We start from the raw sequence: 288,358 nt of genomic DNA on the forward strand, positions 1-288,358 counted from the left end.
ACCCTACAGAAAGGAACCCTGAAAATTATAGTTCCTTTAAGCTGGAGTTCCTCGCCATTGTCTGGGCAGTGACAGAAAAGTTCAAGCACTACCTGGCCTCAGCAAAATTCACAGTCTATCCTGATAACAATCCGCTAACTCACCTGGAGGCGGCAAAACTTGGTGCCTTGGAGCAGCGATGGATGGCCCGGTAGTCTAATTACGACTTCACTATCAAGTACCGTGCAGGACACAAAAATGCCAGCGCCGATGCATTATCCAGAATGCCCAATCTACCAGATGTAGGAGAGGATTCAGAGGAACTTGAGGAAGTAGAGTTGCCAGCTTTCCATTGCCCTGGAGCAACTCAGTACTCACATTATGTGAGAAACAGGCACAGAAACAAACAAGAAGCCACGCTGAACCCGTAGCCCCACCATGGATGGGCAGAGATATAGGACAGTGACCCCGCAGTCCGTCTGGTGAAAGAAATGCTGACACAGGCAGATTCGCACCCTGGTCCAAATGATCTGCAGGAAACGCAGCAACTGTGGAAGGAGAAAGGCAAACTATTCATCTACGATGGTAAGCTTTGCTGAAGAAACATTGATCCACGCACTCATGAGTTAGTCTGGCAAATAGTGGTCCCAAGATGAGATGCGCCAATGGTTCTGGAAGCATACCACAATGGAGCAGGACACTTCGGATGGAAGAAGTTGGAGATCCTGTTACGTGGAAGATTTTACTGGATTGGCATGAGAAAAGTGGTGCCGAGAGTGTGGCCCATGTAACCTGCACCGAAAGGACCGTGACAGCCAGAGGGCTCCCCTACAGCCCATAGTCACCAAACAGCCACTTGAACTGGTGGCCTTAGACCATGCGAGGCTAACTCCAAGCCGGTCAGGTTATGTCTACGCTTTGACTATTGTGGATCACTACTCCAGATTCCTGGTAGTTGTACCTGTCAAGGATCAGACAGCAAAGACAGCAGCCAGAGCCTTCCAACAGCACTTCTGTAGACCACATGGATATCCTGAAAGAATACTCACTGATCAAGGACCAGCCTTTGAAGCGGAAGTATTTCAAGAATTCTGCAACCTATACGGATGCAAAAAGATCAGAACAACACCGCATTACCCGCCAACCAAAGGAATGTGTGAAAAGATTAACCATGTGGTAATTGATCTGTTAAAGACCTTGCCATTACTTGAAAGGAACTTATGGCCAGAGATGTTACCAGACTTGGTGGACTTGTACAACCACATTCCAGTGAATTCCACCAACTGTACTCCAGCATCCCTGATGAGAGGATGATCTAGTTAACTACCAGTTGATCAAGACATGGGAGTCCTAACCCCAGAAAATACCTCACCACATACAGATTTGGATACTGAGAGACAAGAAAAATACCGTCAAGTACAAGTATGCGTAGAGAGAAGTCGATCACAAGCGAGACAAAAGCAGGAGAGAGACTATAACCAACGTGCCCCTGCAATTCCCTTGTCACCAGCTGAACTAGTGCTCAAATGTAAAAGGAGATTGCACAAACTTGACAACCAGTGGGAAGCAGAACTGTATACTATCCTACCTTCAAACTTTGACAACACAAAAGTCTGCCTTATCAATAAAGATGGAGGAGAAACTTTGACTGCAGTATCCAGAGACCATCTCAAAGTATGCCCTGATAAATTGAGGAACAGCGAAACAGACCCAGGAACATCTCCACCCATGGAATAAGAAGATCAGAAAATTCACATTGTTCTTGGAGATTTTCCCCAGTCTTGGACTCAAATACATCAGGCTATAGTGATACCTGTCTTAACTTTTCTCCATCCGGAAATACAAGAAGAAGTGACTCAGAACCATCCTGAACCAGAAGAGACTCTACACCAGCAGCCAATGTCACCCCAGCAGTGGAACCAGAAAATCCACCCTTTGCTATTGGTGAAACTGTCAGACCTATGGTGAATGGGAGAACTTGCAGAAATTACTTAGTATACCTACACAATGCAGGTCTACACATAATACATGCACTATTGGGTACACTACAACAGACATGAATTGAAACAAGTGTATAATTCCAGACCACAGATTCTTTAAAATAAGAAAAGTATATATATATACATCATAATATACAGTGGGGCAAAAAAGTATTTAGTCAGTCAGCAATAGTGCAAGTTCCACCACTTAAAAAGATGAGAGGCATCTGTAATTTACATCATAGGTAGACCTCAACTATGGGAGACAAACTGAGAAAAAAAAAATCCAGAAAATCACATTGTCTGTTTTTTTAACATTTTATTTGCATATTATGGTGGAAAATAAGTATTTGGTCAGAAACAAACAATCAAGATTTCTGGCTCTCACAGACCTGTAACTTCTTCTTTAAGAGTCTCCTCTTTCCTCCACTCATTACCTGTAGTAATGGCACCTGTTTAAACTTGTTATCAGTATAAAAAGACACCTGTGCACACCCTCAAACAGTCTGACTACAAACTCCACTATGGTGAAGACCAAAGAGCTGTCAAAGGACACCAGAAACAAAATTCTAGCCCTGCACCAGGCTGGGAAGACTGAATCTGCAATAGCCAACCAGCTTGGAGTGAAGAAATCAACAGTGGGAGCAATAATTAGAAAATGGAAGACATACAAGACCACTGATAATCTCCCTCGATCTGGGGCTCCACGCAAAATCCCACCCCATGGGGTCAGAATGATCACAAGAACGGTGAGCAAAAATCCCAGAACCACGCGGGGGGACCTAGTGAATGAACTGCAGAGAGCTGGGACCAATGTAACAAGGCCTACCATAAGTAACACACTACGCCACCATGGACTCAGATCCTGCAGTGCCAGACGTGTCCCACTGCTTAAGCCAGTACATGTCCGGGCCCATCTGAAGTTTGCTAGAGAGAATTTGGATGATCCAGAGGAGTTTTGGGAGAATGTCCTATGGTCTGATGAATCCAAACTGGAACTGTTTGGTAGAAACACAACTTGTCGTGTTTGGAGGAAAAAGAATACTGAGTTGCATTCATCAAACACCATACCTACTGTAAAGCATGGTGGTGGAAACATCATGCTTTGGGGCTGTTTCTCTGCAAAGGGGCCAGGACGACTGATCCGGGTACATGAAAGAATGAATGGGGCCATGTATCGTGAGATTTTGAGTGCAAACCTCCTTCCATCAGCAAGGGCATTGAAGATGAAACGTGGCTGGGTCTTTCAACATGACAATGATCCAAAGCACACCGCCAGGGCAACGAAGGAGTGGCTTCGTAAGAAGCATTTCAAGGTCCTGGAGTGGCCTAGCCAGTCTCCAGATCTCAACCCTATAGAAAACCTTTGGAGGGAGTTGATAGTCCGTGTTGCCAAGCGAAAAGCCAAAAACATCACTGCTCTAGAGGAGATCTGCATGGAGGAATGGGCCAACATACCAACAACAGTGTGTGGCAACCTTGTGAAGACTTACAGAAAACGTTTGACCTCTGTCATTGCCAACAAAGGATATATTACAAAGTATTGAGATGAAATTTTGTTTCTGACCAAATACTTATTTTCCACCATAATATGCAAATAAATTGTTAAAAAAACAGACAATGTGATTTTCTGGATTTTTTTTCTCAGTTTGTCTCCCATATTTGAGGTCTACCTATGATGTAAATTACAGACGCCTCTCATCTTTTTAAGTGGTGGAACTGGCACTATTGCTGACTGACTAAATACTTTTTTGCCCCACTGTATAATGTGTAACTAATTGGGGAATGGCCTATACACAGAAAAGTGAGTGGCAAACCACTCGTTTATGGATAGTAACAACAATCCGAACAAAACCAAGGACCCAGGATAAACAATAATTCAGAAAATACTTAAGTATGAGGACAACAGGGAAGTATAAAAAATAATGCCTTTATTAATATATATATATATGGCAATGGCACCAACACTGTACCTGTACTTGGAAGCAAACAATATATATACAAAATACTAAAATTAATATAAAAAAATCTATATGTTTACTGGAGGACGGACTAGTAAAATTAGGACAGAAATAGGCTAGGGCACACAGAGAACCAAGGGAAGGAATTCAAAAATAGCACAAATATATAACCTGAATACCGACCAGAAGTATTAGTTCCCTATACAAAAAAAGTGCATAGTGCATATAAAATAATAATCATATCCCCTACATAGAGGGACCACATACAAGAAAAAATGCATGCAAAAATATGCAAATTTAATTAACATTAAAGTGCAAAATATCTACTAATGTACAAAAAAAGTGTAGGTGAGAAATATTCAAGAGAAAATACACTCTTAAAAATATAGTATGTAAAACATAAAAAGAATACGGTGTAACAAAAATGAAAGTGATGTGAGGTAATGACAAACCAAAATAGGGAGATACTAAAAACTAGCACTAATGGAAGGCATGAAGTTTGTGCAGTTTAGAGAAAAAAAGGCTAATAGGGTCTGCACATATAAGTGTAAAATACTGCTAGACACCTTATATGAGGGAACACTAGACCCCTTTGTACGGTATCAAGAGACTGTGTGCTTCAGAAAAAGAGACTAATAGAGTCTGCCCATATAAGGATGAAATACCGCTAGATCCCTAGATAAGGGAACACTAGACTCCTTGGTATGGTATCAAGAAACTGTGTGCCAGAGAAAAGTGAGGCTGGAAATCGCCAATTAAAAAAGACAATAAGTACCTGAACCAGTCCGTCCACGCCAAGATACAGGACACCCCGACACGTGTTTCGGACGTAAGTCCTTCGTCAGGGGGTAATGTATCCGTGGAACCGGAGCGGTTTAAATAAGACGCCGATTAGAGGAGGCGGGAGCGCTAGCGGCGCATGCGTCATCGGGAGGAACTGGAAGTAGACATAACCCGCGCCATACGCCAGAGGACAGAATATTGTCATGGCAACACTGACGCGAGATGTACAACTCCCGGGACACAGACCACGCAGGCGCACCGCCCCAGCGAACCTCAAATAGACGACCAGATCAGAGAGTGTATGAAAAGGGAAGGAATGAATAGGAAAATGAGATACGGAAATAAAAATAAGGAAAATAAGAAATGCGTAAATGCAGGGGATAACTAATGACAAGTAATGAAGAAAAATATAAAAAAATATATTATACTGGGGAGGTAGTAGTAGAAATAAGGAAAGAACTAAGTTCGAAAATATGTGTAGGCATGTGTATATATACTAAATCAGTGTAACACACAGAAAAGATGGGAAAAAATAATAAAATAAAAAATAAAAATAAAATATAAATACAGAAAAAAGAAAGAAAAAATCATGAAAAAATAAAAAATAAAAAATAATAATAAAAAATAAAAAATAATAAATAATAGATAATATTGTGGTAAATAAAATACATTAATAATTAAGTGAGCAAAAATATATATAAACATATACATATAAAATTAAAGTATATACGTACACACATGATACAGGTATGTTACAAAGAACAAATGGCACATCAAGTGTGAAAGAATGAACAAAAATTATATATATGTATATACATACATACGTATAGTCCAAGGCGTACTGAATTATCCGCACACCAAAAATACATATACATGCAGAAAAGACAAGAGGGATAAAAAGAAAAATAAGAAGGGAGGGAAGGATAGGTAACATAAAAAATATAATAATATATAATAACAAAAAATATATATTCAAAAAATAGTAGACAAAAAACTGATTAGAGTCTTTTCTTATTTTCTTATTTCAGATATGGTCTGAATGGAGTCCGGCGAAGAAGTCCAGCCGAGAAGGCCCCACCAACCCACGACGTCCAAAATGGGAAACATCCAGGACGAAGCGAACGGTAAGTGACTAATAATATGGAAGAAATAAAGAATATTAATAACACTCTCAAAAATAGTAAAAAATACATATATATTACGATTAAAAATATCAGAATATATGATAAAACGATCACTCGATATTATTCTGACAACCTAAAATATGGCAGAAAGAAAACATAAAAATATATATAAAAAAATATATAAAAAGCATATACAATATCAATAACAAGTGGTTCCAAGGAAAAAGTTATCTGGTTCACAGAAAAGAGGCAAAGTTGAGATTTTCATTTAACCCCACGGGTGAAACTGTCTTGAGAGTCCAGATCCACTTAGATTCTAATCTGGCTAATGGCGTACTAATCATACCAGCTCTTGGAGTGGTTCTAACCATATCAATGCCAATTACACATAACAAAGAAGCGTCTGAATTGTGACATATTTTAAAATGTTTGGGAAGGGTTTTAAGTAATGATATGTCTTGAACATCCTTGGCAGCCTGAATTCCCAAAACGTGTTCACGTATTCTAACCTTAAGTTGACGAGTGGTCAAACCTACGTATATCAGAGAGCACGGGCAAGTGGCATAATATACCACTGCCTTGGTGGAACATGTAATAAATTGGGAGATCTTAAATGTTTTTAGACCATCAGAGCTGACAAAAGTCTGAGCTCTACCTACATTGGGGCAGGCCACGCATTTACCGCAAGGCCGGCAACCACCCACTGGTTTGGAAGTAGAAAGAAAAGAGGGCTTCACCTCACTCGTATAGAAACTTTTAACAAGTTGGTCCCCTAAGTTTCTAGACCTCCTAAAAGTCATACTTGGCGAGGTCCCGATATACTGAGAAATGACTGGATCTGCTAATAAAATGGGCCATGATTTCTCAAGAAAATGGCGTACCATATCACTTTGCCCATTGAATTGTGTGATATACCTCACCTGTTTACTAGTTGATCCCGGTTTAGAGGAATATAATGCTTGATGTCTTGTAGTGTTCTTCGCACGATTATATGCCTTTTTAATGGACCGACGGCTATATCCTCTCTCAACAAATCTTAATTTCAGGTCCATAGCCTGTTTTTCGAAGTCCTCATCAGTAGAACAGATTCTGCGAAGGCGCAGAAACTGGCCTATGGGAATAGCTCGTATCATGGCTGGTGGATGTGATGATGAGGCGTGCAAGAACGAATTAACAGCCGTGGTTTTCCGATATAGGTCCGTCTGCAAGCAGTTGTCCTTCCCCTTAAAAACCAAGACATCTAAGAATGCTATACGATCACTACTGAACTGATAAGTTAAATGAATGTTGTAAGAATTCATATTTAAAGACAACATAAACTCATCAAGTGATTCGGATGAACCCTGCCAGATCAAGAATACGTCGTCGATGTACCGCGCCCAAAAGAGGACGCGATCCATCGACGACGAGTGATCTGACAGGAAGAGGTCCCTCTCCCACAGCCCCAGGAACAGATTAGCATAGGCCGGCGCAAAAGCCGCGCCCATGGCTGTCCCCTGGAGCTGCAGGTAGAAGGACCCCTTAAAAAGAAAAAAATTGTGTGTCAAGGAGAAGGACAACAGCTGCTCCACAAAAGAACATTTATGTGATGATGAGACGGATGACCTCAAAAAATATTGTGTAGCTCGTATGCCGTCCGTATGGCGTATATTAGTATATAGTGACTCTACGTCACATGTCACCAGTAGAGTGTTTGTACCGACATATAGGCCATCAATTTTTTTCAAAAAATCATTTGTATCCTTCGTAAAGGACGGCAGAGTTTCCACCACCGGTTGAAGTTCAGAGTCCACGAACCTATTGACATGTTCCAAGTAGCTACCACATCCAGATATAATCGGACGACCTGGAGGGGTCGTTTGATTTTTGTGGATTTTTGGTAGCAGATAAAGGGTGGGAATGGATGGCTCATGAACCCTCAAAGCGTCAAATACCTCTTGGCTAATAGTTCCTTCCTCTTTCGCTATTTGTAGAATAGAATTTAATTCCCCCTGGAATTTAATTAGAGGATTAAATGTTAGTTTTTTATAGCAGATATCATTCTTTAATTGACGGAAGGCTTCAGATTCATATGACGATTTAGGCCAGACCACCACATTCCCACCCTTATCCGCTGGTTTAAAGACCACATCTTGCAGACCCTGGAGTTTTTTGAAGGCCACCTCCTCCTCCTTGGTCAGATTATTAAGCTGAGGGTAGCGAGGTATTTTCTCGAAGTCCTTGCTCACTGTGTTGACAAAAATTTCCACCGTAGAGCAAGAAGAAAGAGGAGGAAATTTCTTAGATCTCGGTTTAATTGATGGGGGAACCTTACCTCCAAATGGAGTATCATGCTCACGACTCAACTCCTCTAGGATTGATAATAATAATAATAATAATAATAATCTTTATTTTTATATAGCGCCAACATATTCCGCAGCGCTTTACAGTTTGCACACATTATCATCACTGTCCCCGTTGGGCTCACAATCTAGAATTCCTATCAGTATGTCTTTAGAATAACTTTTGATAACGCTTCTTGTTCCGTTTCTGTAGGAAATAATTTAGAAATTGTCTCATCGTGGAAATGACGCTTAAAAATCAGCTTCCTAGCGAACAAGTGCAAATCTTTGATGGCCATAAAGCCATCAAATTTTGCAGTCGGGCAGAACATAAGGCCCTTACATAATAGCGCATTTTCAACAGGTGTGAGTGAATGGGTACTTAGATTAATTACCTTGGGGCCACTTCTGTAGTTCTCCGGTGAATATTTGAAGGGCCGCTTCGAAGGAAGAAAACGTAAATCTCTTTTCCGCTTAGGGATTGAATCAATTATTGTAAAAATCGAAGCAACTGAAGAAGTCCCAGAAACATCACTCGCAGGTGGATTAGAAGACATAGATAATGTACGATTCCTAGTGGGATCCTGAGTGTTAGTCTCCACTTGCAGTTTCCGCCATCTGTATATTCTCCCCTGACTAAAGTCTTTATGGTCTCTCACAAGTTTTTTGGACTGGTCAGATTGGATGTCTTTAACCCATTCATTAATCAGCTTATCAAGTTGTGTATCCAACGTCTTTAACTGCTCCGAAGAGAGACATGATTTGGCATTATTGTACGCTACATCAAGTAATTTATCAATTTCCAATGTAGAATTCGCATGGAATCTAATCAAAAGTTCCATAAGTCTTTTGGAGGTATCATTGCAGATACTCTCCCAATCTTTAATGAATTCATCATTGACAAGAAAAGCTGGGGTGACCTGGACTCTCAACCCCCTGGGAATTAATTGTTTTTGGATATAATTTTCCAGAAACGCTTGGCTCCACCAAGCCCGGGTATGTTTATATGTCAAATTTTTAACGGATTTAAAAATATCATCGAATTGTGAACCATTAGTTATCGTTGCGTTAGTACCATTATTACCAAAGACTTCATTAATTTGTCCTTTCCAGGAAGCCTCCCTGGATTTGAAATCCATATCCTGGTTATGTTTGGAGAGAGAAAAGAGAACCTGTGCAAAACACAGTAGTAAAATTGAAACAAGTGTATAATTCCAGACCACAGATTCTTTAAAATAAGAAAAGTATATATATATATACATCATAATATATAATGTGTAACTAATTGGGGAATGGCCTATACACAGAAAAGTGAGTGGCAAACCACTCGTTTATGGATAGTAACAACAATCCGAACAAAACCAAGGACCCAGGATAAACAATAATTCAGAAAATACTAAAGTATGAGGACAACAGGGAAGTATAAAAAATAATGCCTTTATTAATATATATATATATATGGCAATGGCACCAACACTGTGCCTGTACTTGGAAGCAAACAATATATATACAAAATACTAAAATTAATATAAAAAAATCTATATGTTTACTGGAGGACGGACTAGTAAAATTAGGACAGAAATAGGCTAGGGCACACAGAGAACCAAGGGAAGGAATTCAAAAATAGCACAAATATATAAGCTGAATACCGACCAGAAGTATGAAAGAAAGAGGAAGGAACTATTAGCCAAGAGGTATTTGACGCTTTGAGGGTTCATGAGCCATCCATTCCCACCCTTTATCTGCTACCAAAAATCCACAAAAATCAAACGACCCCTCCAGGTCGTCCGATTATATCTGGATGTGGTAGCTACTTGGAACATGTCAATAGGTTCGTGGACTCTGAACTTCAACCGGTGGTGGAAACTCTGCCATCCTTTACGAAGGATACAAACGATTTTTTGAAAAAAATTGATGGCCTATATGTCGGTACAAACACTCTACTGGTGACGTGACGTAGAGTCACTATATACTAATATACGCCATACGGACGGCATACGAGCTACACAATATTTTTTGAGGTCATCCGTCTCATCATCACATAAATGTTCTTTTGTGGAGCAGCTGTTGTCCTTCTCCTTGACACACAATTTTTTTCTTTTTAAGGGGTCCTTCTACCTGCAGCTCCAGGGGACAGCCATGGGCGCGGCTTTTGCGCCGGCCTATGCTAATCTGTTCCTGGGGCTGTGGGAGAGGGACCTCTTCTTGTCAGATCACTCGTCGTCGATGGATCGCGTCCTCTTTTGGGCGCGGTACATCGACGACGTATTCTTGATCTGGCAGGGTTCATCCGAATCACTTGATGAGTTTATGTTGTCTTTAAATATGAATTCTTACAACATTCATTTAACTTATCAGTTCAGTAGTGATCGTATAGCATTCTTAGATGTCTTGGTTTTTAAGGGGAAGGACAACTGCTTGCAGACGGACCTATATCGGAAAACCACGGCTGTTAATTCGTTCTTGCACGCCTCATCATCACATCCACCAGCCATGATACGAGCTATTCCCATAGGCCAGTTTCTGCGCCTTCGCAGAATCTGTTCTACTGATGAGGACTTCGAAAAACAGGCTATGGACCTGAAATTAAGATTTGTTGAGAGAGGATATAGCCGTCGGTCCATTAAAAAGGCATATAATCGTGCGAAGAACACTACAAGACATCAAGCATTATATTCCTCTAAACCGGGATCAACTAGTAAACAGGTGAGGTATATCACACAATTCAATGGGCAAAGTGATATGGTACGCCATTTTCTTGAGAAATCATGGCCCATTTTATTAGCAGATCCAGTCATTTCTCAGTATATCGGGACCTCGCCAAGTATGACTTTTAGGAGGTCTAGAAACTTAGGGGACCAACTTGTTAAAAGTTTCTATACGAGTGAGGTGACGCCCTCTTTTCTTTCTACTTCCAAACCAGTGGGTGGTTGCCGGCCTTGCGGTAAATGCGTGGCCTGCCCCAATGTAGGTAGAGCTCAGACTTTTGTCAGCTCTGATGGTCTAAAAACATTTAAGATCTCCCAATTTATTACATGTTCCACCAAGGCAGTGGTATATTATGCCACTTGCCCGTGCTCTCTGATATACGTAGGTTTGACCACTCGTCAACTTAAGGTTAGAATACGTGAACACGTTTTGGGAATTCAGGCTGCCAAGGATGTTCAAGACATATCATTACTTAAAACCCTTCCCAAACATTTTAAAATATGTCACAATTCAGACGCTTCTTTGTTACGTGTAATTGGCATTGATATGGTTAGAACCACTCCAAGAGCTGGTATGATTAGTACGCCATTAGCCAGATTAGAATCTAAGTGGATCTGGACTCTCAAGACAGTTTCACCCGTGGGGTTAAATGAAAATCTCAACTTTGCCTCTTTTCTGTGAACCAGATAACTTTTTCCTTGGAACCACTTGTTATTGATATTGTATATGCTTTTTATATATTTTTTTATATATATTTTTATGTTTTCTTTCTGCCATATTTTAGGTTGTCAGAATAATATCGAGTGATCGTTTTATCATATATTCTGATATTTTTAATCGATATATATATGTATTTTTTACTATTTTTGAGAGTGTTATTAATATTCTTTATTTCTTCCATATTATTAGTCACTTACCGTTCGCTTCGTCCTGGATGTTTCCCATTTTGGACGTCGTGGGTTGGTGGGGCCTTCTCGGCTGGACTTCTTCGCCGGACTCCATTCAGACCATATCTGAAATAAGAAAATAAGAAAAGACTCTAATCAGTTTTTTGTCTACTATTTTTTGAATATATATTTTTTGTTATTATATATTATTATATTTTTTATGTTACCTATCCTTCCCTCCCTTCTTATTTTTCTTTTTATCCCTCTTGTCTTTTCTGCATGTATATGTATTTTTGGTGTGCGGATAATTCAGTACGCCTTGGACTATACGTATGTATGTATATACATATATATAATTTTTGTTCATTCTTTCACACTTGATGTGCCATTTGTTCTTTGTAACATACCTGTATCATGTGTGTACGTATATACTTTAATTATATATGTATATGTTTATATATATTTTTGCTCACTTAATTATTAATGTATTTTATTTACCACATTATTATCTATTATTTATTATTTTTTATTATTATTTTTTATTTTTTATTTTTTCATGATTTTTTCTTTCTTTTTTTCTGTATTTATATTTTATTTTTTATTTTTTATTTTATTATTTTTTCCCTTCTTTTCTGTGTGTTACACTGATTTAGTATATATACACATGCCTACACATATTTTCGAACTTAGTTCTTTCCTTATTTCTACTACTACCTCCCCAGTATAATATATTTTTTTATATTTTTCTTCATTACTTGTCATTAGTTATCCCCTGCATTTACGCATTTCTTATTTTCCTTATTTTTATTTCCGTATCTCATTTTCTTATTCATTCCTTCCCTTTTCATACACTCTCTGATCTGGTCGTCTATTTGAGGTTCGCTGGGGCGGTGCGCCTGCGTGGTCCGTGTCCCGGGAGTTGTACATCTCGCGTCAGTGTTGCCATGACAATATTCTGTCCTCTGGCGTATGGCGCGGGTTATGTCTACTTCCGGTTCCTCCCGATGACGCATGCGCCGCTAGCGCTCCCGCCTCCTCTAATCGGCGTCTTATTTAAACCGCTCCGGTTCCACGGATACATTACCCCCTGACGAAGGACTTACGTCCGAAACACGTGTCGGGGTGTCCTGTATCTTGGCGTGGACGGACTGGTTCAGGTACTTATTGTCTTTTTTAATTGGCGATTTCCAGCCTCACTTTTCTCTGGCACACAGTTTCTTGATACCATACCAAGGAGTCTAGTGTTCCCTTATCTAGGGATCTAGCGGTATTTCATCCTTATATGGGCAGACTCTATTAGTCTCTTTTTCTGAAGCACACAGTCTCTTGATACCGTACAAAGGGGTCTAGTGTTCCCTCATATAAGGTGTCTAGCAGTATTTTACACTTATATGTGCAGACCCTATTAGCCTTTTTTTCTCTAAACTGCACAAACTTCATGCCTTCCATTAGTGCTAGTTTTTAGTATCTCCCTATTTTGGTTTGTCATTACCTCACATCACTTTCATTTTTGTTACACCGTATTCTTTTTATGTTTTACATATTATATATTTTTAAGAGTGTATTTTCTCTTGAATATTTCTCACCTACACTTTTTTTGTACATTAGTAGATATTTTGCACTTTAATGTTAATTAAATTTGCATATTTTTGCATGCATTTTTTCTTGTATGTGGTCCCTCTATGTAGGGGATATGATTATTATTTTATATGCACTATGCACTTTTTTTGTATAGGGAACTAATACTTCTGGTCGGTATTCAGCTTATATATTTGTGCTATTTTTGAATTCCTTCCCTTGGTTCTCTGTGTGCCCTAGCCTATTTCTGTCCTAATTTTACTAGTCCGTCCTCCAGTAAACATATAGATTTTTTTATATTAATTTTAGTATTTTGTATATATATTGTTTGCTTCCAAGTACAGGCACAGTGTTGGTGCCATTGCCATATATATATATATTAATAAAGGCATTATTTTTTATACTTCCCTGTTGTCCTCATACTTTAGTATTTTCTGAATTATTGTTTATCCTGGGTCCTTGGTTTTGTTCGGATTGTTGTTACTATACAACAGACATGGTAGACCAGGAAGTACGTGGGTCCACTCGTAGCACCAAGGGTCAAATCCCAGCCCGTTATAGGGACTGTCAATAATTGGTGTTACCTGTTTAAAATGTTTGCATGTATTCCGTTACAGGTTAAAAATGGACATTGAGGTAATGGACATTGATTACCCAGAACTTTTATTTGTAAATAGTTTGGTACCCTCAAGGTGCACCCTGGTTCTGCCCACTTGCTGGCGTGGGTAGAGCCTTCCTTTGTTTCTACAGACCAAAGACAGAACCCAATGTATTGTTTAACTTATGATCATGGACACACTGGTATAAGGCCTGCTAATCTTTTATAATTTGTTTGCAACGTTCAAGAACCGTGCCTTATGTAAGGGATGAAAAGTTTAACGAGTTTTGATGTGTTTCACATGTGTTTACAAAAATGTCTTTTTAACCTGTTGTTTATGTTTCCTTTTTCCCAGTCCAGGAGTACTGGATTTAACGGGGGGGAATGTGGCACCCCAAAAGTTCGGGTACCAGAGTAGTGCTGCCTTCCTCTCGGGGAGGGTAGTACTATGTCTGGAGACAAGTGATATTCCCTTTGGTAGGTTATCACACACACAACACCTTCCAAATCCAGACCAGGAGGGGGAGCTCAAAACCCTGTTTTAGGGCAACTTCCCTGGATAATGATCCTGGTTTGGAGGCGGAGTCAGTTCAGTTAGAGCAGATAGTCTGTGTGCGAGGACAGACAGGGACAGAGCACAGTGTAAATACAGGACTTCAGGAGGCAATGAGTAGGCCCCAGGGAGTCAGTGCGCAGAGAATCCGGGAACCGGGAGCCCGAGGCTTATGTGGATTATAATACACAGAGCAGAACCAGGGGGCATTGAATTACATGGACTTTGCCCATATTTACCTGTGGCACAGCAGCACCTTGGAGCTTGGAGTCACTGTGAAGGACCCAAGTAGGCATGGCTCAAACTGCCTGCCATACAAGTGTTTGAGACACTTAGTGGCAGCAGGGACCTCAGAGACACTTAGTGGCAGCAGGGACCTCAGAGACAGTAGCGCCGAGTGGAAGGCCCCTACCTGACCTACCCAAGTGACCCCACTTGTCTCTGGACTGCCCGGACTCCTAACCAACCTGTTGTTGCTGGTACCCTGGACTGTGGCCTGTCACCCACAAGTAAACCAGGTAAAGACTTATCACTTGTCTCCTCTTTTTATTCACCGGCTACACCATCTATGCCACACACACCATAGGACCCCTGGGGACCCCGCTTCACCTGTGGCAATTGTAACATCTGGGCTGCCGTAACATCTCCCAGGGGACCCCTTTAATGCAGCATCGGTCCCAATACTGACCGAACTCCACAGGTGGCGTCACGACAATCCTTGAACATTTAACCCCCTTTAACATTGATGCCCAGGGCCCCGGACCGGGTCGCAGCCACCATGACATCCCCCCTTTACGACCGGACCCGGTACCGAGTACCCCACTGCCCTGTGGGCACGTCACTCCTGATTGACTGGCAGGTCAGTTTGGTGCCTTGCCATGCCATGGACCTGAATTATGCACTTTTCAAATTTGCAGGCAGAGGCATCTTTTGCTTTGCAAAAACATGGACACTGGCCAGATCCAGTGACGCAACCAGTCTCTGAGCAGCACATACAAGCTCTATAGCAATGAGTTTTTTAAGCATTACACTGCTTGCCTGTTAAAAAAGTATTCTCCAGCCAGATCCGGGTGGAACATGTCAGTTTAAAAATACTTGTACACCTCCAATACAATACGTCTTAAATTAATTTTCACCTGTTAAAACCATGTGGCTTTACATATGTGACATCTATCTAACATATCTATTATCTATATTATCTAAAGCCCTCCCTCGACCCATCCTCTGTGTCTAGCTATCGCCCAATATCTCTTCTCCCTTATGCCTCCAAATTGCTGGAGCAACACGTCCATCTTGAACTGTCCTCCCACTTCTCCTCCTGCTCCCTCTTTGATCGGTTACAATCAGGCTTCCGTTCCCATCACTCAACTGAAACTGCCCTAACTAAAGTCACCAATGACCTACTAACTGCCAGGAGCAAGCGACACTACTCTGTCCTCCTTCTCCTGGACTTGTCTTCTGCCTTTGACACTGTAGACCACTCCCTTTTGCTACAAATCCTCTCATCCCTTGGCATCACAGACTTGGCCCTTTCCTGGATCTCGTCATATCTGACAGACCGAACATTCAGTGTCTCCCTCCCCCACACCACCTCCTCACTTCGCCCCTTGTCAGTCGGTGTTCCTCAAGGCTCTGTTCTAGGACCCCTACTCTTCTCCATCTACACTTTCGGCCTGGGACAGCTCATAGAATCCCACGGTATGCAGTACCATCTCTACGCTGACGACACGCAGATCTACCTCTCCGGACCTGACCTCTCCTCCTTGCTTACCAAAATCCCGCACTGTCTGTCTGCCATTTCAGCCTTCTTTTCTGCTCGCTTTCTACAACTGAACATGGACAAAACAGAATTCATCATCTTTCCCCCATCTCACTCTACCCCTCCACCAGACCTATCCATCAATGTCAATGGCTGCTCACTATCCCCAGTCCCACACGCCCGGTGCCTCGGGGTGATCCTCGACTCTGCCCTCTCTTTCAAGCCACATATCCAAGCCCTTGCCTCCTCCTGTCGTCTCAAACTCAAAAATATTTCCCGGATCCGTGCTTTCCTTGACCGCAACACTGCAAAAACGCTAGTGCATGCCCTTATCATCTCCCGCCTCGACTACTGCAACCTCCTACTCTCTGGACTCCCCTCTAGCACTCTGGCACCACTCCAATCCATCCTACACTCTGCTGCCCGACTAATCCACCTGTCCCCCCGCTATTCCCCAGCCTCTCCCCTGTGTCAAGCCCTTCACTGGCTTCCTATCGCCCAGAGACTCCAGTTCAAAACCCTCACACTGACATACAAAGCCATCCACAACCTGTCTCCTCCATACATCTGTGACATGGTCTCCCGGTACCTACCTACACGCGACCTCCGATCCTCCCAAGACCTCCTTCTCTACTCCCCTCTCATCTCTTCTTCCCATAACCGCATCCAAGACTTCTCCCGTGCTTCCCCCATACTCTGGAACTCTCTACCCCAACACATCAGACTTGCGCCTACCATAGAAACCTTCAAAAAGAACCTGAAGACTCATCTCTTCCGACAAGCCTACAGCCTGCAGTGATCCTCAACCTACAGAACAGCCGTACAGCCAGCTCTTCCCTCTCCTAGTGTATCCTCACCCACCCCCTGCAGACTGTGAGCCCTCGCGGGCAGGGTCCTCCCTCCTTATGTACTCGTGTGCCTTGTTATCTGCTCATGTTTAATGTATTTGTCTATATTTGCCCCGTATTCACATGTAAAGCGCCATGGAATAAATGGCGCTATAAAAATGTATAATAATAATAATAATAATAATCTATCTCTCTATTATCTCTCTCTATTTATCTATTTATCATCTATCTATCTATCTATCTATCTATCTATCCCATATCTATCTATTGAGCTCTCAATGTATCTTTCTATCCCATATCTATCTATCACCTATCTATCTATTTGCGGTGCCCCAGGGTCCTGGTCGTTGCAGTAATGTCATTCTTCCACCAGGGGGAGTGATGTTACGTCTGAAGGCAATAAAGGATATCACTTTACCAGGTATCACAAACCATTCATCACACTTCACACTCCAGTCCACCAGGGGGAGCCATGCTCCTATTTATTAGGGCAGTCTTCACAATTAGGTAAAACTGGTAGTCTGGATAGGAAGTTAGTCAGAAGCTGACTGGGCTTCACCCAGGCAGCACCTGTCAGGCAGACAGGGGGAAGGAGGAACATCTAGCAGTTGCCGACAGAGGGTCCCTGACAGGGGTGGGATCCTGTCAGAGGTCTGGACAGAAGGCCACGGAGCAGCGACTGCCTACCGATGCGGCAGCATCCTAAGGAAGGACACAAAAGAGAATTGTATTGTAGAGGGTGAGAAACAAAGTCATAGCAAAAGGAGAGGAAAACCAGAAGGAGTTCTGCCCTGCACAGGCTGCCTCCTTCTGAGGCGCATGATCCGGTAGCCGGAACACCGAGGGAGCAATCATCTCCATGCCTTGCTCCAGAGACTGGCAGGACAGTTAATTGCACATTGCTGATCCGCACCTATACCCAGGAGGCATGGTGGCAACTTGTGGGGGCTGGGGTGTGCTAGAGTCCCTGTAAAAAGCCTCAGGCAATCAGTCATACGGGTTGTTCCTATCCATCTGGGGGACAGAGAGAGACATAACACCTAGAACACCAACAACAGTTGTGAGGACCTTATGAGAGGCTCAGCAGTAAGGTACTACAACATCCAGGTGCTAGAGGAAGGCTACTGATTTCCACCTGGATAAGGGGTCTCTGGATTTGCCTTCAGACCGGCCGGACTCTGCCTGCCCTGTGATCTGGTGCTCTGAACTGTGGATGTTGAAGCCTTCAATAAAGGTAAAGAGACTGCAACCTTGTGTCCTCGTTCCTCACTGCACCTCACACCATCCACCACCTACACACTGGGAAGCTCTGGGGACATACTTCACCTGTGGGAAGGTATACCATCCAGCTGCAATAACATCACCCCAGTGGACTCCTAAGCAGCGTCGGTCACCCTGACCGAATACCACAGGTGGCGTCACGAACATTCCACCTTTAAAGACCTTTCCCTTTTACAACGGACCTCCCGAGAGCCACGGATCGGGTCAGCCACCGTGACATACCCCTTGAGAACCGAAGGGCCCAGTACCGAGTACCCCACTGCCCTACGGGGGTGCTCCATATTGAGCTATCAATGTATCTATCTATCTGTTACACCCAGTCCGGTCCCTGTACCTTCGCGGGGTCCCCGTCGGGACTCCCGCTCTGTGTCAGCTCCACGCTGTCCTGACAGGGCCTCTGCTTCCCCTCCCTCCTCTACTTTCTGGCATGCAGCCAGCAGGTCCTGGGGCTGTGTGTTTAGGTCGGGCGAGCCTGCTCGCTCCCTGTCCCTGAAAGAGACAGTGCGTATTTTCCAAAAGGTGCTTCTGACCAATGGCGTGTTAATGATTACTATTTCTAGCCCCACCACCATAGGGAGGGTGCCGGAGCAACAAGTATCTTCAGTTGCTAACTTCCGGGTCCTGCTAGCATGTGCTTCTGTTTCTGAAGTTCTTTGTCAGTGCTCCGCTTACACTGTTTGTCTCCACAGACTATCTGCTACCCGTTACCTGGCTTTCCTGGACGATCTCCAATCTGCTTACTCCAGTTCCGTCTCGTCCCGCCATTCAGTCACCTGAACCTCAGGATAACGTCAGTACTGCTGGTACCAGCTTCTACCCATAGCCCCGGTACCCACCAGTTAGCTCTATGTCAACCTCTAACCCTGCTTGTCCATCTGTCCTGCTGGGTCAGCTACCTCGAGTCCGGGGTCTAACTGGAGGTAGCACCCGTGTCCCTCAGGTATCCCATTCTGACCCTGTTCGAGTGGTCTTACCACGGGTGTCTGGGGCTCATGTAGTCACGCCCCCTTCGGAGCCCCCCGGGCCGTGGTCCAGAGGTTCCACGTTTAATTACAATAAAAACGAATGTGAACGTCACCATCTGTGCCTCCATTTCCATTCGTTACACTATATATCTATCTATCTATCTATCTATCTATCTATCTATCTATCTACAGTGCCTTGCGAAAGTATTCGGCCCCTTGGAACTTTTCAACCTTTTCCCACATATCATGATTCAAACATAAAGATACCAAATGTAAATTTTTGGTGAAGAATCAACAACAAGTGGAACACAATTGTGAAGTTGAACCAAATTTATTGGTTATTTTAAATTTTTGTGGAAATTCAAAAACTGAAAAGTGGGGCGTGCAATATTATTCCACCCCTTTACTTTCAGTGCAGCAAACTCACTCCAGAAGTTCATTGTGGATTTCTCAATGATCTAATGTTGTCCTAAATGCCTAATGATGATAAATATAATCCACCTGTGTGTAATCAAGTCTCCGTATAAATACACCTGCTCTGTGATAGTCTCAGGGTTCTTTTTGAAGCACAGAGAGCATCATGAAGACCAAGAAACACAACAGGCAGGTCTGTGATACAATTGTGGAGAAGTTTAAAGCCGGATTTGGGTAAAAAATGATTTCCAAAACTATAAACATCCCAAGGAGCACTGTGCAAGCGATCATATTGAAATGGAAGGAGTATCATACTACTGCAAATCTACCAAGACCCGGCTGTCCCTCTAAACTTTCAACTCAAACAAGGAGAAGACTGATCAGAGATGTAGCCAAGAGGCCCATGATCACTCTGGATGAACTGCAGAGATCTACAGCTGAAGTGGGACAGTCTGTCCATAGGACAACAGTCAGTCATACACTGCATAAATCGGGCCTTTATGGAAGAGTGGCAAGAAGAAAGCCAATTCTCAAAGATATCCATAAAAAGTGTTGTTTAAAGTTTGCAAAAAGCCACCTGGGAGACACACCAACCATGTGGAAGAAGTTGCTCTGGTCAGATGAAACCAAAACAAAATCGAACTTTTTGGCAACAATGCCAAACGATATGTTTGGCATAAAGGCAACACAGCTCATCACCCTGAACACACCATCCCCACTGTCAACATGGTGGTGGTAGCATCATGGTTTGGGCCTGCTTTTCTTCAGCAGGGACAGGGAAGATGGTTAAAATTGATGGGAAGATGGATGGAGCCAAATACAGGACCATTCTTAAAGAAAACCTGTTGAAGGCTGCAAAAGACCTGCAACAAGACAATCATCCCAAACATAAAGCAAAATCTACAATGGAATGGTTCACAAATAAACGTATCCAGGTGTTAAAATGGCCAAGTCAAAGTCCAGACCTCAGTCCAATCGAGAATCTGTGGAAAGAGCTGAAAACTGCTGTTCACAAACGATCTCCATCAAACCTCACTGAGCTCGAGCTGTTTGCCAAGGAAGAATGGGCAAGAATTTCAGTCTCTCAATGTACAAAACTGATAGAGACATACCCCAAGGGACTTGCAGCTGTAATCGCAGCGAAAGGTGGCACAACAAAGTATTAAGTTAAAGGGGCCGAATAATATTGCACGCCCCACTTTTGTGTTTTTGAATTTCCACAAATTTTAAATAACCAATAAATTTCGTTCAACTTCACAATTGTGTTCCACTTGTTGTTGATTCTTCACCAAAAATTTACATTTGGTATCTTTATGTTTGAATCATGATATGTGGGAAAATGTTGAAAAGTTTGTCTCAGCCTTCTCTTCTCACTGTTTATCTCCTCACAATGCGCACTGACAATGCCCCCTTATGACATCTCATTTGAGTATCTATTATTATTATTATTATTATACAATTTTATAGCACCATTTATTCCATGGCGCTTTACATGTGAAAAGGGGCAAATATAGACAAATACAATAAACATGAGCAATAACAATGCACGAACAGGTACAGAAGGTGAGAGAGGACCCTGCCCTTGAGGGCTAACAGTCTGCAAGGAATGGGTGAGGATATAACCATGGGTGAGGATAAACTAGGAGAGGATAGAGCTGGTTGTGCGATGGGGGGAAGCACGGGAGAAGTCTTTAATGCGGTTGTGGGAAGAAGAGATGAGAGGGGAGTAGAGAAATAGATCTTATGAAGATCCAGCATGAACTGTAGGTTCTCAACACAAAGAGTCATCAAACAGGAATTTATCTGTAGACATAATGCGAGCTAGGAGTACCCTAGGTTTTTATGGCAAATTTGAGCAGCTGCTCCCCCTGCTGTTTAAAAATTGAAAAGAGGTAAATTACACATTCCCTATAAGGGACTATAGCTTTATTCTCAGCATTATCTTGGTGTCATACTACTGTGGTTATATAACGATCATGCCCAACAGTACTTTCATTCTGCTGATTATCAGGAATCTGATAGGCCATCAGTGACGAAGTCCCTGAGATTTCTAGTAGGGAACCTGCCAGCAAGCTGCTTGCTTGCAATTAAATAAGTTTTATTCAGAAAAGTGACTGAGTCATCAAAAAGTCTAACTTTACAAAACGTATTGTTTGACTTAAGGTACCGTCACACTCAGCGACGCTGCAGCGATATAGACAACGAACTTCAAAAAATGTGTAACATGCCTAGGCAAGGCAGCTTTAAACAATAAATGCATCAAAAAAACCAAAACAAAGCTATCGCCATAAAATACAAAATATTTTATTATGATTGATTTAAAATGTAAAAATTTACAGAAAACATACAAAAAAGGTAAAGGAAGGAAAAAATGTGGGGGCACAATGCACAGATAATAAACGGCCCATCCGGTATAAATAATATGCCAAGAGGTACAAAGAAAAAATAACAATAATTGAGAAAATAATCACATAAATAAGGAAGGTACTTTTGTTATCATTCAAGGGTTAATGTCCAGGTATAATAGAGTAAGAAAGTCTCAAAAACCAATCAAAAAAGGATAACCCAAGGATGCAGATTCAAAATGATAAGTAAATTGCTAATGTAAGTATATACAGGCACAATGCTCTAGGTAGAAACAACTAGTAAAGTGTCTGGTGCTAGTGCAACAAGGTTACATAGCCAAAGTAACTGCAAGGAATTATAAAGCTATAAAGTGACCTCAATCGTGTGGAGCGCCATTGGCGCTGACATATTACCTGTCTGAGCCGGACCGGACCGTCTCCCCGACGCGCGTTTCGCGTGTGGCTTTATCGAGGGGTAGATAGGTCTGTGTGAAATAGGGGGAGCTTTTATATCATGAATGCTAATAGGCATTGGTGGCAGCGGCTGTCTAACGGCGCAGCGATCGGGTACTTCCGCCGACGTCATCAGGGCTCGGCGTCACGTGATCCCGGCGCCCCGCCCAGCTCGACGTGTCAGAGCTGGGAGGTGTACCCGGGCCACTACAACGCACAGGCAGGAAGCCCGAACGGAGCGCACACCGCTGGAAGTACGCTGCGATTCAGAGTGTGGCTTAAAAAAATAATTAATTAGAATGGCAGTGGGTATGATAGTGAGGGAAAACTAAGCAACAAGAGTGTAATGGAAATGTGTATTGGGAGTGCGGGAGTGTTTGAGAAAAAATGGGGTCAAGTGTCATTGAAAAATTATGCAAAGTGCTAAATTAGGCAATTATAAATTATGAATGAAGAAGTGTAAAGGAAGACCAAGGGAGGGATAAGTAAGAACAATGATAAGGGGGATCCACCATGCAGTGGGTTACAATATGGCATCATACATTTGTCTAGCATAGACTATAATTATAATATTATAAAAAACAGCAGTACCCCGTGAGTTATAGAATCATACAATTTAAGTGCACTAGGAAACATTTTATACATAAAAGAGAACTGATGAAGAACACGCAGAATCAACCGGCGGGTAATTCAGGATGGTTCAAAATGCGATGCCACCAAAGTCCACAGCAAATAATGGAAGGAGAAGGTACGATTTAATGGAAAACACATCAACAAGATTGTCTATTAAAATAAGAAGAAAGAAGAAAGCATTAAAACATGATAAAACAGCTAAAAAATTATAATATTTACAATCAAAGAAAGGGCGCAAAACTAAGGACTTCATTAAGGCCTGCAGGCTGAACAGATCCTATTTTATAGATCCATCGGGCTTCTAGTTGGGCCAGCGATTTCCTCCAATTCCCTCCCCTGATGTCTATGTGTATTTTATCTATACCCATGGCTTTCATGAGGGAGGCATTGCAATTATGCGTGTGTTTGAAGTGCCTGGGTACGGGTTTCAGTAGTCCAGGGTCATCCGTGTCACGCGCATTCAAAATGTCACGATAATGCTCCCTAATCCTGGTTTTTAGGGGTCTGGAGGTGAGGCCTACGTAAATTTTGGGACAGGGACAAGAGAGATAGTAAACCACACCGATGGTGTTGCAGGTAATATGTTGGGTGATGGAAAAAGTGGTTTTTCCATCGCAGGAGTTAAAAGAGGTTGAGCGCAGCATATTGGGGCAGGCGATGCAGTCGCCACATGGGTAAAAGCCCCATTTGGGTCCTCTGGAAGTGAATGCCTTGTCCAATGTGGGGCCAGAGTAATAGCTCCGCACTAGATGGTCTCTTAGGTTGGGGGATTTCTTGTATGTGATTGAGGGATGATCAGGTAAGTGTTTAGAGAGAGTACGATCTATTTTCAATAAGGGCCAATATTTCTCCAAAGCCTTTTTCATATTGAACCAATTGTTACTGTATGAGGTGATAAATCTTATGTGCGAGTTGGCGGTGGATTTGATACGTGGTTTTAAAAGATCCGCACGATTGGCCTGTTCGGCTCTTTTTAGGCCCCTCTTGATACTTCTCTTGGAATATCCTCTTTCTTGAAATCTAGAGGACAGAATGTCTGCTTGTTCAGCAAAGTTTTCTTCATTAGAGCAGATGCGTTTCGCCCTCAGGAACTGTCCTATTGGTATGCTGGATATAAGAGGTTGTGGATGGGAGGATGACGCGTGGAGGAATGAATTCACAGCAGTATCCTTTCGATAGATGTTGGTTTCCAAAAAGCCTCCTTGTGAAGACATAATCTGGATATCTAGGAAGTCAATCTCGGTTTGGCTACATTTGTGTGATAATTTGATGTTATATCCGTTGTTGTTTAATGTTCCAATGAAGTCAAGAAGGTCCCGCTCTGGGCCCTGCCACACCATGAGAATATCATCTATGTAGCGGACCCAGAACAGGACATGTTCAATGTAGGCTACTGGTTTGGTAAAAAAAATGTCCCTCTCCCACATCCCCATAAATAAATTTGCATATGAGGATGCGAAGGCTGCCCCCATTGCGGTCCCCTGCTGTTGTAGGTAAATATTTTGTTTTAAAATGAAAAAATTATGCTCCAAAGCGAAGGTCAGCAAATGGAGGAGGAATTCTACAAATTCTGGATGGTATTCTGACATTTCCAAAAAGGTTTTTACAGCCCAAATTCCGTGCCGGTGCTGAATCGAGGTGTATAAAGATTCCACATCCATTGACACCAGCCACATATCGTGGTCTAATGGAATACCTTCAATTTTTTTGAGGACATCACCAGTGTCCTTGACGTATGAGGGTAAATCAACAACAAGAGGTTTGAGGTAGAAGTCTAGGTATTTACATATGGTTTCTGATAGACTGCCATTCCCGGAAACAATGGGGCGTCCCGGTGGAGTGCAGGCATTCTTATGGATCTTAGGAATAAAGTATATACAAGCCATTTTGGGATATAAAGGAATTAGATGGTTTTTAAGGTCCGCTGTTATAAGGCCCTGATCATAGGCCTTATCCAGAATGTCTTGTAATTCCCCTTTGAATTTAACAGAGGGGTTGAAGGTTAATCTCTTGTAGCAGGTGGTATCTCTTAGTTGCCTAAGGGCTTCCCTCTCGTACATATGTACCGGCCATATCACCACGTTGCCCCCCTTATCGGCCTGTTTGATGACCACTTCTTTGAGATGTTTTAATTCAGTGAGGGCTACTCTTTGTGTAGATGTGAGATTGTCCCTAGTTCTAGATGTTTTAATTTGCTCAAATTCTTGGGATACTAATTTAACAAAAAGTTCGATATTGGGATATAAGTTAATGGGTGGAAATTTTTTAGGAATTGGTGGTACAAATTTACCTGCAGATTTGGGTTCTGGGGGCTCCTCACTGAGTTCCTCCAGTATGGAGATGGCCTGCAGCTCATCCTCCGTCCAAGCTTCTCCAGATTGTGGTTTATCATGTAACTTCTTTAGTACTAGTTTGCGGGCAAAGAGCTGGAGATCTTTGGTGGCTAAGATATAGACAACGAGCTGATCGCTGGAGCGTTGCTGTTTAGGTCGCTGTAGAGACGTCAAACACAGCAACTCCAGAACGATGCAGGAGCGATCCAGTGACGTAACGGCGACTCACTTATCGTTGTAGCTGGTTGTTAGCTCCATATAAAATGTTGCTGGCGTCGTTGCTTTTGATGTCCAACATGACGATACACGCCGACCTGATGACCAAATAAAGTTCTGGACTTCTAGTTCTGACCAGCGATGGCACAGCGGGATCCTGATCGCTGCTGCGTGTCAAACACAACGAGATCGCTATCCAGGACGCTGCAACATCACGGATCATTGTCGTTCTCGTTTCAAAGTTGCTGAGTGTGACGGTACCTTTACTTTGCCCCAATAATTTGTATAATATTTTTGGCACAATTCTGTCACAGAATCATGTATTCGAAGCTACAACCTATTTCCAAGTAGCCTTGCCCTTTTCCTTTATAAGGGTTGTCCACTACTCGGCCAACCCCTTCTCAATCCCTATGTTTCACATACATCACTTTCTCATGATGTATGTGATTAATCTGAAGGCGGGGAGGGTGAAGCCAGCACTGATTACAAAGGGGAAACGTAGGGATTGAGGAGGGGTTGACAACTCCTTTAAATCACACCACCCCCTTGCCAAGTATAATGCAAAAATTGCAAAGCATGTATGTCAGCTTTCTGTTGCTACTTGAGACTACATTTTAGTCCTTCTCTCTTACTAAATGTCCCTCATTGATAATTGTTAATACTGAGATCTTTGTGATTGAAGGCCCCTGACCTAATAAATATGAGCCAAGTGCATGCATAGAAGAAATACATCGGACACAAAGTCAGATATATGCTCCTCTCTCGGCAAAAGCTGGCACAGAACTGATTTTAAGGTACAAACAAAAGACCGTGTAGCAGACAGGAAAAGGGCGCCGCACAGCTTCACAGCAGCCATCGTGTCAGTCTGTGATAGGTCCATGTTAGGCCTGTTCCATACATGATCTTCAGTGTATACACTTCACATTCCAAGGATTCCAGGGCGCAGTTCCAGGATGTAGGCGCCATCTTGCCACACCACATCTGAACTAGCTTATGTAAGGATAATAATTGATTTCATTAGCCATTCTCTCCTTCACAAAATGAGCCACAGAATGTATTAATTAATGTCAAACTATAGCCCTTTGCTGTCACAGCACTACAAATTAATTTCTTTTTTTTGTTTTACTGAAACTTTATAAAGTTAGGATAAGCAGTGAAATGAGAGGTCTTCTGCAATCTGTATGTTAATAGATAACCCAGAAATTAAAATGAAGTGACCAAAAGTGCCCAGTGACAAAGGTAAATATACGTTTATTGTTTCAGGTAAGATGCAATGATGTTTAATTCTGTGTTGTCCAGAGAAACACAAATAGTTAATAGGGGTGATTCTTTACATGTTCCATAATTGTCATGAGTGCCAGCCACGTCTCTTCTGCTGTGGGAACAATCTGCTCAGCAGGAAGGAGGAATCCATATTTTCCTGTGTCTCTTAACTCAAAGGTGTAGGAATACTTAATGCCATTGTTATATGCCCAGTCAGTCGTTGTACCATCTGCTCGGTCTGAAGAGAGCGCAAAACATTCAAAGAAAAAAAGAAACCAAGTTACAAAATGATGCATTATTGCGTCTCTAACTGAATGATAATATATAATAGTTTTGCATTAAAGATTTGTATATTAATCGCATTCAGCAAATGTTTGGAAATGGTTTTGTCTTATTCAGAATTTGGTTCATGTTAATAAAGATTAATATGTAGTTAAAGGGGTTGTCCAGTCTCGATTAAGAAATCGGCAAATCCTCGCAGCGCACAGTGTTAGGCCGGTTTCACACTTGCGTTCCCCTGATGTGCGGCGGGCTGCAGACTTCCTCCGTGAAGCCCTGCCCACGGCCGCACCTCCCCGCATGCGACCTGCGTACCTATATTTAACATTAGGTACGCAGGTCGTGCGGCTGTATGCGGATGGTGCCGCATGCGTCGTTTTGACGATGCGGCGACCAGCAGAGACGTAGCCATGTAGCAATTTTTTTTTTGCCGCATCGTCAAAACGACGCAAAGCCCCGCCCTCGGTCGCACCTCCGCTGTTATCTCCGCCTACATCTGTATGCGGCCCGCATGCGATCTGCGTACCTATATTTAACATTAGGTACGCAGGTCGCATGCGGGCCGCATACAGATGTAGGCGGAGATAACAGCGGAGGTGCGGCCGAGGGCGGGGCTTCACAGAGGAAGTCCGCAGCCCGCCGCACATCAGGGGAACGCAAGTGTGAAACCGGCCTTACAGAGTTACTGCAGACTTCTCATTTTAGACCTGAAAATGAGAACCTTTAATGAAACGTTCTGCAACTTTCTAGCATACTTTATATGTCAATAGCTTTCCATTTTCAAGACCTCTCATTACTGTCAATGGATAAAAATTAAATCAAAAGCATCCAGAGAATAAAAATCTATACACATCTAGGCTAGTGCTGCAGACAATTTGGTTCTTTTACATAAAGACAAGGAAAACACACAAGGCTCCTAAAACAATATACAAGCATTATAATTACAAGAATCTAATTATAGAGCCTTAGTACAAGGAAGTGTGGGGCACACTGGAAATTAGAACAAAGAAACCCGCAGGAAAAAAATCAGTGCAATAGTCCAGGAAATGAATGAATATTGCAAAGTTTACTTAAATATAAGAATACAAAAAAGTTTCTAGCAGCTAGGTAGGCTAAAATTGTCAATCATATGCACACTACATGGCAAGGGAGACAGGGTGACACATCTGCTCCAACAAAGTGAGGCTCATCATGATGCTTACACTGACTCGGATGTTATATAAAAAACACATCATATAGTACCAAGAAAGATTCAAAGAGAGTTCCCATACACACACACACATTAATATATATATATATATATATATATATATATATATATATATATATATATATTAATAATAATCAACAAGGTACATTATCATAGTTTACAAATGGAAAAAGTAACATACCAATTGGGAGTACACAGTGTGCCGCGCCGTCTCCCGCCCTCCCCGATGCGCGTTTCGGATATTTCCTTCCTCAAGGGACTATGTAAACTATGATAATGTACCTTGTTGATCCTTGTTGATTAATATATACATATGTATGGGGAAACTCTCTTTGAATGTTTCTAAATGTTTCTTGGTACTATATGATGTGTTTTTTATATAACATCCGAGTCGGTGTAACCATCATGATGAGCCTCACTTTGTTAGAGCAGATGTGTCCCCCTCTCTCCCTTGCCATGTAGTGTGCATATGATTGCCAATTTTAGCCTACCTAGCTGCTAGAGACTTTTTTGTATTCTTATCTATTTAAATACGCTTTGCAATATTTATTAATTTCCTGGACTATTGCACTGATTTTTTTCCTGTGGGTTTCTTGGTTCATTTACATCCAGTTCTCTGGGAGCTGAACAGTCAGGACTATTATGTGTTATTTTACACTGATACATCGCAGCAGGTTGTTAGAAGTGAATGGGGAATTTTTATCACCGGCAGGACTCGTTCACGCAATCATATTTTTGGTCTGAGTGCTATCCAATAAAAAACGGACCACACTCTGACTAATGCTATTCACTCCGGCACTGCAGTTGAGCAACTTTTGTCACTGACCCTATCTGGGTGTGGAAAAAATTGCAGCAAGCGCTAGTTTCCTCTGAAAATCGGATGAGACTCACCCATTCAAGTCTATGGGTGTGTAGGGGAAGAGACAAAGACATTGTGGCGAGAAGGAGTTAATATGAATAGTGTTATAAGATAATGTGTTATGTTATTTGTTTGATAAAGAGAGTTTTATTTTATACTTATGGCGGTTTGTGTCTTGGTTCTCCTGGAAGCTCTGCCTCCCTCAAGGCCGATCCCGGGGATTGGAGAGGTCTGCCCACTAGGGGAACTATTACAAAGGATAGGGATATAGTTTGTATCACACAGGGTAGAATACAGTTAAAAGTTTGGAGCACTAGTTGGGATGGGTTAGATCTTGTTTAGTGAGTGTGAAGTCCGGTTGAGAGTCAAGTTCAGAGTTAAGTGTGTGAGTGGAGTGCAAAGGAAGTGCTGGATAGGGATAGCCATTTATAGGTTCCAAGAAGAGGTGAAACAGTCCTGTCAGTTCAAGTTTCCAAACAGTATGAGGATACATCTTAAGCTTTGTGAGGACTCTTTGGCCTAGCACATGGAAGAGGTACTGAGTGGCATATCTCTATCTCCCCTGTGAAGAAGATGGTGACCAGAGCTCAGCGAAAGTGAAGGATGGTTAGCCTCAGAAAAGCTGTTATGTCAGATAGAAGGTCCCTGGTACCAACAGGAGCTATTGAGGAGGGAAAAGGTTGGGCAGAACAGAGTCAAGGATTGATAGTACACTGGACAAAGATCATCATTCGGATGAGATTCTGTCTCACTCTGTGTGCCGAAACCACATGTATCCGAATTGCACAGTTAAGCTGAACCTGTTGAACAGGACCTAAGGTCTCCTGTCATGTCTGTAGCTGTAACCAGTCTAATGGGGAAGGGAGATAACGAAGACTCCTGAACTACAAGTGGGTAAAGAAAGCACCCAACAGCACATCACACTCAGCTCTGATTCCTGTTTAGAAGAGGGGCAAAGAGAACTACGTTCTGGACAACAGCAACCAGCCCTGGCCCACCCATCAGGTGCATAAAAAAAAAAAATCGGATGCTATATAGAGCCACAGTATAGCACCTGATTTTTACAGATACATTGCAATTCTTTAACATAGGAAGCTATAAGTTGTCCTGTAGATCATTAATAAGAGCTGCTGTAAAAAAAAAATGGATTGTATATGGGCTGCACAAGTTTGGCAAGTGAGAAAACAATCATCCCACTTTTCTCTATGAAATTCTGAATAATTTTTATATGCTTGTGTGAACGTACCTTTAGCATGGAGTAAAAGTGCCAGTAGCCCCATTGAAAATGAATAGAACAGCTTTCGTTTGTCTTACCCACCATGCTATTTTATAGCAGGAAAAAGTTCCTTGTTCAGGATAAAAGTTCCTTGATCAGTGCAGATCCCAGTGATGGGACAGGCACCCACCGATCTCCAGTTATCACTAGTGTTGAGCATTCCGATACCGCAAGTATCGGGTATCGGCCGATACTTGCGGTATCGGAATTCCGATACCGAGATCCGATATTTTTGTGATATCGGGTATCGGTATCGGAAGTGTAAAATAAAGAATTAAAATAAAAAATATTGTTATATTCACCTCTCCGGCGGCCCCTGGACATCAGCGGGAGGATCCGGCGTCCGGCACGGCTTCTTTCTTCAAAATGCGCGCCTTCAGGACCTGTGGAATGACGTCCCGGCTTCTGATTGGTCGCGTGCCGCCCATGTGACCGCCACGCGACCAATCAGAAGCCGCGACGTCATTCCTCAGCTAAAGTCCTAGAATGAGCGCCTTCTAGGACCTGAGGAATGACGTCGCGGCTTCTGATTGGTCGCGTGGCGGTCACATGGGCGGCACGCGACCAATCAGAAGCCGGGACGTCATTCCACAGGTCCTGAAGGCGCGCATTTTGAAGAAAGAAGCCGTGCCGGACGCCGGATCCTCCCGCTGATGTCCAGGGGCCGCCGGAGAGGTGAATATAACAATATTTTTTATTTTAATTCTTTATTTTACACTTTAATATGGATCCCAGGGCCTGAAGGAGAGTTTCCTCTCCTTCAGACCCTGGGATCCATGAGGATACATTCCGATACTTGATGTCCCATTGACTTGTATTGGTATCGGATATCGGTATCGGCGATATCCGATATTTTTCGGGTATCGGCCGATACTATCCGATACCGATACTTTCAAGTATCGGACGGTATCGCTCAACACTAGTTATCACCTATCCTGTTGATAGGTGATAACTTGTTTTAACCAGATAACCCTTTAAGGTCCATTTACCCAATGGTTCTTTAAAAGCCAGTGTAAATGAATGCTCTTAACAAGACATACTGAACAATCACTAATAGACAGCTCAGTGCACAAAGAACGTCATTTTTCTTTGTAGAGCAAATCCTGTTTACACAGGACAACGCGTTGCCAATAATGATGATCATTCGTGCAGCATAAACAATCATTTCACCTGACGAACAAGCATTTTGCTCGGTCATCAGGTGATCGTCAGCCTGCTGAGACTGCACAATTGTCATACGATACGATACGATACACTTTATTGATCCCGTGGCAAATTATGGTATCACAGCAGCACAACTTAAATCATAAAAATCATAAAGGAATTACATAGTTGACATGACAGTTTGTTGACAGAAGAACATTATACATTAGAATAGGACATACACAACGAGTGAACTGAAATGTAGAGAAATAAGTAGACTTTCACCTTGGTGGTTTAACCCTAATGTAATTGTTGTACATTCCCATGGCAGTTGGCACAAACGATTTCCTATATTTTTCCTTCTTACACCTCAGAAGTATTAGCCGGTTGCTGAAGGTGCTCTTCTGTCTCATGAATAGCTCATATAATGGACGTGCATTATTGTTCATAATTGCCATACACTTTTTCAGAGTTCTTTTCTCCACTACCTCCCCAAAAGAGTCCAGATTGCAGCCCACAGCAGAACTTGCCTTCTTAATAATCTTATTCAGCTTATTAGCATCAGAGGCCCGCACACTACTACCCCAGCACGTGATTGCAAAAAAGATGGCACTTGCCACCACAGACTGGTAGAACATTTCTAACATTTTGCTACAAACATTAACCCCTTCATGACCCAGCCTATTTTGACCTTAAAGACCTTGCCGTTTTTGCAATTCTGACCAGTGTCCCTTTATGAGGTAATAACTCAGGAACGCTTCAACGGATCCTAGCGGTTCTGAGATTGTTTTTTCGTGACATATTGGGCTTCATGTTAGTGGTAAATTTAGGTCAATAAATTCTGGTTTATTTGTGATAAAAACGGAAATTTGGCGAAAATTTTGAAAATTTCACATTTTGAATTTTTATTCTGTTAAACCAGAGAGTTATGTGACACAAAATAGTTAATAAATAACATTTCCCACATGTATACTTTACATCAGCACAATTTTGGAAACAAAATTTTTTTTTGCTAGGAAGTTATAAGGGTTAAAATTTGACCAGCGATTTCTCATTTTTACAACGAAATTTACAAAACCATTTTTTTTAGGGACCACCTCACATTTGAAGTCAGTTTGAGGGGTCTATATGGCTGAAAATACCCAAAAGTGACACCATTCTAAAAACTGCACCCCTCAAGGTACTCAAAACCACATTCAAGAAGTTTATTAACCCTTCAGGTACTTCACAGCAGCAGAAGCAACATGGAAGGAAAAAATGAACATTTAACTTTTTAGTCACAAAAATTATCTTTTAGCAACAATTTTTTTATTTTCCCAATGGTAAAAGGAGAAACTGAACCACGAAAGTTGTTGTCCAATTTGTCCTGAATACACTGATACCTCATATGTGGGGGTAAACCACTGTTTGGGCGCACGGCAGGGCTTGGAAGGGAAGGAGCGCCATTTGACTTTTTGAATGAAAAATTGGTTCCACTCTTTAGCGGACACCATGTCACGTTTGGAGAGCCCCCGTGTGCCTAAAAATTGGAGCTTCCCCACAAGTGACCCCATGTTGGAAACTAGACGCCCCAAGGAACTTATCTAGATGCATAGTGAGCACTTTGAACCCCCAGGTGCTTCACAAATTGATCCGTAAAAATGAAAAAGTACTTTTTGTTCACAAAAAAATTCTTTTAGCCTCAATTTTTTCATTTTCACATGGGCAACAGGATAAAATGGATCCTAAAATTTGTTGGGCAATTTCTCCTGAGTATACCAATACCTCACATGTGGGGGTAAACCACTGTTTGGGCACACGGCAGGGCTCGGAAGGGAAGGTGCGCCATTTGACTTTTTGAATGGAAATTAGCTCCAATTGTTAGTGGACACCATGTCGCGTTTGGAGAGCCCCTGTGTGCCTAAACATTGGAGCTCCCCCACAAGTGACCCCATTTTGGAAACTAGACCCCCCAAGGAACTTATCTAGATGCATATTGAGCATTTTAAACCCCAAGGTGCTTCACAGAAGTTTATAACGCAGAGCCATGAAAATAAAAAATAATTTTTCTTTCCTCAAAAATGATTTTTTAGCCTGGAATTTTCTATTTTGCCAAGGGTAATAGGAGAAATTGGACCCCAAATGTTCTTGTCCAGTTTGTCCTGAGTACATTGATACCCCATATGTGGGGGTAAACCATTGTTTGGGCACACGGCAGGGCTCGGAAGGGAAGGCACGCCATTTGGCTTTTTAAATGGAAAATTAGCTCCAATCATTAGCGGACACCATGTCACGTTTGGAGAGCCCCTGTATGCCTAAACATTGGAGATCCCCCACAAATGACCCCATTTTGGAAACTAGACCCCCAAAGAAACTAATCTATATGTGTGGTGAGGACTTTGAACCCCCAAGTGCTTCACAGAAGTTTAGAACGCAGAGCCATGAAAATAAAAATAAAAAATTATTTTCTCAAAATGATCTTGTAGCCTGCAATTTTTTATTTTCCCAAGGGTAACAGGAGAAATTGGACCCCAAAAGTTGTTGTCCAGTTTCTCCTGAGTACGCTGATACCCCATGTGTGGGGGTAAACCACTGTTTGGGCACACGTCGGGGCTCAGAAGGGAAGTAGTGACTTTTGAAATACAGACTTTGATGGAATGGTCTGCGGGCGTCACGTTGCGTTTGCAGAGCCCCTGGTGTGCCTAAACAGTAGAAACCCCCCACAAGTGACCCCATTTTAGCAACTAGACCCCCCAAGGAACTTATCTAGATATGTGGTGAGCACTTTGAACCCCCAAGTGCTTCACAGACGTTTACAATGCAGAGCCGTGAAAATAAAAAATCAAAATTTTCTTTCCTCAAAAATGATGTTTCAGCAAGCATTTTTTTATTTTGGCAAGGGTAACAGGAGAAATTGGACCCCAGTAATTGTTGCGAAGTTTATCCTGAGTACGCTGATACCCCATATGTGGGGGTAAACCACTGTTTGGGCACACGTCGGGGCTCGGAAGTGAGGGAGCACCATTTGACTTTTTGAATACGAGATTGGCTGGAATCAATGGTGGCGCCATGTTGCGTTTGGAGACCCCTGATGTGCCTAAACAGTGGAAACCCCTCAATTCTACCTCCAACACTAACCCCAACACACCCCTAACCCTAATCCCAACTGTAGCCATAACCCTAATCACAACCCTAATTCCAACCCTAAGGCTATGTGCCCACGTTGCGGATTCGTGTGAGATTTTTCAGCATCATTTTTGAAAAATCCGCGGGTAAAAGGCACTGCGTTTTACCTGTGGATTTTCCGCGGATTTCCAGTGTTTTTTGTGCGGATTTCACCTGCGGATTCCTATTGAGGAACAGGTGTAAAACGCTGCGGAATCCGTACAAAGAATTGACATGCTGCGGAAAATACAACGCGTTTCCGCGCGGTATTTTCCGCACCATGGGCACAGCGGATTTGGTTTTCCATAGGTTTACATGGTACTGTAAACCTGATGGAACACTGCTGCGAATCCGCAGCGGCCAATCCGCACCGTGTGCACATAGCCTAATTCTAAAGGTATGTGCACACGCTGCGGAAAACGCTGCGGATCCGCAGCAGCTTCCCATGAGTTTACAGTTCAATGTAAACCTATGGGAAACAAAAATCGCTGTACACACGCTGCGGAAAAACTGCACGGAAACGCAGCGGTTTACATTCTGCAGCATGTCACTTCTTTGTGCGGATTCCGCAGCGGTTTTACAACTGCTCCAATAGAAAATCGCAGTTGTAAAACCGCAGTGAAATGCGCAGAAAAAACACGGTAAATCCGCAGCGGTTTAGCACTGCAGATTTATCAAATCCGCAGCGGAAAAATCCGCAGAGGACCAGAATACGTGTGCACATACCGAAACCCTAACCCTAACCCTAGCCCTAACCCTACCCCTAACCCTACACCTAACCCTAACCCTACCCCTAACCCTAGCCCTAACCCTACCCCTAACCCTAACCCTATTCTAACATTAGTGGGAAAAAAAAAAATCTTTATTTTTTTATTGTCCCTACCTATGGGGGTGACAAAGGGGGGGTGTCATTTATAATTTTTGTATTTTGATCACTGAGATATAATCTATCTCAGTGATCAAAATGCACTTTGAACGAATCTGCCGGGCGGCAGATTCGGCGGGCGCACTGCGCATGCGCCCGCCATTTTGGAAGATGGCGGCGCCCAGGGAGAAGACGGACGGTCCCCGGCAGGATCGGTAAGTATGATGGGGTGGGGGGGGAGCACGGGGGGGGGGATCGGAGCATGGGGGGGTGGATCGGAACGCGGGAGGGGTGGAAAGGAGCACGGGGGGGTGGAACGGAGCACGTGGGGGGTGGAACGGAGCACGCGGGGTGGATCGGAGCACGGGGGAGTGGATCGGAGTGCAGGAGGGGTGATTGGAGCACGGGGAGGGTGATTGGAGCACGGGGGGAGCGGACAAGAGCACGGGGGGGAGCGGAGCACAGGACGGAGGGGAGCCGGGGCAGTGTACCGGACAGATCGGGGGGCTAGGGGGGCGATCGCTGGGGTGGGGTGGGGGCACATTAGTGTTTCCAGCCATGGCCGATGATATTGCAGCATCGGCCATGGCTGGATTGTAATATTTCACCCATTATAATAGGTGAAATATTAGAAATCGCTCTGATTGGCAGTTTCACTTTCAACAGCCAATCAGAGCGATTGTAGCCACGGGGGGGTGAAGTCAGCCCCCCTGGGCTAAACTACCACTCCCTCTGTCCCTGCAGATCGGGTGAAATGGGAGTTAACCCTTTCACCCGATCTGCAGGGACGCGATCTTTCCATGACGCCACATAGGCGTCATGGGTCGGATTGGCACCGACTTTCATGACGCCTACGTGGCGTCATGGGTCGGGAAGGGGTTAAAAGACCTCAGTTTCCTTAGGAAATACAATCTGCTCATCCCCTTCTTGTAGACAAACTCTGAGTGGCATCTCCAGTCCAGTTTGCTATCCAAATGGACCCCAAAATATTTGTAACTCTCCACCTGCTCTACCTCCTGACCAGCAATAGTGATCGGTAAGCATTCCAACTTAATCCTGCTATAGTTGGCCACCAACTCCTTAGTTTTCTTAACATTTAGTTGTAGATAGTTACCATTGCACCAATCCACGAAATTCGACACCACCCTTCTATATTCCTCATCCCCCTGATCTCCCCTAATGCATCCCACAACCACGGAGTCATCCGAAAATTTTTGAAGGTGGCAAAGTTCAGATTTATACTGAAAGTCTGAAGTATACAGTGTGAATAGAAAGGGCGCAAGCACCGTTCCCTGGGGGGCACCTACACTGCTCAGTAATCTGCTTGACACCACTGCTCCCATCTGTACAAACTGTGGCTGATCTGATAGGTAGTCAGTTATCCAATTTCTCATCCCCTCCTCCACCTTCATATCAGTCATCTTTTTGTGTAGTAAAAGTGGCTGCAGGGAGTTAAATGCACTCGAGAAATCGAAGAACATCGCTCGCACCGTGGTTCCGTCCATCTCCAGAAATGAATGTACCCTATGTAACAGAGAAAGAATAGCATCATCCACCCCCAATCTATGTCGGTAGGCAAACTGAAGGGGATCGATAAAAGCATTGACCCTTGGTCTTAAGTGAGCAAGCACTAATCTTTCCAAGGCCTTCATAGCGTGAGATGTTAAGGCTACAGGACGATAGTCATTTAGGGTTGCAGGAGAAGAAGTCTTAGGTACCGGCACCAGACAGGAAGTTTTCCATAACACAGGTACCCTCTGTGTTTGTATACTTCCATTAAATAGGCGCGTAAAGACAGTACACAGCTGGTCTGCACACACTTTAAGGACACGTGAGCTGAGTCCATCTGGTCCTGCAGCTTTACCAATGTTAAGTGACTTAAACTGCCTCCTCACATCATTTTCGGATACTCTAAAATTAGTCTGCTCATCCTCCAATATCGATGTTGCAGAATTTGCACCCAGTTCCCATCCACTATCAGTTGGCAGTACACATGTGCTGCTAAATCTATTGAAATACTCGTTCATCTCATTAGCCTTGTCCATTGTTCCTGGATCATTTTCAGGCCTCAGCTTAAGCCCAGTCAGTAATTTCATTCCTGACCAAACCTCCCTGGTATTATTGTGGGACAGTTTCTTTTCAAGTTTAATTCTGAAGGCTTCCTGGGCCTCCTTTATTTTATGCTTCAATTCATGCTGTATCATTTTAATTTCCACTTTGTCACCTAGTTTAAATGCCTTTTTTTTCCTGTTGAGCAAATGCTTTAATTCCTTTGTTATCCATGGCTTGTTGTTTGCAAAACACCTAATCTTTTTAGTCGGCACCAACATATCAGTGCAGAAGTTAATGTAGTCAGTCACTCTACCAACCACTTCATTAACATTTGTATACTTGTCCATTGTCCCAAGCAACTCATCCCAGTCTGAAAGATGAAAGCAATCCTGTAAAGCCTGTTCATTTGCTGGACTCCACATTCTAACTGATTTAATGGTAGCAGGCTGTTTTCTAACAACAGGTTGGTAGACTGGTGACAATAGTATAAGATTGTGATCAGACTTCCCCAAGGGCGGCAGTGTAGACGATGAATAAGCATTCTTGACATTCGCATAGAGTAAGTCCAACGTAATTTTGTCACGTGTTGTACATTTAACAAACTGATAAAATTTAGGTAAGGCAGTAGAAATTTTAGCCCGGTTAAAATCCCCAGAGATTACAGTAAGCGAGTTGGGGTGTTTCAGCTGGAGCCGAGCAATAACTCCTGACAGCACTTCACCTGCAGCCTCATGGTTTGCAGTTGGTGGTATGTACAACACTATTGCAGTAACAAGCGAGAATTCTCTAGGAATATAGTAAGGTCTGAGGCCAACAGCTAGCAATTCAATGTTCGGACAACAATGGCGCTCCCTTACAGTCACATGCCCCTGATTGCACCAACCATTGTTTATGTAGAGTATAACTCCACCGCCCTTTTTTTGCCGCTCTTCATAGTGTCTCTATCCACCCGGACCATGTGAAATCCTGGTACTGAAACACTTGAGTCCGGGATCTCGCCACGTAACCATGTTTCAGTAAAACATCATGCATTCTTTGTATTCCCTCTGGGTCCGTATTAATGCCAGCAGTTCATCCGACTTATTACCCAGTGATTGAACATTCCCCATGATGATGGACGGAACTACAGGTTTAAACCGTCTTCGCCTTGCCTTAAGTTTTTTGTCCGCTCTGCAGCCTCTGTAGGGTCACCTTACCTCACACGGGACACGTGGTCTACCCACTGCAGGAGAAGGCATTAGCCTGCGCAGCTCCAGAAGTCGGCCCACGGTTATGAACAGACTTAGGGACATCAATCAAAACCTTGCCCATGTTAGTCGCACTAAGCCTGTCCGTGTAGGGAGGTATACAGTGCACTCCTCCAGACATAGCTGTGCCAATTCCCAGACAGGTAGTGGCCGCCTGGCAGTAGGTGCGTATAATACCAGTCCCAGGCTGCAAGGTGATCACAAATGCACTGTAAATCCAGATAGCTGCGGGTAGCAGCAAACATCCAAGGGAAACCTTCCAGGTGAGCCAAGGATCAGAAGCATACATCCAGAAAGCTGTGGGTAGCAGTATGCATCCAGGGGAAACAAATCAGAGGATCCCAGGTTCAGAAGCAACCAGCCAAGGGGACTTCCAAGGGTTCAGCATAAATCCAAGGGTTCAGCATAAATCCAAGGGAAGCATTCCAGCGGATCCAAGTTCAGAAGGAGAAGGTACTGGGGAAAAGAAAATTCCTTAGGAGTACCAAAAAAGCTGAGGTTCAGAAAGAAAAAAGTTCACACATAACAAAAATAATTCCAAAATAAAATAAAGTAAAGTAAAACAAAACAAAATAAAACAAAACAAAACTAAAACAAAACTATTGCTGCTGCAATGGGCTGCCACTACCACGGCGCCTTATTGTCCTCATCCAGCAGAGAGCAGACAGACACGTCTGCTCTCCTTGGTGTCTTGGTGTCTAGACCATGGAGATGCCTAGGAGGTAGAAATTATTGTTTCTAGGAGCAATGGTTCATAATAATCTTGCAGTATAAAAGCACTTTTATGAAAGGAAAAGTATTTGTGCCGAAATTAGTACTTAGGTGATACCATTGTATCCACCTCTGATAATACATTATCCCATAACCTAATAAAGACAATTATTATAGTAGTGTAGTACTTACAAATGGTAGCAATAGTGGTTCCATAAGTATATTGCGTTCCATGCAAAGATGCCAAGGACGCTGAGGTTTGTTTAGCCAGTTCCATCTAAGAACATAATGAATATTATTAGGTGTAGAAATAATATACCGGTATTTCTGAAACCACAAATCTTCTCATATTTCTTGCATTTTCAGTTATTGAATATACAAAGGAGAGCAAGTGTAACACACTTTTCATGCTCCGTATGTGTCTACTATGTTCTTTATTTCTATCTGGATCTAAAGTAAAGTAAAAAGTAAAAAAAAGGGTTACAAAATCTGTCTGCAGCTCAGCAGCCTCAAAAGTTCGCAAGCGTACAATATTCATATAACTTATTTCATCTTTTTTGTCTTTCTAACGTGAGCAATAGCACAGACTATAATCCACATCCTTACCTAAGATGTCCTCAGTTTAACTTAAAATTTGTAGTTTATACTTCCTCACTAGTACATGTAGAGGTGGATCGGTGACATTTCAGCCCTTGTGTTCCAGGTCAATATCCAGCCAGGAGCACCATTTGAGAATGTACAGGTTGTAGTGCACATTCTTCCCGTATATCTATGAATTGCCAGATAATAGGAGCTTATCACATATTATACTGATAAAGTAGTTGACTTGCTATAAGATTGCCCCAAAAATATATGAGATAAGAGATTTGTGAGCCCATTGGGGCTAAAAGCTAAACGAGTAAGCCAACGCCACATAACCAATGGGAAATACTTATAGTTTCAGCGTTAATACCATTATCACCCTTTATGTGGCATTTGGTATTTTGAGATTTTTCTCTTGTGCTGGACTAACATGGCCCTGCACACTCCCCAATCCCCTGCTATATTATATAAAGGAAGAATATATCTATAAAGTATTAAAGGTAAAAGCCTGTCTTCATAGTTAAGCATCTAGCTAAATACACTGAACTTCGTAATGTTGTGCATGCTTGACTGTTCTCTAGTAGATTTTTATTTTGTTCAACAAGAGAATTTTCCAGGATGTTTCAAAATTTGCTAAGAGTAGGGAAATAAATGTGACGTTTGCATGTATGACACCAGTGATAGCCAGCGATTTGCCACAGAAGTCATGTGAATAAAGGAGGTCAAGTTCATTGTTCATTCTTACCAGCTCCTCGTGGTCAGGTGCTAGATTAGTAGTGTAGCCGTAGGGAAAGAGAAGCATCTGCGAGTAGCTGTGTATGGTAAGCATAGCTTTCACATTGCCATGAGCCAAAATAAAGTCCGCAACAGAGTTAACCTCAGGCTCAGAGTGAGGATGAGCTCCATGATACGTCTCATCACATGGATTACTGCTGGAACCAGGGCCTGCAAAACAATAAAACTGCATGTCCAATAGTTTCCTTGTGTCCTGTAAATATACCTAATATAATCTAATCCTCTAAAAATTGTCACTAAATAATTCCATGAGAACAGTCTAATCTTAATGTTAGTGACCATTGTCTGGTTGCGTTTTGAAAGTGATTTTCCAGAATTTGCAATAGACTCACACAGCTTAGCTTAAAGGGAATCTGTCAGCAGGTTTTTGCCACCTAATGTGAGAGCATGTAGAGACAAAGACTCTGATTCCAGTGATGTGTCACTTACTAGGCTGCTTGTTTTATCAGCAGGAGATTATCACTAGAGGCCTATTAAACATGTTGCAGTGTTTATTTTTATTTTAACAGTCTTCAGCTCAGTCTCACGCCATTGCAACTTGATGGATGAATCAACAAATCAATTTTGGAACACATCAAGTCAGTCATGTTACTCGAAGCAAGGATAACTGAGCTATGACTTGCCTCTTTTGGACACATCACATCAAGAGAGCAATCACTGGAGTAGGACATCATGGTCAGAAGAATAGAAGGAACAAGGGAAAAGGGAAGATCAGAAACCCGATGGCTTGATACTATCAAGATAACAATGTAGAAGACCCTTGTGGACCTATCTAGGCTTGCACAACATTCTACTGTAGGAAGATCGATGTTGTGCAAGCCTAGATAGGTCCACAAGGGTCTTCTACATTGTTATCTTGATAGTATCAAGCCATCGGGTTTCTGATCTTCCCTTTTCCCTTGTTCCTTCTATTCTTCTGACCATGATGTCCTACTCCAGTGATTGCTCTCTTGATGTGATGTGTCCAAAAGAGGCAAGTCATAGCTCAGTTATCCTTGCTTCGAGTAACATGACTGACTTGATGTGTTCCAAAATTGATTTGTTTGCTCTTCTTGCCATCCATGGTATTGATAACATCCTTCTCCAGCACCATATTTCAAAGGTCCTGATTCTTCATCTGTCGTGTTTCTTTATTGTCCAGGTTTCGAATCTATATGTTACTACAGAAAAGACCAGAATATGTACGAGCCGTGTCTTATTCGCCAGTGACATGTTCCTCGATTTGAACACTTTTTCCAATGGTTTCATTGTTGATTTGGTCATAGCTAGTCTCCTATTGACTTCAGGTATCGTCGCTGCATCATTGATCCGAGAAGGTTGAAGTCCTTTACAACTTCCAGTTTGTCACCGTCCATCTCAAATATGTCCCAATCATACATGGCAGTAGTCAATATCTTTGTATTCTTTGCATTGAGTAGGAGTCCCATGATCGAGCTTCCCATCTTGACACTCTGTAATAAGGTGTTCATACTATCTACGCAATGTAGTCGTCCATATTCATGATCTCTATATAATCTCTCCATCAGCCCTCACAGCTGATTGGCAGCTTTCTCCATATGCATAGTATACACAGAAAGCTGTAAATTAGTGGTGTGGGCGGGGTTATACAGAGCTCAGCATTCAGAGCACTGGGAGATCTGCAGCAGATAAACCAGTGATTTTATCAAAACTGCAGCAAGCAGCCCAGTAATACATTGCTGGAATCAGGGTTTCTGCATATTCATTATGCTACTCTCATATAGGGTAACAAAAGTATGGTGACAGATTTCTTAAAAATTACTATCCACCTGAAAAATACTGGACAACATAGTGTAACAAACTGTCAAAACCAAAACATTTCTTTTAAATCAAATATTTCTTTGTTATTAAAATTATATTTATAACTCAGCAGTACAAAACAACAACACAATCATAAAAGGGACCAGTCCCTCTTCTATCCCCCCACAACATGAAACCCTATTAAACATAACATTTTAAGATAAATATTTCACAGCTCTGCCCACAGCGGATTAGAAGTCTAATCACTAATCACTAACATAACAATATTAATGGGGAATGAATCTAGATCTTGGTTTGGCACACACACACATATATATATATATATATCTGCCCAATATGGAATGTAGCACCTATCATCTCTTTATATTGAATCTATACACAAGTAAAAATCGACCTAGTCAAAATTTTTGCAGTTCTCTGGATGCTAGGCCGGAGCCATCAATCCATGGAGCCAGTGTCGGACTGGAGTGACAAGGGCCCACCAATAACATTGACTTTGGGGGGCCCACTTTTCACCTGCACGCAAATATTATACTACCTTTGTTCACAAATTTACCTATATCTCTATATAATAATAAACTGGGTAGTTTGGTTAATGAATGATGAGATGCTGCTTTTTTTCTGTACAGCATGAATCAAGTGAATTCTGCCAAGTACTGCCCATATAGTGGGGTTGGGGCCCAGATCTACACAGGGGCCCACTGGGCGATTCCCCTGTTACCCTGTGGGCCAGTCAGAGCCTGCATGGAGCCCATATTTTTTCAAATTTGCAGATGGCCTTCCTTTTCAAATATATGCTTTGTTCCAGATTTAATGGCCAATTAATATTTATAAATTCTGTTACTGTGAGGGCCTGCTCTGATAATCAATGTTGGGCTATCAGTTTCCTGGCCATGTATAACATGTGTGCTACCGATATTTTGCCATGTTCGTCAGTGCTCAGATCTTCTATATATCCCAGTATACATACTAATGGTGAGGGATCTGTATTGACTGTTCTAATAATGATCAATATTACATCCCTCCAGAAGATCTCCAAAGCAGAGTATGTCCACATCATATGAAGCATATTAGCTGGGGATGTTTTACTTCTAGCACATATGGGGTCTGGATGGAGCCCTATATCATGGAGGAATTGGGGTGTTCTATATGACTGGTGTAGTACCTGTAAGTGAGAAAATCTATGGGGCTAACTCAAAGATAACTGTGGAACTCTTTCCAGTATTTCATGCCACAACCCCTCTTCAATAGTGCCTATCATGCCCTCCCATTTTTCTTTTGACTGTATGGGGTGTTTTGTTAATACCAGGTCCAACTGATATCTATAAAGTGTAAATATCTATAAAGGAGACATCTGCGCTGAAGAAAAAAGTATGTATGTACAGAAGTACCTATTAACAGATGGACTGTTATAATCACTGCTATGTTGGTGCAGAAATCCCCTGTGAACAAATCCCACTAGTATTGATAGTACCCAGGGCCACCATCATGGCATTACAGCCGTGACTGGCGTATGGGGCCCGGTGGGCAGAGGGGGCCCGCATCAGGCCCCGTCTCATCTGCTCACCGGGCCCTAAGTGCCGACGCTGCAGCTGTTTAAAGCTATTGATGTGCGGGCGCAGGCCTGCACGTCAATAGTTAACAGCCGCCAGCCAATCTGAGGCTGGCAGCCGACGTCAGCCGCAGCGTGCGTGCATGTCGCCGGCGTCTGACATCATTGTCAGTCGCCGGCGAGTGCACGCTGCAGCTGCGTGGAGACAAAGAACTTCGCCCGCCGCAGGAGCACGGCCAGGTGAGAAGAACTTTTTTTTTTTTTTTTTTATTGAGAGCGGCGATCCGGGGGGCCCAGGGCAGAACGCTGGACACGGGGGCAGAACGCTGGACACAGGGGCATAAAGCTGGACACAGGGGCAGAACGCTGGACACAGGGGCAGAACGCTGGACACAGGGGCAGAACGCTGGACACAGGGGCAGAACGCTCGACACAGAGGCAGAAAGCTGGACACGGGCAGAAAGCTGGACACAGGGGCAGAAAGCTGGACACAGGGGCAGAAAGCTGGACACAGGGGCAGAAAGCTGGACACAGGGGCATGAATGCTGGACACAGGGGCAGAATGCTGGACACAGGGGCAGAATGCTGGACACAGGGGCAGAAAGCTGGACACAGGGGCAGAAAGCTGGACACAGGGGCAGAATGCTGGACACAGGGGCAGAATGGAGACACAGGGGGCAGGATGAAAGACATGGCGGCATGACTGGAGACAGATGGGGCAGGATTGGAAACAGATGGGGCAGAATGGAGACACAGGGGGCATGATTGCAGACATGGGGGCATGATTGGAGATACGGGCATGATTGGAGACACTGGGGCAGGATTGGAGACACTGGGGGCAGGATTGGAGACAGATGGGGCAGGATGGATACGATGGAGACAGATGGGGCAGGATGGGGAGATCATATGGGGCAGAATGGATACTCATGAGGGCAGGATGGGAGAACATATGGCTGACGCCAGGAATGAGACACACGGGGGCTAGGATGGCGAATATTACCATAGGGGCTAATTAAGAGATATTATTATTGCAGTGATGTATTTATTTTATTTTTTGAGTATACTGTTTTAAATGGAGGGCGGTCCTGTTACTGTGTAGAGTAATACTATGTCGCCTTCTTCATGTGGTGTAATGTAGAGGCTGGGAAAATGAAGTAATGTGTTCTACAAATGGAGCTCGAGATAACTGTGTTATTTCCTGCAGAGACGAGTCCTGGCTGGATGAAGTGATGGCGTTCTGTGCTGGATGAAAGATGAAGGACTTCACCTAGAGATGTCACTGGTGAGTCAGTGTTACCTATACCCTGACACTATACAGTGTAGACTATATACAGAGGTCCTGTGTACAATGTCACCAGTGATCACTGTATTACCTATACACTATATACAGAGCTCCTGTGTATAATGTCACTGGTGATCACTGTATTATCTGTACAGACACTGCATACTAAGTACAGATCTCCTGTGTATAATGGCACTGATGGTGATAGTATTGTGGGTTTTTTTTTTTATTACTGATCAGTATTGTAGTATTCAGTCACTATGTGGTGGTAATATGTGGTCTGGTCATGATGCGGTGGTATTTGTTCCTTGTATTTGATATTATTCGATCACTGTGGTGGTAATATATCATCTGGTGATAGTGCTGTGGTATTTGTTCCTTGTATGTGATATTATTGGTCATTTTAAAAATTGAAAAATAAATAAAAATATACCTAAATTGTATTGCATATTTTAACAAATATTTAATAGGTTACAGTAGAGTAGGGCCCGGCCAAAAGTGTCTACCTTGTCATTTTGGTGGCTTAAAAAATCTTTTGGCCAAAACAAAAGCTGTGTGATCTAGTGATGGGAACTGTCAATGTGTGATAGGTGAGAAGTGGAGATTTTCCAAGAGAGAGCAGTGGGACTGTAGACAGCTCGAGGGGTGGAGCATGGAGGCGGGACTGGGGTGGAGCTTGGGCGGAGTCTCAAGGGGGCCCCGAAAATTTTGCCAGTATGGGGCCCCAAAATTTCTAGTGGCAGCCCTAATAGTACCTGTAATTAAGCCAAGGATATATGATCAGGGGTGCTGTTAAAGAGTGAGGACAAACTTACTTGTGCTCAGTGGATAGCAGGGCAAAATGTCATGGTTCCTATTGAATGCAGATGATGCAGAGTACACTCACAGTGTAGTCCCGTATGGAGCTTGATGGAGTTACGAGCGGGCATAAGTGGAGGTACACTGTGCCACCGGGGAAGTGTACTCCCTGGGTGGTGGGGGAGCATCCGATACTGCTGTATAGCTGGAACGGGTGAGTGGCGGCGTGCTCCGGCAGAGAGATGCCGCCAATGAGTAGCGCTTCGTGTGGGGGGCATGGTCAGAGTGACGTCACCAGAGGACTGGCGCACGAAAGTATCAAACTTTCTGACGCATTTTGAAGGTGCTCGGACCTTCTTCGTCAGGGATGCTGACCCTAGATACATCTGGCCTTATATAAACATAGGAGCCCATGGCCCCCCCCCACTGCATACCGTCAATGTAAGTGAAAAACATCCATCAACAGAGTAGGAAGTTCCTAGTAGAGGCATATACAGTGGTGCATTCTAGTGTTAAATTTGTAGATGTCAGACTTAAGTCTATCTGCTACACCTGTAAAATACTTGGGTTGAGTGATGTGTCACCCTTGCTGAAGCTGTTGGTGTGGCAATAATGCGCAATATTAAAATTATATATTATAATGATTAGTGAAAATTTTATTTCATTCTGTAGAAATTTTTTTATTTGTAATAAAAGCAAGAACGGATTTGTCCCAAATAAAGTTAACCCTAAAAGGGAATATGGGGGTAAAAAACGTGTATAGTAGAATTAATATTTTTAATGAAAAACGGAAAAATAATTTTTTAAAAAAGATTAATTTATTTTAAAAATATATATAATAAGGTACAATAGAATTGGAAATATATATAAAGATAAAAATGGCCCCTAGTGAGTACATAGGAATTACCTCCGGGCTGCGGAATATGGGGCTAAGTAAATCCGCTTACCCATGTGTGCATTACTGCATGATGTCAGGAGAAAGCATATACCGTAATTCAATTTCAAAGTTAAGGACCTTTGCGGCCAAACAGTCTAAGGTAAAAATCCAATTGGATTCCACCCGTGACATATGTTTAAGGTAATCCCCCCCTTGCATTTCTGAGGACCACCTGGATCCCGCAAAAATATACTCCTCGTGTGGACTTATTGTGGAATTCATCAAAGTGTCTAGATAATGGGTGGCCATTTAAACCATTTTCAATATTATTAAGATGTTCCTTAACCCGGTCCATGAGTTTGCGTTTGGTGCGACCTAAGTATATTTTCTTGCATGGGCACCGTATTAATTAGATAACCCCAGTTGTAGTGCATGACATAAAATCCTTTGTAAAAAATGTTTCTTTATTATGAGAATCATTAAACGTAGTTTAAAAGATGTATGTATACAGCATAAGCATGTCCAGCATGGAATAAAGCCTGTAGGGGATGGGTCTGGGGCTGCCGACTTGGCTGTTTTCATAGTTGGAGCTATCAAATTACCGTACCTACAGATTGGGCTTTCCTGAATACAAACTTAGGATGATCGGATAACACTATACATTGCGTTCATATACCTATAAAGTAATGAGATTAGTCCTCCAGAGTCATGCGAGCTGGCTATTCTCTGTATTACATAATTTTTGGTCACTCCGTTATTTAGGACGGGACCCTCTGCCTGATATGCATGTCGTAACTGAAGATACTTATAAAATTCTTTGTTGGGTAGTCCATATTCATTCTGTATTTTTGAGAATTCCTTGAGTGTATTTCCCTCTAAAACATGTGTAAATCTTTCTACTCCTTTTAGACTTTAGTTTTTAAACCCTTCCAAATTATATAGATTAGCCATGGCATTTCCCACAATGATGTAAATTGTGAAATTCCTTGTATACCTTGTAGTTTCTTCACCGTCCCCCAAAGTTTGTGTATTAACAGCGTAGTTGGGGTTCTACAAGAGGGTATCTTACATTTGTGAGCCTCCAATGCTTCACACAGTCTGAGTGATTTAAAATGTGATTGGAGTAGTAAACATTGAACTCCCCCTCCCCTTCCAGGGTCATCCCACCCACGAATGTGCTGGAGCTGAGCTGCCATGTAATAAACCCATGGATTGGGGACTGCAAGGCAACCCATCGTTTTATCGCTTTACAGAGTTTCCAGTTTAATTCTTGGAGAGTGTCTTCCCCAGATTAAGTCTCTAAACATCCCATTAATTTTAAAGAAATATGTCTGGGGCATAAAAATTGGAGCATTATTCAGCACATACACACGTGATCATAATTGTTGGTACCCATCGTTTAATGACAGAAAAACCCACAATGGGTGGGTCACATAGATCTTAAATTTCTGAATAATATGTGCAACTGTAGTCACAGAGACATCAAGCCTCTTGGAGATGGTCTTATAACTTTTACCTTTAACATGTTTGTCTATAATTTTCTTTCTAATCTCCTGAGACAACTCTTTCCTTCGCTTCCTCTAGTCCATGTTGAGTGTGACACACACCATGTCACCAAACAGCACAGTAAGTATCTGTAGCCCTATATACAGGCCCACTCACTGATTCCAAGATTGTACACACCTGTGATGATAGTTAGTGGACACACTTTGATTTAAGATGTCCCTTTTGTCACATTATTTTCAGGGGTACTGTTGTGAATTCTGTGGCTGAGTTCACTTCTGTGGTCACAAGTGGTATTGCAGTCTCTGGGCTTCCTCCCTCAGGTGTTTTGGTGAGCTCGTTGGCTGCCTTGCTATTTAGCTCCACCTGAGTCTGTCTTCCTTGCTCCTTGTCAATGTTCCAGTGTTGGATCTGAGCTACTGCATCTTTCCTTGGGCCTGCTGCTCTGCTAGATAAGTGCTTCTAGTTTGTTTTCTGTTTTTTCTGTCCAGCTTGTTATTATCTTTTGCTGGAAGCTCTGAGAAGCAAAGGGGTGCACCGCCGTGCTGTTAGTTCGGCACGGTGGGTCTTTTTGCCCCTTTGCGTGGTTTTCGTTTTAGGGTTTTTTGTAGACTGCATAGTTCTCTTTGCTATCCTCGCTCTGTCTAGAATATCGGGCCTCACTTTGCTGAATCTATTTCATTCCTACGTTTGTCTTTTCATCTTGCTAACAGTCATTATATGTGGGGGCTGCCTATTCCTTTGGGGTATTTCTCTGAGGTAAGTCAGGCTTGTATTTCTATCTTCAGGCTAGTCAGCTCCTCAGGCAGTGCCGAGTTGCATAGGTAGTTGATAGGCGCAATCCACTGCTGCTTCCAGTTGTGTGAGGATAGATCAGGTACTGCAGTCTACAGAGATTCCACGTCTCAGAGCTCGTCCTATTGTTTTTGGTTATTGCCAGATCTCTGTATGTGCGCTGATTACTGCACGCTGTGTTGCCTGATTGCCAGCCATAACAGTACAAGGAGCCCTTCAATGATTTCCAATAGAGGGAAAAAAGAAATCCTGACATCATTTTTTTTTCTTAGCTCTGTCTTCAGTCTTTTTTTTCCCCTAGACATTAGAGTGCTTCAGGACACAGCTGTGGACATGGATATTCAGGCTCTGTGCTCCTCAATGGATAATCTCGTTGTAAATGTACAAAAGATTCAAGATACTATTGATCAGAAATCGATGCTAGAACCAAGAATTCCGATTCCTGATTTGTTTTTTGGTGACAGAACTAAGTTCCTGAGCTTCAGAAATAATTGTAAGCTATTTTTGGCCTTGAAACCTCATTCTTCTGGTAATCCTATTCAACAGGTTTTGATTATTATTTCTTTTTTGCGCGGCGACCCACAGGACTGGGCGTTTTCTCTTGCACCAGGAGATTCTGCATTGAGTAATGTTGATGCATTTTTCCAGGCGCTGGGATTGCTTTACGATGAGCCTAATTCAGTGGATCAAGCTGAGAAAAATCTGCTGGCTTTATGCCAGGGTCAGGATGATGTAGAAGTATATTGTCAGAAATTTAGAAAATGGTCAGTACTCACTCTGTGGAATGAATCTGCACTAGCGGCTTTGTTCAGAAAGGGTCTCTCTGAAGCTCTTAAGGATGTAATGGTGGGATTTCCTATGCCTGCTGGTTTGAATGAGTCTATGTCCTTGGCCATTCAGATCGGTCGTCGCTTGCGCGAGCGTAAATCTGTGCACCATCTGGCGGTATTGTCTGAGAGTAAGCCTGAGCCTATGCAGTGCGACAGGACTATGACTAAAGTAGAACGGCACGAACACAGACGTCTGAACAGACTGTGTTTCTATTGTGGTGATTCTACTCATGCTATTTCTAATTGTCCTAAACGCACTAGGCGGTTCGATAGCTCTGCCGTTATTGGTACTGTACAGTCCAAATTCCTTTTGTCCATTACCTTAATGTGCTCTTTGTCATCATATTCTGTCATGGCGTTTGTGGATTCAGGCGCTGCCCTGAATCTGATGGATTTGGATTATGCTAAACGTTGTGGATTTTTCTTGGAGCCTTTGCGGTGTCCTATTCCGTTGAGAGGAATTGATGCTACACCTCTGGCCAAGAATAAGCCTCAGTACTGGGCCCAGCTGACCATGTGCATGGCTCCTGCACATCAGGAAGTTATTCGCTTTTTGGTACTGCATAATTTGCATGATGTGGTCGTGTTGGGGTTGCCATGGCTACAAACCCATAATCCAGTATTGGATTGGAACTCTATGTCGGTAACCAGCTGGGGTTGTCAGGGAGTACATGGTGATGTTCCATTTTTGTCTATTTCGTCATCCATTCCTTCTGACATCCCAGAGTTCTTGTCGGACTTTCAGGATGTATTTGAAGAGTCCAAGTCTGATGCCCTTCCTCCGCATAGGAATTGTGATTGTGCTATCGATTTGATTCCTGGTAGTAAATTCCCTAAGGGTCGTTTATTTAATTTGTCCGTACCTGAACACACCGCTATGCGCAGTTATGTGAAGGAGTCCCTGGAGAAGGGACATATTCGCCCATCGTCGTCACCATTGGGAGCAGGGTTCTTTTTTGTAGCCAAGAAGGATGGTTCGCTAAGACCGTGTATTGATTACCGCCTTCTTAATAAGATCACTGTTAAGTTTCAGTATCCCTTGCCATTGATTTCTGACTTGTTTGCTCGGATTAAGGGGGCTAGTTGGTTTACTAAGATTGATCTTCGTGGTGCGTATAATCTGGTGAGAATCAGGCAGGGAGATGAATGGAAAACGGCATTTAATACGCCCGAGGGTCATTTTGAGTATCTGGTGATGCCGTTCGGACTTGCCAATGCTCCATCTGTTTTTCAGTCTTTTATGCATGACATTTTCCGTGAGTATCTGGATAAATTCTTGATTGTTTACTTGGATGACATTTTGATCTTCTCAGATGATTGGGAGTCTCATGTGAAGCAAGTCAGAATGGTTTTCCAGGTACTGCGTGTTAATTCCTTGTTCGTGAAGGGATCAAAGTGTCTCTTCGGTGTGCAGAAAGTTTCATTTTTGGGGTTCATCTTTTCCCCTTCTACTATCGAGATGGATCCGGTTAAGGTTCAGGCCATCCAGGATTGGACTCAGCCGACATCTCTAAAAAGTCTGCAGAAATTCCTGGGCTTTGCTAATTTTTATCGTCGCTTCATCTGTAATTTTTCTAGCATTGCCAGACCATTGACCGATTTGACCAAGAAGGGTGCTGATTTGGTTAATTGGTCTTCTGCTGCCGTGGAAGCTTTTCAGGAGTTGAAGCGTCGTTTTTGCTGTGCCCCTGTGTTGTGTCAACCTGATGTTTCTCTTCCGTTCCAGGTCGAGGTTGATGCTTCTGAGATTGGTGCAGGGGCGGTTTTGTCACAGAGAGGTTCTGGTTGCTCAGTGTTCAAACCATGTGCTTTCTTTTCCAGGAAATTTTCTGCTGCTGAGCGTAATTATGATGTGGGCAACCGAGAGTTGCTGGCCATGAAGTGGGCATTCGAGGAGTGGCGTCATTGGCTTGAGGGTGCTAAGCATCGCGTGGTGGTTTTGACTGATCATAAGAACCTTACTTATCTTGAGTCTGCCAAGCGCTTGAATCCTAGACAGGCCCGTTGGTCGTTATTTTTTGCTCGTTTTGATTTTGTGATTTCATACCTTCCTGGCTCTAAAAATGTGAAGGCGGATGCTCTGTCTAGGAGTTTTGTGCCCGACTCTCCGGGGTTATCTGAGCCGGCGAGTATCCTCAAGGAAGGAGTCATTGTGTCTGCCATCTCCCCTGATTTGCGGAGAGTGTTGCAGAAATTTCAGGCTAATAAACCTGATCGTTGTCCGGCCGAGAAACTGTTCGTCCCTGATAGGTGGACTAGTAAAGTTATCTCTGAACTTCATTGTTCGGTGCTGGTCGGTCATCCAGGAATCTTTGGTACCAGGGAGTTGGTTGCTAGATCCTTCTGGTGGCCATCTCTGTCACGGGATGTGCGTGCTTTTGTGCAGTCCTGTGGAATTTGTGCTAGGGCTAAGCCCTGCTGTTCACGTGCCAGTGGGTTGCTTTTGCCCTTGCCGGTCCCGAAGAGGCCTTGGACACATATTTCGATGGATTTCATTTCTGACCTTCCCGTTTCTCAAAAGATGTCTGTCATTTGGGTGGTCTGTGATCGCTTTTCTAAAATGGTCCATCTGGTGCCCTTGGTTAAATTGCCTTCCTCCTCTGATTTGGTGCCTTTGTTCTTCCAGCATGTGGTTCGTTTACATGGCATTCCTGAGAATATTGTTTCTGACAGAGGTTCCCAGTTTGTCTCGAGGTTCTGGCGAGCCTTTTGTGGTAGGATGGGCATTGACCTATCTTTCTCCTCGGCCTTCCATCCTCAGACTAATGGCCAGACCGAACGAACCAATCAGACCTTGGAAACATATCTGAGATGTTTTGTTTCCGCTGACCAGGATGATTGGGTGTCATTTTTGCCGTTGGCTGAGTTCGCCCTTAATAATCGGGCCAGCTCGGCTACCTTGGTCTCTCCATTTTTCTGCAATTCTGGGTTCCATCCTCGTTTCTCTTCAGGACAGGTTGAGTCTTCGGACTGTCCTGGTGTGGATTATGTGGTGGACAGGTTGCAGCAGATCTGGACTCAGGTAGTGGACAATTTGACCTTGTCCCAGGAGAAGGCTCAGCTTTTCGCTAATCGCAGACGCCGTGTGGGACCCCGACTTCGTGTTGGGGATCTGGTTTGGTTATCTTCTCGTCATATACCTATGAAGGTTTCCTCTCCTAAATTTAAACCTCGTTTTATTGGTCCGTATAGGATTTCTGAGATTCTCAATCCGGTGTCTTTTCGTCTGACCCTCCCAGACTCCTTTTCCATACATAATGTATTCCATAGGTCGTTGTTGAGGAGATACGTGGCACCTATGGTTCCATCTGTGGAGCCTCCTGCCCCTGTTTTGGTGGAGGGGGAATTGGAGTATATTGTGGAGAAGATTTTGGATTCTCGTGTCTCTAGACGGAAACTCCAGTATCTGGTCAAATGGAAGGGTTATGCTCAGGAAGATAATTCCTGGGTTTTTGCCTCTGATGTCCATGCCCCAGATCTTGTTCGTGCCTTTCATGTGGCTCATCCTGGTCGGCCTGGGGGTTCTGGTGAGGGTTCGGTGACCCCTCCTCAAGGGGGGGGTACTGTTGTGAATTCTGTGGCTGAGTTCACTTCTGTGGTCACAAGTGGTATTGCAGTCTCTGGGCTTCCTCCCTCAGGTGTTTTGGTGAGCTCGTTGGCTGCCTTGCTATTTAGCTCCACCTGAGTCTGTCTTCCTTGCTCCTTGTCAATGTTCCAGTGTTGGATCTGAGCTACTGCATCTTTCCTTGGGCCTGCTGCTCTGCTAGATAAGTGCTTCTAGTTTGTTTTCTGTTTTTTCTGTCCAGCTTGTTATTATCTTTTGCTGGAAGCTCTGAGAAGCAAAGGGGTGCACCGCCGTGCTGTTAGTTCGGCACGGTGGGTCTTTTTGCCCCTTTGCGTGGTTTTCGTTTTAGGGTTTTTTGTAGACTGCATAGTTCTCTTTGCTATCCTCGCTCTGTCTAGAATATCGGGCCTCACTTTGCTGAATCTATTTCATTCCTACGTTTGTCTTTTCATCTTGCTAACAGTCATTATATGTGGGGGCTGCCTATTCCTTTGGGGTATTTCTCTGAGGTAAGTCAGGCTTGTATTTCTATCTTCAGGCTAGTCAGCTCCTCAGGCAGTGCCGAGTTGCATAGGTAGTTGATAGGCGCAATCCACTGCTGCTTCCAGTTGTGTGAGGATAGATCAGGTACTGCAGTCTACAGAGATTCCACGTCTCAGAGCTCGTCCTATTGTTTTTGGTTATTGCCAGATCTCTGTATGTGCGCTGATTACTGCACGCTGTGTTGCCTGATTGCCAGCCATAACAGGGTACCATCATTTCTGTCCAGGCCTATTTAATGAGTTTTATTTTCTTAAAAATTCTGTGGAAGCATGGTTCAAAAGTAATGTCTGACTTTCATTTGTTCATTTGCATAGATCTTTTAATTACTTTTGTCAGATTCAAGTTATTTCTGTGACCATTAAACGAGGGGCACCAACAATTTTGACCACGTGTGTGTAGCAATTGTGGCATCCTGATCATCTTGACCAAGTTGGTGCGACCCACAACTGACAGTGGTAGTTTAGACTACGTGTCCAGTTTGCAAAAACCAAAACATTTTTACTGTATAAAGATTTAACTTTGGGATTCCTTTAGGTCCATGTTAAATATATGACCTCTATGAGATGAATATAACTAGGTCATAACATTCCACATCATTTCCCTTGCTTTCCTTTTGCCTGAGTCTGTGTGTTTGTTTGTAAAATTTTACTCTTTATCTACTTGAAAATGTTTAGCTATTACTATAGTATAAGATCAGTTGCTAACCTATAAATGATAGGGAAAAATCTAAAATGCCTAATTATTTTTTTCTGTTCCTGTAAAAATTGGTAACATTAAACAATAACAATAAAAATTACAATTATAAAAATAAAAATTTTCTATTAGATCACAAAACATTAAAAAGAAAGGCTCCTGTGTTTAGATAGTGCTGTTACATACTTTATTATGGTGCCTCTTGATGTCATTTTGATCCCCTTTCATACTGTCTACCATCTTTGTTCCTAGTGCTCAGAGTTCTTGTGGCTTGCTGCACAACAACAGACATCCTTCAGTGGCCTATGTACATAAAGATCTAGGGCATAGCACTGAGCTGCTGAAATTGTCACCATTAGGACTGGATACAGTAAGCGGATCCTCTGACAGGAAATGTAAAAATCACCAAGAGGCGCCATAATAAGTACTGTATATACTCGAGTATAAGCCGACCTGAGTATAAGCCAAGGCACCTAAATTTGTCACGAAAAACTGGGAAAACACATTGAATCGAGCATAAGCTGGGTATACATTGACCCCTCATCCCTATTCTGGTATGCATGGCTCCCCATCCCTGTCCTTATCCCCTATCCCTGTATGCATGGTTCCTATAAAAAAGCAACTCATCCTACTTGCCTTCCCTGCGTGCCCTCGCTGCATCTCGTTCCGGCGCCAGCAGCTCCTGCGGCTGAGCGATCACGTGTCCCCGCTCATTAAGGTAATGAATATTCACTCCATGCCTATGGGAGTGAAGAGACGTGAATATTCATTACCTTAATGAGCGAGGGACACGTGATCACTCGGCCAGAAGAGCTGCTTGCGCCGGCCGGAACAAGATGCAGCGAAGGCGCACAGGGAAGGTACCTCAAGTAGGATGTGTTCTGGAAGCCGGTGGCTGCGGCTGTAACTGCGCGCTATCAGAGAAATTAATATTCACTGCCAGCGCAGTGAATATTCATTTCTCTTTAGCAGTTAGCACAGGCTATAGCTGCAGCCGCCGACTCATGCCTCTGTTAACCGCTGCTCCGCCGCTCCCCTTCCCCTGCCGTCATTCTGGGACAATGACTCGTGTATAAGCCGAGGGGGGTGTTTTCAGCACAAAAAAATGTGCTGAAAAACTAGGCTTATACACGAGTATACACGATAAGTAATATCAATATCTAGACACAAAAACATTATTTTACTTGATTCGAAATAAAAAATGGTGTGTTTAACAAGATCTATCAAAGAAATGTAGCATTAAATTGCGGAAAAAATTATTTAAGTATGACGTAGGTTGTAATCTAAATTCCTTTCATGTGTACTTTTACTATGATATAAATATTAATCATTTAATCAAGTTTTGTACCTCCAAAACCTGCATTCCAATTCCTGTTGGGATCCACACCAATGCAAGAAGAGCCCACATTGATCGACCTGGTCTTTCTCCACATGCGATTCTGAAAGAACCCATGTATTAAATAATTTAAATAAGCCATGAAAGAAACGGTTCAAAAGTGTGAACATGTGATTACATTTTCCAACAGTAGCCAAACTCAATGGCTTATTCTCAAGACAGTAAGTTGTCCACAATTCATAGAATAGGAGGTAACTGACAGAACGGAGTCCAACCTATGGGACACTCTGCTATCTCGAGAATGGACCTCTGAAATCGGGAATAGTGGAGCGCTGTGCTTGGCTTTCTCCAGTAATCCCATAGACAATAGAGTGGAGGTCGAGTATGCTCACCTCCACTCTATTCAAGATGGCGCTCTACAAATCCTGGTTTCTGGGTTCCACAGCTCTGTTCTTGGGATTGTTGGGTATCCAATGGATAGGGGATAACTTATTATCTTGAAATTAACCCCTTTTTAACAGTGTTGTGAAGAACCATCAAAGGAGAAATTTAGTAGCAGTATATGTCCTCTGTAAGGTGGCAGCTGGACAGATCCTGAACAAGAGGTATGTGTCCCCAAGGTGCCAAGCCTCGGTGATGTAGGACCCGGAGAAGAAAGCTCCAGTGCATATAGTGCTGAAGGGTTTTTCATGGGTCTGAGTTTTTGGAGCAGCTGAAAGAGCGGCGGTGGATCGGCTGCTCACTTGCCTCCTGTTCCAGGTCTAGGAACAGGCTATAAAAGGCAGTTCACCTGCCTCATTTAATGTCTGAATTTGAGTATGTGTCTTCCTGAAATTGCTGCCAAAGAGTGAGTGGATCCCTACACCACCAATACTGTGTATCAGGTTACCTATTTAATTTACTATTGTGTGAAGGAAATCAGAGAAAAGTTGTTACAAAGTTGTGCTTTCCTGCTGTACTATGACAATTACACAATCTCTGGTTATTAATCTACGGTAATTAACAGTGCAAATCTTACCGTACTGTGTGTGTATGCATAGCCGTCAGGGTTGGTAACAATCTCCAAAAATATGTCAAAATGGTTTAGAATATCAGTAAGTGATGAGTCGATGCCATAGCTGCTTGCAATCTATACGTAAAATTGGAAGATGCATCCATTTATTGACCAAGGTATACAATATCCTTTTAGCAGCTATCTACTGAAAGTTTGCATGACATAGATGGATTACAGTAAATATATAATTATGATTATTATTATTATACATGTTACTTTTGACCATGACCTTTTTAGCTGTCCATACACCTGTGGCCTGGGTGATCCACTCACGAGAATGAATTCCTGTGTCGATCCATATGGCTGGTTTGTTTCCACCTGTACTGAACTAGAACAGATTAAAAATATGTATTCAAATATTATCTTAGTTTACAACACCCCCCAAAAATACACAAAATAATTTTTCAGAAGTCCTGGCTATCTTCCTTTAATCTCCTCTTCTGCCTTAATCAGATTTTGCCTCATAATACAGTCAAAACTAGTATAAATATGATTTCTCTTAAGGTGTCCCAGAAGATCAGCCACTTCTAACTCCTTGTTGCAGTCTTTACCTTCAAAGCATATATTGGGCGACCTTCATAGCTCTGACCAATATCAATCTTTCTGACCAATTGTGGATACTCTGTCACTAAACTGTCAATCCAGCTGTAAATCTGAAAAAAAAGGAAATAGATGGCTGTAAGACTAAGTTCACATGAGCTTATAAAAATAGTATGTTTCTCATCCAGAAAAAAACAAATGATTTTTCATATCTCTTGTATGTCTTCCGTTTTTATACATCAGCAATTATTAAAATATACAAGACCAAATTCAGTTTCTTATAATAACTGCATTCATGAAAAATCGGATGCTATATGGTGTCTCCATATGAAATTCCAATTTTTTGTTTTGTGCACCCGTAAACTTGAACAGGTGAGTCTCATCTGAAATATTGAAGATACTAGTACATGTTGTGATTTTTTTTCACTTGAACATTTGGTCCTTAAAAAACCAAACATCTGAACAGCCCTAATGAATAACATTGGTCCGAGTGCTATAAAAATGATAGAACAGAAAATTTTTTTCTAAATGCAGTAGCATAGTAGTGAACGTCTGGTCCTATGATAAGAGGAGAGAAAGAAAAGTCTTGTGAATTTTTAATGAATGTCTACGGTCAAATTTAGGGCTCGTGCAGACGACCATATTATCTGACAAAAAATCAGATCGCACTCGGACCAATTATATTCTTTGGGGCCATGCACATGTCCGATTTTTTTGCTCCAACTGAGCCAATCCCAGGAAAAAAAAAAATCGCAGGATACCCAAGCTAGATCAGATTGTCGGCCATGTAACTCAATGAGTCTGTGGGAAAACATTGGACTGCACTTGGATGACATTTGCTTGCAGTCCGATTTTTATGGACTGATACCATGGAGAAGATGGCTAATTTTTTTTCCCATCTTCTCCTCATCCAAGAAAATAGGAGCACTCTATGCTGACACTGTGATCAAACTCTGATCAGAGTGTGAGTAGCAGAATCATCCCGATTCTCTCAGATAAGAGAATATGCGATGAGATGGTCCTAGCCGCAGTCTCTATCACTGATCCACTAGAGAACAGGTCCTATTTTTTAAGAACGAAAAGTGAATTAACCTCTTCTATCGTGTGATACGTGGAATAAATAAAGCTGTTAATGCTTCTCTCACGGAACTTTGCGGATCGCATTTCCTCCTGCTCCTGGTCCAGTATTGCCTGCGAAGAAATAGAAAATAAAGTTGACTGAATACGACGGCAACATACAGAAAAGAATAAAGACGAGGACAAAATTTACTTTACCGTAACCCATCACATATGGTAATAATGCCAGATATACTGTAGCTCATATTTATGTAATTTGTCTACTTCCCTAAACAACCAACTCATGTAAGAGTAGAACATTTATTTCAGTTTCCCACATGTATTTTTCATTGGATTTCAGTTGTGTAACCTGCATTGTACAGTGCAGTGTAAGAAAAAAGGGTTTTCACAGTACCCTTTCCCTTATAGTGAATGCAATAAATCTGCAGATTAATACGCTTAATAGTTGGTTGTGATAACCCAGTCCTGACAAACCAGAAGTCTATAAGTAGTATCAAGTATATAATTAAATTAAAATTTCAGGTTCATATGATAGCCAGCCTAATTGCACCTGCTTCAAATCTTTAATGCTATGAGACAATTATGCACTATGCAGGCAATGTCAAACTACATATCAAATAATAAAAGTAAAATAACTATATAAATTGAAATTACAAATACAGGTGTATAATAGCCAACATACCAAATCTGCTTTGAATATGACGAAGAACGGGCGTAATGCCCATTGCGGTGGTGGGGAAAGCACTTTACCGACATCCGTTTGTAAGTACGGTACCTATATTGTCACTGGGTTAACGCAATGGAGCAGAGCCAGAAGACCATAGCGTCTGGTGGCTCCTACTCCGCTGCTGAGAAGAAGCACTCCTCCAATGTATTAAACATGTTTATTTCTTCCAGCAGAACGGGGGTTAATTGGCCATGTTGGAAATTCCTGCATTCAGCTGTGCTCGGTTAGCCATTCCTTTTCCCTATAAAATCTGGTCTCGATTAGCAAGTCCTTGTCTGAGTTAGCAATTGTCTATTACATACCTGTATTTGTCATTTCAATTTCTATAGTCATTTTACTTTGGTTCCCCTACACAATTATTATTCACTATATCTTGTATTAACTATAGATTGACACTGCCTGCCTGATGTATGGTTGTCTCATAGTATTAAAGATTTGAAGTAGGTGCGAAAATGCCGGCTATTATATGAACTTGTAAATTGAATATAATTATATATTTTGGTACTACTTATAAACTTCTGGTTTTCTGATTGGTAATTACATGCGGCATATCTCTGCATTTATTTTAGTTACACTCTGACTTATTCTGTGAATGTTTTTAATTTTATATTAAATAGAAGATAATAGTTGGTTAACGTACTCTCTAGCATCTTGCGCCTAATTGTGCCTGTGATTTTGTGGTGGCAAGGTACCGTTAGTTTGATATATGTAATGCAGCTTGGGTGCTGTGATATGCATTTAGCACAGAATACACAATTTTGATGTATGAACAGCATATATAATTTAAAAAAAAAAATATGTACAGGATTCAGGGTTACAATTTATTATGGCTTTCAAGTGCTGTTCTTTTAGTCTGCTTTTTGTACAGATTATTTTTTTTCATACAACAATAGCAAGGAGTCACATATATTTACCAGTAATATAATACTGTTTACCCATGTACAAAGCGACTCGCTAAATTATGCAAATTCAAGGAGAAAATGGAGTCCAAATTGCCAATAAAATTACACCCAAATTTTATTAATACAAACAATAACACACAAAAACAAATTGTATCCAAAGGAATGTACAACTCATACAATACATGGGTTTTAAGTCACTAGGTGATTGAATGCACAAGTGTAAAAATAGGGCCAAAGCAAGGTCAGAATGTAAATTATCGCTTCCTCAGGGGGCGTGGCCTTGGCAAGGTATCAGTCCGATATAAATATTGATCCGAGCACAATCACCCTCTTATAGGCTAGCGTCCGGTCACATTGCCGGAACGGATCAATATTTATATCAGACTGATACCATGCCTAGGCCACGCCCCCTGAGGAAGCGATAATTTGAATGCAAAACACGCGTCGGGGTACGTGGCCGAGGCAAAGGCAGGACAAACCATCATTATGGGTAATTAAACCTTTTTTACTAAATATGATCATGCATTGATGTTGGATGCAGCAGTGTGATTTGGGGATCGCTATACTATACGCTATGTTGGTCTGTTAAGGCATACTTAGCTATACACATGTGACATGTTCCAGTTCATTATAATAGATTATATGCCCTGTTGTTGCACCCAATGCATATATACATCCTGACCTTGCTTTGGCCCTATTTTTACACTTGTGGATTCAATCACCTAGTGACTTAAAACACATGTATTGTATAAGTTGTACATTCCTTTGGATACAATTTGTTGTTGTGTGTTATTTTTTGTATTAATAAAATTTTCTTGTAATTTTATAGGCAATTTGGACTCGATTTTCTCCTTGAATTTGAATAGTAAGGAGTCAGTCTCAGTTATAGTCTTATTTTCCATTGAAATGTTCACTGGATGAACACCAATAAAAATCATGTGAGGTTACATATGTTAGGTACCTGAACATCCTCTATCATAATGGAGTAATCAATGCTGTTAGACTCTAGAAACTCCTTCACTTGATGTAAAGCAGCATTAGGAACCATCATGTCGACAGGTAGATCAGGAATTGAAGGACTGCGCCAGTAATCAACCTAAAGGAAAAGAAGTTACTTCATGATAATATTATTAAATCTATCATTTGGAGATCACATTTAAAATTATGTACCTTGGGTTTTCTGGTACCAGGACTCCAGGAGGAATTTTTAAACTTGTTTTTTTTTTTTAAAGCAACAGATAAGTAACCTACTAACATAATATATGAAAGGAGGTTGACCTTTCCATAAACTATAAAGGAGTTGTCCAAGGAAAAAAAGTGATCATCTATCCCCATATCCATGGCAGGGCCGGTTTTAGACAAAGTGGATCCCTGGGCAAAAATTTAAAGTGGGGCCCCAAATTCTCACATATTGCACCATCACAAAGAAACATGTCTGTTGTATTTACATGCACTGAGTTCAGGCCGTTAAATGACGTGATCGACATTAATGAAGTCGTTCAACGCTTGTTTCCTGGCCTCTTTACTCCGGCTGAGGAAGAATGATGGGCACAGATAGTCCACGATACAGTATAATGCAGGTCCCATATAGTACATATAGTATAATGCATTCCCTATGGTCCTTGATAGAGTATAACGCAGCCACCCTCAGAGTATAATGCAGCCCTCTCAGAGTATAATGCAGCCCTTATCAGAGTATACTGCAGCCCCCTCATAGGGTATAGTGCAGCCTCCCCACACAAAGTATAGTGCAGCCTCCCCAAACCCAGTATAGTGCAGTCTCCCATACGCAGTATAATGCATCCCCCGACACATAGCATAGTGCAGCTGTAAGTTTGCTTGCAGGTGCGTAGGATGCAGTGACACACAGGAGGCAGAACAAAGGTTAACAAGTATATTTTATCAAAACTATAGGGGTAGCAGGGTCCCTTCGCACAGGGAGTATATAGGTGAAAGCAGGGGGGTAAAAATATGAATTCACAGGTGCAGGGAAGAACAATAAGGGGGAAGCAACAGTTCAACTTATCATTCTTGGGGTCCTGGAAGAAGGCGGCTGGAAGATCCCTCGGTGGCGCCGCAGGCAGCGCGAGAAGTCTCCAATCCGGTCTCATAGGTAGGAAATACACTGTCTCTGTACGGTGATGAATCCTCTGGGTCCTTTGCCTCCTGGTTCTGGTACGAGATGGTGTTTGGGAGCAAGTTCGCGGCACAGCTGATGTAGCACACAGCTCAGTAGTCAAGGCCGTGGGTGAAGCACACAGTTCAGCGGTCACAGGCGCAGTCCAGCACTCAGCGTGCACCGCTGGGGTAATACTGAGCGGGGCCTCCGCGATGATCAGCGAAACGGTCTCATAGACTCTGTCTCGGTCACAGAACAGTGCAGAAGTCTGGCTGTGCAGTGCAGCTTCCGTCTGGGCAGGATTGTTAACCGGGTGAAGAGACACAGCTAGCTGGCATAGGTCAGTCGGGAGGGAGTCAACCGTCTCTGTCTCCATGCACAGATTCCCCGCCAAAAGTCCTGTCTTTTTGCGCTCAGTTCCTTTTATATCAGCCTCACCCCCATCTGTCAGGTGTCCTGGCCTGCTCCGATCAGAAATCTCTTCCCCCAGGAATAATGGTGACAGTCCAGACAGTTCCAGCCCAGACACGCAAGAGGGACCGTTAGCCAGGTCCACCTCCCTACTCTCTTTTTGCTCGCCATTACATGGGCGAGGTTCTTTGAGGAATGCATGGCTGTCTTTTCTCCTTCCGTGTGGTTTGTTGCCAGATAAAATGTTCTTGATCATAATGATTGGGGGCTTGCCAGCCATTGTTCGTTTGGAGCGCCTCAGATTAGAAGAAGTAGTGAAGTCCTCTTGCGGAGCAGAATCCGATCGTAGGGGAGGAGTCATGGATGAGCCTGAATTCCCCGATTTCAACCCTTTGGGAGCCCCGGGACTTAATTCATCACCCTCTTCTTCTTTCTCTTCTTCTACCGATGTATGGATTGTCTCTAGGGTCTCGGACTCTTCTTCCACTTGTACAGGGTTTTTAGACAGACAGGGTCGGAGCATATTCTGGTGAAGAGTTCGAGTGGGAGCATTCTCTTTTCTCTCAGGCTGGACTTCATATGCAGGTCCCTCAGGACTAGCTCGTCTCTTCACCCGGTACAGGTCTTTCTCCCAACGATTTTCCAGCTTGTCCCGAGGACGTTTCTCCCGCACTAAGACACAGTCTCCAACTTGAAACTCTGTTGCTCCGGATGACGTCTTCTCTGCATATTCTAACTCCTGAAGTCTCATCTGGACCAACAGGTGTAAGGCTGGGTTCACATTGCGTTAGTGGCAGTCCGCTAACGGAATCCGTTACATAGTGCCACTAACGCAATGTAACGGATCCGTTAACGCAGCCATTGACCGCAATGTATCTAACGCATCGCTAACGTATGCCATTTTTGGCATGCGTTAGCGATGTCCCGTTATTTTCTGATGGACCTCGAACACTGCTTGCAGCGTTTTTGGGTCCGTTCTCGCTTGCGCAGATCGGGCATCTGCGCCAGCGGGATCGCTAAACGCAATCCCTTTTTGTACATTGCGTTAGCGCATTCTGTTAGCGTATGCGCTAAATGGATTGCACTAACGCAATGTGAACGTAGCCTAAGGTTTGCAAACGATGTCAATGGTCCCGAACCCAGGAGCACACCCCCATCCGTGGGTAGTCATCTTCTGGATCCAATACCAACTCAGTGATTCCTTTTCCATCTCGACCAAACAGAAGGAAGTAAGGCGTATATCACATGGTCCGATGTACTCGATTATTATATATCCACATCAGTTCAGAAACGGATTCAGGCCTCCGGGCTTTTCGATCTTCTTCTAAGGTTCTTAGCATCTGAATTAGCATACGGTGAAACCGTTCGCAGGCACCATTACCCTGAGGATGGTATGGTGTTGTGCAGGACTTGTCGATCCGGTACATGCGATGCAGCTCATCCATTACTTTCCCTAAGAAACAGGCTCCTTGATCAGAGTGAGTCGTCCTCAGACATCCATAAAGTTGGATGAAGTTCTTGCAGATTGCGTACGCAGCGGATTCTGCTGTCTGGTTCCGAGTCAGAGTCACCACAGCAAACTTTGTAAAGTGATCCACCATCACCAGACAGTGCTCATAGCCCTGATGGGCTGGAAAAATGGTCAGATAGGCTATCATCAAGAGTTCTAGAGGGGGGAGGTTACAATGGACTGGACAGGAGCTCTCTGCTACGGCAGCTTAGCCAGTTCACATGTCCGACATGTCCTACAGGCCTCTTCCACTTTTGTTTTCAAATGGGGGTGGAAGATGAATCGTTGTAACCATTGAAAGGTCTTTTCTGGACCAAAGTGGGCTCCTTGCTCGTGCGCGGCGACGGCAATCTGGGGTAACAGCGCTGTTGGAACTACAACTTGCCAGGTCACACTCAGCTCAGTCCGTAGTTGTGCTTTTCGATATAGTAGTCTGTTCTTCATCAAAAGTTGTTCCCACTGTCGAAGGATCCGTAGTGTCTCTGGAGACAGAGTACCCCTTTCTGCTGAACTGGGGAGTTTTTGTGAAGCCACACACCATCTTAGCAAGACTAGTTCACTATCTTCCTGTTGCCTTTAAACCCACTCATCCCGGGATCGTCCCAGAATGCCTTCCTGGTTTGAAGAGTGTATTTGTTCCTGTGTTGCCACCATCATCCTGGTGGGTCTCAAGAATTTAGGGACTTCTTCATCTTACAGCTTTTCATTTCTGTCCCCCTCTGGCTTAGTACTTTTTCTTCTGGACAGAGCATCGGCATGAGTGTTCTCCGCTCCCCTTTTATAGGCAATCCTATATAGAAACTTTGCCATTCTGGTCACCCATCGCTGCTCCAGAGCCCCCAGTCTCGCATTTTCCAGATGTGCTAACGGGCTGTTGTCAGTGCACACCAATACTTCAGAGCTGGACAAATACTCTGCGAATCCCTCCGTCATAGCCCACACTAATGCCAGCAGCTCCAATTTAAAGGAGCTGTAGTTGTCCGGATAACGCTCGGAATTGTGAATGGACTGACTCACGTAAGCGATCACGCTCTTCCATCCTGCATCTGTGACAACACAGCCCCAAGTCCCAGTAGGCTTCTGTCGGTGTGGAGAATCAACTGTTGAGAGAAATCTGCATAAGCCAATACAGCAGCTTCTGTGAATGCTCTCTTGAGATCCTGAAAGGCCTCCTACTGAGATTCCTTCCAACAAATCTTCCAGTTCTTAGCACCCGAAGGTACTCCTTTCAACAGCTCCAGTAAAGGTTTCGTTCGTTGAGCGAAGTTCTTCACAAAGCGTCTGCAATACCTGGTCAGTCCCAGGAGTGCCCGGACATCCTTCACGGTCTCTGGAGTGGGCCAGTCTTGTATCACGGTTTTCTCGGGAGGGCTCCACTCCTTCAGCGGAAACAACATGCGCACAATCTGTGTGCAAAACAAATGGCATTTTTGAGACTTCACTTTTAGTCCGTGTCTCTGAAGGCAGTCCAATACTTGTTCTAAGCGCTGTAGGTGTTCCTCAAATGAAGCCGCATAGACTATAATGTCGTCCAAGTAGATGAGCGTGGATTCAAAGTTTAAATCTCCCAGACACCTTTCCAAGAGACGTTGCAAAGTTCCGGGAGCGTTGGTTAAGCCTAACGGCATTTGATTGAACTTGTACAGGCCCATGGGCAGAATAAAGGCAGTCTTTGACCGATCACTTTTCCAAACACTCCTCCCTAACGGCCAGACTCTTGTACTTGAGCCACTCATGCCAGCTGTTGAAAAATTCTCCTTTGGGGGTATGTGGGTCCCACTGCTTTAGAGTCTCATTAGAGGGCTCTCCGATGAGAAGGCTGCCAAACTTCTTTAGCATGTTTATCACCAAGGTAATGGTGTGTCCGTTATTCATTTCTCCCTGGGTCAGTATCACACCTTTCTGTCCAAGGTCTTTCCCACAAACAGACACCTGCATCCATACCACCCCTGTGACTGGGATGGGCAGTTGGTTGGCAGCCATTAACTTTATCACAGGGCCCCACTCAGGCCATATTGCTCTGGGAAAATGTCGCCGGAAATAAGCCTCTGGCATCGTTGTCACCTGTGAGCCTGTGTTTACTAGGCATTGCACTGCACGACCGTCCATCTCAGCCCATATCAGAGGGCATGTTGACATTAAACTTGCTGGACTTCCACTACTCTTCCTCACCTGTTCTGGCTCTGGGCGGCATCCCCCCGGCTCAGAGCCCTCTAGTTTAACGGGCGATGAAACGTCACTCTTCTTCGACAGGTGCATTCCTGTGCAATGTGTACACTCTCTCCGCAGTTGAAGCAAGTGAGCAGTATCAAGCTTACGTATAGACATGATGCAGTTAAAATGGATTTTTTGGACATCAGTCTGGAGGTGGATTCTTCCACTGTCCAGACTGATGTCTTTCATAAAGAAACATCAGTTAATTCGTTAATACATGCTACAACTGCACATAGCCATTCCACAGTTAGGGCCGTCCCGGTTGGACAGTTTCTAAGGGTGAGGCGGATCTGCTCGACGGATCAAAAGTTTGAAGTCCAAGCCACAGACTTGAAAAGAAGATTTAAACAACGTGGTTATAGTCAAAGGTGCATAAAAAATGGATAAAATAGGGCTAAGTCGGTGTCTCGGGACTCACTGACATACCACAAGAAAATGAAGGATAAAAATAATGATAACATACGCTTTATCTCAGTATTCAACCATGAGTGGGATAACATGCGGAACATTTTAACAAAATATTGGCCTGTCCTTAGTGCCGAGCCCTCCCTGAGACCTTTTCTCACAGATAGACCACTGATGACCCCTCGTCGCTCTAAAAACTTGAGTGATTTGCTTGTCAAAAGCCACTATGTAGCACCTAGCCCTAATTTTTTCGGTGGAACACAACCCAGAAAGGGTTTCTATAAATGTGGCCACTGTCTGGCATGCGCTAATACCTACCAAACATTTACATTCAGCTCGTTGGACCAAAAAATATTTGATATCAGAGAATATATTTCCTGTAGTACCAGGAATGTAATTTACTACGCCACATGTAGTTGTCCCCTTATATATGTGGGACTCACGTCGCGTGAGTTGAGGGTAAGTGTTAGAGAACACATGAGGGATATTGGCGCGGCTAGATTGGTGGAAGATGTATCAACCCTTAAAACCATCCCTAGACATTTTCGATTGGTACACAATTGTGACCCCAAAGAGTTCAAAGTGAGAGGCATTGACGTTATAGATGCCGGTATTAGAGGTGGAAATATAAAAAAATTGTTGGCACAGCGGGAATTGAAGTGGATAGTGACACTTGGGACTATGAAACCCGCTGGGCTAAATGAATCCCTTAATTTTGGCCCATATTTATGAAGTCATGGTAGTCCTGATGATGCTAATTAGTGTTTTCTCTCCCCTTTTCCCTTTCTTTTCCCCCCTTTTTCCTGTATTTTATTGTTCATAAGTTTGGTTTTAATGCTTATATGTTTTGTGTCACGTTTAGGTTTTTAGTTTATGAGCCTGTCCTGAGTTTGGTGCCTTTCCCCCTCCTCCTGGAGACATATATAAAAAGCTGGCCATTATTGGAAGTGGAGCAAAACATACAATCGTTTGGAAGAAACATGGGACTCATTTTAATACTGTGAACTGTTACTATGTATGTGGAAAGAGGTCCCTTTGCCAGCTTACATACTCATCCATTGGCTGCACGGATATGTGGGGCTGACTCAGACTCCAATCGGCCGCTGCTGTGGTGCACGTGCGCGCGTCTTCTTCTCGGCTCCGCCCCCCTCCTCCAGCAATGTCCTGCAGCGGGCACAGGTGGGTCCAGTTGGTACCCGCTTGTCCCCGAGGTTGGATACGTCCGGGCGGGGGTGGGTGGACCCGGACGGCGGCGCGCGCATGTGCCGGACTTTCATAGCATAGGATTCAGTGTTATCACATTATGGTCAGGTGTCTTGTTGCTATGACTACTTAAAGGTCCTGTAGGCAGTAGAAACCACACTTCCCCTTGAGAAAGCGAGGCTAACAGCAGCGAAACGCGCGTCGGGGGTGCGTGCAGAGGTCTACCTGCATGAGGTGAGGCATGCTCTCCTAAACCTTTCCAACTCCAGGCACACGATATGGGGCACTTAATATGGTTTTGGCCTCATACTTATCGGTGCACAGGATGATAGGAATCTCCCATACGGTTTGGTTGGGGTTTATGGTGACAAGTATGGTTTATCCCAACGGGACTAATACTTTCTGGGCATTTGGTTGGGATATTTATGTCTGCATCTCAAAATACAATGCATTTGTAAGCATATACCATTTATTGTGCGGTAGACTTAATTGTCTGGTGTCTTTGTTCACCTTGGTGTTTGTTGCACTGTCAGTAGTTGACATGTGCCTGTTTTTAAGCATGTTATTGTTATGAATAAAGTTTCTTCAAAGTCTTTTAAAAAAACTTCCATTGGTCCTCTTGATTTGCATTTAATCAATATATGGAGGTATATGTTACTGTTTTGTGACTGACAGCAGTCACTAAAATGAATCTGGAAATTTTGGTATTTACTATACTGTGTGTGTGAGGGGCTGCACTATACTGTGTGTGGGGGGCTGCACAAATTTATTACCTGCAGCCCTCCCTGAGATCTATTTTCCGACTGTTTCCCATCTGATCCTTTTTTAGCATTTTGTCTGGTTCTCATTTTTCTATGGCTCTCGCTTGCTGTAGGCCCATCATTTTCCATCTCAGACCAATTCTTATTCTTAGTTTGCTGTGTTTCGCCTCTCACCGATGCCGACTGTGATCGTGACTGAGACTCATTCCTATAGAATGGGCGTGATCTCTCACCTGGATTTCTCCACTTATACATCCTATTCTGTTGCTTATCGTCAATATCTTGTTGGAATTTTTTAGATTTAGTTAGCTGTATTTCTTCAGCCCATTTTTGTGTCTCGTCTTGTACTTCAATGTTAAACTTTTTTAAAGCTTCAGCTGGCATATCATTTTTAATATTGGTTTGTAACTCTTCCATTTTCTTTTCAATGGTTTGGAGAGATTCAGCATTCATCTCTTTTAATATTTCCATAAAGCCAAATGAGCATGTGTTAGCATAATTTTCCCATCTCTCCCGTATCTCTAGGTTTTCCACTAGGAATGAGGGGAACACTTGCACTCTTAATCCCCTTGGAATCAATCCCTTTTGTAAATATTTGTCTAAAAACGCATGGTTCCTCCATATTTTAGTCTTTTTTCTCGTGAGATTTTTAAATTTATGTCATGGGGCGCCTAGGTAGACTAAAGCTAATAACCCGGGCCCCTGCGATTTCCCTAAGGCTAGGGAAACCCTGTCTGTACCTCTCCCAGAGATTACACTGATGGAGTGCTTGTCTGGGCCGCCAGGCCTGACCCTAACTCCTGATTCAGTACTAAACTGAAACCTCCACCCTCCACCCAGTGATAATCTTAACACCAACCTTTACAGAAAGCACAGACAGGGAAAACCAAAAACGCACCACGCCGCAAACACACTCAGGAAAACACTATAATGTGCACAGGGCAAAACAAAACACGAATATAGGAAGGAGAAATATGACAAGGATCATACACCACCAGATCTGATATTTCCACTCCAAGATCACCACTCCGAACCGAGATCACCAGGCACAAGACACAAGCTATAATCGGCGACGCCCAAAGTTCAGGAGAACTATATAAAGGCCGTGGGTGTGCCCCAGCCTCCAATCCGAGTACCAGCTAGATTAACCCCGGACAACCTAGATAAAATCTAGCCGGCGCCACTGAGTGCATAGTGGACGAATGCAGAATTACCTCTTTCTGTCGGACGCCCTAGTGTGAATAGCGTCCGACATGACAATTTACTTGTCATCTCTCCTAACCCCTTATCACTCCCCTCTACACCTGTAGAGCTGGTGTCTTTGAACACATCATTCAATTGCGAGAGCCATGCCCCATCGCGGGCTCTGAAATCCATTATAGTAGCACTGGAACCTACTGTGAAAAACACAGAGCAATGTAAATACCAAAATTTCCAGATTCATTTTAGTGACTGCTGTCAGTCACAAAACAGTAACATATACCTCCATATATTGATGATAGGAATCTTCCATACGGTTTGGTTGGGGTTTATGGTGACAACTATGGTTTATCCCCAACGGGACTAATACTTTCTGGGCATTTGGTTGGGATATTTATGTCTGCATCTCAAAATACAATGCATTTGTAAGCATATACCATTTATTGTGTGGTAGACTTAATTGTCTGGTGTCTTTTTTCACCTTGGTAATTGTTGCACTGTCAGTAGTTGACATATGCCTGTTTTTAAGCATGTTATTGTTCTGAATAAAGTTACTTCAAAGTCTTTTAAAAAACCTCCATTGGTCCTCTTGATTTGCATACACACAGTATAGTGCAGCCCCCCCACACACAGTATAGTGCCGCCCCCACACACAGTATACTGCAGTCCCCACACACAGTATAGTGCAGCCTCCACACACACAGTATAGTGCAGCCTTCCCACACAGCATAATACAGCCTCCCCACACACAGTATAGTGCAGTCCCCCCACACACACAGTATAGTGCAGCCTCCCCACACACAGTATAATGCAGCTGAGTCACCCGCCAGGGCCGTGGGGTACCCGGTACTGGGTCTGGTGTTCACAGGGGGATGTCACGGTGGCGGCGACCCGGTCTGTGGTCCTGGGCGCCCATGTAAAAGGGAAAGTCTTTAAAGGGGTGTTAGGAATAAAGTCTGTTCATGACGCCACCTGTGGTATTCGGTCAGTGGGGACCAACGCTGCTTAGAGGGGTCCACTGGGGTGATGTTATGGCAGCTAGATGGTAGAACTTCCCACAGTTGAAGTATATTCCCAGGGCTCCTGGTGTGTAGATGGAAGATGGTGAATAGTGCAGTAAAGAATGAGGACACAGGTTTGCAGTCTCTTTACCTGGTTAACTGAAGACTTCAGGCAGCCACAGTCCAGGGTACCAGATCACAGGATAGGCAGGGTCTGGCCGGCTTGGAAGCGAATCCAGAGTTCCCCTTTACCAGGTGGACATGAAAGCCTTCCTCTCATGCGGTGGTGTTGTAGTCCCTTACTGCCTATGGCTTCTGATAAGGTCCTCACAGTTCTTCTCTGTCCACCATATAGGATAGGACACAAACCCATATGACAGGTGACTCGGGCCTTTTTATAGGGTCTCTATCATGACCCAAGCTCTATGTGTCACTGTGTCTGCTGTGTATTAGGGCAGACAGATAACTTGCAGTTGAGCTGTCCTGCTGGTCTCTGCTGTAAGTCTTAGAGTCCCTTACAACCTTGGTGTTCCGGCTACCGGTGATCTGCACTTCAGAGGGAGATAGTTCATTCGCAGCTGTTCTCCCCTGATATCACTCTCCTGTGCTTCGCTCTCCTTCACGCTCACTGAACAATGTTGTTTCCTTCTGTATGTCTCTTTCTCCAGGGGCTGTAGTACTTCAGACTACAGGGCCCCTTCAGACCTTCTGACACTCTCTGTCGGCCTGCACTCTTCTCTGTAACTCACTTTCTGACCCTTTTCCATCCAAATCAGAATTTATATAGGGAAGCCACCCATAGTTCCTGGGGCGTCACACAGCCTCCCTACACACAGTATAGTGCAGCCCCCACACACAGTATATTGCATGCGCACACATACACACCCACCTTACCTCTCCTCCTCGTTCCTCCTCTGCTCTGGCTTCGGCAGAGCGTCTGAGCTCCACTGCTTATACATGTTGAGTCAGAGGGGGAGTGATCGGGGAGGGAGTGTCATCTGACACTCTCTCCTCCATCACTGCTTTCAACTGTATCAAGTTAAATGCGCGATGCAGGCAGGGGGCGGAGGCACTGGGCCCCTCTTACTCACAGGCCTCATATCAGCTGTGTGGTGTGCCGCTATTATGGAGGAGCAGGGGCTCTAAGCAGCTGCCTGGTCTGCCTGCCCCGATTCATGGGGTACTTTTATCCCCATTAGAGTGGAGTGGAAGTGTGCATGTTATCCAGTGCTCCGTACATTCCCTATACCGGCAGCCAAGCATCATGCTCAGCTTTCTATGACATTCCCACAGAGAATAATTCGGGAGGTAGTCGGGCCTGTGCACCGTTGCTCCCTTCTAACAACAATAAATGGGGGGGGGCAATCTATGGTAACTTTTATAAAAGTAAAGGCTATATAAATTCTATGAACTTGTAGGTAATCATAGAGATTAACCATCATATCTCTGTGAAAATATCTCTGTATGGCTGTATTTATATAGATAAAAGTTTTGAATTTGGGATAATTTACTTTATTTATTTTACTCACTTATATAGTGTCATTAATTCACAGCACTTTACAGACATTGTTGGTGCTGTCCCCAATGGGGCTCACAATCTAAATTCCCTATCAATATGTCTTTGGAGTGTGTTAGGGAACGGGAGAACCCGGAGGAAACCTGAGAACCGTAAGGAAACCCACACAAACTACTTGCAGATGTTGTATTTGGTGGGATTAGAACTAGGACCCCAGCGCTGCAAGGCTACAGTGCCAACCACTGAGCCACCGTGCTACCCATAGATAATGTTATATAGCTCTTAAATCTGCAGTGGTATATATGTCTCCTTCTAAGATCCTGCTGATGTAAGGGACGGGGGAGGCTGGGGCCAGGGCAGAAGTCATGGCCATCGGTAATCCCTGTATCACCCGCTGGCCCCGTCCCTTTAAAGTACCTCAGTGCTGCTCCTCTAAGCCATCAGGGTTTTCCCGGTATGGGACTGTTACCTCTGCAGATGATTCCAAGAATAAAGAGTCACAGTCCAGTTTCACTTCAACTTCAACATGTTTACTCAGCAACTTGTCATCCAGGACACACACTGTTACAGCATCAGGCATCGGTATCTCTGACCCTTGCCTCTCGCTAAGCCTGCGTTTCGGACAGTCCGTACTATACGGTCTCTCAGTGTCCTCAATGTTCAGTATCTCTGCCTTTCGTGGCGGTATTCCCTGCCGTCTCGCCCTGGTCCTCAGAATAGCGGCCCACACAAAAACCTGCCACACCTTGGTGCACTTTCTCCAACTCCGCTTAGCTGCCTTCTCTCCAGCAGCTGCAGCCCTACTTATACTGCACTGCTGCTCCTGTAGCTGCTGCACTCTCTGCAGTCGCGGTATCTCTCTGCGATTGCAGCTGTGCACTCCGAAGTTGACTGAAGTTCCGGCTCAGCTTTCACTTATGGCACGGGCTCCTCCGAGGCAGTCAGTCGCTGTTTCCGGTCCCCACTGAGTTAACAACTTTGGTGCCGGGTGACGAGGTTCTTCCTCATGGCACCGCACCGCTGGCTCTGCAAGAAGTTTCAGCTCCAGAGAACGTGAAAGAGGACTTTGCTGGCTGCCGACTCTGCGCTGAAGAACTCTCCGGGTGCTGGTAAGTGGGGTGCTCTGCAATTTCTTCCCAATGTCTGGTGGGCCAGGTTCTTACGTCCTCCTGCCGCCACCTCCATCCAATATGGCCTAGGCCGCCGCAGCTGCACGCAAGGTTTTCTTCCAGGCCCCACCCATTCCAGGGTGGGGTCGTTTCCAGTCGCTCCTCCCATTCTCTTTCAAGTCGTCTCAGTAAGCGTGGGGCTAGGTGTCTTCGGCGCATTCTCCGGAGCCGCCGCCTGAAGGATCTTCGCACCATTTCTGCGAGGTCACGCCCACGAAGGGTGCAGGCACAGCAGTGACTTCCCATTTTGGCGCCATTCTCCACCACCTCAGCTGCCATCTTTGTCAAAATTAGAGTGTCAGTCTTTGATGAACTTTACAGCCATCTGAAGTGGGCACCTTGCAGTAATTGGTTGACCATGAATTATTCTGTGTACCAAAGTGTTCTAGAGTAAAATGTGAGGCCTTCTATCCAAAGCTAAAGTTTGGCCAAAACTGGGCCATGCAGCAGGGCTATAATATCAAGTACACCATCATATCTATGAGGTGTTGCCCAGTCAAAGTCCAGACCAAATTGAAATGCTGTGGTGAGATCTTAAGGGTATACGCACACAATGTCTTTTAGATGCCAACATGGCCACTGAGTTTTTGAAGCAGAAGACGCTTCAGGAAAACAGTTCGTTACGTGACGCTTTTTTTTTTCTTCTTTTTAGTTGTTTTTGCTGCCTGTTTGGCTCTTGTGTCTTATTTTTTAATTTCATGTATAAAATACTGGCAGAAGATGCTTAAGAATGGACTGGTCAATTTTCTTTCTGCTTCATGACTTTTGAAGCTTGAAGCAGTTAAAAGAAGTTACAAAAGACTCAAAACATGCACAAGATTTTTGGCATTGCACTGCATATGTTCATTATTTTTAAGGGTTTTTTTTTTTTCAGATCGTTTTCAGGCAGAATCAGTTTGAAAAAACCACTGTGTGCACATACCCTAAGACAGCTGTACATAAACGAGTGACCATAAACCTCAATGATCAAAAAACAGTACTGCAGATTCTCCTCCTATTAATTTGGATAAAAAATAGAAAATATGAAAAGAAGTAAAGAAATATAATCTTTATAAAACACAATCAACAAGGTTAAATAGCATAAATCTCAAAGTGCAAAGTGTTGTCACATGCAGCAGGGGAGGACAAGATGACACAGAATTTATGCCAAGTACAAAGGAATTAAATAAATAGTAAAAATTTGTGTATCTCAAATGATGTCAAATTGGAGCACCACAAATCTGGCGAAAGACAGTATAATTATATACAGTGGTGAAAATAAGAATTTGGAACTGATTTTACAAGTTTTCCCACCTACAAAGAATAGAGATGTCTATAACTTTTATGGTAGGTACACTTCAACTGAGACAGAATCTAAAAAAAAAATGTTTGAGACTGTGGTCCCAGCTCTCTTCAGGTAATTGACCAGGTCCTCCCATGTAGTTCTGGGGCTGAATTCTAACCTTTCTCAGAATTATCCTTACCGGAAGAGGTGAGATCTTGCACGGAGCCGCAGACCAAGGAAGACTGACAGTCATCTTGTGTTTCTTCCACTTTTTAATAATTGTGCCAACAGTTGTTGCCTTCTCACCAAGCTCCTTGCCTATTGTCCTGTAGCCCATGCCAGCCTTTTGCAGGTCTACAATTTTGTTCCTTCTGTCCTTGGACAGCTCATTGGTCTTGGCCATGGTGGAGAGTTTGGAGTGTGATTGAGTGTGTGGACAAGTGTCTTTTATACATGTAACGAATTGAAACAGGTGCAATTAATAAAGGTAATGAGTGCAGAGTAGGAGGGCTTCTAAAACTAACAGATCTGTGAGAGCCAGAATTCTTGCCAGGTGGTGGGTGATCAAGTACTTATTTCATGCAATAAAATGAAATTTAATTATTTAAAAACTTAAAAATAATACAATGTGATTTTCTGTTTTTTTTTTAGGCTACGTTCAGATTAGCGTTGCGCGCCGCTGCGTCGGCGACGCAACGCACGACGCACGAAAAAACGCGTGCAAACGCACGCAAAAACGCTGCGTTTTGCGACGCGTGCGTAGTTTTTTTGACGAAAATCGGACGCAAGAAAAATGCAACTTGTTGCGTTTTCTTGCGTCCGACGCTAGCGTCAAAAACGACGCAGGTGTCGGAAAACGCAACAAGAAAAACGCATGCGTCCCCCATGTTAAACATAGGGGCGCATGACGCGTGCGTCGCCGCTGCGTTTCCCGACGCAGCGTCGGGAAACGCTAATCTGAACGTAGCCTTAGATTGTTTCTCACAAGTGAAGTGTAGCTATGATAAAAAGTACAGTCCTCCCCACTCTTTGTAGGTGGGAAAACTTGCAAAATCCGAAGTGTATCAAATACTTATTATACCCACTGTAGATGAGAAATAATATTTTTCCTATTATATTATACTAGATGGCAGCCCGATTCTAAAGAATCGGGAGTCTAGAATCCATATATACTTTATTTATTCAAATGTAAGAATAATACAATTAATAAATAATAGTAAGAAAGAACAAAAAATGGCTGCACTCACCAGCTCTTGACAATTCTTGTTATTTAAGGTACAGTTACACAGGATCCATGAACATGCTTATGAGGGGAGGGATGAAAGACATCAGACGACAACTTTGCGTGTTGTGGGCAGTGTCAGGTAGTAGGAAAATAGCCAGTTAATAATAGGCAATAGTTCTTTGCAGGAATGCAGATATTAATAAATAGGCAGTTTATATTGCAGAGAAATTGCTGGGCAATAATGGACAATGTCCTTATGTGGCAAATAATAGAGCAATATACCCAATGTGGCAAAGAAGAGGTTAATAAACGGCAGTCTCTCAGTATAACAGTCAGTGAATAATAGGCAGTATATGGAGAAAACACCAAACAAAAGTTCAAAATTGGTGTGAAAATGTCACTGAACCACTTCACAACTAAATATATATAGTTTTGGTAAATGGTATTATCATTTTTTTGACGAAATTCGGCAGGAGCTTGAAGAGCAACGTCACTGGGCCCGCCTCCACGCAGTAGAAACTTGCTGTGAGGTAAAAATTCAAAAATCACACCAAAATGGCGGGCGGAGTGTGTCACAGTACGGCACGTTTCTGATTGGTCGCACGCAGCAGGCGGCAACCAATCAGACACTGGACACTGTTGACGTCACTTATCTCCGGACATTAGCTCCGGACATTAGCTCCGGACATTAGCTCCGGACAAAGCCACGGAAGTTGGCACAAATTGCAGGAAGTAGTATTCTAGGCAATTATATATTAGATACTTGCTACCTCATAACATGCCTAAATGACAAGATATTTTATTTAGAACAGTAGTAAATAATATTGGTTAATCAAGAATACAACATATAACAATGAAAAACTGCATAACCATCGCTTGTCCTATCACAATGGAATGGTGCCAGCCCTGACATGCGTTTCAGCAATCAGCCTTCTTCTGGGGGTTGTGCCATGCCAGCGGAGGGCCAGTCTCACGGCAATGTCCAATAGAAACGACTCCTGCATTACTGTACAATAATGGACGGTCATTGTTCTACAAGATATTAATTCATGGGATGCACTTGATTTTTCACAAACTGCTTCTGCATTTTGGCCTAATTTATGTTATAGAAATTACGCCGTGCAATTTGTCAAGAGTTGTTGTTCATCAGTGGTTGTATTTACCTAATTTTAAGACCTTCTAAGGACCGAATGTTATTTTATTATGTCCTCATGCATAAAACCATGGAATTACTTTTTCTCATGACTGTACTGTAGATTGATGAGTAAATAAATAAATTAATTTATTATGCTGCAATTTTCTAGGAGGTAAAAATACTAATGATAAGTGCCCTTGAAATACATAATCATCTTTTGCAAATATAAGGTTGTCACAGATAGGCAATATATGCATGTACATGTCGAACATTACACATTATAAATGCCGATCAACACAGGAAAGGATTTCGATAAAGCAGGAAATGCTGAACTGACATCTGCTGGTCATTCCTGTTTTTGCACCAGTTCTGCACGATTAATTCTATATGGTTTGTAATAAAGGTCATAGTAGGTACCTGTAAATGCTTCATGGCTTCCAATTCTCTTAATATATCCAATTGTGCTTCATCTTTGACATAAGCGCGTAGAACCTGATCTCTATATTCCCAGAAAATAAAAATATTTTGAATAGTATGTTACATAACTGCAAGCAAATCATGACATAGATTCTATGTTGAATAGAAACATATTAAAATATAGCACAGTTTACAAGAGTCTATAACCTGCTGTTTTGTACATAGAGGAATAAAATAGCCCTCTAGCGAAAGCCATTGGGTAATAGATAACGGCCTCTCTATTCACCGGGAAAATTAAGGACTGTAGTAGCCGTTATCTGCTAAAGCAGACTTTAGAAAATTTTGGCCCGCAGACCATATTTGGCCCTTTGGCTGTTCGTATCAGGCCCGTGAAAGGGGACAGCAAAAGGGCTGTAAGCATTGGTTCACGAGTCGCATGCCCCGGCCACCCTCCCAACCTCAGTCCGATGACTTAATTTCACAGCTATCTGCATCCTTGGCATGCAGATACCAGTGAATATAATGGTGGAGGAAGGATCCATTGACTATGTCTTTCACCATTCTGCCTGTGTGACTAAATGCGTCACCAAAGCAAGCACAGCAATGTCATTAGTTTGTGCCTGCTGAGAAGCCTCACTGTGCAGAGCAAATACCGGAGCCAAGCAGCACGCTGGGTGAATCGGGGTCGAGATGAGTATTGTGTGTTTGTATTTTGGGGGTATTCACTTGAAGGAGGAATATGTGCAGCCACTATTATGTATTTGGGACTGTTGGGGATATCATAATGTTTTGTGCGGTTGTGGGGGACCATACTGTGGGAGTTCTCATTCCATGTCAGAGTCTGTGAGGAATAATACTGTGGGGGTCCTCATTCTGCATAAGAGGGTTGTGGTGGTCCACATGCCAAGTTAGAAGCTTTGGGGGATCCTACTGTGGGGGGTCCTCATTCTATATTGGGTGGTTATGAAGCTCGTACTGTGGGGGTCCTCCTTCTGTTTTGGAAGGTTGTGGAGGTTTTCAATCTGTGTAGGAGGCTGTGGAGTATCATACTGTAGGGGTCCTCATTCGATGTTGGAGGCTGTGGGGGATCATACTGTGAATGTTCTCATTTTGTGTTGGAGGCTGTGGGAGATCATATTGTGGGGGTCCTCATTTTGTGTTACCGAGCTGTGGAGATCATACTGTGTCGATAGTGCTGTGAATTCCATTATTGTGTTGAGGGGCTGTGGGGGATCATATTGTGGGAGTCATGATTCTGTGTTTGAGGGCAGTGGGGGATCATATTGTGTGGGGGGACTATAGGGGCTGTGGGGGCCATAATACTGTTTTGGGGGCTGTTGGTGCCATATTGTGTAGGGAGGTGTGGGAGCCATCGTATTCTGGGGGGAGGCTTTTAAAGATCAAACTGTTTGTGGGGACTGTGCAAGCATACATGTTTGGTGAGGGCCATCAACCTGTATTTAGTATCATGCTTTTTGAGGGTGTGTGTCATAATGTATATCGGGGCTGAGGTTTCCAGTATGCTATGTGGGGAGCTGTATGACCATCATAATGTGTGTGCAGACTGTGGGAACATTATGCTATGTTGCTTACTATGGGTGTGTCATACATTGTGTGGGAGCAGTGAGGACATCATACTATTTTGGGGGAAGATGATGATCATAGCACAAGGGCCGAATAACAGGAGCAGTATGATTATTGCTCTTTATAAACTTGATAACAATCAGTAAATTATGGTTTTGATCTGCTCGATAATAAGCAATACAATTAATACGAATAAATAATATCTTAATGACAATTGAACAAAATTTCAAAGTATTGGCTCTGCTCTCCGTAACTGTTACGGTCTCTCTTATGACCTCATGAGAAAATGAATTGCCCACTTCTTTGCTAAAGCAAATGTGACTGCAAATTCTCCATCAGCCCTAGAGAATCATGAAAATATGCAAGGCACCAAGATGTCATTGGAGTTCTCAGTAAGACTTTAAAGAACAATATTAACAATTCCTGCAATGTTTTTTGCACAGTAAACGGGCAAAAAGAAAGTCAACAGCTTTGGTATAGAGTCGGCATCTTCTGCTTTTTTGTCTCCTCTTGAAACTATTCCTTTATCTTCTGGGTCTAACTGCATATAAAGGGGATAATAGATTCATTTAACAGGGTTGACCGGTCCACATCGATAAGTCTGCAGACTTAATGAATCCTCTCAGCACATGCACTGTGCACTGTGGTGATTCGCTGTTTTTTTGACTGGTGACTGGAGGGTGTGTATGCGTTATACATACTCCCGGCCACTGGGCGCAGACTTGCTTCAATACACTTGAAACCACATGCTGCCACTGACTCACAGTTGGTCCAGCATTAGGGCTGGCTGTAATAAGCTGCTGCAGTCAGGTGAATCATACACTTCTACATGGCACAAGTCACCTGACTGCTGCAGATTTTTACAGAATGCAATGGTCCTGTGGCTAGAGAGTACAGTGACGTCATCACTCCTGGGGTTAATCTGTAGGTTAATTGCGCACTGAATCTGCCTGGTGCCTGCATTTAGAGCCCTGCTGCTGGGAGGAAATTAACTCTATTCCCCAACTGTAATCGTTTGGGTTTCAGTCACGAGGGTGGTGCCGGTGGGTCTAGTCACCACTCTATGCATGGAGAGCGGTGGCTGTAACCGTGTCCCCAACACTGACTGACAGCCAGCCTTGCTGAATGAACTGCACCAGTGCCACCCTGTGGCTGAAATCCGAACTCTGCCGGGGGGTGGGGGGGTGGAATAAAGTTAATTTCCTTCTAGCATTGAGGCTCTAAGTGAGGACGCCGTGCAGGTTCCGAACACCATTACCCCGCAGACTAACCCCATAACATGAGGTTAATAGCATTTTTCATGTGACAGGTTCCCTTTAACTACTGCCCTGCTGGAAGATACCAGACTGCATTTAGTTCTCTGCTACTCCTGTGTTCAACTATTACTCTGCTGGAAGATATCAGACTGCATTCCTGTGATTACCGTAACTTCTTCCCTTTCAGAATAAAATAGTTTCTTATGCACTTTCTGTTCCTGTGTGTATCCACACACCTGCCTCTGCTTCACCTTAGCTATCTGGTCTGCTTGCCACATGATTGTCGACCATCCTGCATACCCTGCTGTCCTGGCCCTTGCTGATCCACGTTTAATCCATAAAGACCCACTCTACTACCTCAATGGCTCAGATCCTTGCTGCTCATTACAGCTTAGAATCCACCTCATCAGGTGAGTCCATAGTCACCAGGTGAGTCCTTGCTGAAACTATATGTTACCAAACTTCTCACACATTCTATAAAAAAAGAGACTTCCACGGTTGCTCAATTTACTGCTTTCATTATCTTTCCTACACCTCTCAAATAATAATTACTTATTATTTGAGAGGTGCAGTGAAACACCACCAACAGCCCAGTCAATCAGGGCGAGTGCGTGAGACTGGGTCACAACTTGGTGATGTAAGGTCAACCTCCAGAGTCCGGAAGCTGATTTGACATCACCGGATGTCAGCGGCGGCTGCAGTCGGGGATCACGTGATCGGGACTGAGCTAGCAGTGATCAAGCCACTCAGAGGCAAATATGTTAACATAAGGTATTTGCAAAAAAAAGTCTTATTTGAAAGTTTTAAATCGTTGTGCACAATATACATGGTAGTGGACCATCTCTTTAAATACTTTAGTACAGATTTTTAATGTCAGCTTGTCATACATGTCAGATTCCCTGTGTCAGTATGGGAATTCTGTCTCTTAATCCAATAACTTTTACTTGAAGCTTTTATAGTCAAATGTAAAAACTATAGACTATTTAATTAAAAAAAAACAATAATAACATTTGAGATTCCCGTAACTTTTTGACATCCCAATACACAGATCGATACAAGAAAATACCTAAAAAATCTAGTACCTTAGGACAGTTGTGATCCTATGTCAAACTTCAAAACCATAAAATTAAATAGATGAAGGAAACTATTTTATTATTTATTTTTTTTATTTAGAATAAAATTAAGGGACACCTAAAGTAACAAAATAAAGTATATGCATATTCAAAAATATAGAACAATAGTGCATCATATAAACAGTTTCTAGCATCATAGTTAACAGAAAGAGGGAAATAACGTGTAAGTTAACATTCATGTATTGATTTTGTTTCAAGGTTCTATGCGAAGAGAACATTTTTTATTCCAACTGTGCTATTTGTTCTGATATCTGGGCAGCGTCATTATTTTTGGCATAAATAAGTTTGTATAGCCTATGTAGAGATACTTTTTCAATAGCTTCAGATAATGAAGGAATTTGTCAATTTCCATTTCAACGGAACTACATTCTTAACCACTAAAAAGATTAGGGGTAATAATTATTTTAATTGTGGATCAGTGAAGCTATGTAATTCCACGTGTTTTTAAGATTAGGACAATCCCCCCCAAAATGGCCTCTATGCATTATATACAGTATATATATATATATGACATCGGCTTTGTTTATGATTAGAATTCTAATCAGGACATGGTTTTTATATATAGATCCATATTATATGATGCCCAGGTAATTTCCCATATACAATGATTTATATTTGTTTGCATTATTACTGTCATACAATTTGATGTAACTTTTTATGGCTAGTCAATATTATTATAATTATTATATCACGATTTATTCCATGGTGCTTTACATTCAATATTACTTGTACCAACGTTTTGTGTATATTATATATTAGTCGGGGTAGTATCTCTTTGGGGGACCTTTTTGTCTCTTCCTTCCGGGAATGCATTTTATCTAATACTATCATATTTTCATCTGTATCCTGACTGGTTTGTTGTTTTAGCAGATATCTTGACATGTATATGTACCATATACTGTTTTGCAAGTAGATAATAAACTTTATTTTATATATTTGGTTATCCTTTATATGCATTTCAATAATAGTATTATTTTGATCATGCAAAGATAATCTTGACTTGAAAGCATTTTTTTTTTGGTTGTTCAGGTTTGTCCTTTTGGGAAATTCAAAATAGTGGAGAACATTTTGTAGATTATTAAATCTCAAACAATTTTATGTATATATCCCGTGATTCCATATCCTCGCCAACATAGAGGGTATTGTTCTTTATATGCTTATGTCAATCTATTAGGAGTTAGGGTACGTCCCCACGGTCAGTAATTGGCAGCGCTTTGGATGCAGCACATGTTCGCATGTGTTCATTGAAGATGCGCCACATGCCCGTTTCCGCAGGTAAGCTGCAGGCGTCGGTACAAGCATAGTGACAATAAGGTACAATGGTGTGCACTCAGTCAGTTTAGAAGGTGAGGTGCAGGTGTCATGGACTAAAGAGTCCCCGTACAAGTAAAGTTTAGAAGACACCGCATACTCTTAATAGATATTTATGCAAATTGTGCAAAATTTATTAAATATAACACTACACATTAGTGACACATGGGAGCAATGTACAATTCAAGGATAGGCGACCACTTGTATTAACAATTCAATTGACGTTTCGGCTCTCCTGAGCCTTAATCATAATATCGCTACAAAAATACAAAAAACAGAACAAGGGTAAATAAACACAACAAAAAGTATATACATATATACAGCTTCCGTGCATGATGAAACAATAAATAGTATGCCAAGGTATAAGATGGATGGCAAGCAACTAGATAGATTTACAAGCACCAAGGATGCACCGAAGTGAATAGAACTCCTAGAGTCATATCAGGTGTGAACACAAAAGGAGGTCAAGAGGTCAAAAGGTTAGGAGCAAGAACAGAAGGGAGGCAGGACAATAGGAACTCCTTACCTTAGTAAAGCAATGGTAGGTACACATTCAGGGGTTTCAGGGGCTCCGGGCGTGTGTCAGTGGGGGACCTGGGTGAGTGGCTGACACACGCAGTGTGCATGCCCAGGAATCCCAGCCCCGCACTGTGCATAATGCATAACACACTGCGGGGCTGGGATTACCAAGGTGGGTGGCCGCACTGGCCGCACAGGCGCATTCTGCAAGCCTGGCTGGGACGTCAGATGGCCAGAGCTTACTGCGCCTGCACGAGACAGTACTACACAGCGCAGGCGCCGGATTTCATGCTAAAACAGCGCGGAGGGGGCGGCACCCGGAGCCCCTGAAGATTTGAGTGACGGCAGTGTGGCGGTTCAAACAGGGGGGTGAGGACCTGCCTCCCTGGCGAAAGATAGGTATTTTGGAGAGGTTATAAAACGCTTTATTTTGGGAATACATGCACCAAAAACTAAAAGAGCCACCTTGTTAGAATGCAGCATTACTGCTGCACAAGGTGGCTCTTTTAGTTTATAACAGCTGGAGGGGGTGACAGTGGCCCTATAAAGACTTGCTACATACAGCTCTGCAGTGTGGATCAAGCCTTCTAAACACAAAATAAGAAAAATGCATGCAAGTCTGTGAAGAACTGACTTGAGATAAAAATAATTCCATCCTTTAAATGGCAAAATGTTGCAATGGCAATCTTATCTATCAGAACCTAATATCTCATTAGGTTCTGATAGGTTAATTGATCAATAAATTCTCATCTATCGGCTACCAGAAAAGAACAAATGTGCATGGAATGCGTATAAGTAATATGAGAAAATTCAATAAGAATTTTCATTACAACTGACAATAAGACTTTATTGAAATAAAAAGAGGACTTACCCAACAAAAGTCTTTTGGCTGCAGGCAGCTGCAAAGAAAATTGTGAAAACAATCAAAATCTTCATTTTGTCTAGTATTTAGAGCAACAGAACTAGGTATAGGAGAATGTGGTCATTTATATTGCTTAACGCGAGACTTAACCAAGGACTTTTTATATCAAAAGTCATTAATTATTTCCTGGCATCAGCCATGCTACATATGATAGATAATACCGTTGTTCACAGAAGGCATCTGTTCTTTCACACTTACTTGGCTGATGATCTACATAATCATTCATGTGTAATATGTGTATTTACGTTGGATTAGAGACACTCTGACAATGTGATTTTCAGATCTGAGGTGTCTACACATTTGCTAACTGCTGAAAATACATTAGGTTCTATTCACACTGGCATTTATGAGTTCCATTTCTCTGTTGCGTTTTAGGTTCAGAGAAACAGATTTCATATGAAGAACAGATCCGCTGCAAAACAGATGCAAACTGAAGCAGAAGGGTCTCATTAACTATATTAAGGTCCATCTTATTCCGGGTTTCTGTCTACTTATTGTACAGACCAAGTGCAAGCTGCACTCTATTTTAGTTAATGGGACCCTTCTCCATCAGATGCATCTGTTTGTAATTGATCTGTTTTCCGCAGGAATTATTTTCCTCTCATCATAAATGAAACACGAGGGGTGTGTGAAAAGAGTCTTAGCTAGTAGTAGAGGCTCTAGTTAGCTGACACTATATTACTGTGGATTTTTATTATGTACAGTCATGTGAAAAAGTGTTTGCCCCTTCTTGATTTCGTATTCTTTTGCATGTTTATCACACTCAAATATTTCAGATCACCAAATTTAAATATTAGACTAACACAACCAGGGGTGGATTAAGGGTAGCCAGGGCCCCGGGCTGTTCCGACACTGTGGGCCCCCCGGTCATGTGACGGGGTCATGTGATGGGGTCATGCGATGGGGTCATGCGATGGGGTCATCATATACCTGAACCAGATTATTCCAGAAAAACAGTTGCTGTGTGAATCTATAACGTGTCAAACATCCATTGATCTAGTCAATTTACCCTTCAGTTCAGTATATAGTATACAGTGTATAGTGTCAGTGTATAGGTCACACTGACTCACCAGTGACGTCTCTAGATGAAGTCCTTCATCTTTCATCCAACACAGACTGCCATCACTTTATCCAGCCAGGGCTCATCTCTAAAGGAAATAACACAGTTATCTCGAGCTCCGCTTGCAGAACACATTACTTAAATTTTCCCAACTTCTACATTACACCACATGAAGAAAAAGAGGCAACATAGTGTCACTCTACACAGTAACAGGACCGCCCCCCCATTTAAAACAGTATACTCAAAAAATAAAATAAATACATCACAACTTCAGCCATATGTTCTCCCATCCTGCCCTCATGAGTATCCATCCTGCCCCATATGATCTCCCCATCCTGCCCCATCAGTCTCCATCGTATCCATCCTGCCCCATGATCCTGCAAGATCTGTCTCCAATCCTGCCCCATGTCTTTCATTCTGCCCCATGTCTCCAATCATGCCCCGTATCTACATTCTGCCCATGTCTCCAGTCCTGCCCTCAGTGTGTCCAGCATCTCTACCCCCAGTTTCCAGCATCTCTGCCCCCCAGTGTCCAGCATTTCTGCCCCCAGTGTCCAGCATCTCTGCCCCCAGTGTCCAGCATCTCTGCCCCCAATGTGTCCAGCATCTCTGCCCCCAATGTGTCCAGCATCCTGCCCCCATGTGTCCAGCATCCTGCCCCCAATGTGTCCAGCATCCTGCCCCCAATGTGTCCAGCATCCTGCCCCCCAATGTGTCCAGCATCCTGCCCCCAATGTGTCCAGCAATCTGCCCCAGTGTCTCCAGCACATTGCCCCAGTGTTTCCAGCATCCTGCCCCCAGTGTGTCCAGCATCCTGCCCCCAGTGTGTCCAGCATCTTGCCCCCAGTGTGTCCAGCATATTGCCCCCAGTGTGTCCAGCATATTGCCCCCAGTGTGTCCAGCATATTGCCCCCAGTGTGTCCAGCATATTGCCCCCAGTGTGTCCAGCATATTGCCCCCAGTGTGTCCAGCATTCTGCCCCAGTGTGTCCAGCATATTGCCCCCAGTGTGTCCAGCATCCTGCCCCCAGTGTGTCCAGCATCATGCCCCCAGTGTGTCCAGCATATTACCCACAATGTGTCCAGCAATCTGCCCAGTATGTCCAGTATAATGCCCCAGTGTGTCCAGCAATTTGCCCCAGTGTCTGACTCTAGCATTGCCCCCAGTGTGTCCAGCAATTTGCCCCAGTGTCTGACTTCAGCATATTGCCCCCAGTGTGTCCAGCAATCTGCCGCAGTGTCTCCAGCATTGCCCCCAGTGTGTCCAGCAATCTGCCCCAGTGTCTGACTTCAGCATATTGCCCCCAGTGTGTCCAGCAATCTGCCCCAGTGTCTCCAGCATTGCCCCCAGTGTGTCCAGAAATCTGCCCCCGTGTGTCCAGCATATTACCCTCAGTGTGTCCAGCAATCTGCCCCAGTGTGTCCAGAATATTACCCCCAGTGTGTCCAGCAATCTGCCCCAGTATGTCCAGCATATTGCCCCAGTGTGTCCAGCAATCTGCCCCATTGTCTGACTTCAGCATTTTGCCCCCAGTATGTCCAGCAATCTGCCCCAGTGTGTCCAGCATTGCCCCCAGTATGTCCAGCAATCTGCCCCAGTGTGTCCAGTCCAGCATATTACCCCCAGTGTGTCCAGCAATCTACCCAGTATGTCCAGCAATCTGCCCCAGTGTCTGACTTCAGCATATTGCCCCCAGTGTGTCCAGCAATCTGCCCCAGTGTGTCCAGCATTGCCCCCAGACAGTGTGTCCAGCAATCTGCCCCAGTGTGTCCAGCATGAGCATTGCCCCCAGACAGTGTGTCCAGCAATCTGCCCCAGTGTCTCCAGCATTGCCCCCAGTGTGTCCGACTCCAGCAATCTGCCCCAGTATGTCCAGCATATTGCCCCAGTGTGTCCAGCAATCTGCCCCAGTGTCTAACTCCAGCATATTGCCCCCAGTGTGTCCAGCAATCTGCCCCAGTGTGTCCAGCATATTGCCCACCGACGTGTCCGGCATTCCGGCCCGCCCGGGCCCCCCGGATTGCCATTTGCAAAAAAAACAAAAAAAAACGAGTTCTCACCTGACCTGCGCTCCAGTGGCAAACTCCCTCCAGCAGCGCGCACTCGCCAGCGACTGACAATGACGTCAGACGCCGGCGAAGTGTGCGCTGCACCTGCGGCCGACTTCAGGTGCCAGCCTGCAATTGGCTGGCGGCTGTTGTTAACTATTGACGCACGGGCGCGCGCCCGCATATCAATAGGTGAAACTGCCGCAGCAGCGGTAGGGGCCCGGTGAGCAGATGAGACGGGGCCCGAGGCGGGCCCCCTCTGCCCACCGGGCCCATACGCCAGTCAGAGCAGTAATGCCCTCATGGTGGCGGGCAATCAGAGCGGTAGCCCAGGGCCCCCCCAAAACCACTTGGCCCTGGGCTACCGCCCAGATTGACCTTATTGTAATCCGCCCCTGAGTTAGGCTGGTTTCACATTTGCGTTTTTTTGGGTGCGTTTTTGCGGTAAAAAACGCAAAAAAGCGCATGGTGAAAAAACGCATGTAAACGCATGCAAACGCTGCGTATTTTTGACGCATGCGTTTTTGCATGTGGTGTAAAAAACGCGGCGTTTTACCGCGTTTACATGCGTTTTTTCATGCGTTTGCGTTTTTTAAACGCATGCTGAGAAATGTGTGACAGCTGCCAATCATTAAAAAAAAGTAAAAAACCCACTATAAACAGAAATAGTTAGGGTTAGGGGTAGGGGTAGGGTTAGGGGTAGGGATCATAACCCTAACCCTAAAGGGATCCTAACCCTAACCCTACCCCTAACCCTAACCCTAACCCTACCCCTAACCCTAACCCTAACCCTACCCCTAACCCTAAGGGATCCTAACCCTACCCCTAACCCTAACCCTACCCCTAACCCTACCCCTACCCCTAACCCTAAGGGATCCTAACCCTAACCCTACCCCTAACCCTAACCCTACCCCTAACCCTAACCCTAACCCTACCCCTACCCCTAACCCTAAGGGATCCTAACCCTACCCCTAACCCTACCCCTAACCCTAACCCTACCCCTACCCCTACCCCTAACCCTAAGGGATCCTAACCCTACCCCTAACCCTAACCCTAACCCTACCCCTAACCATAAAGGGGTTAGGGTTAGGGTTAGGGGTAGGGTTAGGATCCCTTAGGGTTAGGGTTAGGGTTAGGGGTAGGGTTAGGATCCCTTTATCACCTTTACGTTGGGTGGTGGCATATTAGTGTGTTTTCAGGGTTTTTAATAAAAAAACGCATGCGTTTTTTAACGCAAAAAACGCATGCACCAAAAAACGCATGCGTCCCCATTGACTCCAATGCATTTTTTGACACAAAAAAAACGCATGAAAACGCATGCGTTTTTTTTTGGTCCAAAAAACGCTTCTAAAAATACTACAAGTAGCATTTTAGAAAAAAAACGCATGCAGTAAAAAAACGCATGCGTTGCAAAACGCGACCAAACGCATACACAAAAAAACGCATGTGTTTTCAATGTTAAATATAGGAAAAAAAAACGCATGCGTTTTTTTGAAAAAAAACGCAGCAGACAAAAACGCAAGTGTGAAACCAGCCTTACACAACACAAGTAAACACAAAATGCAGTTTTTAATTAAGGTCTTTATTTTTAAGGGAAAAAGAAATGCAAATGTGAAAAAAGTAATTCCCCCCCCCCCCCTTAAAACATGAATCACATTTTTGGGAAGCGGAGTTCAAATTCCCTAGCCATCCCACACTTTTTCACACAACTGTAAATCTATGCTGAAGATCCACACCAAATATGTACAGTGGCATGTAAACGTTTGGGCACCCCTGGTCAAAATTACTGTTATTGTGAACAGTTAAGCAAGTTGCAGATGAAATGATCTTGAAAAGGCCTAAAGTTAAAGATGACACATTTCCTTTGTATTTTAGGGGAAAAAAAGTCATTTTTTACATAATAAAAATTAAAACAGAAAATGGGTCAATGCAAAAGTTTGGGTAGACTTGGAGATTTGTGTGCTGGGTACGGAAAGAATTCACACCCCTTTACATTTTCACTCTTTGTTTCATTGCAGCCATTTGGTAAATTCTAAAAAGCTCATTTTTTCTCACTAATGAACCCCATCATGTCTGAAAAAAACAGACATGTAGTAATTTTTTCAAATTTATTGACAAATGAAAACTGAAAAAACTGAAATATCACATGGTCATAAGTATTTAGACCCTTTGCTCAGTACTGAGTAGAAGAACCCTTTTGAGCTAGAATAGCCATGAATCTTCTTGGTAATGATGCAACAAGTTTTTCACACCTGGATTTGGGGATCCTCTGCCATTCTTCCTTGCAGATCCTCTAATCCAAATTAGACAAGACCAAGAACTATCAAAGCAGAGAATATATAATAAAAAGGTATATTTTTATTTAACTATATATTAAGTAAAGACAATATAAAAGCATACAGTAAATGTGCACTTATCAAGATATAACCTGTTGGAGTGCAATGTAAGCGTGAAACGATCTTTGTCTGTATTTGCTCCACTGTTTTATCTGCCTGTTGTTGGGATGATAATGCCATAATAAAGGATTTTGTTGCACGGGATGGTATGTGCCAATCTGCTTTCTTTTCTATGGACATGCAGATCCTTTGTTATTTTAGCTGTGTGCTTAGGGTCATTGTCTTGTTGGAAGGTGAATCTTCGGCCAAGTCTGAAATCAGAGCACTTTGGAAGAGGTTTTCATCCAGGATATCTCTGTACTTGGCCACATTCATGTTTCCTTCAATGACAACCAGTCATCCTGTCCCTGCAGCTGGAAAACACCAACATAGCATGATGCTGCCACCACCATGTTTCACTGTTGGGATTGTATTGGGCAGGTGATGAGCAGTGCCTGGTTTTCTCCACACATATCACTTAGAATTATCACCAAAAAGGTCTATCTTTGTCTCATCAGACCAGAGAATCTTATTTCTCATAGTCCGGGAGTCCTTCATGTTTTTTTTAGCAAACTGTGTGTGGGCTTTCATATGTCTTGCACTGAGGAGAGGCTTCTATTTGGCCACTCTGCCATAAAGGCCCAACTGGTGGAGGTCTGCAGTGATAGTTGACTTTGTGGAACTTTCTCCCATCTCCCTACTGCATCTCTGGAGCTCAGACACAGTGATCTTGAGTAGGGTTGAGCGACTTTTAGTTTTTTAGGGTCGAGTCGGGTTTCGCGAAACCCGACTATCTCAAAAGTCGAGTCGAGTGGAATCGGCCGATTATCGCGAAAAGTCGGGGATCGACCGAAACACGAAACCCAATGCAAGTCAATGGGGGAGCATAGTCGGCAGTGAGTGGAGGCCAGGAAAACATGTACAGTGCCCATTTTAATGGCAAAAACATCCATTCTTGTTACTGAAGCTTGTCAATCTTAATTTACCTTATAATAATAGTAAGGCATTGGAAATTGGGGGTCATTTGGCTAAAGTTGTGGGGGGTAGGGCTGGTTCAAGTATTTAGTGGGCCCAGGAAATCTGGACCACGTGACGGCAGTGGAGCAGGGAGAGGTAAGAATTTCAACTTTGCAAGTGCTGTGATCCTGAGCAAGCAGGGGGGGCCCACTCGTTGGCATTGGCACTGGCACAGGGCCCCTCAAAGTACGGTGATGTGTGTTGTGAATTCTGTTGTCGGGCTCCCTCCTGTGGTCATGAATGGTACTTCGGCTGGTTCTGTCCATGGACTTCCTCTGGTGGGTGTTTCTGAGTTTCCTTCCACAGGTGACGAGGTTAATTCATTAGCTGGCTGCTCTATTTAACTCCACTTAGATCTTTGCTCCATGCCACCTGTCAATGTTCCAGTATTGGTCTAGTTCTCTCCTGGATCATTCTTGTGACCTGTCTTCCCCGCAGAAGCTAAGTTCCTGCTTGTATTTTCTTTGGTTTGCTATTTTTCTGTCCAGCTTGCTATTTTTATTGTTGTCTTGCTTGCTGGGAGCTCTGGGACGCAGAGGGAGCGCCTCCGCACCGTGAGTCGGTGCGGAGGATCTTTTTGCGCCCTCTGCGTGGTCTTTTTGTAGGTTTTTGTGCTGACTGCAAAGCAACCTTTCCTATCCTCAGTCTGTTCAGTAAGTCGGGCCTCACTTTGCTTAATCTATTTCATCTCTGTGTTTGTATTTTCATCTTTACTCACAGTCATTATATGTGGGGGGCTGCCTTTTCCTTTGGGGGAATTTCTCTGAGGCAAGGTAGGCTTTATTTTTCTATCTTCAGGGCTAGCTAGTTCCTTAGGCTGTGCCGAGTTGCATAGGGAGCGTTAGGAGCAATCCACGGCTATTTCTAGTGTGTTTGATAGGATTAGGGATTGCGTTCAGCAGAGTTCCCACGTCCCAGAGCTCGTCCTTTATTATCAGTAACTATCAGGTCATTCCGTGTGCTCTTAACCACCAGGTCCATTATTGTCCTGACCACCAGGTCATAACAGGTGTGTTTGCACGGCGGGGGCGCCTCCCACCGGCAGCGACACTTTTGCGTACTATGAGGGGCCCTGTGCCAGTGACGTCGCCAACTAGTATTCCTCCCCCCACCTGATGAAGGAACCTGCACTTTCATCTGCACCTTCCTCTTTGTCCCCGTGTAAGGTGGTATGGTATGCGGGAAGAGGAACCTGACTTTCAGCAGGGTCACAATCTTGCTGTGTAGCGTGCACGGGGAATGTTGCGTTATGGGTCAATGTACCAGCAGACTCATCTATCACTGGCTGGGCAATGGCCAGGATGAGAAGGAAACACAGATATAGGCCCAAAGAATAAAGTGGGCTAAATGCAGTTCAAAATTGGTAACAGGACTAACCAGGGGGCATTGCAGTGGAGGACAACTGTAATGAGAGGCTGACACAGAGAGTAGGCCCAAATCAGTAAGTAGTCTAAATGCAGTTCAAAATTGGCAACAGTAGTAAACAGGCGGCACAGCTTTGTTCAGTGGAGGAGAACAGCAAGGAGCGGCAGACACCGATAGTAGGCCAAATGCAGTTGTTCCATTTAACAACTATTTAACAAGAGCCTGAAGATAGAAGCTCAGGAAAGGCAACCTGGAGAACACCTTGGAGCGGAAGACACCGTCTCTACAACCCAGACCCAACTTGTAGGCCTAATGCAGTGTTGTTTCAACAACTACTTAACGAGAGCTAGAAGATAGAAGCTATGGAGAGGCAACCTGGAGAATATCTTGGAGCGGGAGACACTGTCTCTACAACCCAGACCCGACTTGTAGGCCTAATGCAGTGTTGTTTCAATAACTACTTAACGAGAGCTAGAAGATCGAAGCTATGGAGAGGCAACCTGGAGAACACCTTGGAGCGGCAGACACCATCTCTACAACCCAGACCCAACTTGTAGGCCTAATGCACTGTTGTTTCAACAACTACTTAACGAGAGCTAGAAGATCGAAGCTATGGAGAGGCAACCTGGAGAACACCTTGGAGCGGCAGACACCGTCTCTACAACCCAGACCCAACTTGTAGGCCTAATGCAGTGTTGTTTCAATAACTACTTAACGAGAGCTAGAAGATCGAAGCTATGGAGAGGCAACCTGGAGAACACCTTGGAGCGGCAGACACCGTCTCTACAACCCAGACCCAACTTGTAGGCCTAATGCAGTGTTGTTTCAACAACTACTTAACGAGAGCTAGAAGATAGCAGCTATGGAGAGGCAACCTGGAGAACACCTTGGAGCGGAAGACACCGTCTCTACAACTCAGACCCAACTTGTAGGCCTAATGCAGTGTTGTTTCAACAACTACTTAACGAGAGCTAGAAGATAGAAGCTATGGAGAGGCAACCTGGAGAACACCTTGGAGCGGGAGACACCATCTCTACAACCCAGACCCGACTTGTAGGCCTAATGCAGTGTTGTTTCAACAACTACTTAACGAGAGCTAGAAGATAGAAGCTATGGAGAGGCAACCTGGAGAACACCTTGGAGCGGCAGACACCGTCTCTACAACCCAGACCAACTTGTAGGCCTAATGCAGTGTTGTTTCAATAACTACTTAACGAGAGCTAGAAGATCGAAGCTATGGAGAGGCAACCTGGAGAACACCTTGGAGCGGCAGACACCGTCTCTACAACCCAGACCCAACTTGTAGGCCTAATGCACTGTTGTTTCAACAACTACTTAACGAGAGCTAGAAGATCGAAGCTATGGAGAGGCAACCTGGAGAACACCTTGGAGCGGAAGACACCGTCTCTACAACCCAGACCCGACTTGTAGGCCTAATGCAGTGTTGTTTCAACAACTACTTAACGAGAGCTAGAAGATAGAAGCTATGGAGAGGCAACCTGGAGAACACCTTGGAGCGGCAGACACCGTCTCTACAACCCAGACCAACTTGTAGGCCTAATGCAGTGTTGTTTCAATAACTACTTAACGAGAGCTAGAAGATCGAAGCTATGGAGAGGCAACCTGGAGAACACCTTGGAGCGGCAGACACCGTCTCTACAACCCAGACCCAACTTGTAGGCCTAATGCAGTGTTGTTTCAACAATTACTTAACGAGAGCTAGAAGATAGAAGCTATGGAGAGGCAACCTGGAGAACACCTTGGAGCGGAAGACACCGTCTCTACAACCCAGACCCGACTTGTAGGCCTAATGCAGTGTTGTTTCAACAACTACTTAACGAGAGCTAGAAGATAGAAGCTATGGAGAGGCAACCTGGAGAACACCTTGGAGCGGCAGACACCGTCTCTACAACCCAGACCCAACTTGTAGGCCTAATGCAGTGTTGTTTCAACAACTACTTAACGAGAGCTAGAAGATAGAAGCTATGGAGAGACAACCTGGAGAACACCTTGGAGCGGAAGACACCGTCTCTACAACCCAGACCCAACTTGTAGGCCTAATGCAGTGTTGTTTTAACAACTACTTAACGAGAGCTAGAAGATAGAAGCTATGGAGAGGCCACCTGGAGAACACCTTGGAGCGGCAGACACCGTCTCTACAACACAGACCCAACTTGTAGGCCTAATGCAGTGTTGTTTCAACAACTACTTAACGAGAGCTAGAAGATCGAAGCTATGGAGAGGCAACCTGGAGAACACCTTGGAGCGTCAGACACCGTTAGTAGGCCCTACCGAAGTAGTAGCCCCAATGCAGTTTTCAAATTCCTATAGGCTGAAAACCAGACTATTGATGCTCAGCTTTTTTCAGAGGAGGACAGCTGTATTGAGTGGCGCAGACAGACACAGGTAGTAGGCCTTAAACAAAAAATTTGGCTCAATGCAGTTTAAAAAAGGTTACAGGGGTACACAGGCAGCATTGCTCTGGTCAGTGGAGGACAATTTCAATTATGGACCGCAGACAGACTTAGTACGCCTACAATTAAAAAAAGGATGCTCTATGCAATTTAAAATAGGTTCCACGGGTACACGGACAGCATTGGTCTGGTCAGTGGAGGACTATTGGAAGGAGGGACCGCAGACAGGCTTAGTAGGCCTAACATAACAAAAGTAGGCTGTAGGCACTTTAAAATAGGTTCCAGGGGTACACGGGCAGCAGTGGTCTGGTCAGTGGAGGACTATTGGAAGGAGGGACCGCAGACATGCTTAGTAGGCCTAACATAACAAAAGTAGGCTCTATACACTTGGAATTATCTTGCAGGGGTACACAGGCAGCATTGGTGTTGTCAGCGGAGGCCGATTGTAATGAGTGTCTGACAGTTAGTACTCCCAAAAAATAAATAGATGTTAATGTCTCGCAATACAACAAAATCAAAAAACAAATGGGTGGCATACTTAGGTACAGGGGTGGGCTCTTCTGCTGAGTTTCAGACCTAGTAATTTGGCGCAAAGTATTTACTGGTGTAAATATAGGACACTGCCCCTGACTATTTTAAGTAGCATCATACATGTCAACACATTGGTATTGTCAGTGCCAGGCATTGAAGGATGTCAGCGCATAGACTAAACATTGGTGGAGCTTGAGAGATAATTTTGCAAATCGTAGAGCACTGTTTGAGCTGGGGGGGAAACTGTCTTGTGGCCGGCGGTACAGGCCCAGGGCCCCTCATGTTACAACGGTGTGTCTGACGTTGGTTGCGCGCCACCACCGCCAGAGACACTTTATTGTACTATGAGGGACCCAGTGGCAGTGCCGTCGACCACTCACGGGTGCTTGCGCCAAGTGGCGAGACCACGGCCCCGTGGGGGGAGTTTGGCCATTTAGGGAGGTGTAAACATGTCGTATGCTGGACAAACAGCTGCTGCAAATTACGAGATTGGAAAACTCAGTCAGAGCAGTCCAGAAGCAAGACCTTTTCATTGGAAAGCTAGGTGTCAGCCGGGAAAGGTGGGGCAAAATAATTCGAAATTCAGTAGTGGTTCATTTTAATGAAGGTTAGATCATCAACATTTTGGGTAGCCAGATGAGTCCTTTTTTTAGGTTAATATTGAACCAGCAGCACTGAATACTCTTTCTGATAGGACACTAGCTGCCGGGCAAGCAAGCTCCTGCAATGCATATTCTGCCAATTCTGGCCAGGTGTCTAATTTGGATGCCCAGTAATCAAATGGGAATGACGGTTGAGGGAGAACATCGATAAGGGATGAAAAATAGTTAGTAACCATACTGGACAAATGTTGTCTCCTGTCACTTTGAATTGATGCTGCAGTACCTGTCCTGTCTGCGGTCATAGCAAAATCACTCCACAACCTGGTCAGAAAACCCCTCTGTCCAACACCACTTCTTAGTTGTGCACCTCTAACACCTCTGGTCTGCTGCCCCCTGCAGCTCGTGTGAGAACGATCACCGGCGCTGTGTGCTGGGAATGCCTGAATCAAACGGTCAACAAGAGTTGATTGTTTGGTTGCTAATATTTGTTCCAGGTTCTCATGTGGCATAATATTTAGCAATTTGCCTTTATAGCGTGGATCAAGGAGGCAGGCCAACCAGTAATCGTCATCGGTCATCATTTTAATAATGCGTGGGTCCCTTTTGAGGATACGTAAGGCATAATCCGCCATGTGGACCAAAGTTCTAGTTGTCAAATCTGCGGTTGTGCTGGGTTGAGGGGCAGTTACAGGTAAATCTACGTCACTTGTGTCCCTCAAAAAAACAGAACCCGGCCTTGCCACGCCACCAATTTCCAGTGGCCCCGGAGAAGCTTCCTCATTAAAAAAAATACTCATCCTCCTCGTCCTCCTCCTCCTGTTCGCCCGCTACCTCGTCCTGTACACTGCCCTGACGAGACAATGGCTGACTGTCATCAAGGCTTTCCTCTTCCTCTGCTGCAGACGCCTGCTCCTCTATGTGCATCAAACTTTGCATCAGCAGACGCATTAGGGGGATGCTCATGCTTATTATGGCATTGTCTGCACTAACCAGCCGTGTGCATTCCTCAAAACACTGAAGGACTTGACACATGTCTTGTACCTTCGACCACTGCACACCTGACAACTCCATGTCTGCCATCCTACTGCCTGCCCGTGTATGTGTATCCTCCCACAAATACATAACAGCACACCTCTGTTCGCACAGTCTCTGAAGCATGTGCAGTGTTGAGTTCCACCTTGTTGCAACGTCGATGATTAGGCGATGCTGGGGAAGGTTCAAAGACCGCTGATAGGTCTGCATACGGCTGGAGTGTACGGGCGAACGGTGGATATGCGAGCAAAGTCCGCGCACTTTGAGGAGCAGGTCGGATAACCCCGGATAACTTTTCAGGAAGCACTGCACCACCAGGTTTAAGGTGTGAGCCAGGCAAGGAATGTGTTTCAGTTGGGAAAGGGCGATGGCAGCCATGAAATTCCTTCCGTTATCACTCACTACCTTGCCTGCCTCAAGATCTACAGTGCCCAGCCACGACTGCGTTTCTTTCTGCAAGAACTCGGACAGAACTTCCGCGGTGTGTCTGTTGTCGCCCAAACACTTCATAGCCAATACAGCCTGCTGACGCTTGCCAGTAGCTGCCCCATAATGGGACACCTGGTGTGCAACAGTGGCAGCTGCGGATGGAGTGGTTGTGTGACTGCACTGAGGGGGGGCGAACGGCTACAGCCAACTGTTTCCTAGACCGTGGGCTAGGCAGAACTGTCCCAATATTGCTGTCCCCTGTGGACCCTGCATCCACCACAATCACCCAGTGTGCCGTGATGGACACGTAACGTCCCTGGCCATGCCTACTGGTCCATGCATCTGTTGTCAGGTGCACCTTTGTACTCACAGATTGCCTGAGTGCATGGACAATGCGCTCTTTAACATGCTGGTGGAGGGCTGGGATGGCTTTTCTCGAAAAGAAGTGTCGACTGGGTAGCTCGTAGCGTGGTTCAGCGTAGTCCATCAGGGCTTTGAAAGCTTCGCTTTCAACTAACCGGTAGGGCATCATCTCTAACGAGATTAGTCTAGCTATGTGGGCATTCAAACTCTGTGTACGCGGATGCGAGGATGAGCACTTCCTTTTTCTAACGAGAGTCTCATGTAGGGTGAGCTGGACTGGAGAGCTGGAGATCGTGGAACTAGCGGGGGTGCTGGTGGACATGGCAGACTGAGAGACGGTTGGAGACGGTATTCTTGCCGGTGCCCTAGATGCAGTGTTTCCTACTACGAAACTGGTGATTCCCTGACCCTGACTGCTTTGGCCTGGCAACGAAACCTGCACAGATACTGCAGATGGTGCGGAAAATGGTGGCCTTACAGTGATGGAAGGGATGTAGCGTTGCTGACTAGCTTCATTGGCCGAGGGTGCTACAACCTTAAGGGACGTTTGGTAGTTAGTCCAGGCTTGCAAATGCATGGAGGTTAAATGTCTATGCATGCAACTTGTATTTAGACTTTTCAGATTCTGACCTCTGCTTAAGGTAGTTGAACATTTTTGACAGATGACTTTGCGCTGATCAATTGGATGTTGTTTAAAAAAATGCCAGACTGCACTCTTTCTAGCATCTGATACCTTTTCAGGCATTGCAGACTGAGCTTCTTTAACCGGATGGCCACAATGTCCTCCAACTGGTTTTGGCTTTGCCATGCGTTTTGGGCCAGATACGGGCCCGGCAGATGGAACCTGTTGCGATTTTGATGCCTGCTGCGGCCCCTCCTCCTCCGCTTCAGAACTACTGCCGCCTGCACCCTGTTCCCCCAATGGCTGCCAATCGGGGTCAACAACTGGGTCATCTATGACCTCCTCTTCTATCTCATGTGCAACTTCGTCTGTGTTACCGTGTAAACCGGTGGTATAGCGTTCATGACGGGGCACCATAGTCTCATCAGGGTCTGATTCTGGATCAGTACACTGCGAGGGCAATGTTGTGGTCTGAGTCAAAGGAACAGCATAGTAATCTGGCTGTGGCTGTGCATCTGTGCACTCCATGTCCGATTCAACTTGTAATGGGCATAACTGTTAACTGTTTCACTTTCTAACCCAGGAACGGTATGTGTAAAGAGCTCATTGTAGTAACCCGTTCTGTCGCCTGACGCATCCTTCTCTGTTGTTGTTTTTGCTGAACAGGACAATGGAGCGACTTGTCCCTGAGCGTGAACATCCACTAACGACGCGCTGCTTTTACATTTACCAGTTTCAGAAGAGGAGGCAAAAGAGCTAGAGGCTGAGTCAGCAAGGAAAGCCAAAACTTGCTCTTGCTGCTCCGGCTTTAAAAGCGGTTTTCCTACTCCCAGAAAAGGGAGCGTTCGAGGCCTTGTGTAGCCAGACGACGAACCTGGCTCCACAGCTTGAGACTTAGGTGCTATATTGTTTTTCCCACGACCACCGGATGCTCCACCACCACTACCATCATTACCAGCTGGCAATGAACACCCACGGCCACGACCTCTTCCACCAGACTTCCTCATTGTTTTAAAAACGTAACCAAAGTAACGGTATTTGTTACTGTAAAACAACTTACAAGGTGAACTCAAACTTCTGTAGGATTTAGATATCCCTTTATAGGTGGGTGAGACTGCAAGGAAAATCAGGCACAATGTTACACACTCGGCTTTCTGTGGCACAAAATGAGACAGATGCCACACACGCAGGACTGGCACTGAAGCACAAATTCCAATATTAATCTCCCACTATTTATTTTTTTTCAGAGAGAATTTAAAAACCAAAAAAAAAACAGACACTAGGCTTTCTGTGGCCCACAATTTGAGAGAGATGGCACACACGACTGGCACTGAAGCACAAATGCCAATATTAATCTCCTACTATTTATTTTTTTTCAGGGAGAATTTAAAAACCAAAAAAAAAAAAAAAACACACTAGGCTTTCTGTGTGTTAGGTCTCGAGTTCCCGCTTCTGCACAGGGAGAATCTCGAGCCGTCTCCGCTGCGGTCCCCCATTCCTATCCAGCCGCAGTGGAGCCTGCTCGGCGGGGACGTCGGTCCCAGCGTCTTGCTCGGTCTCACTCTGTTCAGAGAGTTACTGCTGCTTCTTCAGCTCCTGCCATTAAAGTCAGTGCTGGTCAGCAGCGAGTGGACTTCTCTGGGACTAAGTCCTTGTCTGCGCACACTGAGCATGCCCAGGGCAAGATCTCCCGTTGGAGATCGAGGGTCATGTGCTCAGACTCTGCAGCGCATTCTATTGGTCCTCTTGGCAGGTCTTGGAAGGGCAAAGTTTCTGTGGCCACTTCCTGTCCTGCAACTATATAAACTGCGCATGACCGCACGGCCATGCGCTAGTGTACAATTTAATACGTGTGTTTGTTGTGAGTGCAAGTCGTTCTTTAAATACCCCTACCCTATTGTATGACTGTTCGCGCATGGTGTATGGCTGCTATCTAGCGCCCGACTAATCACTCAACGTGTCACACACGTATCAGCGTCTATTGCTGTGACCGCCATTGCGGTGCCACGCGCCAGTGTGCGCTTCCTGACCCACGTCTGGGTGCTTAGTTGTACCTGCCAGCACGGCACAGTTCGCACTTCGGTGCTATAATTATATATTTCCTTACACACCCAGTAGCGGTGTAGTGCCAGCAAGGGTCTAATCGGACTACAATCCCTGTTGGGGTTAAGTTCGCTGACCACTTGCTCGCACTCTATGTGCGGTACCGCGGTCCTGTGATGCAACAGGATCGCTTTCTTCACGCTGGGTGAGGTTTAACCCACGCGTGTATACTTTTGGTTACCGCCATATAGTCTGTCATTTCCTAGCAGCAGGTTTCACCTGCACGGTGGACCCCGGACTGCGAATGCATCTATATCATCTCTCTTGGTGCGTTCCGCCAGTCCTAACACTGTGGCCCACAATTTGAGAGAAATGGCACACACGACTGGCACTGAAGCACAAATGCCAATATTAATCTCCCACTATTTATTTTTTTCAGGGAGAATTTAAAAACCAAAATAAAAAAAACAGACACTAGGCTTTCTGTGGCCCACAATTTGAGAGAGATGGCACACACGACTTGCACTCAAGCACAAATGCCAATAGTAATCTCCCACTATTTATTTTTTTTCAGGGAGAATTTAAAAACCAAAAAAAAACAGACACTAGGCTTTCTGTGGCCCACAATTTGAGAGAGATGGCACACACGACTGGCACTGAAGCACAAATGCCAATATTAATCTCCCACTAATTATTTTTTTTTCAGGGAGAATTTAAAAACAAACAAAAAACAAAAACAAACCAGACACTAGGCTTTCTGTGGCCCACAATTTGAGAGAGATGGCACACACGACTGGCACTGAAGCACAAATGCCAATATTAATCTCCCACTATTTATTTTTTTTCAGGGAGAATTTAAAAACCAAAATAAAAAAAACAGACACTAGGCTTTCTGTGGCCCACAATTTGAGGGAGATGGCACACGCAGGACTGGCACTGAAGCACAAATGCCAATATTAATCTCCCACTATTTATTTTTTTTCAGGGAGAATTTAAAAATCAAAATAAAAAAAACAGACACTAGGCTTTCTGTGGCCCACAATTTGAGAGAGATGGCACACAAGACTGGCACTCAAGCACAAATGCCAATATTAATCTCCCACTATTTTTTTTTTCAGGGAGAATTTAAAAACAAAAAAAAAACAGACACTAGGCTTTCTGTGGCCCACAATTTGAGAGAGATGGCACACACGACTGGCACTGAAGCACAAATGCCAATATTAATCTCCCACTATTTATTTTTTTTCAGGGAGAATTTAAAAACCAAAAAAAAAAAAAAAAAACAGACACTATGCTTTCTGTGGCCCACAATTTGAGAGAGATGGCACACACGACTGGCACTGAAGCACAAATGCCAATATTAATCTCCCACTATTTATTTTTTTTTCAGGGAGAATTTAAAAACCAAAATAAAAAAAAACAGACACTAGGCTTTCTGTGACCCACAATTTGAGAGAGATGGCACACACAACTGGCACTCAAGCACAAATGCCAATGTTAATCTCCCACTATTTTTTTTTTTCAGGGAGAATTTAAAAACCAAAATAAAAAAAAAAGACACTAGGCTTTCTGTGGCCCACAATTTGAGAGAGATGGCACACAAGACTGGCACTGAAGCACAAATGCCAATATTAATCTTCCACTGTTTATTTTTTTTCAGGGAGAATTTAAAAAACAAAAAGCAAAAAAACAGACACTAGGCTTTCTGTGGCCCACAATTTGAGAGAGATGGCACACACGACTGGCACTCAAGCACAAATGCCAATATTAATCTCCCACTATTTATTTTTTTTCAGGGAGAATTTAAAAAACAAAAAAACAAAAAAAAAACCAGACACTAGGCTTTCTGTGGCCCACAATTTGAGAGAGATGGCACACACGACTGGCACTGAAGCACAAGTGCCAATATTAATCTCCCACTATTTATTTTTTTTCAGGGAGAATTTAAAAACCAAAATAAAAAAAAACAGACGCTAGGCTTTCTGTGGCCCACAATTTGAGAGAGATGGCACATACGATTGGCACTGATGCACAAATGCCAATATTAATCTCCCACTATTTTTTTTTTATTTCTGGGAGAATTGGCAAGAAATCAGGCCCACTGTTAGACTGTATGTTTTCTGTGCCAGGAAATGAGACACAGATGCCACACACAGGACTGCCACTGATGCAGATTTGCCAATTTTAATCTGCACCTTTTTTTTTTTTATTCAGGGAGACTAGTGAATAAATCTGGGCCACTGTATTAGAGTATATTTTCTGTGGCAGAAAGTGGCTTGAACAGATGTAACGAAAAAAAAAAAAGGGACTGTCCTACAATTACTATCTCCCTGCAGTAATCTCAGCAATGTATGGCAGGCAGCAATAACAAGGAGTGGACGGCTGCACAAATTAAATAAAAAGTGTGGACAAACAAACAAGATAGCTGTGCAGAAAGGAAGGAACAACAGGATTTGTGCTGTGAAAAAGCAGTTGGTTTGCACAGCGGTGTACAAACAGCAATGCAGCTATCAGGGAGCCTTCTAGGGCAGCCCAATGAGCTACAGCGCTGAGTAAAAATAAATGTAGCCTCCACTGTCCCTGCAAACAAAAGGTGGTGTTGGACAGTGGAAATCGCTACAGCACAAGCGGTTTGGGGGTTAATGGACCCTGCCTAACGTTATCCCTGCTTCTGACGAAGCGGCAGCATCCTCTCCCTATGCTCAGATCAGCAGCAGTAAGATGGCGGTCGGCGGGAACGCCCCTTTATAGCCCCTGTGACGCCGCAGACAGCAAGCCAATCACTGCAATGCCCTTGTCTAAGATGGTGGGGACTGAGACCTATGTCATCACGCTGCCCACACTCTGCGTCCACCTTCATTGGCTGAGAAATGGCGCTTTTCGCGTCATTGAAACGCGACTTTGGCGCGAAAGTCGCGTACCGCATGGCCGACCCCACACAGGGATCGGGTCGGGTTTCATGAAACCCGACTGTGCCAAAAGTCGGCGACTTATGAAAATGACCGACCCGTTTCGCTCAACCCTAATCTTGAGTACTGCAGAAATTCTGTTGTAACCTTGGCCAGATCTGTGCTTTGCCACAATTCTGTCTCTCAGCTCCTTGGCCAGTTCCTTTGACCTCATGATTCTCATTTGGTCTGATATGCATTGTGAGCTGTGAGGTCTTATATAGACAGGTGTGTGCCTTTCCAATCAAGTCTTATCAGTTTAATTACATAGTAACATAGTTAGTAAGGCCGAAAAAAGACATTTGTCCATCCAGTTCAGCCTATATTCCATCATAATAAATCCCCAGATCTACGTCCTTCTACAGAACCTAATAATTGTATGATACAATATTGTTCTGCTCCAGGAAGACATCCAGGCCTCTCTTGAACCCCTCGACTGAGTTCGCCATCACCACCTCCTCAGGCAAGCAATTCCAGATTCTCACTGCCCTAACAGTAAAGAATCCTCTTCTATGTTGGTGGAAAAACCTTCTCTCCTCCAGACGCAAAGAATGCCCCCTTGTGCCCGTCACCTTCCTTGGTATAAACAGATCCTCAGCGAGATATTTGTATTGTCCCCTTATATACTTATACATGGTTATTAGATCGCCCCTCAGTCGTCTTTTTTCTAGACTAAATAATCCTAATTTCGCTAATCTATCTGGGTATTGTAGTTCTCCCATCCCCTTTATTAATTTTGTTGCCCTCCTTTGTACTCTCTCAAGTTCCATTATATCCTTCCTGAGCACCGGTGCCCAAAACTGGACACAGTACTCCATGTGCGGTCTAACTAGGGATTTGTACAGAGGCAGTATAATGCTCTCATCATGTGTATCCAGACCTCTTTTAATGCACCCCATGATCCTGTTTGCCTTGGCAGCTGCTGCCTGGCACTGGCTGCTCCAGGTAAGTTTATCATTAACTAGGATCCCCAAGTCCTTCTCCCTGTCAGATTTACCCAGTGGTTTCCCGTTCAGTGTGTAATGGTGATATTGATTCCCTCTTCCCATGTGTATAACCTTACATTTATCATTGTTAAACCTCATCTGCCACCTTTCAGCCCAAGTTTCCAACTTATCCAGATCCATCTGTAGCAGAATACTATCTTCTCTTGTATTAACTGCTTTACATAGTTTTGTATCATCTGCAAATATCGATATTTTACTGTGTAAACCTTCTACCAGATCATTAATGAATATGTTGAAGAGAACAGGTCCCAATACTGACCCCTGCGGTACCCCACTGGTCACAGCGACCCAGTTAGAGACTATACCATTTATAACCACCCTCTGCTTTCTATCACTAAGCCAGTTACTAACCCATTTACACACATTTTCCCCCAGACCAAGCATTCTCATTTTGTGTACCAACCTCTTGTGCGGCACGGTATCAAACGCTTTGGAAAAATCGAGATATACCACGTCCAATGACTCACCGTGGTCCAGTCTATAGCTTACCTCTTCATAAAAACTGATTAGATTGGTTTGACAGGAGCGATTTCTCATAAACCCATGCTGATATGGAGTTAAACAGTTATTCTCATTGAGATAATCCAGAATAACATCCCTCAGAAACCCTTCAAATATTTTACCAACAATAGAGGTTAGACTTACTGGCCTATAATTTCCAGGTTCACTTTTAGAGCCCTTTTTGAATATTGGCACCACATTTGCTATGCGCCAGTCCTGCGGAACAGACCCTGTCGCTATAGAGTCACTAAAAATAAGAAATAATGGTTTATCTATTACATTACTTAGTTCTCTTAGTACTCGTGGGTGTATGCCATCCGGACCCGGAGATTTATCTATTTTAATCTTATTTAGCCGGTTTCGCACCTCTTCTTGGGTTAGATTGGTGACTCTTAATATAGGGTTTTCATTGTTTCTTGGGATTTCACCTAGCATTTCATTTTCCACCGTGAATACCGTGGAGAAGAAGGTGTTTAATATGTTAGCTTTTTCCTCGTCATCTACAACCATTCTTTCCTCACTATTTTTTAAGGGGCCTACATTTTCAGTTTTTATTCTTTTACTATTGATATAGTTGAAGAACAGTTTGGGATTAGTTTTACTCTCCTTAGCAATGTGCTTCTCTGTTTCCTTTTTGGCAGCTTTAATTAGTTTTTTAGATAAAGTATTTTTCTCCCTATAGTTTTTTAGAGCTTCAATGGTGCCATCCTGCTTTAGTAGTGCAAATGCTTTCTTTTTACTGTTAATTGCCTGTCTTACTTCTTTGTTTAGCCACATTGGGTTTTTCCTATTTCTAGTCCTTTTATTCCCACAAGGTATAAACCGCTTACACTGCCTATTTAGGATGTTCTTAAACATTTCCCATTTATTATCTGTATTCTCATTTCTGAGGATATTGTCCCAGTCTACCAGATTAAGGGCATCTCTAAGCTGTTCAAACTTTGCCTTCCTAAAGTTCAATGTTTTTGTGACTCCCTGACAAGTCCCCCTAGTGAAAGACAGGTGAAACTGCACAATATTGTGGTCGCTATTTCCTAAATGCCCAACCACCTGCAGATTTGTTATTCTGTCAGGTCTATTAGATAGTATTAGGTCTAAAAGTGCTGCTCCTCTGGTTGGATTCTGCACCAATTGTGAAAGATAATTTTTCTTGGTTATTAGCAGAAACCTGTTGCCTTTATGGGTTTCACAGGTTTCTGTTTCCCAGTTAATATCCGGGTAGTTAAAGTCCCCCATAACCAGGACCTCATTATGGGTTGCAGCTTCATCTATCTGCTTTAGAAGTAGACTTTCCATGCTTTCTGTTATATTTGGGGGTTTGTAACAGACCCCAATGAGAATTTTGTTACCATTTTTCCCTCCATGAATTTCAACCCATATGGACTCGACATCCTCATTCCCTTCGCTAATATCCTCCCTTAAAGTGGACTTTAGACAAGACTTTACATAGAGACAAACCCCTCCTCCTCTCCGATTTTTACGATCCTTTCTAAACAGACTGTAACCCTGTAAGTTAACTGCCCAGTCATAGCTTTCATCTAACCATGTCTCGGTTATTCCCACTATGTCAAAGTTACCTGTAGATATTTCTGCTTCTAGTTCTTCCATCTTGTTTGTCAGGCTTCTGGCGTTTGCGAGCATGCAGTTTAGAGGATTTTGTTTTGTTCCAATCTCCTCACTGTGGATTGTTTTAGAAATGTTCTTACCTCCCTTCTGAGTATGTTTTCCTGGGTCGTCTTTGTTCGAGTCTAATGTTTTTCTTCCCGTCCCCTCTTCTTCTAGTTTAACGCCCTCCTGATGAGTGTAGCGAGTCTTCTGGCGAATGTGTGTTTCCCAGGTTTGTTGAGGTGTAGTCCGTCTCTGGCGAGGAGTCCATCATACCAGTAATTCACACCGTGGTCCAGGAATCCAAATCCTTGTTGTCTGCACCATCGTCTTAGCCAGTTGTTTGCATCAAGGATCCTGTTCCATCTCCTGGTGCCATGCCCATCTACTGGAAGGATAGAAGAAAAAACTACCTGTGCATCCAGTTCCTTTACTTTCTTCCCCAACTCTTCAAAGTCCTTGCAGATTGTCGGTAGGTCCTTCCTTGCCGTGTCATTGGTGCCAACATGTATCAGAAGAAATTAAACACAGCTGGATTCCAATGATGGAGTAGAACCATCTCAAGGAGGATCACAAGGTATTTGACAGCATGGGACTTAAATATGAGTGTCTGAGCAAAGGGTCTGAATACTAGTAACCATGTAATCCTGTAGAATGTAAGCCCGCAAGGGCAGGGTCCTCGCCCCTCTGCATCAGTCTGTCATTGTTAGTTTGTTTACTGTATGTGATATCTGTAACTTGTATGTAACCCCTTCTCATGTACAGCACCATGGAATCAATGGTGCTATATAAATAATAATAATAATAATAATAATAATAATAATAATAATAATGTGATATCTCAGTTTTTCTTTTTTATTAAACTTGCAAAAATTTCTACTGTTTTTTTTCAGTCAAGATAGAGTGCACAGTGTGCATTAATGTGAAAAAAATGAACTTTTTTGAATTTACCAAATGGCTGCAATGAAACAAAGAGTGAAAATTATAAAGGGTTCTGAATACTTTCCATACCCACTGTATATCAGTGTATATTATTCCCATATTTAGTACTTTGTGTTACTACATATCTTTGTTTTCCGTTCCTCACTTTGGGGTTGTGTTGCATGTTGTGGCTTTTAATTAAATTTGTATACTGCTTCTATGCTCCTTGCTGGGTTCTACGTCACACTACCGTTCTACAATATAGCAATCAGTGGAGATTTGGGCCTCTTAAAGGGAACCTGTCACCAGCAACAACTCCATTAACCTGCAGATATGGTATTAATATGCAGGTTAACCCTCCGTCACATACAACTGATCTGACAGGCGCTTCTCTTTTACTTTCATTTCTCCTTCCTCACCAGATTGTGAGGAAACCCCCTCCCTCCAGGTAGTCTCCTGTCTCTTGAAGGTCTGTGAAACCTGATATCACAGTTGGATTTCAGAGCTTCAGGGGAGAGGATATAGCTGCACAGATCTCTCAGGCTCATTGTATGTGAATACGTCACATTCAGTAAGGTTGGTATTTTATGTTTTTATTCATCACAATAGTTTATTTAGCTTGTTTTATGAATGTATAGCACAAAATGTGAGGATATTTCATAGAAATAAGGGAGATTTTATAAAAGAAAGTGTGCTGCTCAGGCATATACAGTAGTTCCCTAACATATTCCTTCTCTTACTTCAGATTATCTGCTGAAATGGAGAGGAAAATGTACAATTTATCCAAACAACTTGATGTTGAGGAAGTAACAAACGGGACGGACTAAACTGCATATTGGGATGATAGGATGATGGGATGATGGGCTGCAATACTAGACTCCACCACTAGATGGCAGCACATCTTACAAATGCAGCCCAGGAAATGACTTCTTCTAATATAGCAAGAAGGGAATATGGGTATAACTATTGTTCTGTATGGGGATTATGGGTGAAATATCACAAATACACATGCCCAGGAACATACTTCATCTACTTCTGATAGGAATATGGGTATAATTATTGTTCTGTATGGGGATTATGGGTGAAATATCACAAATACACATGCCCAGGAACATATTTCATCTACTTCTGATAGGAATATGGGTATAATTATTGTTCTGTATGGGGATTATGGGTGAAATATCACAAATACACATGCCCAGGAACATATTTCATCTACTTCTGATAGGAATATGGGTATAATTATTGTTCTGTATGGGGATTATGAGTGAAATATCACAAATACACATGCCCAGGAACATACTTCATCTACTTCTGATAGGAATATGGGTATATCTATTGTTCTGTATGGGGATTATGGGTGAAATATCACAAATACACATGCCCAGGAACATACTTCATCTACTTCTGATAGGAATATGGGTATATCTATTGTTCTGTATGGGGATTATGGGTGAAATATCACAAATACACATGCTCAGGAACATACTTCATCTACTTCTGATAGGAATATGGGTATAATTATTGTTCTGTATGGGGATTATGGGTGAAATATCACAAATACACATGCCCAGGAACATACTTCATCTACTTCTGATAGGAATATGGGTATATCTATTGTTCTGTATGGGGATTATGGGTGAAATATCACAAATACACATGCTCAGGAACATACTTCATCTACTTCTGATAGGAATATGGGTATAATTATTGTTCTGTATGGGGATTATGGGTGAAATATCACAAATACACATGCCCAGGAACATACTTCATCTACTTCTGATAGGAATATGGGTATAATTATTGTTCTGTATGGGGATTATGGGTGAAATATCACAAATACACATGCCCAGGAACATACTTCATCTACTTCTGATAGGAATATGGGTATATCTATTGATCTGTATGGGGATTATGGGTGAAATATCACAAATACACATGCTCAGGAACATATTTCATCTACTTCTGCTAGGAATATGGGTATAATGGTTCTTTGTGGGTATTATAGGTGATATATCATGAATACACATGCCCAGTGTCATATTCGATCAATTCCTGGTAAGAACATGTATGTGTACAATTATTGTTTTATATGTTGATTATTGGTAAAATATGATGAAACATTTCATTAACTTCCGGTAAGAATATGGGTATATTTATTATTCTATATGGGGTTATGAACAGAATGCTATGGATATACAGATCCTGTAACCTATTTGCATCTGACAGGATTACATGTCCATTGACTTCTCCCACCCCTGGGAGATGTGAGCCCTGGCATCATAGGTCTTTGACCCAGTGTTCCCACCTCCTTATTAGGCCGGCCATGTCATAGAGATGAGCAGTCTTGCACCATACTTCTTGATTATATACCTATATTATTCTCAATACATTGTTCTTTATAGGATGTTGGATCTTTTGCAGGATTTTATTGGTTACTTAGGTTTGTTGACATCAATAACTTTTAATGGAGATATATAGAATTTTTTTTTAAATAACTTTTAATAAAATAATAGGTTTTATCTTAACAAAAATATTTGGAAATGGAACATGTATTTTAGTGTATACTGGTCTCTAGGTTAATAACAAATCCAACAAAATAGCTTTCATGGAACAAAATGAGAATGCTTGGTCTGGGGGAAATTGTGTGTAAATGGGTTAGTAACTGGCTTAGTGATAGAAAGCAGAGGGTGGTTATAAATGGTATAGTCTCTAACTGGGTCGCTGTGACCAGTGGGGTACCGCAGGGGTCAGTATTGGGACCTGTTCTCTTCAACATATTCATTAATGATCTGGTAGAAGGTTTACACAGTAAAATATCGATATTTGCAGATGATACAAAACTATGTAAAGCAGTTAATACAAGAGAAGATAGTATTCTGCTACAGATGGATCTGGATAAGTTGGAAACTTGGGCTGAAAGGTGGCAGATGAGGTTTAACAATGATAAATGTAAGGTTATACACATGGGAAGAAGGAATCAATGTCACCATTACACACTGAATGGGAAACCACTGGGTAAATCTGACAGGGAGAAGGACTTGGGGATCCTAGTTAATGATAAACTTACCTGGAGCAGCCAGTGCCAGGCAGCAGCTGCCAAGGCAAACAGGATCATGGGGTGCATTAAAAGAGGTCTGGATACACATGATGAGAGCATTATACTGCCTCTGTACAAATCCCTAGTTAGACCGCACATGGAGTACTGTGTCCAGTTTTGGGCACCGGTGCTCAGGAAGGATATAATGGAACTAGAGAGAGTACAAAGGAGGGCAACAAAATTAATAAAGGGGATGGGAGAACTACAATACCCAGATAGATTAGCGAAATTAGGATTATTTAGTCTAGAAAAAAGACGACTGAGGGGCGATCTAATAACTATGTATAAGTATATAAGGGGACAATACAAATATCTCGCTGAGGATCTGTTTATACCAAGGAAGGTGACGGGCACAAGGGGGCATTCTTTGCGTCTGGAGGAGAGAAGGTTTTTCCACCAACATAGAAGAGGATTCTTTACTGTTAGGGCAGTGAGAATCTGGAATTGCTTGCCTGAGGAGGTGGTGATGGCGAACTCAGTCGAGGGGTTCAAGAGAGGCCTGGATGTCTTCCTGGAGCAGAACAATATTGTATCATACAATTAGGTTCTGTAGAAGGACGTAGATCTGGGGATTTATTATGATGGAATATAGGCTGAACTGGATGGACAAATGTCTTTTTTCGGCCTTACTAACTATGTTACTATGTAATAAATGACCCTGCTTACATTCACATGTCTGATATAGGACTCGGTATTACTTCTTCGTCAGTAGGCAAGGCATAATTGAATCTTATGTGCCTGTTTTCCATCCAGGTTCACTTGAATGGGAATGGAAACTTTCATATTGTTCCCCGCTATACAGGGCAGATTTTTTTTTTTGTGTGTGGCTGTTTCTGTGCTGCCACTATCATCCTCTGCTGTGCTTCGGAAACCCAGGTCCAGTGCGTGGCATATTTCCTTCTACTTCTTCAAGAGAATTCTGACCTCTGCTGGAACACTCATGTGGAGGGGTGGACATCAGAGGAGGATGATGTCTGCCTGACATAGGTCACAGACATCATCCTCCCTCTCCACTGCAATAGGGATTGGCGGTGGGCAGACCTACCCACCCCTCTCCCTCTGCCCTCACTGCCTCCCTGATTGCACAGTTTAGCTGTGCCACCATCAAAAAGTCCTATGTTCAGCACATTCGTTCCTGATGTACAGAACACACATTATGCCAATTCAGAGCCTTTATATACTCTTTACTGTATTTTATGGGCACTTTTGGAAAATAATGAAAGTCTAAAGCGCCCATAAAATACAAATTACTTGTAAAATTCTGGATTCCAAGCTAAAAATATCAATCTTCCTTGTTTTTGATCTGTTTAAAGAGTCAGTGTACTTTTTACTTGTCATTTTCAGCTCCGTGCCGTCCTCCAGATGCTTTTTGGACCCACGATGCTGGGTCTCCTCATGCTCCTTCACCGCTTCTGACCCGCCGCAGCTCCGGAGTCCGGTCTCAGCACTGCGCTCCAACAATTGAGAAAATTCGGAGCGCAGCACTGAGACAGTGTGCCTGATTGGCTGGCTGCTCGCAGGAGTTTGCAGCTAGCCAATCAGGATCGCTGTATTAGCGCTGGCACTTCCGTGTCATGTGACACAGCTTGCTCAGCGCTGATACAGGATCCGGGATCTTCAGCGGGTCAGAAGCGGGTGAAGGAGCGCGAGGAGACCTGGCACCGCTGGACTGAGGAGGATCTGGAGGACAGCGCGGACCTGAAAATGAAAAGTTAGTAAAAAGGACAGTAACTCTTTAAAAAGTAAGTCCACATTAAAATATAAAGGTTTTTTTTAAATATCAAGTCTCTCATCGTAAACAAAATGGCAATAACATTTTGCACTAGTTTCTTTTACATTGTAAACATAGGAAATATTTTGGTGGTCAGCCCATCGGTCCCACACACTTCTGGTGATACCAATTTCGACACATTACACACAGGATCTGTTTTTCTTCATGATAAATGTCAGACTTTATTTACTTATTTCAGCAACCTTGACGTCCAACCACAAAAAATATCAATAAAGTCACAAAAGCTATTTTCAAGTCAATGCTTCAGACAGTTTTCACAATCTTGAAGAAAAAAAAAAAAGCAAAAACTTTGTTAAACCCGTCTTTCCAGGCCTGTTTTAGCATCTTTGAGCGTATAAACACTGCATATGTCCAGGAAATCAATATTTTCAAATTAATAGTTCAAACTGTTATCGCTATATTAATGAAAAGCCGTCATATAGAGACAATAAACAGCCTATACTGACTTATTACAGCGCTATTGAATGCAGAATTACCAAGCTGTAAAAGGAAATTACTTAGCCTATTTGACGCTGTAATATAAATGTACATATAGGTATTCATTTATTATGGAGCTTAGGTGCCCACAAGTTTTTAAAGATATTTTTTCAAACAAAGCTGCAAAATTATTTGGCCTCTGTAAATATAATATTTCAAATTGAATTACCATGGAGTTGAATAATTCTATTCATATTATTATGGGAAATTCATCAAATGTGGTACTGGGCATGACTATTTGGGATAAATATATATGTTCTTAAAATAATGATAAAATATGTTCCTGGGCATGTGTATTTGTGATATTTCACCCATAATCCCCATACAGATCAATAGATATACCCATATTCCTATCAGAAGTAGATGAAATATGTTCCTGGGCATGTGTATTTGTGATATTTCACCCATAATCCCCATACAGAACAATAGATATACCCATATTCCTATCAGAAGTAGATGAAGTATGTTCCTGGGCATGTGTATTTGTGATATTTCACCCATAATCCCCATACAGATCAATAGATATACCCATATTCCTATCAGAAGTAGATGAAGTATGTTCCTGGGCATGTGTATTTGTGATATTTCACCCATAATCCCCATACAGATCAATAGATATACCCATATTCCTATCAGAAGTAGATGGAGTATGTTCCTGAGCATGTGTATTTGTGATATTTCACCCATAATCCCCATACAGATCAATAGATATACCCATATTCCTATCAGAAGTAGATGAAATATGTTCCTGGGCATGTGTATTTGTGATATTTCACCCATAATCCCCATACAGAACAATAGATATACCCATATTCCTATCAGAAGTAGATGAAGTATGTTCCTGGGCATGTGTATTTGTGATATTTCACCCATAATCCCCATACAGAACAATAGTTATACCCATATTCCCTTCTTGCTATATTACAAGAAGTCATTTCCTGGGCTGCATTTGTAAAATGTGCTGCCATCTAGTGGTGGAGTCTAGTATTGCAGCCCATCATCCCATCATCCCAATATGCAGTTTAGTCCGTCCCGTAACAAACATGCTGTTAGATGATAGAGACCTCACACTGAATGAGGATTTAGGAGAGGAAAGTGAGATTGATTCTCATGATGAGGTGGAAGAATGTGTCCTGGATTCTGAAACAGAGCAAGATGGTGACAGTGGTGAGGATGAAGAAGTTGGATCATATTATATTGGAAAAGATAAAAATACTAAATGGAACAAGAAGCCATAGTTCAGCTCAAAAGGTTCCGCCCAGAAGATGATGGTGAAAAGTCACCATCTGCACCACCTCACAAAAGAAGGAGATGCACCACCTGCCAATCGGAAAGCGGAACCAGAAGGCTTTCAAATTATGAATGTCTCAAATGTCATAAAGCAATTTGCCTGACACATGCAAAAATGGTGTGTAATTCTTGCTATTTGCTCTGCAAGTGTGACTTTTCTGGGGAAACCTCAGCATCTACTTCTGATTGAATATGTTTTTAATAGTACTTAAGTTACCTTAAAATTAAGTTTGTGTTCAAAAATTTTCTTTGTACATTTTTTTGAGAGAGTCGAACTGGGGACTATTTGGCGGGAGTTTTGAAAAGTTTGTATTTCATAGTTATTAGTTTTATGTTAAGTAAATGTGTTTTTTTTGCAACTGATTATGTGTAGTCTCTTTTATTACATCCCTATGAAGGTCACTGATCACTTTTAGAGCACTGAAATTGCAAACATTAGATATTATAGGTATTTTTCCAGCAGGCGCCTGACAGGCACATTGTATGTGAACTCGTTAGTCCGAATATTGTATGTGACGGAGGGTTAATAGTGTTACTAACGTTCCTGGCACCTGCACGTCGTAGCCAAATGTTCCAGGAAAAAAATGAACTTTATTCTCCCTGGCAGCATTTGGTTTCAGTCACTGTCAGAGCGGCGTCTGTAACCGCGCCCCGGTCCTGACTGACACTCGCTCTGCATTGGGGCCGTCTGTCAGTCAGGGCCGGGGCGCGGTTACAGCCTTGTGACTGAAACTGAATGCAGCCGAGGAGAAGCATTTGGCTACATGCAGGCGCTGGACAGGTTAGTAACGCTATTAACCTGCAGATTAACCCCATATCTGCAGATTAATAGCATTCTAAAACTCTCCGGTAGCTACCCTAGCAGTCCGGCTGTCAGGAGGAAATTACCTTTATTGTTCCTGGAGGCATCCGGCTTTTAGTCATAGGGTTGCGACTGCAGCAGCTTCAGTCATCGCTGAGTACATAGTGAGCGGCAGCTGTAACCACGCTCCGGCACTGACAGCTATATCTGTACTGATGCACTGCTGAGCCTGCTGTCCGTCAGTGCACGGTTACAGCAGCAGCTCACTATGTACTGAGCCGTGACTGGAGCCGCACCTCTATCGTTGAAAGCCAGAGGCCGCCAGAAGATATAAAGTTCATTTCCACCTGGTAGCCGGACTGTCAGCTGCGCAGCTCTAGAACGCTATTAACCTGCAGAATAATCTCATATATTCAGGTTAATAGCGTAAAAAAGTCAACTGCCGCTCAATAGTTAAAATCATTACGTAGCACTTCAAAAAGTGTTGCCTAGACCTAACTGACAATTGGGTGTCACTATTCCCCTTCTTAAAGGGATGTGTTCTTACACAGACTGATATTGGGAGTGATAATGGTGCACTGCCAGACTGTTGATAGAAGAATAGTGACAAGCTATTAAATTAAGGCCGCATTCACACATCTCTGTGTTGCAGTCCGAGTACAGACCGTCATCCAGGAAACGGCCACAGGACTTTTGATCCAAAATTGACCACCTCATAAGCATGTATGAGGCTGTAAAGTTCAGGTCAGGAGACCTGCGGTGGGTTGGTGAATAACTGAAACGGAAAATGCCAGCTCACCGTTGAAGTTTATTGGAGTCCAGCGTACGTTGAACAACGAGCCGACCAATCATGTGTAGGAATTGCAGAGAAAAAAGGAAAATGTTCCAGCTTCTGGTAAAATTTTCAGAGTAATCTTTATTCCATCAAAAAACAATTTAAAAAAATATGGTGGACAGGAACAAGTGACACATTTTGAACATGGTTGTTCTTTATCAAGCTTACCACAAGCTTGATAAAGAACAACCGTGTTCAAAATGCGTCGCTTGCTCCTGTTCCTGTCAGCCATATTTTTTTTTATTGTTTTTAGATGGAATAAAGATTACTCTGAAAATTTTACCAGAAGCTGGAACATTTTCCTTTTTTCTCTGCAATTGGTGAATAACTGTCTGTACTCAGCCTCTGACACATAGAAGTGCTGCTGCTTTTTCTGTTTCTCCATATGTGATACCTCCGAATGGAAGCAGAGTGAAGCCAGTGCTGATTGGCTATAGGGAGCGCATGACGTAATACTAGTATGCGATTCGAGTGCTGTCACCTCTGTAAGGCTAAGTTCACATTTGCGTTCGGGGGTTTGCATAGGGCTGCGTACGTCCTCCGTTAAGCCCCGCCTATTTCTGCATACTTCTGCATGTGTCCTGCGTACCTATCTTTAACATTGGGTACGCAGGACATGAGGATGTATACGGATGCGTTGGTTTGACGCGCTCGCCGAAGGCACGGAAATACAACAAGTTGCGTTTTGTGCGGACGGCGAGCGTGTGAAAACGACGCATCCGCATACATCCGCATGTCCTGCATACCCAATGTTAAAGATAGTTACGCAGGATGCATGCAGAAGTATGCGGAAATAGGCGGGGCTTAACAGAGGATTATGCAGCCCTCCGCAAAGCCCCTGAATGCAATTGTGAACCTGGCCTAACAGCGCCAAAACCGAAGTTGAGTATAAGTTTTATTATTTTAAAAGGGGAAACATTTGGCTTGAGAAGGGGTTGTCCAAGTCGTGGACAACGCCTTTAAAGCGGTTATCCAACACATTTAAGCAAGTGCTGTAAGAAGTAAAGCAAAATTTCTCACGACCTGTCAGTGTTCCACAATTTGGGTTGAGGACACTTATTGCATGGGGCTAGTGAATTTTGTGTGATAGGCCTGCCTTCTAGTCTCTGCCTGGTCCTGAATCACCATGTTAAATATTAATTATTAATTGAATTATTCTTATTCTCAATTCTGTACTGAGCACATTGTCTCTCGCTGACTTTACAAAAAGCTATTTCTGTATATGTAGCTCAGAATATAAGTTAACACCATATAGAGAGAACACGTGGTCTATGGGACATACTGTATAACCGAGACTCACAGAAGGGTGGGGGCTGTCACCTTCTGTCTGCTTCTCCATCATTCTCCATGGACTTCAGACAACTCACAGAAGTAATGAACAACTGGTAGCCATGATGACTTCTATTCTATGACAGACAGATATTTTTTACCATCTCAGGAAAGATGAGGAACAAATGGACAATCTACGTGTAACTATTTTAATTATTTTATGTTTTGCTGCAATGTGTTTTTTTCTGTGGACAATTCAATAAACCACTACATTTTTTATGAAAATATCATGACATTTTTTGTTTAAGATTATTGCATCTGGTAAAGAGTCCTGATTAAATAAATGTGCGAAATAAGCATATTTAACACACACCCATTATCTAATTGCAAGGAAGAATGTGAACTTGTGCTAATTTTGCAGTAACATTTTGTCATATCTGCTCCGTCCTGTCCTCCAACACAGGGTTAAAAATGCTCCGACTCCATATCTGGCTTCATGGCTTGATCATTGATGCTGGATCATGAATCCAAAGAAAATCCCCCCAGCCCAAGATTGCTAAAGAAATGCACAAACACATTTATTATTATTGAATTCAGTGCCTGAAATTTAGAAACAACCAATTGCTATGAAAAAGACACTGAACATGGCAAACCTCCGACTCACGAAGAATCATCCTTCAGCACTCAGGAGAGGAAAACCCCCTGTGGAGGAAACCTCTAGGGAACCATGGCTGGAGGATAGCCCTTCCCTTGGGCTTAGAAGGTTAATGCCAATATGTAACAGCAAATTGTACCAGAATTTGTACATTGTATCATATTTACAGCGAGACATAATATACATCCACTATACAGTAGATATGATAGCAGAGACATCACATAGTCACACAGGTTACACATTACATCAGCAGAAAACAGACAGTAATGCAGAAAGTCAAAGCTGGTGCTCTGTGCGAGCGCCATATGGAGAAGTCTAATGCGACCTCTCCTGTCCGTACACATAAAGGTGAAGGCGGCTAGTACCAGATGTGAGGGAGATCTGGCTGCAAAATCTGTCACCCCAATGATCGCTAGGGTTAGTTTGATCGGGCTGGCTAGGCGGTATGGCTGACCTGGCTGGCTAGGCAGTATCCCCTTCCTTCCATTGTGAAGTGATGAAGCTCCAGGTCTTCAGACACATCAAGTACGGCACGTCATATGGCTGAATGGCCTGTGGTTCCGGAATCTTCTTTAATATCATAGATGTATGTGTTTATGTCATCAGCACAGTTGCCATAGTTACCACAGTCATTTAATACTAATGCTTCATTGGCTAGAAAGTCCTCAATATTTCAAAGAACTAACCCTTGAATGGCTGGCATTGTGCCTTTCTCCAGAAGTCTGTAAAATAATCTTGTCACTAGGCAGGACCATTATCATTATTATAGTTTAAAGTTTCCCTAACCAACGTCTAATTAGTAATGTAAAGTAAGGCCTTATAAATAAAAATACTTTTTTTTACGAAATTTGGAGTGCCGATTACTTTACATTACTATTTATACAGAGCAGAACCCTTACTCAAGCGCAACATTCTAAAATAGTGCATTATATCTATTTTTCATCAACAGCAGAGAAGAAGAAAATATGCGGCACTCACCCCAGGATAACTGTGAAGATTGTGGTCTTTATTGGAGAAAAATGCAAGTTACATCCATCAGGACATCAGGTATATACGAGGGTGCGGTTTAGGAGCTCGGACGACGGCCGTTTCGCACAGACAGGGGCTGTGACGGGTCCGGACCCGTCGAAGCACCTGTGTGTGCGAAACGGCCGTCGTCCGAGCTCCTATACCGCACCCTCGTATATACCTGATGTCCTGATGGATGTAACTTGCATTTTTCTCCAATAAAGACCACAATCTTCACAGTTATCCTGGGGTGAGTGCCGCATATTTTCTTCTTCTCTGCTGTTGATGGATTTCTTGTTGGATATTTATGCAGAGCACCGGTTCCCATACTGATTGTGGCGCCTGTATACACAGCTGTCTGCTAATAGTCCTGACTGCTTGGAGACGTTCTACTCTAGTGCCGTTCTACTCTCTGCATTTTCATATCTATTTTTCATCAAAGTCTAATTAGTGAACGCATCTGCAAATTTGATGTGTAATAAGGACAATAATTCCCTTAAGCCCTACTAAATGCATAAATGCACAATACGAGTATAGAGCAGTCTCATAGAGAATAAATGATGGAGAAGTCAATGCAGTTAGATAAGGAACTTGAAAGCCACACCGGGGTGAGTGTTTCCCATGATACAATACAGCATACACGGCAGATGAAAGGCATGCATGGATGTCATCCACAAAGGAAGCCACTCCTAAAACCAAGGCACAAAAAGCTTGTTTCCAAGTTGCCAGGACCCGTGCTGGGGTCAGCTGTGGACGGCGCGGTGGCTGGTGTGCACATCTTGGTATGTACTTTTCCCTATGTGATGTTTGCTTTGCTCCGCATTGATTGCCACCTGGATACTTAGCTATGGGAATGTATTTGTGTATGGCTGTGCTGTGCACCAGCCGGACTATGGCTACCGATGATGGAATTTCTGTACTATATATATGATTTATACGCTGTCCACTGCTTACACTGGGCATTTCTGTGCCGCATTCCTGCATGTTCCCCATGTTCCCCCCTGAATCTGTCTAAACATTTTTATTATAATAAAGTATTTTGTATTTTGGACAAAAAAAAACTGTTTGTTGTTGGTGCGTTTTGGTTTTTCTGAAAAAGATAAAGACTACAGGGACGCAATATTCTGGACTGATGAGACCAAAGACAATGCTCTTGGAAATGATGGCCTCAAAACTGTATGGCGTCACAAAGGTGAGGAGTAGAAATAAAAATGCATGCGGCCAACAGTGAAACATGGTGGTGGCAGTGTCCTTATGTGGAGTTGTAAGACTGCTGAGGGTATCAGGGAGCTATATTTCATTGATGGTATAATGAATTCACAGATCTACTGAAAAAAGGGGAGTGAAGGAGCTTGATCACATTAGTTCAAATGCAGACAAGCCGATCGGACAGAAAGGTGCCATGTCTCAGGCTGGTGCAGCGCAGCAATGACGAACCAGGGGGTAGAAGGACGAGTGACTAACCAGAAACACGTCAGTTTTAAATACCCTGTTTGTCATTTTAATTCATACAAATTAAAGAATTATTGACTTTTATTTACCTTTAATGTGTCATCTCTTCCGTTTTCCCCCTGGTTCGTCACAGACGTACTGCTCTATAATAAAACAGAAGATGCTGTTATCACTCTGTGCCCTTGTAGACATGCACTTTTCCAGCACAACAATGATCCAAGATATGCATCTAATGCCATTGTCTTTTCCGGAGAACAGGGGGAGAGTGATTCTCCTGATCTCAATCCAATGTAACACCTAAGGAGAATTCTGAGGAAACAAGTTGAGCTTAACTTTCCATCCATCATCCAGGCTCTAAAAGAGGTCGTTTTTGAAGACTGGAAAAACATAGATGGTGCAATATGTTACCAACTTGTTTATTCCAGGGCTAGAAGACTTGGTGCTGTCCTTAAAAAATATGGAGGTCATGCAAAATACTAGTGTCATGATCCAGTTCTGAGTTTGTGTTCAGCTGTCTTGTCTCTGGACTGGTCATGTGGTCATCCCCTCTGCCTCATTTTGAAGCTGGCTGAGCTATTTAAGTCCTCTGCAGCCTGTGGGCCAGTGTCAGCTATAGTTCATGCTGCACGGCTTGAGCACCTGACCTGTTCACTTGTACTAGTGTTCCTTTTTGCCTCTGACTGCCTGTACCCGTTTATGACTTGTTCTGACCTCTGGCTTGTATCCCGACTTCGTCTTACGTCTCACGTTTTGGTTACCACGTTCCCCGTAGGCTCTGACTTCTTGTTTGTCCCCGACCTTTCCTCTGACTCCTCCTGTGTACTGCGCTGATCTCTCTGTGTATGACCTTAGCTTGTCTGACTTCTCTTTCATTACCTGTGACACCTGTGTTGTTGTTCAGTATTGCTGCGCTGGGTGTACAACCTCTTTTCCATAACCAGCACCCTCTGGTGGAGGTTGCACTAAACTACACTGCAGCAGCACATTACAACTAGATGTAGTAGTTTTTGATGTGGGATGTATTAATTTTTGCATCCATTGATTTGAGTAAATATCAAGATTTTGTAATGAAAGTTATATTATTAACCTTTCATGTTAGGAAATAAAACATTTTCTATGAAACTCAGTCTAGTCAAAATTTTGGAAATTGTTCAGTGACAGAATGATTGATTAAAGTCTTACTTTTCAAAAGGGGGTGTATTCATTTATTCTGAGCAGTGTATATTGTGCTGACGTTCTTTAACCCCTTCATGACCTTGGGATTTTTCGTTTTTCCGTGTTCGTTTTTCACTCCCCTCCTTCCCAGAGCCATAACTTTTTTATTTTTCCGTCAATTTGGCTATGTGAGGGCTTATTTTTTGCGGGACGAGTTGTACTTTTGAACGACATAATTGGTTTTAACATGTCTTGTACTAGAAAACGGGAAAAAAATTCCAAGTGCGGTGAAATTGCAAAAAAAGTGCAATCCCACACTTGTTTTTTGTTTGGCTTTTTTGCTAGGTTCACTAAATGCTAAAACTGACCTGACATTATGATTCTCCAGGTCAGTACGAGTTCATAGACACCTAACATGACTCAGTTATTTTTTATCTAAGTGGTGAAAAAAAATTCCAAACTTTGCTAAAAAAAAAAAAAAAAAAAAAAAAAAATTGCGCATTTTCTGATACTCGTAGCGTCTCCATTTTTCGTGATCTGGGGTCAGTTGAGGGCTTATTTTTTGCGTGCCGAGATGATGTTTTTAATTATAGCATTTTGGTGCAGATACGTTCTTTTGATCGCCCGTTATTGCATTTTAATGCAATGTCGTGGCGACCTAAAAAACGTAATTCTGGCGTTTCGAATTTTTTTCTCGCTACGCCGTTTAGCGATCAGGTTAATGCTTTTTTTAATTGATAGATCGGGCGATTCTGAGCGCGGCGATACCAAATGTGTAGATTTGATTTTTTTTTATTGATTTATTTTGATTGGGGCGAAAGGGGGGTGATTTAAACTTTTATATTTTTTTTATTTTTTTCACATTTTTTTTAACTTTTTTTTTTTACTTTTGCCATGCTTCAATAGCTTCCATGGGAGGCTAGAAGCAGGCACAACGCGATCGGCTCTGCTACATAGCAGCGATCTGCTGAGGTCTCTAGAGGTCTCATAGAGGTCTCTAGGACCTCTATGGTTACCATCCAGACGCATCGCCGACCCCCGATCATGTGACGGGGGTCGGCGATGACGTCATTTCCGGCCGCCCGGCCGGAAGCGGTGGTTAAATGCCGCTGTCTGCGTTTGCCAGCGTCATTTAACTAGTTAATAGGTGCGGGCAGATCGCGATTCTGCCCGCGCCTATTACGGGCACATGTAAGCTGTTCAAAACAGCTGACATGTCCCGGCTTTGATGCGGGCTCACCGCGGAGCCCTGCATCAAAGCAGGGGATCTGACCTCGGACGTACTATCCCGTCCGAGGTCAGATAGGGGTTAAATAATTTCCCAGGTATATTAATTTTGTTTTCATATAGTTCTATGTGAAATCAGAATTCTAATAATTTCAATAAGAAATGTGCATTCGTTGGATATATGCATGGGGAGCCATGCTTCTATCTATTAGGGCACTCCTCACAATTAGGTAAAACTGGTAGTCGGGAGAGAAAGTTAGTCAGAACGAGGAGAGGAGAGCAGACGAAGGTCTGTGGGAGAACGAGGGTTCGTGGAGCTGCGCCTGCCACACGTGCGGCAGCATCCAAAGAAAGAGACATTGAAAGGAATTGTGTTGCAGTGAGTGAGAAACAAAGTCATAGCAAAAGGAGAGAAACATCAGGGTGCGACCAGCTAGAAGCAGGCTGCCTCCTTCTGAAGCGAAGTAACAGGTAGCCAGAACACCGAGGGAGTAAGGATCTCTATGCTTTACTTCAGAGACTGGCAGGACAGTTGATTCCATGTTGACTGCCCGACTATATACCTAGGAGGCACGGTGGCAACTTGTGGGGGCCGGGGCGTCTCTAGGGTCCCTATAAAAAGCCTCAGGCCACCAGTCATACGGGTTTGTCCTATCCTATCCATCAGGGGGACAGAGAGGAAGAAACTTAACACCTACAATAGTTGTGAGGACCTTACCGAGTTGCTCAGCAGGGAGGGACTACAACACTCAGGCGCTACAGGAAGGCTATTGAATTCCACCTGGATAAGGGGACTCTGGATTTGCCTTCAGACCGGCCGGACTCTGCCTACCCTGTGGTCCCTACCCTGGACTGTGGATGCTGAAGCCTTCAGTAAAGGTAAAGAGACTGCAACCTGGTGTCCTCGTTATTCACTGCGCCTTACATAATCCACCATCTACACTCTGGGAAGCCCTGGTGACACACTTCTCCTGTGGGAAGGTATACCATCTAGCTGCCATAGCATCACCCCAGCGGACCCCTAAGCAGCGTCAGTCACCCTGACCGAATACCACAGGTGGCGTCACGAACACTATCCCTTTAAAGACCCTTCCCCCATTTTACAATGGATGTCCCCCTAGGGCCACGGACCGGGTCAGCCACCGTGACATCCCTGACGAGAACCGAAGGGCCCGGTACCGAGTAACCCCTAGCCCTTGGGGGCGCTCCGCATACTTTTCAAATTTGCTGCAGATTTTCAGCACCATAATATAACACTGGCCAAACAGATAAGATTATGAATTTTTCAATGCTAACAAGTGACAGCTGGTATGGAATTTGAAATTTGAAATATGTCAAATCCTGTCGTAGGAAAAAATATTTGTTAAATGACTTATTGAGGTGAATTCTGTGTGAAACAGCTTGTGGATTCCACATGTATTAGCGACATTGAATGAGATTCCACATGAAGCTACAGCTCTGCAGCAGAAATCCAGGGGTTAAGGGGAACCTGTAGCCTTGGATAACCCTATATACCTGCAGATATGAGGTAAATCTGCAGGTTAATATCGTTCCAATGCTGCATGAGAAAAGATGAAATTTATTCCTCTGGAAGCCTCCAGCTTTTAGTCCTGGGTGTTCTGCAATTTGATTGACTGACTGATCAGGGTGCAGCGTGTATCTGCAGAGCGAACTGCCACTCAAAGAGCCATAGCATTTTTTATCCCAGCCATGGCTCAAAATTTTCCAATCTAGTCTGCGGGTCTGTAAAATTACTGACAGCATGCAATGCCATTCGTATGCTGTCTGTTTTACACACTGTTATCTACTATATAATTGTCTAAGGGTCACTTCCGTCTTTCTGTCTTTCCTTCTTTCTGTCACAGATATTCATTGGTCGCGGCCTCTGTCTATCATGGAAATCCAAGTCGCTGATTGGTCGCGGCAAAACAGCCACGACTAGGGTTGAGCGAAACGGGTCGAACATTTTCAAAAGTCGCCGACTTTTGGCTAAGTCGGGGTTTCATGAAACCCGATCCGACCCCTGTGCGGGGTCGGCCATGCGGTACGCGACTTTCGCGCCAAAGTCGCGTTTCAATGACGCGAAAAGCGCCATTTCTCAGCCAATGAAGGTAAACGCAGAGTGTGGGCAGCGTGATGACATAGGTCCTGGTCCCCACCATCTTAGAGAAGGGCATTGCAGTGATTGGCTTGCTGTCTGCGACGTCACAGGGGCTATAAAGAGGCGTTCCCGCCGACCGCCATCTTACTGCTGCTGATCTGAGCTTAGGGAGAGGTTGCTGCCGCTTTGTCAGAAGCAGGGATAGCGTTAGGCAGGGTCCATTAACCACAAAACCGCTTGTGCTGCAGCGATTTGCACTGTCCAACACCACCCTCGGTGTGCAGGGACAGTGGAAGTTTTTTTTTTTTTTTTCCCCTCAGCGCTGTAGCTCATTGGGCTGCCCTAGAAGGCTCCCTGATAGCTGCATTGCTGTGTGTACGCCGCTGTGCAAACCAACTGCTTTTTTCAAAGCACAAATCCTCTTGTTCCTTCCTTTCTGCACAGCTATCTTTTTTGTTTGTCCACACTTTTTATTTCATTTGTGCATCAGTCCACTCCTTATTGCTGCCTGCCATACCTGGCTGAGATTACTGCAGGCAGGGAGATAGTAGCTGCCTGCCATACCTGGCTGAGATTACTGCAGGCAGGGAGATAGTAATTGTAGGACATTCCCTGTTTTTTTTTTTTTTTTTTTTTGGTGGGAGATTAAGATTGGCAATTTGGCATTTCTGCTAGAGTGCCATCCCTGTGTGTGCCATCTCTCTCACATAGTGGGCCATAGAAAGCCTTTTCATTTTTCTGTATTTTTTTTTGTGGGGTGTATAAATTCTCCCTGATAAAAATACAGTGGGAGATTAATATTGGCCTTTGGGCTTGTGTGCCAGTCCTGAGTGTGCCATCTCTCTCACAAATAGTGGGCCATAGAAAGCCTATTTTATTTTTTTTTGGGTTTTATAAATTCTCCCTGAAAAAAAGGGAGATTAATATTGGCCTCTGGGCTTGTGTGCCAGTCCTGAGCGTGCCATCTGTGCCAGCCCTGAGCGTGCCATCTCTCTCACAAATAGTGGGCCATAGAAAGCCTATTTAATTTTTTTTTTGGTTTTATAAATTCTCCCTGAAAAAAGGGAGATTAATATTGGCCTCTGGGCTTGTGTGCCAGTTGTGAGCGTGCCATCTGTGCCAGTCCTGAGCGTGCCATCTCTCTCACAAATTGTGGGCCATAGAAAGCCTATTTAATTTTTTTTTTGGTTTTATAAATTTTCCCTGAAAAAAGGGAGATTAATATTTGCCTCTGGGCTTGTGTGCCAGTTGTGAGCGTGCCATCTGTGCCAGCCCTGAGCGTGCCATCTCTCTCACAAATAGTGGGCCATAGAAAGCCTATTTAATTTTTTTTTTTGGTTTTATAAATTCTCCCTGAAAAAAAGGGAGATTAATATTGGCCTCTGGGGTTGTGTGCCAGTTGTGAGCGTGCCATCTGTGCCAGTCCTGAGCGTGCCATCTCTCTCACAAATAGTGGGCCATAGAAAGCCTATTTAATTTTTTTTTTGGTTTTATAAATTTTCCCTGAAAAAAGGGAGATTAATATTGGCCTCTGGGCTTGTGTGCCAGTTGTGAGCGTGCCATCTGTGCCAGTCCTGAGCGTGCCATCTCTCTCACAAATAGTGGGCCATAGAAAGCCTATTTAATTTTTTTTTTGGTTTTATAAATTTTCCCTGAAAAAAGGGAGATTAATATTGGCCTCTGGGCTTGTGTGCCAGTTGTGAGCGTGCCATCTGTGCCAGTCCTGAGCGTGCCATCTCTCTCACAAATAGTGGGCCATAGAAAGCCTATTTAAATATTTTTTTGGTTTTATAAATTCTCCCAGAAAAAAAGGGAGATTAATATTGGCCTCTGGGCTTCTGTGCCAGTCCTGAGCGTGCCATCTGTGCCAGTCCTGAGCGTCCCATCTCTCTCACAAATAGTGGGCCATAGAAAGCATATTTTTTTTTTTTTTTGGGTTTTAGAAATTCTCCCTGAAAAAAAAAGGGAGATTAATATTGCCCTTTGGGCTTGTGTGCCAGTACTAAGCGTGCCATCTCTCTCTCTCTCTCAGTCAGTGGGCCATAGAACGCCTATTTTTGGTTTTATTTGTTTTCTAAATTCTCCCTGAAAAAATCATTTTATTTTATTTGGTTTCTAAATTCTTCCTGATAAAATCATATTTTTTTTATTATTTTTTTTTCTAAAGTCTCCCTGAAAAAAAAAAAAAAAAACAGTGGGAGATTAATATTGGCCTTTCTGCTTGTGTGCCAGTCTTGACTCCTGGGTGCGTCATCTCTCAGTCAGTGGGCCATAGAACGCCTATTTTTGGTTTTATTTGTTTTATAAATTCTCCCTGAAAAAATCATTTTATTTTATTTGGTTTCTAAATTCTTCCTGATAAAATCATATTTTTTTTATTATTTTTTTTTCTAAAGTCTCCCTGAAAAAAAAAAAAAAAAAACAACCAAAAAAAACAGTGGGAGATTAATATTGGCCTTTCTGCTTGTGTGCCAGTCTTGACTCCTGGGTGTGCCATCTCTCTCTCTCTCTCTCTCTCTCTCTCCAATTGTGGTCCATAGAAAGCCTATATTTTTTTTCCTTGATTTGGGTTCCAAAATCTACCAGAGAAAATAACTACATCAATCATTGGTAGAAAAATATTGGCCTCTGGGCTTGTGTGCCACTCCTGACTCCTGTGTGCGTCATCTCTCAGTCAGTGGGCCATAGAACGCCTATTTTTGTTTTTATTTGTTTTATAAATTCTCCCTGAAAAAATCATTTTATTTTATTTGGTTTCTAAATTCTTCCTGATAAAATCATATTTTTTTTATTATTTTTTTTTCTATAGTCTCCCTGAAAAAAAAAAAAAAAAAACAACCAAAAAAAACAGTGGGAGATTAATATTGGCCTTTCTGCTTGTGTGCCAGTCTTGACTCCTGGGTGTGCCATCTCTCTCTCTCTCTCTCTCTCTCTCTCCAATTGTGGTCCATAGAAAGCCTATATTTTTTTTCCTTGATTTGGGTTCCAAAATCTACCAGAGAAAATAACTACATCAATCATTGGTAGAAAAATATTGGCCTCTGGGCTTGTGTGCCACTCCTGACTCCTGTGTGCGTCATCTCTCAGTCAGTGGGCCATAGAACGCCTATTTTTGTTTTTATTTGTTTTATAAATTCTCCCTGAAAAAATCATTTTATTTTATTTGGTTTCTAAATTCTTCCTGATAAAATCATATTTTTTTTATTATTTTTTTTTCTAAAGTCTCCCTGAAAAAAAAAAAAAAAAAACAACCAAAAAAAACAGTGGGAGATTAATATTGGCCTTTCTGCTTGTGTGCCAGTCTTGACTCCTGGGTGTGCCATCTCTCTCTCTCTCTCTCTCTCCAATTGTGGTCCATAGAAAGCCTATATTTTTTTTCCTTGATTTGGGTTCCAAAATCTACCAGAGAAAATAACTACATCAATCATTGGTAGAAAAATATTGGCCTCTGGGCTTGTGTGCCACTCCTGACTCCTGTGTGCGTCATCTCTCAGTCAGTGGGCCATAGAACGCCTATTTTTGTTTTTATTTGTTTTATAAATTCTCCCTGAAAAAATCATTTTATTTTATTTGGTTTCTAAATTCTTCCTGATAAAATCATATTTTTTTTATTATTTTTTTTTCTAAAGTCTCCCTGAAAAAAAAAAAAAAAAAACAAACAAAAAAAACAGTGGGAGATTAATATTGGCCTTTCTGCTTGTGTGCCAGTCTTGACTCCTGGGTGTGCCATCTCTCTCTCTCTCTCTCTCTCTCTCTCCAATTGTGGTCCATAGAAAGCCTATATTTTTTTTCCTTGATTTGGGTTCCAAAATCTACCAGAGAAAATAACTACATCAATCATTGGTAGAAAAATATTGGCCTCTGGGCTTGTGTGCCACTCCTGACTCCTGTGTGCGTCATCTCTCAGTCAGTGGGCCATAGAACGCCTATTTTTGTTTTTATTTGTTTTATAAATTCTCCCTGAAAAAATCATTTTATTTTATTTGGTTTCTAAATTCTTCCTGATAAAATCATATTTTTTTTATTATTTTTTTTTCTAAAGTCTCCCTGAAAAAAAAAAAAAAAAAACAAGCAAAAAAAAAAGTGGGAGATTAATATTGGCCTTTCTGCTTGTGTGCCAGTCTTGACTCCTGGGTGTGCCATCTCTCTCTCTCTCTCTCTCTCTCTCTCTCTCCAATTGTGGTCCATAGAAAGCCTATATTTTTTTTCCTTGATTTGGGTTCCAAAATCTACCAGAGAAAATAACTACATCAATCATTGGTAGAAAAATATTGGCCTCTGGGCTTGTGTGCCACTCCTGACTCCTGTGTGCGTCATCTCTCAGTCAGTGGGCCATAGAACGCCTATTTTTGTTTTTATTTGTTTTATAAATTCTCCCTGAAAAAATCATTTTATTTTATTTGGTTTCTAAATTCTTCCTGATAAAATCATATTTTTTTTATTATTTTTTTTTCTAAAGTCTCCCTGAAAAAAAAAAAAAAAAACCAACCAAAAAAAACAGTGGGAGATTAATATTGGCCTTTCTGCTTGTGTGCCAGTCTTGACTCCTGGGTGTGCCATCTCTCTCTCTCTCTCTCTCCAATTGTGGTCCATAGAAAGCCTATATTTTTTTTCCTTGATTTGGGTTCCAAAATCTACCAGAGAAAATAACTACATCAATCATTGGTAGAAAAATATTGGCCTCTGGGCTTGTGTGCCACTCCTGACTCCTGTGTGCGTCATCTCTCAGTCAGTGGGCCATAGAACGCCTATTTTTGTTTTTATTTGTTTTATAAATTCTCCCTGAAAAAATCATTTTATTTTATTTGGTTTCTAAATTCTTCCTGATAAAATCATATTTTTTTTATTATTTTTTTTTCTAAAGTCTCCCTGAAAAAAAAAAAAAAAAAACAAACAAAAAAAACAGTGGGAGATTAATATTGGCCTTTCTGCTTGTGTGCCAGTCTTGACTCCTGGGTGTGCCATCTCTCTCTCTCTCTCTCTCTCTCTCTCCAATTGTGGTCCATAGAAAGCCTATATTTTTTTTCCTTGATTTGGGTTCCAAAATCTACCAGAGAAAATAACTACATCAATCATTGGTAGAAAAATATTGGCCTCTGGGCTTGTGTGCCACTCCTGACTCCTGTGTGCGTCATCTCTCAGTCAGTGGGCCATAGAACGCCTATTTTTGTTTTTATTTGTTTTATAAATTCTCCCTGAAAAAATCATTTTATTTTATTTGGTTTCTAAATTCTTCCTGATAAAATCATATTTTTTTTATTATTTTTTTTTCTAAAGTCTCCCTGAAAAAAAAAAAAAAAAAACAAGCAAAAAAAAAAGTGGGAGATTAATATTGGCCTTTCTGCTTGTGTGCCAGTCTTGACTCCTGGGTGTGCCATCTCTCTCTCTCTCTCTCTCTCTCTCTCTCTCCAATTGTGGTCCATAGAAAGCCTATATTTTTTTTCCTTGATTTGGGTTCCAAAATCTACCAGAGAAAATAACTACATCAATCATTGGTAGAAAAATATTGGCCTCTGGGCTTGTGTGCCACTCCTGACTCCTGTGTGCGTCATCTCTCAGTCAGTGGGTCATAGAACGCCTATTTTTGTTTTTATTTGTTTTATAAATTCTCCCTGAAAAAATCATTTTATTTTATTTGGTTTCTAAATTCTTCCTGATAAAATCATATTTTTTTTATTATTTTTTTTTCTAAAGTCTCCCTGAAAAAAAAAAAAAAAAAAACAAACCCAAAAAAAAAATGGGAGATTAATATTGGCCTTTCTGCTTGTGTGCCAGTCTTGACTCCTGGGTGTGCCATCTCTCTCTCTCTCTCTCTCTCTCCAATTGTTGTCCATAGAAAGCCTATATTTTTTTTCCTTGATTTGGGTTCCAAAATCTACCAGAGAAAATAACTCCATCAATCATTGGTAGAAAAATATTGGCCTCTGGGCTTGTGTGCCACTCCTGATTCCTGTGTGCGTCATCTCTCACTCAGTGGCCCATAGAAAGCATATAGTTTGTTACATTTGTTTTCTAAATTCTCCCTGCAAAAATCTATTTTTTTTTTTTTTTGGGGTTTCTAAAGTGTTCCTGAAAAAAATAAAAATAAAAAAAAAATAATAGTGTGACATTAATATTAACATTTGTGCTTCAGTGACAGTCCTGCGTGTGGGGCATCTCTCTAATTTGCAGCCACCAAAAAAAGAGTGTGTAACATTGGGCCTGATTTTCGCTGTGGTCTCACCAACCTGTAAAGGGGTAGCTAAATCATACTGAAGATATAGCTCACCGTGTAAGTTGTGTGACTGCAACAAATAACGTTAGTTTGGTTACGTTTTTAAAACAATGAGGAAGTCTAGTGGAAGAGGTCGTGGCCGGGGGCGTTCATTGTCAGCTGGTAATGAGGGTAGTGGTAGTGGTGGAGCATCAGGTGGTCGTGGGGAAAAAAATATTGCACCTAAGTCTGGAGCTGTGGAGCCAGGTTCGTCGTCCGGCTACACAAGGCCTCGAACGCTCCCTTTTCTGGGATTAGGAAAACCGCTTTTAAAGCCGGAGCAGCAAGAGCAAGTTTTGGCTTATCTTGCTGACTCAGCCTCTAGCTCTTTTGCCTCCTCTCGTGAAACTGGTAAAAGTAAAAGCAGCGCGTCGTTAGTGGATGTTCACGGTCAGGGACAAGTCACTTCCTTGTCCTCTTCAGCAAAAACAACAACAGAGAAGAATGCAGCAGGCGACACAACGGGTTACTCCATGGAGCTCTTTACACATACCGTCCCTGGCTTAGAAAGTGAAGCAGTTAACAGTCCATGCCCATTACAAGTTGAATCTGACATGGAGTGCACTGACGCACAGCCACAGCCAGACTACTATGCTGGTCCTTTGACTCAGACCACAACATTGCCCTCGCAGGGTGCTGATCAAGAATCAGACCCTGATGAGACTATGTTGCCCCATCACGAACGCTATACCACCGAACGACACGGTGACACAGACGAAGTTGCGCAGGAGGTACAAGAAGAGTTATTAGATGACCCAGTTCTTGACCCCGATTGGCAGCCATTGGGGGAACAGGGTGCAGGCGGCAGCAGTTCTGAAGCAGAGGAGGAGGAGGGGCCGCAGCAGGCATCAACATCGCCACAGGTTCCATCTGCCGGGCCCGTATCTTGCCCAAAACGTGTGGCAAAGCCAAAACCTAGTGGAGGACAGCGTGGCCATCCGGTTAAAGCTCAGTCTGCAATGCCTGAAAAGGTATCCGATGCTAGAAAGAGTGCAGTCTGGCATTTTTTTAAACAACATCCAATTGATCAGCGCAAAGTCATCTGTCAAAAATGTTCTACTTCCTTAAGCAGAGGTCAGAATCTGAAAAGTCTCAATACTAGTTGCATGCATAGACATTTAACCACCATGCATTTGAAAGCTTGGACTAACTACCAAACGTCCCTTAAGGTTGTTGCACCCTCGGCCAATGAAGCTAGTCATCAACGCAACATCCCTTCCGGCAGTGTAGGACCACCATTTAGCGCACCACCTGCTGTATCTGTGCAGGTATCTTTGCCAGGCCAAAGCAGTCAGGGTCAGGGAATCACCAGTTTCGTAGTAGGAAACACTGCATCTAGGGCACCGGCGGCAACAATACCATCTCCCACCGTCTCTCAGTCTGCCATGTCCACCGGCACCCCCGCTAGTTCCACGATCTCCAGCTCTCCAGTCCAGCTCACCCTACATGAGACTATGGTTAGAAAAAGGAAATACTTAGCCTCGCATCCGCGTACACAGGGTTTGAACGCCCACATAGCTAGACTAATCTCGTTAGAGATGATGCCCTACCGGTTAGTTGAAAGCGAAGCTTTCAAAGACCTGATGGACTACGCTGTACCACGCTACGAGCTACCCAGTCGACACTTTTTTTCCAGAAAAGCCATCCCAGCCCTCCACCAGCATGTTAAAGAGCGCATCGTCCATGCACTAAGGCAATCTGTGAGCACAAAGGTGCACCTGACAACAGATGCATGGACCAGTAGGCATGGCCAGGGACGTTACGTGTCCATCACGGCACACTGGGTAAATGTGGTGGATTCAGGGTCCACAGGGGACAGCAAGTTTGGGACAGTTCTGCCTAGCCCACGGTCTAGTAAACAGTTGTCTGTAGCCGTTCGCACCCCCTCCTCCTCCTCCTCCTCCTCGTCCTCCTGCAGAAGCAAGAGCTCGTCCACAGACCGCAGTCGCACAAACACTCCATCCGCACCTGCCACTGTTGCACACCAGGTCTCCCATTATGGGGCAGCTACTGGCAAACGTCAGCAGGCTGTATTGGCTATGAAGTGTTTGGGCGACAATAGACACACCGCGGAAGTTCTGTCCGAGTTCTTGCAGCAAGAAACGCAGTCGTGGCTGGGCACTGTAGATCTTGAGGCAGGCAAGGTAGTGAGTGATAACGGAAGGAATTTCATGGCTGCCATCTCCCTTTCCCAACTGAAACACATTCCTTGCCTGGCTCACACCTTAAACCTGGTGGTGCAGTGCTTCCTGAAAAGTTATCCGGGGTTATCCGACCTGCTCCTCAAAGTGCGTGGACTTTGCGCACATATCCGCCGTTCGCCTGTACACTCCAGCCGTATGCAGACCTATCAGCGTTCTTTGAACCTTCCCCAGCATCGCCTAATCATAGACGTTGCAACAAGGTGGAACTCAACACTGCACATGCTTCAGAGACTGTGCGAACAGAGGCGGGCTGTTATGTTTTTGTGGGAGGATACACATACACGGGCAGGCAGTAGGATGGCAGACATGGAGTTGTCAGGTGTGCAGTGGTCGAAGATTCAAGACATGTGTCAAGTCCTTCAGTGTTTTGAGGAATGCACACGGCTGGTTAGTGCAGACAACGCCATAATAAGCATGAGCATCCCCCTAATGCGTCTGCTGATGCAAAGTTTGACGCACATAAAGGATCAGGCGTCTGCACCAGAGGAAGAGGAAAGCCTTGATGACAGTCAGCGATTGTCTGGTCAGGGCAGTGTACATGACGAGGTACCGGGCGAAGAGGAGGTGGAGGATGAGGAGGATGATGGGGATGAGTATATTTTTAATGAGGAAGCTTTCCCGGGGGCACGGGAAATTGGTGGCGTGGCAAGGCCGGGTTCTGGTTTTTTGAGGGACACAAGTGACGTAGATTTGCCTGCAACTGCCCCTCAACCAAGCACAACCGCAGATTTGACAACGGGAACTTTGGCCCACATGGCGGATTATGCCTTGCGTATCCTCAAAAGGGACACACGCATTACAAAAATGATGAACGATGACGATTACTGGTTGGCCTGCCTCCTTGATCCTCACTATAAAGGCAAATTGCAAAATATTATGCCACATGAGAACTTGGAACTAATATTAGCAACAAAACAATCAACTCTTGTTGACCGTTTGCTTCTGGCATTCCCTGCACACAGCGCCCGTGATCGTTCTCACACGAGCTCCAGGGGCCAGCAGACCAGAGGTGTTAGAGGGGCAGAAATCAGAAGTGGCGTTGGCCAGAGGGGTTTTCTGACCAGGTTGTGGAGTGATTTTTCTATGACCGCAGACAGGACAGGTACTGCAGCATCAATTCAAAGTGACAGGAGACAACATTTGTCCAGTATGGTTACAAACTATTTTTCATCCCTTATCGACGTTCTCCCTCAACCGTCATTCCCATTTGATTACTGGGCATCCAAATTAGACACCTGGCCAGAATTGGCAGAATATGCATTGCAGGAGCTTGCTTGCCCGGCAGCTAGTGTCCTATCAGAAAGAGTATTCAGTGCTGCAGGTTCAATACTAACAGAAAAAAGGACTCGTCTGGCTACCCAAAATGTAGATGATCTAACCTTCATTAAAATGAACCACAACTGGATTTCAAAATCTTTTGCCCCACCCTGCCCGGCTGACACCTAGCTTTCCTATGAAAAGGTCTTGCCTGTGGACTATTCTGAATGACTTTTCCAATCTCGTAATTTTCTTCACCTGATTGTCCAGCATACGACATGTTTCCACCTCACGAAATGGCCAAACTCCCCACACGGGGCCGTGCTATCGCCACTTTGCGCTTGGACCCTTGAGAGTGCTGTTTGTCTGAAGAGGTGGGTGTGGCCGCTTTTGGTCGACGGCACTGCCACTGGGTCCCTCATAGTACAATAAAGTGTCTCTGGCGGTGGTGGTGCGCACCCAACGTCAGACACACCGTTGTAATATGAGGGGCCCTGTGCCTGTACCGCCGGCCACAAGACAGTTCCCCCCCCCCAGCTCAAACAGTGCTCTACCACTAGCAAAATTATCTCTCACAGCTTCACCAATGTGTAGTCTAGGCGCTGACATCCTTCAATGCCTGGCACTGACAATACCATTGTTTTGACATTTTTGTTATGTTAGGCCTTCGAAGCCTGTCTGCGGTCCCTTCTTTCTACAACTACTACACTGACCAGGCCACTGCTGGCCGTGTTACCCTGGAACCAATTTAAAAGTGCCTACAGTCAGCCCAATTTTGTTATGTTAGGCCTTCGAAGACTGTCTGCCGTCACTCCTTCCACTAGACTTCCACTGACCAGACCACTGCTGCCCGTGTACCCCTGGAACCAATTTAAAAGTGCCTACAGCCAGCCCAAGTTTGTAATGTTAGGCCTTGGAAGCCTGTCTGCGGTCACTCCTTCCACTAGACTTCCACTGACCAGACCACTGCTGCCCGTGTACCCCTGGAACCAATTTAAAAGTGCCTACAGCCAGCCCAAGTTTGTTATGTTAGGCCTTCGAAGCCTGTCTGCGGTCACTCCTTCCACTAGACTTCCACAGACCAGACCACTGCTGCCCGTGTACCCCTGGAACCAATTTAAAAGTGCCTACAGCCAGCCCAAGTTTGTAATGTTAGGCCTTGGAAGCCTGTCTGCAGTCACTCCTTCCACTAGACTTCCACTGACCAGACCACTGCTGCCCGTGTACCCCTGGAACCAATTTAAAAGTGCCTACAGCCAGCCCAAGTTTGTTATGTTAGGCATTCGAAGCCTGTCTGCGGTCACTCCTTCCACTAGACTTCCACAGACCAGACCACTGCTGCCCGTGTACCCCTGGAACCAATTTAAAAGTGCCTACAGCCAGCCCAAGTTTGTTATGTTAGGCCTTCGAAGCCTGTCTGCGGTCACTCCTTCCACTAGACTTCCACAGACCAGACCACTGCTGCCCGTGTACCCCTGGAACCAATTTAAAAGTGCCTACAGCCAGCCCAAGTTTGTTATGTTAGGCCTTGGAAGCCTGTCTGCGGTCACTCCTTCCACTAGACTTCCACTGACCAGACCACTGCTGCCCGTGTACCCCTGGAACCAATTTAAAAGTGCCTACAGCCAGCCCAAGTTTGTTATGTTAGGCCTTGGAAGCCTGTCTGCGGTCACTCCTTCCACTAGACTTCCACTGACCATACACTGCTGCCCATGTACCCCTGGAACAAATTTAAAAGTGCCTACAGCCAGCCCAAGTTTGTTATGTTAGGCCTTCGAAGCCTGTCTGCGTCCCGTTCTTTCAACTACAACTACACTGACCAGGCCACTGATGGCCGTGTTCCCCTGGAACCAATTTTAACTTTCCTACAGCCAGCCCTATGTTATTATGTTAGGCCTTCGAAGCCTGTCTGCGTCCCGTTCTTTCAACTACAACTACACTGACCAGGCCACTGATGGCCGTGTTCCCCTGGAACCAATTTTAACTTGCCTACAGCCAGCCCAATGTTAGGCCTTTGATGCCTGTCTGCCGTCACTCCTTCCACTAGGCCTCCACTGACCTGTCTATTGCTGCCCGTGTACCCCTTGAACCAACATCATTAAATATAAAAAAAATTAATTTGATTATAAAAAATAAGATCGTGTTGAGATCTCAAATGCAGACATTTTAACAATCAAAACAAACACACAACAAATATCTGGAACTGTACTACAAAGGTCCAACAGCTACAATTTCTTTCTCCTGCAAGAAGTTAACTGAAAGTTTTTTGGAGTTGTTAACACAGATATGGCATCCACCGAGTGTTGTCCTGTCGCGTCTCCTTTAAATTATTTCCAATAAGATGTTAAACTATTAATTTAATAAAATCAATAATTAAAAAAATAATTGAGTAAGTCAAAAGCACATTGCAAATAAACATTAATTACAAATCAAGAAGCATGGCGCGTCCGAGGGTGAGTAGATACCGAATAAGAATATAATCACCCTCGGACGCGCAATGCTTATTTAAAACAGCCTTCCTTCCTAAGAATCAGCCCTTCCGTGGTGTAGAGAGAGGTTGTGTTACACTCCAAGGTGTTCCCCAGGTTGCCTTTCCTGAGCTTCGATCTTCCGGCTCTCGTTTAGTAGCTGTTGGAAACTACGCTGCATTAGGCCTACTAATTGTGTATGGGTGAAACAGTGGCGCATCTGCGGTCCCTCCTTCCACTAGGCCTCCACTGACCTGTCTACTGCGGCCCGTGTACCCCTTGAACCAACCTAATAAAATATTTAAAAAATTAATTTGATTATAAAAAATAAGATCGTGTTGAGATCTCAAATGCAGACATTTTAACAATCAAAACAAACACACAACAAATATCTGGAACTGTACTACAAAGGTCCAACAGCTACAATTTCTTTCTCCTGCAAGAAGTTAACTGAAAGTTTTTTGGAGTTGTTAACACAGATATGGCATCCACCGAGTGTTGTCCTGTCGCGTCTCCTTTAAATTATTTCCAATAAGATGTTAAACTATTAATTTAATAAAATCAATAATTAAAAAAATAATTGAGTAAGTCAAAAGCACATTGCAAATAAACATTAATTACAAATCAAGAAGCATGGCGTGTCCGAGGGTGAGTAGATACCGAATAAGAATATAATCACCCTCGGACGCGCAATGCTTATTTAAAACAGCCTTCCTTCCTAAGAATCAGCCCTTCCGTGGTGTAGAGAGAGGTTGTGTTACACTCCAAGGTGTTCCCCAGGTTGCCTTTCCTGAGCTTCGATCTTCCGACTCTCGTTTAGTAGCTGTTGGAAACTACGCTGCATTAGGCCTACTAATTGTGTATGGGTGAAACAGTGGCGCATCTGCGGTCCCTCCTTCCACTAGGCCTCCACTGACCTGTCTACTGCGGCCCGTGTACCCCTTGAACCAACCTAATAAAATATTTAAAAAATTAATTTGATTATAAAAAATAAGATCGTGTTGAGATCTCAAATGCAGACATTTTAACAATCAAAACAAACACACAACAAATATCTGGAACTGTGCTACAAAGGTCCAACAGCTACAATTTCTTTCTCCTGCAAGAAGTTAACTGAAAGTTTTTTGGAGTTGTTAACACAGATATGGCATCCACCGAGTGTTGTCCTGTCGCGTCTCCTTTAAATTATTTCCAATAAGATGTTAAACTATTAATTTAATAAAATCAATAATTAAAAAAATAATTGAGTAAGTCAAAAGCACATTGCAAATAAACATTAATTACAAATCAAGAAGCATGGCGCGTCCGAGGGTGAGTAGATACCGAATAAGAATATAATCACCCTCGGACGCGCAATGCTTATTTAAAACAGCCTTCCTTCCTAAGAATCAGCCCTTCCGTGGTGTAGAGAGAGGTTGTGTTACACTCCAAGGTGTTCCCCAGGTTGCCTTTCCTGAGCTTCGATCTTCCGGCTCTCGTTTAGTAGCTGTTGGAAACTACGCTGCATTAGGCCTACTAATTGTGTATGGGTGAAACAGTGGCGCATCTGCGGTCCCTCCTTCCACTAGGCCTCCACTGACCTGTCTACTGCGGCCCGTGTACCCCTTGAACCAACCTAATAAAATATTTAAAAAATTAATTTGATTATAAAAAATAAGATCGTGTTGAGATCTCAAATGCAGACATTTTAACAATCAAAACAAACACACAACAAATATCTGGAACTGTACTACAAAGGTCCAACAGCTACAATTTCTTTCTCCTGCAAGAAGTTAACTGAAAGTTTTTTGGAGTTGTTAACACAGATATGGCATCCACCGAGTGTTGTCCTGTCGCGTCTCCTTTAAATTATTTCCAATAAGATGTTAAACTATTAATTTAATAAAATCAATAATTAAAAAAATAATTGAGTAAGTCAAAAGCACATTGCAAATAAACATTAATTACAAATCAAGAAGCATGGCGCGTCCGAGGGTGAGTAGATACCGAATAAGAATATAATCACCCTCGGACGCGCAATGCTTATTTACAACAGCCTTCCTTCCTAAGAATCAGCCCTTTCGTGGTGTAGAGAGAGGTTGTGTTACACTCCAAGGTGTTCCCCGGGTTGCCTTTCATGAGCTTCGATCTTCCGGCTCTCGTTTAGTAGTTGGTGGAAACTACGCTGCATTAGGCCTACAAATTTGGTATGGGGTGTAGAGACAGGTTGTGTTACACTCCAAGGTTTTCACCAGGTTGCCTTTCCTGAGCTTCGATCTTCATGCTCTCGTTTAGTAGTTGTAGAAAAGTACGCTGCATTAGGCCTACAAAATGGGTATGGGGTGGAGAGAGATGGTGTGTTACACTCCAAGGTGTTCCCCAGGTTGCCTTTCCTGAGCTTCGATCTTCATGCTCTCGTTTAGTAGGTGTCGGAAAGTAGGCTGCATTAGGCCTAAAAAATGGGGAATGGGGTGGAGAGAGATGGTGTGTTACACTCCAAGGTGTTCCCCAGGTTTCCTTGCCATTGCTTCGGTCTTCCGACTCTCGTTTAGTAGTTGTAGAAAAGTACACTGCATTAGGCCTAAAAAATGGGTATGGGGTGGAGAGAGATGGTGTGTTACACTCCAAGGTGTTCCCCAGGTTGCCTTTCCTGAGCTTCGATCTTCATGCTCTCGTTTAGTAGGTGTCGGAAAGTAGGCTGCATTAGGCCTACAAATTGGGTATGGGGTGGAGAGAGATGGTGTGTTACACTCCAAGGTGTTCCCCAGGTTGCCTTTCCTGAGCTTCGATCTTCATGCTCTCGTTTAGTAGGTGTCGGAAAGTAGGCTGCATTAGGCCTACAAATTGGGTATGGGGTGGAGAGAGATGGTGTGTTACACTCCAAGGTGTTCCCCAGGTTTCCTTGCCATTGCTTCGGTCTTCCGACTCTCGTTTAGTAGTTGTAGAAAAGTACACAGCATTAGGCCTACAAAATGGGTATGGGGTGTAGAGAGATGGTGTGTTACACTCCAAGGTGTTCCCCAGGTTGCCTTTCCTGAGCTTCGATCTTCATGCTCTCGTTTAGTAGGTGTCGGAAAGTAGGCTGCATTAGGCCTAAAAAATGGGGAATGGGGTGGAGAGAGATGGTGTGTTACACTCCAAGGTGTTCCCCAGGTTTCCTTGCCATTGCTTCGGTCTTCCGACTCTCGTTTAGTAGTTGTAGAAAAGTACACTGCATTAGGCCTAAAAAATGGGTATGGGGTGGAGAGAGATGGTGTGTTACACTCCAAGGTGTTCCCCAGGTTGCCTTTCCTGAACTTCGATCTTCATGCTCTCGTTTAGTAGGTGTCGGAAAGTAGGCTGCATTAGGCCTACAAATTGGGTATGGGGTGGAGAGAGATGGTGTGTTACACTCCAAGGTGTTCCCCAGGTTTCCTTGCCATTGCTTCGGTCTTCCGACTCTCGTTTAGTAGTTGTAGAAAAGTACACAGCATTAGGCCTACAAAATGGGTATGGGGTGGAGAGAGATGGTGTGTTACACTCCAAGGTGTTCCCCAGGTTGCCTTTCCTGAGCTTCTATCTTCAGGCTCTCATTAAATTGTGGTTAAATGGAACAACTGCATTTGGCGTACTAGTTGGTTTGGGGCCTACTATCGGTGTCTGCCACTCCTTGCTGTTCTCCTGGTTTCCTGTCCTGAAATTCCATTTTCAGCCTCTCGTTAAGTAGTTGTTAATGTTAGACTGCATTTGGCCTACTAGTTGGGTTGGGGCCTACTATCGGTGTCTGCCACTCCTTGCTGTTCTCCTCCACTGAACAAAGCTGTGCCGCCTGTTTACTACGGTTGCCAATTTTGAACTGCATTTCGACTACTTACTGATTTGGCCCTACTCTCTGTGTCAGCCTCTCATTCCAGTTGTCCTCCACTGCAATGCCCCCTGGTTATTCCTGTGTTACCAATTTTGAACTGCATTTAGCCCACTTTCTTCTTTGGGCCTATATCTGTGTTTCCACTTCATCGTGCCCATTGCCCAGCCAGTGATAGATGAGTCTGCTGGTACATTGACCCATAACGCAACATTCCCCGTGCACGCTACACAACAACATTGTGACCCTGCTGAAAGTCAGGTTGCTCTTCCCGCATACCATACCACCTTACACGGGGACAAAGAGGAAGGTGCAGATGAAAGTGCAGGTTCCTTCATCAGGTGGGGGGAGGAATACTAGTTGGCGACGTCACTGGCACAGGGCCTCTCATAGTACGCAAAAGTGTTGCTGCCGGTGGGAGGCGCCCCCGCCGTGCAAACACACCGCTGTACTTTGAGGGGCCCTGTGCCAGTGCCAATGCCAACGAGTGGGCCCCCCCTGCTTGCTCAGGTTCACAGCACTTGCAAAGTTGAAATACTTACCTCTCCCTGCTCCACTGCCGTGACGTGGTCCAGATTTCCTGGGCCCACTAATTACTTGAACCAGCCCTACCCCCCACAACTTTAGCCAAATGACCCCCAATTTCAAATGCCTTCCAATTATTATAAGGTAAATTACGCTTGACAAGCTTCATTAAGAAGAATGGATGGTTTTGACATTAAAATGGGTACTCTAGGTGTTTTCCTGGCCCCCACTCACTGCCGACTATGCTGCCCCATTGACTTGCATTGGGTTTCGTGTTTCGGTCGATCCCGACTTTACGTCATAATCGGCCGATTTCACTCGACCCGACTTTGGACATAGTCGGGTTTCGCAAAACCCGGCTCGACTCTAAAAAGGTCAAGGTCGCTCAACTCTAGCCACGACCAATCAGCGACGGGCACAGTTCGGAAGAAAATGGCTGCTCCATACTCCCCGCAGTCAGCGCTCGCTCCGTAATCCCCTCCAGTCACCACTCACACAGGGTTAATTCCGGCGGTAAAGGACCACGTTATGCCACGGGTAATGCACTCTGTAACTGCTGCTATTAACCCTGTGTGTCCCCAACTTTTTACTATTGATGCTGCCTATGCGGTATCAATAGTAAAAAGATCTAATGTTAAAAATAATAAAAAAACAAAAAACCTGCTATTCTCACCCTCCGTCGTCCGACGATGCGCTCAAGCCTGCCGCCATCTTCCGTTCCCAGCGATGCATTGCGAAATTACCCAGAAGACTTAGCGGTCTCGCGAGACCGTTAAGTCATCTGGGTAATTTCGCAAAGCATCCTGGGAACGGAAGATGGCGGCAGCTGCGCGCGCATCGCCAGAGGTTTGCTGGATCCCCGCGGGTGAATATATAACTATTTTTTATTTTAATTATTTTTTTAACAGGGATATGGTGCCCACACTGCTGTATACTACGTAGGCTGTGTTAGATACCGCGTGGCTGCTATATACTACATAGGCAGTGTTATATACTATGTGGGCTGTGTTCTATACTGCGTGGGCTGTGCTATATATTACGTGGCCACTGGTATATACTGCGTGGGCAGTGTTATATACTACGTGGCTGCTATATACTGCGTTGGCAGTGTTATATACTATGTGGCTGTTATATACTGCGTGGGCTGTGCTATATATTATGTGGCCAGTGTTATATATTGCGTGGCCTGTGTTATATACTATGTCGCCTGTGTTATATACTGCGTGGCTGCTATATACCGCATGGGCTGTGTTATATAGTACGTGGCTGTGTTATATACTGCGTGGCCACTGTTAAATATTGCATGGCCTGTATTAACTCATCGGGTATTCTACAATATGTATGTATATAGCAGCCACACAGTATATAGCACAGGCCACGTAGTATTTGTCTGCTATATACTACATGGCTCCTATATACTACGTGGCCTGTGCTATATACAGTACTACGTGGCTGCTATATACATACATAAATACATATTCTAGAATACCCAATGCGTTAGAATCGGGCCACCATCTAGTTATAGGATAAGTGCTTCAATTTATGTATTTATTTTGCATATAAGAAAAGCTGATGAACTCTGATGGTAAAAACTGACCAAAATAGGACATTTTTTCACATGTCAGGTTTTTAAGTAGGGATGGGGACTGTCTTATCCTGTTCTTGCCCCTGAAGACAACAATCGCGTTGTGTGTATAGTGCCATGCAGTTTTACATGTAATATTGATGTGTGTCTTATATAATGTGTTATGGTAATGTACAGCCTATAAGTAATGTAAAATGCTGATGTGTAATGTGAGTAGTGTATAGAGCAGAGTAAGCACAGGATTAGCTTTGGAATATCATAAGTGCGGTTTGTATAGTAAGTGGTTTAGCATCAGTATAGGACATAAGATACGGACAATAGGTTTAGTCTATAGGATAGGACAGATTTAATGATAGAACTAGCCCAGTGGGTGGGAACTAGTTTTAATAAAAAGGTGAGCATTTCCTGCTAGTGTGTGGATATTGAAGTGCAGTGTCAAGGACAAGTTCGGGTGCTGTGGGCTGCTAGGTGCAGCATGTGCCAGTCGTTCAAAGCAGTGAGAGACCGTACTGAAATCCCTTGTGGACATTCCTGTAACGTCGTGAGCCTAGGGCTCAGTCCAGATACCACGGAGAGGGTCTGGTTTTCTGATGCCTCGAAGTTGGTGGACATGGAATCACGTGAAGGGCAGGTGGCCGGTCCCGCGTCCACTGTTGAAGTGGACAGGAAATCCCTGAGGCTGATGGAGCCAGTGGGCTTAGAAATAGTCCAGGACAAATGAGTAGTAGGGCTAGGGCTAAAGAGGTGCTGTACTTAGGAGGAAGAATCATGAAATGTTGTGCCCTATCCTCTATATCATTGGAGCGCCCCGCTAAGATCGTGGGGTACTCGGAACCGGGAAGGTTCTTAAAGGGATGTGTCACGGTTGCAGTGACCCGGTCCGTTGCCCTGGGCGTCCAATAAAAGGGGTTGAAGTGAATGGGAAATAAAGTTTATAAAGTTTGTTCGTGACGCCACCTGTGGTATTTGGTCAGGGATAACCGACGCTGCTTAAAGGGGTCCTCTGGGGTTGATGGCACTGCAGGAAGGATGGTATGGCTTCCCACAGGTGAAGCTGGGTCCCCAGGGCTCCTGATGTAGTAGATAAAGATGGTGTGGTGCCAGAGTGAACTAGAGGACACAAGTTTGCAGTCTCTTTACCTTTTTACTGGTGTAAAGCAGCCACAGTCCAGGGTATGGCTCACAGGTGCTGGTGTGGTCTGGCCGGCTTGGAAGCAATTCAGGAATTCCCCTAGCCAGGTGGGGTTGGAAGTCTTCCTCTCTGCGCTGTGCTGTAGTCCCTTGCTGTCTTAGGCCTCACACAAGGTCCTCACTTTCTCTCTGTCCCTTTTAGTAGGACACTACCTGCATGGCAGGCAGCGCAAGCCTTTTTACAGGTGTCTCTATGATGACTCCGGGCTCTATGTGCTGCTGTGCCTTTGGGTGTTAAAGATGGGCAGGCAAACTGCAATCTCCTGTCCGCCGGTTTCTGCTGTGGGGCATAGAGTTACCCCCACAACCTCGGTCTTCCCGCTACCGGTATTCTGCGCTTCAGCATGGAGGAGGCTCAGTCGCAGCTTCTCTCCAGCTCTTTACTTCTCCTGTGCTTCTCTTCCCCTTTCAGTCTTATACAGACTCTCTCTTTCTTCCTTCCAGGAGCTGCAGAACATTCTTCTGCATGGCCCCAGCTTTCCTCTCTCAGACTCTCTCTGTCTGCTTCCTCTCTCCTCTTTCCCTTTGACAGACTGAACAACTAACTCCTCCTCCAGCCAGAATATATAGGGAAGTTCCCCAGAATCCAGGTCTCGAGCTCCCCCTTCTGGCCTGGTGTCAGAACTGTATTGCAAGTACTGGTTTCCTGTTAAAGGGATCCTTCCTCGCTTCCAAGCATGGCATCACCGTCCCCGAGAGAAAAGCAATACCACTGTAACAACCGGTTACCTGGGGTGTTACACTTTCCCCCTGTTAAATCCAGTACTCCCGGACTGGGAAAAAAAACAACAATAACAGGTTAAAGACATACAAGATTATTGAAGTGCACTTAAACTGTAAGAGGTATTATAAAACTTTTGCTTCCCTTTATGGGAGGTTATTTTGCTTTAAACATTACATAACTATATATAAAGTGCAAAACATTAACTTTACCAAAAATATAGCATATATTAACTGTCTGACTTAAAAAATATGATTCTTTTCCCTTTTATGGGTTAACTTTTTTAGCAATATCAAATACTATTACTTTTAATAAAGTGCAACAAAGTCAACACCTTCTAAACAAAGGTAGGGCAACATTTAAAGGTGCAAACATTCAAGTACTTCAACATGTTAGGACATGTTAGGTTAGGCTATGGGTTGAACTACAGTAGATGGATTTAAAGTCTTCCTTCAATCTTAATAACTTTGTTACTAATAACATCACATTAGTAACAGTTTCATTCAGCAAATTGTGAGATCTCTCTCAGCAACAACAGCAATGAGCAGGAGACCCATTCTAAACCCCCAACGTAGGCTTGGGCATGCTGCAAGGCTTAAGTAGTTTCCTTTCTGGACTGCTTCTTTTGGCTAAGCAAAACGTTTTTTCTTCTGAGTCACTTTAAAACAAATAAACTTTTTAAGGCAAACAACAATAAACAGTTTCTTCAATAGTTTTATGTAAAACCAGTAAGCAGCACTTTAAGAAGTGCTAACTATGTACATAAAAAGTTTTTGACCATGCATTGTTCATGATTCTGCAGTTCTTTAAACTTGAGCAAATGAACACAACCAACCAGGTTAATTTTTTTTAACTATTCACAGTCACATCATTCGTTTTGCTTTACTTTTGTTGTTTCCAGGGCTGTACCTGGTGCTGGCTACTTCCTGGCCTGGGAAGTTCATGGGCTAATGTTACTCCTGGTAACACAAAAAGGTCATGGCCTATGAAATCGTGTTCTGTAAAATCATGTCCTGCTATAGGGGTCTGTGTGGCCTGGGTATGTACGGCAACTGGTGCTGTAGCCACTGCAGTCTCAGTAGTAGTCAGTGTGCAAACTGTTGTTTTGGTGTAGGCTTTAGGGGTTGGTGCTGCAGTTAAAGTGGCAGCAGCGACCACTTTGTCACTAGATGGAGTTAGCGCTGCTGGTGTCTTAGACATAGTAACCTCTGAATGAGGAGCAGGGTCTTTGCACTTCCTGACATTCAAAGCATACCATCCCTTGTTGCCCAAATGTAGGTTACACTGTCCCCTGGATGTAAGTCCCTGTCCGGGTGTCTTTCCAGGAGGTGAGATTTTACATCCCATCTATTGATGAACCCCTCTGATAACAGGTCAGGCTCCTTTATGAACCCCCAGCATCCTTTTAGTCTGAAAGCAACTACGGCGCCCTGCCTCAGCGGACCCCGGTTTGCGTGTCTGTCTCTGTGGGTCTGGGCCTTGACTTGCATATCCCTCTCATCAAATGCCTTACGCCGGGCCTGGTATTCTTTATCTTCCGCCTCTCATTAAAGGGCAAGCTGCTGATATTCCCCCCAGCTTAGGACTTCCATCACCTTTCTTTTGTTTAGCCCCCGAGAACCCGATTGAATCCGTTTCAAGGTTCACCCAGCGGTATACCGTTCTCTCGGCATATACTTTCCCCAGTGAGTTGGTGGGTTGAAGCAGAGCCCCCAAGTGACCCTCTATGCCTGTGGACTGGTCCCAGTCCCGAAGGGTATGAACCCGGCCAGGTTCGCAGTGAGGCAGTGCAGCTAACGGGCCCACTAGGAGTTCCTTGGCAAACGGGCAGGGTCGGTGACAGTACCTGCTTGTGGCTGTGTCTTGCTGTCGCTCGTCTCCTCCGCTGGAATCAGGGGCCGCCGGATAGCATGCTGCTCCACCAGCTTCACCTGCAAAGCTGCTTTCCATTTGGACATGGCAGTTAACTGCATCCGCAGGAGTTGGTTGCTGAGCTCCTCCGCTACAGATCCTAGGAACTTCAGGACCTCTGTTGACAGCTCACTGTGGCTTCCATCCTGTTGGCTGGGGGAGCCCTTGGTGTCCACCCTACGCTCCTGGTCCTTGCCACTCGCCATCTTGTCATCCGAGTTCTTTCCTGTTCCCAGGTCCGGTTCCCGCTCTTTCCTTCATGGGCGGAGCTTCTTTTTTCTCCCGCCATCCAGGATCAGGAGGCGGATTTCACTTGCTGACTGGCATCTTCTTAGGGAGCAGAAGTACTTGGAGTGGGCAGCCATGACTTTTGCACCTTTGTCCTGGTGCTGCCCATGATGACACGCCCCCAGCAAACCGTGTGGGACAGCAGTAGCGGAAATTTAATAGTTCAAGGATTTCTCAATGAAGCACAGTCTCTTAGGCGCACAAGACCTAGTTTGCTGGGTCAGTCCATCCTGTTCACGATGCCAAGTTTGCAGCACCCCACTAGGGCCCTGGAGTTCTCGGGCCAGGTCCGGTGGTCGTTAAAGGGGTGGTCACGGTGGCAGTGACCCGGTCCGTGGCCCTAGGCGTCCAAGTAAAAGGAAAGGACTTTAAAGGGGTTATTTGAATAAAGAGTGTTTGTGACGCCACCTATGGTATTCGGTCAGGGATAACCGATGCTGCTTAAAGGGGTCCTCTGAGGGTGATGGCACTGCAGCAAGGATGGTAGAGCTTCCCACAGGTGAAGCTGGGTCCCCAGGGCTCCCGGTGTAGTAGATAAAGATGTGTGGTGCCAAGAAAGAACTAGAGGACACAAGGTTGCAGTCTCTTTACCTTTTTACTGGTGTAAGGCAGCCGCAGTCCAGGGTACAGATCACAGGTGCTAGTGTGGTCTGGCCGGCTTGGAAGCGATTTAGGAATCCTCCTAGCCAGGTGGGGTTGAAAGCCTTCCTCTCTGCGCTGCGTTGTAGTCCTTTGCTGCCTTAGTAATACTGTTTTTGATCAAAAATAGCATGAAAGCCGTCCCACCATCGAGAAGGAGACTCTGATCGGGAAGGGTCCTACGCTGTCTAATATTAAAAACCTTACCATGTGTCAGAGTTGACCTCAGTGTGTGAATAAGGGCAGACAAGAGGACCGGGTCCCAACCAGTGGACACCAGTCTGGGGAAGCCTTTAAATGTAATTTCCAGCTCAGGAAAGAGAGGCCACACCCCCAGAATGCAAAAATACAAAGAAAAACACAAAAATTGAGCTTGGTTTGAGTTGCAAGCACATAAACGCATGTTCACATTGGCCATAAAACATACAAAACCTACAAGAAGCAAAATGAGCAAAAACCCTGCTGTAATTAAATAAGTAAAAAGCAAAAGTGCATTTAAATAACACAGAGTTCTTAGTAATACTGTTTTTGATCAAAATAGCATAAAAGCTATCCCACCATAATACTGGCCAAGTAAAAGGGACCAAAGGCTGGTTATAGGTTCCAACAATGCCCACTATTTATTCCTGCCCCTCAGTGGACCTCCAGATTCATAGGGCCCTCCGATAATTTTTTTAGCGGTCTAATCTGAATGCGATCTATTTAAATTATAGACCTATTCACTGAAATGTGAGTTTGGTGTGCAAATCAGATAAATCTTGATTCTGCTACTTTTGCATATTGTCGGTCTGCAAAAAAAAAAACACAAATGTGAGAACAGCCATATGCATAGGCGGATTAAAATGTGGGCGATTTGGTTAATTGACCGAGGATCCCAGAGGTGAGGGGGGGGGGGGCATGGCCCGATTGCCCTCATTACAATGTTTTGTGTGTTGCCATGGCACACATATCCTGGCAGTGTAGACACTAGAATATATGGGCTCCTTCCAGGTATGATGTAATTTCTGTCATGTGTTATGGGTGTGTTCTGATTTAGCAAGGCGTGAAGCAGCCATTAACTTGTGGATGCCGATGTGTCCTGCAGTGCGCTATTTGTTTGTGCCCCGTCCTGCAATGATGAAAGCTAAAGCTGCACGCAAGCAAGGTTAGTGTTCTCAGAGTGAAAAACGGGAGTTTTTTTGTTTGTTTTTTAATTGCTGGTTTGCTTTTTTTATGTTCAGGTGGCTTGGGACTGTCTGGTCAAATTTGGGGGGTTAATGCTGGGAGCACTTTGTGGTGGGGATTTATGCTTGGGAGGCTGTCTGCTAGGATTTGGGGTGGGGGATTATGCTTCAGGGAGCTGTTTAGTAGGGGGGGCTAGATTTGTGTTGTCTGGTGGGGGTTAGGCTTGGGGGGGTTGTCTGGTGTGGTTTGTGCTTGGGGGGCTGCCTGGTGAGATTTGTGATGGAAAGTTATGTTTGTGGGAGCTGTCTGATGAGGTTATACACAGGGGAGCTGTCTGGTGGGGGGGTTATGTTTGGAGGCGCTATCTGATGAATGGCAGCGCAGCTCCAGGGGAACTCCTGTCACCTCTGCTGTGACATGGCAACGTGATGACGTCTCCTTTGTATTGTCAGGTGCCATCAAGCACAGAAGTTAGTAATAGACAGAGGTCAATAAGATGCACTAATTACTAACCCCATAGTCAAATTGTAAAAATAAAGTAACACCCAGGATAAAGTTTTTTTATTTAAAATAATGACACAAACTTTAATGAACCTTAATTTACCATAAACGTGTATTTTTACTGATTAATTTCACATCACTATTTTCACAGAAAAAAATTTCTAAAGAGAGTAGCGCATGTTGATCCTGGTACATCAAGTCGGAGAAGAAATTATTTCCCAATGTAGATTTCTATGTTTTACCATTACTGTCCATACTGCTATTTGCTGGATCCCTTTAAAAAAAAAAAAAAAAATTCTTAATTTTAAGGGATCTGATAAAAAAAGAAAAATAATAAACAGTCATATCCCTCACCTTTCAGATGTGAAGATAATCCATACTGTCCCACAACGATTCAGATGATTTGCATAGCGGTCACATCAGTGATGTGACTGCTATCCCCGCCAGCCTGAACACACTAACAGGAGAGTAATCACTCCTGCAGTGTCTAGCATTAAGCTGCCGTGAGAAAGTTCTCATGCAGTGGTGCTGTAAGTGAGGTCACTCACCGGAGCTCAGCTACGAATTCCGGTGAACTTTCTCACAGGAGTTCAGTGCTAGACACTGTAGGGGCGATTACGCTCCAGTCAGTGTTTTCTGTCTGGTGGAGATAGCGGCCGCATCACTGATGTCCAAATCATCCGAATCATCCTGGGACAGTATGGATTTTCTTCACATCAGACAGGTAAGGGGCATGGTTATTTATTATTTTTCTTTTTTTTACAGGGGACATAATGATTGAAGGATTAAGCTCGCTCTTTCCACTTGCCCTGTGTCAGTGGCAAGTGGGGTAATGTTTGTGGCGTTCATGTCACCTTTGTATTGTCAAGTGACATCAAGCTTAGGGGGTTAGTAATGGAAATGTGTCTGTAAGACGCCCCCATTACTAACCCCACAGTAGGTTTGGAAAAATAAACACCCTGTTTTATAAATATATTTAAAAATAAAAAAACAAAGTTATACTCATCTTACGCCTATTCCATTGAACCCCTTCTCCCCTGTAAAAAAACAAAAAAAAACCCTGAAAATAATATACAGCAAAAATGCTCACTTTACAGCTAATCCAGAGATGCCCATGTCCCCTGTAAAAATAATTTAAAATACCGTATATACTCGAGTATAAGCCGACCCGAGTATAAGCCGACCCCCTAATTTTGCCACAAAAAACTGGGAAACCTTATTGACTTGAGTATAAGCCTAGGGTGGGATATGCAGCAGCTACCAGTAAATGTCAAAAGTAAAAATAGATACCAATAAAAGTAAAATTAATTGAGACATCAGTAGGTTAAGTGTTTTTGAATATCCATATTGAATCAGGAGCCCCATATAATGCTCCATAAAGTTCATTATGGCCCCATAAGATGCTCCATATTAAAATATGCCCCATATAATCCTGCAGAAAGGTTAATAATGGCCCCATAAGATGCTCCATAGACATATTTGCCCAATATAATGCTGCACACATGCTGATTATGGCCCCATAAGATGCTCCATAAAGATATTTGTCCCATATAGTGCTGCACAAACATTGATTATGGCCCCATACAGACACTTGCCCCATATAGTGCTGCACAAACGTTATGGCCCCTTATAGTGCTGCACAAACGTTATGGCCCCTTATAGTGCTGCACAAACGTTATGGCCCCATATAGTGCTGCAGAAACATTATGGCCCCATATAGTGCTGCACAAACGTTATGGCCCCATATAGTGCTGCACAAACGTTATGGCCCCTTATAGTGCTGCACAAACGTTATGGCCCCTTATAGTGCTGCACAAACGTTATGGCCCCTTATAGTGCTGCACAACCATTATAGCCCCTTATAGTGCTGCACAAACATTATGGCCCCATATAGTGCTGCACAATCGTTATGGCCCCATATAGTGCTGCACAAACGTTATGGCCCCATATAGTGCTGCACAAACATTATGGCCCCATATAGTGCTGCACAAACGTTATGGCTCCATATAGTGCTGCACAAACGTTATGGCCCCATATAGTGCTGCACAAACATTATGGCCCCATATGGTGCTGCACAAACGTTATGGCCCCTTATAGTGCTGCACAAACGTTATGGCCCCATATAGTGCTGCACAAACGTGATGGCCCCATATAGTGCTGCACAAACGTTATGGCCCCATATAGTGCTGCACAAACATTATGGCCCCATATAGTGCTGCACAAATGTTATGGCCCCTTAATAGTGCTGCACAAACGTTATGGCCCCATATAGTGCTGCACAAACGTGATGGCCCCATATAGTGCTGCACAAACGTGATGGCCCCATATAGTGCTGCACAAACGTTATGGCCCTTTATAGTGCTGCACAAACATCATGGCCCCATAGATGCTCCATACAAACGCTTTCCCCATTTGCTGTGATAAAAAAAATCACATACTCACCTCTCCGTCGCTCAGGCCCCCAGCGCTTTCAATATTCACGTGCTGATTGTTCCGGCGCTGCTCCATCTTCAGCACTGACGTTCAGGCTGAGGGCGCGCACTAACTATGTCACCGCGCTCTCTGACCTGAGCGCCACTGCTGAAGATGGAGCAGCGCCGAAACGAGGAGCAGGTGAGTATTGCGCAGTGCAGCGCTCCCCTCCCCGTTATACTTACCTGCTCCTGGTGCTGTGCAGTCCCTGCTTCCCCGCAGCTTCATCCTGTACTGAGCAGTCACCGTTACCGCTCATTAGAGTAATGAATATGCGGCTCCACCTCTATGGGAGGTGGAGCCGCATATTCATTACTCTAATGAGCGGTACCATGTGACCGCTCAGTACAGGAGGAAGCTGCCAGGGCCGGAAAGCCAGGGACCTGCAGGGACCGCGCCTGGAGCAGGTAAGTATAATTAGACAGCCCCCACTCCCCCTCACCTGCCGACCCCTGGTTATGACTCGAGTATAAGCCGAGAGGGGGACTTTCAGCCCAAAAAATTGGGCTGAAAATCTCGGCTTATACTCGAGTATATACGGTAATAAACAACCATATCCCTCACATGCTCAATGTATCCCTCACATGCTCAATGTTTTCAGCGGCAACAGGCGTAAACTGATGGGAGTAGTAATCCCTCATCAGCCAACGACTGTGACTGGAGGAAAACGTTTTACAGTCGGTCACAGTTGCTGGCTTATGCTGTCATCTGACAGAGTGGAAATCACAGCTTTCTGACTTCCAACTGCCCTCACCCTTCCGCATCTCTAGGAAAAGGGTACGTTATTGCTCTCTTCATGTGAACACAGTCCACTTTTTCTGAATAACCGAAGCAAGGATACAGCGGTTTTTATAATCTAGCCCTGTCCTCCTCTGTTTTCCAGGAACCAAGTGCTATTTAATAATTTTGTGTGAAGGCTCCAATTTGTATAATTTAGGTGGTCAGTAAACAATGTAAGAAACATTTCTCAGGAAATAAAGCGTCATAGTTTGGACAGTTCACTTTCCAGTATTTTCCATGTAATGACTGTGAAGTTATAGAAATTGCTTCAGCTGTTGAAATCACTTTAGGACACAAAGATAAAACTGTTTGCTTGATTTATTCCCTGAACTACTGTTTGATGTCCTACATCATATTGATAAGGATGGAAGGCTACAAACAAAACAAACATAATTAATATAGTGATTTTCCAACTATTTTGGTGAAAAAAGAGTGGTAAGACTCCCATTGCTGGGACACCAATTGAGTAGGTGTTCAATCACAGCTGTTGCCTTATCTCAGTTCAGGTTTAGATGTCCATATTTCACAGTCCGCATAGAGACCACAATGCATGGACTGACCATGGGTCTCCCAATCCACAGTCTGTGGGTTCCAGTCAGGAAACTCGCAGTAAGTCATTGCATTGTAGGTTTTTTATACAGACAGTGAAATGTTGCCTTCTGAACAAGGCCTATGGCTAGTCAACTGGTCACAGCTGATGTCCAAATGGCCTTTGTTGTCATAAGGGTTTTTCCACAGCTTCTACTGTAAAACTGAAAAGATATATAGCTTGGTACCGTGTTAGCCAGTAAATATGTGATTCTTCAGAATTTCTTTTAGTCTTTGCATGATGAAGAGACCTGTGTAGTCTCGAAATCTTGCAATTTGTTACCATCTTTTCAGTTAGCCATTAAAAGGTATCAACCACTGAGGACTCTCAATTCTAAATATATTACTGTAAAACTGGTGAGCCAAGATGAAGAATGCAACATGTAGCATTTTCTGATCCGGTCCCTTGAAGAGTCTGGCACAACTGATGTGCTGGATAAATGTAAGCAATACATTGCAAACTATGAGATCAGCTCATGCATTTTTCTAGCCTGTCACTGCCATGCTGAAGAGAAAAATAAGTCAGATGGCACAGACAGTTGGAAACAGGGTCTTACAAAATGTAAAAAAAAAAAAATAGCAACTATTTATCTGCACAGTAAACACACTGGGCATCCTCACAGACAGACTTTAAAGTCTGCAAAACTATATCATTGCAAAAAGGATTAAGATCAGTGAACAAATATTGCTCCTCCCACCAGGCCATGTATAAAATGGCTAAAGTAGGGGAGAATTTCGAACCCATTGATGCACCAAGAATTTGCAGGTAGAATTTGGAATCAAACATGAAAAAATTCTGTTTATGCAGATATGTGAGCGATTTAATAATTAAATTATTCATTATTTCAATCTTCTTCTGGCAATACTTATGATTTTACCTCCTTCATTAATTGTGATACACAATATGTACTACTACTACCCTCATCCACAAAGCACTCCATGGCTCAGCACCACCCTACATCTCCTCTCTGGTCTCAGTCTACCACCCTACCCGTGCCCTCCGCTCCACTAATGACCTCAGGTTAGCATCCTCAATAATCAGAACCTCCCATTCCCGTCTCCAAGACTTTACATGTGCTGCGCCGATTCTTTGGAATGCACTACCTAGGTTAATACGATTAATCCCCAATCCCCACGGTTTTAAGCGTGCCCTAAAAACTCATTTGTTCAGATTGGCCTACTACATCAACGCATTAACCTAACGATCCCTGTGTGGCCTATCATAATAAAAAAAAAAAAAACATAATCAGGTTCCTCGTATCATGTTCTCATACACTTTATGCAGTTAATAGCCCTCTGTGTCTGTACTGCTACATACTTAGGCAGTTAACTGGTTCATGCAGCTTTACATGAACACCTGAGCCTTACACTATGGCTGGTCCGACTAACTAAGGCAATTGTTACCATCCACCTCTCGTGTCTCCCCTTTTCCTCATAGTTTGTAAGCTTGCGAGCAGGGCCCTCATTCCTCTTGGTTTCTATTTTGAACTGTGATTTCTGTTATGCTGTAATGTCTATTGTCTGTACAAGTCCCCTCTATAAGTTGTAAAGCGCTGCGGAATATGTTGGCGCTATATAAATAAAATTATTATTATTAATATGTTGTATATTGCATCTGCTGCCTGGCGTGTAAGGTTCAGTACATTGGGTGTACTATACGCAATATAAAAAAAAGGATTGCGGAACATCACAATAAAAATGTGGTGTATTCTGGTGCCTCAAAACACTTTGTCAATGTTCACGAAGGAGATGTCGCCCAATTTGTATTTTTTGCGTTTGTGAAGGTGCACAATCCCATTCAAGGTGGTAATAGGCAGAAACTTCTGACAACACGTGAAGCCTTTTGGATATTAAAATTGGACAGCAAATATCCTAGAGGCTTGAAATTGAGAAATGATTTGTTTTATGTGTATTGATAATATTATGTTTATTCATGGTTTTCTCTCTTTGTAGCATTTGGTGCATTATTTATGTGATTGCATATATGCTGTCTGATTGGTGCTTTGTCTTATATAAACTTTGGCTTTCGTTCTAGATTACGGTGGCAGCTCCCAAACCTCTCTCTCCTTTAAAGAATTTGTCCTCTACTTGGACAACTCCTTGTTATACCCAAGCTAGGCTCCAGGAGGGTGGGACGAGGTGGCATGTAGCAGTGAGTTTACCGCCGTGTCTTTGCGGTATATAGTGGTTTCTAGGCATCCACCCGGAGAGCAAAGTATTTGAATGTCCAGGAAATCAATGTTGGTTTGGCTATACTTATGCGTCAGTTTGATGTTGTAACTGTTGTTATTAAGTATCCCGATGAACTCAAGGAGATCCTGCTCTGGGCCCTGCCACACCATGAGGATGTCATCTATGTAGCGGGCCCAGAACAGGACCCGCTCAATATGTGCTACAGGTCTGGAGAAGAAGATGTCCCTCTCCCACATGCCCATAAAAAGATTTGCGTAGGACGATGCGAAAGCCGCACCCATCGCGGTCCCCTGCTGCTGTTGATAGATACTCTGCTTAAAGATAAAGAAGTTATGTTCCAGGGCGAATCTGAGGAGAGTGAGAAGAAAGTTGGTGAAGTCAGGCTGATGTTCAGACATTTCAAGGAAGATTTGAGTGGCCCTGATACCGTGGTGGTGTTGGATAGAGGTATATAGGGATCCCACATCCATTGTTACCAACCACATATCGGAATCTAAGGGAATGCCTTAGGACATCACTGGTGTCCTTTACGTATGAGGGGAGATCGGCAACCAAAGGTTTGAGATGGTAATCCAGATATTTACCGACAATTTCTGTCAAACTGCCATTACCCGAGACAATTGGGCGTCCGGGGGGGTTTTGGGCATTTTTGTGAATTTTAGGTATAAAGTATATACAAGCCATCCTCGGATAGAGAGGTATTAAATGATTTTTTAAATCTATAGTTATGAGTCCCTGATCGAATGCTCTATCCAAGATATCCTGTAACTCCCCCTTAAATTTGACGCCGAGGCCCAGTGACGTCGGCGGATTCCCCCGGCGGGAGCGCCGCCTCAGCCGCTGCCCATCCTGTCCGCTTATGATAAAAGCTGCATACACGCTATCGCCGCACCTCACCCCTAGAAAAAGCTACACGCGAAACGCGTGTCGGGGAATCGTTCCACGGCTACAGGTAATGTCTCTGCCACTGTGCTTTATTTATATTAGGGTCATCTCCTATGCTTGTTATATTCGGACCTGCTCACCCTCCTGGAGCCTAGCTTAGGCCGCACTCTACTGCATAGATTACTTCCACTTAGGTGTAGCGTTGTAGTCCATCCATTGCCAGCCCCTTTTTGGTGCTTGATATTTGTGCACCGAGGCACATCAACATTTTTTCTAGCTAACAGCAGCATTGTCACGCTTTCATCTGCACTTCGCACTTTACATATTTGATACTTGATACTTGATATCTGATGACCCTTTGCATTGCCTGTCCTTAGCCTGGTTCGATTATATCAGTTGCACCTTGTTTCCGCTTAGTTATTTTAATCTGAATTATTTCTTTTGTTTACTAATTGTCTGAAATAAAGTATGTTAATTATTTTAAGGCTATAGCTTTCTCCTGTTCTCTTTTTGGATGTATTTACCTATTGTTAAAGCTGCCTTTCCTAGGCATGTATTTTTTCTGAGGTTATTGTTATTTTCTGTACCAGTTACAGGTTTTCATCCACGTGCCAGGATGGATTATAAAGCAAGGGACAAAACCTGGCTCTCTTGCGTTGATACGGTATTTTGTGGAGACACTGTGCAATTTAGTGTTACTGAGAATGGGCAAAAAACTGAGTTGAGAAACACATTGAAATATCTCCTCAAAAAAAGAACACGGACCTGGTGGAACAAAGCCTCCCTGGAAAGCTACCTGGCCAAGGGCTTGATACCTAGGGGCCTACGTGTACGCATAATGCCCTCTTTCCCAATTGAGGATGCCATTTTTAAAACTAGGTGGGAAGAAGCATGCACCTCCTGCTCTAAATCGTTGATTGAGCTCCTAATAGGGAATAATAAAAAAACCCTTGAAAAATTGGATTCCGACATAGAAATGACCCGCTCTAAACTACTTGACAAACTCCCATCAGCAGAAATTGAGGCAATTAATAAGGACATTGATGGCCAATTTGCCATATGGGAAAAAGAAGTAAAAGAAACAAAGGCCAGGAAATTTCAAAGAGACTTGAGCGATTTTAATAATGGCTCTATCTACAAATGGCCCTCTGGTGAGAGACGTGAGCGAACCCCCACGCGCTCCTCCTCCATCTCATCTGCTTCCTCATGTGAGAGCGGCAACTCTCATCCGCGAGCATACAATCTGCGCAAAAACAACCCCACTAAAAGAAATAATACACCTACAAAATCATATGGACGACCGAGCAATACTTCTTCCTCCAAAATGCAGGTAATTAACCTATCCAATATTACCCTTTCGCCATCTCAAATTGAAGTACTTGGTCTAGGTCTATCCTTTTCACCCTCATCCTCATTTGATCCTTTCCTAGCCACTAAAGACCTCCAGCTTTTTGCCCGCAAACTAGTCCTGAAAAAACTTCATGACAAGCCAAAATTCGAGGATGCTTGGTCTGAAGATGAGCTGCAAACCATCGCTATCCTTGAGGAACTCAGTGACGAGCCACCAGACCCTATACCCCCAGGTAAATTTTCTCTTCCCATCCCCAAAAAATTCCCGCCACTTAACCTATTCCCTAACATTGAGCTATTCGTTAAGCTTGTCACTCAAGAATTTGAGCTGATAAGAACTTCTGTGTCCAATAATAACTTGACTTATCCACAAAGGGTGGCGCTTTCTGAACTCAAAAAACTAAAAGGGGTCGTATTCAAACAAGCAGATAAGGGGGGTAATGTAGTGGTTTGGCCCATTCAAATGTACGAAAGAGAGGCCTTTCGACAGTTAAGAGATACCTCTTGTTACAAAAAGCTGACTTTCAACCCCTTGGTCAAATTTAAGGGGGAGTTACAGGATATCTTGGATAGAGCATTCGATCAGGGACTCATAACTATAGATTTAAAAAATCATTTAATACCTCTCTATCCGAGGATGGCTTGTATATACTTTATACCTAAAATTCACAAAAATGCCCAAAACCCCCCCGGACGCCCAATTGTCTCGGGTAATGGCAGTTTGACAGAAATTGTCGGTAAATATCTGGATAACCATCTCAAACCTTTGGTTGCCGATCTCCCCTCATACGTAAAGGACACCAGTGATGTCCTTAGGAAGATAGAAGGCATTCCCTTAGATTCCGATATGTGGTTGGTAACAATGGATGTGGAATCCCTATATACCTCTATCCAACACCACCACGGTATCAGGGCCACTCAAATCTTCCTTGAAATGTCTGAACATCAGCCTGACTTCACCAACTTTCTTCTCACTCTCCTCAGATTCGCCCTGGAACATAACTTCTTTATCTTTAAGCAGAGTATCTATCAACAGCAGCAGGGGACCGCGATGGGTGCGGCTTTCGCATCGTCCTACGCAAATCTTTTTATGGGCATGTGGGAGAGGGACATCTTCTTCTCCAGACCTGTAGCACATATTGAGCGGGTCCTGTTCTGGGCCCGCTACATAGATGACATCCTCATGGTGTGGCAGGGCCCAGAGCAGGATCTCCTTGAGTTCATCGGGATACTTAATAACAACAGTTACAACATCAAACTGACGCATAAGTATAGCCAAACCAACATTGATTTCCTGGACATTCAAATACTTTGCTCTCCGGGTGGATGCCTAGAAACCACTATATACCGCAAAGACACGGCGGTAAACTCACTGCTACATGCCACCTCGTCCCACCCTTTGCCCCTTATCTCCAGCATACCTATTGGGCAATTCCTTAGGGCAAAACGCATATGCTCTGATGACAAACACTTTAATGTACAGGCAGCCACCCTAACTACTCGTTTTCAGGATAGAGGGTACTCCAATAGGAGCATAAAGAGGGGCCTTAAAAGAGCTGAAAAAGCTAACCGTATGGACTTACTTAAACCCCGTAACAAATCAACGTTCGATACGCAAATATGCTTCATCACAACGTATAACCACAATTGGAAGGACATGAAAGCAGCCCTGACAAAATACCGGCCACTATTAAAAATTGACGGCACTCTCTCCAAACATCTTTCGGATCGGCCCTCGGTTACTTACAAAAAATCCCCAAACCTCAAAGACCAACTAGTCCGAAGTTATTATCCTGGTTCCACTCCAGACAAAGCATTCTCATCAAAAGGACCTAGATGGGGTTTTTTCCCCTGTGGCAATTGCATTGCCTGCCCCAATATGCTACGTTCCACCACTTTTAAATCCTGGGATGGAAAAACCACATTCTCCATTACGCAGCACATCACATGCGACACCTTTGGGGTAGTTTACTATATCTTTTGCCCATGTCCAAAGATATACGTGGGCCTTACATCAAGACCTCTGAAAACAAGAAACAGGGAACATTACCGAGATATCATTAATGCCTGTGAAATCGAGGATCTCGCCCTCCTAAAACCTGTACCTAAGCACTTTAAAGTGGCACATGGCTGTGACGCATCCCTTCTAAAAGCAATGGGCATAGACAAAATTCACATAGATGCCAGAGGGGGTAATTGGAGAAAATCACTTGCCCAGTTAGAGGCCCGATGGATACACAGGATAGGTTCGGTTCAGCCCGCCGGTTTAAATGAAATTCTCAGCTTCGCCCCATTTCTCTAATGCATTTTATACTTTTTCTTAGCTGTTTTATCATGATTTTAATATTTATATTCTTTTCTCTGTAATAGATCCATACCTCATTACCCATGCTTTATGCATAATTTTCCTTTTACTGCTGAACATCGCGGACATACTGGGCATTCGCTGTTGGAACCAAAGGACTGTATCGAAATTCACCATCATAATCTACTCGCCGTGGACAACACATCCCCTTATTTTGGAATGTTGTTAATGCTTCCGCCATAATGTGCTGTTTTAAATGGTTTTTTGCAATGTTTTTAATATATGCTCTTCCCTAACAATTTTCCATACACTTTCTATATGTATCTAGTTTTTATACATTGATCTCCATGTGGAGCACTACATGACTAACTGCCATCTCCCCCTTCTTTTCACCTTCCCTATACCTTACACCTCATCTAGTGTCCCTTTGCAGCTCTTTATTTATAGGTCTGCCTCCCTCAAGATACACACGTCCCACCCACATCACCCCTTCCCTTTTGATATCATGCACTTTAAACCTATCATAGGCCCACCCGTGGACTCTTAATCCACCCACTTTATCTGGCCTCCGTTGACAGAACTTTGCACATTAGGCAGCATTATTTCCTTTCCAACCCCATGATCGCTGTCCGCTGCGCACATCTCTTTATGTTCCTAAGCCGCTCTTGCAGCGGTGTGCGCTCCTGCTGGGCTTCCTGCTCTGGCGTTGCTTGGGCAACGCGTCTCTTGTGGTGCGGTGCCGCCTCCCCGCTCTGACGCGTCGAGCGGGGAGGTGCGCCGTTGCCACGTGACGCCGAGGCCCAGTGACGTCGGCAGATTCCCCCGGCGGGAGCGCCGCCTCAGCCGCTGCCCATCCTGTCCGCTTATGATAAAAGCTGCATACACGCTATCGCCGCACCTCACCCCTAGAAAAAGCTACATGCGAAATGCGCGTCGGGGAATCGTTCCACGGCTACAGGTAATGTCTCTGCCACTGTGCTTTATTTATATTTGGGTCATCTCCTATGCTTGTTATATTCGGACCTGCTCACCCTCCTGGAGCCTAGCTTAGGCCGCACTCTACTGCATAGATTACTTCCACTTAGGTGTAGCGTTGTAGTCCATCCATTGCCAGCCCCTTTTTGGTGCTTGATATTTGTGCACCGAGGCACATCAACATTTTTTCTAGCTAACAGCAGCATTGTCACGCTTTCATCTGCACTTCGCACTTTACATATTTGATACTTGATACTTGATATCTGATGACCCTTTGCATTGCCTGTCCTTAGCCTGGTTCGATTATATCAGTTGCACCTTGTTTCCGCTTAGTTATTTTAATCTGAATTATTTCTTTTGTTTACTAATTGTCTGAAATAAAGTATGTTAATTATTTTAAGGCTATAGCTTTCTCCTGTTCTCTTTTTGGATGTATTTACCTATTGTTAAAGCTGCCTTTCCTAGGCATGTATTTTTTCTGAGGTCCTTGTTATACCCAATGCTTAGCACTGATAAAATTAAAAAAATCTTATACTCACCTCCCGTTCCATAAGCTGTTTTTATTTTAATTGGGGCCAACAATTTAGTCCAAGCAGAGGTTGTCCAAGCAGTGGACAACCCATTTAATGGGGTTGTCCAAGCAGTGGACAACCCATTTAATGGGATAATAAGTGGATGTGCATAAAATTTATTAAAAAAGAAAAACTGAAATATTACATGGTCATAAGTATTCAGACCTCTTGCTCAGTATTGAGTAGAAGCACCCTTTTGAGCTAGTACAGCCATGAATCTTCTTGGGAATGATGCAACAAGTTTTTCACACTTGAATTTGGGTATCCTCTGCCATTCTTCCTTGCAGAAGGAGCTCAGAGACAGAATTGTGGCAAGGCACAGATCTGGCCAAGATTACAACAGAATTTCTGAAGTACAGGTCCTTCTCAAAAAATTAGCATATAGTGTTAAATTTCATTATTTACCATAATGTAATGATTACAATTAAACTTTCATATATTATAGATTCATTATCCACCAACTGAAATTTGTCAGGTCTTTTATTGTTTTAATACTGATGATTTTGGCATACAACTCCTGATAACCCAAAAAACCTGTCTCAATAAATTAGCATATTTCACCCATCCAATCAAATAAAAGTGTTTTTTAATAACAAACAAAAAAACCAACAAATAATAATGTTCAGTTATGCACTCAATACTTGGTCGGGAATCCTTTGGCAGAAATGACTGCTTCAATGCGGCGTGGCATGGAGGCAATCAGCCTGTGACACTGCTGAGATGTTATGGAGGCCCAGGATGCTTCAATAGCGGCCTTAAGCTCATCCAGAGTGTTGGGTCTTGCGTCTCTCAACTTTCTCTTCACAATATCCCACAGATTCTCTATGGGGTTCAGGTCAGGAGAGTTGGCAGGCCAATTGAGCACAGTAATACCATGGTCAGTAAACCATTTACCAGTGGTTTTGGCACTGTGAGCAGGTGCCAGGTCGTGCTGAAAAATGAAATCTTCATCTCCATAAAGCATTTCAGCCGATGGAAGCATGAAGTGCTCCAAAATCTCCTGATAGCTAGCTGCATTGACCCTGCCCTTGATGAAACACAGTGGACCAACACCAGCAGCTGACATGGCACCCCACACCATCACTGACTGTGGGTACTTGACACTGGACTTCAGGCATTTTGGCATTTCCTTCTCCCCAGTCTTCCTCCAGACTCTGGCACCTTGATTTCCGAATGACATGCAAAATTTGCTTTCATCAGAAAAAAGTACTTGGGACCACTTAGCAACAGTCCAGTGCTGCTTCTCTGTAGCCCAGGTCAGGCGCCTCTGCCGCTGTTTATGGTTCAAAAGTGGCTTTACCTGGGGAATGCGGCACCTGTAGCCCATTTCCTGCACACGCCTGTGCACGGTGGCTCTGGATGTTTCCACACCAGACTCAGTCCACTGCTTCCTCAGGTTCCCCAAGGTCTGGAATCGGTCCTTCTCCACAATCTTCCTCAGGGTCCAGTCTCCTCTTCTCGTTGTACAGCGTTTTCTGCCACATTGTTTCCTTCCAACAGACTTACCATTGAGGTGCCTTGATACAGCACTCTGGGAACAGCCTATTTGTTGAGAAATTTCTTTCTGGGTCTTACCCTCTTGCTTGAGGGTGTCAATGATGGCCTTCTTGACATCTGTCAGGTCGCTAGTCTTACCCATGATGGGGGTTTTGAGTAATGAACCAGGCAGGGAGTTTATAAAAGCCTCAGGTATCTTTTGCATGTGTTTAGAGTTAATTAGTTGATTCAGAAGATTAGGGTAATAGGTCGTTTAGAGAACCTTTTCTTGATATGCTAATTTATTGAGACAGGTTTTTTGGGTTATCAGGAGTTGTATGCCAAAATCATCAGTATTAAAACGATAAAAGACCTGACAAATTTCAGTTGGTGGATAATGAATCTATAATATATGAAAGTTTAATTGTAATCATTACATTATGGTAAATAATGAAATGTAACACTATATGCTAATTTTTTGAGAAGGACCTGTACTCAAGGTTCCTAAGAGCAAAGTGGCCTCCATAATCCTTAAATGGAAGAAGTTTGGGACTAACAGATGTCTTCCTAGACCTGGGCTTCCAGCCAAAGTGAGCAATCATGGGAGAAGAGCCTTGGTGAGAGGTAAAGAAGAACTTCAAGATCACTGTGACTGAGCTCCAGAGATGCAGTAGGGAGATGGAAGAAAGTTCCACAAAGTCAACTATCACTGCAGACCTCCACCAATCGGGGCTTTATGGAAGAGTGGCCCGACGGAAGCCTCTCCTCAGTGCAAGACATATGAAAGCCCTTAGAGTTTGCTAAAAAACACATGAAGGACTCCCACAGTATGAGAAATAAGATTCTCTGGTCTGATGAGGCGAAGGTAGACCTTTTTGGTGATAATTCTAAGTGGTATGTCTGGAGAAAATCAGCCATTGCTCATCATCTGCCCAATGCTATCCTAAGAGTGAAGCAGGGTGATGGCAGCATCATGTTATGGGGTGTTTTTCAGCTGCAGGGACAGGACAACTGGTTGTCATTGAAGGAAACATGAATGTGGCAAAGTACAGAGATATCCTGGATAAAAACCTCTTCCAGAGTGCTCTGGATCTCAGACTTGGTTGAAGGTTCACCTTCCAACAAGACAATGGCCCTAAGCACACAGCTAAAATAACAAAGGAGGGGCTTCAGAACAACTCTGTGACCATTCTTGACTGGCCCAGTCAGAGCCCTGACCTAAACCCAATTGAGCATCTCTGGGGAGACCTGAAAATGGCTGTCCACCAACGTTCACCATCCAACCTGACGGACCTGGAGAGGATCTGCAAGGAAGAATGGCAGAGGATCCCCAAATTACTACATTTATTTTTCAATCAAGATGGGGTGCAGAGTGTACATTAATGATAAAAAGTGAGCTTTTTTGAATTTACCAAATGGCTGCAATTAAACAAAGAGTGAAAAATGTAAAGGAGTATGAATACTTTCCACCATACCCACTGTTCCAGACTTGAGAGCTCTTCCAGTCTGTAAATCTGTTCAACTTTTGTTATCCAGTGAGGGATAGTGGGAGGTGGGAATCAGAATTCTAGCTGAGGCAAGAAGGTTTCTGAGGAGGGTTAGCTTATCTTTTGGGATTTGGGCTGGGAAAAGAAGCAAGAGGCAAATTTCTGGAGATGCAGTCAAATCTGTTTTAAGGATTTGACTTATGATGCAAATCACCTCTAGCCAATGTGGCACAATTTTGAGCAAGTCCACCACATATGATAAAAAGTGGCACCCTCAGAAAGGCACCTCCAACATTTACGGCTATAATCTTTATCAAAGCGGTGCAGACCTGCTGGAGTGAAGTGCCATCTCCCTAGAATTTTATACCCACTTTCTTGGTTATAAAACTTAACTTAGAAGAAAGTTTAGGTGCAAGAAGGATATGATTAATTTTTGAGGATGAGAAGGATCTGTCAAGATCCACTTCTCATTTGATCAAAAGAAGAGAAGTTTACTGGATAAACTGAGGAATACTATTTTACACCTATTCAGAGCCTAAATAAAAGCACTTCCATAAATGCGTACTACATCATAAAGAAACAAGGACGTTTTAAGCAAATAAAATCAATGATATTTTATTAATCATAAACAATAAAAACCTTAAAAAATGTATATCAATCAGTAGGGATACGTATACAGAATATTACTATCTGCACAAGAAATGCACCACCATATACCTTAAAAAAGTAGTCTGAAATACATATGTGGAAACATATACAAAGACTGTAGTCTTAAAGATAGAGACAAATCAAGAGCAACACCAAAATAAATTATTAAATATAATTGTGAACAAATTCATAGTCCCATTGTTAAAAATATATACATAGAGTATAAACAGAGCAAACCAAGTGGATAGATGGATAATATAAGCTCCTAAATGATATGTGCTATGAACGTTTGTAAACAAGATATGCCCCAGTGGACAAATGAGTATAGAATATACCTGTATAAGACATTAGGTGTTTGTAAAGATAAAGAAGCATCTAAATAGATATATGCAAAGTGTTAAATATATGATGTCTCTAATACTTGCAGTATAAGTAAAGGGGTGTAACTTTGGCAATTAGCTCAATGAAAAGAGCCCCACATATGTGCAAAATACAGCAAAGACATATAAATAGATATGTGCAAAGTGCAAAGCAAATGGCGTCTCTAATCCACACAGTATAAGCATAGGGGTGTGAATTTGGCAAATTAGCTCAATGGAAAAAGCCACACGTGTGCAACAATCCAGCAAGAAATAGTGTCTCTAGTGCATAGTATAAGGCACGGTGGCAGGCATGGGTGCATTACCTATAGATGCAGCGCAGTAAAGGCCCCGATGCGCGTTTCGCGTGATGCTTCGTCCTGGGGGATGGTTGCATAGAGTAGTGGACATGTGGCTACTTATATAGCATGTATAATCAGTGGTGGCAGCGGTTTGTAATGGCGCGCGCTTCGACAACGCCGGGTATGACGTCACTGCCGGTCAGCGTCACGTGAGGCCTGTCCACTCCTCTGTCTGACGTGTCAAGACAGGGGGCGGAGTCAGCCGCACTATAGACATGTCTCCACAGTAACTCAAAGCCGGAAGTCTCTGCGAGCGCTCACCGCAAATGAAGGAAGGCAGCTGGGATGCTGCTACAACAAAGACTGCATCAATCAAATTTGGAGCACAGTACAGGATGGAAAGTGCATAAGTATAAAGTGCTGAGTGTTATAAAGATAAAAATTGAAGGAAGTGAAATATGATACAGTGTGGAAAATAAATATATGGACCTCTACATATAAAGTGAAAGTAGATAAAAGGTGTAAAGCACAATTTATTACTTATATAGTGTCAACCTAAATATATAAATAAATGAATATATCCATAATAGATATAAAGTGCTATGTGCTATATTAATGCCAAAAATATATATAAAAAATATACAAAAAATTAATAAATATTTGACATTTTTACATATATTAGAATGAAACCTATAAGCTATAGAGTCCCAAAAATAAATATAATATAGGATGCAACCTAATCAGACTACTTCGTAAATAATCAATAAATAACAAATAAACCATTTACATGCATAGATCATAAGTAGTGTTCTATACCCATTACATATAAACATGTTATATACGGTACATATATACATGCATTAAATGTTTACACACATGCATGTTTAATAAATATATGTACAAGCATACAGGTCCTTCTCAAAAAATTAGCATATAGTGTTAAATTTCATTATTTACCATAATGTAATGATTACAATTAAACTTTCATATATTATAGATTCATTATCCACCAACTGAAATTTGTCAGGTCTTTTATTGTTTTAATACTGATGATTTTGGCATACAACTCCTGATAACCCAAAAAACCTGTCTCAATAAATTAGCATATTTCACCCATCCAATCAAATAAAAGTGTTTTTTAATTACAAACAAAAAAAACAACAAATAATAATGTTCAGTTATGCACTCAATACTTGGTCGGGAATCCTTTGGCAGAAATGACTGCTTCAATGAGGCGTGGCATGGAGGCAATCAGCCTGTGACACTGCTGAGATGTTATGGAGGCCCAGGATGCTTCAATAGCGGCCTTAAGCTCATCCAGAGTGTTGGGTCTTGTGTCTCTCAACTTTCTCTTCACAATATCCCACAGATTCTCTATGGGGTTCAGGTCAGGAGAGTTGGCAGGCCAATTGAGCACAGTAATACCATGGTCAGTAAACCATTTACCAGTGGTTTTGGCACTGTGAGCAGGTGCCAGGTCGTGCTGAAAAATGAAATCTTCATCTCCATAAAGCATTTCAGCCGATGGAAGCATGAAGTGCTCCAAAATCTCCTGATAGCTAGCTGCATTGACCCTGCCCTTGATGAAACACAGTGGACCAACACCAGCAGCTGACATGGCACCCCACACCATCACTGACTGTGGGTACTTGACACTGGACTTCAGGCATTTTGGCATTTCCTTCTCCCCAGTCTTCCTCCAGACTCTGGCACCTTGATTTCCGAATGACATGCAAAATTTGCTTTCATCAGAAAAAAGTTCTTGGGACCACTTAGCAACAGTCCAGTGCTGCTTCTCTGTAGCTCAAAAGTGGCTTTACCTGGGGAATGCGGCACCTGTAGCCCATTTCCTGCACACGCCTGTGCACGGTGGCTCTGGATGTTTCCACACCAGACTCAGTCCACTGCTTCCTCAGGTTCCCCAAGGTCTGGAATCGGTCCTTCTCCACAATCTTCCTCAGGGTCCGGTCTCCTCTTCTCGTTGTACAGCGTTTTCTGCCACATTGTTTCCTTCCAACAGACTTACCATTGAGGTGCCTTGATACAGCACTCTGGGAACAGCCTATTTGTTGAGAAATTTCTTTCTGGGTCTTACCCTCTTGCTTGAGGGTGTCAATGATGGCCTTCTTGACATCTGTCAGGTCGCTAGTCTTACCCATGATGGGGGTTTTGAGTAATGAACCAGGCAGGGAGTTTATAAAAGCCTCAGGTATCTTTTGCATGTGTTTAGAGTTAATTAGTTGATTCAGAAGATTAGGATAATAGGTCGTTTAGAGAACCTTTTCTTGATATGCTAATTTATTGAGACAGGTTTTTTGGGTTATCAGGAGTTGTATGCCAAAATCATCAGTATTAAAACAATAAAAGACCTGACAAATTTCAGTTGGTGGATAATGAATCTATAATATATGAAAGTTTAATTGTAATCATTACATTATGGTAAATAATGAAATTTAACCCTATATGCTAATTTTTTGAGAAGGACCTGTATATACAAAAATGATAACTATTGTGAAGTAGTGTTATAATACTTAAAATTAATAGACAAAGACATTAAACACTCAAGAATACAAAATAGAAAGTGCGAAGATTATTTGTTAGAGGAAAGTCCCAGCTGGAAAAGGTAGACCATCCATGAATACAACACCACACACTGAAATGGCCAAGTCACAAGTACGATGAAAAAGATCAGGAACTGAAAACTAAAAAGAGAATAATTAAATCATGAATAAAAAAACACTAAATATATATATATATATATATATATATATATATGGAAAAAGGAACAGCACAGAAATACTTAGCTTCAGGTGCAGGGCCCCAAGACAATCAGTCCAGCGATCATCCACGTTTATAGGTATCCAAAAATGAGGTAGCACTCCATAGTTCAGTATAAAAACGTGCAGGGTTTAATTTACCCACATATTGTGGCAACGTTTCAGCTCGCAATGAGCTTTTCTCAAGCCTTGAGAAAAGCTCATTGCGAGCTGAAACGTTGCCACAATATGTGGGTAAATTAAACCCTGCACGTTTTTATACTGAACTATGGAGTGCTGCCTCATTTTTGGATACCTATATATATATATATATATATATATATATATATATATATATATACACACATTAAAGAAAGAGGGCAAAACTAAGGACCTCATTTAACCCAAATGGCTGGACAGAGTTGATTTTAGAGATCCAACGAGCTTCCAGCTGTGCTAAAGTCTTCTTCCAATTCCCTCCTCTTTGGTCGACGAAAACCTTATCGATCCCGATCACTTTGAGGAGCTTCAAGTTGTAGCCATGGTGGGACTTAAAGTGTCTAGGTATAGGTTTTAGAAGGGATAATTCCTCAACTTTCTCTGCATTGACAATGTCCTTATAGTGTTCCCTCACTTTATTTTTCAATGCTCTAGATGTAAGTCCTACGTAAATTTTAGGGCACGGACACCCAGCGTAGTATTCCACGCCTAATGTGTTGCAGGTTTTGTGCAGTGTAATGGTAAAGATTTCCCTGCCATGACTGGAGGTAAACGTAGAAGCCTGCAATATATTGGGTCTAGCTATACAGTTCTTGCACGGAAAACAGCCCCACTTGGGTTCTTTGGATCCAAAAGCCTTTTTTATATTAGGACCAGCATAATAACTGTGAACCAGTTGATCTTTTAAATTGCTGGATCTTCTATATGTTATTGATGGATAGTCAGGCAGATATTTCATCAAATCTTTATCCGTTTGTAATAACGGCCAGTATTTCTTCAGTACATCCCTCATCTTGTTCCATTGTTCAGTATAAGTGGAAATTAATCTCACCTTCTGTTCCACCACGGGTTTGGTTTTGGTTTTCATTAATTCAGACCGTGTCATTCTAGTCGCTTTATGGAACCCTTTCTTTATGCTCCGCCTAGAGTAGCCTCTATCTTCAAATCTTGATGAGAGGCCATTCGCCTGTTCAAAGAAAAATTGGTCATTAGAGCAGATTCTTCTAATCCTGAGAAATTGCCCTGTAGGTATACCGTTAATCAAAGGTTTCAGATGAGACATGTAACACAGAGTTTACAGCTAGGGTTGAGCGAAACGGGTCGAACATTTTCAAAAGTCGCCGACTTTTGACAAAGTCGGGTTTCATGAAACCCGATCCGACCCCTGTGCGGGGTCGGCCATGCGGTACGCGACTTTCGCGCCAAAGTCGCGTTTCAATGACGCGAAAAGCGCCATTTCTCAGCCAATGAAGGTAAACGCAGAGTGTGGGCAGCGTGATGACATAGGTCCTGGTCCCCACCATCTTAGAGAAGGGCATTGCAGTGATTGGCTTGCTGTCCGCGGCGTCACAGGGGCTATAAAGGGGCGTTCCCGCCGACCGCCATGTTACTGCTACTGATCTGAGCCTAGGGAGAGGTTGCTGCCGCTTCGTCAGAAGCAGGGATAGCGTTAGGCAGGGTCCATTAACCACCAAACCGCTTGTGCTGTAGCGATTTCCACTGCCCAACACCACCTTCGGTGTGCAGGGACAGTGGAAGCTACATTTTTTTTTTTTTTCCCCTCAGCGCTGTAGCTCATTGGGCTGCCCTAGAAGGCTCCCTGATAGCTGCATTGCTGTGTGTACGCCGCTGTGCAAACCAACTGCTTTTTTCAAAGCACAAATCCTCTTGTTCCTTCCTTTCTGCACAGCTATCTTGTTTGTTTGTCCACACTTTTTATTTAATTTGTGCATCAGTCCACTCCTTATTGCTGCCTGCCATACCTGGCTGAGATTACTGCAGGGAGATAGTAATTGAAGGACAGTTCTTTTTTTTTTTTTTTTTTTGTGGGAGATTAAGATTGGCATTTCTGCTAGAGTGCCATCCCTGTCTGTGTCATCTCTCACTCAGTGGGCCATAGAAAGCCTATTTATTTTTTTGCTTGATTTGGGTTCTAAAATCTACCTGAAAAAATCACTACATCAATCAGTGGGAGAAAAATATTGGCCTCAGGGCTTGTGTGCCACTCCTTACTCCTGTGTGTGCCATCTCTCAGTGGGCCATAGAAAGCCTATTTATTTTTTTGCTTGACTTGGGTTCCAAAATCTACCTGAAAAAATCAATAAATCAATCAGTGGGAGATTAATATTGGCCTTTGGGCTTGTGTGCCAGTCCTAAGCGTGCCATCTCTCTCTCTCAGATAGTGGGCCATAGAAAGCCTATTTGTTATTTTTTTTATTGGGTTTATAAATTTTCCCTGGAAAAAAAAAAAAAAAGTGGGAGATTAATATTGGCCTCTGGGCTTGTGTGCCAGTCCTGAGCGTGCCATCTCTCTCACAAATAGTGGGCCATAGAAAGCCTATTTACTTTTTTGGTTGATTTGGGTTCTAAATTCTACCTGAAAAAATCAATAAATCAATCAGTGGGAGATAAATATTGGCCTCTGGGCTTGTGTGCCACTCCTGACTCCTGTGTGCGTCCTCTCTCACTCAGTGGGCCCTAGAAAGCCTATTTTTTGTTTTATTTGTTTTCTAAATTCTCCATGAAAAAATCATTTTATTTTATTTTGTTTCTAAATTCTTCCTGAAAAATTCATTTTTTTGTATTTTTTTTTCTAAAGTCTCCCTGAAAAAAAAAAAAAAAAAATCAAATCAGTGGGAGATTAATATTGCCCTTTCTGCTTGTGTGCCAGTCTTGACTCCTGGGTGTGCCATCTCTCTCTCTCCAATTGTGGGCCATAGAAAGCCTATTAATTTTTTTGCTTGATTTGGGTTCCAAAATCTACCTGAAAAAATCACTATATCAATCAGTGGGAGATAAATATTGGCCTCTGGGCTTGTGTGCCACTCCTGACTCCTGTGTGCGTCCTCTCTCACTCACTGGGCCTTAGAAAGGCTATTTTATGTTTTATTTGTTTTCTAAATTCTCCCTGAAAAAATCATTTCATTTTATTTGGTTTATAAATTCTTCCTTAAAAAATCATTTTTTTTTTTTTTTTCTTTTCTAAAGTCTCCTTTTTAAAAAAAAAAACACAAATCAGTGGGAGATTAATATTTACATTTGCGCTTCAGTGACAGTCCTGCATGTGTGGCATCTCTCTCATTTGTTGCCACCAACAACAGAGTGTGTAACATTGTGCCTGATTTTCGTTGTGGTCTCACCCACCTGTAAAGGGGTAGCTAAATCATACTGAAGTTATAGCTCACCGTGTAAGTTGTGTGACAGCAACAAATACCGTTAGTTTGGTAACATTTTTAAAACAATGAGGAAGTCTGGTGGAAGAGGTCGTGGCCGGGGGCGTTCATTGTCAGCTGGTAATGAGGGTAGTGGTAGTGGTGGAGCATCAGGTGGTCGTGGGAAAAAAAATATTGCACCTAAGTCTGGAGCTGTGGAGCCAGGTTCGTCGTCTGGCTACACAAGGCCTCGAACGCTCCCTTTTCTGGGAGTAGGAAAACCGCTTTTAAAGCCGGAGCAGCAAGAGCAAGTTTTGGCTTATCTTGCTGACTCAGCCTCTAGCTCTTTTGCCTCCTCTCGTGAAACTGGTAAAAGTAAAAGCAGCGCGTCGTTAGTGGATGTTCACGGTCAGGGACAAGTCGCTTCCTTGTCCTCTTCAGCAAAAACAACAACAGAGAAGAATGCAGCAGGCGACACAACGGGTTACTCCATGGAGCTCTTTACACATACCGTCCCTGGCTTAGAAAGTGAAGCAGTTAACAGTCCATGCCCATTACAAGTTGAATCTGACATGGAGTGCACTGATGCACAGCCACAGCCAGACTACTATGCTGGTCCTTTGACTCAGACCACAACATTGCCCTCGCAGGGTGCTGATCAAGAATCAGACCCTGATGAGACTATGTTGCCCCATCACGAACGCTATACCACCGACCGACAAGGTGACACAGACGAAGTTGCACACGAGCTACAAGAAGAGGTAATAGATGACCCAGTTCTTGACCCCGATTGGCAGCCATTGGGGGAACAGGGTGCAGGCGGCAGCAGTTCTGAAGCGGAGGAGGAGGGGCCGCAGCAGGCATCAACATCGCAACAGGTTCCATCTGCCGGGCCCGTATCTTGCCCAAAACGCGTGGCAAAGTCAAAACCTGTTGGAGGACAGCGTGGCCATCCGGTTAAAGCTCAGTCTGCAATGCCTGAAAAGGTATCCGATGCTAGAAAGAGTGCAGTCTGGCATTTTTTTAAACAACATCCAATTGATCAGCGCAAAGTCATCTGTCAAAAATGTTCAACTACCTTAAGCAGAGGGCAGAATCTGAAAAGTCTCAATACAAGTTGCATGCATAGACATTTAACCACCATGCATTTGCAAGCTTGGACTAACTACCAAACGTCCCTTAAGGTTGTAGCACCCTCGGCCAATGAAGCTAGTCATCAACGCAACATCCCTTCCGGCAGTGTAGGGCCACCATTTTCTGCACCACCTGCAGTATCTGTGCAGGTTTCTTTGCCAGGCCAAAGAAGTCAGGGTCAGGGAATCACCAGTTTCGTAGTAGGAAACACTGCATCTAGGGCACCGGCGGCAACAATACCATCTCCCACCGTCTCTCAGTCTGCCATGTCCACCGGCACCCCCGCTAGTTCCACGATCTCCAGCTCTCCAGTCCAGCTCACCCTACATGAGACTATGGTTAGAAAAAGGAAGTACTTAGCCTCGCATCCGCGTACACAGGGTTTGAACGCCCACATAGCTAGACTAATCTCGTTAGAGATGATGCCCTACCGGTTAGTTGAAAGCGAAGCTTTCAAAGCCCTGATGGACTACGCTGTACCACGCTACGAGCTACCCAGTCGACACTTTTTTTCCAGAAAAGCCATCCCAGCCCTCCACCAGCATGTTAAAGAGCGCATCGTCCATGCACTCAGGCAATCTGTGAGCACAAAGGTGCACCTGACAACAGATGCATGGACCAGTAGGCATGGCCAGGGACGTTACGTGTCCATCACGGCACACTGGGTAAATGTGGTGGATGCAGGGTCCACAGGGGACAGCAAGTTTGGGACAGTTCTGCCTAGCCCACGGTCTAGGAAACAGTTGGCTGTAGCCATTCGCACCCCCTCCTCCTCCTCCTCGTCCTCCTGCAGAAGCGAGACCTCGTCCACAGACCGCAGTCGCACAACCACTCCATCCGCAGCTGCCACTGTTGCACACCAGGTCTCCCATTATGGGGCAGCTACTGGCAAACGTCAGCAGGCTGTATTGGCTATGAAGTGTTTGGGCGACAACAGACACACCGCTGAAGTTCTGTCCGAGTTCTTGCAGAAAGAAACGCAGTCGTGGCTGGGCACTGTAGATCTTGAGGCAGGCAAGGTAGTGAGTGATAACGGAAGGAATTTCATGGCTGCCATCTCCATTTCCCAACTGAAACACATTCCTTGCCTGGCTCACACCTTAAACCTGGTGGTGCAGTGCTTCCTGAAAAGTTATCCGGGGTTATCCGACCTGCTCCTCAAAGTGCGTGGACTTTGCTCACATATCCGCCGTTCGCCCGTACACTCCAGCCGTATGCAGACCTATCAGCGTTCTTTGAACCTTCCCCAGCATCGCCTAATCATAGACGTTGCAACAAGATGGAACTCAACACTGCACATGCTTCAGAGACTGTGTGAACAGAGGCGGGCTGTTATGTTTTTGTGGGAGGATACACATACACGGGCAGGCAGTAGGATGGCAGACATGGAGTTGTCAGGTGTGCAGTGGTCGAAGATTCAAGACATGTGTCAAGTCCTTCAGTGTTTTGAGGAATGCACACGGCTGGTTAGTGCAGACAACGCCATAATAAGCATGAGCATCCCCCTAATGCGTCTGCTGATGCAAAGTTTGACGCACATAAAGGATCAGGCGTCTGCAGCTGAGGAAGAGGAAAGCCTTGATGACAGTCAGCCATTGTCTGGCCAGGGCAGTGTACAGGACGAGGTAGCGGGCGAAGAGGAGGAGGAGAACGAGGAGGATGATGGGGATGATTATATTTTTAATGAGGAAGCTTTTCCGGGGCCAGTGGAAATTGTTGGCGCGGCAAGGCCGGGTTCTGGTTTTTGGAGGGACACAAGTGACGTGGATTTGCCTGAAACTGCCCCTCAACCAAGCACAACCACAGATTTGAGAACTGGAACTTTGGCCCACATGGCGGATTATGCCTTACGTATCCTCAAAAGGGACACACGCATAACAAAAATGATGAACGATGACGATTACTGGTTGGCCTGCCTCCTTGATCCTCGCTATAAAGGCAAATTGCAAAATATAATGCCACATGAGAACTTGGAACTAATATTAGCAACCAAACAATCAACTCTTGTTGACCGTTTGCTTCTGGCATTCCCTGCACACAGCGCCCGTGATCGTTCTAACACGAGCTGCAGGGGCCAGCAGACCAGAGGTGTTAGAGGGGCAGAAATCAGAAGTGTCGTTGGCCAGAGGGGTTTTCTGACCAGGTTGTGGAGTGATTTTGCTATGACCGCAGACAGGACAGGTACTGCAGCATCAATTCAAAGTGACAGGAGACAACATTTGTCCAGTATGGTTACTAACTATTTTTCATCCCTTATCGACGTTCTCCCTCAACCGTCATTCCCATTTGATTACTGGGCATCAAAATTAGACACCTGGCCAGAATTGGCAGAATATGCATTGCAGGAGCTTGCTTGCCCGGCAGCTAGTGTCCTATCAGAAAGAGTATTCAGTGCTGCAGGTTCAATACTAACAGAAAAAAGGACTCGTCTGGCTACCCAAAATGTAGATGATCTAACCTTCATTAAAATGAACCACAACTGGATTTCGAAATCTTTTGCCCCACCTTGCCCGGCTGACACCTAGCTTTCCTATGTAAAGGTCTTGCCTGTGGACTATTCTGAACGACTTTTCCAATCTCGTAATTTGCAGCACCTGATTGTCCAGCATCCGACATGTTAACACCTCCCTAAATGGCCAAAGTCCCCACACGGGGCCGTGGTATCGCCACTTGGCGCAAGCACCCGTGAGAGTACTGTTTGTCTGAAGAGGTGGGTGTGCCCGCTTTTGGTCGACGGCACTGCCACTAGGTCCCTCATAGTACAATAAAGTGTCTGGCGGTGGTGGTGCGCACCCAACGTCAGACACACCGTTGTAATATGAGGGGCCCTGGGCCTGTACCGCCGGCCACAAGACAGTCCCCCCCCCAGGTCAAACAGTGCTCTACCACTTGCAAAATTTTCTCTCACAGCTCCACCAATGTTTAGTCTATGCGCTGACATCCTTCAATGCCTGGCACTGTTAATACCATTGTATTGACATTTTTCTTATGTTAGGCCTTCGAAGCCTGTCTGCGGTCACTCCTTCCACTAGGCCTCCACTGACCTGTCTACTGCTGCCCGTGTTCCCCTGGATCCAATTTTAAATTGCCTACAGCCAGCCCAATTTATTATGTTAGGGCTTCGAAGCCTGTCTGCGGTCCCTCCTTCCACTAGGCCTCCACTGACCTGTCTACTGCTGCCCGGGTTCCCCTGGAACCAATTTTAAATTGCCTACAGCCAGCCCAATTTATTATGTTAGGGCTTCGAAGCCTGTCTGCGGTCCCTCCTTCCACTAGGCCTCCACTGACCTGTCTACTGCTGCCCGGGTTCCCCTGGAACCAATTTTAAATTGCCTACAGCCAGCCCAATTTATTATGTTAGGGCTTCGAAGCCTGTCTGCGGTCCCTCCTTCCACTAGGCCTCCACTGACCTGTCTACTGCCGCCCGTGTTCCCCTGGAACCAATTGTAAATTGCCTACAGCCAGGCCAATTTATTATGTTAGGGCTTCGAAGCCTGTCTGCGGTCCCTCCTTCCACTAGGCCTCCACTGACCTGTCTACTGCTGCCCGGGTTCCCCTGGAACCAATTGTAAATTGCCTACAGCCAGGCCAATTTATTATGTTAGGGCTTCGAAGCCTGTCTGCGGTCCCTCCTTCCACTAGGCCTCCACTGACCTGTCTACTGCTGCCCGGGTTCCCCTGGAACCAATTTTAAATTGCCTACAGCCAGCCCAATTTATTATGTTAGGGCTTCGAAGCCTGTCTGTGGTCCCTCCTTCCACTAGGCCTCCACTGACCTGTCTACTGCTGCCCGTGTACCCCTTGAACCAACATCAGAAAATATAAAAATAAGTATTTTGCTTATAAAAAAGAAAATACTGGAGAGATATCAAATGCAGACATTTTAACATTAAAAACAAACACATACAACAAAAATCTGGTACAGTACTAAAAATGGCCACCAACTACAATAACTTTCTCCTGCAAGTAGTTAACTGAAAGTTTTTTTCAATTTAAAACACAGATATGGCATCCACCGAGTGTTGTCCTGTCGCGTCTTCTTTATATTATTGCCAAGAAGATGCAAAACAATGAAAATAATAAAATCATTATTTACCAAAAAAATAGAGTAAGTCAAAACCACATTGCAAATAAACATTCATTACAAATAAAGAAGCAGGGCGCGTCCGAGGGTGAGTATATACCTAATAAGAATATAATCACCCTCGGACGCGCCCTGCTTCTTTCCGACAGCCTTCCTTCCTAAGAATCAGCCCTTCCGTGGTGTAGAGAGAGGGTGTGTTACACTCCAAGGTGTTCCCCAGGTTGCCTTTCCTGAGCTTCGATCTTCATGCTCTCGTTTAGTAGTTGTCGGAAAGTAGGCTGCATTAGGCCTACAAAATGGGTATGGGGTGGAGAGAGATGGTGTGTTACACTCCAAGGTGTTCTCCAGGTTTCCTCGCCATTGCTTCGATCTTCCGACTCTTGTTTAGTAGTTGTAGAAAACTACACTGCATTAGGCCTACAAAATGGGTATCGGGTGGAGATAGATGGTGTGTTACACTCCAAGGTGTTCCCCAGGTTGCCTTGCCATTGCTTCGGTCTTCCGACTCTCGTTTAGTAGTTGTAGAAAACTACACTGCATTAGGCCTACAAAATGGGTATCGGGTGGAGAGAGATGGTGTGTTCCACTCCAAGGTGTTCCCCAGGTTGCCTTGCCATTGCTTCGGTCTTCCGACTCTCGTTTAGTAGTTGTAGAAAACTACACTGCATTAGGCCTACAAAATGGGTATCGGGTGGAGAGAGATGGTGTGTTACACTCCAAGGTATTCCCCAGGTTGCCTTGCCATTGCTTCGGTCTTCCGACTCTCGTTTAGTAGTTGTAGAAAACTACACAGCATTAGGCCTACAAAATGGGTATGGGGTGGAGAGAGATGGTGTGTTCCACTCCAAGGTGTTCTCCAGGTTGCCTTTCCTGAGCTTCTATCTTCAGGCTCTCGTTAAATTGTGGTTAAATGGAACAACTGCATTTGGCGTACTAGTTGGTTTGGGGCCTACTAACAGTGTCTGCCGCTCCTTGCTGTTCTCCTGGTTTCCTGTCCTGAAATTCCGTTTTCAGGCGCTCGTTAAGTAGTTGTTAATGTTAGACTGCATTTGGCCTACTAGTTGGGTTGGGGCCTACTATCGGTGTCTGCCACTCCTTGCTGTTCTCCTCCACTGAACAAAGCTGTGCCGCCTGTTTACTACGGTTGCCAATTTTGAACTGCATTTCGACTACTTACTGATTTGGGCCTACTCTCTGTGTCAGCCTCTCATTCCAGTTGTCCTCCACTGCAATGCCCCCTGGTTATTCCTGTGTTACCAATTTTGAACTGCATTTAGCCCACTTTATTATTTGGGCCTATATCTGTGTTTCCTCCTCATCCTGCCCATTGCCCAGCCAGTGATAGATGAGTCTGCTGGTACATTGACCCATAACGCAACATTCCCCGTGCACGCTACACAACAACATTGTGACCCTGCTGAAAGTCAGGTTGCTCTTCCCGCATACCATACCACCTTACACGGGGACAAAGAGGAAGGTGCAGATGAAAGTGCAGGTTCCTTCATCAGGTGGGGGGAGGAATACTAGTTGGCGACGTCACTGGCACAGGGCCTCTCATAGTACGCAAAAGTGTTGCTGCCGGTGGGAGGCGCCCCCGCCGTGCAAACACACCGATGTACTTTGAGGGGCCCTGTGCCAGTGCCAATGCCAACGAGTGGGCCCCCCCTGCTTGCTCAGGTTCACAGCACTTGCAAAGTTGAAATACTTACCTCTCCCTGCTCCACTGCCGTGACGTGGTCCAGATTTCCTGGGCCCACTAATTACTTGAACCAGCCCTACCCACCACAACTTTAGCCAAATGACCCCCAATTTCAAATGCCTTCCAATTATTATAAGGTAAATTACGCTTGACAAGCTTCATTAAGAAGAATGGATGGTTTTGACATTAAAATGGGCACTCTAGGTGTTTTCCTGGCCCCCACTCACTGCCGACTATGCTGCCCCATTGACTTGCATTGGGTTTCGTGTTTCGGTCGATCCCGACTTTACGTCATAATCGGCCTATTTCACTCGACCCGACTTTTGAGATAGTCGGGTTTCGCGAAACCCGGCTCGACTCTAAAAAGGTCAAGGTCGCTCAACTCTATTTACAGCCGTATCTTTTCTAAACACATTTGTTTCCAAAAATCCATTGTGTCCCCTAGTGATCTGTATGTCCAAGAAGTCCAAGGAAGTTTTACTGCATTTACAGATGAGCTTGATATTCATTCTGTTGTCATTCAGAATGTCAAGGAAAGCAAGAAGATCCTGTTCTGAGCCCTGCCAGATCATAAGTATGTCGTCAATAAAGCGAACCCAAAACAGGACCTTCTGAATGTAGGCAATAGAGTTAGTGAAGAATATCTGCCTCTCCCACATGCCCATAAAGAGGTTTGCATACGAGGAGGCAAAAGCCGCCCCCATTGCTGTACCTCGCTGCTGCAAATATATTGTTTCCTTGAAAATAAAGTAATTATGTTCAAGGACAAATTTGAGTAGGTCAAGAAGAAACCGGATCAAATCCCTATCCAGATCTGTGGTTAAAGGGCCTGGATGCATAACACAGTGCGGGGCGGGGATTCAGTAACAGGGTGGCTGCACTGCCCGCACAGGCGCAGTCAGGAACCTGGCATCTGCGCTATGACTGCCAATTCTCAACGCGCCTGCCCCAGGCAGGCACGCACAGCGCAGGCGCCGGATTTAAGAAGAACAGCGCGCAGGGGGCAGCGACCATCGCCCCAGAAGAGATGAGTGACGGCAGTTGGGCGCTTCACAGAGGAGGCTTCAGACCCCCCTCCGTGGACAAAGATAGGTATTTTTGAAAAGTTTCAAAGCGCTTTATTTTAGTAATACATGAACACAAAACTAAAAGAGCCACCTTCAAATAAAAGTCAAGGTATTTGCCAATTACCTCACATAGGCTGCCATTTCCTGACACAATCGTTTTAAGGAGAAGTGAGACTTTATGAAAGTGGAGAGGATTGAGTGTAGAGACATTTAATATTATCCCTCTGGGGGAACAAAACCTTTCCCCAGTAAATCATGTAAAAGCACACTAGAGTTACATAAGACACTATGAATCGTAGCATTATGTGTTTGTGACGGAGAAAGGAAAAGGTCTCTTATTTAGCCCTAGAGATAGAAAAATAAAGCCTACCTTGCCTCAGAGAAATTCCCCAAATGAAAAGGCAGCCCCCCACATATAATGACTGTGAGTAAAGATGAAAATTACAAACACAGAGATTAAATAGATTTAGCAAAGTGAGGCCCAACTTACTGAACAGACAGAGGATAGGAAAGGTAACTTTGCGGTCAGCACAAAAAACTACAAAAAGACCATGCAGAGGGCGCAAAAAGACCCTCCGCACCGACTCACGGTGCGGAGGCGCTCCCTCTGCGTCCCAGAGCTTCCAGCAAGCAAGACAAAAATCAAAATAGCAAGCTGGACAGAAAAATAGCAAACCAGAGAAAAACAAGCAGGAACTTAGCTTCTGATGGGAAGACAGGTCACAAGAACGATCCAGGAGAGAACTAGACCAATACTGGAACATTGACAGGTGGCATGGAGCAATGATCTAAGTGGAGTTAAATAGAGCAGCCAGCTAACGAATTAACCTCGTCACCTGTGGAAGGAAACTCAGAAGCCGCAGCTCCACTCACAACCACCAGAGGAAGCCCATGGACAGAACCAGCCGAAGTACCATTCATGACCACAGGAGGGAGCTTGACAACAGAATTCACAACAGGCTTCCCACAGGTGAAGCTGGGTTCCCAGGGCTCCCGGTGTAATAGGCAAAGATGGTGTGATGCCAGAAAGAATCAGAGGACACAAGGTTGCAGTCTCTTTACCTGTTTACTGCTGGTGAAAAGCCACAGTCCATGGTATCGGTAACAGGTGATGATGAGGTCCAGGCAGCCTCCTTAGATCCCCTTAGTCAGGTGGGAATAGGAGCCTTCCTTGCTGTAAGGTGCGTCCTTTGTTGCCTATGGCTTCTTACAAGATCCTCTCTCTTTCTTTCTGTGTCCTAAGACAGTACCCGAATAGCAGGCAGCGCAAGCCTTTTTACATGTGTCTGTATTTACTGTGAATCCAGGTTCTGGATGCTGCTGTGTTTTCTGGTGTAGATGTGGGCAACTAATTTTCAATCTCCTGCCCTCCGGTTTCTGCTATGAGGCATACAGTCCCACACAGCCTCGAACTCTCTGTGTCCGGTTCCTGCGCTTCAGCGTGGAGGGAGCCCAGTCACAGGTCTCCTCCAGCTCCTCACATCTCCTGTGCTCCTTCCTCCTTCACGCTCTCTACAGACTGATCTAACTCCTCTTCCAAGCCAGAATCTATATATATAATTGCCTAAGGGTTTTTCCGTCTGTCTGTCTGTCTATCTGTCTGTCCTGGAAATCCCGCGCCTCTGATTGGTCGAGGCCGCCAGGCCTCGACCAATCAGCGACGGGCACAGAGACGATGATGTCATAAAGGATGTAGACATCCCGCGTCTCTGATTGGTCGAGGCCGCCAGGCCTCGACCAATCAGCGACGGGCACAGTATCGACGTAGATGTCATAATGGTTGCCATGGCGACGATGATGTCATAAAGGTTGCCTCGACCAATCAGCGACGGGCACAGTCTGCCACGAATTCTGGAATCGTCATTGTCCATATACTACGTGGGACATGCATATTCTAGAATACCCGATGCGTTAGAATCGGGCCACAATCTAGTATATATATAAGGGAGTTCACCTGAAACCAGGTCTAGAGCTCCCCTTCTGGCTTGGAATCAGAACATGTTGCATGTACAGATTACCTGTTAACCCCTTCCCGACCTGTGATGCCTATCTGACCTGTGACGCCTATGTGGCATCATGGAGGGATCGCGTCCCTGCAGATCGGGTGAAAGGGTTAACTCCAATTTCACCTGATCTGCAGGGACAGGGGGAGTGGTACTTCAGCCCAGGGGGGTGGCTTCACCCCCCATGGCTACAATCGCTCTGATTGGCTGTTGAAAGTGAAACAGCCAGAGTGATTTGTAATATTTCACCTATGAAAAGTGGTAAAATATTACAATCCAGCCATGGCCGATGCTACAATATCATCAGCCATGGCTGGAAACCCTGATCTGCCCCCCCCCCACCGCCACCGATCTCCTCCCCAGTCCTCTGTCCTGTGCTGCGCTCCCCTCCGTCGTCCTGTCCGCTCCCCCGTCTTCCTGTCCGCTCCCCCGTGCTCCGATCCCACCCCCCATGCTCCGATCCCCCCGTGCTCAGATCTCTCCCCCTCATACTTACCGAGCCTCCCGGTGTCGTCCGTCTTCTCCATGGGCGCCGCCATCTTCCAAAATGGCGGGCGCATGCACAGTGTGCCCGCCAAATCTGCCGGCCGGCAGATTCGTTCCAGGTACATTTTGATCACTGTGATTAACCTATCACAGTGATCAAAATAAAAAAAAATAGTAAATGAACCCCCTGTTTATCACCCCCATAGGTAGGGACAATAACAAAATAAAGAAAATATATTTACTTTTATTTTTCCACTAGGGTTAGGGTTAGAACTAGGGTTAGGGTTAGGGTTAGAACTAGGGTTAGGGTTAGAATTAGGCTATGTGCACACGGTGCAGATTTGGCTGCGGATCCGCAGCGGATTGGCCGCGGATCTGCAGAGGATTGACCGCTGCGGATTCGTAGCAGTGTTCCATCAGGTTTATAGTACCATGTAAACCTATGGAAAACCAAATCCGCTGTGCCCATGGTGCCGAAAATACTGCGCGGAAACGCTGCGTTGTATTTTCCGCAGCATGTCAATTCTTTGTGCGGATTTTTCATTTTTATGGATCAATTTGTGAAGCACCTGGTGGTTCAAAATGCTCACTATGCATCTAGATAAGCTCCTTGGGGGGTCTAGTTTCCAAAATTGGGTCACTTGTGGGGGAGCTCCAATGTTTAGGCACACAGGGGCTCTCCAAACGCGACATGGTGTCCGCTAAAGATTGGAGCCAATTTTTCATTGAAAAAGTCAAATGGCGCTCCTTCCCTTCCGAGCCCTGTCGTGCGCCCAAACAGTGGTTCCCCCCACATATGGGGTATCGGCGTACTCAGGACAAATCTATATATATAATTGTCTAAGGGTTTTTCCGTCTGTCTGTCTTTCTGTCTGTCTGTCTGTCCAGGAAATCCCGCGTCTCTGATTGGTCGAGGCCGATAGGCCTCGACCAATCAGCGACGGGCACAGCGACGATGATGTCATAAAGGACGTAGACATCCCGCGTCTCTGATTGGTCGAGGCCGCCAGGCCTCGACCAATCAGCAACGGGCACAGCGACGATGATGTCATAAAGGACGTAGAAATCCCACGTTTCTGATTCAGCGACGGGCACAGTATCGACGATGATGACATAATGGTTGCCATGGCGATGATGATGTCATAAAGGTTGCCTCGACCAATCAGCGAGTGTGAGCTGTCAGTCTACACCTCCTGCTATACTTTAGGGAGAGGGAATGAAGAATAAGGATGAGAGTGAGAAAACAAGCAGGGAAAGTCAGATTATGCTGAGTGTTGCAATGAATCTTCTACCTCAGCCTTGGAGTTGGATTCACATCTATACTTCTCATTACTGCTGTTTAATTTCCTTCATGCTACTTTTGTTTGTGTGCTCTGTCTGTCTGTCTGTCTGTCCAGGAAATCCTGCGTCTCTGATTGGTCGGGGCCGCCAGGCCTCGACCAATCAGCAACAGGCACAGTATCGACATAGAAATCCCGCGTCTCTGATTGGTCGAGGCCGCCTCGACCAATCAGCGACGGGCACAGCGACGATGATGTCATAAAGGACGTAGACTGTTATGTTTGCTAATGACAGGTGTTATGAAGGCAATCCAGAAACACAGCGTGCTTAGCGATCAGAGCGCACACAGTGATCTGACAAATACCCAAAAATACAAGAACGAGCTCTGAGACGTGGAAACTCTGTAGACTGCACACCTGATCCTATCCTAAACACAACTAAAAGCGGCTGTGGATTGCGCCTAACAACTACCTAGGCAACTCGGCACAGCCTAAGAAACTAGCTAGCCTGAAGATCGAAAAATAGGCCTGACTTGCCCCAGAGAAATTCCCCAAAGGAAAAGGCAGCCCCCCACATATAATGACTGTGAGTAAGATGAAAAGACAAAACGTAGGGATGAAATAGATTCAGCAAAGTGGGGCCCGATATTCTAGGACAGAGCGAGGACAGTAAAGCGAACTTTGCAGTCTACAAAAAACCCTAAAGCAAAACCACGCAAAGGGGGCAAAAAAAACCCACCGTGCCGAACTAACGGCACGGCGGTACACCCTTTGCGTCTCAGAGCTGCCAGCAAAACAAAAGACAAGCTGGACAGAAAAAAAGCAACAAAAAAGCAAAAAGCACTTAGCTATACAGAGCAGCAGGTCACAGGAACAATCAGGAGAAGCTCAGATCCAACACTGAAACATTGACAAGGAGCAAGGATAGCAGCATCAGGCGGAGTTAAGTAATGAAGCAGTTAACGAGCTCACCAGAACACCTGAGGGAGGAAGCTCAGAAGCTGCAGTACCACTTGTGACCACAGGAGTGAATTCAGCCACAGAATTCACAACAGTACCCCCCCCTTGAGGAGGGGTCACCGAACCCTCACCAGAGCCCCCAGGCCGACCAGGATGAGCCGCATGAAAAGCACGAACAAGATCGGAAGCATGAACATCAGAGGCAAAAACCCAGGAATTATCTTCCTGAGCATAACCCTTCCATTTAACCAGATACTGGAGTTTCCGTCTAGAAACACGAGAATCCAAAATCTTCTCCACAATATACTCCAATTCCCCTTCCACCAAAACCGGGGCAGGAGGCTCAACAGATGGAACCATAGGTGCCACGTATCTCCGCAACAACGACCTATGGAATACATTATGTATGGAAAAGGAGTCTGGGAGGGTCAAACGAAAAGACACAGGATTGAGAACCTCAGAAATCCTATACGGACCAATAAAACGAGGTTTAAATTTAGGAGAGGAAACCTTCATAGGAATATGACGAGAAGATAACCAAACCAGATCCCCAACACGAAGTCGGGGACCCACACGGCGTCTGCGATTAGCGAAAAGTTGAGCTTTCTCCTGGGACAAGATCAAATTGTCCACTACCTGAGTCCAGATCTGCTGCAACCTATCCACCACAGAATCCACACCAGGACAGTCCGAAGACTCAACCTGTCCTGAAGAGAAACGAGGATGGAACCCAGAATTGCAAAAAAATGGAGAAACCAAGGTAGCCGAGCTGGCCCGATTATTAAGGGCGAACTCAGCCAACGGCAAAAAGGACACCCAATCATCCTGGTCTGCAGAAACAAAACATCTCAGATATGTTTCCAAGGTCTGATTGGTTCGTTCGGTCTGGCCATTAGTCTGAGGATGGAAAGCCGAGGAAAAGGATAGGTCAATGCCCATCCTACCACAAAAGGCTCGCCAAAACCTTGAAACAAACTGGGAACCTCTGTCAGAAACAATATTCTCAGGAATGCCATGCAACCGAACCACATGCTGAAAGAACAAAGGTACCAAATCAGAGGAGGAAGGCAATTTAGCCAAGGGCACCAGATGGACCATTTTAGAAAAGCGATCACAGACCACCCAAATGACTGACATCTTTTGAGAAACGGGAAGGTCAGAAATGAAATCCATCGAAATATGTGTCCAAGGCCTCTTTGGGACCGGCAAGGGCAAAAGCAACCCACTGGCACGAGAACAGCAGGGCTTAGCCCTAGCACAAATCCCACAGGACTGCACAAAAGTACGTACATCCCGTGACAGAGATGGCCACCAGAAGGATCTAGCCACTAACTCTCTGGTACCAAAGATTCCAGGATGACCAGCCAACACCGAACAATGAAGTTCAGAGATAAGTTTATTAGTCCACCTATCAGGGACGAACAGTTTCTCTGCTGGACAACGATCAGGTTTATTCGCCTGAAATTTTTGCAGCACCCGCCGCAAATCAGGGGAGATGGCAGACACAATGACTCCTTCCTTGAGGATACCCGCTGGCTCAGATAAACCCGGAGAGTCGGGCACAAAACTCCTAGACAGAGCATCCGCCTTCACATTTTTAGAGCCCGGAAGGTATGAAATCACAAAGTCGAAGCGGGCAAAAAATAACGACCAACGGGCCTGTCTAGGATTCAAGCGCTTGGCAGACTCGAGATAAGTCAAGTTCTTATGATCAGTCAATACCACCACGCGATGCTTAGCTCCTTCAAGCCAATGACGCCACTCCTCGAATGCCCACTTCATGGCCAGCAACTCTCGATTGCCCACATCATAATTACGCTCAGCGGGCGAAAACTTCCTGGAAAAGAAAGCACATGGTTTCATCACTGAGCAATCAGAACCTCTCTGTGACAAAACCGCCTCTGCTCCAATCTCAGAAGCATCAACCTCGACCTGGAACGGAAGAGAAACATCTGGCTGACACAACACAGGGGCAGAACAAAAACGACGCTTCAACTCCTGAAAAGCTTCCACAGCAGCAGAAGACCAATTAACCAAATCAGCACCCTTCTTGGTCAAATCGGTCAATGGTTTGGCAATGCTAGAAAAATTACAGATGAAGCGACGATAAAAATTAGCAAAGCCCAGGAACTTTTGCAGACTTTTCAGAGATGTCGGCTGAATCCAATCCTGGATGGCTTGGACCTTAACTGGATCCATCTCGATAGTAGAAGGGGTAAAGATGAACCCCAAAAATGAAACTTTCTGCACACCGAAGAGACACTTTGATCCCTTCACAAACAAAGAGTTAGCACGCAGGACCTGAAAAACCATTCTGACCTGCTTCACATGAGACTCCCAATCATCTGAGAAGATCAAAATGTCATCCAAGTAAACAATCAGGAATTTATCCAGATACTCACGGAAGATGTCATGCATAAAAGACTGAAACACAGATGGAGCATTGGCAAGTCCGAACGGCATCACTAGATACTCAAAATGACCCTCGGGCGTATTGAATGCAGTTTTCCATTCATCTCCTTGCCTGATTCTCACCAGATTATACGCACCATGAAGATCTATCTTAGTGAACCAACTAGCCCCCTTAATCCGAGCAAACAAGTCAGATAACAATGGCAAGGGATACTGAAATTTAACAGTGATCTTATTAAGAAGGCGGTAATCAATACACGGTCTCAGCGAACCATCCTTCTTGGCAACAAAGAAGAACCCTGCTCCCAGTGGTGATGACGATGGGCGAATATGTCCCTTCTCCAGGGATTCCTTCACATAACTGCGCATAGCGGCGTGTTCGGGCACGGATAAATTAAATAATCGACCTTTAGGGAATTTACTACCAGGAATCAAATTGATAGCACAATCACAATCCCTATGCGGAGGTAGGGCATCGGACTTGGGCTCCTCAAATACATTCTGATAATCAGACAAGAACTCTGGGACCTCAGAAGGGGTGGATGACGAAATCGACAAAAATGGAACATCACCATGTACCCCCTGACAACCCCAGCTGGATACCGACATGGAATTCCAATCCAATACTGGATTATGGGTTTGTAGCCATGGCAACCCCAACACGACCACATCATGCAGATTATGCAACACCAGAAAGCGAATAACTTCCTGATGTGCAGGAGCCATGCACATGGTCAGCTGGGCCCAGTATTGAGGTTTATTCTTGGCCAAAGGTGTAGCATCAATTCCTCTCAATGGAATAGGACACCGCAAAGGCTCCAAGAAAAACCCACAACGTTTAGCATAATCCAAATCCATCAGATTCAGGGCAGCGCCCGAATCCACAAACGCCATGACAGAAAACGACGACAAAGAGCATATCAAGGTAATGGACAGAAGGAATTTGGACTGTACAGTACCAATGACGGCAGACCTAGCGGACCGCTTAGTGCGCTTAGGACAATCAGAAATAGCATGAGTGGAATCACCACAGTAGAAACACAGACCATTCAGACGTCTGTATTCCTGCTGTTCAACTCTAGTCATAGTCCTATCGCACTGCATAGGCTCAGGTTTAACCTCAGGCAGTACCGCCAAATGGTGCACAGATTTACGCTCGCGCAAGCATCGACCGATCTGAATGGCCAAAGACAAAGACTCATTCAAACCAGCAGGCATAGGAAATCCCACCATGACATCCTTAAGAGCCTCAGAGAGACCCTTTCTGAACAAAGCTGCCAGCGCAGATTCATTCCACTGAGTGAGTACTGACCATTTCCTAAATTTCTGACAATATACTTCTATATCATCCTGACCCTGGCACAAAGCCAGCACATTTTTCTCAGCCTGATCCACTGAATTAGGCTCATCGTACAGCAATCCGAGCGCCAGGAAAAACGCATCGACACTACTCAATGCAGGGTCTCCTGGCGCAAGAGAAAATGCCCAGTCTTGAGGGTCGCCGCGCAAAAAAGAAATAATAATCAAAACCTGTTGAATAGGATTACCAGAAGAATGAGGTTTCAAGGCCAGAAATTGCTTACAATTATTTTTGAAACTTAGAAACTTAGTTCTATCTCCAAAAAACAAATCAGGAATAGGAATTCTTGGTTCTAACCTCGTTTCTCTTCAGGACAGGTTGAGTCTTCGGACTGTCCTGGTGTGGATTCTGTGGTGGATAGGTTGCAGCAGATCTGGACTCAGGTAGTGGACAATTTGATCTTGTCCCAGGAGAAAGCTCAACTTTTCGCTAATCGCAGACGCCGTGTGGGTCCCCGACTTCGTGTTGGGGATCTGGTTTGGTTATCTTCTCGTCATATTCCTATGAAGGTTTCCTCTCCTAAATTTAAACCTCGTTTTATTGGTCCGTATAAGATTTCTGAGGTTCTCAATCCTGTATCTTTTCGTTTGACCCTCCCAGACTCCTTTTCCATACATAATGTATTCCATAGGTCGTTGTTGCGGAGATACGTGGCACCTATGGTTCCATCTGTTGAGCCTCCTGCCCCGGTTTTGGTGGAAGGGGAATTGGAGTATATTGTGGAGAAGATTTTGGATTCTCGTGTTTCTAGACGGAAACTCCAGTATCTGGTTAAATGGAAGGGTTATGCTCAGGAAGATAATTCCTGGGTTTTTGCCTCTGATGTTCATGCTTCCGATCTTGTTCGTGCCTTTCATGCGGCTCATCCTGGTCGGCCTGGGGGCTCTGGTGAGGGTTCGGTGACCCCTCCTCAAGGGGGGGGTACTGTTGTGAATTCTGTGGCTGAATTCACTCCTGTGGTCACAAGTGGTACTGCAGCTTCTGAGCTTCCTCCCTCAGGTGTTCTGGTGAGCTCGTTAACTGCTTCATTACTTAACTCCGCCTGATGCTGCTATCCTTGCTCCTTGTCAATGTTTCAGTGTTGGATCTGAGCTTCTCCTGATTGTTCCTGTGACCTGCTGCTCTGTATAGCTAAGTGCTTTTTGCTTTTTTGTTGCTTTTTTTCTGTCCAGCTTGTCTTTTGTTTTGCTGGCAGCTCTGAGACGCAAAGGGTGTACCGCCGTGCCGTTAGTTCGGCACGGTGGGTTTTTTTTGCCCCCTTTGCGTGGTTTTGCTTTAGGGTTTTTTGTAGACTGCAAAGTTCGCTTTACTGTCCTCGCTCTGTCCTAGAATATCGGGCCCCACTTTGCTGAATCTATTTCATCCCTACGTTTTGTCTTTTCATCTTACTCACAGTCATTATATGTGGGGGGCTGCCTTTTCCTTTGGGGAATTTCTCTGGGGCAAGTCAGGCCTATTTTTCTATCTTCAGGCTAGCTAGTTTCTTAGGCTGTGCCGAGTTGCCTAGGTAGTTGTTAGGCGCAATCCACAGCCGCTTTTAGTTGTGTTTAGGATAGGATCAGGTGTGCAGTCTACAGAGTACTGTTGTGAATTCTGTGGCTGAATTCACTCCTGTGGTCACAAGTGGTACTGCAGCTTCTGAGCTTCCTCCCTCAGGTGTTCTGGTGAGCTCGTTAACTGCTTCATTACTTAACTCCGCCTGATGCTGCTATCCTGGCTCCTTGTACTGTTATGTTTGCTAATGACAGGTGTTATGAAGGCAATCCAGAAACACAGCATGCTTAGCGATCAGAGCGCACACAGTGATCTGACAAATACCCAAAAATACAAGAACGAGCTCTGAGACGTGGAAACTCTGTAGACTGCACACCTGATCCTATCCTAAACACAACTAAAAGCGGCTGTGGATTGCGCCTAACAACTACCTAGGCAACTCGGCACAGCCTAAGAAACTAGCTAGCCTGAAGATAGAAAAATAGGCCTGACTTGCCCCAGAGAAATTCCCCAAAGGAAAAGGCAGCCCCCCACATATAATGACTGTGAGTAAGATGAAAAGACAAAACGTAGGGATGAAATAGATTCAGCAAAGTGGGGCCCGATATTCTAGGACAGAGCGAGGACAGTAAAGCGAACTTTGCAGTCTACAAAAAACCCTAAAGCAAAACCACGCAAAGGGGGCAAAAAAAACCCACCGTGCCAAACTAACGGCACGGCGGTACACCCTTTGCGTCTCAGAGCTGCCAGCAAAACAAAAGACAAGCTGGACAGAAAAAAAGCAACAAAAAAGCAAAAAGCACTTAGCTATACAGAGCAGCAGGTCACAGGAACAATCAGGAGAAGCTCAGATCCAACACTGAAACATTGACAAGGAGCAAGGATAGCAGCATCAGGCGGAGTTAAGTAATGAAGCAGTTAACGAGCTCACCAGAACACCTGAGGGAGGAAGCTCAGAAGCTGCAGTACCACTTGTGACCACAGGAGTGAATTCAGCCACAGAATTCACAACAGTAGACATCCCGCGTCTCTGATTGGTCGAGGCCGCCAGGCCTCGACCAATCAGCAACGAGCACAGTATCGACGTAGATGTCATAATGGTTGCCATGGCGACGATGATGTCATAAAGGTTGCCTCGACCAATCAGCGACGGGCACAGTCTGCCGCGAATTCTGGAATCATCATTGTCCATATACTACGGGGACATGCATATTCTAGAATACCTGATGCGTTAGAATCGGGCCACAATCTAGTTGTACTATAACTGTTGGGGTCCAGTTTCTCTTTTTACTCTTGAGAAAATAAAAAAAATAGTTGCTAAAAGATCATTTTTGTTACTATGTTACTAAAAAGTTAAATGTTCATTTTTTTCCTTCCATGTTGCTTCTGCTGCTGTGAAGCACCTGAAGGGTTAATAAACTTTTTGGATGTGGTTTTGAGCACCTTCAGGGGTGCAGTTTTTAGAATTGTGTCACTTTTGGGTATTTTCAGCCATATAGACCCCTCAAACTGACTTCAAATGTGAGGTGGTGCCTAAAAAAAATTGTTTTGTAAATTTTGTTGTAAAAATGAGAAATCGCTGGTCAAATTTTAGCCTTTATAACTTCCTAGCAAAAAAAAAAAAAGGTTTCTAAAATTGTGCTGAAGTAAAGTAGACATGTGGGTAATGTTATTTATTAACTATTTTGTGTTACATAACTCTCTCGTTTAACAGAATAAAAATTCAAAATTTGAAAATTGCGAAATTTTCTAAATTTTCGCAAAATTTCCATTATTCATAAATAAATGCAAAAATTATTGACCTAAATTTACCACTATCATGAAGTCTAACATGTCGCAAAAAAACAATCTCAGAACCGCTAGGATCCGTTGAAGCGGTCCTGAGTTATTACCTCATAAAGGGACACTGGTCAGAATTGCAAAAAACGGCCAGGTCATTAAGGTCAAAATAGGCTGGGTCATGAAGGGGTTAAAGGGATCCTCCTTATTTCCAGGCATGGCATCACCTGTTATGATACGGTGGTCTAGGAGCAACATGGAACGAGCTCTGAAGGACGTGGTAACTGTACTGACCGCAGTTCCTAAGCTCAACACAACACTAGAAGTAACCGTGGAATGTTCCTAACTCTCCCTAGGCATCTCGTCACAGCCTAAGAGCTAACTACCCCTAAAGAAGCAGGAAAACTATCTTGCCTCAGAGAAAATCCCCAAAGGATAGATTAGCCCCCCACAAATAATGACTGTGAGTGGAGAGGGAAAAGACATACACAGAATGAAACCAGGATGAGCACAGGAGGCCAGTCTAGCTAAATAGATAGGACAGGATGGAATACTGTGCGGTCAGTATAAAACACTACAAAAATCCACGCAGAGTTTACAAAAAAAACTCCACACCTGACTAAAGGTGTGGAGGGCAAATCTGCCTCCCAGAGCTTCCAGCAAGACAGAATAAATTCACACTGATAAGCTGGACAAACCAAGAAAGCACAGAATGGATAAGTCCACAACCTATGGACAGAAAAGAGCAAGCAAAAACTTAGCTTAGCTGAACTGGTCAGGATAACAGGGAACTCCAAAGAGATGTGAATCGAACCAGAAACCATTTACAAGTGGCACTGGCTGAAGACAGAGCCAGACCTAAATAGCCGAGCAGAAGAGAAGATAAGTGGAGGCAGCTGATGACAGCTAACTCCAAGGAGCAGCCATACCACTAGAAACCACAAGAGGGAGCCCAAGAGCAGAACTCACAAAAGTGCCACTTACAACCACCGGAGGGAGCCCAAGAGCGGAATTCACAACAGAACCCCCCCTTGAGGAGGGGTCACCGAACCCTCACCAGAGCCCCCAGGCCGATCAGGACGAGCCAAGTGAAAAGCACGAACCAAATCGGCGGCATGGACATCAGAGGCAACAACCCAAGAATTATCCTCCTGGCCATAACCCTTCCACTTGACAAGATACTGAAGGCTCCGCCTCGAAAAACGAGAATCCAAAATCTTCTCAACCTCATATTCCAACTCTCCCTCAACCAACACCGGGGCAGGAGGGTCAACCGAGGGAACAACGGGCACCACATATCTCTGCAATAAAGATCTATGGAAAACATTATGAATGGCAAAAGAGGCAGGAAGAGCCAAACGAAAAGACACCGGATTAATAATTTCAGAAATGTTATAAGGACCAATAAACCGAGGCTTAAACTTAGGAGAAGAAACCTTCATAGGAACATGACGAGAAGACAACCAAACCAAATCCCCCACACGAAGCCGGGGACCAACACACCGACGGCGGTTAGCAAAACGTTGAGCCCTTTCCTGAGACAACGTCAAATTGTCCACCACATGAGTCCAAATCTGCTGCAGCCTGTCCACCACAGAATTAACACCAGGACAATCAGAAGGCTCAACCTGCCCAGAAGAAAAACGAGGATGAAAACCAAAATTACAAAAGAAAGATGAAACCAAAGTAGCCGAACTAGCCCGATTATTAAGGGCAAACTCGGCCAATGGCAAGAAAGACACCCAATCATCCTGATCAGCAGACACAAAGCATCTCAAATAGGTCTCCAAGGTCTGATTAGTTCGCTCAGTTTGGCCATTAGTCTGAGGATGAAACGCTGAAGAAAAAGACAAATCAATGCCCATCCTAGCACAAAAGGCACGCCAAAATCTAGAGACAAACTGAGAACCTCTGTCAGACACAATATTCTCCGGAATGCCATGCAAACGAACCACATGCTGAAAAAATAATGGAACCAGATCTGAGGAGGAAGGAAACTTAGGCAAAGGTACCATATGGACCATTTTAGAGAACCGGTCACAAACAACCCAGATAACAGACATCTTCTGGGAAACAGGAAGATCCGAAATAAAATCTATGGAAATATGCGTCCAGGGCCTCTCAGGGACCGGCAAAGGCAAAAGCAACCCACTAGCGCGGGAACAGCAAGGCTTGGCCCGGGTGCAAGTCCCACAGGACTGCACAAAAGCACGCACATCGCGCGACAAGGAAGGCCACCAAAAGGACCTAGCAACCAAATCTCTGGTACCAAAAATCCCAGGATGACCAGCCAACACTGAATAATGAACCTCAGAAATTACCTCACTTGTCCATCTATCAGGAACAAACAGCTTCCCCACTGGACAGTGGTCAGGCCTATCAGCCTGAAATTCCTGAAGCACCCGCTGCAAATCAGGGGAGATAGCAGAAAGAATCACCCCCTCTTTAAGAATGCCAACCGGCTCAAGGACTCCAGGAGAATCAGGCGAAAAACTCCTAGAGAGGGCATCAGCCTTAACATTCTTAGATCCCAGAAGATACGAGACCACAAAATCAAAACGGGAGAAAAACAGGGACCATCGAGCCTGTCTAGGATTCAGCCGCTTGGTCGACTCGAGGTAAATCAGATTCTTATGATCGGTCAGGACCACAACACGGTGTTTAGCTCCCTCAAGCCAATGTCGCCACTCCTCAAACGCCCACTTCATAGCCAACAACTCCCGATTGCCGACATCATAATTGCGTTCCGCAGGCGAAAACTTTCTGGAAAAAAAAGCACACGGTTTCATCAGAGAACCATCAGACTCCCTCTGAGACAAAACGGCCCCTGCCCCAATTTCAGAAGCGTCGACCTCAACCTGAAAAGGAAGAGAGACATCCGGTTGATGCAACACAGGGGTAGAAGTAAATCGGCGTTTAAGCTCCTGAAAGGCCTCAACAGCCTCAGAGGACCAATTAGTCACATCAGCGCCTTTCTACGTCAAATCAGTAAGGGGCTTAACCACACTGGAAAAATTGGCAATGAAACGGCGATAGAAATTAGCAAAGCCCAAAAATTTTTGAAGACCCTTCACAGATGTGGGTTGGATCCAGTCATGAATAGCTTGGACCTTAACAAGATCCATTTCTATAGACGAGGGAGAAAAAATAAAACCCAAAAAAGAGACCTTCTGAACTCCGAATAGGCACTTAGACCCCTTCATAAATAAAGCATTATCACGAAGGATCTGGAACACCATCCTGCCCTGCTTCACATGAGACTCCCAATCATCGGAAAAAATCAAAATATCATCCAAATATACGACCATGAATTTATCAAGATAATTGCGGAAAATATCGTGCATGAAAGACTGGAACACAGATGGAGCATTAGAGAGCCCAAATGGCATCACAAGGTATTCAAAATGGCCTTCGGGCGTATTAAATGCAGTTTTCCATTCGTCACCCTGTTTAATACGAACAAGATTATATGCCCCTCGGAGGTCAATCTTAGTAAACCAACTAGCCCCCTTAATCTGAACAAACAAATCAGTAAGCAAAGGCAAGGGGTATTGGAATTTGACCGTGATCTTATTAACAAGACGATAATCAATACAGGGTCTCAAGGAGCCATCCTTCTTAGCAACAAAAAAGAAACCCGCTCCCAATGGTGACGAAGAGGGCCGAATATGCCCTTTCTCCAAAGATTCCTTAACATAGCTCCGCATGGCGGCATGCTCTGGCACAGACAGATTGAAAAGTCGGCCCTTAGGGAACTTACAACCAGGAATCAAGTTAATAGCACAATCACAGTCCCTATGTGGAGGAAGGGAACTGGACTTGGGCTCATCAAATACATCCTGGAAATCCGACAAAAACTCAGGGACCTCAGAAGAGGGAGAAGAGGAAATTGACATCAAAGGAACGTCACTATGTACTCCTCGACAACCCCAACTAGTCACCGACATAGTTTTCCAATCCCAAGTATTCAAGAATCACCCGGCACTCAAAAATTGTGAAAAGTTACAATTACAGTTTATTATTATCCAGACATGGAACCAGTTTGTTTGTTGAACGTTTTCGGTCCCAGATGGACCTCCTTCAGAACAGTTCAATTTATCTGGAATGGAAGGATAATGTGTATGGCCAGTAGGGGGATCCCTCTGACAATGTACTGGCTATCACCACACTAAATGCAATGTGTACATCTGGGGTGTGTAGTGCACAGCGGCGCTACAGAGATCCGCACGCTTCCCCTCGGCGACCTAGCACGCCACCAGTGCTGCTGCTTCACCACGTGCTGACCTCCGGATCTCTGTAGCGCTGCTGTGCGCTACACACCCCAGATGTACACATTGCATTTAGTGTGGTGATAGCCAGTACATTGTCAGAGGGATCCCCCTACTGGCCATACGCATTATCCTTCCATTCCAGATAAATTGAACTGTTCTGAAGAAGGTCCATCTGGGACCGAAAACGTTCAACAAACAAACTGGTTCTATGTCTGGATAATAATAAACTGTAATTGTAACTTTTCACAATTTTTGAGTGCCGGGTGATTCTTGAATACTTGTGACTGAGGCTTGGACACCCTACTCGGGCACCAAAACTCATATCCTCACAGAGTGCCGTGTTTATCTATTTTTATATAGTTTTCCAATCCAGCACCGGATTATGTTCCTGTAACCATGGAAATCCCAGTACAACAACATCATGCAGGTTATGCAACACCAGAAAACGGCAATCTTCCTGATGTGCAGGAGCCATGTACATAGTCATCTGTGTCCAGTACTGAGGTTTATCCTTGGCCAAGGGTGTAGCATCAATGCCCCTCAAAGGAATAGGGCTCTGCAAAGGCTGCAAGGAAAAACCACAGCGCCTGGCGAATTCTAAGTCCATTAAGTTCAGGGAAGCGCCTGAATCCACAAATGCCATGACAGAAAAGGACGACAATGAGTAAATCAGGGTCACAGATAAGAGAAATTTAGGCTGTATAGTACTAATGGTAACAGACCTAGCGACTCTCTTAGTACGCTTAGGGCAATCAGAGATAACATGAGCCGAATCACCACAGTAAAAACACAGCCTATTCTGACGTCTGAATTCCTTCCGTTCTATTCTAGTCAAAATCCTATCACATTGCATAGGTTCAGGACTTTGCTCAGAGGATACTGCCATATGGTGCACAGCTTTGCGCTCGCTCAGACGCCGATCAATCTGAATGGCTAGAGACATAGATTCGCTCAAACCGGCAGGCGTAGGAAAGCCCACCATAACATCTTTAAGGGTTTCAGAAAGACCTTTTCTGAAAATAGCAGCCAGAGCCTCTTCATTCCATTTAGTGAGCACAGACCATTTTCTAAATTTCTGGCAGTATAACTATGCCGCTCCCTGACCTTGACACAAGGCCAACAGGGTTTTTTCTGCATGATCCACAGAATTAGGTTCGTCATACAATAATCCGAGCGCTTGAAAAAATGCATCTACATTCAATAATGCCGGATCCCCTGTTTCAAGAGAAAAAGCCCAGTCTTGAGGGTCACCACGCAGCAAGGATATGATGATTTTTACTTGCTGAATGGGATCACCAGAAGAATGGGGTTTCAAAGCAAAAAACAATTTGCAGTTATTTTTAAAGTTCAAAAACTTGGATCTGTCCCCAAAAAACAAATCAGGAGTAGGAATTCTAGGCTCTAAAGCCGGAGTCTGGACAACATAGTCCTGGATACTCTGTACTCTTGCAGCAAGTTGATCCACACGAGAAAACAAACCCTGAACCTCCATGCCAAAGCATATATCCTGAACCAGCCAGATATCAAGAGGAAAAGAAAAAAAAAAGGACAAACCAAAGCACAGAAAAAAAATGGTTCAGAACTTTCTTTTCCTTCTTTTGAGATGCATTTAATTCATTTTTGGCCACTTGTACTGTTATGATACGGTGGTCTAGGAGCAACATGGAACGAGCTCTGAAGGACGTGGTAACTGTACTGACCGCAGTCCCTAAGCTCAACACAACACTAGAAGTAGCCGTGGAATGTTCCTAACTCTCCCTAGGCATCTCGTCACAGCCTAAGAGCTAACTACCCCTAAAGAAAGAAGCAGGAAAACTATCTTGCCTCAGAGAAAATCCCCAAAGGATAGATTAGCCCCCCACAAATAATGTTTTTAAAAGTGTTTTTTAATAACAAACAAAAAAACCATAAAATAATAATGTTCAGTTATGCACTCAATACTTGGTCGGGAATCCTTTGGCAGAAATGACTGCTTCAATGCGGCGTGGCATGGAGGCAATCAGCCTGTGACACTGCTGAGATGTTATGGAGGCCCAGGATGCTTCAATAGCGGCCTTAAGCTCATCCAGAGTGTTGGGTCTTGCGTCTCTCAACTTTCTCTTCACAATATCCCACAGATTCTCTATGGGGTTCAGGTCAGGAGAGTTGGCAGGCCAATTGAGCACAGTAATACCATGGTCAGTAAACCATTTACCAGTGGTTTTGGCACTGTGAGCAGGTGCCAGGTCGTGCTGAAAAATGAAATCTTCATCTCCATAAAGCATTTCAGCCGATGGAAGCATGAAGTGCTCCAAAATCTCCTGATAGCTAGCTGCATTGACCCTGCCCTTGATGAAACACAGTGGACCAACACCAGCAGCTGACATGGCACCCCACACCATCACTGACTGTGGGTACTTGACACTGGACTTCAGGCATTTTGGCATTTCCTTCTCCCCAGTCTTCCTCCAGGCTCTGGCACCTTGATTTCCGAATGACATGCAAAATTTGCTTTCATCAGAAAAAAGTACTTGGGACCACTTAGCAACAGTCCAGTGCTGCTTCTCTGTAGCCCAGGTCAGGCGCCTCTGCCGCTGTTTATGGTTCAAAAGTGGCTTTACCTGGGGAATGCGGCACCTGTAGCCCATTTCCTGCACACCAGACTCAGTCCACTGCTTCCTCAGGTTCCCCAAGGTCTGGAATCGGTCCTTCTCTACAATCTTCCTCAGGGTCCGGTCTCCTCTTCTCGTTGTACAGCGTTTTCTGCCACATTGTTTCCTTCCAACAGACTTACCATTGAGGTGCCTTGATACAGCACTCTGGGAACAGCCTATTTGTTGAGAAATTTCTTTCTGGGTCTTACCGTCTTGCTTGAGGGTGTCAATGATGGCCTTCTTGACATCTGTCAGGTCGCTAGTCTTACCCATGATGGGGGTTTTGAGTAATGAACCAGGCAGGGAGTTTATAAAAGCCTCAGGTATCTTTTGCATGTGTTTAGAGTTAATTAGTTGATTCAGAAGATTAGGGTAATAGGTCGTTTAGAGAACCTTTTCTTGATATGCTAATTTATTGAGACAGGTTTTTGGGGTTATCAGGAGTTGTATGCCAAAATCATCAGTATTAAAACAATAAAAGACCTGACAAATTTCAGTTGGTGGATAATGAATCTATAATATATGAAAGTTTAATTGTAATCATTACATTATGGTAAATAATGAAATTTAACACTATATGCTAATTTTTTGAGAAGGACCTGTACACAGAATGAAACCAGGATGAGCACAGGAGGCCAGTCTAGCTAAATAGATAGGACAGGATGGAATACTGTGTGGTCAGTATAAAACACTACAAAAATCCACGCAGAGTTTACAAAAAAAACTCCACACCTGACTAAAGGTGTGGAGGGCAAATCTGCCTCCCAGAACTTCCAGCAAGACAGAATAAATTCACACTGATAAGCTGGACAAACATAGAAAGCACAGAATGGATAAGTCCACAATCTATGGACAGAAAAGAGCAAGCAAAATCTTAGCTTTGCTGAACTGGTCAGGATAACTGGGAACTCCAAAGAGATGTGAATCCAACCAGAAACCATTTACAAGTGGCACTGGCTGAAGACAGAGCCAGACCTAAATAGCCGAGCAGAAGAGAAGATAAGTGGAGGCAGCTGATGACAGCTAACTCCAAGGAGCAGCCATACCACTAGAAACCACAAGAGGAAGCCCAAGAGCGGAATTCACAACAATCACCCTCCCCGAGAAGAAGGCAATACCACTGTGGTACCTGAACTCCAGGAGTGCCACACTTCCCCTTCCCCCCCCGCCCCCCGCTAAATCCAGTACTCCCGTACTGGGAAAAGAAGTAAAAACAATAACAGGTTAGATGTGCTAAATCTTTGAAATATATTTCAACAGGTACTGTGAGATTGCTCTCACTAGCGTATTGGGGAATACTCCCTTGGCACGGGATTCAAGCACTCAGGCACGGTTTTCTCACATAAATCAGTCCACACGATTTATTTATACTTCATAATTCACACCGGAAGCCAGGTTACACATCACCGGCTTACACATAGTCCATTACTTTGTCACATATGGTTTTACATCACTAGCTTGCGTCACTAAACACGCTGATCCTTATCTGACCAGTTGCCGTGGGTGACCGCACAGTTCATATGGCAAATACACTTCTATGCCCTATATCACAGTTTATGACAATCCCCTTGTCCGGGGTTACCTTCCAGGAGCATCGCTCCTCACGCTGACTCCTTATCAGTCCTGTCTTCTGGGAAAGCTGCCTCACGGGAATCACCAACTTGCCTGACAGGCATACCTCAGTCATTCCAGACCCACCGAAGGACAATAGCTTCCCCAACACAGATCGTCCAGGTCCACGGTCTCTCAGGCACTCCAGGAAGACTCCACTCACAGGAGCTTCTAACACAGACCGTCCAGGACCACGATCACACTGTGCTCTTCAGGACGTCCATCCCACCTGGGACCATCCAACATAGAGGCATGTAGCCTGTCCAGGTGCTATTCAGGACATTAGTCAAACACCCCAGGCCACAAGGTCCAAAGCCCCACTACGTGCTCTTCAGGGAGACGACACTCCCAACACAAAGGCTCTAGTACCTTACTCAGAGACCATACAGTTCCACACTCAGAGACCATACAGGAACCAGTGACCCACATCCTGGTCACATTATGTACCTTGTAACCACACCCACATGTGAGGTATGGATCACATGGGCTGGTCACGTGATCCTGACATCACTGCAGGTCCTCAAACTCCCGCACTTCCCGCATGAAAAAATGAGTACAGTGAGCACCCTCACCTAGTGGTGAGGTATGTGGGTAGCCAGACCCTCCCATCTCTCATAGTTACCGGCAACCCAGACCCAGATGCACTAAACAACATTTTAGTGCTCGTGTACCCCAAAGACAAAATACCCCAGGTTGCATCGAAGGGAGCAGCTCCACATATAAAGTGAAACTTACAGCGCAGAAGACCCCCTCCTCTGCAACACATACTGGCTATTCACCACAATGCCGAACACTGTCTTGCTATCCCCATTACGCCTCCATGCATGTCTTGGGGAGCACATACAGCGCCCCCTAGCTATAACAGGGGTCACTGCATCACAGTACATAAACTTTTTCTTCCCTTTATGGGAGGTTCTTTCTTTAAACATTACATGACAGTATTTACAAAAGTACAAACATTTTAGTACCAGAGTGTCCACTATAATGATGCGGGGGACCCGTTCTAAATGCCCAATGTAGGCTTGGGCAGGCTGCAAGGTGTAAACAATTAGACCTTTCTTCGGCCACGTCAAACCGTTTCTCTTCTGGTCCATTTTAAACAACCCAGGTTCTGCTCACGCTGCCAGGGCATGGTAAAACCGATAAGATGCACCTTAGGAGGTGCCGACTATTTACAAAGAGAAAAGGGGTGTCAGCACCATCTCCAGGTATAGTACCCACGGACCACCAATGATTTTTTTTATTTATTTAATCCATACTGCTGCCACTTGTTCCGGAGTTACTTTCTCTACTATTAAGGATATGCACATTGAGCCTCTAAATCCTCCATTTGGACATATGCACATTGGCACTTTCTTTTAAACCGGACATGCATTAATTATTTATTACTTAGGCATACTGTGACTATTTTTAAAGCTGGTTTCTTGCTCATTACCCTTATGCAACATGCCTTTTGTTTAATTTTCAACATCATGTTATTGACCTTTTGGTTGGGGCAATTGTATTGTGGTACTATAGCCTCTTGTATGGTTGCTCTCTTTGCACTGTTGTCCCCCTCGATTGATTTTTAACATACGCTACATTACATTTTAATTGCATCACTGTTACGACTGCACATACTTATCTGACTTCTTCTATCCATCGGCGCGCTCCTGACTCTGTCCCGCGCCGCTCTGCTTCTTCCTTCTCTGGGTCGCGGTGTTCTGTTCTTCCGCGCATGCACAGTCGCATCTCCTGCGCTGCACAGCCTCCTGGGAGGTCGCGATCCTATGGCTCCACCCCAATATGGCGGCACCCATCGGGTATTTCTTCCCGGCATCTTCCCAGGTAAGACGCCTTTGCTTTGCAGGTTTCTCTGTACTTTTTGTCAGCGTACCTATGTCCTATGGTCCCTCATCTCTGTTGTTATGATCTGGTGGCCTTGGAGCAGCATGAGACGTACTCTGGAGAAGGTGGCACCTGTACTGACCGCAAACCCTGAACTTAGCAGCGCAACTAGAAGTAGCCGTGGGGGGTACCTAACGCTCCCTAGACCCCTCGACACAGCCTAAGAATTAACTACCCCTAAAGACAGAAACAGGAAACCTATCTTGCCTCAGAGAAAATCCCCAAAGGATAGACAGCCCCCCACAAATATTGACTGTGAGAGGAGAGGGAAATAACATACGCAGACATGAAATCAGGATTTAGCATAGGAGGCCATACTAGCTAAAAAGAAAGGATAGAACAGAGTACTATACGGTCAGTATTAAAACACTAGAAAATATCCACCACAGAAAATACAAATCACCACATCTGACTAAAGACATGGAGGGTATATCTGCATCTCCAAAGACACAGCTAGGCTGCAAAAAATCCTTCACAGACAAAGCTGGACAAGATGAAACATGAAAATGCACAGAACTATAAGGTCCACAGCAGGTGGACAGCAAAAACAAAGCCAGGACTTATCTTTGAAGAAAAGCACAGCGAACAGGAGAGACCAGAAGGGATGTGAATCCTCCAAAAACAATAGACAACTGGCACTGACTAAATAGCTGAGTCCAAATTGAGCATACTTGATAAATGCTGCGATCCACAGACAGCAGCACTGTTGTGAATTCTGCTCTTGGGCTCCCTGCGGTGGTTGTAAGTGGCACTTTTGTGAGATCTGCTCTTGGGCTCCCTCTTGTGGTTTCTAGTGGTATGGCTGCTCCTTGGAGTTAGCTGTCATCAGCTGCCTCCACTTATCTTCTCTTCTGCTCGGCTATTTAGGTCTGGCTCTGTCTTCAGCCAATGCCACTTGTAAATGGTTCCTGGTTGGATTCACATCTCTTTGGAGTTCCCAGTTATCCTGACCAGTTCAGCTAAGCTAAGTTTTTGCTTGCTCTTTTCTGTCCATAGATTGTGGACTTATCCATTCTGTGCTTTCTATGTTTGTCCAGCTTATCAGTGTGTATTGATTCTGTCTTGCTGGAAGCTCTGGGAGGCAGATTTGCCCTCCACACCTTTAGTCAGGTGTGGAGTTTTTTTTTTGTAAACTCTGCGTGGATTTTTGTAGTGTTTTATACTGACCGCACAGTATTCCATCCTGTCCTATCTATTTAGCTAGACTGGCCTCCTGTGCTCATCCTGGTTTCATTCTGTGTATGTCTTTTCCCTCTCCACTCAGTCATTATTTGTGGGGGGCTGATCTATCCTTTGGGGATTTTCTCTGAGGCAAGATAGCTTTCCTGCTTCTATCTTTAGGGGTAGTTAGATCTTAGGCTGTGACGAGATGCCTAGGGAGAGTTAGGAGCATTCCACGGCTACTTCTAGTGTTGTGTTGAGCTTAGGGACTGCGGTCAGTACAGTTACCACGTCCTTCAGAGCTCATTCCATGTTGCTCCTAGACCACCGTATCATAACACAGCACTACCACTCATAACCACCGGAGGGAGCACAAGAGCAGAATTCACAACAGTACCCCCCATCCCTTGAGGAGGGGTCACCGAACCCTCACCAGAGCCCCCAGGCCGATCAGGACGAGCCAAATGAAAGGCACGAACCAAATCGTCAGCATGAACATGGGAGGCAACAACCCAAGAATTATCCTCCTGGCCATAACCCTTCCATTTGACCAGATACTGAAGCTTCCGCCTCGAAAAAAGAGAATCCAAAATCTTCTCAACCACATACTCCAATTCCCCATCAATCAACACCGGAGCCGGAGGATCAACAGAGGGAATAACGGGCACCACATACTTCCGCAACAAAGATCTATGGAAAACATTATGGATGGAAAAAGAGGCCGGAAGGGCCAAACGAAAAGACACAGGATTGATAATCTCTGAAATCCTATAAGGACCAATAAACCGAGGCTTGAACTTAGGGGAAGAAACCTTCATAGGAACATGACAGCAAGACAACCAGACCAAATCCCCAACCCGAAGCCGGGAACCAACACACCGACGACGGTTAGCAAAACGCTGAGCCACCTCCTGAGACAACACCAAATTGTCCACCACATGAGCCCAAATCTGCTGCAGCCTGTCAACACAGAATCCACACCAGGACAATCCGAAGGCTCAACCTGCCCTGAAGAAAAACGAGGATGAAAACCAAAATTACAAAAAAAAGGTGAAACCAAAGTAGCAGAACTAGCCCGATTATTAAAGGCAAACTCGGCCAATGGCAAGAAAGCCACCCAATTATCCTGATCAGCAGACACAAAGCATCTCAAATAAGTTTCCAAAGTCTGATTAGTTCGCTTGGTTTGGCCATTTGTCTGAGGATGGAATGCGGAAGAAAAAGACAAATCAATGCCCAGCCTAGCACAAAAGGCCCGCCAAAACCTAGAAACAAACTGGGAACCTCTATCGGACACAATATTCTCCTGAATGCCATGCAAACAAACCACATGCTGAAAAAACAACGGAACCAAATCAGAAGAGGAAGGCAATTTAGGCAAAGGTACCAAATGAACCATCTTAGAAAACCGGTCACAAACCACCCAGATAACAGACATCCTCTGGGAAACTGGAAGCTCTGAAATAAAATCCATAGAAATATGCGTCCAAGGTCTCTCAGGGACCGGCAAAGGCAAAAGCAACCCACTAGCGCGGGAACAGCAAGGCTTAGCCCGTGCACAAATCCCACAGGACTGCACAAAAGAACGCACATCCCGCGACAAAGAAGGCCACCAAAAGGACCTACCAACCAAATCTCTGGTACCAAAAATCCCAGGATGGCCAGCCAACACAGAACAATGAACCTCAGAAATCAATATACTAGTCAATCTATCAGGAGCAAACAGTTTCCCCACTGGACAGCGGTCAGGTTTATTAGCCTGAAATTCCTGAAGAACCTGTCGTAAATCAGGGGAGATGGCAGAAAGAATCACCCCTTCCTTCAGAATGCCGACCGGCTCAAGAACCCCAGGGGAATAAGGAAAAAAACTCCTAGAGAGGGCATCCGCCTTAACATTCTTAGTACCAGGAATGTACGAGACCACAATATCAAAACGGGAGAAAAACAGGGACCATCGAGCCTGTTTACGATTCAGCCGTTTGGCAGACTCGAGGTAAATCAGATTCTTATGATCGGTCAGGACCACAATATGGTGCTTGGCCCCCTCAAGCCAATGTCGCCACTCCTCAAATGCCAACTTCATAGCCAACAACTCCCGATTGCCAACATCATAATTGCGTTCCGCAGGCGAAAACTTCCAAGAAAAGAAGGCACACGGTTTCATCAAGGAACCATCAGAATTCCTCTGAGACAAAATGGCCCCTGCCCCAATCTCAGACGCGTCAACCTCAACCTGAAATGGAAGAGAAACATCCGGCTGACGCAACACAGGGGCATAAGTAAATCGGCGTTTAAGCTCCTGAAAGGCAGAAACAGCCGCAGAGGACCAATTCGTCACATCAGCGCCTTTCTTCGTCAAATCGGTCAGAGGTTTAACCACACTGGAGAAGTTGGCAATGAAACGACGATAAAAATTAGCAAAGCCCAAGAATTTCTGAAGGCTCTTCACAGATGTGGGCTGAATCCAATCATGAATGGCCTGAACCTTAACCAGATCCATTTCTATAGATGCGGGAGAAAAAATGAAGCCCAAAAAAGAAACCTTCTGCACTCCAAAGAGGCACTTTGACCCCTTCACAAATAAAGCATTATTACGGAGGATCTGAAATACCATCCTGACCTGTTTCACATGAGACTCCCAATCATCGGAAAAAATCAGAATATCATCCAAATATACAACCATGAATTTATCAAGATAACTCCGAAAGATATCATGCATAAAGGATTGGAACACACACGGGGCATTAGAGAGTCCGAATGGCATCACAAGGTATTCAAAATGGCCTTCGGGTGTATTAAATGCAGTTTTCCATTCGTCACCCTGCTTAATATGAATAAGATTATATGCCCCTCGAAGGTCAATCTTAGTAAACCAGCTAGCCCCTTTAATCCTAGCAAACAAATCAGTAAGCAAAGGGTATTGAAATTTGACCGTGATCTTATACAAGAGGCGATAATCAATACAGGGTCTCAAGGAGCCATCCTTCTTGGCAACAAAAAAAAACCCTGCTCCCAATGGTGAAGAAGATGGCCGAATATGCCCCTTCTCCAAAGACTCCTTAATATAGCTCCGTATGGCAGCATGTTCTGGCACAGACAGGTTGAAAAGTCGGCCCTTAGGGAACTTACAACCTGGAATCAAGTCAATAGCACAATCACAGCCCCTATGCGGTGGAAGGGAACTGGATTTGGGCTCATCGAATACATCCTGGAAGTCTGACAAAAACTCAGGAATTTCAGAAGAGGGGGAAGAGGAAATTGACATCAAAGGAACGTGACCATGAACCCCCTGACAACCCCAACTAGTCACAGACATAGATCTCCAATCTAACCCCGGATTATGTACCTGTAACCATGGAAAACCCAGCACAATATCATCATGCAAATTATGCAACACCAGAAAACGACAATCTTCCTGATGGGCTGGCGCCATGCACATGGTCAGCTGTGTCCAAAACTGAGGTTTATTTTTAGCCAACGGTGTAGCATCAATGCCCCTTAAAGGAATAGAGTTCTGCAAAGGCTGCAAGGGGAAACCACAACGTCTGGCAAATTCTAAGACCATTAAGTTCAGAGCGGCGCATGAATCCACAAATGCCATGACAGAAAATGATGATAATGAGCAGATCAAGGTCACAGATAACAGAAATTTAGGTTGTACAGTACTGATGTGTTGTGAATTCTGTGGCAGAGCTCCCTCCTGTGGTCACAAGTGGTACTTCGGCTGATTCTCTCTGTGAGCTTCCGTTGGTGGAGGAAAGTGGTACTGCGGCTTCTGAGTTTCCTTCCTCAGGTGTGTGGTGAAGTCGTTAGGTGCTGCTCTATTTAACTCCACCTAGTGCTTTGATCCTGGCCTCCAGTCAATGTTCTAGTGTTGGACCTGTTTCCTCCTGGATCGTTCCTGTGGCCTGCTGCTCTGTATAGCTAAGTTCCGCTTTGCTATTTTGTTTGCTGTTTTTTTCTGTCCAGCTTGTCTATTTGTTTTTTCCTGCTTGCTGGAGGCTCTGGGACGCAGAGGGTGTACCTCTGTGCCGTTAGTTCGGTACGGAGGGTCTTTTTGCCCCCTTTGCGTGGTTTTTGTAGGGTTTTGTGTTGACCGCAAAGTTACCTTTCCTATCCTCGCTCTGTTCAGAAAGTCGGGCCTCACTTTGCTAAATCTATTTCATCTCTACGTTTGTCTTTTCATCTTTACTCACAGTCATTATATGTGGGGGCTGCCTTTTCCTTTGGGGTATTTCTCTGAGGCAAGGTAGGCTTATTTTCTATCTTCAGGCTAGCTAGTTTCTCAGGCTGTGCCGAGTTGCATAGGGAGCGTTAGGCGCAATCCACGGCTGTCTCTAGTGTGGTTGGAGAGGATTAGGGATTGCGGTCAGCAGAGTTCCCACGTCTCAGAGCTCGTTCTATGTTTTTGGGTTATTGTCAGGTACTGAATTACCTTATCATAACAGTACTGGAGGCCCAAAGTACTAATGATTCTCAATAGAGGGAAAAAAGAAGTTCTGAGACCATATTTTTTTCTCTGCACTGTGTTTTGCCTTTTTTTCCCCTAGACATTTGGGTGGTTCAGGACACAGGTGTAGCGATGGACATTAAAGGTCTGTCTTCATGTGTGGATCAGCTCACGGCAAGAGTACAAAATATTCAAGACTTTGTGGTTCAGAATTCTATGTTAGAACCGAGAATTCCTATTCCTGATTTGTTTTTTGGAGATAGAACTAAATTTCTGAGTTTCAAAAATAATTGTAAACTATTTCTGGCTTTGAAACCACGCTCCTCTGGTGACCCAGTTCAACAAGTTAGGATCATTATTTCTTTTTTACGTGGCGACCCTCAGGACTGGGCATTTTCTCTTGCGTCAGGAGATCCTGCATTAAGTAATATCGATGCGTTTTTCCTGGCGCTCGGATTGCTGTACGATGAACCTAATTCGGTGGATCAGGCAGAGAAAAATTTGCTGGCTCTGTGTCAGGGTCAGGATGAGATAGAGGTATATTGTCAGAAATTTAGAAAGTGGTCCGTACTCACTCAATGGAATGAAGGTGCGCTCGCAGCTATTTTCAGAAAAGGTCTCTCTGAAGCCCTTAAGGATGTCATGGTGGGATTTCCTATGCCTGCTGGTCTGAATGAGTCTATGTCTTTGGCCATTCAGATCGGTCGACACTTGCGTGAGCGTAAATCTGTGCACCATTTGGCGGTATTACCTGAGCTTAAACCTGAGCCTATGCAGTGCGATAGGACTTTGACCAGAGTTGAACGGCAAGAACACAGACGTCTGAATGGGCTGTGTTTCTACTGTGGTGATTCCACTCATGCTATCTCTGATTGTCCTAAGCGCACTAAGCGGTTCGCTAGGTCTGCCACCATTGGTACGGTACAGTCAAAATTTCTTCTGTCCGTTACCTTGATCTGCTCTTTGTCATCGTATTCTGTCATGGCATTTGTGGATTCAGGCGCTGCCCTGAATTTGATGGACTTGGAGTATGCTAGGCGTTGTGGGTTTTTCTTGGAGCCCTTGCAGTGTCCTATTCCATTGAGAGGAATTGATGCTACGCCTTTGGCCAAGAATAAGCCTCAGTACTGGACCCAGCTGACCATGTGCATGGCTCCTGCACATCAGGAGGTTATTCGCTTTCTGGTGTTGCATAATCTGCATGATGTGGTCGTGTTGGGGTTGCCATGGCTACAAGTCCATAATCCAGTATTAGATTGGAAATCCATGTCTGTGTCCAGCTGGGGTTGTCAGGGGGTACATGGTGATGTCCCATTTCTGACTATTTCGTCATCCACCCCTTCTGAGGTTCCAGAGTTCTTGTCTGATTACCGGGATGTATTTGATGAGCCCAAGTCCGATACCCTACCTCCGCATAAGGATTGTGATTGTGCTATCGATTTGATTCCTGGTAGTAAATTCCCAAAAGGTCGACTGTTTAATTTATCTGTGCCTGAGCATGCCGCTATGCGGAGTTATGTGAAGGAGTCCTTGGAGAAGGGGCATATTCGCCCGTCATCGTCGCCATTAGGAGCAGGGTTCTTTTTTGTAGCCAAGAATAGAGTTGAGCGACCTTGACCTTTTTAGAGTCGAGCGAAACCCGACTATCTCAAAAGTCGGGTCGAGTGAAATCGGCCGATTATGACGTAAAGTCGGGATCGACCGAAACACGAAACCCAATGCAAGTCAATGGGGCAGCATAGTCGGCAGTGAGTGGGGGCCAGGAAAACACCTAGAGTGCCCATTTTAATGTCAAAACCATCCATTCTTCTTAATGAAGCTTGTCAAGTGTAATTTACCTTATAATAATTGGAAGGCATTTGAAATTGGGGGTCATTTGGCTAAAGTTGTGGTGGGTAGGGCTGGTTCAAGTAATTAGTGGGCCCAGGAAATCTGGACCACGTCACGGCAGTGGAGCAGGGAGAGGTAAGTATTTCAACTTTGCAAGTGCTGTGAACCTGAGCAAGCAGGGGGGGCCCACTCGTTGGCATTGGCACTGGCACAGGGCCCCTCAAAGTATAGCGGTGTGTTTGCACGGCGGGGGCGCCTCCCACCGGCAGCAACACTTTTGCGTACCATGAGAGGCCCTGTGCCAGTGACGTCGCCAACTAGTATTCCTCCCCCCACCTGATGAAGGAACCTGCACTTTCATCTGCACCTTCCTCTTTGTCCCCGTGTAAGGTGGTATGGTATGCGGGAAGAGCAACCTGACTTTCAGCAGGGTCACAATGTTGTTGTGTAGCGTGCACGGGGAATGTTGCGTTATGGGTCAATGTACCAGCAGACTCATCTATCACTGGCTGGGCAATGGGCAGGATGAGGAGGAGGAAACACAGATATAGGCCCAAATAATAAAGTGGGCTAAATGCAGTTCAAAACTGGTAACACAGGAATAACCAGGGGGCATTGCAGTGGAGGACAACTGGAATGAGAGGCTGACACAGAGAGTAAGTCGAAATCAGTAAGTAGTCGAAATGCAGTTCATAATTGGCAACCGTAGTAAACAGGCGGCACAGCTTTGTTCAGTGGAGGAGAACAGCAAGGAGTGGCAGACACCGATAGTAGGCCCCAACCCAACTAGTAGGCCAAATGCAGTCTAACATTAACAACTACTTAACGAGCGCCTGAAAACGGAATTTCAGGACAGGAAACCAGGAGAACAGCAAGGAGCGGCAGACACTGTTAGTAGGCCCCAAACCAACTAGTACGCCAAATGCAGTTGTTCCATTTAACCACAATTTAACGAGAGCCTGAAGATAGAAGCTCAGGAAAGGCAACCTGGAGAACACCTTGGAGTGGAACACACCATCTCTCTCCACCCCATACCTATTTTGTAGGCCTAATGCTGTGTAGTTTTCTACAACTACTAAACGAGAGTCGGAAGACCGAAGCAATGGCAAGGCAACCTGGGGAACACCTTGGAGTGTAACACACCATCTCTCTCCACCCGATACCCATTTTGTAGGCCTAATGCTGTATAGTTTTCTACAACTACTAAACGAGAGTCGGAAGATCGAAGCAATGGCGAGGAAACCTGGAGAACACCTTGGAGTGTAACACACCATCTCTCTCCACCCCATACCCATTTTGTAGGCCTAATGCTGTGTAGTTTTCTACAACTACTAAACGAGAGTCGGAAGTCCGAAGCAATGGAAAGGCAACCTGGGGAACACCTTGGAGTGTAACACACCATCTCTCTCCACCCAATACCCATTTTGTAGGCCTAATGCAGTGTAGTTTTCTACAACTACTAAACGAGAGTCGGAAGACCGAAGCAATGGCAAGGCAACCTGGGGAACACCTTGGAGTGGAACACACCATCTCTCTCCACCCGATACCCATTTTGTAGGCCTAATGCAGCCTACTTTCCGACATCTACTAAACGAGAGCATGAAGATCGAAGCTCAGGAAAGGCAACCTGGAGAACACCTTGGAGTGGAACACACCATCTCTCTCCACCCCATACCCATTTTGTAGGCCTAATGCTGTGTAGTTTTCTACAACTACTAAACGAGAGTCAGAAGACCGAAGCAATGGCAAGGCAACCTGGGGAACACCTTGGAGTGTAACACACCATCTCTCTCCACCCCATACCCATTTTGTAGGCCTAATGCAGCCTACTTTCCGACATCTACTAAACGAGAGCATGAAGATCGAAGCTCAGGAAAGGCAACCTGGAGAACACCTTGGAGTGGAACACACCATCTCTCTCCACCCCATACCCATTTTGTAGGCCTAATGCTGTGTAGTTTTCTACAACTACTAAACGGGAGTCAGAAGACCGAAGCAATGGCAAGGCAACCTGGGGAAAACCTTGGAGTGTAACACACCATCTCTCTCCACCCAATACCCATTTTGTAGGCCTAATGCAGTGTAGTTTTCTACAACTACTAAACGAGAGTCGGAAGACCGAAGCAATGGCAAGGCAACCTGGGGAACACCTTGGAGTGGAACACACCATCTCTCTCCACCCGATACCCATTTTGTAGGCCTAATGCAGTGTAGTTTTCTACAACTACTAAACGAGAGTCGGAAGACCGAAGCAATGGCAAGGCAACCTGGGGAACACCTTGGAGTGTAACACACCATCTCTCTCCACCCCATACCCATTTTGTAGGCCTAATGCAGCCTACTTTCCGACAACTACTAAACGAGAGCATGAAGATCGAAGCTCAGGAAAGGCAACCTGGGGAACACCTTGGAGTGTAACACACCCTCTCTCTACACCACGGAAGGGCTGATTCTTAGGAAGGAAGGCTGTCGGAAAGAAGCAGGGCGCGTCCGAGGGTGATTATATTCTTATTAGGTATATACTCACCCTCGGACGCGCCCTGCTTCTTTATTTGTAATGAATGTTTATTTGCAATGTGGTTTTGACTTACTCTATTTTTTTGGTAAATAATGATTTTATTATTTTCATTGTTTTGCATCTTCTTGGCAATAATATAAAGAAGACGCGACAGGACAACACTCGGTGGATGCCATATCTGTGTTTTAACCCTGCTGTTCTGTTGGTCAAAAATGACCGACCTTGAACTTCAATATTCTTTAAAATATTCAAGATGCGGCTCTGAAACCCGTGGCCGACCGACCCATCCTCATTTAAGTCAATCAACCACAAGTTTCAGAACCGCATCTTGAACACCCCAAAAAATACCAAAGTTCAAAATAGGTCTCCCCAGACCGAACAGAACAGCAGGGTTAAATTGAAAAAAACTTTCAGCTAACTACTTGCAGGAGAAAGTTATTGTAGCTGGTGGCCATTTTTAGTACTGTACCAGATTTTTGTTGTATGTGTTTGTTTTTAATGTTAAAATGTCTGCATTTGATATCTCTCCAGTATTTTCTTTTTTATAAGCAAAATACTTATTTTTATATTTTCTGATGTTGGTTCAAGGGGTACACGGGCAGCAGTAGACAGGTCAGTGGAGGCCTAGTGGAAGGAGGGACCGCAGACAGGCTTCGAAGCCCTAACATAATAAATTGGGCTGGCTGTAGGCAATTTAAAATTGGTTCCAGGGGAACCCGGGCAGCAGTAGACAGGTCAGTGGAGGCCTAGTGGAAGGAGGGACCGCAGACAGGCTTCGAAGCCCTAACATAATAAATTGGGCTGGCTGTAGGCAATTTAAAATTGGTTCCAGGGGAACACGGGCAGCAGTAGACAGGTCAGTGGAGGCCTAGTGGAAGGAGGGACCGCAGACAGGCTTCGAAGCCCTAACATAATAAATTGGCCTGGCTGTAGGCAATTTACAATTGGTTCCAGGGGAACACGGGCGGCAGTAGACAGGTCTGTGGAGGCCTAGTGGAAGGAGGGACCGCAGACAGGCTTTGAAGCCCTAACATAATAAATTGGGCTGGCTGTAGGCAATTTAAAATTGGTTCCAGGGGAACCCGGGCAGCAGTAGACAGGTCAGTGGAGGCCTAGTGGAAGGAGGGACCGCAGACAGGCTTCGAAGCCCTAACATAATAAATTGGGCTGGCTGTAGGCAATTTAAAATTGGTTCCAGGGGAACACGGGCAGCAGTAGAGAGGTCAGTGGAGGCCTAGTGGAAGGAGGGACCGCAGACAGGCTTCGAAGCCCTAACATAATACATTGGCCTGGCTGTAGGCAATTTACAATTGGTTCCAGGGGAACACGGGCGGCAGTAGACAGGTCTGTGGAGGCCTAGTGGAAGGAGGGACCGCAGACAGGCTTCGAAGCCCTAACATAATAAATTGGGCTGGCTGTAGGCAATTTAAAATTGGTTCCAGGGGAACCCGGGCAGCAGTAGACAGGTCAGTGGAGGCCTAGTGGAAGGAGGGACCGCAGACAGGCTTCGAAGCCCTAACATAATAAATTGGGCTGGCTGTAGGCGGTTCCAGGGGAATACGGGCAGCAGTAGACAGGTCAGTGGAGGCCTAGTGGAAGGAGTGACCGCAGACAGGCTTCGAAGGCCTAACATAAGAAAAATGTCAATACAATGGTATTGACAGTGCCAGGCATTGAAGGATGTCAGCGCATAGACTAAACATTGGTGGAGCTGTGAGAGAAAATTTTGCAAGTGGTAGAGCACTGTTTGACCTGGGGGGGGGGGACTGTCTTGTGGCCGGCGGTACAGGCCCAGGGCCCCTCATATTACAACGGTGTGTCTGACGTTCGGTGCGCACCACCACCGCCAGACACTTTATTGTACTATGAGGGACCTAGTAGCAGTGCCGTCGACCAAAAGCGGGCACACCCACCTCTTCTGACAAACAGTACTCTCACGGGTGCTGGCGCCAAGTGGCGATACCACGGCCCCGTGTGGGGACTTTGGCCATTTAGGGAGGTGTTAACATGTCGGATGCTGGACAATCAGGTGCTGCAAATTATGAGATTGGAAAAGTCGTTCAGAATAGTCCACAGGCAAGACCTTTACATAGGAAAGCTAGGTGTCAGCCGGGCAAGGTGGGGCAAAAGATTTCGAAATCCAGTTGTGGTTCATTTTAATGAAGGTTAGATCATCTACATTTTGGGTAGCCAGACGAGTCCTTTTTTCTGTTAGTATTGAACCTGCAGCACTGAATACTCTTTCTGATAGGACACTAGCTGCCGGGCAAGCAAGCTCCTGCAATGCATATTCTGCCAATTCTGGCCAGGTGTCTAATTTTGATGCCCAGTAATCAAATGGGAATGATGGTTGAGGGAGAACGTCGATAAGGGATGAAAAATAGTTAGTAACCATACTGGACAAATGTTGTCTCCTGTCACTTTGAATTGATGCTGCAGTACCTGTCCTGTCTGCGGTCATAGCAAAATCACTCCACAACCTGGTCAGAAAACCCCTCTGGCCAACGACACTTCTGATTTCTGCCCCTCTAACACCTCTGGTCTGCTGGCCCCTGCAGCTCGTGTTAGAACGATCACGGGCGCTGTGTGCAGGGAATGCCAGAAGCAAACGGTCAACAAGAGTTGATTGTTTGGTTGCTAATATTAGTTCCAAGTTCTCATGTGGCATTATATTTTGCAATTTGCCTTTATAGCGAGGATCAAGGAGGCAGGCCAACCAGTAATCGTCATCGTTCATCATTTTTGTTATGCGTGTGTCCCTTTTGAGGATACGTAAGGCATAATCCGCCATGTGGGCCAAAGTTCCAGTTCTCAAATCTGTGGTTGTGCTTGGTTGAGGGGCAGTTTCAGGCAAATCCACGTCACTTGTGTCCCTCCAAAAACCAGAACCCGGCCTTGCCGCGCCAACAATTTCCACTGGCCCCGGAAAAGCTTCCTCATTAAAAATATAATCATCCCCATCATCCTCCTCCTCGTCCTCCTCCTCCTCTTCGCCCGCTACCTCGTCCTGTACACTGCCCTGGCCAGACAATGGCTGACTGTCATCAAGGCTTTCCTCTTCCTCAGCTGCAGACGCCTGATCCTTTATGTGCGTCAAACTTTGCATCAGCAGACGCATTAGGGGGATGCTCATGCTTATTATGGCGTTGTCTGCACTAACCAGCCGTGTGCATTCCTCAAAACACTGAAGGACTTGACACATGTCTTGAATCTTCGACCACTGCACACCTGACAACTCCATGTCTGCCATCCTACTGCCTGCCCGTGTATGTGTATCCTCCCACAAAAACATAACAGCCCGCCTCTGTTCACACAGTCTCTGAAGCATGTGCAGTGTTGAGTTCCACCTTGTTGCAACGTCTATGATTAGGCGATGCTGGGGAAGGTTCAAAGAACGCTGATAGGTCTGCATACGGCTGGAGTGTACGGGCGAACGGCGGATATGTGAGCAAAGTCCACGCACTTTGAGGAGCAGGTCGGATAACCCCGGATAACTTTTCAGGAAGCACTGCACCACCAGGTTTAAGGTGTGAGCCAGGCAAGGAATGTGTTTCAGTTGAGAAATGGAGATGGCAGCCATGAAATTCCTTCCGTTATCACTCACTACCTTGCCTGCCTCAAGATCTACAGTGCCCAGCCACGACTGCGTTTCTTTCTGCAAGAACTCGGACAGAACTTCAGCGGTGTGTCTGTTGTCGCCCAAACACTTCATAGCCATTACAGCCTGCTGACGTTTGCCAGTAGCTGCCCCATAATGGGAGACCTGGTGTGCAACAGTGGCAGCTGCGGATGGAGTGGTTGTGCGACTGCGGTCTGTGGACGAGGTCTCGCTTCTGCAGGAGGACGAGGAGGAGGAGGAGGGGGTGCGAATGGCTACAGCCAACTGTTTCCTAGACCGTGGGCTAGGCAGAACTGTCCCAAACTTGCTGTCCCCTGTGGACCCTGCATCCACCACATTTACCCAGTGTGCCGTGATGGACACGTAACGTCCCTGGCCATGCCTACTGGTCCATGCATCTGTTTTCAGGTGCACCTTTGTGCTCACAGATTGCCTGAGTGCATGGACGATGCGCTCTTTAACATGCTGGTGGAGGGCTGGGATGGCTTTTCTGGAAAAAAAGTGTCGACTGGGTAGCTCGTAGCGTGGTACAGCGTAGTCCATCAGTGCTTTGAAAGCTTCGCTTTCAACTAACCGGTAGGGCATCATCTCTAACGAGATTAGTCTAGCTATGTGGGCGTTCAAACCCTGTGTACGCGGATGCGAGGCTAAGTACTTCCTTTTTCTAACCATAGTCTCATGTAGGGTGAGCTGGACTGGAGAGCTGGAGATCGTGGAACTAGCGGGGGTGCCGGTGGACATGGCAGACTGAGAGACGGTGGGAGATGATATTGTTGCCGCCGGTGCCCTAGATGCAGTGTTTCCTACTACGAAACTGGTGATTCCCTGACCCTGACTTCTTTGGCCTGGCAAAGAAACCTGCACAGATACTGCAGGTGGTGCAGAAAATGGTGGCCCTACACTGCCGGAAGGGATGTTGCGTTGATGACTAGCTTCATTGGCCGAGGGTGCTACAACCTTAAGGGACGTTTGGTAGTTAGTCCAAGCTTGCAAATGCATGGTGGTTAAATGTCTATGCATGCAACTTGTATTGAGACTTTTCAGATTCTGCCCTCTGCTTAAGGTAGTTGAACATTTTTGACAGATGAGTTTGCGCTGATCAATTGGATGTTGTTTAAAAAAATGCCAGACTGCACTCTTTCTAGCATCGGATACCTTTTCAGGCATTGCAGACTGAGCTTTAACCGGATGGCCACGCTATCCTCCAACAGGTTTTGACTTTGCCACGCGTTTTGGGCAAGATACGGGCCCGGCAGATGGAACCTGTTGCGATGTTGATGCCTGCTGCGGCCCCTCCTCCTCCGCTTCAGAATTGCTGCCGCCTGCACCCTGTTCCCCCAATGGCTGCCAATCGGGGTCAAGAACTGGGTCATCTATTACCTCTTCTTGTAGCTCGTGTGCAACTTCGTCTGTGTCACCTTGTCGGTCGGTGGTATAGCGTTCGTGATGGGGCAACATAGTCTCATCAGGGTCTGATTCTTGATCAGCACCCTGCGAGGGCAATGTTGTGGTCTGAGTCAAAGGACCAGCATAGTAGTCTGGCTGTGGCTGTGCATCAGTGCACTCCATGTCAGATTCAACTTGTAATGGGCATGGACTGTTAACTGCTTCACTTTCTAAGCCAGGGACGGTATGTGTAAAGAGCTCCATGGAGTAACCCGTTGTGTCGCCTGCTGCATTCTTCTCTGTTGTTGTTTTTGCTGAAGAGGACAAGGAAGCGACTTGTCCCTGACCGTGAACATCCACTAACGACGCGCTGCTTTTACTTTTACCAGTTTCACGAGAGGAGGCAAAAGAGCTAGAGGCTGAGTCAGCAAGATAAGCCAAAACTTGCTCTTGCTGCTCCGGCTTTATAAGCGGTTTTCCTACTCCCAGAAAAGGGAGCGTTCGAGGCCTTGTGTAGCCAGACGACGAACCTGGCTCCACAGCTCCAGACTTAGGTGCAATATTTTTTTTCCCACGACCACCTGATGCTCCACCACTACCACTACCCTCATTACCAGCTGACAATGAACGCCCCCGGCCACGACCTCTTCCACCAGACTTCCTCATTGTTTTAAAAACGTTACCAAACTAACGGTATTTGTTGCTGTCACACAACTTACACGGTGAGCTATAACTTCAGTATGATTTAGCTACCCCTTTACAGGTGGGTGAGACCACAACGAAAATCAGGCACAATGTTACACACTCTGTTGTTGGTGGCAACAAATGAGAGAGATGCCACACACGCAGGACTGTCACTGAAGCGCAAATGTAAATATTAATCTCCCACTGATTTGTGTTTTTTTTTTTTAAAGGGAGACTTTAGAAAAAAAAAAAAAAAAATGATTTTTTAAGGAAGAATTTATAAACCAAATAAAATGAAATGATTGTTTCAGGGAGAATTTAGAAAACAATTTTAAAAAAATAGGCTTTCTATGGCCCACTGAGTGAGAGAGGACGCACACAGGAGTCAGGAGTGGCACACAAGCCCAGAGGCCAATACTTATCTCCCACTGATTGATTAAGTGATTTTTTCAGGTAGATTTTGGAACCCAAATCAAGCAAAAAAATTAATAGGCTTTCTATGGCCCACAATTGGAGAGAGAGAGATGGCACACCCAGGAGTCAAGACTGGCACACAAGCAGAAAGGGCAATATTAATCTCCCACTGATTTGTTTTTTTTGTTTTTTTTCAGGGAGACTTTAGAAAAAAAAAATACAAAAAATATGATTTTTTTCAGGAATAATTTAGAAACCAAATAAAATAAAATGATTTTTTCAGGGAGAATTTAGAAAACAAATAAAACAAAAAATAGGCTTTCTAGGGCCCACTGAGTGAGAGAGGACGCACACAGGAGTCAGGAGTGGCACACAAGCCCAGAGGCCAATACTTATCTACCACTGATTGATTAAGTGATTTTTTCAGGTAGATTTTGGAACCCAAATCAAGCAAAAAAATTAATAGGCTTTCTATGGCCCACAATTGGAGAGAGAGAGATGGCACACCCAGGAGTCAAGACTGGCACACAAGCAGAAAGGGCAATATTAATCTCTCACTGATTTGTTTTTTTTTGTTTTTTTCAGGGAGACTTTAGAAAAAAAAAATACAAAAAAAATGATTTTTTTCAGGAATAATTTAGAAACCAAATAAAATAAAATGATTTTTTCAGGGAGAATTTAGAAAACAAATAAAACAAAAAATAGGCTTTCTAGGGCCCACTGAGTGAGAGAGGACGCACACAGGAGTCAGGAGTGGCACACAAGCCCAGAGGCCAATACTTATCTCCCACTGATTGATTAAGTGATTTTTTCAGGTAGATTTTGGAACCCAAATCAAGCAAAAAAATTAATAGGCTTTCTATGGCCCACAATTGGAGAGAGAGATGGCACACCCAGGAGTCAAGACTGGCACACAAGCAGAAAGGGCAATATTAATTTCCCACTGATTTGTTTTTGTTTTTTTTTCAGGGAGACTTTAGAAAAAAAAAATACAAAAAAAATGATTTTTTTCAGGAATAATTTAGAAACCAAATAAAATAAAATGATTTTTTCAGGGAGAATTTAGAAAACAAATAAAACAAAAAATAGGCTTTCTAGGGCCCACTGAGTGAGAGAGGACGCACACAGGAGTCAGGAGTGGCACACAAGCCCATAGGCCAATATTTATCTCCCACTGATTGATTTATTGATTTTTTCAGGTAGAATTTAGAACCCAAATCAACCAAAAAAATAAATAGGCTTTCTATGGCCCACTATTTGTGAGAGAGATGGCACGCTCAGGACTGGCACACAAGCCCAGAGGCCAATATTAATCTCCCACTTTTTTTTTTTTTTTCCAGGGAAAATTTATAAACTCAATAAAAAAAATAATAAATAGGCTTTCTATGGCCCACTATCTGAGAGAGAGAGATGGCACGCTTAGGACTGGCACACAAGCCCAAAGGCCAATATTAATCTCCCACTGATTGATTTATTGATTTTTTCAGGTAGAATTTAGAACCCAAATCAACCAAAAAAATAAATAGGCTTTCTATGGCCCACTATTTGTGAGAGAGATGGCACGCTCAGGACTGGCACACAAGCCCAGAGGCCAATATTAATCTCCCACTTTTTTTTTTTTTTTCCAGGGAAAATTTATAAACCCAATAAAAAAAATAATAAATAGGCTTTCTATGGCCCACTATCTGAGAGAGAGAGATGGCACGCTTAGGACTGGCACACAAGCCCAAAGGCCAATATTAATCTCCCACTGATTGATTTATTGATTTTTTCAGGTAGATTTTGGAACCCAAATCAAGCAAAAAAATAAATAGGCTTTCTATGGCCCACAATTGGAGAGAGAGAGATGGCACACCCAGGAGTCAAGACTGGCACACAAGCAGAAAGGGCAATATTAATCTCCCACTGATTTGATTTTTTTTTTTTTTTCAGGGAGACTTTAGAAAAAAAAAAAAAAATAATTTTTCAGGAAGAATTTAGAAACAAAATAAAATAAAATGATTGTTTCAGGGAGAATTTAGAAAACAAATGAAAAAAAAATAGGCTTTGTAGGGCCCACTGAGTGAGAGAGGACGCACACAGGAGTCAGGAGTGGCACACAAGCCCAGAGGCCAATATTTATCTCCCACTGATTGATTTAGTGATTTTTTCAGGTAGATTTTGGAACCCAAATCAAGCAAAAAAATAAATAGGCTTTCTATGGCCCACTGAGAGATGGCACACACAGGAGTAAGGAGTGGCACACAAGCCCTGAGGCCAATATTTTTCTCCCACTGATTGATGTAGTGATTTTTTCAGGTAGATTTTAGAACCCAAATCAAGCAAAAAAATAAATAGGCTTTCTATGGCCCACTGAGTGAGAGATGACACAGACAGGGATGGCACTCTAGCAGAAATGCCAATCTTAATCTCCCACAAAAAAAAAAAAAAAAAAGGAACTGTCCTTCAATTACTATCTCCCTGCAGTAATCTCAGCCAGGTATGGCAGGCAGCAATAAGGAGTGGACTGATGCACAAATTAAATAAAAAGTGTGGACAAACAAACAAGATAGCTGTGCAGAAAGGAAGGAACAAGAGGATTTGTGCTTTGAAAAAAGCAGTTGGTTTGCACAGCGGCGTACACACAGCAATGCAGCTATCAGGGAGCCTTCTAGGGCAGCCCAATGAGCTACAGCGCTGAGGGAAAAAAAATAAAAATTGTAGCTTCCACTGTCCCTGCACACCGAAGGTGGTGTTGGGCAGTGGAAATCGCTACAGCACAAGCGGTTTGGTGGTTAATGGACCCTGCCTAACGCTATCCCTGCTTCTGACGAAGCAGCAGCAACCTCTCCCTAGGCTCAGATCAGCAGCAGTAACATGGCGGTCGGCGGGAACGCCCCTTTATAGCCCCTGTGACGCCGCGGACAGCAAGCCAATCACTGCAATGCCCTTCTCTAAGATGGTGGGGACCAGGACCTATGTCATCACGCTGCCCACACTCTGCGTTTACCTTCATTGGCTGAGAAATGGCGCTTTTCGCGTCACTGAAACGCGACTTTGGCGCGAAAGTCGCGTACCGCATGGCCGACCCCGCACAGGGGTCGGATCGGGTTTCATGAAACCCGACTTTGTCAAAAGTCGGCGACTTTTGAAAATGTTCGACCCGTTTCGCTCAACCCTAGCCAAGAAGGATGGTTCACTGAGACCTTGTATAGATTACCGCCTTCTAAATAAGATCACGGTTAAATTTCAGTACCCCTTGCCGTTGTTATCTGATTTGTTTGCTCGGATTAAGGGGGCTAGTTGGTTCACCAAGATAGATCTTCGTGGTGCGTATAATCTTGTGCGTATTAAGCGAGGCGATGAATGGAAAACTGCATTTAATACGCCCGAGGGCCATTTTGAGTATCTAGTAATGCCATTCGGACTTGCCAATGCTCCATCAGTGTTTCAGTCCTTTATGCATGACATCTTCCGAGAGTACCTGGATAAATTCCTGATTGTGTACTTGGATGACATTTTGATCTTCTCAGATGATTGGGAGTCTCATGTGAAGCAGGTCAGAACGGTGTTTCAGGTCCTGCGTGCTAATTCTTTGTTTGTGAAGGGATCAAAGTGTCTCTTTGGTGTTCAGAAGGTTTCATTTTTGGGGTTCATCTTTTCCCCTTCTACTATCGAGATGGACCCTGTTAAGGTCCAAGCCATCCATGATTGGACTCAGCCGACATCTCTGAAAAGTCTGCAAAAGTTCCTGGGCTTTGCTAATTTTTATCGTCGCTTCATCTGCAATTTTTCTAGTATTGCTAAACCATTGACCGATTTGACCAAGAAGGGTGCTGATGTGGTCAATTGGTCTTCTGCTGCTGTGGAAGCTTTTCAAGAGTTGAAGCGTCGTTTTTCTTCTGCCCCTGTGTTGTGTCAACCAGATGTTTCGCTTCCGTTCCAGGTCGAGGTTGATGCTTCTGAGATTGGAGCAGGGGCTGTTTTGTCGCAGAGAAGTTCTGATTGCTCGGTGATGAAACCATGCGCCTTCTTTTCCAGGAAGTTTTCGCCTGCTGAGCGAAATTATGATGTGGGCAATCGAGAGTTGCAGGCGATGAAGTGGGCATTCGAGGAGTGGCGTCATTGGCTTGAAGGAGCTAAGCATCGCGTGGTGGTCTTGACTGATCATAAGAACTTGACTTATCTCGAGTCTGCCAAGCGGTTGAATCCTAGACAGGCTCGTTGGTCGCTGTTTTTTGCCCGTTTTGACTTTGTGATTTCGTACCTTCCGGGCTCTAAAAATGTGAAGGCGGATGCTCTGTCTAGGAGTTTTGTGCCCGACTCTCCGGGTTTATCTGAGCCGGCGGGTATCCTCAAAGAGGGAGTAATTGTGTCTGCCATCTCCCCTGATTTGCGGCGGGTGCTGCAAAAATTTCAGGCTAATAAACCTGATCGTTGCCCAGCGGAGAAACTGTTTGTCCCTGATAGGTGGTCATCCTGGAATCTTTGGTTCCAGAGAGTTAGTGGCTAGATCCTTTTGGTGGCCATCTCTGTCGCGGGATGTGCGTACTTTTGTGCAGTCCTGTGGGATTTGTGCTCAGGCTAAGCCCTGCTGTTCTCGTGCCAGTGGGTTGCTTTTGCCCTTGCCGGTCCCGAAGAGGCCTTGGACACATATCTCCATGGATTTTATTTCAGATCTTCCCGTCTCTCAAAAGATGTCAGTCATTTGGGTGGTCTGTGATCGCTTCTCTAAGATGGTCCATTTGGTACCCTTGTCTAAATTACCTTCCTCCTCTGATTTGGTGCCATTGTTCTTCCAGCATGTGGTTCGTTTACATGGCATTCCAGAGAATATCGTTTCTGACAGAGGTTCCCAGTTTGTTTCGAGGGTTTGGCGAGCCTTTTGTGGTAGGATGGGCATTGACTTGTCTTTTTCCTCGGCTTTCCATCCTCAGACTAATGGCCAGACTGAACGAACCAATCAGACCTTGGAAACATATCTGAGATGCTTTGTTTCTGCTGATCAGGATGACTGGGTGTCCTTTTTGCCTTTGGCTGAGTTCGCCCTTATTAATCGGGCCAGCTCGGCTACCTTGGTTTCGCCGTTTTTCTGCAACTCTGGGTTCCATCCTCGTTTCTCTTCAGGGCAGGTTGAGTCTTCGGACTGTCCTGGTGTGGATACTGTGGTGGACAGGTTGCAGCAGATTTGGACTCATGTAGTGGACAATTTGACCTTGTCCCAGGAGAAGGCTCAACGTTTCGCTAATCGCAGACGCTGTGTGGGTCCCCGACTTCGTGTTGGGGATTTGGTTTGGTTATCTTCTCGTCATATTCCTATGAAGGTTTCCTCTCCTAAGTTTAAACCTCGTTTCATTGATCCGTATAGGATTTCTGAGGTTCTTAATCCTGTGTCTTTTCGTCTGACCCTTCCAGATTCTTTTTCCATACATAACGTATTCCATAGGTCATTGTTGCGGAGATACGTGGCACCTATGGTTCCATCTGTTGATCCTCCTGCCCCGGTTTTGGTGGAGGGGGAGTTGGAGTATATTGTGGAGAAGATTTTGGATTCTCGTGTTTCAAGACGGAAACTCCAGTATCTGGTTAAGTGGAAGGGTTATGCTCAGGAAGATCATTCCTGGGTATTTGCCTCTGATGTCCATGCTCCCGATCTTGTTCGTGCCTTTCATATGGCTCATCCTGGTCGTCCTGGGGGCTCTGGTGAGGGTTCGGTGACCCCTCCTCAAGGGGGGGGGTACTGTTGTGAATTCTGTGGCAGAGCTCCCTCCTGTGGTCACAAGTGGTACTTCGGCTGATTCTCTCTGTGAGCTTCCGTTGGTGGAGGAAAGTGGTACTGCGGCTTCTGAGTTTCCTTCCTCAGGTGATGTGGTGAAGTCGTTAGGTGCTGCTCTATTTAACTCCACCTAGTGCTTTGATCCTGGCCTCCAGTCAATGTTCTAGTGTTGGACCTGTTTCCTCCTGGATCGTTCCTGTGGCCTGCTGCTCTGTATAGCTAAGTTCCGCTTTGCTATTTTGTTTGCTGTTTTTTTCTGTCCAGCTTGTCTATTTGTTTTTTCCTGCTTGCTGGAAGCTCTGGGACGCAGAGGGTGTACCTCCGTGCCGTTAGTTCGGTACGGAGGGTCTTTTTGCCCCCTTTGTGTGGTTTTTGTAGGGTTTTGTGTTGACCGCAAAGTTACCTTTCCTATCCTTGCTCTGTTCAGAAAGTCGGGCCTCACTTTGCTAAATCTATTTCATCTCTACGTTTGTCTTTTCATCTTAACTCACAGTCATTATATGTGGGGGCTGCCTTTTCCTTTGGGGTATTTCTCTGAGGCAAGGTAGGCTTATTTTCTATCTTCAGGCTAGCTAGTTTCTCAGGCTGTGCCGAGTTGCATAGGGAGCGTTAGGCGCAATCCACGGCTGCCTCTAGTGTGGTTGGAGAGGATTAGGGATTGCGGTCAGCAGAGTTCCCACGTCTCAGAGCTCGTTCTATGTTTTTGGGTTATTGTCAGGTCACTGTATGTGAAAATGCACAGAGCTATAAGGTCCACAGCAGGTGGACAGCAAAAACAAAGCCAGGACTTATCTTTGAAGAAAAGCACAGCGAACAGGAGAGACCAGAAGGGATGTGAATCCTCCAAAAACAATGGACAACTGGCACTGACTAAAGGATCAAGCAGGACTAAATAGCTGAGTCCAAATTGAACACACCTGATAAATGCTGCGATCCACAGACAGCAGCACTACCACTCATAACCACCGGAGGGAGCCCAAGAGCAGAATTCACAACACTCTGTACCTTTGTCTCCGCCATGCCTGCCCTGCGTCCCAGTCTTGTCTGCCCTGTCTCTCCGCCGTGCCTGCCCTGTGTTCCAGTCTTGTCTGCCCAGTCTCTTCACCATGCCTGCCCTGCGTTCCAGTCTTGTCTGCCCTGTGTCTCCACCGTGCTGGCTCTGTGTCAGGGTCAGGATGAGATAGAGGTATATTGTCAGAAATTTAGAAAGTGGTCCGTACTCACTCAATGGAATGAAGGTGCGCTCGCAGCTATTTTCAGAAAAGGTCTCTCTGAAGCCCTTAAGGATGTCATGGTGGGATTTCCTATGCCTGCTGGTCTGAATGAGTCTATGTCTTTGGCCATTCAGATCGGTAGACGCTTGCGTGAGCGTAAATCTGTGCACCATTTGGCGGTATTACCTGAGCTTAAACCTGAGCCTATGCAGTGCGATAGGACTTTGACCAGAGTTGAACGGCAAGAACACAGACGTCTGAATGGGCTGTGTTTCTACTGTGGTGATTCCACTCATGCTATCTCTGATTGTCCTAAGCGCACTAAGCGGTTCGCTAGGTCTGCCACCATTGGTACGGTACAGTCAAAATTTCTTCTGTCCGTTACCTTGATCTGCTCTTTGTCATCATATTCTGTCATGGCATTTGTGGATTCAGGCGCTGCCCTGAATTTGATGGACTTGGAGTATGCTAGGCGTTGTGGGTTTTTCTTGGAGCCCTTGCAGTGTCCTATTCCATTGAGAGGAATTGATGCTACGCCTTTGGCCAAGAATAAGCCTCAGTACTGGACCCAGCTGACCATGTGCATGGCTCCTGCACATCAGGAGGTTATTCGCTTTCTGGTGTTGCATAATCTGCATGATGTGGTCGTGTTGGGGTTGCCATGGCTACAAGTCCATAATCCAGTATTAGATTGGAAATCCATGTCTGTGTCCAGCTGGGGTTGTCAGGGGGTACATGGTGATGTCCCATTTCTGACTATTTCGTCATCTACCCCTTCTGAGGTTCCAGAGTTCTTGTCTGATTACCGGGATGTATTTGATGAGCCCAAGTCCGACACCCTACCTCCGCATAGGGATTGTGATTGTGCTATCGATTTGATTCCTGGTAGTAAATTCCCAAAAGGTCGACTGTTTAATTTATCTGTGCCTGAGCACGCCGCTATGCGGAGTTATGTGAAGGAGTCCTTGGAGAAGGGGAATATTCGCCCGTCATCGTCGCCATTAGGAGCAGGGTTCTTTTTTGTAGCCAAGAAGGATGGTTCACTGAGACCTTGTATGTGTTATTGTCAGGTCACTGTATGTGCTCTGACCTCTATGTCCATTGTGGTACTGAATTACCTTATCATAACACTGATGGTAACAGAACTAGCGATTCTCTTTGTACGCTTAGGGCAATCAGAAATAATATGAGCTGAATCGCCGCAGTAAAAACACAACCTATTCTGACGCCTGAATATTTGACGTTCAGCTTTAGACAAAATCCTATCACACTGCATAGGCTCAGGGCTCCGCTCAGAGGACAACGCCATAGTGTGCACAACTCTGCGCTCGCGCAAGCGCCGATCAATCTGAATGGCCAGAGACATAGAATCACTCATACCAGCAGGCGTGGGGAACTGTTGTGAGTTCTGTTTTTGGGCTCCCTCTGGTGGTTACTGATGGTACTGGGTGACTTGTCTTTCCTGGGTTTCTGGGTTCCACCTGTTCCATCAGCATATGGGAGTTTCCTATTTAACCTGGCTTTGCTGGCATTTCCTCGCCGGTTATCAATGTATCCAGTGTGTCTTGTTACCTCTGCTCCCTGCTCCTAGAACCTTCTGGTCAAGCTAAGTTTGGATTTTCCTGTTTTGGTGTTTTGCTTTATTTGGTTTTTAGTCCAGCCTGCAGATATGTGATTCTTGCTGCTGGTTGCTCTAGTGGGCTGAAATTGCTCCTCATGTACCATGAGTTGGCACATGAGTTCAAGTAATTTCAGGATGGTTTTTTGAAGGGTTTTTCGCTGACCGCGCAGTTCACTTTTGTATCCTCTGCTATCTAGCTTTAGCGGGCCTCATTTTGCTGAAACTGTTTTCATACTGCGTATGTGCTTTCCTCTTATTTCACCGTCATTATATGTGGGGGGCTGCTATGTCTGTGGGGGATTTCTCTGGAGGCAAGAGAGGTCTGTGTTTCTTCTAATAGGGGAAGTTAGATCTTCGGCTGGAGCGAGACGTCTAGGATCATCGTAGGCACGTTCCCCGGCTACTTTTATTTGTGTGTTAGGTTCAGGGTCGCGGTCAGCTCAGGTTCCATCGCCCTAGAGCTTGTTTGTATCTGTGCTTGTCCTTTAGTGATCCCCTGCCATTGGGATCATGACAGTATAACCGGCCCACAAAGTGTTAATTGTATTGGCTGAAGTAGGAGGATAAGTAGTCTGAGGAAGTTTTTTTTTTTTTTTTTTTTCTCTTTCCCTCAGAGTTTGCTGCCTAGCCTTATTGCAGCGTGGCTACTTCCTCCTCCTCTTAATCTTTGAATGGCTCTGATCCCAGCTGTTTATCATGGACGTCCGGAGTTTGGCTTCCAGCCTGAATAATCTTGCCACTAAGGTTCAAAATATACAGGATTTTGTTGTACATGCTCCTATGTCTGAACCTAGAATTCCTGTCCCAGAGTTTTTTTCTGGAGATAGATCTCGTTTTCTGAATTTTAGGAACAATTGCAAGTTGTTTCTTTCTTTGAAATCTCGCTCCTCTGGAGACCCTGCTCAGCAAGTCAAGATAATTATATCTTTCCTGCGGGGTGACCCTCAGGATTGGGCATTTGCATTGGCACCAGGGGACCCTGCGTTGCTTAATGCGGATGCGTTTTTTCTGGCATTAGGTTTGTTCTATGAGGAACCTAACCAAGAGATTCAGGCTGAAAAAGCTTTGTTGGCCCTCTCTCAGGGGCAAGATGAAGCAGAAATTTATTGTCAAAAATTTCGGAAGTGGTCGGTACTTACTCAGTGGAATGAGTGCGCTCTGGCTGCAAAGTTTAGAGATGGCCTTTCTGAGGCCATTAAAGATGTTATGGTGGGGTTCCCTGCGCCTGCTGGTCTGAATGAGTCTATGACTATGGCTGTTCAGATTGATCGGCGTTTACGGGAGCGCAAACCTGTGCATCATTTGGCGGTGTCGTCTGAACCGTCACCTGAGATAATGCAATGTGATAGAATTCAGTCCAGAAGTGAACGGCAAAAGTATAGGCGGAAAAAAGGGTTGTGCTTTTATTGTGGTGATTCAGCTCATGTTATATCAGCATGCTCTAAACGCACAAAAAAGGTTGATAAGTCTGTTGCCATTAGTACTTTACAGTCTAAGTTCATTCTGTCTGTGACTCTGATTTGTTCATTATCATCCATTTCCGTCGATGCCTATGTGGATTCAGGCGCTGCCCTGAGTCTTATGGATTGGTCATTTGCCAATCGCTGTGGGTTTAGTCTGGAGCCTCTGGAAGTCCCTATTCCTTTGAAGGGAATTGACTCTACACCTTTGGCTATGAATAAACCTCAGTACTGGACACAAGTGACCATGCGTATGACTCCCGTTCACCAGGAGGTGATTCGCTTCCTGGTACTGTATAATTTGCATGATGTTCTAGTACTTGGTCTGCCATGGTTACAAACTCATAATCCAGTCCTTGACTGGAAATCAATGTCTGTGTTAAGCTGGGGTTGTCAGGGGGTTCATGATGATGCACCTCCGATTTCTATCGCTTCATCTACTCCTTCTGAGATTCCTGTGTTTTTGTCTGACTATCGGGATGTTTTTGAGGAGCCTAAGCTCAGTTCGCTTCCTCCTCACAGGGATTGCGATTGTGCTATAAATTTAATTCCAGGCAGTAAATTTCCTAAAGGTCGTTTGTTCAATCTGTCAGTGCCAGAGCATACTGCTATGCGGGATTATGTTAAGGAGTCCTTGGAAAAGGGACATATCCGTCCATCTTTGTCCCCTTTGGGAGCAGGTTTTTTTTTCGTGGCCAAAAAAGATGGTTCCTTGAGGCCTTGTATAGATTATCGTCTTTTGAATAAGATTACCGTAAAATATCAGTATCCTTTGCCATTGTTGACTGATTTGTTTGCTCGCATTAAGGGGGCTAAATGGTTCACTAAGATTGATCTTCGGGGTGCGTATAATCTTATACGAATAAAGCAAGGTGATGAGTGGAAAACCGCATTTAATACGCCTGAGGGCCATTTTGAGTATTTGGTAATGCCTTTTGGACTTTCTAATGCTCCTTCAGTCTTCCAGTCCTTTATGCACGATATTTTCCATGAATATCTGGATAAATTTATGATTGTGTATTTGGATGATATTTTGGTTTTTTCTGATGACTGGGAGTCTCATGTTCAGCAGGTCAGGAAGGTGTTTCAGGTCCTGCGGGCCAATTCCTTGTTTGTAAAAGGCTCAAAGTGTCTCTTTGGAGTCCAGAAGATTTCTTTCTTGGGGTATATTTTTTCCCCTTCTACTATTGAGATGGATCCCGTCAAGGTTCAGGCTATTTGTGACTGGACGCAGCCTACATCTCTTAAGAGTCTACAGAAGTTCTTGGGCTTTGCTAATTTCTATCGTCGTTTTATAACTAATTTTTCTAGTGTTGTTAAGCCTTTGACGGATTTGACTAAGAAGGGTGCTGATGTTGCTAATTGGTCTCCTGCGGCTGTGGAGGCCTTTCAGGAACTTAAACGCCGGTTTTCTTCTGCTCCTGTGTTGCGTCAGCCAGATGTTTCGCTCCCTTTTCAGGTTGAGGTTGATGCTTCCGAGATTGGAGCGGGGGCGGTTTTGTCACAGAGAAGCTCCGATGGCTCAGTGATGAAGCCATGCGCGTTTTTTTCTAGAAAGTTTTCGCCGGCTGAGCGGAATTATGATGTTGGTAATCGGGAACTTTTGGCCATGAAGTGGGCATTTGAGGAGTGGCGTCATTGGCTAGAGGGTGCTAGACATCGTGTGGTGGTCTTGACTGATCACAAAAATTTGATTTACCTTGAGTCTGCCAGGCGTCTGAATCCTAGACAGGCTCGTTGGTCACTGTTTTTCTCTCGTTTCAATTTTGTGGTTTCATACCTGCCAGGTTCAAAGAATGTGAAGGTGGATGCTCTTTCTAGGAGTTTTGTGCCTGACTCCCTTGGAAATTCTGAGCCCTCTGGTATCCTTAGGGATGGGGTGATTTTGTCTGCTGTCTCCCCAGACTTGCGACGTGCTTTGCAGGAGTTTCAGGCGGGTAAACCTGATCGTTGTCCGCCTGAGAGACTGTTTGTTCCGGATAATTGGACCAGTAGAGTCATCTCCGAGGTCCATTCTTCTGCGTTGGCAGGTCATCCTGGAATATTTGGTACTAGAGACTTGGTGGCCAGGTCTTTTTGGTGGCCTTCCTTGTCGAGGGATGTGCGTTCTTTTGTGCAGTCTTGTGAGGTTTGTGCTCGGGCTAAGCCTTGCTGTTCTCGGGCCAGTGGATTGTTGTCACCTTTGCCTATCCCGAAGAGGCCTTGGATGCACATTTCCATGGACTTTATTTCGGATCTCCCTGTCTCTCAAAAAATGTCCGTCATCTGGGTTGTGTGTGATCGCTTTTCTAAAATGGTTCATCTGGTACCCTTGCCTAAGTTGCCTTCCTCCTCTGAGTTGGTCCCTCTGTTTTTTCAGAATGTGGTTCGTTTGCATGGGATTCCTGAGAACATCGTTTCTGACAGGGGATCCCAGTTTGTGTCTAGATTTTGGCGGACGTTCTGTGCTAAGATGGGCATTGATTTGTCCTTTTCGTCTGCAATCCATCCTCAGACGAATGGCCAGACTGAACGAACTAATCAGACCTTGGAAACTTATTTAAGGTGTTTTGTTTCTGCTGATCAGGATGACTGGGTTACCTTTTTGCCGCTGGCCGAGTTTGCCCTTAATAATCGGGCTAGTTCTGCTACCTTGGTTTCTCCTTTCTTTTGTAATTCGGGGTTTCATCCTCGTTTTTCCTCTGGTCAGGTGGAACCTTCTGATTGTCCTGGAGTGGACATGGTGGTGGATAGGTTGCATCGGATTTAGAGTCATGTGGTGGACAATTTGAAGTTGTCCCAGGAGAAGGCTCAGCAGTTTGCTAATCGCCGTCGCCGCGTGGGTCCTCGACTTCTTGTTGGTGACTTGGTGTGGTTGTCTTCTCGTTTTGTTCCTATGAAGGTCTCTTCTCCTAAGTTCAAGCCTCGGTTCATCGGTCCCTATAGGATCTTGGAAATTCTTAACCCTGTGTCGTTTCGTTTGGATCTCCCGGCATCGTTTGCTATTCATAATGTGTTCCATCGGTCGTTGTTGCGGAAGTATGAGGTACCTGTTGTTCCTTCGCTTGAGCCTCCTGCTCCAGTGCTGGTGGAGGGAGAATTGGAGTATGTTGTGGAGAAGATCTTGGATTCTCGTGTTTCCAGATGGAAACGCCAGTATTTGGTCAAGTGGAAGGGTTATGGTCAGGAGGATAATTCTTGGGTGGTTGCCTCGGATGTTCATGCTGGTGATTTGGTTCGCGCTTTTCATAGGGCTCATCCTGGTCGCCCTGGTGGTTCTCGTGAGGGTTCGGTGACCCCTCCTCAAGGGGGGGGTACTGTTGTGAGTTCTGTTTTTGGGCTCCCTCTGGTGGTTACTGATGGTACTGGGTGACTTGTCTTTCCTGGGTTTCTGGGTTCCACCTGTTCCATCAGCATATGGGAGTTTCCTATTTAACCTGGCTTTGCTGGCATTTCCTCGCCGGTTATTGTTATGGCTGGCAATCAGGCAACACAGCGTGCAGTAATCAGCGCACATACAGAGATCTGGCAATAACCAAAAACAATAGGACGAGCTCTGAGACGTGGAATCTCTGTAGACTGCAGTACCTGATCTATCCTCACACAACTATAAGCAGCAGTGGATTGCGCCTATCACTACCTATGCAACTCGGCACTGCCTGAGGAGCTGACTAGCCTGAAGATTGAAATACAAGCCTGACTTACCTCAGAGAAATACCCCAAAGGAATAGGCAGCCCCCCACATATAATGACTGTTAGCAAGATGAAAAGACAAACGTAGGAATGAAATAGATTCAGCAAAGTGAGGCCCGATATTCTAGACAGAGCGAGGATAGCAAAGAGAACTATGCAGTCTACAAAAAACCCTAAAACGAAAACCACGCAAAGGGGCAAAAAGACCCACCGTGCCGAACTAACAGCACGGCGGTGCACCCCTTTGTTTCTCAGAGCTTCCAGCAAAAGTTAATAGCAAGCTGGACAGAAAAAACAGAAAACAAACTAGAAGCACTTATCTAGCAGAGCAGCAGGCCCAAGGAAAGATGCAGTAGCTCAGATCCAACACTGGAACATTGACAAGGAGCAAGGAAGACAGACTCAGGTGGAGCTAAATAGCAAGGCAGCCAACGAGCTCACCAAAACACCTGAGGGAGGAAGCCCAGAGACTGCAATACCACTTGTGACCACAGAAGTGAACTCAGCCACAGAATTCACAACAGTACCCCCCCCTTGAGGAGGGGTCACCGAACCCTCACCAGAACCCCCAGGCCGACCAGGATGAGCCACATGAAAGGCACGAACAAGATCTGGGGCATGGACATCAGAGGCAAAAACCCAGGAATTATCTTCCTGAGCATAACCCTTCCATTTGACCAGATACTGGAGTTTCCGTCTAGAGACACGAGAATCCAAAATCTTCTCCACAATATACTCCAATTCCCCCTCCACCAAAACAGGGGCAGGAGGCTCCACAGATGGAACCATAGGTGCCACGTATCTCCTCAACAACGACCTATGGAATACATTATGTATGGAAAAGGAGTCTGGGAGGGTCAGACGAAAAGACACCGGATTGAGAATCTCAGAAATCCTATACGGACCAATAAAACGAGGTTTAAATTTAGGAGAGGAAACCTTCATAGGAATATGACGAGAAGATAACCAAACCAGATCCCCAACACGAAGTCGGGGTCCCACACGGCGTCTGCGATTAGCGAAAAGCTGAGCCTTCTCCTGGGACAAGGTCAAATTGTCCACTACCTGAGTCCAGATCTGCTGCAACCTGTCCACCACAGAATCCACACCAGGACAGTCCGAAGACTCAACCTGTCCTGAAGAGAAACGAGGATGGAACCCAGAATTGCAGAAAAATGGAGAGACCAAGGTAGCCGAGCTGGCCCGATTATTAAGGGCGAACTCAGCCAACGGCAAAAATGACACCCAATCATCCTGGTCAGCGGAAACAAAACATCTCAGATATGTTTCCAAGGTCTGATTGGTTCGTTCGGTCTGGCCATTAGTCTGAGGATGGAAGGCCGAGGAGAAAGATAGGTCAATGCCCATCCTACCACAAAAGGCTCGCCAGAACCTCGAGACAAACTGGGAACCTCTGTCAGAAACAATATTCTCAGGAATGCCATGTAAACGAACCACATGCTGGAAGAACAAAGGCACCAAATCAGAGGAGGAAGGCAATTTAACCAAGGGCACCAGATGGACCATTTTAGAAAAGCGATCACAGACCACCCAAATGACCGACATTTTTTGAAAAACGGGAAGGTCAGAAATGAAATCCATCGAAATATGTGTCCAAGGCCTCTTCGGGACCGGCAAGGGCAAAAGCAACCCACTGGCACGTGAACAGCAGGGCTTAGCCCTAGCACAAATTCCACAGGACTGCACAAAAGCACGCACATCCCGTGACAGAGATGGCCACCAGAAGGATCTAGCAACCAACTCCCTGGTACCAAAGATTCCTGGATGACCGGCCAGCACCGAACAATGAAGTTCAGAGATAACTTTACTAGTCCACCTATCAGGGACGAACAGTTTCTCGGCCGGACAACGATCAGGTCTATTAGCCTGAAATTTCTGCAACACTCTCCGCAAATCAGGGGAGATGGCAGACACAATGACTCCTTCCTTGAGGATACTCGCCGGCTCAGATAACCCCGGAGAGTCGGGCACAAAACTCCTAGACAGAGCATCCGCCTTCACATTTTTAGAGCCCGGAAGGTATGAAATCACAAAATCAAAACGAGCAAAAAATAACGACCAACGGGCCTGTCTAGGATTCAAGCGCTTGGCAGACTCAAGATAAGTAAGGTTCTTATGATAAGTCAAAACCACCACGCGATGCTTAGCACCCTCAAGCCAATGACGCCACTCCTCGAATGCCCACTTCATGGCCAGCAACTCTCGGTTGCCCACATCATAATTACGCTCAGCAGCAGAAAATTTCCTGGAAAAGAAAGCACATGGTTTGAACACTGAGCAACCAGAACCTCTCTGTGACAAAACCGCCCCTGCACCAATCTCAGAAGCATCAACCTCGACCTGGAACGGAAGAGAAACATCAGGTTGACACAACACAGGGGCACAGCAAAAACGACGCTTCAACTCCTGAAAAGCTTCCACGGCAGCAGAAGACCAATTAACCAAATCAGCACCCTTCTTGGTCAAATCGGTCAATGGTCTGGCAATGCTAGAAAAATTACAGATGAAGCGACGATAAAAATTAGCAAAGCCCAGGAATTTCTGCAGACTTTTTAGAGATGTCGGCTGAGTCCAATCCTGGATGGCCTGAACCTTAACCGGATCCATCTCGATAGTAGAAGGGGAAAAAATGAACCCCAAAAATGAAACTTTCTGCACACCGAAGAGACACTTTGATCCCTTCACGAACAAGGAATTAGCACGCAGTAGCTGGAAAACCATTCTGACTTGCTTCACATGAGACTCCCAATCATCTGAGAAGATCAAAATGTCATCCAAGTAAACAGTCAAGAATTTATCCAGATACTCACGGAAAATGTCATGCATAAAAGACTGAAAAACAGATGGAGCATTGGCAAGTCCGAACGGCATCACCAGATACTCAAAATGACCCTCGGGCGTATTAAATGCCGTTTTCCATTCATCTCCCTGCCTGATTCTCACCAGATTATACGCACCACGAAGATCAATCTTAGTAAACCAACTAGCCCCCTTAATCCGAGCAAACAAGTCAGAAATCAATGGCAAGGGATACTGAAACTTAACAGTGATCTTATTAAGAAGGCGGTAATCAATACACGGTCTTAGCCTTCTTGGCTACAAAAAAGAACCCTGCTCCCAATGGTGACGACGATGGGCGAATATGTCCCTTCTCCAGGGACTCCTTCACATAACTGCGCATAGCGGTGTGTTCAGGTACGGACAAATTAAATAAACGACCCTTAGGGAATTTACTACCAGGAATCAAATCGATAGCACAATCACAATTCCTATGCGGAGGTAGGGCATCAGACTTGGACTCTTCAAATACATCCTGAAAGTCCGACAAGAACTCTGGGATGTCAGAAGGAATGGATGACGAAATAGATAAAAATGGAACATCACCATGTACTCCCTGACAACCCCAGCTGGTCACCGACATAGAGTTCCAATCCAATACTGGATTATGGGTTTGTAGCCATGGCAACCCCAACACGACCACATCATGCAAATTATGCAGTACCAGAAAGCGAATAACTTCCTGATGTGCAGGAGCCATGCACATGGTCAGCTGGGCCCAGTACTGAGGCTTATTCTTGGCCAAAGGTGTAGCATCAATTCCTCTCAACGGAATAGGACACCGCAAAGGCTCCAAGAAAAATCCACAACGTTTAGCATAATCCAAATCCATCAGATTCAGGGCAGCGCCTGAATCCACAAACGCCATGACAGAATACGATGACAAAGAGCACACTAAGGTAATGGACAAAAGGAATTTGGACTGTACAGTACCAATAACGGCAGAGCTATCGAACCGCCTAGTGCGTTTAGGACAATTAGAAATAGCATGAGTAGAATCACCACAATAGAAACACAGTCTGTTCAGACGTCTGTGTTCTTGCCGTTCTACTTTAGTCATAGTCCTGTCGCACTGCATAGGCTCAGGTTTACTCTCAGACAATACCGCCAGATGGTGCACAGATTTACGCTCGCGCAAGCGACGACCGATCTGAATGGCCAAGGACATAGACTCATTCAAACCAGCAGGCATAGGAAATCCCACCATTACATCCTTAAGAGCTTCAGAGAGACCCTTTCTGAACAAAGCCGCTAGTGCAGATTCATTCCACAGAGTGAGTACTGACCACTTCCTAAATTTCTGACAATATACTTCTACATCATCCTGACCCTGGCATAAAGCCAGCAGATTTTTCTCAGCCTGATCCACTGAATTAGGCTCATCGTAAAGCAATCCCAGCGCCTGGAAAAATGCATCAACATTACTCAATGCAGAATCTCCTGGTGCAAGAGAAAACGCCCAGTCCTGTGGGTCGCCGCGCAAAAAAGAAATAATAATCAAAACCTGTTGAATAGGATTACCAGAAGAATGAGGTTTCAAGGCCAAAAATAGCTTACAATTATTTCTGAAGCTCAGGAACTTAGTTCTGTCACCAAAAAACAAATCAGGAATCGGAATTCTTGGTTCTAGCATCGATTTCTGATCAATAGTATCTTGAATCTTTTGTACATTTACAACGAGATTATCCATTGAGGAGCACAGAGCCTGAATATCCATGTCCACAGCTGTGTCCTGAAGCACTCTAATGTCTAGGGGAAAAAAAAGACTGAAGACAGAGCTAAGAAAAAAAAATGATGTCAGGATTTCTTTTTTCCCTCTATTGGGAATCATTGGTGTGGCTCCTTGTACTGTTATGGCTGGCAATCAGGCAACACAGCGTGCAGTAATCAGCGCACATACAGAGATCTGGCAATAACCAAAAACAATAGGACGAGCTCTGAGACGTGGAATCTCTGTAGACTGCAGTACCTGATCTATCCTCACACAACTATAAGCAGCAGTGGATTGCGCCTATCACTACCTATGCAACTCGGCACTGCCTGAGGAGCTGACTAGCCTGAAGATTGAAATACAAGCCTGACTTACCTCAGAGAAATACCCCAAAGGAATAGGCAGCCCCCCACATATAATGACTGTTAGCAAGATGAAAAGACAAACGTAGGAATTAAATAGATTCAGCAAAGTGAGGCCCGATATTCTAGACAGAGCGAGGATAGCAAAGAGAACTATGCAGTCTACAAAAAACCCTAAAACGAAAACCACGCAAAGGGGCAAAAAGACCCACCGTGCCGAACTAACAGCACGGCGGTGCACCCCTTTGTTTCTCAGAGCTTCCAGCAAAAGTTAATAGCAAGCTGGACAGAAAAAACAGAAAACAAACTAGAAGCACTTATCTAGCAGAGCAGCAGGCCCAAGGAAAGATGCAGTAGCTCAGATCCAACACTGGAACATTGACAAGGAGCAAGGAAGACAGACTCAGGTGGAGCTAAATAGCAAGGCAGCCAACGAGCTCACCAAAACACCTGAGGGAGGAAGCCCAGAGACTGCAATACCACTTGTGACCACAGAAGTGAACTCAGCCACAGAATTCACAACAGGTTATCAATGTATCCAGTGTGTCTTGTTACCTCTGCTCCCTGCTCCTAGAACCTTCTGGTCAAGCTAAGTTTGGATTTTCCTGTTTTGGTGTTTTGCTTTATTTGGTTTTTAGTCCAGCCTGCAGATATGTGATTCTTGCTGCTGGTTGCTCTAGTGGGCTGAAATTGCTCCTCATGTACCATGAGTTGGCACATGAGTTCAAGTAATTTCAGGATGGTTTTTTGAAGGGTTTTTCGCTGACCGCGCAGTTCACTTTTGTATCCTCTGCTATCTAGCTTTAGCGGGCCTCATTTTGCTGAAACTGTTTTCATACTGCGTATGTGCTTTCCTCTTATTTCACCGTCATTATATGTGGGGGGCTGCTATGTCTGTGGGGGATTTCTCTGGAGGCAAGAGAGGTCTGTGTTTCTTCTAATAGGGGAAGTTAGATCTTCGGCTGGAGCGAGACGTCTAGGATCATCGTAGGCACGTTCCCCGGCTACTTTTATTTGTGTGTTAGGTTCAGGGTCGCGGTCAGCTCAGGTTCCATCGCCCTAGAGCTTGTTTGTATCTGTGCTTGTCCTTTAGTGATCCCCTGCCATTGGGATCATGACAGGGAACCATAACACCATAACATCTTTAACGGATTCAGAATGACCCTTTCTGAAAATTGCCGCCAAGGCATCCTCATTCCATTTAGTCAGTACAGACCATTTTCTAAATTTCTGGCAATACGATTCTGCCGCTTCTTGACCTTGACACAGGTCCAGCAAGATTTTCTCAGCTTGATCCACAGAATTAGGCTCATCATACAATAACCCCAATGCTTGAAAGAAAGAATCAACATTAAGTAAAGCAGGATTGCCAGTTTCCGGGGAAAATGCCCAATCCTGTGGGTCACCACGCAGCAGGGATATGATGATTTTAACCTGCTGAATGGGATCACCAGAAGACCGGGGTCTCAATGCAAAAAACAGTTTACAGTTATTTTTGAAACTCAAAAATTTGGATCTGTCACCAAAGAATAAATCAGGAGTGGGAATCCTAGGTTCTAAGGCAGGAGTCTGAACAATATAATCTGAAATACCCTGTACCCTAGCAGCAAGCTGATCCACACGAGAAACTAACTCCTTAACACTCATGTTATTACTAGGTTTCGCAGCCACCCAGAGATTAAGAGGGAGGAACAGGCTAAGGAAAAAAAAATGGCTCAAAACCTTTCCTCCCTTCTTTTAAGATGCAATTAACTCATTGTTGGCCAGTTGTACTGTTATGATCTGGTGGCCTTGGAGCAGCATGAGACGTACTCTGGAGAAGGTGGCACCTGTACTGACCGCAAACCCTGAACTTAGCAGCGCAACTAGAAGTACCTAACGCTCTCTAGACCCCTCGACACAGCCTAAGAATTAACTACCCCTAAAGACAGAAACAGGAAACCTATCTTGCCTCAGAGAAAATCCCCAAAGGATAGACAGCCCCCCACAAATATTGACTGTGAGAGGAGAGGGAAATAACATACGCAGACATGAAATCAGGATTTAGCATAGGAGGCCATACTAGCTAAAAAGAAAGGATAGAACAGAGTACTATGCGGTCAGTATTAAAACACTAGAAAATATCCACCACAGAAAATACAAATCACCACATCTGACTAAAGACATGGAGGGTATATCTGCATCTCCAGGGACACAGCTAGGCTGCAAAAAATCCTTCACAGACAAAGCTGGACAAGACGAAACATGAAAATGCACAGAACTATAAGGTCCACAGCAGGTGGACAGCAAAAACAAAGCCAGGACTTATCTTTGAAGAAAAGCACAGCGAACAGGAGAGACCAGAAGGGATGTGAATCCTCCAAAAACAATGGACAACTGGCACTGACTAAAGGATCAAGCAGGACTAAATAGCTGAGTCCAAATTGAACACACCTGATAAATGCTGCGATCCACAGACAGCAGCACTACCACTCATAACCACCGGAGGGAGCCCAAGAGCAGAATTCACAACACTCTGTACCTTTGTCTCCGCCATGCCTGCCCTGCGTCCCAGTCTTGTCTGCCCTGTCTCTCCGCCGTGCCTGCCCTGCGTTCCAGTCTTGTCTGCCATGTCTCTTCACCATGCCTGCCCTGCGTTCCAGTCTTGTCTGCCCTGTGTCTCCACCGTGCCTGCCCTGCGTTCCTGCCTTGTCAGCCCAGTGTCTTTGCCGTGCCCTCTCCATGTTCCAGTCTTGTTCACTCGGTGTCTCTGCTGTGTCTGTCCTCTTCTTTTGTTTTAGTAGCCGTCCCTTTGTCTTCTGCTGTTGTGTCTCCATCCCCCTTGGGCCTGCTCCTAACGCTCCCTGTATAGGGGGTAGTTCCATCTGGTCCGCTCATCCTCAGGGGCTCTAGAGTCACGACCCAGAGGATCCACTCTTGGGTTCTTCTCCGAATCCTTACAATTACTTATAAAATTTATATTGTTTTACGGCACATAGCTTCCTTGTTGTTCTATTTTTTATGTATTATTTACAAAGAAAGTTATCAGGTAATTCGCCGTCCATTACCCTGATGTTGATTTTAAACTGTCAGTAAACAAAAATCAACATTTTTAAACAGATAACAATTATTAGCATCATACATTTCAGTCCCTGTAATGTGCTGGTATCTGACTTCTGGTACTACGAGTAGATCTACGCAGTACAGGGATTGATAGTGACCTAACAGGATTCACTATTCTTGCTACCACTGGTGTAGTGCACTCTCTTATGGCTATGCTACTGATGACTCTATGTAGCAAAGGTATACCTGATTTTCTACTATTACTTCTGCTCACTGTGGGCATGACAGATTCACCAATAGCAGGGGCTGGATTCTCTTGCTCCATTGTTGGTGTGACGTCTGCTGCTTGAGCCCGCTGGTGTAGAGTCTCTACTGGTTCAAATTGATTTTGAGTCATATCTCTTTCTGGTACTTCCAACTGGGGAAAGGTCAAAACAGGCACCACTATGGCTTGATTTACTTGAGTCCATGACTGGGGAAAATCTCCAAGAACGGTATAGATTCCCTTTTCCTCCTCTTCTGTGGGTTGATGGCTATCTTGGTCTTTCTTTTTGCTTCTCAGTTGGTCAGGGCATACCTCAAAGTGATCTCGTGATATCGCTGTTGAGGTTTCTCCTCCATCTTTGCTTATGAGACACACCTTGGTGTTATCAAAGTTTGACTGTAAGATGGTGTATGGTTCTGCCTCCCACTGGTCATCGAGCTTGTGCATTCTTCTTTTCCTCCTTAGAACTTGTTCACCTGGTGACAAGGGAATTGCAGGGCATGCTGGTTATAGTTTCTCTCCTGCTTTTGTCATGACTGGGACAGACTTCTTTCCACGCATTCTTGTACTTGCCAATATTTCTGCTGTCACTCCATATCCCAATCTGCATCTGGTAATGTTGTTTCTGGTGTTAGGACTCCCATATCAAGGTCAACAGGTAATTTGCTAGGTCTTCGTCTCATTAGGTAGGCTGGAGTGCAATTGGTGGAATTCACTGGGATATGATTGTACAGATCTACCAAGTCCGGCAACTTCACTGGCCACAGGTTTCTCTCCTCGAAAGGCAAGGTCTTCAGTAGGTCAATTACCACTTAGTTCATCTTCTCACACATGCCATTTGTCTGTGGGTGGTTCAGCGTTGTTCTGATCTTCTTGCATCCATACAGGTTACAGAACTCTGGGAATACTTCTTCTTAAAAGGCTGGGCCTTGGTCGGTGAGTATCTTTTCTGGGTAACCATGTGGTCGACAAAAGTGTTGTTGGAATGCCTAGCCTGTCTTCTTTGCTGTTCGGTCCTTACTCCTTAACAGGCACGACTATCAGGAATCTTGAGTAATGGTCCACTATGGTCAAAGCATAGACATAGCTTGAACGGCTTGGAGTTAGCTTCACATGATCCAAAGCTACCAGTTTAAGTGGCTGTTTGGTGACTATGGGGTGTAAGGGAGCCATCTGGCTGTCACGGTCCTTTCTGCGAAGGTTGCATGGGCCACACTCTCGGCACCACTTTTCAATGGCTTTTCTCATGCCAATCCACAGTAAATATAGTAAGTAACACAAAGGATATTATCCAAGATAAAAATAATAAAAATAACAAGAGATTAAAACCAATTTACAAATATCAATAAATACCATGGAAATACCAATGTGCAAGGAAAACCAAGTGGAACCCACTCAAGATAGAAAACTAATCTTCTGTGCACCAGACTGGTTAAAAGGTCAGAGATCACCAAGGCAGGAAATTTAAAAAAATATATCGCTTTATTTATACTTAAATTGACAAAAACAACATATAATTGATGTGCATGTATCAAGGTAAAAAATTGCAAAGGGTAAATAATAAATAATATATAAAAACTAACATAAAAAAGACCAGTTTGCATTCAGCGGATACGGTATATGTCACAAATCCACATATAAAAATTAAAAAACTCCAGAATTTTTTTTTTTTAAAGTAGCATAATTTCTAACATGTGTTAGTAAAGCACCAACAATATGTGCCAAATGTGTAGCAAATTGAAACAATACTGGTGTAAGAAAATCAATTTTACATCATACTATGCCAGTAGAGGTAATAAATAAGGTACAAGTGCAATATGTGCCAAATGTGTAGCAAATTAAAACTATACTGGTGTAAGAAAATCAATTTACACCATACTATACTAGTAGATGTATATAAAAAGGGATTTGGATGTTTTGCCCCCAGCAGTTTGCCTCCAGCAGATCGCCCCTGGGTACATTTCGCCCCCGGGTACATTTCGCCCCCGAACATTTCGTCCCCAGCATTTGGCCCCCAGGATGTTTCACCCCTGCACATTTCATCCCTGCTCATTTCGCCTCCAGCAGTTCACCCCCAGCAGTTCACCCCCAACAGTTCGCCCCCAGCAGTTCGCCCCCAGCAGTTTGCCCCCGGATGTTTTTACCCTTGTGATTCGTGAATTCCCGTCCATCATCAATGTTTCGCCCCCAGCAGTTCACCCCGGTAGTTTACCCCCAGATGTTTGTACCCTTGTGATTGATGAATTCCCGTCCATCATCAATGTTTCGCCCCCAGCAGTTCACCCCCGGTAGTTCACCCCCAGATGTTTGTACCCTTGTGTTTCATGATTTCCTGTCCGTCATCAATGTTTCACCCCCAGCAGTTTGCCCCCAGCAGTTCGCCCCCGGATGTTTGTACCCTTTTAATTCATGAATTCCCGTCCATCATCAATGTCTCGCCCCCAGCAATTCGCTCCCGGCAGTTCGCCCCCAGATGTTTGTACCCTTGTGGTTCATGAATTCCTGTCCATCATCAATGTTTCGCCCCCAGCAGTTCAGCCCCGGTAGTTCACCCCCAGATGTTTGTACCCTTGTGTTTCATGAATTCCTGTCCATCATCAATGTTTCGTCCCCTGCAATTCACCCCCGGCAGTTCGTCCCCGGATGTTTGTACCCTTGTGGTTCTTGAATTCCTGTCCGTCATCAATGTTTCACCCCCAGCAGTTTGCCCCCAACAGTTCGCCCCCGGATGTTTGTACCCTTTTAATTCCTGAATTCCCGTCCATCATCAATGTCTCGCCCCCAGCAATTCGCTCCCGGCAGTTCGCCCCCAGATGTTTGTACCCTTGTGGTTCATGAATTCCTGTCCATCATCAATGTTTCATCCCCTGCAATTCGCCCCCGGCAGTTTGCCCCCGGATGTTTGTAACCTTGTGGTTCTTGAATTCCCGCCCGTCATCAATGTTCCACCCCCAGCAGTTCACCCCCGGTAGTTTACACCCGGATGTTTGTACCCTTGTGGTTCATGAATTCCTGTCCGTCATCAATGCTTCACCGCCAGCAGTTTGCCTCTGGCAGTTCTCCCCAGATGTTTTTACCCTTGTGATTCATGAATTCCCGTCCGTCATCAATGTTTCGCCCCCAGCAGTTCACCCCCGGTAGTTTACCCCCGGCAGTTTGTACCCTTGTGATTCTTGAATTCCTGTCCACCATCAATGTTTCACCTCCAGCAGTTTGCCCCCGCAGTTTGCCCCCAGATATTTGTACCCTTGTGGTTCATGAATTCTTGTCCATCATCAATTGTTCGCCCCCAGCAGTTTGCCCCTGGCAGTTCGCCCCCGGATGTTTGTACCCTTGTGATTCATGAATTCCCGTCCGTCATCAATGTTTCACCCCCGGCAGTTCACCCCTGGATGTTTGTACCCTTGTGGTTCTTGAATTCCTGTCTGTCATCAATGTTTTGCCCCCAGCAGTTGACCCCCGGTAATTCGCCCCTGGATGTTTGTACCCTTGTGGTTCATGAATTCCCGTCCGTCATCAATGTTTCGCCCCCAGCAGTTCACCCCCGATAGTTCGGCCCTGGATGTTTGTACCCTTGTGGTTCTTGAATTCCTGTCCGTCATCAATGTTTCACCCCCAGCAGTTTGCCCCCGGCAGTTCGCCCCCCGATGTTTGTACCCTTGTGATTTATGAATTCCCATCCGTCATCAATGTTTCGCCCCCCAGCAGTTCACCCCCAAGAGTTCACCCCCGGTTGTTTGTACCCTTGTGGTTCATGAATTCCCGTCCGTCATCAATGTTTCACCCCCAGCAATTTGCCCCTGGCAGTTCGCCCCGGATGTTTGTGCCCTTGTGGTTCTTGAATTCCTTTCCGTCATCAATGTTTCACCCCCGGCAGTTCGCCCCCAGATGTTTGTACAATTGTGGTTCATGAATTCCTGTCCATCATCAATTGTTCGCCCCCAGCAGTTTGTCCCTGGCAGTTCGCCCCAGGATGTTTGTACCCTTGTGGTTCTTGAATTCCTGTCCGTCATCAATGTTTTGCCCCCAGCAGTTCACCCCCGGCAGTTTGCCCCTGGATGTTTGTACCCTTGTGGTTCATGAATTCCCGTCCATCATCAATGTTTTGCCCCCAGCAGTTCGCCTCCGGGAGTTCGCTCCCAGATGTTTGTACCCTGTTTTGCCCCCAGAATTTTGTGTTTGGATGTTTTGCTAGTTTGTCCTTGCGGTTCATGAATTCCCGTCAGTCAGCAATCCACATGCCACAAAAGTACTATACAGAGTGCTGCACTTTTTTGACATGTTAAATCAACTGTTTCCATCTGTTAACCTCACAACTGATTGCATTATAGTGTTAGAGCATTTTGCCCGCAAATTTAACAAGACATTTTCCAAAACTTTTCTAAAACGTTTTTTTGTTACAAAAACATAACACAAAAAAAATAAATGGATTAAAAAAATGTAGTGTGAATGAGGCCTGATTTAGGGGAATGTAAACCACTCTAAAATCAAAACATTTTGTGAATTTTTACCTGACCCAGCACTGACCTGCTTGTTTGCAAGTTTTGTTTCAGATGTAACAATTTTCATGTCAGGTTTCCTCCTGCAAGTTACCTTATACTAGCTTTTATTCCATCTTTACATCAGAATATAGCAGTGTCTAAAATCTCTACAAAGAGAGAGAGGTGTACTAGCACAAAAACATCAGTCAGCTTCCACAGCAATTCACTTTCTACAAGTATGAATTGAGTTCTATCCAAACATGGGAAGAAGAAGTTGGTCTACGAGAATCACATTTACGTATTTTTCAAACGAACGGCTGACGATGTCCATTCCATCTGGGTGTGTGAAAAACGGTCGACTTGCAAGGGACATGGTTGGACCAATGAAGCGTTGAAAGTAACCAATCCCCACAACCACGCAGCACAAGCAGCAAGACCTGAAGCAATCCGACTTGTCAATGAGGCGGTCACCAGGGCAAGGACAACACAGGAGACACCGCAACAGATTCTCACAGAAGTCATTTCAGGAGCCCATTCTAATGTTGTAGCACTTCTCCCAAAGAAAGCATCACTGAAGAGAACAATACGATTATCAAGGCAACTTGGCAATAGTTTAAGGTTGCCCCAAACCCTTGATCAACATGTATTTCCCAGGAGTTCCAGGAGATTAATGTTGATGGCATCCAGCAGCAGTTCCTTCTGCATGACTCTGGTAAGCATTTAACATTTCCATTATGCAGAATTATTGCAAAGTTTATGTTGCACAAATGTGAAAATTTATATACTACAAAGAGGTGATATAGACTACTATGTGATTTTTTTTGCCTTAAAGGGAAACTTTGAGGATAGTATAATGTAGGATGAGACCTACTGATTCCCACTATGCCTCACTTGTTTAGTTGCAGCTTAATTCTCTGCTCAGCTTCAAAGTAGAAGTCCTGCCTTTAAGATACAGTGGTCTGCCATGTTCATAAGCCGAGTGGTAACCTTGTCCACCAACCATGATTTGCAGGTATTCAGCCATTGTCAATCACAGCCAGAGGACAAGGTTGTCGCATCAAACCCGTATCACTAGATGTTAATTTTAGTGTAGAATTTTCTGCTATAAATTAGCTGCAGATTGTCTTCTGCAACTACTTAGTGCATGTGAATGGACCTTAAAGGGAACCTGTCACCCAACCTTAAAGGGAACCTGTCACCCAATTTTTCAGGGGCTTATCTACAGAATTCTGTAATGCATTCTGTAATGCTGTAGATAAGCCCCCGATGTATCCTGAAATATGAGAAAAAGAGGTTAGATTATACTCACCCAGGGGCAGTCCCGGTTCTGTTCTGGTCCGATGGGTGTCCGGTCCGGGGGCCTCCCATCTTCTTACGATGACGTCCTCTTCTTGTCTTCATGCTGTAGCTCCGGCACAGGCGTACTTTTCCTGCCCTGTTGAGGGCAGAGCAAAGTACTGGAGTGCGCAGGTGAAGGGAAAGGTCAGAGAGGCCCGGCGCCTGCGCACTGCAGTACAGTCTTCATCTACTGGCCCAAAGTAAAGAGTGGTTTGCTGATGGCATTTTTTCCTCTACACTAACCCTGTTCAAGCAACTTTATACAAATCATGTAGTCCACAGCGGCCTTGTTGTTCCTGTATTGCACACCTTACTGATAGACAAGAGCAGTTCAACATACCAGAGATTGCTACAAGAGCTGAAGAACACGCAACCTGGACTGCAGCCACACAACCTGATGTTGGATTTTGAACTAGCTGCAATCCAGGCATTTGAGAATGAATTCCTCAACCTCAAGAAGACTGGTTGCTTCTTCCACCTATCACAGTCAGTTTGGCGTAAAGTTCAAAATGAAGGACTCAAGGTGCAATATCAAGGTGACCATGAATTTGCTCGTTGGATACGCATGATACCTGCCCTTGCCTTTCTACCTTTCTACCAACACAGAATTTTGTGCCTTCATTTGAAGAGTTAGTGGAAAATCCTGAATTTCCACAAGAAACCATACCCATTGCCAACTATTTTGAAGATACCTATATTGGTCAAATGACTCGCAGAGGACGTCAGGCACCTTTGTTTCCAGTTGAAGTTTGGAATATGTATGAACGATCATTAAATGATCAACAGCGAACAAATAATAATGTTGAAGGATGGCACCGTAGCTTTCAAGAAACATGTGGTACTTTTTCCCAAATATATACCGGTTCATTAACTGTCTGAAACATCAGCAAAAGCTCCACAGTTTAGAAATTATTCAGATAATAGCAGGAAGTCCCACCACTGCAAGAAACGAAAAATACGCTGCAATTTCAGCAAGGGTTAAACGTTTTGTGCAAGATTTCAGCAATAGAAGCATGACAGATTATCTGAGAGGCATCGCCTACAGCTTTGAATTTTAGGTGATGGTCATATATTTAGCTGTAAAATAATTCAAACATTAACACCTGCAATTTTTCTTTTCTTTCCTCTTTTTCTCTAACCCTTCCCCCTCTATACCATTTATGTTTCTTGTTTAACAGTATTAATTTATACAGTTAAAGCGTAACTCTACTAATCTTCTTTTACAATGGAGAACCCAGCAACTTCACTTCTGTGTGAAAAGTCCCATCTAAGTTTCAGCAGCAGCTCCATGTGTTGTGTAGGATTTCAGTGGCTAATAAGGAGGTTGTTTCGCCTTAGTAGCAGAACTTGTGGATTGACTCTAGGGGTCATGGCTACACGGGTCGTGCAACTGTCAGGCCTCTTTCAGACTAGCGGTTTTGCTGGCGATTATCGCAGCAGTTTCAAACTGCGGCGGTAGTCGCCAGCAAAACCACTACATAGCACTAGATTTGCCCTATGCAAGTAAATGGGCTCAAATCGCGGGAAAACTGTGCAGCAAAAGACGAACAGTTTTCCATTTTAAAACATGTTCTATCTTCCTGGCGATTACCGCCACGATTTTAAACTGCCACGGTAATCGCCAGGAAAACAGCAAGTCTGAAAGAGGCATCCACGTGCTCCCTATGATGTATACAAGGCTGCTGGTTCACAGCCCCCTACAAAGCTCCCCAATGCCCCATGTACTCAGTCCTTTATTGGCTTTACACAGGGGAAAGCCCTCCTCTTGTCCAGGACCTAGCACATGAGGGGAGGGGGAAGGGGAACTTTCCAGAGGGCTGTGGTCTAACAGCCCTGAATGTATCACAGGAAGCCTGAATCCGCCCACAATTTCTGCTACCAAGGGGGCCCAACCTCCTTAGTAACCACTGAAATCCTGCAGCACATAGAGCCTGCTGCTGTACCTCGGATGCGACTTTTCACACAAAATTAAATAAAATGTACAAAATATTATATTTAAAAAAAATAAACTAAAGCTGCTGGAAGGGGTTCTCCATTGGAAAAGATCAGTGACCCAGGTACTATAACATATCAAAAGTTTTGGGGCTTTTTTTAGAGTTACGCTTTAAATACATTGTTCTGCAATGTTGGTTGGTTTGACCAATTATTAATATTTTTCTGTCTGTTTGTAAAGTTACTTATCTGGAAAACTCAAAGTTTTTTGGAATTTAAAAAAAACTGTAACTTGATCACATTTATACATGTTAGACCCAAAATATGATTAGTGAGAAATGAACCTGCCAGATTCAGCACCCCCAAACTATCATCTCCATTGAATTCACTGGGTATGGAGACTCAGAGGAGTGGAGGATATGTCCACCACATCCTCATCACTAACCAGATAGTAAAAAGAAAATATATATATTGCTACTTACCCCTTTGCTGAGGTACCGGCAGACGCGGAGGGTCCTCTTCCATGCACTTCCACATTGTGTGAATGGGTCATCCTACCCGAGGGAATCCCTTTCAGGATTCCTAGCTAGGGATTCCCTTGGTCAAGAAGACTCTCCACACAGGTTGGGACCTCAGCAAAAGGGAGAGAAGTAATTTTTATTTTCTGATGAGCAAACTCCGAACATTGCCTGTTTGGGGTTGGTGTGGTTGAACCCGTGCAGGCAATGTTCGATACAAACCCTGAACTTTCCAGATTGGGTTTGCTCATCACTAGATACTGTATGATATGTAATGGATAACAAAAAGAAGCCATTAAGTGTGACACCACTAGTACATGACAGTAAAATGATGGTCACTTGTCTTAGATCAGGGGTGTCAAACCCATATTCACCAAGGGCCACACCAATTTAATGGTTGTCCCCAAAGTGCCATTTGTGGCTGAAAGACCGAATGCACACAACCGAGTCCTGTCCAGAACATGCATTTCTCTGCACAGAGCAGTGCATGCCCCTGTATAAGGCATGGCACGGTGGATCAGCTCTTTGCCAGGTACTGTCACATCTTCCCTGGATCGCACTGAAATCATGGAGAGCTATGGCTGCAGCTTCCAGTCACTTGTCATTGTCTTTGGTGCTGGAAGTTGCTGATAAACAGCAGGTTCAGTGCAGAATACAACTGGACCCTATTCTTGGCATAATCTGAGGAATGGGCATCTATAGAAAAACAGATCCTGAAATGAGAATACCACTTTTATCTGCTGCTCCATTCTTTTGTATACTGGCAGAGTGTTCTGTGAGGGCTAATCCCTAAACCCCCTTCTGAAGACCTGATAAAGAGGTTCTGTAGAAGCTGGTTAACCACCACTTTAGTTCAGCAAAGCCAATACCTCAGTTCTGCAGAGATGGTTGGTGGGATTAACCCTGTAGTCAGTCAACAATCCCCCTGCTTCCATACATAGCCTGCATTAAAGGGGTATTCTCATGCCGAACAGCAAAATGCGTGTTATCAAGGCCAGCGGCACTTAAAGGTATAGTCACCACTTTCAAATTACTCTTAGGAGCATTTATATATACTCATCTAGCATCAGCACTTTGTGCATTATTGAATTTGCAAGCACATGTCATTTTTTTTATATATGAATTGGTTTGCACTTGCACCTTATTTATTACCCCCTCTTTTTATATACATCTACTAGTATAGTATGGTGTAAATTGATAATCTTACACCAGTATAGTTTTAATTTGCTACACATTTGGTACATATTGCACTTGCACCTTATTTATTACCTCTACTGGCATAGCATGATGTAAAATTGATTTTCTTACACCAGTATTGTTTCAATTTACTACACATTTGACACATATTGTTGGTGCTTTACTAACACATGTTAGAAATGATGCTTCTTTAACCCCTTCAAGACCCAGCCTATTTTGACCTTAAAGACCTTGCCATTTTTTGCAATTCTGACCAGTGTCCCTTTATGAGGTAATAACTCAGGAACGCTTCAACGGATCCTAGCGGTTCTGAGATTGTTTTTTCGTGACATATTGGGCTTCATGTTAGTGGTAAATTTAGGTCAATAAATTCTGCATTTATTTGTGATAAACACGGAAATTTGGCGAAAATTTTGAAAATTTCGCAATTTTCACATTTTGAATTTTTATTCTGTTAAACCAGAGAGATATGTGACACAAAATAGTTAATAAATAACATTTCCCACATGTTTACTTTACATCAGCACAATTTTGGAAACAAAATTTTTTTTTGTTAGGAAGTTATAAGGGTTAAAATTTGACCAGCGATTTGTCATTTTTACAACGAAATTTACAAAACCATTTTTTTTAGGGACCACCTCACATTTGAAGTCAGTTTGAGGGGTCTATATGGCTGAAAATACCCAAAAGTGACACCATTCTAAAAACTGCACCCATCAAGGTACTCAAAACCACATTCAAGAAGTTTATTAACCCTTCAGGTGCTTCACAGCAGCAGAAGCAACATGGAAGGAAAAAATGAACATTTAACTTTTTAGTCACAAAAATTATCTTTTAGCAACAATTTTTTTATTTTCCCAATGGTAAAAGGAGAAACTGAACCACGAAAGTTGTTGTCCAATTTGTCCTGAGTACGCTGATACCTCATATGTGGGGGTAAACCACTGTTTGGGCGCACGGCAGGGCTTGGAAGGGAAGGAGCGCCATTTGACTTTTTGAATCAAAAATTGGCTCCACTCTTTAGCGGACACCATGTCACGTTTGGAGAGCCCCCGTGTGCCTAAAAATTGGAGCTCCCCCACAAGTGACCCCATTTTGGAAACTAGACGCCCCAAGGAACTTATCTAGATGCATAGTGAGCACTTTGAACCCCCAGGTGCTTCACAAATTGATCCGTAAAAATGAAAAAGTACTTTTTTTTCACAAAAAAATTCTTTTAGCCTCAATTTTTTCATTTTCACATGGGCAACAGGATAAAATGGATCCTAAAATGTGTTGGGCAATTTCTCCTGAGTACACCAATACCTCACATGTGGGGGTAAACCACTGTTTGGGCACATGGTAAGGCTCGGAAGGGAAGGAGCGCCATTTGACTTTTTGAATGAAAAATTATTTCCATCGTTAGCGGACACCATGTCGCGTTTGGATAGCTCCTGTGTGCCTAAACATTGGCGCTCCCCCACAAGTGACCCCATTTTGGAAACTAGACCCCCCAAGGAACTTATTTAGATGCCTAGTGAGCACTTTAAACCCTCAGGTGCTTCACAAATTGATCTGTAAAAATGAAAAAGTACTTTTTTTTCACAAAAAAATTATTTTCGCCTCAATTTTTTCATTTTCACATGGGCAGTAGGATAAAATGGATCATAAAATTTGTTGGGCAATTTCTCCCGAGTACGCCGATACCTCATATGTGGGGGTAAACCACTGTTTGGGCACACGGCAGGGCTCGGAAGGGAAGGCGCGCCATTTGACTTTTTGAATGGAAAATTAGCTCCAATTGTTAGCGGACACCATGTCGCGTTTGGAGAGCCCCCTGTGTGCCTAAACATTGGAGCTCCCCCACAAGTGACCCCATTTTGGAAACTAGACCCCCCAAGGAACTTATCTAGATGCATATTGAGCACTTTAAACCCCCAGGTGCTTCACAGAAGTTTATAACGCAGAGCCATGAAAATAAAAAATAATTTTTCTTTCCTCAAAAATGATTTTTTAGCCTGGAATTTCCTATTTTGCCAAGGATAATGGGAGAAATTGGACCCCAAATATTGTTGTCCAGTTTGTCCTGAGTACGCTGATACCCCATATGTGGGGGTAAACCACTGTTTGGGCGCACGGCAGGGCTCGGAAGGGATGGCACGCCATTTGGCTTTTTAAATGGAAAATTAGCTCCAATCATTAGCGGACACCATGTCACGTTTGGAGAGCCCCTGTGTGCTTAAACATTGGAGATCCCCCAGAAATGACACCATTTTGGAAACTAGACCCCCAAAGGAACTAATCTAGATGTGTGGTGAGGACTTTGAACCCCCAAGTGCTTCACAGAAGTTTATAACGCAGAGCCATGAAAATAAAAAAAAAAATTATTTTCTCAAAAATGATCTTTTAGCCCGCAATTTTTTATTTTCCCAAGGGTAACAGGAGAAATTTGACCCCAAAAGTTGTTGTCCAGTTTCTCCTGAGTACGCTGATACCCCATATGTGGGGGTAAATCACTGTTTGGGCACATGCCGGGGCTCGGAAGTGAAGTAGTGACGTTTTGAAATGCAGACTTTGATGGAATGCTCTGTGGGCGTCACGTTGCGTTTGCAGAGCCCCTGATGTGGCTTAACAGTAGAAACCCCCCACAAGTGACCCCATTTTGGAAACTAGACCCCCAAAGGAACTTATCTAGATGTGTGGTGAGCACTTTGAACCCCCAAGTGCTTCATAGAAGTTTATAATGCAGAGCCGTGAAAATAATAAATACGTTTTCTTTCCTCAAAAATAATTATTTAGCCCAGAATTTTTTAATTTTCCCAAGGGTAACAGGAGAAATTTGACCCCAAAAGTTGTTGTCCAGTTTCTCCTGAGTACGGTGATACCCCATATGTGGGGGTAAACTACTGTTTTCTGCACATGCCGGGGCTTGGAATTGAAGTAGTGACGTTTTGAAATGCAGACTTTGATGGAATGCTCTGCGGGCGTCACGTTGCGTTTGCAGAGCCCCTGATGTGCCTAAACAGTAGAAACCCCCCACAAGTGACCCCATTTTGGAAACTAGACCCTGAAAGGAACTTATCTAGATGTGTGGTGAGCACTTTGAACCCCCAAGTGCTTCATAGAAGTTTATAATGCAGAGCCGTGAAAATAATAAATACGTTTTCTTTCCTCAAAAATAATTATTTAGCCCAGAATTTTTTATTTTCCCAAGGGTTACAGGAGAAATTGGACCCCAAAAGTTGTTGTCCAGTTTCTCCTGAGTACGCTGATACCCCATATGTGGGGGTAAACCACTGTTTGGGCACACGTCGGGGCTCAGAAGAGAAGTAGTGACTTTTGAAATGCAGACTTTGATGGAATGGTCTGCGGGTGTCACGTTGCGTTTGCAGAGCCCCTGGTGTGCCTAAACAGTAGAGACCCCCCACAAGTGACCCCATTTTAGAAACTAGACCCCCCAAGGAACTTATCTAGATATGTGGTGAGCACTTTGAACCCCCAAGTGCTTCACAGACGTTTACAACGCAGAGCCGTGAAAATAAAAAATCATTTTTCTTTCCTCAAAAATTATGTTTTAGCAAGCATTTTTTTATTTTCCCAAGGGTTACAGGAGAAATTGGACCCCAAAAGTTGTTGTCCAGTTTCTCCTGAGTACGCTGATACCCCATATGTGGGGGTAAACCACTGTTTGGGCATACGTCGGGGCTCAGAAGGGAAGTAGTGACTTTTGAAATGCAGACTTTGATGGAATGGTCTGCGGGTGTCACGTTGCGTTTGCAGAGCCCCTGGTGTGCCTAAACAGTAGAGACCCCCCACAAGTGACCCCATTTTAGAAACTAGACCCCCCAAGGAACTTATCTAGATATGTGGTGAGCACTTTGAACCCCCAAGTGCTTCACAGACGTTTACAACGCAGAGCCGTGAAAATAAAAAATCATTTTTCTTTCCTCAAAAATTATGTTTTAGCAAGCATTTTTTTAGATTCACAAGGGTAACAGGAGAAATTGGACCCCAGTAATTGTTGCGCAGTTTGTCCTGAGTATGCTGGTACCCCATATGTGGGGGTAAACCACTGTTTGGGCACACATCAGGGCTCGGAAGTGAGGGAGCACCATTTGACTTTTTGAATACGAGATTGGCTGGAATCAATGGTGGCGCCATGTTGCGTTTGGAGACCCCTGATGTGCCTAAACAGTGGTAACCCCTCAATTCTACCTCCAACCCTAACCCCAACACACCCCTAACCACAACACTAACCCCAACACACCCCTAACCCTAACCACAACCCTAATTCCAACCCTAACCCTAAGGCCATGTGCCCACGTTGCGGATTCGTGTGAGATATTTCCGCACCATTTTTGAAAAATCTGCGGGTAAAAGGCACTGTGTTTTACCTGCGGATTTTCCGCGGATTTCCAGTGTTTTTTGTGCGGATTTCACCTGCGGATTCCTATTGAGGAACAGGTGTAAAACGCTGCGGAATCCGCACAAAGAATTGACATGCTGCGGAAAATACAACGCAGCGTTCCCGCGCGGTATTTTCCGCACCATGGGCACAGCGGATTTGGTTTTTCATATGTTTACATGGTACTGTAAACGTGATGGAAAACTGCTACGAATCCGCAGCCAAATCCGCACCATGTGCACATAGCCTAATTCTAAAGGTATGTGCACACGCTGCGGATCCACAGCAGTTTCCCATGAGTGTACAGTTCAATGTAAACCTATGGGAAACAAAAATCGCTGCACACATGCTGCGGAAAAACTGCACGGAAACGCAGCGGTTTACATTCCGCAGCATGTCACTTCTTTGTGCGGATTCCGCAGCGGTTTTACAACTGCTCCAATAGAAAATCGCAATTGTAAAACCGCAGTGAAATGCGCAGAAAAAAACGCGGTAAATCCGCCATAAATCCGCAGCGGTTTAGCACTGCGGATTTATCAAATCCGCAGCGGAAAAATCCGCAGAGGACCAGAATACGTGTGCACATTCCTAACCCTAACCCTAGCCCTAACCCTAACCCTAACCCTACCCCTAACCCTACCCCTAACCCTACCCCTAACCCTACCCCTAACCTTAACCCTAACCCTACCCCTACCCCTAACCCTAACCCTATTCTAACATTAGTGGAAAAAAAAAAAAATTCTTTATTTTTTTATTGTCCCTATGGGGGTGACAAAGGGGGGGGGGGGGTCATTTATTATTTTTTTTATTTTGATCACTGAGATAGATTATATCTCAGTGATCAAAATGCACTTTGGAACGAATCTGCCGGCCGGCAGATTCGGCGGGCGCACTGCGCATGCGCCCGCCATTTTGGAAGATGGCGGCGCCCGGGAGAAGACGGACGGGACCACGGCTGGATCGGTAAGTATGATAGGGTTGGGGGGGACCACGGGGGGGGGGATCGGAGCACGGGGGGGGGAATCGGAGCGCGGGAGGGGTGGAACGGAGCGCGGGGGGCGTGGAACGGAGCACGGGGGGGCTGGAATGGAGCACGGGGGGGTTGAACGGAGCACGGGGGGGTGGATCGGAGTGCAGGGGGGGTGATTGGAGCACGGGGGGGTGATTGGTGCACGGGGGGAGCGGACACGAGCACGGGGGGGAGCGGAGCACTGGACAGAGGGGAGCCGGAGCAGTGTACCGGCCAGATCGGGGGGGTGGGGGGGCGATCGGAGGGGTGGGGTGGGGGCACACTAGTATTTCCAGCCATGGCCGATGATATTTCAGCATCGGCCATGGCTGGATTGTAATATTTCACCCGTTATAATGGGTGAAATATTACAAATCGCTCTGATTGGCAGTTTCACTTTCAACAGCCAATCAGAGCGATCGTAGCCACGAGGGGGTGAAGCCACCCCCCCTGGGCTAAACTACCACTCCCCCTGTCCCTGCAGATCGGGTGAAATGGGAGTTAACCCTTTCACCCGATCTGCAGGGACGCGATCTTTCCATGACGCCGCATAGGCGTCATGGGTCGGAATGGCACCGACTTTCATGACGCCTACGTGGCGTCAAAGGTCGGGAAGGGGTTAAAAAAAAAAAATCTGGAGTTTTTTAATTTTTATATGTGGATGTGTATCCGCTGAATGCAAACTGGTCTTTTACATATTCATTTTTACATATTATTTATTATTTACCCTTTGCAATTTTTTACCTTGATACATGCACATCAATTATATGTTGTTTTTTGTCAATTTAAGCATAAATAAAGCAATATTATTTTTTTTTTTTTAATTTCCTGCCTTGGTGATCTCTGACTTTTTAATCAGTCTGGTGCACGGATTAGTTCTCATGCCAATCCAGTAGAATCTCCCACAAAGTAGGACCTCCAACTTCTTCCATCCGAAGTGTCCTGCTCCATCGTGGTACGCTTCCAAAACCATTGGTGCATCTGGTCTCGGGACTACCACCTGCCAGACCAGCTCGTGAGTGCATGGGTCGATATTCCTCCGACACAGCTTACTATCGTAAGTAAACAATTTGCCCTTCTCCTTTCACAACTATTAAGTCTCTTGTGGAGCATCTGGACCAGGGTGTGAATTAGCTTGTGTCAGCAGCTCTTTTACCAGATGGACTGCTGGGTCATTATCCTGCATCTCTGCCCATCCATAGTGGGACAATGGGTTCAGCGTGGCTTCTCGCCTGTCATTGCACTTGTTCTTCAGGTAATGGGAGAACTAGGTCGCCTCGGGGTGGTGGAAGGCTGGTAACTCAATCTCTTTGAGTGCTTCCGGATCTTCTCCCACTTCTAGTAAATGGGGCATCCTGGACAGTGCATTGGCATTTGCGTTCTTGTGCCCCGCACGGTACTTGATGGTAAACTCGTAGTTGGAAAGCCGGACCATCCATCGCTGCTCCAATGCACCTACATCTGTATTCCTTTTTCGGGATAGAAGGGATAGTAGATTGAACTTCAATTGGGGAGTGATCAGAGAAAATATGGGAATTTATCCTTGGATTGGAGCAAAGTCGAGCATATTGAGTATGTTGTAATGGGTTGGGTGGTGGAATCAATATGCCAAAGCCCAAGGAAGACTTGGAGGGGTGTTACTAGGAGCCTCACCCAATCTGACCACGGAAATGCAGCAGCTAACGACACTGTGGTCTGTGAAGCGACTAGGGAGGTGATCCAGGTGCCACTACAGGACTGACCTTGGGTAGATGGTCGCTGACCCCTAGGAAAGGGTAGCTGGGATGGCCCGGGGAAATGCCCAACAGATGCAGTCATGCAGAGAAGAGGACAGAAACTGCAGGTACAGATAGGACAGTCTGATGGAGAGATGAGCACTGATGAGTGCAACTGGCTTGGCTGCCGTTGAGGTGGGCACTGGTGGGTGCAGCTGGCTTGTCTGCCATTGAGGTGAGCACTGGCGGGTCCAGCTGGCTCGGCTGCTATTGAGGTGAGCACTGGCGGATGCAGCTGGCTTGGCTGCCGTTGAGATGAGCACTGGTGGGTGCAGTGGATTCGGCTACCATTGAAAGACGTACTGGCGGGTGCAGCAGGCTGAGATGCAAGTACTGGGACCTGAGAACTGACCAGCGTGGTAGGAACAAACTCACAAAATTGCACAGGCACCTCCATGTTGGAGGAGGAGGTTTAAATAGTAAGAGACCTCCAGCTATTAGCTGGGGACACTTTAGAGGAACACGCACAGCCTCTTTAAGAAAGAGGAAGTGTGCGCACGCACGCTAAGCACAGTGCCCAGAGACTTCCTTGGAGTGCACATACTACGGGCAGCAGCAGACCCGGAAGGAGCAGGACGGGAGCCTCGGCGGTGAGTACCCTGGTGTCTCTGCAGGGAGAGAGGGACTGCAGGCAGAGATACGGGTGCTACAGTACACCCAGTACGCTACAGATGTCTGCAAACTGATAGCAACACCGCAGAAGAAATGCTAGCACAGGCTTCCAGTATATGTTGTTTCAAATGCTTCACATCTTCTGTGCTGTGAAGATACGAGATGTGCAGCATCTGAAACAACGGATAATGGAATCCTGTGCCAGCATTTCTTCTGCGGTGTTGCTATCAGTGTGTCAAGAGTGGGAGAAGAGGGTTGCATTGACAATCCAACACAATGGGCAGCACTTTGAACACATTTTATAAGTGGTCATAAACTTGGAAATAACTCATGAAAGAATAAAGTTACATTAAAAGCAAGCACACCATTGTTATTCTTGTGAAATTCTCAATATGTTTCATGTGTCACATTGAAAAAAATAAAGTTGGATCCAAAAAGGCCGACTTCAAAATGGCTGCCATGGTCACCACCCATCTTGAAAAGTTTTCCCCCTCCCATATAGTATGTGTCACAAACAGGAAGTTGATATCACCAACCATTCCCATTTTATTTAGGTGTATCCATATAAATGGCCCACCCTGTACTTTACCTATATTTCTCTGCCGCATCTGTGCATCATGAATTGTCGTATGTGTTAAAGGGTCCCACTGAGACTCTTTCACCCCGGGCCCATGAAAATTTGGAGCCGACCCTGTATATACCTATACCTATTGTAAGGCAGTGACCGGTGTCATATGCGAGGGTCGCTATGTATCCCCCAGGATGTGCTTAGAAGCATATTAGATCCGCTGGAGTGCCCTGTGCTCACAGCAGGTTTGCCTGTGAGACACAGGGAAGAATAAAAGTGAGTGCGAACTGGTTCAAGTTATTTAACCCAGAAATTATTCAGGAAAACCTGGTATGGGCTTTTATTTTTTAAACGGACTGCAGGAAGATAGTGGGGCCGGTCCGTTTCCTCCAGCCCAGATCTTATAGTGGCCCATGGCCATAGAATCTGGAGGATAGAAAAAAAAACCCTGCAAGAGAGTTTGGGTGTGTCAGTGTTGGTCTGGGAGTCAGACCTAGCATGAGGTTTATGAGGAGCTCTTTCCGTGTGGAGCAACATGGGCCTTGCAGAGCCCGAAAAGCCTGACACCCCAGCGTATATATGGGGGTGTAATACGCTCATGGCAGCGGATTGTGGACTGTTGTTATTTTTCCCGGCTGCATACCAAAGGACTTGTTTGCTTACTTTTCTGGTTTGTGAGTATGCTGTGAAATAAACAAGACTTTATTTGAACTTTATATGGGTCACTGCCTATTCACTGCACAGCAAGGACATCGCTGCATCACATATGGTTGGAGAATGCGGAGCAGTGTGAATTAAGGCATACCCCAACACCATTTGCATGTCTGTTATTAAGCCTGCTACATTACAATTCAGGCCTACAGACAAAATTGAGGAGATCCTGAGGCAGCTAGTCCTCACACAGCAACAACAGCAACAAACTAATAACTTGTTGCTGCAGCAAATTACAGCCCTGCGTGAGGCACCTCCAGCACCGACCCCGGAACGTCGCGATGCCCGAGACAAGGTCCGCTCCGCTTTGAGGAAATTGAGTCCGGAAGATGACGTGGAAGCTTTCCTCACCGTCTATGAGCGCACGGCAGAGCGGGAGAATCTACCAGCAGCACAGTGGGCTGAAGTTGTGGCTCCTGTTGTGAATTCCGCTCTTGGGCTCCCTCCGGTGGTTGTAAGTGGCACTTTTGTGAGTTCTGCTCTTGGGCTCCCTCTTGTGGTTTCAAGTGGTATGGCTGCTCCTTGGAGTTAGCTGTCATCAGCTGCCTCCACTTATCGTCTCTTCTGCTCGGCTATTTAGGCCTGGCTGTTCCTTCAGCCAGTGCCACTTGTAAATGGTTCCTGGTTGGATTCACATCTCTTTGGATTTCCCTGTTATCCTGACCAGTTCAGCAAAGCTAAGTTTTTGCTTGCGCTTTTCTGTTCACAGATTGTGGACTTATCCGTTCAGTGCTTTCTATGTTTGTCCAGCGTTATCAGTATGAATTAATTATGTCTTGCTGGAAGCTCTGGGAAGCAGATTTACCCTCCACACCTTTAGTCAGGTGTGGAGATATTTTTGTAAACTCTGCGTGGACTTTTGTAGTGTTTTATACTGACCGCACAGTATTCCATCCTGTCCTATCTATCAAGCTAGACTGGCCTCCTGTGCTCATCCTGGTTTCATTCTGTGTATGTCTTTTTCCTCTCCACTCACAGTCATTATTTGTGGGGGGCTAATCTATCCTTTGGGGATTTTCTCTGAGGCAAGATAGTTTTCCTGCTTCTGTCTTTAGGGGTAGTTAGTTCTTAGGCTGTGACGAGATGCCTAGGGAGAGTTAGGAGCATTCCACGGCTACTTCTAGTGTTGTGTTGAGCTTAGGGACTGCGGTCAGTACAGCTACCACTTCCTTCAGAGCTCGTTCCATGTTGCTCCTAGACCACCGCATCATAACAGTACAAGTGGCCAAAAATGAATTAAATGCATCTCAAAAGAAGGAAAAGAAAGTTCTGAACCATTTTTTTTTTCTGTGCTCTGGTTTGTCTTTTTTTTTCCCTCTTGATATCTGGGTGGTTCAGGATATATGCTTTGGCATGGATGTTCAGGGTTTGTTTTCTCGTGTGGATCAACTTGCTGCAAGAGTACAGAGTATCCAGGACTATGTTGTCCAGACTCCGGCTTTAGAGCCTAGAATTCCTACTCCTGATTTGTTTTTTGGGGACAGATCCAAGTTTTTGAACTTTAAAAATAACTGCAGATTGTTTTTTGCTTTGAAACCCCGTTCTTCTGGTGATCCCATTCAGCAAGTAAAAATCATCATATCCTTGCTGCATGGTGACCCTCAAGACTGGGCTTTTTGTCTTGAAACAGGGGATCCGGCATTATTGAATGTTGATGCATTTTTTCAAGCGCTCGGATTATTGTATGACGAACCTAATTCTGTGGATCATGCAGAAAAAAACCCTGTTGGCCTTGTGTCAAGGTCAGGAAGCGGCAGAGTTATACTGCCAGAAATTTAGAAAATGGTCTGTGCTCACTAAATGGAATGAAGAGGCTCTGGCTGCTATTTTCAGAAAAGGTCTTTCTGAAGCCCTTAAAGATGTTATGGTGGGCTTTCCTACGCCTGCCGGTTTGAGCGAATCTATGTCTCTAGCCATTCAGATCGATCGGCGTCTGCGCGAGCGCAAAGCTGTGCACCATATGGCAGTATCCTCTGAGCAGAGTCCAGAACCTATGCAATGTGATAGGATTTTGACTAGAACAGAACGGCAGGAATTCAGACGTCAGAATAGGTTGTGTTTTACTGTGGTGATTCGGCTCATATTATCTCTGATTGCCCTAAGCGTACTAAGAGAGTCGCTAGGTCTGTTACCATTAGTACTATACAGCCTAAATTTCTCTTATCTGTGACCCTGATTTGCTCATTGTCGTCCTTTTCTGTCATGGCATTTGTGGATTCAGGCGCTGCCTGTTGTGAGTTCTGTTTTTGGGCTCCCTCTGGTGGTTACTGATGGTACTGGGTGACTTGTGTTCTCTGCGGTCTCTGGTGTCCACCTGTTCCATCAGGTTATGGGAGTTTCCTATTTAACCTGGCTTTTTTGTCATTTCCTCGCCGGCTATCAATGTAATCAGCGTGTCTTTTTACCTCTGCTCCCTGCGTCTGTTATCTTCAGGACAAGCTAAGTTTTGATTTTCCTGTTCCACGTTTTGCTTAATTTTTGTCTTAGTCCAGCTTGCAGAGATGTGATTCCTTGCTGCTGGTTGCTCTAGTGGGCTGAAATTACTCCTCATGTTCCATGAGTTGGCACATGAGTTCAAGTAATTTCAGGATGGTTTTTTGAAGGGTTTTTCGCTGACCGCGCAGTTCACTTTTGTATCCTCTGCTATCTAGCTTTAGCGGGCCTCATTTTTGCTGATTCTATTTTCATAACTACGTATGTGCTTTCCTCTCATTTCACCGTTATTACATGTGGGGGGCTGCTATTTCTGTGGGGTGTTTCTCTGGAGGCAAGTGAGGTCTGTGTTTCTTCTTATAGGGGAAGTTAATCCTTCGGCTGGCGCGAGACGTCTAGGAATCATCGTAGGCACGTTCCCCGGCTACTGCTAGTTGTGTGTTTAGGTTCAGGATCGCGGTCAGCTCAGGTTCCATCACCCTAGAGCTTGTTTTGTTTTTGTGCTTGTCCTTTTGTGATCCCCTGCCATTGGGATCATGACAGTATAGCCGGCCAGAAAAAATTGGTCATCGTTTTGGCTGAAATAGGAGGAAAAGTAGTCTGAGGAAGTTTTTTTTTTTTTCCCCCCCCTCCTCAGTGTTTGCTGCCTAGCCTTAATTGCAGCTTGACTGCTTCTTTCCTCCTCTTAATCCTTGAATGGCTCTGACCTCAGCTGTTTATCATGGACGTCCAGAGTTTGGCTTCCAGCCTGAATAATCTTGCTGCTAAGGTTCAAAATATACAAGATTTTGTTGTACATACGCCTATGTCTGAACCTAGAATTCCTGTCCCAGAGTTTTTTTCTGGAGATAGATCTAGTTTTCTGAATTTTAGGAACAATTGCAAGTTGTTTCTTTCCTTGAAATCTCGCTCCTCTGGAGACCCTGCTCAGCAGGTCAAGATTGTTATATCTTTCCTGCGGGGTGACCCTCAGAATTGGGCATTTGCATTGGCACCAGGGGATCCTGCGTTGCTCAATGTGGATGCATTTTTTCTGGCATTGGGTTTGCTCTATGAGGAACCTAACCTAGAGATTCAGGCTGAAAAAGCTTTATTGGCTCTCTCTCAGGGGCAAGATGAAGCAGAAATATATTGTCAGAAATTTCGGAAATGGTCGGTGCTTACTCAGTGGAATGAGTGCGCTCTGGCTGCAAAATTCAGAGATGGCCTTTCTGAGGCCATTAAAGATGTTATGGTGGGGTTCCCGGCGCCTACAGGTCTGAATGAGTCCATGACTATGGCTATTCAGATTGATCGGCGTTTACGGGAGCGCAAACCTGTGCACCATTTGGCGGTGTCTTCTGAACAGGCACCTGAGATAATGCAATGTGATAGAATTCAGTCCAGAAGTGAACAGCAAAATTATAGGCGGAAAAATGGATTGTGTTTTTATTGTGGTGATTCAGCTCATGTTATATCAGCATGCTCTAAACGCACAAAAAAGGTTGATAAGTCTGTTGCCATTGGTACTTTACAGTCTAAGTTCATTCTGTCTGTGACGCTGATTTGTTCATTATCATCCATTTCCGTCGATGCCTATGTGGATTCAGGCGCTGCGCTGAGTCTTATGGATTGGTCATTTGCCAATCGCTGTGGGTTTAGTCTGGAACCTCTGGAAGTTCCTATTCCTTTGAAAGGAATTGACTCTACACCTTTGGCTATGAATAAACCTCAGTACTGGACACAAGTGACCATGCGTATGACTCCCGTTCATCAGGAGGTGATTCGCTTCCTGGTACTGTATAATTTACATGATGTCTTAGTGCTTGGTCTGCCATGGTTACAAACTCATAACCCAGTCCTGGACTGGAAAACAATGTCTGTGTTAAGCTGGGGATGTCAGGGGGTTCATGATGATGCATCTCCGATTTCTATCGCTTCATCTACTCCTTCTGAGGTTCCGGTATTTTTGTCTGATTATCGGGAGGTTTTTGAGGAGCCTAAGCTCAGTTCGCTTCCTCCTCACAGGGATTGCGATTGTGCTATAGATTTGATTCCTGGCAGTAAATTCCCTAAAGGTCGTTTGTTCAATCTGTCAGTGCCAGAGCATACTGCTATGCGGAATTATGTTAAGGAGTCCTTGGAAAAGGGACATATCCGTCCATCTTCGTCCCCTTTGGGAGCAGGTTTTTTTTTTTGTGGCCAAAAAAGATGGTTCCTTGAGGCCTTGCATAGATTATCGTCTTTTGAATAAGATTACAGTCAAATATCAGTATCCTTTGCCATTGTTGACTGATTTGTTCGCTCGCATTAAGGGGGCTAAATGGTTCACTAAGATTGATCTTCGGGGTGCGTATAATCTTGTGCGGATAAGGCAGGGTGATGAGTGGAAAACCGCATTTAATACGCCTGAGGGCCATTTCGAGTATTTGGTGATGCCTTTTGGACTTTCTAATGCTCCTTCTGTCTTCCAGTCTTTTATGCACGATATTTTCCGTGAATATCTGGATAAATTTATTATCGTGTATTTGGATGATGTTTTGGTTTTTTCTGATGACTGGGAGTCTCATGTTCAGCAGGTCAGGAAGGTGTTTCAGGTCCTGCGGGCCAATTCTTTGTTTGTAAAGGGTTCTAAATGTCTCTTTGGAGTCCAGAAGATTTCTTTTTTGGGGTATATTTTTTCCCCTTCTACTATTGAGATGGATCCCGTCAAGGTTCAGGCTATTTGTGACTGGACGCAGCCTACATCTCTTAAGAGTCTACAGAAGTTCTTGGGCTTTGCTAATTTTTATCGTCGCTTCATAACTAATTTTTCTAGTGTTCTTAAGCCTTTGACGGATTTGACTAAAAAGGGTGCTGATGTTACTGATTGGTCTCCTGCGGCTGTGGAGGCCTTTCAGGAACTTAAGCGCCGGTTTTCTTCTGCTCCTGTGTTGCGTCAGCCAGATACGTCGCTTCCTTTTCAGGTTGAGGTTGATGCTTCCGAGATCGGAGCGGGGGCGGTTTTGTCACAGAGAAGCTCCGATGAAGCCATGTGCGTTCTTTTCTAGAAAATTTTCGCCCGCTGAACGGAATTATGATGTTGGTAATCGGGAGCTTTTGGCCATGAAGTGGGCATTTGAGGAGTGGCGTCATTGGCTTGAGGGTGCTAGACATCGTGTGGTGGTCTTGACTGATCACAAAAATCTGATGTACCTTGAGTCTGCCAAGCGTCTGAATCCTAGACAGGCTCGTTGGTCACTGTTTTTCTCCCGTTTCAATTTTGTGGTTTCATACCTGCCAGGTTCAAAGAATGTGAAGGCGGATGCTCTTTCTAGGAGTTTTGTGCCTGACTCCCCTGGAAATTCTGAGCCCACTGGTATCCTTAGGGATGGGGTGATTTTGTCGGCTGTCTCCCCAGACTTGCGACGTGCTTTGCAGGAGTTTCAGGCGGATAAACCTGATCGTTGTCCGCCGGAAAGACTGTTTGTTCCGGATAATTGGACCAGTAGAGTCATCTCCGAGGTCCATTCTTCTGTGTTGGCAGGTCATCCTGGAATATTTGGTACTAGAGACTTGGTGGCCAGGTCTTTTTGGTGGCCTTCCTTGTCGAGGGATGTGCGTTCTTTCGTGCAGTCTTGTGGAGTTTGCGCTCGGGCTAAGCCTTGCTGTTCTCGGGCCAGTGGATTGTTGTTACCTTTGCCTATCCCGAAGAGGCCTTGGACGCACATTTCCATGGACTTTATTTCGGATCTCCCTGTCTCTCAAAAAATGTCCGTCATATGGGTTGTGTGTGACCGCTTTTCTAAGATGGTTTATCTGGTACCCTTGCCTAAGTTACCTTCCTCCTCTGAGTTGGTCCCTCTGTTTTTTCAAAACGTGGTCCGTTTGCATGGCATTCCGGAGAACATCGTTTCTGACAGGGGATCCCAGTTTGTGTCTAGATTTTGGCGGACGTTCTGTGCTAAGATGGGCATTGATTTGTCCTTTTCGTCTGCATTCCATCCCCAGACGAATGGCCAGACGGAACGAACTAATCAGACTTTAGAAACTTATTTAAGGTGTTTTGTTTCTGCTGATCAAGATGACTGGGTTTCCTTTTTGCCGCTTGCCGAGTTTGCCCTTAATAATCGGGCTAGTTCTGCTACCTTGGTTTCTCCTTTCTTTTGTAATTCGGGGTTTCATCCTCGTTTTTCCTCTGGTCAGGTGGAACCTTCTGATTGTCCTGGAGTGGACATGGTGGTGGATAGGTTGCATCGGATTTGGAGTCATGTGGTGGACAATTTGAAGTTGTCCCAGGAGAGGGCTCAGCAGTTTGCTAATCGCCGTCGCCGCGTGGGTCCTCGACTTCTTGTTGGGGACTTGGTGTGGTTGTCTTCTCGTTTTGTTCCTATGAAGGTCTCTTCTCCTAAGTTCAAGCCTCGGTTCATCGGTCCCTATAGGATCTTGGAAATTCTTAACCCTGTGTTGTTTCGTTTGGATCTCCCGGCATCGTTTGCTATTCATAATGTGTTCCATCGGTCGTTGTTGCGGAAGTATGAGGTACCTGTCGTTCCTTCGCTTGAGCCTCCTGCTCCGGTGCTGGTGGAGGGTGAATTGGAGTATGTTGTGGAGAAGATCTTGGATTCTCGTGTTTCCAGATGGAAACTCCAGTATTTGGTCAAGTGGAAGGGTTATGGTCAGGAGGATAATTCTTGGGTGATTGCCTCTGATATTCATGCTGCCGATTTGGTCCGTGCTTTTCATAGGGCTCAACCTGGTCGCCCTGGTGGTTCTCGTGAGGGTTCGGTGACCCCTTCTCAAGGGGGGGGGTACTGTTGTGAGTTCTGTTTTTGGGCTCCCTCTGGTGGTTACTGATGGTACTGGGTGACTTGTGTTCTCTGCGGTCTCTGGTGTCCACCTGTTCCATCAGGTTATGGGAGTTTCCTATTTAACCTGGCTTTTTTGTCATTTCCTCGCCGGCTATCAATGTAATCAGCGTGTCTTTTTACCTCTGCTCCCTGCGTCTGTTGTCTTCAGGACAAGCTAAGTTTTGATTTTCCTGTTCCACGTTTTGCTTAATTTTTGTCTTAGTCCAGCTTGCAGAGATGTGATTCCTTGCTGCTGGTTGCTCTAGTGGGCTGAAATTACTCCTCATGTTCCATGAGTTGGCACATGAGTTCAAGTAATTTCAGGATGGTTTTTTGAAGGGTTTTTCGCTGACCGCGCAGTTCACTTTTGTATCCTCTGCTATCTAGCTTTAGCGGGCCTCATTTTTGCTGATTCTATTTTCATAACTACGTATGTGCTTTCCTCTCATTTCACCGTTATTACATGTGGGGGGCTGCTATTTCTGTGGGGTGTTTCTCTGGAGGCAAGTGAGGTCTGTGTTTCTTCTTATAGGGGAAGTTAATCCTTCGGCTGGCGCGAGACGTCTAGGAATCATCGTAGGCACGTTCCCCGGCTACTGCTAGTTGTGTGTTTAGGTTCAGGATCGCGGTCAGCTCAGGTTCCATCACCCTAGAGCTTGTTTTGTTTTTGTGCTTGTCCTTTTGTGATCCCCTGCCATTGGGATCATGACAGCTGCCCTGAACTTAATGGACTTAGAATTCGCCAGGCGCTGTGGTGTACTGGACCCAGATGACTATGTACATGGCTCCAGCACATCAGGAAGATTGCCGTTTTCTGGTGTTGCATAACCTGCATGATGTTGTTGTACTGGGTTTTCCATGGTTACAGGAACATAATCCGGTGCTGGATTGGAAAACTATGTCGGTGACTAGTTGGGGTTGTCAAGGGGTACATAGTAACGTTCCTTTGATGTCAATTTCCTCTTCCCCCTCTTCTGAGGTCCCTGAGTTTTTGTTGGATTTCCAGGATGTATTTGATGAGCCCAAGTCCAGTTCCCTTCCTCCGCACAGGGACTGTGATTGTGCTATTAACTTGATTCCTGGTTGCAAGTTCCCTAAGGGTCGACTTTTCAATCTGTCTGTGCCAGAGCATGCCGCCATGCGGAGTTATGTTAAGGAGTCTTTGGATTAGCAAAGCCCAAAAATTTTTGAAGGCCCTTCACCGATGTGGGTTGGATCCAGTCATGAATAGCTTGGATCTTAACAGGATCCATTTCTATAGACGAGGGAGAAAAAATAAAACCCAAAAAAAAGACCTTCTGAACTCCGAATAGGCACTTAGACCCCTTCACAAATAAAGCATTATCACGAAGGATCTGGAACACCATCCTGACCTGCTTCGCATGAGACTCCCAATCATCGGAAAAAATCAAAATATCATCCAAATATACGACCATGAATTTATCAAGATAATTGCGGAAAATATCATGCATGAAAGACTGGAACACAGATGGAGCATTAGAGAGCCCAAATGGCATCACAAGATATTCAAAATGGCCTTCGGGCGTATTAAATGCAGTTTTCCATTCGTCACTCTATTTAATACGAACAAGATTATATGCCCCACGAAGATCAATCTTGGTGAACCAACTAGCCCCCTTAATCCGAGCAAACAAATCAGATAACAAAGGCAAGGGGTACTGAAATTTAACAGTGATCTTATTAAGAAGGCGATAATCTATACAAGGTCTCAGCGAACCATCCTTTTTGGCTACAAAAAAGAACCCTGCTCCCAATGGCGACGATGACGGGCAAATATGCCCCTTCTCCAGGGATTCCTTCACATAACTGCGCATAGCGGTGTGCTCAGGCATGGATAAATTAAACAGTAGACCTTTTAGGAATTTACCACCAGGAATCAAATTGATAGCACAATCGCAATCCCTATGCGGAGGTAGGGCATCGGACTTGGGCTCATCAAATACATCCCGGTAATCAGACAAGAACTCTGGAACCTCAGAAGGGGTGGATGACGAAATTGACAAAAATGGAACATCACCATGTACCCCCTGACAACCCCAGCTCGACACCGACATGGATTTCCAATCCAATACTGGATTATGGGCTTGTAGCCATGGCAACCCCAACACGACCACATCATGCAGATTATGCAACACCAGAAAGCGAATATCCTCCTGATGTGCAGGAGCCATGCACATGGTCAGCTGGGTCCAGTATTGAGGCTTATTCTTGGCCAAAGGCGTAGCATCAATACCTCTCAATGGAATAGGACACTGCAAGGGCTCCAAGAAAAACCCACAACGCTTAGCATATTCCAAGTCCATCAAATTCAGAGCAGCGCCTGAATCCACAAACGCCATGACAGAATATGATGACAAAGAGCAGATCAAGGTAACGGACAGAAGAAATTTTGACTGTACCGTACCAATGGTGGGAGACCTAGCGAACCGCTTAGTGCGCTTAGGACAATCAGAGATGGCATGAGTGGAATCACCACAGTAGAAACACAGCCCATTCAGACGTCTGTGTTCTTGCCGTTCAACTCTGGTCAAAGTCCTATCGCACTGCATAGGCTCAGGTTTAAGCTCAGGTAATACCGCCAAATGGTGCACAGATTTACGCTCACGCAAGCGTCGACCGATCTGAATAGCCAAAGACATAGACTCATTCAAACCAGCAGGCATAGGAAATCCCACCATGACATCCTTAAGGGCTTCAGAGAGACCCTTTCTGAACATAGCTGCCAGCGCAGATTCATTCCATTGAGTGAGCACTGACCATTTTCTAAATTTCTGGCAATATACCTCTATCTCATCCTGACCCTGACAAAGAGCCAGCAAATTCTTTTCTGCCTGATCCACTGAATTAGGCTCATCATACAGCAATCTGAGCGCCAGGAAAAATGCATTGATATTACTCAATGCAGGATCTCCTGGCGCAAGAGAAAATGCCCAGTCCTGAGGGTCGCCGCGCAAAAAAGAAATAATAATCGAAACCTGTTGAACTGGATCACCAGAGGAACGAGGTTTCAAGGCCAGAAATAACTTACAATTATTTTTGAAATTCAGAAACTTAGTTCTATCTCCAAAAAACAAATCAGGAATAGGAATTCTTGGTTCTAACATAGATTTCTGATCAATAGTGTCTTGAATCTTTTGTACTCTTGCCGAGAGCTGATCCACAAATGAAGACAGACTTCTAATGTCCATCGCTACAACTGTGTACTGAACCACCCAAATGTCTAGGGGAAAAAAAAGACAAAACACAAAGCCAAGAAAAAAAAATGGTCTCAGAACTTTTTTCCCTCTATTGAGAATCATTAATACTTTTGGCTTCCTGTACTGTTATGAAAGGCAATTCAGTATCACAATGGACATGGAGGTCAGAGCACATACAGTGATCTGACAATAACCCAAAATAATAGAACGAGCTCTGAGACGTGGGAACTCTGCAGACCGCAATCCCTGATCCTCTCCAAACACAACTAGAGGCAGCCGTGGATTGCGCCTAACGCTCCCTATGCAACTCGGCACAGCCTGAGAAACTAACTAGCCTTAAGATAGAAAAAATAAGCCTACCTTGCCTCAGAGAAATACCCCAAAGGAAAAGGCAGCCCCCCACATATAATGACTGTGAGTAAGATGAAAAGACAAACGTAGGGATGAAATAGATTCAGCAAAGTGAGGCCCGATATTCTAGACAGAACGAGGATAGGAAAGATAACTTTGTGGTCTACACAAAACCCTAAAGAAAACCACGCAAAGGGGCAAAAAGACCCTCTGTACCGAACTAACGGCACGGAGGTACACCCTTTGCGTCCCAGAGCTTCCAGCAAAACAAATAGACAAGCTGGACAGAAAAAATAGCAACAAATAGCAAAGAAGCACTTAGCTATGCAGAGCAGCAGGCCACAGGAATGATCCAGAGAAACACAAGTCCAACACTGGAACATTGACACGAAGCATGAATCAAAGCATTAGGTGGGGTTAAGTAGAGAAGCACCTAACGACCTCACCAGATCACCTGAGGGAGGAAACTCAGAAGCAGCAGTACCAGTTTCCTCCACAAACGGAAGCTCCCAGAGAGAATCAGCCGAAGTACCACTTGTGACCACAGGAGGGAGCTCTGCCACAGAATTCACAACAAGACTCCCAATCATCGGAAAAAATCAAAATATCATCCAAATATACGACCATGAATTTATCAAGATAATTGCGGAAAATATCATGCATGAAAGACTGGAACACAGATGGAGCACTAGAGAGCACAAATGGCACCACAAGGTATTCAAAATGGCCTTCGGGCGTATTAAATGCAGTTTTCCATTTGTCACACTGTTTAATACGAACAAGATTATATGCCCCTCGGAGGTCAATCTTAGTAAATCAACTAGCCCCCTTAATCTGAGCAAACAAATCAGTAAGCAAAGGCAAGGGGTATTGGAATTTGACCGTGATCTTATTAAGAAGACGATAATCAATACAGGGTCTCAAGGAGCCATCCTTCTTAGCAACAAAAAAGAAACCCGCTCCCAATGGTGACGAAGAGGGACGAATATGCCCCTTCTCCAAAGACTCCTTAACATAACTCCGCATGGCGGCATGCTCTGGCACAGACAGATTGAAAAGTCGGCCCTTAGGGAACTTGCAACCAGGAATCAAGTTAATAGCACAATCACAGTCCCTGTGCGGAGGAAGGGAACTGGACTTGGGCTCATGAAATACATCCTGGAAATCCGACAAAAACTCAGGAACCTCAGAAGAGGGGGAAGAGGAAATTGACATCAAAGGAACGTCACTATGTACTCCTCGACAACCCCAACTAGTCACCGACATAGTTTTCCAATCCAGCACCGGATTATGTTCCTGTAACCATGGAAATCCCAGTACAACAACATCATGCAGGTTATGCAACACCAGAAAACGGCAATCTTCCTGATGTGCAGGAGCCATGTACATAGTCATCTGTGTCCAGTACTGAGGTTTATCCTTGGCCAAGGGTGTAGCATCAATACCCCTCAAAGGAATAGGGCTCTGCAAAGGCTGCAAGGAAAAACCACAGCGCCTGGCGAATTCTAAGTCCATTAAGTTCAGGGCAGCACCTGAATCCACAAATGCCATGACAGAAAAGGACGACAATGAGCAAATCAGGGTCACAGATAAGAGAAATTTAGGCTGTATAGTACTAATGGTAACAGACCTAGCGACTCTCTTAGTACGCTTAGGGCAATCAGAGATAACATGAGCCGAATCACCACAGTAAAAACACAGCCTGTTCTGACATCTGAATTCCTGCCGTTCTATTCTAGTCAAAAACCTATCACATTGCATAGGTTCAGGACTTTGCTCAGAGGATACTGCCATATGGTGCACAGCTTTGCGCTCGCACAGACGCCGATCAATCTCAATGGCTAGAGACATAGATTTGCTCAAACCGACAGGCGTAGGAAAGCCCACCATAACATCTTTAAGGGTTTCAGAAAGACCTTTTCTGAAAATAGCAGCCAGAGCCTCTTCATTCCATTTAGTGAGCACAGACCATTTTCTAAATTTCTGGCAGTATAACTCTGCCGCTTCCTGACCTTGACACAAGGCCAACAGGGTTTTTTCTGCATGATCCACAGAATTAGGTTAGTCATACAATAATCCGAGCGCTTGAAAAAATGCATCTACATTCAATAATGCCGGATCCCCTGTTTCAAGAGAAAAAGCCCAGTCTTGAGGGTCACCACGCAGCAAGGATATGATGATTTTTACTTGCTGAATGGGATCATCAGAAGAACAGGGTTTCAAAGCAAAAAACAATTTGCAGTTATTTTTAAAGTTCAAAAACTTGGATCTGTCCCCAAAAAACAAATCAGGAGTAGGAATTCTAGGCTCTAAAGCCGGAGTCTGGACAACATAGTCCTGGATACTCTGTACTCTTGCAGCAAGTTGATCCACATGAGAAAACAAACCCTGAACTACCATGCCAAAGCATATATCCTGAACCACCCAGATATCAAGAGGAAAAAAAAGAAACCAGAGCACAGAAAAAAAATGGTTCAGAACTTTCTTTTCCTTCTTTTGAGATGCATTTAATTCATTTTTGGCCACTTGTACTGTTATGATACGGTGGTCTAGGAGCAACATGGAACGAGCTCTGAAGGAAGTAGTAACTGTACTGACCGCAGTCCCTAAGCTCAACACAACACTAGAAGTAGCCGTGGAATGCTCCTAACTCTCCCTAGGCATCTCGTCACAGCCTGAGAGCTAACTACCCCTAAAGAAAGAAGCAGGAAAGCTGTCTTGCCTCAGAGAAAATCCCCAAAGGATAGATTAGCCCCCCACAAATAATGACTGTGAGTGGAGAGGGAAAAGACATACACAGAATGAAACCAGGATAAGCACAGGAGGCCAGTCTAGCTAAATAGATAGGACAGGATGGAATACTGTGCGGTCAGTATAAAACACTACAAAAATCCACGCAGAGTTTACAAAAAATCTCCACACCTGACTAAAGGTGTGGAGGGCAAATCTGCCTCCCAGAGCTTCCAGCAAGACAGAATTAATTCACACTGATAAGCTGGACAAACATAGAAAGCACAGAATGGATAAGTCCACAATCTATGGACAGAAAAGAGCAAGCAAAAACTTAGCTTTGCTGAACTGGTCAGGATAACAGGGAACTCCAAAGAGATGTTAATCCAACCAGGAACCATTTACAAGTGGCACTGGCTGAAGAAAGAGCCAGGCCTAAATAGCCGAGCAGAAGAGACAATAAGTGGAGGCAGCTGATGACAGCTAACTCCAAGGAGCAGCCATACCACTAGAAACCACAAGAGGGAGCCCAAGAGCAGAACTCACAAAAGTGCCACTTACAACCACCGGAGGGAGCCCAAGAGCGGAATTCACAACAGATCGGGTGTTGGTACTAGTACCCACCCCAGAGAGTAAACTCTTGGCCAAGTGGCAAGGGCCTTATGAGATACGGGGGAAGGTGGGGGAAGTGAATTACAAAGTGTACCAACCCGGGAAAAGAAAACCCAAGCAGTTGTACCATGTAAACCTGCTAAAGGCCTGGAAGGACCGAGAATGTTTGGTCACAGATGCAACTACGGTCATACAATCGGAGGTCCCTCTGGCCCTGACCAAGGACACAGCCAGGTGTGAGATAAAAGTCAATGATGCCCTCACAAAACAGCAGCGGCGGGAGGCTCGAGCTTTGGTACAGCAGAATATGGATGTATTCTCAGAGCTGCCGGGGCGAACCTCAGTGATTCAGCATGACATTGTCACTGAGCCCCGGGTAAAGGTGCGGATGAAACCGTACAGAGTGCCAGAAGCCCGAAGGCAAGCCATCGCGGCCGAGGTAAAGCAAATGCTTCAGTTGGGAGTCATTGAGGAGTCCTGAAGTGAGTGGGCTAGCCCCATTGTACTAATACCAAAACCTGATGGGTCATTACGCTTCTGTAATGACTTTAGGAAGTTAAATGAAGTGTCAAAATTTGACCTGTACCCCATGCCACGGGTGAACGAGCTAATTGAGAGACTGGGGAAGGCCCAGTACTTCACCACGCTGGAACTCACGAAAGGTTACTGGCAGGTTCCCTTAACAGAGTCAGCTAATGAAAAGACTGCTTTTATAACCCCAGAGGGTCTCTATCAATATGTTGTCTTACCTTTTGGGTTACATGGGGCTCCAGCCACATTCCAGAGGCTGATGGACATTGTGTTAGCGCCACATAGAGATTACGCGTCGGCCTATTTGGATGACATAGTCATCTTTAGTACCGACTGGGATACCCATCTGTCCCAGGTACAAGCAATGCTGGAGTCTCTTAGAGCCGCAGGGTTAACAGCAAACCCAAAGAAATGCGCGATAGGTCTCACGGAAGCCCGGTACTTGGGATACGTGATCAGCCGGGGGGTTATCAAACCTCAAGTGAACAAAATTGAGGCCATTCAAAACTGGCCCAAGCCCTTAAGTACCAAACAAGTGAGGGCTGTTGTGAATTCTGTTGTCAAGCTCCCTCCTGTGGTCATGAATGGTACTTCGGCTGGTTCTGTCCATGGGCTTCCTCTGGTGGTTGTGAGTGGAGCTGCGGCTTCTGAGTTTCCTTCCACAGGTGACGAGGTTAATTCGTTAGCTGGCTGCTCTATTTAACTCCACTTAGATCATTGCTCCATGCCACCTGTCAATGTTCCAGAATTGGTCTAGTTCTCTCCTGGATCGTTCTTGTGACCTGTCTTCCCAGCAGAAGCTAAGTTCCTGCTTGTTTTTCTCTGGTTTGCTATTTTTCTGTCCAGCTTGCTATTTTGATTTTTGTCTTGCTTGCTGGAAGCTCTGGGACGCAGAGGGAGCGCCTCCGCACCGTGAGTCGGTGCGGAGGGTCTTTTTGCACCCTCTGCGTGGTCTTTTTGTAGTTTTTTGTGCTGACCGCAAAGTTACCTTTCCTATCCTCTGTCTGTTCAGTAAGTCGGGCCTCACTTTGCTAAATCTATTTCATCTCTGTTTTTGTAATTTTCATCTTTACTCACAGTCATTATATGTGGGGGGCTACCTTTTCCTTTGGGGAATTTCTCTGAGGCAAGGTAGGCTTATTTTTCTATCTCTAGGGCTAGCTAGTTTCTTAGGCTGTGTCGAGTTGCATAGGGAGCGTTAGGAGCAATCCACGGCTATTTCTAGTGTGTGTGATAGGATTAGGGATTGCGGTCAGCAGAGTTCCCATGTCTCAGAGCTCGTCCTATATTATTAGTAACTATCTGGTCATTCCGTGTGCTCTTAACCACCAGGTCCATTATTGTCCTTACCACCAGGTCATAACAGAGGGCATTCTTTGGCATCATTGGGTATTACCGTCGATTTTTACCCAATTTTGCTGGTAAATCGGCTTCCCTAACGGACCTGTTAAAAGGGAAGAAAACGGTGATGGTCAAGTGGAATCCTCAAGCAGAGGAAGCTTTCCAGTCCCTGAAGTCGGCGTTGTGTGGACAGCCGGTCCTCATCAGCCCTGACTTCAAGAAAACCTTTGTTGTGCAAACAGATGCTTCAGAGGTAGGCTTAGGAGCGGTGCTGTCACAAAAGGTGAACGGGGATGAGCATCCAGTCACCTATTTAAGCAGGAAACTGACCCCGGCAGAGAAAAATTATAGCGTAGTGGAGGAGTGCTTGGCGATTAAATGGGCCTTGGAGTCTCTACGCTACTATTTGCTCGGGCGTCAGTTTCGGTTGGTAACGGACCATTCACCCCATGTCTGGATGAGAAATGCAAATGAAAGGAATGCCCGAGTCACCAGATGGTTCTTGTCCCTACAAAACTTCAGCTTCTCTGTGGAACATCGGGTTGGAAGTCACAGGGAAATGCCGATGCCCTGTCACGGGCACCATGTATGCTGACAAATGTTCAACCCCACAAGTCTGAACAGAGGGGGGGGATGTAAGGCAGTGATCGGTGTCATATGCGAGGGTCGCTATGTATCCCCCAGGATGTGCTTAGAAGCATATTAGATCCGCTGGAGTGCCCTGTGCTCACAGCAGGTTTGCCTGTGAGACACAGGGAAGAATAAAAGTGAGTGTGAACTGGTTCAAGTTATTTGACCCAGAAATTATTCAGGAAAACCTGGTATGGGCTTTTATTTTTTAAACGGACTGCAGGAAGGTAGTGGGGCCGGTCCGTTTCCTCCAGCCCATATCTTATAGTGGCCCATGGCTGGAGGATAGAAAAAAACCCTGCAAGAGAGTTTGGGTGTGTCAGTGTTGGTCTGGGAGTCAGACCTAGCAGGAGGTTTATGAGGAGCTCTTTCCGTGTGGAGCAACACGGGCCTTGCAGAGCCTGAAAAGCCTGACACCCCAGCGTATATGGGGGTGTAATACACTCATGGCAGCGGATTGTGGACTGTTGTTATTTTTCCCGGCTGCATACCAAAGGACTTGTTTGCTTACTTTTCTGGTTTGTGAGTATGCTGTGAAATAAACAAGACTTTATTTGAACTTTATATGGGTCACTGCTTATTCACTGCACAGCAAGGACATCGCTGCATCACACTATACATCTCCTGGATTCTGTTGGTATTATTCACTATATTTGTTTTATATTTGCATGCCTTAACTTAGTTACAGTATTCTAGTGTTGTGTTCATAGGAATATATCCTTTTTTTGTTTTAGTATTATATTTTAATAAATTGATGATTATTCCAATTTGCAGAAGTTTTTATTGGTGCCGGAATATTACTTTATTCTTAGATTTCAGAAAGCGAAGGTACCATTGTTTACCCAAATAGCAAATGTAATGGACACAAGCTGCCCACCGCACAATCAAGATTTGATAGAACATTTAAAATCTAGACATATGAATTTACTCTTCACGGATGTGTTTGTACAAAAAAATATAGTGTGATGATTTATAGTCTGCAATATCTTTATTTCTGAATATACAGTGATATTGTTGGTATATGGAGGTTTTTGAGAAATCAATAGAATAAAAAAAAATAATGTTAAGCATTTTCTTTAATCTTGAGAAATTTTGATTGACATTTTATATAGACTCTAGTTTTCAACTAATAGATCATAGTTTAATAAGGGTTGTCTCTTATGTGCTCCAGTATATTTTGCAGCCCCAGCCAGGTTTCCTGTGCTGTTGGCAGGATTTGATTAGCTGGAAGAAGAAAACCATATCGTCCTGTGTCCCTTAGTTCAAAGGCAAATGAGTATTTGATTCCAATGTCATAGGTCCAATCAATGCTTCCACCACTGGCTTGATCTGCAGCAAGAAAAAAAAGTTATGTTAGGAGGGTTGTTAGAAAAAGTCATCAACTTCAGAATGGTGATGTTCGAGACCTTGCATGGACGTATGTACACAGTGTAAAGAGCCAGAACAGCTCCATACACTGCTTAGTGCCCTCTCTAGGGTATTGTAGCTTACCGTCTATTCAAGAGGTTGTCAAAGTAATGGGCAACCCCTTCAGCTGAAATGAATACATAAATGAATACATAAAAATGAAATGAATGCATAATAAATCATATATAATAAACCAACATTCTATTCTCAGAGATGTTACAATTCTACTGTGACATTTTATAATAAGTAGCATAAAGCTGGAAATAGGAAAATCAAGGGTGTCTTCATCTCAGGACATCTCTGGAACCAGAAGGTAAAATACTGAATTTTCACTAAAATTAATGATCATCAAAAATGGACAATGCACCACAAGAAACACAAACATTAAGAGAGAACACAAACTAAGTCACTGGATAATCAGGGATAAAAAAAAATGTTGCCGGGGTGGCACATCCTGGATGCTGGATCACCAAGGATAGATACTAAAATAATGGCTCTTCTTCAACACCAGAAATTGCTGATAAAGCCCTAGAACTTCAAAGTTGTCCATTTGGTCACTTACAGATAGTGGAGCAGATCGTTCCAACTTTGTACTGAGTGCCATACAAAGAGCTTAACGCACTAGCTGCAGATTTACCGACACGGTTCTAGAAAAACACAAAAGATATTTAATTTGGCTTAATTATCATTATATAATAAAATGTGAGTCTTGCTCCACTGCATAGTATTTTTCAACTGACTTACAAGTTCTGTAAAGTGAGCCGGGTTGCTACACTTATATCCATAAGGGAAAAGCAGAAGCTGGGAGTAGCTATGGATGCTTATGAAACCTTTGATTTTGCCGTGTCCTCTAATAAAGTTAGCAATTGACTTTACTTCCACCTCAGACTCTGCCCTCGGTCCAAAGTATGAGTCGGAGCAGGGATCAGAACTCGCTCCTGGACCTACAAAGAATTTCAGTTAAGAGTTACACATTTATAATTTATATCCTTCTATGTAATTACACGTAAAATTTTAGTTACCCCCAAAGCCAGCATTCCAGTTTCTGTTTGGATCTACGCCAACACATCGGCTACTACTGGTAATGGAGCGAGTTTTACGCCACATACGGTTCTGACAGCACAGAAAATTACATTTAGATAGCATTGCACTTTAACTTACACTGACATCATCAAGATAATAAATATATGACATCATCATAAACTGAAGAACAAAAATGTATTTTACAATTTGCACAATATAAGCCAAATGTGATTGAGGTATTGTTATGCTATAGTATGTTTTACATAGGAATTGTCACAAATTAAGTAGGGTTTAACTCTACAGACATTTTCACTGAGTAAATATTTCACTGTTATTTTGATTAAAGAGTTAGTTCTACGATCAAAACATTCATGACATAGGTAGTAACCCCATCAAGCACAAATACGAAGCCATCATGATTGCAGTCGGGTATGTTTTACTCTGAAATGCTGCAATGTTTCAGGAAAACATAGCTTGAAAAGCCCATCAGGTTCCACAGAGTGAGATCTCACTAGTCCATCATGGCCTCCAACCGGGTTTTTCATGCCTTGCCCCAGGTGATTGACAGATCTCTCCTTATGTATACAGTATACATGGGTGAGACATGTCAATCAACTAGAACAGAATGGGGAAAAGTTGGCAGCGGCCTACACAGGACTAGTCTCGTCTATTCCTATAGTTGCCTTTCCAAACTATGCTTTCTCTGAAACCCTGCAGCACTTCCGAGTAAGACATTCAGGCTGCAATCAAGCAGATGCACTCTGATTCATGCTGTCCATGGTTCGAACAGTATGAATCAAGTGACAGGTTACCTTTAAGTTTTACAAATGGAAACTGTCAAGATTCTATAAACAAAGCATAATACACCTCACTTCCTACATCCATCCTATGCGTCATTAAACGATATTAATAATGATACCTAGAATAGCACTTTTCTACCTTTTATACTCACGTTTGTGTGCGAGTAGACATATCCATCGGGATTTGTGACAACCAAGAGAAATATGTCATGAGTATTTAACAAGGAGGTTACAGATGAATCCCTTCCATAATCGTGAGCAAGCTGTAAATAGAAAGTGAAGCATTATCATAAATGTATACAATATCTTACAACTCAGTTCACAATTTGTGAAAATACATACCATAATTTATTATTTTAAGATTTTATGAATCCTTTGAAAATAGTTTTTAATGAGTGTAATAAATATAAAAATGTTGTTTATAACAGATTATAATGAAATACGACAACTTTGCATCTGGAGCATTATATATTCTACTGTGTTTTCCCCTGTGGTTTCAATACAAGCTGCTAAATGTGGCTAGGACCTTAGTATGATTTACATTTCTGCTCGTGAACCCTCTTATATCATAGTCCTGGGAGATCACTGTACACAGCACCATTGGCATCATCTGTATTGTAAAGACATATGTATGAAATATGTATATCTATGGTGTAACAGTGTATGTATATATCATATTTTTGAAATGTATTTCCTTAGTGGTATTTTTTATACCTTTTTGCTTATATATAATTATTTAAATTGTGAAAATGTTTCCAGTATTGTAGACAAATATTAACATCATTTTCTTTTAAGTACTTCACATTACTGTAACATAAATTACTCCCTAATTCTCTTGATACTGTCATTCACATGACTTCAAAGCAGATATTTCTTGCCATTTTAAACTAAAGACCTCCATACACATTAGATAGCTGTTGGACGGACATTTGATCTGTCGACACTTGTCTCTCCCAACTCCCCCATGGCACAGGAACACTCGGCTGAGCACTTCTGAGTTCTCTTTGAGAGAGCCGCTGTGAAGTTCCTCTGTTGGTGACTTTGACTTTTCTCCAGGGAGAACAAATGGATCATCTGCTGAGATTCAGCAGTCGGATCCTTCTCTCCCCTTACATCCTCAGGTGGGGGAGAGTCTGGAGGCCCCTTTACACATTAGACTGACGGCTGATCGGCAGGTTCAGACAACTTTAGTCTAACATGAAGAGGGGGCGTAAAATTAATGTAATAGGCTAAAAACAAAATCTAACAAAGTAGTGATCGACTTGGAGTATTCAAACTCTCTAGATATTGATGACAATTACCTTGTGTGCAGTCCATAGAGCTGTAGCTTGGGTGACCCATTCGCGGGAGTGAATGCCTGCATCAATCCATATGCCAGGACGATTGGCACCAGTGCTGAACTGTAATGTTAATTAGCAGTTTCAGTAAAATAAGTACAGTATATTTAGATAGTTCATAATGTATTAGTCTCTTTCTGAATGAGACTTTTTTTCTTCATTACTAAGGCTAAATCTCAGATTTTGAAAGTAATTTTATAGTTATTTTATAGGCCGGATACTGGTTGGACCACTTCATTCAATATTTTCATATGAACAGATATTTTAAAAGCTTTTCATTACTTTTACCTTAAGAACATAGAGCGGACGTCCCTCATATGATAGTCCAATCTGCTGTTTGCTGACTATTGATTTGTAATCCAGAACAATAGCATCAATGGCGTGGAATAGCTGACATAAAGAAGAAATGTTACATAAGTCCTGTACAAATATGACTTAATACATAGCATAAAATCATAGACAATTACCCTATGTGTACCTATAAAGACATTTCCTTCCTTACATTGTCTAATGTATGGTAAGCTCCGTAATTGAAAGCACCAGAGTTGCGTTCCTTCTTCATATTGATTTCCATCTCCTGCTTCTCTGCATTAATTACCTCCTACAATGAATAGATAAAAGTAGTCAATACATTCTATAGCAATGGACTAAATCCTGTATATAAACATATTTTAGTGATATACACTCACTTTTACTACCCATCCCATTCCCATCATCACATTCATTATTAAAAGACTTTTCAAGCAGAGGACCTGCAGACTACTGTCGAAGTTATGTAGACGTCTGTTGTGATTTTTAATTAAACGAGTTTAGCAAACAAGAAATATACAAGATGGTCCAAAAACTGTACACACTTAATAATTCTTATTTGTGCCCCTTTTAAAAATGCAGATTGAATGACATTGTATTATGTTGGCTCTAAATATGTATTTAGTCGCATGATAGCTTGACCTCCCATGTGCCCGTTAGGAGAGTCAAAGAAATTGAAATATCATGCAAAGCAGCCCCTGTGGACACTGTAACTAAAGATTTTCATGCAGCAGTTAGCTAAAATCAGAAGTGTTAAAGGAATATTCCCATTTCCAAGATCCTATCCCAATATGTATTAGGTGTAATAATAATATTAGCAAATACATCCAATTAGAAATATAGTATAGTACCCCATGTGCTTAAGTGAAAAAAAAAAATTGGCTACGATATTTATTTAAGACAGTTTGTGATTACTGGCAAATTTCTATTACATATTTCTTATAAATAGGATACCTGTAGATCCTCTATCATTATGGAGTAATCAATGTCATTGGATTCCAGATAAATCTTCACTGACTGAAGACTCTCGAATGGAACACGAATATCGACTGGGATATCTGGGTTAGAAGGTTCAGTCCAGAAATCAAGCTGAAAAGAAAGAAATGTAACATCTCCGTGAAGGATGGCACCGGAGAGGTCACGCAGATGTCACTATTATGTCAGAAAGATCACGCAATGTGGTCTCCCCACTTTAACCAAAGTGACATCTGCTCCCCCTGGGGACACATAAGATCAGCTTGGTACAGTTTTACACAGACACGGGGAGTGAGAGGATGTGGCCCACGATGTCACTGACATGGCACCACACTCACTCATAACCCTGACAGGCTGAAAGGCCTCTTTCACTAGCACCAGTGGAACAAAATGCTGCCAGCCCGGTAGGACTGCCACCAATTCCTGGATAATCAACGGTCCTAGAGAGGTGGTTTTGGCGCCATTTAATCCGGCCGGGCTCCTGCTACGTGTTGAAACTAAACACGTTTGCTACCTGGTTCCTACTAGCCATTCTACATATCACCCCACCCTGTGGTGCTAGAATGGATCGATACCCTGGAAGATGTTGGGTCTGGTCTAGAGATTTTGAAAATATAACAGGTGTGTGACTAGAACATGCTATAAGTCCATATTTTCCTTATGAAATCATAGCTGTTGGAACAAAGAAGTTAGACCGCATGGTACCGACGTGGCAAGCAAGCCTTTTGTCCTGAGCTTAGCTGGCTCAAGTGTGAGATCTGTCGCTTGCAGACTTTTGAAACTTGACCCTATGCTGAGCTAGGTGTTCTCATACAGCTGCACGCTGAAGGGGATTTTGTAATCCCATGCCCGATAGGATACAAATGATTTACATGAAATTATATGTCCCATATTCTTTACAATGTTCATTACACATTTTATTCACAGTGAAAGGGAATTATATTATTTAATCTGGTTTTTATAAATTAAAATAACATGAACCATGAAAAATCATCTATATATGATATATAAATACTAAAAACATATATGTTTACAATCAAGTAACCATACCTGGAGGTGACCCAGTGATTGGAGATCTTGCAACTGATGTATTTGGTCGCCATTTCTTGCCTTGATCCTAAGCACTTGCTCACTGAAAAAGACAGCTACACTTTACACATCTTTTCGGAGTAAGATTTTTACTTATTGTATTAATTAAACCTTATTATATTAAGATCTCATTCAGACGACTACGATTTTTGTCATACATAAAAACATGGATTGTCGTTCATCAGTATTTTCTGCACGATTTTCATCATGGTTTGGTCAGTGTTTCAGTTTTTGCCATCAGTGTTTCATCTGTGATTTTCATTGACAAAGAAATAAATAAATATATTGCAAAATTTCTCCCATCCATTACCGTTTTAATTACGAATAGCACAGAGATTGCACAAAAATGCCATCAGATGATTTTTCATGGACCCATAGACGTATGTGTAATTTTGATCTGTGACTTAGATAAAAAAATGGACATGTCTCCCCATTAGTGATGAGCGAATATACTCGTTACTCGAGATTTACCGAGCACACTCAGGTGTCCTCCGAGTATTTTTTAGTGCTCGGAGATTTAGTTTTCTTCGCCGTAGCTGAATGATTTACAGCTACTAGCCTGCTTGATTACATGTGGGGATTCCCTAGCAACCAGGCAACCCCCACATGTACTTAGCCTGGCTAATAGCTGTAAATCATTCAGCTGAGGCGATGAAAACTAAATCTCCAAGCACTAAAAAATACTCGGAGGACACCCGAGTGTGCTTGGGAAATCTCGAGTAACGAGTATATTCGCTCATCACTACTCCCCATATTCTTTTTCGGACAAACGGTCCACAAATAAACAAGAATATGTGAACAGCTCCGTAGGCTACAATGGCAATAGCAGACATTTACAGACAGCACCCATAGAGTTTAATAGAACTATTCATATATCGGTTGTGTGTCTGCTCCCTTAAACTCAGTAAACATCCTATGTTGATCAGCCTCGGCTATGCAATAAATGAGGCTCCATTAAAAATTTATATCACATAAAAGTAATCCATTCTTAACAGATCCGTTTTTCGTGCCCACAAAAACAGTCACAGATCAATACCCTCTGCTGCCATTAGTGTAATTATAGACTTACCCTATAAAGGTCTCCTCACAGAGCACACCTGCCACTAAGGCCACGAGGAGCAGCAGAAGCTTCATGGTAAAGAGGCAATTCGGTACACCAGGCAAAGGGTTTTATAGGATTTGATATCTAAATTTCTTAACAGTGAGAAGCTGCAGATGGTTAGGTTTATCTCAAGGTAACTCAACCGATACAAGGATTGGCTATTATTCAACACTTGGCTATCTTTTCATGGAACAAGTGTACTGTTTGAACAAGTGTATTGTGTGTAGAAATATAACATAATGGACATGAATATATGAACTTACGGATGAACAATGACTATAGTGACGTATAGAAAATAGTGATGAGTAGGGTTGAGCGACTTCTACTTTTATAGGATCGGGTCGGGTTTCACGAAACCCGACTTTTTCAAAAGTCGGGTCGAGTGAAATCGGCCGATCCTATAAAAAAGTCGGGGTCGGGGTCGGCCGAAACTCGACACCCAATGCAGTGCATTGGGTTTCCAATGGTTCCCAGGGTCTGAAGGAGAGGAAACTCTCCTTCAGGCCCTGCGATCCATATTTAAGTGTAAAATAAAGAATTAAAATAAAAAATATCGCTATACTCACCCTCGGACACGCCCTGGTACTAACCGGGAACCTTCCATCCTTCGAATCAGCGCTTGCAGGACCTTGCGGTGACGTCGCGGCTTGTGATTGGTCGCGCGACCGCCCATGTGACCGCTCGCGCGACCAATCACAAGCCGCGATATATATAGGTATATACTCACCCTCGGACGCGCCCTGCTTCTTTCCTGCAGCCTTCCTTCCTAAGAATCAGCGCTTGCAGGACCTTGCGGTGACGTCGCGGCTTGTGATTGGTCGCGCGAGCGGACACATGGGCGGTCGCGCGACCAATCACAAGCCGCGACGTCACCGCAAGGTCCTGCAAGCGCTGATTCGAAGGAAGAAAGGCTGCCGGTTAGTACCAGGGCGCGTCAGAGGGTAAGTATAGCGATATCTTTTATTTTAATTCTTTATTTTACACTTAAATATGGATTCCGATACCGATTTCCGATATTGCAAACATATCGGAACTCGGGATCGGAATCCCGATACCAGATTCAGAAGATCGCCGACTTCATGGCCGACTCCACACAGGGGTCGGGTTTCATGAAACCCGACTTTGCCAAAAGTCGGCGACTTCTGAAAATGGCCGACCCGTTTCGCTCAACCCTAGTGATGAGCGAACGTGCTCCGATAACGTGTTATTCGAGCATGCTTGGGTGTTTTCCGAGTATCTTGGGCGTGCACGGATAATATGTTCTAATCCCTGCAGCTGCATGTTTTGCATCTGTTAGATAGCCCAACACATTTGGGGGTTGCCTAACAAACAGGCAATTTAAAAAGACCGTTATAGTAATGGTCAAGGTATACACTAAATAAGTGGTGGCTCCATATGATGTAATAAATATAAATGGCTGAGAGAGAATTGGAAATTAAATCAGTTGTTGATAATTAGTTGAACTGCATCACCAGAAAAATATGTAACAGAGGAACTTCCTATTAACCCCTTCATGACCCAGCCTATTTTGACCTTAAAGACCTTGCCATTTTTTGCAATTCTGACCAGTGTCCCTTTATGAGGTAATAACTCAGGAACGCTTCAACGGATCCTAGCGGTTCTGAGATTGTTTTTTCATGACATATTGGGCTTCATGTTAGTGGTAAATTAAGGTCAATAAATTCTGCGTTTATTTGTGATAAAAATGGAAATTTGGCGAAAATTTTGAAAATTTCGCAATTTTCACATTTTGAATTTTTATTCTGTTAAACCAGAGAGTTATGTGACACAAAATAGTTAATAAATAACATTTCCCACATGTTTACTTTACATCAGCACAATTTTGGAAACAATATTTTTTTTTGCTAGGAAGTTATAAGGGTTAAAATTTGACCAGCGATTTCTCATTTTTACAACGAAATTTACAAAACCATTTTTTTTAGGGACCACCTCACATTTGAAGTCAGTTTGAGGGGTCTATATGGCTGAAAATACCCAAAAGTGACACCATTCTAAAAACTGCACCCCTCAAGGTACTCAAAACCACATTCAAGAAGTTTATTAACCCTTCAGGTGCTTCACAGCAGCAGAAGCAACATGGAAGGAAAAAATGAACATTTAACTTTTTAGTCACAAAAATTATCTTTTGGCAACAATTTTTTTATTTTCCCAATGGTAAAAGGAGAAACTGAACCACGAAAGTTGTTGTCCAATTTGTCCTGAGTACGCTGATACCTCATATGTGGGGGTAAACCACTGTTTGGGCGCACGGCAGGGCTTGGAAGGGAAGGAGCGCCATTTGACTTTTTAAATGAAAAATTATCTCCATCGTTAGCGGACACCATGTCACGTTTGGAGAGCCCCCGTGTGCCTAAACATTGGAGCTCCCCCACAAGTGACCCCATTTTGGAAACTAGACACCCCAAGGAACTAATCTAGATGCATAGTGAGCACTTTGAACCCCCAGGTGCTTCACAAATTGATCCGTAAAAATGAAAAAGTACTTTTTTTTCACAAAAAAATTCTTTTAGCCTCAATTTTTTCATTTTCACATGGGCAACAGGATAAAATGGATCCTAAAATTTGTTGGGCAATTTCTCCTGAGTACACTGATACCTCATATGTGGGGGTAAACCACTGTTTGGGCACATGGTAAGGCTCGGAAGGGAAGGAGCGCCATTTGACTTTTTAAATGAAAAATTATCTCCATCGTTAGCGGACACCATGTCGCGTTTGGAGAGCTCCTGTGTGCCTAAACATTAGAGCTCCCCCACAAGTGACCCCATTTTGGAAACTAGACCCCCCAAGGAACTTATTTAGATGCCTAGTGAGCACTTTAAACCCTCAGGTGCTTCACAAATTGATCTGTAAAAATGAAAAAGTACTTTTTTTTCACAAAAAAATTATTTTCGCCTTAATTTTTTCATTTTCACATGGGCAATAGGATAAAATGGATCATAAAATATGTTGGGCAATTTCTCCTGAGTACGCCGATACCTCATATGTGGGGGTAAACCACTGTTTGGGCACTCGGCAGGGCTCGGAAGGGAAGGCGCGCCATTTGACTTTTTCAATGGAAAATTAGCTCCAATTGTTAGCGGACACCATGTCGCGTTTGGAGAGCCCCTGTGTGCCTAAACATTGGAGCTCCCCCACAAGTGACCCCATTTTGGAAACTAGACCCCCCAAGGAACTTATCTAGATGCATATTGAGCACTTTAAACCCCCAGGTGCTTCACAGAAGTTTATAACGCAGGGCCATGAAAATAAAAAATAATTTTTCTTTCCTCAAAAATGATTTTTTAGCCTGGAATTTCCTATTTTGCCAAGGGTAATAGGAGAAATTGGACCCCAAATGTTGTTGTCCAGATTGTCCTGAGTACGCTGATACCCCATATGTGGGGGTAAACCACTGTTTGGGCGCACGGCAGGGCTCGGAAGGGAAGGCACGCCATTTGGCTTTTTAAATGGAAAATTAGCTCCAATCATTAGCGGACACCATGTCACGTTTGCAGAGCCCCTGTGTGCCTAAACATTGGAGATCCCCCAGAAATGACCCCATTTTGGAAACTAGTCCACCAAATGAACTAATCTAGATGTGTGGTGAGGACTTTGAACCCCCAAGTGCTTCACAGAAGTTTATAACGCAGAGCCATGAAAATAAAAAAAAAAAAATATTTTCTCAAAAATGATTTTTAGCCTGCAATTTTTTATTTTCCCAAGGGTATCAGGAGAAATTTGACCCCAAAAGTTGTTGTCCAGTTTCTCCTGAGTACGCTGATACCCCATATGTGGGGGTAAACCACTGTTTGGGCACATGCCGGGGCTCGGAAGTGAAGTAGTGACATTTTGAAATGCAGACTTTGATGGAATGCTCTGTGGGCGTCACGTTGCGTTTGCAGAGCCCCTGATGTGGCTTAACAGTAGAAACCCCCCACAAGTGACCCCATTTTGGAAACTAGACCCCGAAAGGAACTTATCTAGATGTGTGGTGAGCACTTTGAACCCCCAAGTGCTTCACAGAAGTTTATAATGCAGAGCCGTGAAAATAATAAATACGTTTTCTTTCCTCAAAAATAATTATTTAGCCCAGAATTTTTTAATTTTCCCAAGGGTAACAGGAGAAATTTGACCCCAATATTTGTTGTCCAGTTTCTCCTGAGTACGGCGATACCCTATATGTGGGGGTAAACTACTGTTTGGGCAAATGCCGGGGCTCAGAATTGAAGTAGTGACGTTTTGAAATGCAGACTTTGATGGAATGCTCTGCGGGCGTCACGTTGCGTTTGCAGAGCCCCTGATGTGGCTAAACAGTAGAAACCCCCCACAAGTGACCCCATTTTGGAAACTAGACCCCGAAAGGAACTTATCTGGATATGTGGTGAGCACTTTGAACCCCAAAGTGCTTTACAGACGTTTACAACGCAGAGCCGTGAAAATAAAAAATCATTTTTCTTTCCTCAAAAATGATGTTTTAGCAAGCATTTTTTTATTTTTACAAGGGTAACAGGAGAAATTGGACCCCAGTAATTGTTGCGCAGTTTGTCCTGAGTATGCGGGTACCCCATATGTCAGGGTAAACCACT

The 288,358-nt window shown here is 44.3% G+C and overlaps 2 protein-coding genes across 3 annotated transcripts; both read right to left on the reverse strand.

The window, feature by feature from the left end:
• Positions 1–26,943: 26,943 nt before the first annotated feature.
• On the reverse strand, positions 26,944–118,968 carry LOC138674153 (carboxypeptidase A1-like). Of its 2 annotated transcripts, XM_069762069.1 has the most exons (12): positions 118,831–118,968; positions 85,223–85,250; positions 78,549–78,630; positions 61,960–62,094; positions 59,385–59,483; positions 58,304–58,405; positions 57,982–58,080; positions 57,717–57,827; positions 56,711–56,801; positions 41,096–41,295; positions 39,961–40,045; positions 26,944–27,220 (listed from the first exon to the last, which is right to left on the reverse strand). In XM_069762069.1, exons 3-12 carry the CDS (start codon positions 78,561–78,563, stop codon positions 27,033–27,035), a joined length of 1,125 nt encoding a protein of 374 aa, XP_069618170.1. In that variant the 5' UTR covers positions 78,564–78,630; positions 85,223–85,250; positions 118,831–118,968; the 3' UTR covers positions 26,944–27,032. The 2 variants fall into 2 exon arrangements, with proteins under 2 accessions (XP_069618170.1, XP_069618169.1); XM_069762068.1 differs by lacking the exon at positions 118,831–118,968 and having other exon boundaries at positions 85,223–85,315.
• A 157,494-nt stretch (positions 118,969–276,462) lies between these two features.
• On the reverse strand, positions 276,463–283,809 carry CPA2 (carboxypeptidase A2). Its single transcript, XM_069762070.1, has 11 exons — positions 283,740–283,809; positions 282,632–282,713; positions 281,561–281,695; positions 280,800–280,898; positions 280,586–280,687; positions 280,262–280,360; positions 279,113–279,223; positions 278,160–278,250; positions 277,882–278,081; positions 277,700–277,784; positions 276,463–277,059 (listed from the first exon to the last, which is right to left on the reverse strand). The coding sequence occupies exons 1-11, from the start codon at positions 283,802–283,804 to the stop codon at positions 276,872–276,874; spliced, it is 1,257 nt and encodes a 418-aa protein (XP_069618171.1). The 5' UTR covers positions 283,805–283,809; the 3' UTR covers positions 276,463–276,871.
• Positions 283,810–288,358: the final 4,549 nt, after the last annotated feature.

Source organism: Ranitomeya imitator, chromosome 4 (genome assembly GCF_032444005.1).
Source record: "Ranitomeya imitator isolate aRanImi1 chromosome 4, aRanImi1.pri, whole genome shotgun sequence".
Taxonomy (NCBI): Eukaryota; Metazoa; Chordata; class Amphibia; order Anura; family Dendrobatidae; genus Ranitomeya; species Ranitomeya imitator.

What these genes read in the sequence shown, in the direction of transcription:
- LOC138674153 (XM_069762068.1), bottom strand. Translation starts at nt 85,287, where the DNA reads ATGAAGATTTTGATTGTTTTCACAATTTTCTTTGCAGCTGCCTGCAGC. An exon ending in AGCCAAAAGACTTTTGTTGG is followed by an intron (nt 78,631 to 85,222) that starts GTAAGTCCTCTT and finishes CTGGGAATATAG; the next exon opens with AGATCAGGTTCTACGCGCTT. An exon ending in GTGTATGGACAGCTAAAAAG is followed by an intron (nt 57,828 to 57,981) that starts GTCATGGTCAAA and finishes TTTTACGTATAG; the next exon opens with ATTGCAAGCAGCTATGGCAT.
- CPA2 (XM_069762070.1), bottom strand. Translation starts at nt 283,804, where the DNA reads ATGAAGCTTCTGCTGCTCCTCGTGGCCTTAGTGGCAGGTGTGCTCTGT. An exon ending in TGTGAGGAGACCTTTATAGG is followed by an intron (nt 282,714 to 283,739) that starts GTAAGTCTATAA and finishes TGTCTTTTTCAG; the next exon opens with TGAGCAAGTGCTTAGGATCA. An exon ending in AACGATCTGCTCCACTATCT is followed by an intron (nt 277,060 to 277,699) that starts GTAAGTGACCAA and finishes TTCTTGCTGCAG; the next exon opens with ATCAAGCCAGTGGTGGAAGC.